Below are 288,358 nucleotides of genomic sequence, written 5' to 3' on the forward strand. Positions count from 1 at the left end.
CACAGCAGAGCAGATTCCATCTTCCGACTCCCGGGCCCTCCTGTCACACATTATAATGAGGTCAATCGGCCACAGGCCCCTGGGAATCCCGGGCCCCATGGCAGCCACGGGCCCCGGGCGGTAGCCCGGATTGACCTCATTATAATCCGCCTATGCCGCACATCCATCTACTCTGCAATCCATTCTGAACAATATATTTAACAGATATTCCATTGTTATATTATCACTAAACATTACCAACTCTGTATATTACCACTTGTTGACACTAATGTTAATCACACAGTTACATAATTGTACTGATCCACCATGGCACCGTGATGTCATCATTATTTCACTAGGAAGTCATTAGTAAAAAATAAATAAATACATGGATAGTACCATGTTACTCAGGTGTAAAGTGAAGCTCTTCTCTTGAAGTACACTCATTCACTCATTTGTATAGAAGGAACAGCATATGAATATGCATTTTCCAGTGTACACATACAAACAAAATACAAAAATACCACTATTCTCCAACACTCACTGCCTAAAATTATTGTGTAACAGCCTTTAGTGTGTGCTCCAGCCTGTACTTATTTGAGTAAAGACATGAATAGCAACCCTCCAGACTATCATTACAGCGTGCTCATGGGTTGTCAACACAGGCATAGCTAGGGGTTCAGCACAGGTGTAGCACAAATGAGTTCCTGAAACCCATATTGTCTGAACCAGTTCCTGTCCCTGAAACCCGAGTCATCTGAACCAGAGCCTGTTCTTGAAACCCATGTTGTCTGAACCAGTATCGGTCTCTGAACTCCCAATAGTCTGAACCAAAAACTGTTCCTGAGACCCATGTTGTCTGAACCTGAAGTCTTTTCGGCGGTACCTGAGCCTGCAGCAGCTCCGGTGGTACCTGAACCAATACCAGGGTCCATCCTGTCTTGTGTTCCAGGATCCGCACTGTCTTAACCAGAACCAGTATCCGAATCCTGTCCTGCCAGTGACTCCAAGTCTGTGTCTGTGACTGCGTTCCTCACCCTTGGGGTCAGCTGCTGCAGTATTGGGGACTGCCCAAAAGTGGTACCTGGCAGCTAACTGTAGCGCAAGCCTAACTCCACCATCAAGAGCTCTAGTGAACACCAGGTAGCCACTGCCCCTCCTGGGTAAGCCCGGACAGTGGGTCCATGATCCGCGTGTGTGACAACAAGGAGAGACATAACACATGTGAGTGGGCCTCTAACTAGATAACCATGTTAACTTTGGCGGCACACAATAATCATGGGTATAGCTGAACCTCAGCAGATGACCATGCTGTTGATGAAAATAAATCTCTTTACAAAGACCAACACCTATATTACCACCATACGGTGACCATATAGTCATAGATACCAGTACAGTAGAAGACATAAGAGATTGTAGTACAGTTAAATTGCCTTACAAGGGATGTTCTTTCTGATGGAGTCATTCACGATTCCCATGTTTTCCGTCTGACCCAGACTACCACAACAACTTTGACAGTCAGCCTTATCCCTTGTGCACATAGATTTCTCCAGAATCTCAGAATCTTTTGATAATATTTTGTACTGTGTAGATGGGATATTCAAAGTCTTTCCAATTTTTAGTAAAGAAATCTTTTCCTGAAATTGTTCCTCAAATTTTAGACACAGTTGTTCCCAGATTAGTGAACCTCTGACCATCTTTGCTTCAGAGAGACTCTGCCTCTTTACCATGCTCATTTTATATACAGTCATGTGACAAATGAAAATTGACTTTCCAGATGCTTTTCATTAATACAATTAATGTAATAAATCATGGCACTTCTGGTAACAATGGTGCTCAAGTAGGATCCTACCCCTTAAAACCGTTCCATATGAAACTTGGCACCCAAGTAAAAAATTCCAAAAATGTATTTCTACTGTAGTACAATCTAGATAGATTATAGACGTTTCGGTCGCAATCTGTGATTGAGACCGAAAAGTCTCAAAACATCTATAATTTATCTGGATTGTACTATGATAAAAATAAATTTTTGGAATTTCTTAATTAAGTGCCAAGTTTCATATGGAACGCTTTTCATTAATACTACTTACTTTTCCAGCCTTTTGTTAACCCTGTCAAAAATTTTTGGAGATGTATTGCTATCATCAGTTTCTATATTAGTTTTTTTTTTTTAAATGAAATGGTAAAGTGTCCAATTTTTAACTTGTGATATGTATTATACGTTCTGTTGTGAATAAAACATGGCTATAAAAGATTTCCAAATCGTTGCATTGTTATTTTCCTTATATTTTATACAGCATCCCAATTACATTTTTTTGGAATTGGAGTTGTATAAATATGTGTTTTTGTATTTGATGCACAATTGTAGTTTAATCTTGGTACTTCTCTCCCTGGACTATTCTAGGAGCGCCGTTCCTCATCTCAGCAAATCACTTGCATTACACCCCTGCAGCATGATTGTAGTCTGTGTGTAGAGAGAATGGGGAGAAGAATAAGTTATCCTTTTGCTCCTCCTCCTTGTTCTCTCTGCACACGTTGGTTGTCAATCATGCTGCGAGGGTTTGTTGCCTGCGAAATATATCAGATGTAAATGATGGTTCTCCTGGACAGGACAGAAGTGCTGAGATTAAACTTCAATTTTGCAGCATCTACATGAACATATTTATAATAGGTAAATCTTTACAAACAGCATTAGGAAGCGGACTCCTAACACTTTATGGGGGTGCATTCTGCTGTCCGGTTCCCTTTAAGGATAGCTGGCTGACAATCTTTGAGAGCTGTAATGGCAATAATGTTTAAATTTATCAAGCAATTTTCTCAGATGCTCATTTTTATTAATATAACCTCTTTTCATCCCATACAAATTTTAATTTCTGGACACGTTTTGGAAGACAGATCTCTATGATTGCTCCAATGTGTGTGTATCTGTGTTTGTGTGCAAGCAAAACTTTGTTGCAATCTTGATTTTCCTGCAGCATCAGTACCTGCTATTCATGAAACGTTCCATAGGAAGTGATGGAATTCAGGTCAATAAACTGAATCACTTAGCTTTAATATTAATAATTAATTAGGGCAATTTATTCTTGCAAGGGCAGTATGTATATTAATTTTCTGCTATTTATGTACATGCAATATAGTCGGACATACAAAGTTAGCAAAAGAAGGACACAACTACATGTCTCCACACATAGTGGCAAACTATTCAATTGCAAGAAAAACGAGATCTCTGGAGGTGTATGTAAAGTGGTAAGGTGTGATTGTTCCTGTACCTGCAGTTAATCCTATAGATGATTGAATTTTATGAAACTCTCTTTTGAATTTTTCTCACGAACTCAATATGTGGCTAATAAATTCAGGTACCTCAACTGCCCTAAAATGACATGTATAAATCTCTGAGGCCTTATATGACTACACCCAATCTAACTCCTTTCAAACTCTTTAGCGCAAAGCAGGGGCATACATAGAAATCATGGGGCCCCATAGCAGAAGTTCTAATTGGGCCCTCCCCCCCAAAAAAAATGTTGGGGTCACAGAAGAGCATATCTCACAACTTTCCCGCCTTTACATAGTAATTTTCCTCCTGCTGAAGTCCCAGATTCCTCTTTCATTGCCCCTATAAAGTATTTTGCAAACAAAAGTGCCCCCCCAAACACAGTATGATACTATCATGGAGAATTCCTCCACATGCACAGTATAATGGCCCTACTGTACCCCACCTCAACTCCCAAGGCAAAGTATGGTGATCACAACACTGTATGATCCCCCAACTGTGACCCCCACACAGCTCTCCATGCACTATAATGGCCTCACACTGTATAATGGACTGCACTAGCCCTCCAAACAGTATAATGACCCCACACAGTATGATGGACCCACGCAAACATTCACACTGTATAATTGCTTGCATACAGTATAATGGACCACCACATATTATAATGGCCCCACATAGCCTTCCATATAGTATAATGCACACCCCATAACCCTTCATATAGTATAGTGCACTCCCCATGGTCCTCCATAGAATATAGTGCACTCCCCATGGTCCTCCACAGAATATAATGCGCCCTCCATGGTCCACCATAAAATATAGTGCACTCTCCATGGTCCTCCATAGAATATAATGCACCCTTAATGGTCCTCCATATAATAAAATGCTCTTTCCATGGTCCTCCATATAATAAAATGCTCTCCCAATGGTCCTCCGTATAATATAATGCACTCCCCATGGTCCTTCATACATTATAATGCACCCCCAGGATCCTCCATACAATATAATGCACCCCCATGGTCCTTCACACATGATATAATGCGCCCTCCATGATCCTCCATACAGTGTAATGAACCCACATGGTTCTCCATACAGTATTATGCACCCCCATGGTCCTCCATACAGTAAAATGCATCCCATGGTCCTCCACACAATATAATGCACTCCCATGGTCCTCTGTACAAGTATAATGTACCTCCATAGGCATCCATACAGTATAATGCATCAAGAGAATGCCAAGAGTGTGCAAAGCAGTCATCAAAGCAAAAGGTGGCTACTTTGAAGAACCTAGAATATAAGACATATTTTCAGTTGTTTCACACTTTTTTGTTAAGTATATAATTCCACATGTGTTAATTCATAGTTTTGATGCCTTCAGTGTGAATGTACAATTTTCAAAGTCATGAAAATACAGAAAAATCTTTAAATGAGAAGGTGTGTCCAAACTTTTGGTCTGTACTGTATGGCTAAAGGTAAACAGATGGTAAGCATTATTGACTGCTGTTTTTTCACACACTCTATCTGTACAGTATATTCATAGGTTTTTTGGCCTTTTCTTCCTATTTCAATTGCTAAGCGGTGGGCTGTGACATCCTCTCACTAAACAGATTCACCCCAATATGGTTGCTGCATTTCCTGCCTCAGCTTTTACACAGGCTTTGATAGACGGTGCTATACCATATTTTTGCTCTATACTATGCTATATTATGTGATGGTTGTGCTATACTATGCAATATGATAGTTGCAAGTCATTATTAGAAATGCTGCCTGGTCGCGTTCATGGCAATATAAGCCCTATCTGGCTGCAATTTTCTGCATTGTGTAAACTAGCAATGGGTATTTTTGGCAAGTTGCACAATTCAAATCACTAACTGTTCGAATTCACTGGGACCAGCAAATTTCAAACATTCACATTGAATCAATTCACTCATCAACTTATACACATTTCCACTACCAAGGGCTCTTGAGCTCATTGGACTCCATGTATTGCTTTCGTTATTGCCATTCAGAAAATTGCAAGAACCTTAAAGTTATCCTCAAGTGCAGTCATAAAAACCATCAATCGTTTTGACGAAATTAGTTCTCATGAGTAGAGATGAGCGGTGTTCGACTCGAACTGTTCGCCAATCTCAAATTCGAGCTGTTTTGGGCGGTGTTCGAGCCATTCGGCGAACCCGAACGATTTGAAAAAAATTCGGCTGTTCGAGGTTATGTTCGATAACTGTTCGTGCACCAAAATCATAACTGGATTTTTTCTCAGTAATGCTGAAAATTAATGTTAATACGCAGTTTGAGTGTACAGCGGGGCAGGGGGAGGGGCAGGGGATGGATCTCTGCAGGAATAATGAAGATCTCCATTTTTTTTCTCTTTCCCGCATTTACAGTGGGGAGGTGCAATCTGTCAGCCTATCAGCAGTGCACACACGGAGCGAAGTGCTTTTTTTCACACAAGCAAGGGCATGTGTCATTGGCAGTGTATGTCACATGTCCTTGCCCTATAAGACCCAGCCATTTTCCCCGTCGCCACCATTTTCTCACTGCTGCAGCTGCATGTTAGACGGCACCGCTGTTGCTGTGTGCGCTATACTTTGTTAATTTCAAGCCAATTTTCGCACAAATATACAGATAGCTTGGGAGTAGGGAAGAGTTGTGATTGCAGTCCTTTGAAGGACTAGGTTACATCATTTCCTATGACTTTTATCAGGCAGGTCTGTGCTCTTAAATAGATAGGTTGGGAGTAAAGACTAATTGTAATTGCAGTCCTTTTCATGACTAAGTTATATCAGTTCCTATCACTTTTTGCCAGGCAGGTCTGTGCCAGTGCTGTGCAAGTTTTTTTTCACAGCATTTGGCTAAATCTAGCAAAGCAAATCCTTTTTGGCCTATTGCAGTGTGTGTTAGTCAGTGGAGTAGCCTATCTGTGTTGCAAGCTACACTACCTGTGTATAGAATACAATTTTTTTTACTGCACCTAGTGAAGTAAAACCTTTTGGGCATAGCATCATTCCATTAGTCCATCTATACTAACCTCCACCAGGTTGCAAATTCAATCTAATTTTTTTCTGCATCTAGCTCTGAAAAAATATTTTGGCTTGTAGCAGTGTGTGGGACTTGTTCTATTAGTCCATCTATACTAACCTCCACCAGGTTGCAAATTCAATCTAATTTTTTTCTGCATCTAGCTCTGAAAAAATATTTCGGCTTGTAGCAGTGTGTGGGACTTGTTCTATTAGTCCATCTATACTAACCTCCACCAGATTGCAAATTCAATCAAATTTTTTTCTGCATCTAGCTCTGAAAAAATATTTCGGCTTGTAGCAGTGTGTGGGACTTGTTCTATTAGTCCATCTATACTAACCTCCACCAGGTTGCAAATTCAATCAAATTTTTTTCTGCATCTAGCTCTGAAAAAATATTTTGGCTTGTAGCAGTGTGTGGGACTTGTTCTATTAATCCATCTATACTAACCTCCACCAGGTTGCAAATTCAATCTAATTTTTTTCTGCATCTAGCTTTGAAAAAATATTTCGGCTTATAGCAGTGTGTGGAACTTGTTCTATTAGTCCATCTATACTAACCTCCACCAGGTTGCAAATTCAATCTAATTTTTTTCTGCATCTAGCTCTGAAAAAATATTTCAGCTTGTAGCAGTGTGTGGGACTTGTTCTATTAGTCCATCTATACTAACCTCCACCAGGTTGCAAATTCAATCTAATTTTTTTCTGCATCTAACCCAGCCAATACTTTTGGGCTAATACCACAGTTTAGCCACTCAGCTCTGCTCGGTTCCCATCCATTGTTTTTTGTGCAAACAACTCCAGAGTTGTCAATTAGTTAACCACCAAAATGAGTGGAAAAAGGCCTGCTGCTGGTGGAAAGGGGAATAGGCGTGTTGGGAAGGGAAAAAAGGTTGTGTCCGTGGGGTAGGTGTTAAAGCAACAGTAACATCTGCAGAAGAAAGACCATCTTCCAGCCAAACTAAAATGTCTACTTCTTTTAGCGGACAATGTGATAAGATCCCTTTCTTACGGCCACGCCAATCGCTACAAATTCCAGATGAGGCACAAAAACAGCAGGTGCTTCAACGGATATCAAGTGCTCCTTTAAGTGGGCTCTCCTCCACCTCAACTTCAACATCACAAATACTCCAGTCCTCAGAGGTGTCACCCCAATCGCACTTGCTTCCTCACAGCTCCCAAGTCTCGAGCTGCCCGTCTGAGTATGGGGTAGAACAGATGGTTGAGTCTGCAGAGCTGTTTACTCATACTATAGCCTGGGAATCAGAGGTCGGCTCCAGAGCTTCTGTGAATCCAGACGAGGAAATGATCTGCACTGATGCCCAAAATCTTTATGAGTCGGATCCAGGACCAGACGCAGAAGGTTCTGACCATAATGTAGACCCTCGTTCCCAAACTGTAACTCCTGTTGGTGGAGACAATGAGGAAGACGATGATGAGACTCAAATACCTGATTGTAGCGACAACTTTAGTTTTTTGTCAGGGCAGGAAGAGGTTGGCTCAGAGGACGACGGGTGTGATAACACACAGGGTGATGATGACGAGGTTGGAGATCCCACTTACTGTCAACCCACAGTCAGCCAAGAGATGAGGTCAGCAGAGGAGGTGGAGGAGGATGCTTGTGACAACAAGGTCAGGTTGCGCCTTCCTGGACAGTGACGTAGTACTGGAAGCACGTCAACAACTGCATCCTCGAACACAACTCTGCCTCTGACCATAAGTCATGGTGGCTCTTCAGGTCGCATGGGTGCTAAGCCTTGCATAGCCTGGGCATTTTTTCAGATCGATAAAGATGACCCAGCTCGTGTTATCTGTAACATTTGTCAGCAAAAACTAAGTAGAGGCCAAAAAATACATAGTTTGAGTACTTCATGCATGAACCGGCACATGGATATGAAGCATAAGTTGCAGTGGGAAGCTCACTGTGCTACAATGCGGTCTAGCCGGCCGGGCCAACCACCGTCTGCCATATCTTGTGCATCCGTGGCCTCTTCATCCTCTGTGACTGTGGGGACAGCAGTCACACCTGTTTTGGGACGCAGACCTGCCACCTCTTTACCCGCAACAGCCAGTGTGATAGGCAGGTCATCATTTTCTTTGGAGGTGGAAACACCAGCTGGTGTTCAGTGCTGTCCGACATCGATAGCACCACCTTTGGATCAAGGCAACCTAACATGTCCACCTGCATCTTCCTCACAGACCGGCAGTTTGCCAGGGACACCCTTCTCAACCCCGTCTAAGCACAACAGCCAGCCCTCGGTCCCTCAGATGTGGACAAGTAAAAGACCATTTCCTCCTAGCCATGAGAAAGCTAAGAGGTTGAATTTCGGCAACTGCAAGCTCTTGGCTACAGAAATGCTGCCTTTCCGCCTGGTGGACACAGAGGATTTTCGAGACCTTATGTCCGTCGCAGTGCCCCAGTACCAGATGCCCAGTCGGCACTACTTTTCAAAGAAAGGTGTGACTGCGCTCCACCAGCATGTCGCACACAACATCACCGCTTCTTTGAGAAACTCTGTGTGTGACAGGGCGCATTTCACCACAGACACTTGGACGAGTAGGCATGGACAGGGGCGTTACATGTCGCTGACTGGGCACTGGGTAACTATGGTGACAGCAGGACAAGGGGCTGTTGTCCAAGTCTTGCCGTCCCCACGAGTTGTGCGTCAATCCTCTTTATCTCAAAGTTCCTCCACTGCTTCTGCCTCCTCAACCTCCTCTCGGTCCTCCACCTGCACCCAAAGCCTGTCTGGTCATGCCACAAGCTTTCTAACTGCGCAGAAGGGATCCTGCACACCTCCTTACTATGCTGGCAGCAGGGCTCAACGTCATCAGGCAGTTTTTACTTTGAAATGTCTGGGAAATGTGAGTCACAGAGCTGAGCAGTTGTGGTCAGCTCTGGAGAACCAGTTTCATGAATTTTTGTCTCTACTGGACCTGAAACCAGGGAAGGCCGTGTGCGACAATGCTGCAAACCTGGGTGCGGCCCTTCGCCGGGGCAATGTCACACACGTTCCTTGTATGGCTCACGTGTTGAACCTGGTTGTCCAGCAATTTTTAGCCCACTATCCCAGACTAGATGGCATTCTGCAGAGGGCACGGTCGCTGTGTGCTCACTTCCGCCGTTCGCATCCCGCAGCTCAGCGACTTACATCTCTACAGAAGTCGTTGGGCCTGCCACTTCACCGGCTAAAATGCGATGTGCTTACCCGGTGGAATTCAACTCTGCACATGTTGCAGCGACTGTGGCAGCACCGACAAGCCCTGGTGCAATACGTTGTGACGTATAGCCTGGGCCAACGAGATCCAGAGGTGGGGCAAATCACGCTGGAGGAGTGGTCTCAGATCAGGGACCTATGCACCCTTCTGCACAGTTTTGAAATGGCGACGAAGATGTTTAGTGCTGACGATGCCATTATCAGCATGACTATTCCGGTGATTTACATGCTGGAGCACATGTTAAACAGAATACGGAGTCAGGTGGTGGCACAAGAGGAGGTGGAGGAAGTAGAGGAGGAGGAGTTGTATGCGGAAGGGCTAACATCTGCAAGGTCCAGACGGTCGGCAGCACCAAGGCGTCAGGCATGTGAGGGTGGGGGAGATGGTTTTACCAGGGCGCATGGTAGCAGCCAAACTAGTGAGGAAGGTGCAGGAGCCCAGGAAGAAGTGGAGGACGAACTGATGGAAGACTCATCAGATGAGGGAGACCTTGATCACATTTCTGTTGTGCGAGGTTGGGGGGAGAGGGCAGAGGAAGGAAGCATGATTGTTACCTCGCCACCAACACAACAGGGACTTGGTGCGCCTGGATGCGCAAGACACATGAGTGCCTTCTTGCTGCACTACCTGCAACATGACCCTCGAATTGTCAGAATTAGAAATAATCCTGACTACTGGGTTGCCACACTGTTAGATCCCCGGTACAAAAGTAAATTTGCAGAAATTATTCCTGCCATAGAAAGGGATGCACGCATGCAGGAGTATCAGCAGAGACTGTTGCAGAATCTTACATGTGCTTTTCCCCAATTCACTAGTGGTGCACGTAGTGAATCTCACAATTCCAACTTGCCAACCGTGGGACCGTCGAGTGTTCAGCACTCAAAACGTAACAGAAACACGGTATCTGCTGGTAACATCAATTTTGCGGAATCATTTCACCACTTTTTTAGCCCATCCTTTGCAAGGCCACAGGAGACAAGAAGTCTGACACATAGTCAACGCCTAGAGACGATGGTACAGGAGTATCTCCAAGTAAACATTGAAGCCATGACTGTGTCACTGGACCCTTGCAATTTTTGGGCTTCCAATCTGGATAAATGGCCGGAGCTCGCCACTTACGCCTTGGAGATCTTGTCATGCCCTGCAGCCAGCGTTCTGTCTGAACGTGTGTTCAGCGCTGCTGGTGGTGTGCTGACAGATAAGCGCACGCGGCTCTCCATTGATAATGTAGACAGACTCACGTTGATAAAGATGAACAAATCATGGATCCGAAACGACTTTTCTACCCCTGTGTCATCCTGGGGAGAGTAAAAGCTTGATGATTTATTAAAATCACCTCACCAACCGTTTTAAGCTTTCAAATTACTAATCATGTTTATCTGTATCTTGGCTGGAAAATAATTTGGGCCTTGTAGCAGTGTGCAGTACTGATTCTATTAGGCCATCTATACTAAACTCCACCAGATTTAAAATTACTAATCATGTTTATCTGTATCTTGGCTGGAAAATAATTTGGGCCTTGTAGCAGTTTGCAGTACTGATTATATTGAGCCATCTATACTAAGCTCCACCAGCTTTCAAATTAATAATAATTTTTAGCTGCATCTAGCCCAGAAATTAATTTTGGGGCTCCTAGATGCGCAAGACACATGAGTGCCTTCTTGCTGCACTACCTGCAACAGTCAGAATTCGAAATAATCCTGACTACTGGGTTGCCACACTCTTAGATCAACCTTTTCATTTTAATAAAGAACAAAAAAATGGTCATTTTTGAAATTATAAGCATTAGCAGGTTATTACAAACTGAAATCAAACAGTTTTCAACTCAAAACTTTATTCTAGGTGATGTTACATTTGCACATAGGACCCCTTGTTCAAAAGGAGCTTCTGAACTGTCTCGTCCATTGAATTTGTCAGGTTTTGGATGGTTTCTGCTTCAATTGTTTTGCATGAGGACAGAATACCCTCCCAGAGCTGTTGCTTAGATGTGAACTGCCTCCCGCCATCATAGACACTCCTTTTGATGATGCTCCAGAGGTTCTGAATGGGGTTGAGGTCAGGGGAGCATGGGGGTCACACCATAAGTTTGTCCCCTTTTATGCCCATATCAGCCAGAGATGCAGATGTGTTATGTGCAGCATGAGACGGGGCATTATCATGCATGAAAATGATATTGCTGCGGAATACACGGTTCTTCTTCTTGAACCATGGTAGGAAGTGCTGTTTGAGAAACTCCACATACATTATGGAGTTCACCTTTACCCCTTTAGGGATCCTAAAGGGGTCGACAATCTCTCTCCCCATGATTCCAGCCCAAAACATTACTCCACCTCCTCCTTGTTGGCGCCGAAGCCGTGTTTGCATGGGGTGTCCATCAACCAGCCATCCTCCACTCCATCCATCTGGACCATCGAGCGTTGCACGGCACTCATCGGTGAACAAAACAGTTTTGAAGTCAGTCTTCATGTATTGTTTGGCCCACTGGAGCCATTTCTGCTTGTGAGCAGTGGATAGAGGAGGTCGACAGGATGGCTTACGCACAGCTGCAAACCTCTGAAGGACTCTGCATCTTGTTGTTCTGGGGACGTTGGAGGCACCAGCCGCTTCAAAAACTTGTCTGCTGCTATGACAAGGCTTTTTTGCCTCTGCTCTTTTAACCTGACGTAATTGCCTGTAGGAAAGAGTCCTCAATTTTCCCTTATCAGCACGCACACGTGTGTACAGTGAATCAGCTACATACTTCTTGATTGTGCGATGATCAGGATGAAGTGTCTTGGCAATGTTGATTGTAGTCATGCCTTGACCTAAACACTCCACAATTTGTTGCTTCTCAGCAGCTGACACATCCTTTTTCTTTCCCATTTTGGCAGAAAATGTAGGCTGCTTAATAATGTGGGACAGCCTTCTTAAGTAGTCTTGCCTTTCATTGGACACACCTGCCAAACTTATTAGCACAGGTGTCTGCAATTGCTTACAGTGATATAAAGAGCCCTGACACACATCACTATCAATGAGTTTAACTGACAAACAAAAAAATTCTTACCTTATCACTCCTAAACACTTTTTGCATAATAATTTGGAACACAGTGTACATGTGCTTTTCCACAAAACACCAGTGGTTCACGTAGTGAATCTTACAGTTCTAACTTGCCAACCGTGGTCTGTATGGAGTTGTTCAATAAAGGGCCCAAAATTAAGATAACATAGACGGGAGAGGTCTCTATGAATAGGAATTCCTAAGTATTTGATACCCTGTGAGGGCCAGGCAAAGGGAAAGTTGGACTGGATGGAATCCTGTATGGATTTGGGGAGGGAGACATCGAGGGCCTCAAACTTCGCTGCATTGATTTTAAAATTTGACCATGTAACAAAGTGATCTATTTCAGCCATAACAGCAGGGATGGATATATGTGATTGAGTGATATATACTAGGACATCATCAGCAAATGCAGAGCACTTGTACTCGGTGCCTCCCACCTCAATCCACCTAATATTGGGGTTATGGCGAATTGATGAGAGCAGGTGCTCCGTCACTAGGATGTATAAGAGAGGGGACAGAGAACATCCCTGCCTTGTCCCATTGGTGATTATGAAAGGTGATGAAAATGTTCCATTTATCTTCAGCCTAGGTGACGTATTGCGATACAGGGCCGTGATTTTGGCTATAAAAGGGTCCTCTAGACCCCTACCCCAAGCTTTTTAAGAGAATAATATATGGTGTGCCAGGAGACTCTATGGAATGCTTTCTCAGCATCCAACGAGAGTATCTAATTACAAATTTTTAACTGCATCTAGCCCAGGAAATACTTTGTGGCTAGTAGCAGTGTCTGCTAGTCAGCGGATTATCCCAGCTGTTAAGCAAGCTACACTACCTGTAGTTTGGACACTTAATTTTTTCAAAGGAAATGGTTCGGGCCCCTGGGACACTCAGTGAAGAGCATCGGGGAGGCACCGCAAGGCACAGGGGCTGGGACTGGCGGTAGGACGCCTTGCAGTGGACCGCCAAGCTTGATCCTTATAAAAGCTTTTTAACTGCAGCAGCTTTAGTGGACGCTACTGGAGCTGGAATTACGCGGCTGCTGGCATGTGTGCAAAGCAGTCATCAAAGCAAAAGGTGGCTACTTTGAAGAACCTAGAATATAAGACATATTTTCAGTTGTTTCACACTTTTTTGTTTAGTATATAATTCCATATGTGTTAATTCATAGTTTTGATGCCTTCAGTGTGAATGTACAATTTTCATAGTCATGAAAATACAGAAAAATCTTTAAATGAGAAGGTGTGTCCAAACTTTTGGTCTGTACTGTATATATACACAGTGGGGGACATAAGTATTTGATACACTGCCAATTTTGCAAGTTTTCCCACCTACAAAGAATCGAGAAGTCTGTAATTTTTATCGTAGGTATACTTCAACTGTGAGAGACTGAATCAAAAAAAAAAACAGAAAATCACATTGTATGATTTTTAAATAATTAAATTGCATTTTATTGCATGAAATAAGTATTTGAATATCTACCAACCAGAAAGAATTCTGCTCTCATAGACCTGTTAATTTTTCTTTAAGAAGCCCTCCTACTCGGTACTCATTACCTGTATTATTTGCACCTGTTTGAACTTGTTACCTGTATAAAAGACACCTGTCCACACACTCAGTCAATCAAACTCCAACCTATCCACCGTGGCCAAGACCAAAGAGCTGTCTAAGAACACCAGGTACAAAATTGTAGGCCTGCACAAGGCTGGGATGGGCTACAGGAAAATAGGCAAGCATCTTGGTGAGAAGGCAGAAACCATTGGCACAATTTTTAGAAAATGAAAGAAACACAAGATGACTGTCAATCTTCCTTGGTCTGGGACTCCATACACGATCCCGCCTTGTGGGGTAAGGATGATTCTGAGAAAGGTCAGGAATCCGCCCAGAAGTACATGGGAAGACCTGGTCAATGACCTGAAGAGAGCTGGGACCACACTCTCAAATATTACCATTAGCAACACACTACGCTGTCATGGATTAAAATCCTGCAGGGCACGAAAGGTCCCTTTGCTCATGCCAGCACATATCCAGGCCCATTTGAAGTTCGCCAATGACTACCCAGATGATCCCAAAGAGGCATGGGAGAAGGTCATGTGGTCATATGAGACCAAAATAAAACTTTTTGGTATCAACTCCACTCGCCGTATTTAGAGGAAGAAGAAGGAAGAGTACAACCCCAAGAACACCGTCCCAACCATGAAGCATGGTGGGGAAACATCATACTTTGGGAATGCTTTTCTGCAAAGGGGACACGATGACTGCACCGTATTGAAGGGAGGATGGATGGGATCATGTATCGCGAGATTTTGGCCAACAACCTCCTTTCCTCAGTAAGAGCATTGAAGATACTGTATGTCATGGCTGGGTCTTCCAGCATGACAATGACCTGAAACACACAGACAGGGCAACTAAGGAGTGGCTCCGTAAGAAGCATTTGAAGGCCCTGGAGTGGCCTAGCCAGTCTTCAGACCTGAACCCAATATAAAATCTTTGGAGGGAGCTGAAACTCAATATTGCCCAGCGACATCCCCAAAACCTGAAAGAAAATCCCTGCTGCAGTGTGTGCAAACGTGGTCAAGAACTACAGGAATGCAAATTAATTATGTAAAAATCTCACAATGTCATTTTCTGGATTTTTTTTAAGATTCTGTCTCTCATAGGTGAAGTGTGAGTGGGAAAACTTGCAAGATCGGCAGTGTATCAAATACTTGTTTTCCCCACTGTGTGTGTGTATGCACAGTTAGGTCCATATATATATGGACAGAGACAACATTTTTCTAATTTTGGTTCTAGACATTACCACAATGAATTTTAAACAAAACAATTCAGATGCAGTTGAAGTTCAGACTTTCAGCTTTCATTTGAGGGTATCCACATTAAAATTGGATGAAGGGTTTAGGAGTTTCAGCTCCTTAACATGTGCCACCCTGTTTTTAAAGGGACCAAAAGTAATTGGACAGATTAAATAATTGTAAATAAAATGTTCATTTCTAGTACTTGGTTGAAAACCCTTTGTTGGCAATGACTGCCTGAAGTCTTGAACTTATGGACATCACCAGACGCTGTGTTTCCTCCTTTTCGATGCTCTGCCAGGCCTTCACTGCAGTGGTTTTCAGTTGTTGTTTGTTTGTGGGCCTTTCTATCTGAAGTTTAGTCTTTAACAAGTGAAATGCATGCTCAATTGGGTTGAGATCAGGTGACTGACTTGGCCATTCAAGAATATTCCACTTCTTTGCTTTAATAAACTCCTGAGTTGCTTTAGCTTTATGTTTTGGGTCATTGTCCCTCTGTAGTATGAAACGACGACCAATCAGTTTGGCTGTGTTTGGCTGGATCTGAGCACACAGTATGGCTCTAAATAAATCAGAATTCATTCGGCTGCTTCTGTCCTGTGTCACATCATCAATAAACACTAGTGACCCAGTACCACTGGCAGCCATGCATGCCCAAGCCATCACACTGCCTCCGCCCTGTTTTACAGATGATGTGGTATGCTTTGGATCATGAGCTGTACCACGCCTTCGCCATACTTTTCTCTTTCCATCATTCTGGTAGAGGTTGATCTTGGTTTCATCTGTCCAAAGAATGTTCTTCCAGAACTGTGCTGGCTTTTTTAGATGTTTTTTTAGCAAAGTCCAGTCTAGCCTTTTTATTCTTGATGCTTATTAGTGGCTTGCACCGTGCAGTGAACCCTCTGTATTTACTTTCATGCAGTCTTCTCTTTATGGTAGATTTGGATATTGATACGCCTACCTCCTGGAGAGTGTTGTTCACTTGGTTGGCTGCTGTGAAAGGGTTTCTCTTCACCATGGAGATTATTTTGCGATCATCCACCACTGTTGTCTTCCGTGGGCGCCCAGGTCTTTTTGCATTGATGAGTTCACCAGTGCTTTCTTTCTTTCTCAGGTTGTACCAAACTGTAGATTTTGCCACTCCTAATATTGTAGCAATTTCTCGGATGTGTTTTTTCTGTTTTTGCAGCTTAAGGATGGCTTGTTTCACCTGCATGGAGAGCTCCTTTGACTGCATGTTTACTTCACAGCAAAAACCTTCCAAATGCAAGCACCACACCTCAAATCAACTCCAGGCCTTTTATCTGCTTAATTGAGAATGATATAACAAAGGGATTGCCCACACCTGTCCATGAAATAGCCTTGGAGTCAATTGTCCAATTACTTTTGGTCCCTTTAAAAACAGCGTGGCACATGTTAAGGAGCTGAAACTCCTAAACCCTTCATCCAATTTTAATGTGGATACCATCAAATGAAAGCCGAAAGTCTGAACTTCAACTGCATCCAAATTGTTTTGTTTTAAATTCTTTGTGGTAATGTCTAGAACCAAAATTAGAAAAATGTTGTCTCTGTCCAAATATATATGGACCTAACTGTATGTATATATATATATATATATATATATATATATATATATATATACTGCTCAAAAATATAAAGAGAACACTTAAACAAGAGAATATAACTCCAAGTAAATCAAACTGCTGTGAAATCAAACTGTCCACTTAGGAAGCAACACTGATTGACAATCAATTTCACATGCTGTTGTGCAAATGGAATAGACAATAGATGGAAATTATTGGCAATTATCAAGACACCCTCAATAAAGGAGTGGTTCTGCAGGTGGGGACCACAGACCACATCTCAGTACCAATGCTGATGTTTTTGTTTTACCCCCCCTGGGCCGTGGGGTACTCGGTGCCGGGCCGGTCGTTGCTAGGGGTGATGTCACAGTGGCGTTAACCCGGTCCGTGACGCAGGGCGGTTAATCAATAGTGGATATTATTTACAGGGGATTTTATAGTTCTTATATACAAAGTTTGTGACGCCACTTGTGGTATGCCGCTATGTGGAGCCGCCGCTGCGGTGCAGATCCTCTGGAGCTGTTGTTGATGCAGCAGAGTTGGTTTAGCTCTCCACAGGTAGAGCTTAGCTCCAGGGCAGTGTAGATGTTGATATAGATGTTGTATATGATGCTGGGCAGTGTAGTGCAGGGGTTGATGGCGCAGCAGTAATTCACAGAGACAGTGGGGTGCAGTCTTCAGAGTTTACTCACAGTGGTTAAGTTCCTCAGGTTGCACTGTACAGGTTAAAGCCTCCCACGTCGCGCTGCGTTCACCAGGCAAGGGTTCAGCAATCCCTCAGGTAATTCCAGAAGACTTAACGGGACCCCTTTCTGTGTGCCTTCCTCAGCCATCTTCCTGCGCTGGCTCTCACCCTCCTGCCCTGCACCTCACAATCAGTGTCCCAATCCGGTAGCCTTGGGTCTTGTCGGGCGAACTGCAGTCCCCTGGCCACTCTGTGGCCACCTTTTCGGCGATGTAATTGTGGCTGTGGCAACTGCACCCTAAAAGGACAGAAGCCTCCGGTTTCTAGCTGAGCCTTGTAGTTCTCCACTAGTTTAGGGGCCGGTCCCCTCTGCGGCTTGATCCTTCCACACCTGGTAGATTCGGGCATACGGGTGGCCTCCCGCACTGCCCGTACCCCTAGGATCCCCTCGTTCCTCCTGGAGCCTTCCTTCCTGCTCCTCTCTCCTCAGTCCTGGGCCTCTCTGCTAGGCCCACTCTGGAGCAGAGCTCGTGCAGAGCCCCTGCTCCCCTCACTTTCCTCCTCCAACTGGCTTGTCTTTACAAGATGGCTCCCCTTTTTATACAGCTCCTTCAGAAGTGTTCCCCTAATCTGCTTCCTCCACCCACACCCACTACATGGTTCCCCCTAACTTGGTTCCCCTCCACTCCAGCCAGGGACCAGGGACTGTGCTCTCCCTTAGGAGCAATCTCACCCTGCCCTACTGAAGTGGATGTGTTGGATGCAGGTCTTAGGGTCCTGGGCTGCACTCGATCGTTACCTGAGAGTGGGATACCACACCTCTGGGTGAGATGCAGTAACTCTGTGGTGACTGAACCCTCACGGGTGCTACAGTAGCATGAGACGGACTCTAGAACCCACAGAAGTTGCTCAGGTAGTGCAGCTCATCCAGGATGGCACATCAAAGCGAGCTGTGGCAAGAAGGTTTGCTGTGTCTGTCAGCGTAGTGTCCAGAGGCTGGAGGCGCTAACAGGAGACAGGCCAGTACACCAGGAGATGTGGAGCACCGCTACCTCCGCCTTTGTGCAAGGAGGAACAGGAGGAGCACTGCTAAAGCCCACACTCGTGGGAGCATGAGACAGACTCTACAACCCACAGAAGTTGCTCAGGTAGTACAGCTCATCCAGGATGGCACATCAATGCGAGCTGTGGCAAGAAGGTTTACTGTGTCTGTCAGCGTAGTATCCAAAGGCTGGAGGCGCTACCAGGAGACAGGCCAGTACACCAGGAGACATGGAGGGGGCCGTAGGAGGGCAACAACCCAGCAGCAGGACCGCTACCTCCGCCTTTGGGCAAGGAGGAACAGGAGGAGCACTGCCAGAGCCCTGCAAAATGACCTCCAGCAGGCCACAAATGTGCATGTGTCTGCACAAACAGTTAGAAACCGACTCCATGAGGGTGGTATGAGGGCCCGACGTCCACATATGGGGGTTGTGCTCACAGCCCAACACGGTGCAGGACGCTTAGCATTTGCCACAAAACACCAGGATTGGCAAAGTTGCCACTGGCGCCCTGGAGAGCGCCATGGAGAGCGATCTGCTGCCTGCAACATCCTTCAGCATGACTGGATTGGCAGTGGGTCACTAATGGTGTGGGGTTGCATTTCTTTGAAGGGCCGCACAGCCCTCTATGTGCTCGCCAGAGGTAGCCTGACTGTCATTAGGTACTGAGATGAGATCCTCAGACCCTTTGTGAGACCATATGCTGGTGCAGTTGGCCCTGGGTTCCTCCTAATGCAGGACAATGCCAGACCTCATGTGGCTTGAGAGTGTCAGCAGTTTCTGCAAGATGAAGGCATTGAAGATATGGACTGGCCCGCCCGTTCTCCAGACCTGAATCCGATTGAGCACATCTGGGACATCATGTCTCGCTCCATCCACCAACGTCACGTAGCACCACAGAGTGTCCAGGAGTTGGCAGATGCTTTAGTCCAGGTCTGGGAGGAGATCCCACAGGAGACCATCCACAACCTCATCAGAAGCATGCCCAGGTGTTGTAGGGAGGTCATACAGGCACGTGGAGGCCATACACAATACTGAGCCTCATTTTGACTTGTTTTAAGGACATTACATCAAAGTTGGATCAGCCTGTAGTGTGTTTTTCCACGTTAATTTTGGGGGTGACTCCAAATCCAGACCTCCATTGGTTAATAAATTTGATTTCCATTGATGATTTTGTGTGATTTTGTTGTCAGCACATTCAACTTTGTACAGAACGAAGTATTCAATGAGAATATATCATTCATTCAAATCTAGGATGTGTTATTTGAGTGTTCCCTTTAATTTTTTGAGCAGTGTATATATATATATATATATATATATATATATATATATATATATATACATACACAGTATATGTGTGCTTTTATCCTAATTATTTCTTGCAGAACAAGATCTCATGAATAAAGCTTCACATTACATATTGATACGGAGTGTCCATAAAATCTGCAATGAGAAGGAAAAGGATTGTGTTGCAGGCAAGTAAGCCAATCTGTCCTACTTTCAATCCAGTTACATAATTGGCCTTGGCAGGTCTCCTGAAGGTGCCATATCTCCATCTGATTACTCAATTGTCATAACAACACATTCTCCAGAAAAATTTTTGACAAATGATTGATGGCTGCAGCAGGACATATAATATCATGTCAGTTGAACATAATTCCCACCCAATATTCCTTAAGCCTTATCCCAAAATTAACAATAATGTGACTTATTAATCGCTATTATAAAGGGATATATCCATTTAATCACATTACTCTTCTTGCATTTTCTTCTTAGGACGGCAATTACACACCCTTTTTGACTGACAGCATTGTCAGGTTATATCTAGTAAGAGGCAATATTGGATATCCATTAAGAAAAAGGCAATATGTTTTAGTGGATTAACTTTGGTGGAAAATATGACATGAATATATTGTAATTTTTCTCCAGCATTTATTACACTGTGTAGCACCGGCGTCCCTGCATGCTTCTCCCATCCCCGGGCAGGGACACTGACTCACTCACCGCTGCGGCCCCCCGTCCTGCACTTCCTCCTCCGCTTGCTGCCTGGGGTCTGGGCACCGCTCGCAGATCCCTGGGCACTGCTCCCAGTCTCTTAAAGGAACAGTGCGCGCCGTTCTAAAGTGTCCCCAGTCAATAGCTGGGAGACCCTTCCTATTTAAGTCACCTCCACCTGTTGGGAGGTGCCTGAGCAAAGTGTTATGTCAGTAGTCTGTAGCAGTTAGATTACCTGTCCTGTACCTGTCTGCAAGTACTTGCCTTTTGTTCCTGTCTTCCAGGCAAGCCCGCCAGCACCTGCCTGCCTGTATAACAGCCGTACCTGCCTGCATCCGCCGTACCAGTCTGTATACAGGCCGTACCTGCCTGCACCTGCCATGCCAGTCTGTATACTGGCCATATCTGCCTGCACCTGCTGTGCCAGTCTGTATACCAGCTGTACCTGCCTGCAACTGCCGTGCCAGTCCGTATACCAGCCGTACCTGCCTACACGTCCCGTGCCAGTCTGTATACCAGCCATACCTGCCTCCACCTGCTGTGCCAGTCTATATACCAGCCGTACCTGCCTGCACCTGCCATGCCAGTCTGTATACCAGCCGTACCTGTCTACACCTGCCATGTCTCCCAGTATTCCTGCCGTGCCTGCCTGTACTTGTCAAGTCCATCTAGTCTTGGCTATTCCATCTACCTGACCCTTTGGGGGTCAGCTGCTGTGCATCCAAGGTCTGTCCTTGAGTAGCACCTGGCATCCTTCAGGAGCAAAGTCTAACTCCACCATCAGGGGCTGTAGCGAACAGTCAGGTGTTTGCCTAGTCACGCCACTCCAGGCTCTCCTCGGTCCATGGCACAGTGGTTCTACTACCACAGATGTTACAGTTTGCTCAGGCCATGGAATCCGCTGGCTCCCATGCTTCCACAATCTCCAACCTGTACCAGGAAGTCTCCTGCCAGAAAGACCAGCAGGACAAAATCTTCTACTACCTGCGGACAGTGACCACTCGCCTGGATACGTTGACTTCTGCGCCCGCATCTGCTCCTCCCCAAGCTGCGGCAACCTCGCCCGTGACCCATCAGCTTGCCAGCAATGCTCTTGGTTCTGGACCCCATCTGTCAGCTCCACCATGTTATGATGGTGATCCTGCTCTATGTCGCATGTTGCATTTTGAACTCTTGGTACACCAGGTCGCTTAAGATCGGGCCAAAGTGGCTTTCATCATGTCTCATCTCACTGGCGAGGCCCTGGCTTGGCTCAATCCCCAATGGGAAAGAGGGGATCCTCTTGTATCCAACCTCCAGACATTCTTAAAAGCCTTCTGCAAGGTCTTTGATGAGCCTGGCTGTGTTTCCGCCCCAGCATTCTCCTTTCTCAGGTTGCATCAGGTTAACCTCACAGTGGGCCAGTATGCCATCTGATTCCGGACCCTGTCCACTGAAGTCGCCTGGAAAAATGAAGAGCTGGTGGCCACCTTCTGGGAGGGCCTCTCCGGAGGAATTAAGGGCGAGTTGGCTGGTCGTGATTTTCACACCTCTTTGGATGACCTGGTGTCCCTAGCTACCTAGATCGACATCAGGTTTCAAGAGCACTCCAAGGAGGTGACCCGCGAGAGATCTGTGCTCTTAGTTCCTACCTTTCAAAGGTCGATCAAGCCGCAGACGCCAACTTTGACACCTTCTTCTGAATCCAAGCAGCTAGACCAGGTGAAGCTGGCCAAACACCATCAGGAGGACTGTCGTGCCAAAGGGAGGTGTTTCTATTGCGGCAGTCCCAAACATTTAATCTGTTCCTCTCCTGAAAAACTGGGAAACTCCAAACCCTAGGGCCTGTTGGAGAGGCTACCCTGGGCAAGGACTACGCCTCTCCTCTGTCAGTATCCATTTCCTGTGGTAACATTCATTTTATTTATCCAGCCTATCTGGACTCTGGTTCCACAGGAAATTTCATTCAACAGGCCATTGTGGAGCAGTATCTGATCCCCATCCAACATTTGCAGAATCCTTTGGTGGTATCGTTCGTGGTTGGAAGACCTCTATCCTAGACCGTCTTTTTAATTTCTGAGCCGGTGGAACTAGGGTAGGAATGTTGCACTCGGAGAAGATTTATGCGCTACCAGGTTTGTCTCATCCTCTGCTCCTGGGCCTGCCATGGCTGCGAAAACACCAGCCTGTCTTGGATTAGAGATCCGGAGAAGTACTTCGTTGGGGTCAGGCGTGTCACGAGAGATGTCTAGTCTCTATTCATCCTGCTTGACCTCCGGCTACTGCCTATTGGACGTTTGCTGATGTCTTCGATAAAAAAGATGCGGAGAGCCTACCATCTCATAGGTAGTACGACTGCCCTATAGACCTCCTAACAGGCTCTTCTCCTCCACAAAGTCATATCTACCCACTCTCCCAGGCTAAGACCCGTGCCATGTCCCAGTATAACAAAGAGAATTTAGCCAGGGGATTTATCCGGAAGTCTTACTCCCGGCTGAAGCAGGATTCTTCTTTGTAAAGAAAAAGGATGATTCTCTTTGTCCCTGTATTGACTATAGGGGTCTCAACCAGATAACGATCATGAATAAATACCCTCTGCCCCTCATCTCAGAGTTGTTTGATTGTCTCAAAGATTCCAGAGTTTTCATGAAACTTGACCTTTGGGGGGGAGTATAGCCTGATCCGAATACGTCAGGGGACAAGTGGAAGATCGCGATGGCCATTATGAATACCGCGTAATGCCGTTTTGGCTCTGTAATGCCCCAACAGTCTTCCAAGAACTGGTGAACGATATCTTCCGGGACCTTCTCTACTCGTGTGTGGTAGTTTACTTGGACGACATATTGGTATTCTCTCCCGATCTGCCCACGCACAGGAGGGATGTTCGCCAGGTTCGGCAGAGATTGAGGAAGAACCGCCTGAACGCCAAATTTGAGAAGTGCGTCTTCGAGCAAACCTCTCTTACATTCCTAGGATACATAGACTCTGAGACCGGAATGAGGATGGCTCTAGCGAAGAGTCAGGTGTTTGCCTAGTCACACCTTTCCACGCTCTACTTGGTCGACTACACAGTGGTTCCACAACCACGAACGTTACACATTGCTGGTAAATAGAAGACACTTTTGCACCCATTAAACAGCCCCTGGAGTGCTGATGGAGGATAATGGAAGAAACATACATGACTGTTCGTCTAGACTTGCCAGTTTCTCCGTATTGCTCATGGAGCTCATGTATTGGGGCATCACCATTATTTGAAGTTAATGCTATAACATCTAAACCTAAATGTGTCTATTCTACCAAGTACATTAAAAGAGCACAAAAAGAGTCAATTATGTGTCAAAATCTGACATCTGGTGCATCCAGAGAAAAACCTGTGAAAAATGGAGGGGCACCTCGCTAGTGAGACCCACATCTTCATTGATGTTATGCGTCTGAAGGTTGACTACAGGACACATTTACATTTTCTAGTTTAGTTTGAGTCATTTCTGGTCACCTCCTGATAATCTTACTAAAAATTTACTCAATAAAGAATTATTTCCATAGATTGCTTTGGAAAATAATTCTGCCCCTTTGCATGCAAGAGATAATTTTTCTGTAGATATATTCCTTGTAATATGCCCAAAAATTAGTAGCTTGTGGACAACTTTTAGACTTTAATTGTCCAGGCTGCCGCATTCTACTCTGCAGTGACGTTCTAAAACATCAATGCATAGTAGAGCAGCTGTACGTGATTGTGCAGATGCAGGAGCAGTGAGCCGGCTGTCAAACACAGACGAGTTCGTCATAGAGAAGACAGAAACAATATGTTGCCATCTCTGCCTTCTCTAGTGCTCAGTGTATACAATAATAAGAAGTACTAACAGTGCTTCCTCCTCCTCCTCATGTGACCGTAGGGTCTATGGACAGAGCTGTAGCTTCTGGACCCTAGGACACCCAGTCAGCATTGCTATGCAGCCAGTTGGCTGCAGTTCCACTGTAACTGGGGTTAATATAACAGCCTGCATTACAGGGGAAATCAGATAGAAAAAAAGTATTTAAATGATGAAATTACCTCCAAAGGACTTTTATGTCAAAAAGGAGGGGGGCATAGTATGTGAAATAAATGAAAAATAAAATAAAAATAAAGAAATAAAAGGTAGGAAAAGAGATGAATAAAGAAACGCCACTGCCTATCCAAATCGTTGTTACTAGCCTCGTCCCCAGCAAAAAAAATATGGGACTTATTTATTAATAATATAATTGTTACAGAAAGGGTAACACATTTTAGAATGTAATTCAGTGGTCCTTTGTGGTCATAAAAAAACTCCCACTAATATTACCTGATACTGGCAAAACCATTAATAAAAGAGAATATGAAACTACCATAAATATTAAACCCCATGTATCACAGTCCAGAACTGGTTAATTAAAAAAATATTTAAGTATTTGGTATGTTTATAAGATTGATATTTTTTTTGTTGGCATGATTCGCAAAATATGTAAGAAACTGCAATTCCAGATGATTTTTTGCCCAGATCTTACATTCTTTTACAACATTCTTGGGCGTATTATCTTCTATATCAGCTTACTTGTGGCTAAAATGAACCCAGCATGAACGAGGTGCAGTATCTCACTTCATTTCTAAATATAAAATTAATATTTATTGGAAATGTAATGTGGGTGTAATTTTTCATTTGACTCATAACTGACGATGTAAATAAGGGAATAGAATGTGGGATAGTCAGTATGATCTTATTGCATAATCAGAAATACCTGTCTAACGTCACACATCATTGTGTTTCCCAATAACAAGGTAATGGGAAGTTATACCATGTTGTATTATGTGTCTTTTGTTTATGGGCTGAACTGTTTTCTACTCTTTTCCATGTTTACTGTACACAGTTTGTCAGTCCATAACATATTCCACTATAATATTCGGTACTTTATTACAAAATGAATCACAATGGACTTATAATAATGGAGATTCCAGAGCTATGTTGTGTTACTGAAAATTATATGATATATAATTGGAATCATTATCAGTTAGGAACTGTGTCTATCCTTACCCCTCACCATTGATTTACAACTTTCTGCCTATGCACAGTGTAGGCAAAAATGCTGTTAAAAATGGTGCAAGTGGGTTAAACAGAGCTCATTATTGTGAGGATATAGTTGATCTGCAGCAGATACAACACTCATTTTATGATAACTACAGCAAGAAGCCCAGTAAGTGATACATTGCTGCAATCTGTTTTTTTTTTTTCTAGAATTTAAGTTGCCTGCAGATTGGACAAGCATAAACCTGGAGACAAATTTCCTTCAGCCGCTTCATGATATGTGACTTACAAGTATGTCATAATGGGGAAAGTGTTCCTGCATTATGACGCACAGTTACTTCATGTGCCTTTTGCCCGCACAATCACTGCCAGAAGCTTGGCTTATCTGACAGCCGAGCTCCTGCAGCTACAGCCAAGCCAATGTCAACACAGTCACTGATTGTTTAACTCTCTACACCAATCACGGCATCCAAAAGGTTGTGATAGGGAGGGGGTCTCTCACCCCTATCGGCGCTCCCACAACGCTGTCGCAGGGTGGAAGTGATTTTTATGGCAACCAGATGTCATACAGTGATCCCCGGGTCTGCCAAGTACATTGTCTTGTTTGGTGTGACACTGACAGGTCTAATACCCTGCAAAACGTAAGTATTAGAATTTTCAACTGGTGCCCAAGCATGATGTATATAATTAATTGCAGATAGTTAACAGCACTTGAGGATTAAGTATCAAAAGGGGCATAATCGCAGATAATACATATCCACACAAGAAAAGAACAACAATCAAAAGACCCAATTCCATAGAATATATAAAAAATAGAATCTTTATTAAAGAAGTTGGCCACTACTTTTTATGATAGCCCCAATCGATGGAACCTGTGCCCCTAAGTGTTTTTCTAATTACCTCCTGCAGTCCATTCTTGCCTGTGAGCGGCGCTATCGCTGGCCGCTCACAGGCATCACGTGAGCCCCGGCTGCAGCCGGCTCTAACATCCGCTGAAGTCACGACAAGTCCAGGCTGCAGCCGGGGCTCCCTCTTCCGCGTTCCACGGTGGCTGCTGGGTGGGGTTACCCCGTGTGTCACACCCAGCATCCACCGCGCACTCTCCCTCTCCCAATTCATTGGGAAAGCGCGTGATGGATGGGGACCGCGTCACTGATGTCACGCCTCACTTGACGTGACATTAGCGGTTCATAAAAATTAGTGGCCAACTCCTTAAAGTAAATAGATTAAAATTAATGTGCAGGTAGATGAAACAAACTGATAAGGACACATACATACATGAAAATAGACAACGCTCACCGCTGTAGGACCCCAACAGTACAAAATATCTATATATTGTATCATAACTCAGTGGTAAATATACCCATGTGATCGCAGACAAGTGGATCCACCATAATATGAGTGAAATACACTAGAAAATGTATTCAATCAATTGTATATAATTTTGATCATCTATGGTATAGCACTGATCCTTAAATAAATAAATTATAGAATGCCAAGGAGTTAACAGCGGGGTCCCAGGGATCCCAGAGAGGTTGAGTGTCCACTCCAACGCGCGTTTCGGCACGGCCTTCTTCAGGGGGCGTAAACATAATACAAGTGTAGGCATATTTAAATGTGGAGTCAACCAATCAGTGCGGGTCTCCGACCGGAAGTGACGCATGCCCCGTCACGGTTACCGGGGTGACCAGCGGTGTCGGTGTCGTGCAGTGGACAGCGCTATTGTCACATTAGCCCATGTGACCTCACGCAGGTCCTTGCAGGGTGACGCCGAAAGCCGGAGGGCGCACTTTAGGACCATAGCACGCATGCGTGCAGGTCCTAACTGCACGATACAAATAATCACCAATGATTTATGGAACAGGTGAAATTTATATCACAATTCACCCCATATCAATAATCCAATAATACGACAAAAAATAATAATTTGACCAAAAATGCATTCACAAAATATACAAAGCAAATATAAAAAGGAAATAATGAAGCGACCAAAATTACAAAAAATACATGCAATAATGAGCAAAAAATGATAAGTGACAATTCACATACAAGGAAAGTAGACATGTATATTAATCAAAACCATAATGTTACAGAGACTCTACTACAGAGACGAACCTCTGCACATAGACTATGGGAAGCAATATCAAGGTCCATTGTTTACAATATAGTATTAATTTTGAAGTAATTAAAAGAATTTAATTCCCTATATATATCATATTATACCGCATATTTGCATAAATTCACTTATTTGCATAAATACTTATTGTTTGTCTATTGTTATATTATGTTTGGTATGTGCTAGTGAAGTTGACATGTTATTAATTTTGTTGGGATAGCAATAATCTATGCTCGTTTGATTTGGGGTGAATTGTGATATAGATTTCAATATGACCATTTACACCACCTGTTTCATAAATCATTGGTGATTATTTGTATAGTGCGGAAAGGATTTTGGTGTTTCCCTGCCAGGACCTGTGTGAGGTCACATGGGCCCATGTGACAGTAGCACAGTCCACTGCGTGACACCAACGCCATGGGTCGCCCCGGTAAACGTGAAGCAGCATTCGCCGCTTCCAGACGGAGACCCGCACTGTTTGGCTGACTCCACATTTAAATATGCCTACCCCTGTATTATGTTGACGCCCCCTGAAGAAGGCCGTGACGAAACGAGCGTTGGGGTGGACATGCGACACCTCTGGGATCCTGTTAACTCCTTGGTATGCTATAATTTATTTATTTAAGGATTAGTGCTATACCATAGATGGTCCAAATTCTATACAATTGATTGACTACATTTTCTAATGTATATCACTCATATTATGGTGGATCCATTTGTCTGTGATCACGTGGAGCATATTTACCGAGGAGTTATGCTACAATATATAGATATTTGGTACTGTTGGAGTCCTACAGCGGTGAGCATTGTCTATTTTCATGTCTATTTTCATGTATGTATGTGTCCTTACCAGTTTGTCCCATCTACCTGCACATTCATTTTAATCTATTTACTTTATAAAGATTCTATTTTTTATATATTCTATGGAATTGGGTCTTTTGATCGTTGTTCTTTTCTTGTGTGAAAACGTAAGTATTGTAGACTTTAAGTTAAAAAGTAAAAAAGAAGGTTTAAAAACATTGTAAAAATATTAAAAAAAAACCCCCTCAAAATAAAGAATTTAAAAAATCACATAAGAATACTCTCAGTGAGACCCGGCGGCTCTGATGAGCGTCATCGTCAGTACATGGCGGCTGTTAATAGCAGGAACTTTACTGCCATTCGCAGATGCTGGAGCCGGATTCAGGGAACAATGGACTGCTTGGGAACAATTTTGCTAATAAATTGGTGAATGAGGAACGGTCCCTTGTGTTTATTTTTATCTTTTTATGTTTTTCAAGTATCCATCTCTGAATTACATCAGATTTGGAAAGTTAAGGCCGGTGGACTTGGGTGGAATTTTTTTTTTCAATAAATTGTTGAACAAGGGATAGTGTGGGGGAGTTTTTATTCAAATAAAGTTTTTTTTGTGAGTGTATTTTTTGTGTTTTTTTTTTATTACTGGGTTAGTAATGGAGGTGTCTGATAGACACGTCTCCATTACTAACCCCAAGGCTTGATGCCAGCTGTAACTTTTGACAAATCACTGCTGACATCAACCCCAATACCCTTACCCTGATGGCCAACGCACCAAGGCAATCGGGAAGAGCCGGGCAAAGCGCTAGAGTTGGCGCATCTTATGTTGCTATACCTTTGCTGGTTATCAAAAAATAAGGTGGACCCCATGTAATTTTTTTCATTTATTTATTTATTAGCTTAATCCATGTACTTTACACTACACATGCACAGCACTAATTATATATCTCACGGATATCTATCTATCTACGTATTGACATCTGTGCTGCCGAAAAGAAACGGACATGTCTACTTGTGGGTCACACGGACATGTGCACAGCCCCACAGATTATAATGGGTGTGGGGGTGTAAATGTCTCCAGTACATGTGAAAACTGCCACCACACGTACCAGAGACACTGACGCGTGAAGGGGGCCTTATTTTGATTGGGCTGTCTGAATCACGTATTTCAGAAATTTGAATGGAAAGCCCGATGTAAGTGCTAAACATAGAGCACACGATAAATGTGAACCAAGCCTTAAAAGCAATCTAAAATGTTACCTACCCCAAAATGCTACCAATGAATGCTTCAACTCAACCCAAAAAATCAAGCCCCCACTCAGGTCTATCATCTGTCAACAGACATATCACACTTTAGTAGTAGTACAAGGACTCTAGAAAAAGGACATAACCCACCCCAAAAATCCAGTAAAATCTGTGCTCTAAAATCCAAATGACGTCATTCCCGCTGAACCCCACAGAGTGTTTAAACATTAGTTGGCATCCAGATGTTTGGCATTACTTTAAAAGCCCATTTAACAACTTGGGGGTGTATGTCTCCAAAAGCACAAGCTGCGAGTTATGTATTGGGCACTACAATGGCACATTTTCACTTTTCACTCTGCAACATCCACTGCATACTTATGTAAGGAGGAGACCCGATGCAACACGCAGACAGGGACAAGGCAAAAGTGACCAATGAAACTGTTTATTTCCCTAGTGTGGCAGGAAATTGTGGTAACTATATCAACGGTAAACAATGCAAAACAGGGTGATTACAGATGAAATATACAATACAGAGTGTATAATGAATCCTCACTTTCACTCTAACTATTGCAGCGGTCACTTGTCAAATATTCTTATAACTTTCTAACAGGGGTTGTACTCCCCGTATCATAAGAGTCACAGTACTATCACTTCCTCTAATACAGGCCCTAGCAGGGGTCTCCGGTTCTTCTCGCTAGACCGCAAGTCTTCCTGACAAAGTCTATCAAGGCTCGTTTGGCCTCTTTTGCTTCAATTGGCTCCCATCCTGTCTGTTGTCCGTGCCCAGGCCAACCCCTGTACTGTACGTCAGTGCTGGAAGCATTGGCCTGGCTCACTCACACCTCCCTTTCACCACCACAGGCGTCCACTCCTGGGTGGCATCTCCTCACGGGTTTTCCATGCTTCACCGATGACGGTGAAATAAGGGCTGGGCAACGGCTCTTGACTGGAGTCGTCTGGGCTGCGGGTCATGACCGGCGCAGGTCTGGTATTTGGGCCTTGACCGGCGTAGTCTGGGTTCTAGTACTTGACTGTCACCGCTTGGGTTCTGCTTTGAAGCATGCCACAACCCGCAGGCTACAGCTTCCTGCTGCGGCCTGTCACCGTGACCTCAGCACCTTCTCTAGCACATGCCCAAACCGCCCTGCTCCATTTTGGCACGCTGGGTTTATATAACGAGGATCTGCATCATCAAGGTCACCTGACTTGGTGGTCCGTCCAAACTCGTCCTTCCTGAAACTCTTCCTCTTCCGGTTGGTTCCACCTGGTCCCATTTGGACCGTAGATGGCAGTCTTCCTGCACCAATGCTGCACAGCATTGAAAATTGTCATGCTTAATGTCACATCTTCTTACACTTATTTCTGGAAAACACCTATGGAGTCAAAATAGCCTCTTCATCTGCAGATGAGTTCTAAAAGGGTGCAATTTTTAAAAGGAGGTCCCTTTCAGGGGAATCTGCTGTTCTGGTATACTTAGGGCTCTGCAAACGGTGACTGCAAACTATTCATAGAAAATCTGCTCTGCAAAAATCAGGTAGCGCGCCTTCTTTTCGAGCTTTGCTGTGTGTCTAAATATTACTGTGCTACCACATATGGGGTATTGCTGCATTTGGAAGGTATTGTTTAGAAAATTCTTTTCAATATTACTCCTGGTGAAAATGAATAATCTGGGCTTAAATCAACATTTTAGTGATGAAAATGTAATTTTTCTAAGCTTTACACTCACAGCAGGTTTTGGAAGAGAAGGAGCGCTATTTGTCTTTTATTGCACAATTTTGGCTGCAATAGATTGCATACATCATGTCACATTTGAAGAGCTCCTGAGGTGCCAAAACAGACAAAAAAAAACAAATGACCCCATTTTTAAATTTACACCATTTAGGGAATTCATTTACAAGTATAATGAACATCTTGAACCCACTGGTGCGTCACAGCATTTTATAACATTGGGTTGTGAAAAGGAAAAAAAATATTTTTTCCAAAAAAAATGTTGCTTTAACCCGAAATTTTTAATTTTCACAAGGGTAACAGGAAAAAATGGACCAAATAATTAGTTGTGTAATTTCTCTTGAGAATGCTGATACCCAATATGTGGCTGGAAACTACTGTTTGAGCTCGGAAGGGAAGAAGCAGGCAAGGTGCGGATGGAAAGAAGCGCAATTTAACCTTTGGCTGGCAATTTTGGCTGCAATACACATTGTGTAGTCAGGGTCGGTTTTAGACAAGGTGGGGCCCTGGGCAAAAGTTTAAAGTGGGGCCCCAAATGCTCACATATTGCACCATCACACGGAAACATTTTGGTTGCATTTATATGCGCTGAGTTCAGGCCGCTAGTGAGCGTGATCGACAATATTGAGGTCGTTCGACGCTTGTGTTCTGGCCTCTTTACAACGGCTGAGGAAGAATGATGGGCACAGAACAATCACTAATAGATCAATCTGTCCCCATACAGTTTCATGTTATCAGCAGCTCATCTGCAGATTACAGTGGGTGATGTGCTGCTGAGGACAATGATTTTTGTTCCGGCATAAACAATACAATCACTCGATGAATAGGCAGCATTTTGCTTGTTTAGTATAATACACCCCATAGTCCTCCATATAATATAATGCACCCCATAGTCCTCCATATAGTATAATGCACACCTCATAGTCCTCCATATAGTATAATGTGCCCCATAGTCCTCTAAATTGCATAATGCACACCCCACAGTCCTCCATATAGTGTAATGTGCCCCATAGTCCTCCAATATAATATACATTCAATCATTGCTACTAAGGAAGATGCATTTTGTACTCTTTTTTTTTAAACGGATCCAAACTTTCTCACATAGAACTTTTTTATATAACATGCATATTTAATCCCATCAGTGATTTATTGCTATCTCAACAAAAAGCTAACTCCTCTGGTGTCTGCCGTCTACTTTTACCACTCACAGGCGATCTGCAGTTTATTATTAAACCTGAAGAATTACAGAATATAGAGAAGGATTGTAGGTGTTTACTTCTAAGTCACTTTATTAGGAAATGTGTTTTTTGGCTAGGACTAGGAAAATCAGACTTTGGCAGAATGAAAGATAACTTTGGTCTAAACCAAGGCATAAATTGTAAAGTTGCTCACACACAGTTCAAATCATTGGTAATATTTTGGTTAGCAAAGTTGTGTCCATTGTATATGGCAGTGTCATATCTAAAGGGAAAGTTTTACTACAAGCTTGCCCCTTATTTATGTTGACAAGTCTGGTCTCTGGGCCGATCAGCTGGTAACAGTGAAACAGAAAAAAAGCACAATTCCAGGACCCTCAATACGTAGATAAATACTTGGAGTTGTAGGGTGCACTTTTATTAAGGCACAAATGAGTGGTATTACTACTGGATGGGGGCCATGTATGAGGACATTGTTAATGTAAGGGGCCACATAAGAGACATTGTGATTGCATAAGGGTCACATAGGGAGACATGTGACCAAATGTGAGATCAGTTGTCTCCAGGCACTCGGCATGGTGGGAGGAAGGAGCATCAGGGTGAGGAATATGTGGTCCAGACTCACGGATACTGAGACTGGACTGTGTGGAAGACAGGGTGGTGGTGGTGGCAAACTGACTGGAAGCTTTATCTGCTATCCAGCCAACAACCTTTTCACACTGCTTTGGCTTCAAGAGTGGTGTTCTGCGGCCCCCTAGAAATTGGGACAGGAAGGTAGGTCGACCTGATGTGGATGTTTGTTGTGCTCCCTCAGCAGGCACAGTTTCAGCTTGCCCATGGCCTCGGCCTCTGCGTGTACCAGCATAAATGGAGTGTAGTATGTAATATTTTACACTCTACAAAATATGTCACGATTATTACCGCAGTAATATTGGATCACGTCTGATGACCACGGTTTTAGGCAGTGGCGTTAGAGAAATGGTATTGGTCAGCGACTAAGTGTGAATAGGTTGAACAACACACAACTGGCAGACTTTAACTAGAGTGTAATATTTGGCAAGCTCCGAAAATTGTGACAATTATTACCATAGTATTATCGGATCACGTCTGATTACCACAGTTTTCGGCAGTGGCGTTAGAGATATGGTATTGGTCAGCGACCAAGTGTGAATAGGTTGAACAATACACAACTGGCAGACTTTAACTGGAGTGTAATATCTGGCACGCTCCAAAAAATGTCACGATTGTTACCTCAGTAATATTGGATCTCGTTTGATGATGAACAAGTTTTTCTGCTTCCACAATACAGCAATGTGAATAAAATCAACCAAATCTGGTTGTTTTCTGCTAACAAGAAAATGGAGCAGTAAACATGGTGTACTATATTGTTTTTTAAGCAAATAATCAGGATTAAAAGCAAAAAAAAATTAGCCCTGATTTCTAGGGCTATGGATATCACTAACAGCAGCAGACAACACATGCAATTGACTCTATTATGCTCTATACACTCTCCACAAACTCTGCCTGCCTAACTCCTGCTATCACCTGTGATAATATATGCAGCTGGATTAGTCCTTAGAAGGACTGTTAGTGCAGATGTATATATACTGTATATATAGTGTATATTGCTGTGGATGTGGAATACCTATATCTAACTAATAAACCGCCAATTCTCTCCCTAGCTCAGCAGCCCCCTTCCCTACTCTGCCTGTCTGAAGGGTAGACTACGATGAGCATAGGGTCACCGGGTCTGAAATAGACCCTATGACGCTATGCGGCCAGGCAATCACTGTGATGCCACAATTAACATGGTTGCGGCATTACAGTGAGTGGCAGGCAATCCCCGCATGTTTATTCACTGTTAAAGCTGCACCAAACATGTGGGGACATGCTTCTGCCCGAGCATCCCGGCAGCACTCGCCGAGCATCTCGAGCAGTGAGATGCTCGGGCGAGTACAGATCAGAAGCGAGCACGCTTGCCCATCATTAGTACTTACCAAATATTATCACTATACTATTACTAAAGAAAGTTCACTATAAAAAAACAATATTTTAACATACAAAAGCAAGATAAACCACAAAACTGTTACCATATATTACTTCCACAAAGTGACTAAATACTACCACCTGAGAATTCCATAGGTGTGCAAAGCTGTCATCAGAGTAACAGGGGGGGAACTTTGAGGAACGTAAGGTTTACCATATACTCTGCTTTGCTACACACGTGTTTCTTTACTCCTCATTTTCATATATGTTCATTCATGGTTTTGCTGCCTCCAATCTGAATCTACATTGTGCACATTCCAGTAAGAACAAGGAAAACCATTGCAGGAACAATTGTGTCCAAACTTTTAACTGGTACTGTATTACCATCGTATACAATAGTCACCGAATTATAAAAGTACTGATCATTAATAAATACCACTTTAGTAAGACTAATATTATCCCCATACATTGACCACATAGTGGTAGGTATCACTTATACACAGGAGCTATGTGTATAGTATAAGTGTATACAGTACAGGTAAATAGAGTGACTGCAATTCAAGCCATATTTTCTTCTTCATCCAACACAGACCGGTATGACTTCATCCAGACACGACTCATCTCTGCAGAATTTAACACACAGACATCAATGCATATTCGCCTTTAGAGCACCCTTCCGGCTTTTTCAACCACTTCTACTGTAGCAGAATCTCCATTTTGTTCCACTCCCAGTAACAGCATCCCCCTGTGGCACCAATAAATAAGGGGCATACAGTTGTAACGATCACTTTTATGTCCCTATAGAAGTGTAACATACCTCTTTTTAGCCCCCATATACTGTAGTAGTATTATCCCCCTTCATGCTCCCATACAGTTCTAATGCCCCCCTTTGTGGCTCCATACATTAATAAAATCCCCTTTGTGACCTCATATATTAATAATGTTCCCTTATGTGGCTCCATATATTAACAAACTCCTCCTATGTGATCACATACACAAACATCGTCCCCCTTTTGGGCCCCTATAAAAAGTAGTTTTCTCGAGTTTTCTAGCCTTATTAAAGGGGTTGTCCGCCCTTTAGCTATAAGTCTGCAGTCACTCTATATGACTGCAGACTTGTGATTCCTCACATCGCGCGCACGGCACACTGTCAGGATTCTCCAGTGCCGGCCCTGGGAACAGTGGTCATGTGACCACAAGTTTGCGATATACAGAATCCCACATTCCAACTAAACTGTTTCTGGGTTCTCTCAACACAATTGCTTTGACCGAGGTTGTGCCCATCTAGTCAGAATGTGGCCAAAAGTTTGCATATAGCATTCTTGTGGTCACATGACCATCCGCTCCCAGCGCTGGCACGAAGAATCTTGACAGCAGGCAGTGTGCACGAAGTGAGGATTCACAAGTCTGCAGTCACATAGAGTAACTGCAGACTTGTAGATTAAGACCAGACAACCTATTTGATAAGGCTAGATTTACACATCCATGTGAAGTGTTGATGTTCTGCTTGATTTTTCTCTGTCATCACACAAATCCATTGAATATGTCACTTCTGTAAAATTTTCGAGAACATGATTTTTTTAATTGGACTTTTCTAAATATGTTTACTTAGCTGAAGTTATGTGTGATCTCCACGCTAAGTTATAGCTGTGAATGAGAAATACCATCGCATAATTTTTGTTACACCTTTACAATAATTCAAATAGGAGAAAGAGAAAGACAACCTGGTATAAATGTACAAATAAGTTTATTAAGTTATATTAAGAAAGGGGGTTTGTTAAGACAGTACACAAGGTGGAAGCAAGACGAGATACATACAACTGCATATACCCCTGTATCAGGGTTGTTAACAGGAGTAGATATGGATATTAATATCCTAGCTCTGAGCGGTATACATAAAGAACACCATGTCACAACCATATATAAACCCTTTGCGATGTGGTGTTCAAGGCGGCAGACAAGGGGGGGCAACATCGTGGTCTGGCCTTGTGACAAATATAAGCGCGAGGCTTTCCGTCAATTGAGGGACCCCCAAGCATATAGTAAATTGCCCTCCTGTCGTCTGTCCTCCTTCTCTGCTGAACTTAGTGACATCCTATCACGGGCCTATGATGATGGCATTATTACAAAGAAGGTGCTGGATGGGCTTTTGGTTGATTTCCCCAGGACCCCTACTTTCTATTTACTGCCCAAAATCCACAAGGACGCCGTCAGCCCACCGGGACGCCCGAATGTGTCAGGGATTGGTGGCCTTTGTGAGCCCATTTGCAAGTTTATCGACCATTACCTTAAACCCCTAGTTGAAACATTACCATCTTTTGTCAAGGACACAACTGGGGTCCTGACTCGGGTTGACGGTGTCCTTGTGGAAGAGGGAACGTTGCTTGTGACGGCCGACGTGGAGAGTCTGTACACTTGCATTAGTCATACCAATGGTTTAAGTGCGGTCCGCCTCTTCTTGGGTGCCTCCAACCTGGACGGCCCTTTGTGTGAATTCATCTTGGAGCTGCTGGAGTTTGCCCTTACCCACAACTTTTTCGTCTTTAAAGACCGTTTCTTTTTACAGAAGCATGGCACGGCCATGGGGGCGGCCTGTGCGCCCTCCTATGCCAACCTCTTCCTGAGACAGTGGGAGAAGGAGATTTTTGTTAATGGAGGGACACTGGCCGCCCACCGTGTGCTGTGCTGGATACGTTACATAGACGATATTCTATTTTTGTGGCAGGGATCAAGCCAGCAGCTCGAGACATTCATGGGTGAGCACGCCATGAATCGATATAACATAAAATTGACTTACAGTTTTGACACCAAAAAGGTGGACTTCCTAGATATCTCGCTGCGTGTAGACTCTCATGGGCGCATACAGACAGACCTGTATAGGAAGTCCACCTCAGTAAATTCACTGATTCACGCCGGGTCGGCTCATAGTCCCGCCACCATTAGGGCCGTCCCGGTTGGACAGTTCCTAAGGATGAGGCGGATATGCTCATCGGATTCGGACTTCGAACGTCAGGCACAGGACCTGGGGCAAAGGTTGGTGCAGCGTGGTTATAGCCGCAGATGCATTAAATATGGATATGAGAGAGCTAGGAGAACTCCACGGAATGATCTACTTCACCCTGCAAAAAGGAGAGGTGATGTGAATGACAAAATTAGATTCATCTCCGTATATAACCACAAGTGGTCGAGCATGCTCCAGGTCCTGGCCAAGCATTGGGACATACTGTTGACGGAGCCCTCCCTGAGAACCTATTTGGGGGATCGTCCTTTGATGACCCCCAGGAGATCCAAGAATTTAGGTGATCTCCTGGTCAAGAGTCACTATATCCCCGAAAAACATTGCCCATTTGGCTCAAGGGGACCCCTGCTGGGCTGCTATAAATGCGGACATAGCCTGGCTTGTCCCAATGTTCTCCGCTGTACTTCATTTATCTCAGCGGACGGGCGGAGGACCTTCGACATAAGACACCACATATCTTGCAGCACTTCAAACATGATATACTATGCTACGTGTAGCCTCTCTTTAATCTATGTGGGTCTGACGTTGAGGGAACTTAGCGTCCACGTCCGCGAACATGTGAGAGACATTGGGGCAGCCAGGTCGGCACCCGACCCGGCCCTTCTTAAGACCATCCCACGCCATTTTAGGGATAAACACAACTGTGATCCCCGTTCCTTTTTGGTACGTGGGATAGATGTTGTGAATTTGAGGATACGGGGCGGTAACGTTAAGAAGAGCCTCGCACAACGGGAGGCTCAATGGATTGTGCGATTAAACACAGTTATGCCCCTTGGCCTAAATGAAACCTTGAGTTTTTCCTCCTACTTGTAATTTGGGCTGGCATCCCATTAGTACACCCACGCGGTGGTTTAGGTTCTATTTTAAATGTTTTTATTGTGGTGTCGTGTGTTTTTTTATTATTCATTAATTTTTCTGTTCTTTTTTGCTCATTTCTTCTTTTCATATTTCAGTTTATCACAGAATTTTGAAATTGCAACATGGCCCATCGCTACAAATCTACAGCTACATTATATGGCCTTATGTTATGGTGTTATTCGTCCTAGCTGTTGTTTTTATGTGTTATTGTGTGGTGTGCACCTTTTTTAGTGTTTCGTTGGCACAGCCTCACCTTCTAGGCTGTGCACCGTAGGAGGATGTGGTGCGCGTGCGTCCTCCGGTGGCCATCCCTGCCGCGCTCCCGCCTGTCTATATGCTGCCTTGTGCTCTTACCATGTGCGTACAGGTGGCTTGTCGGCTGGGGAGTGCGCCTTGGACTTTGGTCGCGGCGGCGCTCATGCGCCATCAAACACATACCTCCGCGATTACTTGATACCGGTGACGCACTTCCGGTTTCAGTGGTTGCGTTTCCGGTTTCCTCGGCACATATGCCTCTCACAGCACATATATATATATGGGCCCTATCAACTACACCACATTACCTCTGCTCTTGACAAAGCGGACAGTCGTACCGCGAAACGCGCGTCGGGCGCATTTCCTTCCTATTACCGCCTCTCCATCCCTGGTAAGCAATTCGATTTCTGCACTGCTCAAACGTCCATTTCTTGCACCGGTCTTGTTTGATATTTGGCCACCCTTTGCATTGTGCTCCTTTGATATATTCTGGGCCACTGCGCCCTAGTATACTGATTGCTAAATGCTTTTTTACTAACTATTCACGCACCTGTGAAACACTTCAGGCCATTTGGGCACATTGCAATAATGGGAGACCGGGTTTATATATGGTTTTGACATGGTGTTCTTTATTTTTACCGCTCAGAGCTAGGATATTAACATCCATATCTACTCCTGTTAATGACGCGCCCCCTGGGCCAGTGTTGTTTGGGGGATACCCGGAGCCGGATCAGATGGGGGTTGTAGTCTCCGAGTGGCGGTGACCCGGTCCGTGCCCAGGGTGTCAAGCTCAGTGTGTGGCAGTCCTACTGATGTTACTGGATGTTCTTTAGTGTCGACTACGCCACCCGTTGATTTGCGGTCACTACGGCCGCCGCTGCAGCAGGGTCCGCTGAGGCTGGTGGTGTGTGTGCAGCTTCGGGTAGTATAACCCCCAACGGGAGGGGTATAGCCTCAGGGGGTCAGTTGTAGAGGGTGGTGGTTGTGGTGGTGCAGTGAGAGTGGTAATAAGACTCCGAGTCGGGCTGTGCAGTTCAGGGTTTTACTTACTGCTTTTGTGTTGGTCACTCCGGCCTTGAGTGACCGCCCGAGCCGTGCTGCGTCCACCAGGTCCTGGACTCGGCCAACCCCCAGGTGATTCTGGAGCGTGGTCCTGAGCTCCCTTTCTGACTTGTCCTTCTCTCTGGCCTTCCCCACCAGGGATCCACCTAAGTCCGGCTCCCTCGGGCCTCTTGTTGGTAAAACCCTTGTCTCTGGGTTCCCTGACCCTATTCACGGCTTGCCTTTCGGGTGGATTTAGTGGGTGGTCGTGGCAGATCCTGCCCACGACCTCCGGTCTCTGGCTAAGGATTAGGGCCCTCCACCAGCTTGGGATCCGGTACCCTTGTGCCAACTCTTCACCCTCTGGTCTAATTTTGGGTTCTTGGAGTTCCCTCTTCTCCCCCTCTGGGTCCTTCTTTCTCCTCTCTCTCTCTCTTGGCCTTGGAGCTGGCTGAGCTGCTCTGCTTCTCTGACTCAACTCTGACAGACTGACCCTGATCTAAGATGGTTCCCACCTTATATACTCCCTCTATGTGTGAGCTCAGGTGACCAGCACCCAATAAGCTCCTAGCATTACCCAGACTGCTCCCCCTATCTGCCCCTACACTACTGGGATGTTCCACCCCCCTCCCACTCCAGCCAGGGACAGACACTGTCGTACCTGCACATTTCTCTAGTGGGAGTACCATTGGTCTGTCCCCCGGAAATGGGATGTATGTAGTGCATGCAGCCTACTGAGCTCAGTTCCACACTCCATCCTTACCCGGGAGTGGAATACCACACCTCTGGCTTGAGGTGTAATACCCCTGTAGCAGCCGAATCCTCAGGGTGCTACATTCCCCCCTGGTAAATCACAGCACGTCCTCGGGCTGTAAGATATAAAAACATCCAAAACATACAATTTTTTTTTTTTTTTTCAACATAAACATATAAAACATCACATAAAACTTTTCATAAAAACTCTTCATAAATAACGTCCTTGTAAACACTCTTGCTCCTCCGGCCACGGTGCAACTTGTGACCGGGAAAAGCGCGACAGTCTCTTTAAGAAAAACAACAGTTTACTATAAAACCGGTAGGGGGCGCCTTAGGAAGCGCAACTATATACAAGGGGAATATGGCCGCTCTCAGTCCTCGGCCAGGTAATGGGAATAGGGACACACGGGTTAACAGTTCACTCTTGTCCCAACGGGGACTTATTTAAAGCAGCAACAGTTCACTGTACCCCGATGGGTAACTATTTACAGTCTCTTTACCGTACTTTAACGACGGCGTCCTCCTGCTCCTTCTTTGGATTTAGACCCGTCCGGGTCCTCCTGCTCCTCCTCACACCGCAGCTCCTCCTCCGTCAGGCGATGCACATGGAGGGCGTAGGGTCCTTTGGCACACTTGTGCTGGGTGAACGTGACCTCGTCCCCTACATACAGGTCACGACCTCTGTGTCCCTCCGGCAGATGGCTTTCTACGTCTCTGCGTGTGACAAAGACGTCGCCGGGGGTATGATGGTCCTTTATGAAGCCCCACCCATGCTGCAGGTTGAATTTAATCACAGTCCCGGTGGTACGGGGACCATGAGCTGCACGGGGGTTCCTCCTGGTCCGGCTCTTCTGCTCCGCGCTCCTTATCTGTGCTTGCTGTTCCCGGACCCGCCTCTCTCTCCGCTCCTTCTCAAAGACCTCGAGCTGCTGGCGGCAGCACTCTGCACGCTCCGCTGCGGCCGCCCGAGTCTCCTGAGTGAACCCCATGAGGTCTCCTCCGGTGGGGTCCCACTCAAACTGTGCCTCCTCTAGCGGGGGCTGGGTCCTCCTGACGGGCTTCGGAACCGGAATCAGGGGCTCATCTAGGGGTCTTTCTTTCCGGAGTCGGGGATGGTGAAACTCCGGTGGCCACACAAAGGGCTGCCCATCCGGGCACGTATGCTGGGCGAACAGGTCCTCACCCAGGTGCGGTACTTTAGGTGTTATGGGCGCTGTGGTGGTAGCGGCGCCCGGGTTGACCAGGCCTTGCGACCAGGCTTGGGGCACGCTAAAGGAAAAGGGCACCGTAAGAACGGCGGCGCCCGTGGTTACTCGGCCCTGCGACCAGGCTGGTGGCTCCGCGGAGGTAGGGGGCGCTGTTGGAATGGCGGCGCCCGGGTGTACTAGGCCTTGCAACCAGGCCGATGGTATTTCCTGCTTTGCCGCGCTCAGGGTCGAAGCGCGTGACGTCACAGGGGTCGCGGCCGCGGTTTCCGGTTGAGGCCTAGTCTGCGGCGGTGACGATGCAGCGACGGGCACGGCAGGGGGAATTTCGGGCTCTGCGACGGGGAGCTGGGGCAGGCACGCGGTTTCCCGGCTCGGGGTAGAGACGTCCCTTTTACCTGCCTCCATTCGTTCAGCTCCCTTCTCGGCGCCGTCTCCGGCCTTCACTCCTCCTGCACCATCCTCAGAGGCGGTCTGTCTCCTCGTCTCGGGTGGCGTGCTCCGCTGACGGGTTTCGGTCCGCTGGGCCATCTCTCGGCTCCACTCCGCCAACGTCTCTCGCTGCACCCGGGCCATCCTCCGTGCGAGGCCCTCCAGCGCAGTCTGTGCACACTCCCGGTCTCGGGGGAGCTGTGCCAGGACCTCCACTAGGCCTAGTGGGGTTGTGGCTTGTAGCAGGCTCCTGACCACTGGGTCGGTGCTGCCTGACTCTCCCTCCATCTCCGGGTAGGCTTTCTCTGGACTCCTCTCCAGACTTCTTGTCTCCGGGTGCGCTCTCTCCAGACTGCTCCAGGCGACACCCATCTTTGCTCTCTTGTTCTGTCTCCGCCCACATTGAGGGTGGTCCCGGGGCAACTTTGTGATTGTCAGTTCCAGGGGCAGTTCTCTCACGCTGATGGACACTTCCAGCATCACAGTCTCTGTTGGTGGGCGCGGTTTCCGCTTTTGGCGCCATTCTTCGACCTGGCCCACGATGGGAGGTGGCCTTTTGCCACCCTCTGGCACGCCCATAATGGCGTCCGCTCTTCCAAGGCGGGAAATCTTTGGAAATGGCGGGAATCGTCTCCCAGTGGCGGGAAACTCCATGGATGGCGGGAAAAAGCTGCAAATGGCGGACAACCGGCGGGAAACGACCTGTGATGGGGTCCGTTGGCGGGGACCCTCCGGAACCGGCGGGAGACTTCTTTTTAAGGTAACGGTGAACTTTTCTTCAGGCACGCAGTACCCGGTTGTTGCGGGCACGTGATCCTGCCGACTACGCCAAAGTTGACGCGCCCCCTGGGCCAGTGTTGTTTGGGGGATACCCGGAGCCGGATCAGATGGGGGTTGTAGTCTCCGAGTGGCGGTGACCCGGTCCGTGCCCAGGGTGTCAAGCTCAGTGTGTGGCAGTCCTACTGATGTTACTGGATGTTCTTTAGTGTCGACTACGCCACCCGTTGATTTGCGGTCACTACGGCCACCGCTGCAGCAGGGTCCGCTGAGGCTGGTGGTGTGTGTGCAGCTTCGGGTAGTATAACCCCCAACGGGAGGGGTATAGCCTCAGGGGGTCAGTTGTAGAGGGTGGTGGTTGTGGTGGTGCAGTGAGAGTGGTAATAAGACTCCGAGTCGGGCTGTGCAGTTCAGGGTTTTACTTACTGCTTTTGTGTTGGTCACTCCGGCCTTGAGTGACCGCCCGAGCCGTGCTGCGTCCACCAGGTCCTGGACTCGGCCAACCTCCAGGTGATTCTGGAGCGTGGTCCTGAGCTCCCTTTCTGACTTGTCCTTCTCTCTGGCCTTCCCCACCAGGGATCCACCTAAGTCCGGCTCCCTCGGGCCTCTTGTTGGTAAAACCCTTGTCTCTGGGTTCCCTGACCCTATTCACGGTTTGCCTTTCGGGTGGATTTAGTGGGTGGTCGTGGCAGATCCTGCCCACGACCTCCGGTCTCTGGCTAAGGATTAGGGCCCTCCACCAGCTTGGGATCCGGTACCCTTGTGCCAACTCTTCACCCTCTGGTCTAATTTTGGGTTCTTGGAGTTCCCTCTTCTCCCCCTCTGGGTCCTTCTTTCTCCTCTCTCTCTCTCTTGGCCTTGGAGCTGGCTGAGCTGCTCTGCTTCTCTGACTCAACTCTGACAGACTGACCCTGATCTAAGATGGTTCCCACCTTATATACTCCCTCTATGTGTGAGCTCAGGTGACCAGCACCCAATGAGCTCCTAGCATTACCCAGACTGCTCCCCCTATCTGCCCCTACACTACTGGGATGTTCCACCCTCCTCCCACTCCAGCCAGGGACAGACACTGTCGTACCTGCACATTTCTCTAGTGGGAGTACCATTGGTCTGTCCCCCGGAAATGGGATGTATGTAGTGCATGCAGCCTACTGAGCTCAGTTCCACACTCCATCCTTACCCGGGAGTGGAATACCACACCTCTGGCTTGAGGTGTAATACCCCTGTAGCAGCCGAATCCTCAGGGTGCTACATTAACAACCCTGATACAGGGGTATATGCAGTTGTATGTATCTCGTCTTGCTTCCACCTTGTGTACTGTCTTAACAAACCCCCTTTCTTAATATAACTTAATAAACTGTATTAAATTTGTACATTTATACCAGGTTGTCTTTCTCTTTCTCCTATTTGAATCCTATGTCTTCTTGACAGTTAATGGTTAAAATAAGGCGATATGCTGCCCAAGGTTGGTCAGTGATCCACCCCTCCACGAGTGATGTTCTTTTTGGCTATGCATAGTTGTCTAACCTTTACAATAATGTGTAATAAAGTAGTTTGACTCACCACTGGCATCTTCATGCTCTGACGTGTGTATGTACAATGATAGCGGCCATGTTTAGTTAGTGCAACTAATGCATCAAATGATGTTGGGTGCATAACGATCATGGTCACAGCTGATGCGACCAGGCCCATGGAGTCAAGCCATTTTCATCTGAATATGCAACCTCGGATGCAGATTTAACCGGCTCCCTGCACCGCAATCACTATAAATGCCACCAGTTAATCAGAAGCGAGCAGTTCATGTCAGGGTGACCGTTGCAGATGGCACGTGATGTCACTGCCATGCGGAGCAGCCCCCCTGCACAAGTTATAGAGGAAGAACAGGACGATGTGCATCGTGGGAGAGGGGAAAGGTTAAAAAAATGTGTTGGAGAAGAGCGCCAGGATGAGGGACATTTTTACATTCCAAGAAAAAGTTATGGCCAGCTCCGGTAAAAAATGTTGCGTTTATTTAGAAGATGATTATTAATATTTCAGTATGGGGCCAGGACAAAGGACATTATTAGAGGAAGGAGTCAGGACAGAGGACATTATTACAAAAAGGGGCAAGACGATGGACGTTATTTCAATGTGAGGGCCAGAACAGGGGACAATATTACAGGAAGGTAGCAGGACTTGGGACATTATTTCAGGATGAAGGCCAGGAAGGAGCACATTACTACAGGATGAGGGCCTGGATGGGCATAAGAGGCCAGAAACTGGGTCATTTTACAAGATGGGGGCCAGGACAGAGAACATTAATACAGGATAGTGAACATTATTATAGTAAGGGGGACATTATTATAGGATAGGGGCCAGGACAAGGGACATTATTACAGAATGGAGGTCAAGATAGGGAATATGACTACTGAATAGAGACAAGGGTGAGCGACATTATTAAAGAAAGATCCAGGATTAGGGAGGTTATTACAGGATGGGGATTGTATTACAGGAAAGATCCAGGATGGGGGAGATTATTACAGGATGAGGGCCAGAATGGTGGAGATTATTACAGGATGGGGTGCATTATTACATGATGGGGGACATTATTACAGGATGGGGGCCATTATTATAGGTTGGGGTTATGACAGAGGCCATTATTACACGATGGGGGCTATTATTGGGGTACATTATTACATATTAGAGGTCAAGTCGGGGACGTTATTAAAGGAAGATCCAGGAAGAAGGAAATTATCAATTACAGGATGTGGTCCAGAATGGGGGACATTATTACAGGATGGGGGACATTTTTACAGGATGGGGGCCAAGTCAGAGGACATTTTTACAGGATTGGCGCTATTATTATAGATTGAGGTTAAAGGACAAAGGACATTATTACAGGTAGGGAGACTTTATTACTGGATAGCAACAAGGACAGAGGACATTGTTACAGGATGAGGGGCATTATTACAAGATGGGGGATATTTTTACAGGACAGGGGGCATTAATATAGGATATTGGCTAGGGTGAGGGACATTACTATAGAATGGGGGACATTATTCCAGGAAGAGGCCAGGACAGAAGACATTATTACAGGATGGGCTCCGTTATTACAGGATGGGTACCAGGACGAGGGACAATATTTCAGGATGAGGACCAGGATGGGGGACATTAATACAGGATGGAGACCATTATTACAGATTGCAACATGTGGGATAGGGAACAACACTTCCTCAGCCTTACCATTTGTTCTTCCTAGACTATCTCTATGCCCACTGGCTCCATCAGCCTCAGCGTCCATCATCCCCTGTGCGCAAGAGGACACAATATGCCCTTTAGCCCCTATGCCGGGCCTTGAGCTCCTGATATTGCTGGAATGTCCGTATGGGATTCTATTATGAACTCCAATTGCCTTGAACTATAGGTACATGCTGGCCCTAGCAGCCCACCACACTTGAACTTGACATTGTGACTGTACTTCCCTATCTGAGCCACTACCAGGAAGTGTCTGCTTTTCACTAGAATACCCCCTCTCACTGTGGGCTAGCCTCCAAACATTAACTGTAACTTATCTTGTACCTTAGCTAACTACAGTTACTATCCTTAACAGTATGTACTAACCCTATTGTCCTTATCCTTATACTGTATGCACACTCTGCATATTATATCTTACATTTCTATATTAACAGTACTTATACTACCCCATAATATCACATTACAAGCTAGATGCACAAAAACGCATGACACTATTCATATTACACAACATTGACGCGATTGGTGTCTTCAGGGGCAGGAACACAGCAGCACAGTCCATTACTCTTACACTTCATATGTTAAAAAAAAATCTTTACCTTTCAATAAAGTACCTTTACCAGTACCTTTCAGAGTTCAATAATCTTTTATTTGGCATTGTACTTTTCCATGAAAGATTTTGTAGATCAATACAAACTGATATTTCACTTAGAAATTGCACAAGGTCCATAAAATTCCTTGTAAAAATCATGACTGCTTTTGGTTTTGATCATGCTAGGGCTAGATTTTTCAGGCTTGTCTATAATAGCGTTGGTAGAATTAGTTGTTGTGTTAAACAAATTATTTCCCAAACATATTTAAAACAATTCTGTATTTAAAGCTTAGATGTGAATCACAGAAGAAGTATGAGGACATGACATAGTTACATCACTAATATTCTTTTGTATTTGCATAACAGATACAGAGTTCCAGGTTATACACAAACACAGTATGTAACCAGGCAAATCAATGAAGTTACTCACCTTTGTATTATATAGAATTTGTACAGTATATGGCTAATTAGATTCATATTCCTTTACCATGTTTTCTGTGTGATGCAGATTATATGTGGAATTTTAACATATTTATATATGTCTGTATATATGGCATAAAAATCATGTATTATTATTATTATTTAAACCTGTCAGACCCTTCTTAAGGCAGAAACAAACAGGCCAGTGTATATGGTAAACCCAGAGATCTTATTCTTTGACCTCTGGCTGCCAAGACATCCAACGGTAACCCACAATCATATTGTGGGGACGATAGTGTGAGAGAGGGAGCACCCATGAACTCAAAACCATATAAATACCACGGTCACTATTGACTGTGGCATGTACAGGCCAAGATGGAGTGGGCCCTGGCTGTTGCTGCAGGATTTCGGATGACAGTTAAACCAGTCTCCCACAGTGATCATGCTGGGCGCAGCTCTTGTGCCTGCACGATCACCTGGACATATCGGGAAGTCCATTTGTGGGAACATCTAGGCACACAGGAAGTACCAGTACGTCCAATGTCTTGAAAGGGTTAAAGGAATGAATGATGTATATAGTTATATATTTAGCTTCTCCAGTCTTATTTTTAGAATATATCTTTAAATAACACATGCAATAAATGCAAAGCTTGTTCATATGCTATACCACGGTAGTTACAAGACTTTTCTCATTTAGACAACCTCTGTTTATATGCCTTATGGAGGCATATATACATCATTGGCGAATCTGAGTTTTACTGCACCCGGGTCAAAAAATCAGGTTGGCGCCTCCTTTTACGCACAGCTTAATCAGTTTGAGTAGTCATCGTGTGACTGCTCATGAGCAAATTGCATACTTCAGTTATGTGCTGACTAGCTGCACTTTCTAATTTTTTCAATGTTCAGTGAAACACTACAGATCCTGTTTCATTGATAGACGCTAGTTGGCACATGACTGTAAGTATGAAAATCACATATATGTGGTCATGTGATGACTGCTGGAACCAACAAGCAGAGGTGAATCCTTACAGTCAGTATATTGCACAATGTTAGGATTTGGCAAGCTACAATGCTTAATTTTATAATTAATGCTACTAACATAAATAGACAAGTAGTAACACTTAACTTCTCAGATGTCACAATACTTTATTAACATAGCCAAGTATCATTTTATCTGACAAGTAATGGATTGCTGTGTACAGGTTAAAAAACCAATACCATTAGATGAATACATCACCAGAACCACCAACAGTGCAGAAATACAGAACCAGAACCACCAGCAGTACTGAACTACTGTATCACAACCAAAATCAATACAGGAATACATTACCAGAATCCCCATCTAAACATGAATAAATCACAGGAACCACCATCAGTACAGGAATACATCACCATCAGAACTACCATCATTATAGGAATACATCACCAGAACCATCATTAGTACATAATACAGAACGAAGCTGTGTCAGGTCAGCCCCGTATACAGTTAAATCAGCTTCCAGTATGTTCATAACAATGGTAAGGAGATACTGGGAGTTGTTGTTATCAGCCATTATAAGACTGTAGACCATACAGGAAGAACAGTACTAATGAGACAAAGTCAGTATCACAGATAAATATCTACATCCAGGTACCTTACAGATGACATCTTAACTGATTGGAGTCGTTTTCTTTCTTTTCTTCTTCATCTTGTCCAGACCTTCTGATGACTTTTCACATCCACAGCTCATCTTTGTAGATTTCTGTATTCTGCAGCACATCATGGCTCGGTGCCCTTAAAAGTAACAGTGTGATTATAATGCTTTTAAATAAAAATATCTACCCTACATTGTGCACCTGAATAAGTAATTGCCACACACTGTGCTCCCTGCACAAAATATGACCACCACACTTTTTTTCTTATGATACATGCCCTCCAGACAGAGTTCTCTTATAAAATGTTGCTTCCACACTGTGTGCCTTTATGAACTATAAGTGGCACTGCCTGCCTTATTAGCTATAACCACCACATTATACCTTTGTTAAGTGTCTCCCATCACACTTCCCCCTTTCCATAGTGGACCCCCTCTTCATGCTGTGTCCCCTCTATACTACTCAGTCTCTATACCACTTGCCCCCTTGTCACTCTCACCCCTCTGCATACTATCCCCTACTAGCTGTGCTCTCACACTGTCTTCACACACTCATCCCTGTCTATACTACCTCCCACACTACCCAGTCTCTGTACTGACCTCTCACACTCCCCCCCCATACGTTCTCCTCACACTTTCCCACCATATTGTCCCCTCACACTTTTCTCCCCCACACTATGCTCTCACACATTTTTCCCATACTGTCCCCTCAGACTCAACCCCCATACTTACTTATAGCAGGTTATATGTTCATTTTGTTTCTATCTTAGGTTTTGTCTGTTAAATCGCCACAGTCTGAACATACTCTTGTACGTTGCATGTATACCAACTTATGCTCCCGCTTATTTCTTTGGTTTTGCTGTAGTTTTCTGTACTTTGTACAAACAGGGGTGCGGCTCCCTTTTTTGAGTTAAGCATTTCATCTATATACATAGCTTCCCATGGCCAGGTGTCTGACCATTCATTCCCAGTCCTACTCTGCCCTCATCTACATTGAGGCCATCTGACACTCGGTGAGGTTTTAATACTAGAGGATAGGATCTTCCTGATTGGGTTACATCTTGTCACAGCGGGATGACTTTTACGCTTTTTTGATAAAATGCAGTGTTTACTAATTACTATGCTATTTTTATGAATTAATATGTTACGAATCATGGTTCCATGCTCCCACCCGGTAATGGAGGTGGTCCGGTACTGTGCGTCTCCGGTCACAAGCGCCGCCATTGTCCTGACCCGGGAGGCGGAGTTACAATGCATGCAGTGAATCTGTCCCAATCTGGTGTAACATCTAGTTCTAGTGTTGTGTGATGTGTGAGGACACGGGACGCCGTGTCCCTTACTGATTTCTCTGCCCAGGGAAGATGGGATGCTATCTTCCCTGTTGCCAAGCAACACAGGATGGTGCTTTGTTTGACAATGAGCAATGGTGGGATTTTGTCCAGCCTGTGGTTGAAGCTAGCAGGGAGTGTCTGTCTGGGGATGATTGGGAAGTAGTCAACACCTGATCATTAGGCCGGCTATATAATCCTGCTCCCTGCTCAGTCCACTGTTGCTTATTGCAGTTTCCATGTGCTTGATGGTCTGTGGTGTTAGCATTAGGTTTTGCTATTACAGCAGGGTTTTCATATTTTTCTTTGGGTTACGCTTTCTGGGGTTCCAGCAGAGGTACTCACCTGATCCTAGACTGAGCACCAGCCGCGTCACCAGACACCAGCTGTCTGGCAACAGTGGGCCTGGAAAGGGCTTTGCCAAAAGTCCCCCTTCCATTTAATGGGAGCTGGGTGAAGAGTATTCCTGGTCCTCAAGGGCTCGCTTAGCTGGGCAGCTTGCGCCAAGTGCATCTGTGGCTGCGCCTTTGCTGGTTTGGTGGCAGTCTTTTGGGTCCCTTTTAGAAGCACATAACATATTATTATTTACTTCCTTACAGCAGGGTATATGCTCATTTTGTTTCTATCTTAGGTTTTGTTTGTTAAATGGCCACAGTGTGAACATGCTTTTATACATTGCATGTATACCCCTATACTGTCTCCTTACACTTTTCTCCCACACACGTTTCCCCCATACTGTCCCCTCACACTTTCCTCCATAATGTCCCCTCACATTTTTTTCCCCATAGTGTCCCCTCAAACATTCCACCCCCATACAGACACCTCCCATTTCCCCTCCATATTGTCCCCTTACAATATTCTTTCGCTATACTGTCTGCTCACACTGTACTCCCACATACTGTCCAACACACTTTCACCCCATACTGTTTCCTCACATTTTACTCCCCCCCCACTCATACTGTCAAAATTTCCTTCCTCATACTGTTCCCCAAAACTCCCCCGATACTTCCTCCTCACAGTTTTCTCCGCCATACTGTCGTCTCACAATTTTTTCCGTCATACTGCCCCTCAATTCTCCCCCAAAACTCATTTGTATCTTCAGCTGCATTGGATCATGTACCTTATTGTTGAACATCTTCCTCTGCAGCGCAGGATTGATGGCAGCAACATAATCAGATGATCAAGTCAACTGATGCTGCTGATGTCACCCTGAGCGATTTTGATAATCGGTCCAGAGAATGGGTGAATCTCACTTAGGGAGGCAGCAAAATGACGCCTGGGAGACACCTCAGAATGCCACATTAGGCAGCCCAATGGCATCTTTCTTGCTGGCTGTGTCCATAGCAAATGCCTCAACTGCCCTTCCTTAGGTACTCCAATACTACACACAATACTAGGTGGTTCTCCACATAAGATCCTTCTCTTTTGCCCAGAAATGAGAAAATGTCCAGAAGATCAGAAGATGTCTCATTTCTCTATTGGTCCCAATCCACAGGGGAAATGTGTAGCCAGAAGTCATGTCTAATGGTGATACCAACTTGTTACTGAGAGTTAGGCAGGTTTCCATTCAGAAATGGGTTTTCTTCATGAGATTCACATTAAATATTTCCTTTTTTTGTTTTTCTTTTGGCTAAACAGGTGAAATGAATTGCAAATACTGATGATGATACAAGTATTTTACAGTGTTTGTAGAAAGTGCTTATTTCCTTCAAATAAACCTACAAAAAGAACTTCACTAAAAAGCAAATTGGTTGAAACCTTTCCAATTACATGTTACTAGGACTGATCCTGTTATACATTGCTTGGTTTGTATGTTAGGGTCCTCTAATGTTTAACCAACTCCATGTGATTTACTTATAAATTATAGACTCATATTCAAGAGCGAATTTACTGTTGTGGTTTATTGATTACATTTTAACAAGTAAGGACCCAGCTGAGACCGCAGCTCACCAATAAAGTACTGAAATAATCGGAACATACCAGTTAAAAAAAATAAAACATGATACATTCTGAAAAGCAGCAATTACTTGCTCAGCATAAGGTTATAAAATATTAATCAGAAACATCCATAACTAGACTACTGTACATGGGATTAAACATTTCAACTATAGATTTCACATATTTATAAATCATCAGATTCTGGCACATCAGGATTGAAGATGATGTCAGAGGAGATTATAATGTGGGGGTTTTCAGATGACCACCCTTGAGGTGTTCTGTTAAAGGACTTTCTTGCCCTGATGGGGTCTATATTCATATCAAATGGAAGCGTGTTCAAAGAAAGCAGGTCAAAGTCTGGGATCTTGAAAGTGATCATCCTGGATGCTTTATCAAATCCTCCAAATGGAGTTGCCGCCCTGGTAACAAAACAAAAAAAAACCCTCTATATAAATCCTTATTTATAATAAGAGACAGTTATAGAAAAAAAGAAGAAACATTTAAGAGGTTCTATAGCTTTGACAACCTCTGGTCAAATATTGAGTCTCCCTGAACCAAAGTGGTGTTTTCTGTTACAAAACCTCTCAAAAATCAGAGCACATAAGAGGGGAAGCCATTGCATAAATGTCTGTATTTGTTACAGCAGTAGTACTCTCGTGCAATTATTTTTTTTATAGTTTAAAGAGATTCCTCCTAATCATGGGGGTCTGAACTTTTGGACCTCCTCTAATCGCTAGAACAAGGGGCTGCAACTAGTTACTCCCATTCAAGTGGAGTTCATTGAGTTCCATCAATGTTCTGAGAAATTAAAAGGACCAATTATACTAGTTATTGAGGATAGCTCCAGCAGTTGGAGAACTATCAGTATGAAATTTGCTGAACAATTGGGTAACATAATTTGCCCTTTTTATCTTATTTGCATCCAATGTTAACATTGCAGTCCTGGCTAAGATAATACGGGAAAGATTTAGGCTATGTGCACACGATGCAGAAATGCTCCAGATTTTTTCCTGAGCGTTTCTGCATCTCCCCTGGCAGAAAAAACGCATGCTGATTGTACATGCGGATTGTACATGCGGATTGTACATGCGGATTGTACATGCGTTTTTCCTGCCAGGGACATGCGGATGTGAAGCGTTCTTCACATGCGTTTCCGCATGCGGGTTGACAAGCACTTTCCAAGCGATTTTAGCATCACTTGGAAAGTGCTTGACAACTTGGTCACACTATATAAATCCATGCAAATGGCATGGATTTATATAGTGTGACCGAGAGAATGTCAAAAAATAAAAAATAAATCTATACTTACCTTCTGATGGCCCCCACAGTCTTGCTTCGCTCCGTCCTGGCTTGCCGGCAGCTCGTGGTACACTGCACTGAAGGACCTGCCGTCACATGACTATGACGTCAGCGCAGGTCCTTCAGTCCACCGCGATCTGCCGGCAAGGGAGGACAAGGAGACCAGGAGTCATCAGAAGGTAAATATAATATTTATTTTTTATCTCTTTTTTTTTACAGGTTCTATGGTACCCGGGTCCGGAGGAGAGTCTCCTCTTCTCCAGACCTAGGTACCATCCGCACATTGAAGCACATGGATTCTGCATCTACAGATCCAGTGATGCGGAATCCAAGCGTTTCAATGCTAGTTAATGGTGGCGAAAATGCAGCACTTCCGCAAAATAATTGGTAGTGCTGCGTATTTTTCCACAATGATAACCCGCAGCGGAAATTTCCGCAGCATGTGCACAGCACATACGGATTATCATTGGGGAACATGGCAGGCCTTCTACCATGCGTTTTTTAAACGTTTCTGCAGCGGAATTGCTGCTGTGGAAACGCTTAAAAAACGCATCGTGGGCACACAGCCTTAAAGGTAGTGTCATTCAAACCAATGAAGATTTTATTTGTTTCATCCAAGATACTCAGCCATATTAAATTCACAGGATTTGCTGCATCCAGCCCAAGAAAGGGATGTGCAATGAAAGAAAAATAATTCTGTATAATCTATTCTATAAACTATGAGAAAATCAAGAATTTATAAAAGAAATGCAGACATGCATATACATGATATATCTTGCTAGTCTGATATATTTCTAACTTTTGTGTATTTGACTCTATTAATGAAAACATTTATGTCTGTTATCAGGATTTTAGAAACTCAGCACAATTTAGTAATGATCCCTATTCATGTATATTATGGTACAGTCAGACCAATGGCGGGGATTCAGCATGCGGCCCCGTTTTTTAAATTGATTGCTAAAGCGAATCTGTCAACAGCTTTTTGCTATGCAATCAGAGACAGTATGATGTAGGGGCAGAGATTCCAGTGTTTTGTAATTTACTGGGCTGCTTGTTGCAGTTCTAATAAAATCAGTGTTTTATCACCAGGAGATGATCACTAGAGGACTAATTGTTTTGTGCCATGTAGTCTGCCTACTCTGTGTAATCCCGCCCCCACCACTGATTGGCAGCTATTTCTCTATGCATAGAATACAAAGAAAACTGCCAATCAGTGGTGTGGGCGGAGTTATACAGATCTCAGCATTTAGAGAACTGGTAGATCTGCAGAAGAGAAAACAGAGATTTTAAGAAAACTGACCCAAGCAGATTAGTAAGTGCAATCAGGTTCTCTGTCCCTATATAATGCTACTCTTAGATTACATAGCAAAAACCTGGTGATAAATTCCCTTTAAATGGCGCATAATTTTGCAGAGAAAGAGCTAGTACAATTGACCACATGGTTTTGCTTGTGAAAGAGCTGTTCTCCTGCCAAATCATGTGCCCGTTTATCAATTTTCTGAAAGGCACTGGCACTGCATGTATCTGGTCTAATCCTAAGAAGCCTGCAAATATATCATTATAGCGTGAGCTGATATGTAATCATTTTGGCAGTACACATTTTTTCATGTTCATATAATAGTAACATAGTAACATAATTTTAAGGTTGAAGGAAGACTAAGTCCATCTAGTTCAACCTATAGCCTAACATGTTGATCCAGAGGAAGACAAAAAAACAAAAAAAAAACTAAGATCCACATTTGGGAAAAAAATTCCTTCCTGACTCCATACGACAATCAGGCTAGTTCCCTGGATCAACGCCCTATCAAGGAATCTAATATATATAACCTGTAATATTATACTTTTCAAGAAAGGCATCCATGCCCTTCTTAAATTTTAGTAGTGAATCACTCATTACAACATCATGCGGCAGAGAGTTCCATAGTCTCACTGCTCTTACAGTAAAGAATCCCCGTCTGTGATTATGATTAAAACTTCCTTCCTCCAGAACTAGAAGATGCCCCCTTGTCCCTGTCTCAGCTCTCAGAGTAAAAAGATCAGTAGAAAGGTCTTTGTACTGTCCCCTCATATACTTGTACACAGTAATAAGATCACCCCTAAGCCTTCTTTTTTCCAAACTAAATGACCCCAAGTGTAATAACCTGTCTTGGTATTGCAGACCCCCCAGTCCTCTAATAACCTTGGTCGCTCTTCTCTGCACCCGCTCTAGTTCAGCTATGTCTTTCTTATACACCGGAGACCAGAACTGTACACAGTATTCTAAGTGTGGTCGCACTAGTGCCTTGTATAGAGGTAAAATTATGTTCTCCTCATGAGCATCTATGCCTCTTTTAATGCTTCCCATTATTTTATTTGCCTTTGCAGCAGCTGCCTGACACTGGCCACCAAACCACTGAGCTTGTCGTCCACCAATACACCCAGGTCTTTTTCAGTGACAGTTTTGCCCAGTGTTTTACAATTAAGCATATAATTATACATTTTATTTCCTCTGCCCAAGTGCATTACCTTACATTTATCCCCATTAAAGCTCATTTGCCATTTATCAGCCCAAGCTTCTAGTTTACATAGATCCTCCTGTAATATAAAATTGTCCTCCTCTGTATTGATTACCTTGCAGAGTTTAGTGTCATCTGCAAATATTGAAATATTACTCTGTATGCTCCCTACAAGGTCATTAATAAATATGTTAAAAAGAAGCAGGCCCAATACTGACCCCTGTGGTACCCCACTGTTAACTGAGACCCAGTCTGAGTGTTTTCCATTAATAACCACCCTTTGTTTCCTATCACTGAGTCAGTTCTTAACCCACTTACATATATTTTCCCCTATCCCCATTGTTCTCATTTTATATATTAACCTTTTGGGTCGAACCGTATTAAAAGCTTTTGAAAAGTCCATATACACAACATCCACTGCATTTCCTTGGTCCAGTCCGGAACTTGCCTCCTCATAAAAGCTGATAAAATTAGTTTGACAGGAACGGCCCCTCGTAAACCCATATTGATATTGGGTCATGAGGTTATTCTTCTTCAGATATTCTAGTATAGCATCTCTTAGGAAACCCTCCAGGATTTTACCCACAATAGAGGTTAAGCTTATTGTCCTATAATTTCCAAGTTCGGTTTTTGTCCCCTTTTTGAATATAGGCACCACATTTGCTATACGCCAGTTCTGTGGTACAGTCCCTGTTATTATGGAATCTTTAAAGATTAAAAATAATGGTCTATCTATGACGTTACTTAATTCCTGCAGTACTCGTGGGTGTATTCCATCAGAGCCCAGGGATTTGTCAACTTTAGTTATTTTTAGACGCCGCTGTACTTCCTGCTGGGTTAAGCAAGTGACATTTAATGGAGAATTTTTGTTATCACTGATCATGTTTTCTGTCATGCGATTTTCTTGTGTAAATATTGTTGAAAAAAAATCATTTAGCATATTGGCTTTCTCCTCATCCTCATCCTCATCCACCATTTCACCCAGACTATTTTTGAGGGGGCCAACACTATCATTTTTGTAGTTTCTTACTATTTATGTAGTTAAAGAATATTTTGGGATTATTTTTACTTTCTCTGGCAATGAGTCTCTCTGTCTCAATCTTTGCTGCCTTGATTTGGTTTTTACAGAATTTATTTAATTTTCTGTATTTATTTAATGCCTCATCACTACCTACTTGCTTTAGTTCTCTAAATGCTTTCTTTTTGTCACTTATTGCGCCCCTTACAGCTCTATTTAGCCATAGTGGTTTCCTCCTATTTCTTGCATGTTTACTCTCATAGGGTATATTGGGCACAGGTCCTATTTAGGATGCTAATAAATGTCTCCCATTTGCTTTGTGTAGTTTTATGTCTCAGAATATTGTCCCAGTTTATTGCACTAAGATCATCTCTCAACCGTTGGAAATTTGCCTTCCTGAAGTTTAGTGTCCTTGTAACCCCTCTACTAGACATCTTATTAAAGGTTACATGAAAACTTATTATTTTGTGATCACTATTACCCAAGTGACCCCCCAACTCGTATATTTGATATGCGGTCTGGCCTGTTGGTTAATATTAGGTCTAGCAGTGCCCCCTTTCTTGTTGGGTCCTGAACCAGTTGTGAAAGGTAATTGTCTCTCATAGTTGTCAAAAACCTATTACCTTTGCTGGAACTACAGGTTTCTGTAGTAATGTAATGTATTTCAGGGTAGTTAAAATTCCCCATAATAATGACTTCTCCTTGAGTCGCTGCTTCATCTATTTGCTTTATGAGGATATTCTCTGCTGCTTCCATTATTTTTGGAGACTTATAACAAACCCCTATCAGTAATTTATTATTTCCCCCCCTCCCCTTCTCTCCACCCACAGGGACTCTACATTTTCATTAGATTCACATATATTCTCACGCAAGATGGGTTTTAAGGATGATTTTACATATAAACAGCCCCCCCTCGCTTGTTTGTACGGTCATTTCTGAACAGACTATAGCCCTGTAAATTAACTGCCCAGTCATGGCTCTCATCCAGCCATGTCTTAGATATCCCCACCATGTCATAATTATTTTCCAATAAAATTAATTCTAATTCCTCCATTTTGTTGGTGAGCCTTCTGGCATTAGTGTACATGCATTTTATGTATCTCTCTGTACCTCTATTCCTTCTTACTATATTGAGTTTTCTAACCCCACCCCCAATTTCTTTATTTGTGCCCAGGTCACTATCTGCACTATCTTCCCCACCTATAAAATGTATACCCACCCCAATCTCTAGTTTAAACACTCCTCCAACCTTCTAGCCATTTTCTCCCCCAGCAAAGCTGCACCCTCCCCATTGAGGTACAGCCCGTCCCTAGCGTAGAACCTGTAGCCAACTGAGAAGTCGGCCTAGTTCTCCAGGAACCCAAACCCCTCCTTCCTCCACCAATTTCTGAGCAACTTATTTATCTCCCTTATCTCCCATTGCCTCTCTGGCGTGGCACGTGGTACAGGCAGTATTTCAGAGAATGCCACCTTGGAGGTCCTTGCTTTAAGCTTGCAGCCTAATTCCCTGAAATCATCTTTAAGGACCTTCCACCTACCTCTAACTTTGTCATTTGTGCCAATGTGCACCATGACCGCTGGGTCCTCACCAGCCCCTTCCAGTAATCTGTCAACCCGATCAGCGATGTGTCGGACTCAAGCGCCAGGTAGGCAGCATACTGTTCGACAATCCCTGTCTTTGTGACAGATTGTCCTTTCTGTTTTCCTAATAATTGAGTCCCCCACTACCAGCACCTCCCTGGCCTGCCCTTCTCTCCTATTTCCCCCCTTACTGGAGCTGACACTCCTCCGGCTTTCAGAGGACATGCCTAACTGCACCAGTGCTACCCCTGTACTGACACTCCCCTCATCTGCCAACTTTGCAAACTTATTGGGGTGTGCCAGATCAGGACTAACCTCTCTGGCACTCTTCCCTCTACCCCCTCTTCTAACTGTCACCCAGCTAGCAGCCTCACTGTCCTGCAGCTCCCTGCTACTGCCCTCCCCCACATCTACCCCAGAGAGCAGCTGACTCCTTTCCATATTGTCTATAGATCTCAGTGTTGCCAGCTGCTCATTTAGATCCAGTGCCAGGGCTTCCAAACGCACAACATGCTCACATCTCGCACAGCAGTATGCACCCACGACCAGCTGTTCAAGGATTGCATACTTGTGGCAAGATGTACACTGGATAGCATTGTCAATAATGGAGCTCATTTCCTAATGGGGATTGCACTAGACAGAAATGTTAAGTAAAAAGAAATGTAAAGAATTAATAAAATACAGACTGCAATTCAGTCCAAATTCCTCCCTTCCAAACTCCCTGAATCCAAAGTCACTGAATCACAAGGCATACACTTACCTCCGTTTGCACTCACGCTCCGATCATGCTCAGCTCGTTCAAACTCGCTAAAGAAGAAGATTTAAAGAGTTTTTTTTTTCCCCCCTTTAGCAGCAATCCAACCTACAGCTCAATGCACTTCCAAAAGTAAAAAAATAATAATGTTTCATAGTATCCAGTGTGAGTAAAGAAAAAAAAAACAATTTGCCATGAATTGTTCATCTGCAACTCTTTATGTCTTTTGTATTATTTTAATCTCAGGAGGTTATTTAGATCAGTGTTCCCCAACTCCAGTTGTCAAGGCCCACTAACAGATCATGTTTTCAGGATTTCCTTAGTATTGCTCAGGTGATAATTCCATCACCTTCACAGGCAATAAATGCATCACCTGTGCAATACTAAGGAATTCCTGAAAACATGATCTGTTAGTGGGCCTTGAGGACTGGAGTTGGGGAACTCTGATTTACATGATATCATAATACAGTGTTTGAAGGTGTTTATCTACAATACAGTTATATGAAAAAGTTTGGGCACTTCTATTAATCTTAAGCTTAATGTTTTATAAAAATTGGTGTTTTTGCAACAGCTGTTTCAGTTTGATATATGTAATAACTGTTGGACACAGTAATGTTTCTGCCTTGAAATGAGGTTTATTGTACTAACAGAAAATGTGCAATCTGCATTCAAACAAAATTTGACAGGTGCATAAGTATGGGCACCCTTATCATTTTCTTGTTTTAAATACTCCTACCTACTTTTTACTGACTTACTAAAGCACTTTTTTTGGTTTTGTAACCTCATTGAGCTTTGAACTTCATAGCCAGGTGTATGCAATCATGAGAAAAGCTACTTAAAGTGGCCACTTGCAAGTTGTTCTCCTGTTTGTATCTGCTCTGAAGAGTGGCATCATGGGCTCCTCAAAACAACTGTCAAATGATCTGAAAACAAAGATTATTCAACATAGTTGTTCAGGGGAAGGATACAAAAAGTTGTCTCAGAGATTTAACCTGTCAGTTTCCACTGTGAGGAACATAGTAAGGAAATGGAAGAACACAGGGACAGTTCTTGTTAAGGCCAGAAGTGGCAGGCCAAGAAAAACATCAGAAAGGCAGAGAAGAAGAATGGTGAGATCAGTCAAGGACAATCCTCAGACCACTTCCAGAGAGCTGCAGCATCAACTTGCTGCCGATGGTGTCACTGTGCATCGGTCAACTATACAACGCACTTTGCACAAGGAGAAGCTGTATGGGAGAGTGATGCGAAAGAAGCCGTTTCTGCAAGCACGCCACAAACAGAGTCGGCTGAGGTATGCAAAAGCACATTTGGAGAAGCCAATTTCTTTTTGGAAGAAGGTCCTGTGGACTGATGAAACCAAGGTTGAGTTGTTTGGTCATACAAAAAGGCGTTATGCATGGCGGCAAAAAAACACAGCATTCCAAGAAAAACACTTGCTACCCACAGTAAAATTTGGTGGAGGTTCCATCATGCTTTGGGGCTGTGTGGCCAATGCCGGCATCGGGAATCTTTTTAAAGTTGAGGGACGCATGGATTCCACTCAGTATCAGCAGATTCTTGACAATAATGTTCAAGAATCAGTGATAAAGTTGAAGTTACGCAGGGGATGGATCTTTCAGCAAGACAATGATCCAAAACACCGCTCCAAATCTACTCAGGCATTCATGCAGAGGAACAATTACAATGTTCTGGAATCGCCATCCCAGTCCCCAGACCTGAATATCATTGAACATCTGTGGGATCATTTGAAGAGGGCTGTCCATGCTCGGCGACCATCAAACTTAACTGAACTGGAATTGTTTTGTAAAGAGGAATGGTCAAAAATACCTTCATCCAGGATCCAGGAACTCATTACAAGCTATAGGAAGCGACTAGAGGCTGTTATTTTTGCAAAAGGAGGATCTACTAAATATTAAAGTCACTTTTCTGGTGAGGTGCCCATACTTATGCACCTGTCAAATTTTGTTTGAATGCAGATTGCACATTTTCTGTTAGTACAATAAACCTAATTTCAAGGCAGAAACATTACTGTGTCCAACAGTTATTACATATATCAAACTGAAATAGCTGATGCAAAAACACCAATTTTTATAAAACAATAAGCTTAAGATTAATAGGGGTGCCCAAACTTTTTCATATAACTGTATATTACTGTCCACATGAAGCCACAACACTATGGGCGCAGTCAGATGGCGGTATAGCACGGATGACGCTCACATTGCAATGCTCGGATTGGCTGTCCATGGCAATGCTCTCCTGACCTGAGCGTGACAGCATGTATTTCTATAATACTGATAATGCAACCCTTCTGTAGCTATATTGGCGTGTGTGGGGGAAGGTACTTCCCACAGGCGCCAGAAAGTGCCGACTCATAATACACATATTCAATGAGAAAAAAGAGTTATAACGGCATAAAAAATATAAATTTTATTACATCATTGATCAATATAAAAATATACAAACAATGGTAGAGATAAAGGTATAGTAGCAATAACCACCGATGTAAATGATCCTATGTATAGATAGAGCTCATATATTCCACAGAAAATGGGTAAAAAAGAGTATAGCCTAGCCACATTAAATAACAGATATTTGGGTCAGTCTTGGACTTAATGTATAGATTACTGATATAGGTAAAATAAGTGACTTAGAATTAAGACTAATGAATTACCCATGTGCTATACGAGTATTAATACATAGCAAGAAAGAGATATCTATTACGAATAAATTACCTACTGTATGTGCTACACAAATATTAGTACATAGCACAAGAAAGGTATCTATAATGAGTTAGGCAATTTATCGTTGGTCTTACCAGGTGAGCGGCCAAATAGACACCAGCGGTTGTGAAAGCGCAATGGCGTGCCCCGATGCGCGTTTCGCGGCTACCAGGGGCCGCTTCCTCAAGGGGAATGAGAAGAGACCGGGGAACAGATCTATTAAACCCCATGGTGTCGGTCACGTGTGGCCTCATGTGACCGATCACATGGGGTGTATCAAGGCGGGGCCTGATACCAGTACATGGCGCGTGCGCCGCCACACCAGCTCAGTGCCTGAGCGCCTGCGTGCGCACCAGCCCCGCAAAGACAGCCGGGCGCACGCACCAGCAGCAGAGGCAGCGAAGCATTGCGCACCACATCACTATGTGCTAACATACCCGGTGAGTGGAGAACAGTTGCGAGGCATATTGAAAACAGCTAATTAATAAATACATATGAAAAAAGAACATGTTGTAACAACGTATGTGGTCATCAAGTCTTGTCCAATGTTATATTTCTGTTTTGCCCCGCAGATGGTCAGTCCTCCGTTTTTCAAAGAAATTCTTGTTTTATCCAGGTCAGTTAAAGGCACATACAGACAATATGGCAGCGGTCCGGTCCTCGATACATATAATAAAAACTGAAAAAAGTGCAATGAATAAAAGCAATAGGGAGAAAATCCCAAAGTACAGGTTAAAACCAAGAAACGTCAATGCAATAGAAAATTTAGGAAGGGGGGGGGGGAGAAAGGAGGGGGAGGAAGATTTTTTCTTTTTTGGAGAAGCCCATATTGATAATCACTCGAATAGGATAGAATCACAGGAAAGAAGAGAATGATAAGGATTCATTTAAGCCTTCTGGTGATAGGGTACCCAGCGTAACGATCCACTTGGCCTCTACTTGGGCCAAGATTTTCCTTACATTGCCCCCCCGGGCACCCATATGAATTACATCAATTCCACAAATTTTTAAGCCCCCAGGATCGCAATTGTGAACTATCCTGAAGTGCCTAGGGATAGTCTTCAGTTCTGCAACTTCGGCCACCGTCCTGGCCACACCAATGTCCCGCACATGCTCACGCACACGTACCCGGAGTTCTCGAGATGTAAGTCCAATGTAGATCAATGAGCAATCACATGTTGCGTAGTAGATTACATTGCTGGTACTGCAGGAGATGTGGTGTCTAATATTGAATTCTCTTTTGCCATCCGAGGACGTAAACGTGGTGCAGCGTAGGACATTGGTGCAGGCACAACAGTGGCCGCAACGGAACATCCCCAATGTGGGGCCATGGGAGCCATGGGATTGGATTTCACTGGAATATAGTGGCTGGAGACCAAGATATCCTTTAAATTATTGGATCGTCTGGGGGTCATAAGGGGATAGTTCCCAAGAATTGGTCCCAGGGAGGTATCGGTCGTCAAGATGTCCCAATGTTTGATCACTATTTTTCTCATGTTCTCCCACTCATGGTTATAGGTAGATATACACTGTGTGCAGAATTATTAGGCAAGCTGTATTTTAGAGGATTTTTTTTATTATTGATCAACAACTATGTTCTCAATCAACCCAAAAGACTCATAAGTATCCAAGCTTAATATTTTTGGAAGTTGGAGTGTTTTTTTTTAGATTTGGCTATCTTAGGAGGATATCTGTTTGTGCAGGTAATTATTACTGTGCAGAATTAAATAAAAACCAAATATAATCCCATCTCACTTGTTTATTTTCACCAGGTAAACGAATATCAGTGCACAAAATTTAGAAAAAAACATTTCTGACATGCAAAAACAAAAACCAAAAAAATTAGTGATCAATATAGCCACCTTTCTTTATGATGACACTCAACAGCCTTCCATCCATAGATTCTGTCAGTTGCTTGATCTGTTTTCGATCAACATTGCGTGCAGCAGCCACCACAGCCTCCCAGACACTGTTCCGAGAGGTGTACTGTTTTCCCTCCCTGTAAATCTCACATTTTATGATGGACCACAGGTTCTCTATGGGGTTCAGATCAGGTGAACAAGGGGGCCATGTCATTATTTTTTCTTCTTTTAGACCTTTACTGGCCAGCCACGCTGTGGAGTAGTTGGATGCATTTGATGGAGCATTGTCCTGCATGAAAATCATGTTTTTCTTGAAAGATACCGACTTCTTCCTGTACCACTGCTTGAAGAAGTTGTCTTCCAGAAACTGGCAGTAGGTCTGCTAGTTGAGCTTCACTCCATCCTCAACCCGAAAAGGTCCCACAAGTTCATCTTTGATGATACCAGCCCATACCAGTACCCCACCTCCACCTTGCTGGCGTCTGAGTCGGAGTGGACCTCTCTGCCCTTTAGAGATCCAGCCTCTGGGCCATCCATCTTGCCCATCAAGAGTCACTCTCATTTCATCAGTCCATAAAACTTTTGAAAAATCAGTCTTAAGATATTTCTTGGCCCATTCTTGACGTTTTATCTTATGCTTCTTGTTCAAAGGTGGTCGTTTTTCAGCCTTCCTTACCTTGGCCATGTCCCTGAGTATCGCACACCTTGTGCATTTTGATACTCCAGTAACGTTGCAGCTCTGAAACATGGCAAAACTGGTGGCGAATGGCATCTTGGCAGCTTCACGCTTGATTTTCCTCAATTCATGGGCAGATATTTTGCGCCTATTTTGGCCAACATGCTTCTTGTGACCCTGTTGGCTATTTGCCATGAAACGCTTGATTGTTCGGTGATCACGCTTCAAATGTTTGGAAATTTCAAGACTGCTGCATCCCTCTGCAAGACATCTCACAATTTTGGACTTTTCAGAGCCCGTCAAATCTCTCTTCTGACCCATTTTGCCAAAGGAAAGGAAGTTGCCTAATAATTAAACACCTTATATATGGTGTTGATGTCATTAGTCAACACCCCTCCTCGTTACAGAGATGCACATCACCAGATTTACTTAATTGGTAGTTGGCTCTCAAGCCTATGCAGCTTGGAGTAGGACAACATGTATAAAAAGTATCATGTGATCAAAATACTCATTTACCTAATAATTCTGCACACAGTGTATAGCGTATCTTCTTCTGCCCAAAATCAAAATTATTTTGTTTATTAGGGTATAATAGATGGTTTCTTGGGGTTCGTCTTATTCGGTCATAGCCCTTCTTTATGCATCTTTTGCTATAACCACGTGATTCAAATCTGTTCCTCAGGTCAGTGGCGTGCTATTCAAATTTAAGGTCTGAAGAGCAGATCCGTCTCGCCCTCAGGAATTGTCCAACTGGGACGGCCCTGATAGTTGTTGGATGATGTGCGCTTGTGGCATGAATGAGGGAATTGACTGATGTCGGTTTCCTATATATGTCTGTCTGGAGGTGCCCGGCGCTGTCCACCCCAAGACAGACATCCAAAAACTCAATCTTACGTTTATCATATTTGTATGTCAACCTAATTCCCCCCATATTAGAGTTTAGATCACAATTGCGATCCTGGGGGCCTAAAAATTTGTGGAATTGATGTAATTCATATGGGTGCCCAGGGGGGGCAATGTAAGGAAAATCTTGGCCCAAGTAGAGGCCAAGTAGATCGTTACGCTGGGTACCCTATCACCAGAAGGCTTAAATGAATCCTTATCATTCTCTTCTTTCCTGTGATTCTATCCTATTCGAGTGATTATCAATATGGGCTTCTCCAAAAAAGAAAAAAAAAATCTCTGCGGGGCTGGTGCGCACGCGGGCGCTCAGGCACTGTTTGTGCCGCGCGTCCGCGGGTGCGCACTGGCTCCAGACGGCCTGGGCGGGCGGCTGGGGTGGGTGCGGCGGCTCACGCGCCATGTACTGGCATCAGGCCCCGCCTTGATACACCCCATGTGATCAGTCACGTGAGGCCACACGTGACCGACACCATGGGGTTTAATAGATCCGTTCCCCCGTCTCTTCTCATTCCTCTTGAGGAAGCGGCCCTTGGTGGCCGCGAAACACGCGTCGGGGCACGCCATTGCGCTTTAACAACCGCTGGTGTCTATTTGGCCGCTCACCTGGTAAGACCAACGATGAATTGCCTAACTCGTTATAGATACCTTTCTTGTGCTATGTACTAATATTTGTGTAGCACATAGGTAATTTATTCGTAATAGATATCTCTTTCTTGCTATGTATTAATACTCGTATAGCACATGGGTAATTCATTAGTCTTAATTCTAAGTCATTTATTTTAACTATATCAGTAATCTATACATTAAGTCCAAGACTGACCCAAATATCTGTTATTTAATGTGGCTAGGCTATACTCTTTTTTACCCATTTTCTGTGGAATATATGAGCTCTATCTATACATAGGATCATTTACACCGGTGGTTATTGCTGCTATCCCTATGCACTTTATCTCTACCATTGTTTGTATATTTTTATATTGATCAATGATGAAATAAAATTTATATTTTTTATGCCGTTATAACTCTTTTTTTCTCATTGAATATGAGCATGTATTTCTATGCATCTGGCCAGGAGATCCGCTGGCCAGTCCGTGCACTGTGATACAATCATCGTCCGTGTTATATGGCTGTCAGGACTTCACTCTGGACCTAAATTTCCCTAGCTCTATCACAGCTGCAATCCGTGAACTAGTATAGAGTTACTGTATTGAGGTTAGTATATTCTGATAGATATACAACCAAATAAGCAATTAAAAGTAGCTCATAGTCTCCCCAACATGTTTCACCTAGATAAGCATCATCAGGGGATATAATGTATAGATGTACAGTATATATGATGTATATATGATTATAGCCTGATGACACCTATCTGAGTGAACATGTTGGGGAAACTATGAGCTACTTTTAACTGCCTGTGTGGTTATATACGTATCAGAATATACGGTACTTACCTCAATAGCTCTATACTAGATCATGGATTGCTGCCGTGGTATAGTCTAGGGAAATTTAAATCCAGAGTGAAGTCCTGACAGTTAAGGAAATAGTTTATAGACAGATAAAACCTTATATTAAAATAGACAGTAATATATAACCGCATCTATGCTTTTAATATTTGGACTTATTTCAAATGCTATTAATTTAAATAATAAAAATCAAGTTTTATTTACAATCCCTAAAATAGGGTCCTTTTGCTCCTAGGGGTAATTTGTTAATAAAAATTGGTTCATCCCTATAGAATTTGTTTCACACAATGGTAGCCTACCATATTACTACATGGCTCCCTATTTGACTTTATTTCAATCCTTTAAGAAATATGTGAACACTACTACTCTACTGGACAAACCATTATTTCCAATATATCTATACTTACCTCTTGGACCAGCATTGCTCCTCCGCTCTCAACCCTGTGTTCCTGACCAGTCATAAATAATGGTACATGGCCAATGCAGCCAATCTGTACATTTTTGCCCAATCAGAAAAATAGTGTTCAATCTTTTATGCTTTTTTTTAATTATTTTTAGACAGAGAATGTAGAGATATGACAACAAGGCTCGGTGGGGATGGAACAAAATACTCCTTAGCATCAGTGTCTGTCAGCACAAGGTAGAAGAGATTTCTTGTGCTGAAGGAGAAATCTGAACAGGGATGAAGCTGTTCTTGTACATGAGAGTAAGAGAAAGCAATAGCCCCCTGAGCCCATAGGAATCACACATATCATGTATTACTTGGAGGGATGCATGTTTTTTGATCTGGCTCTAGAACTACTCATCAGAACATTTTATTTTACACACATAACTCTGAATTATTATTATTATTATTATTATTATTATTAATAATTTAAAAAATATTGTTAATGTGCAGAAATATTATATTTTATGTATTATGGGAAACAAATGTGGGAAAAAATAAATATAATTTGAACATCATCTTGCTATTAAGTTCAGCACTAATATTTCATATTTGATATTTCTGCTGCCAAATCTTCACTTCTCTCCATGAGTCAGTCTGGAAGTGACATCACAGCATCTAATACTTATTTCCAACAGCTGTTCATAAAACCTTGTTATTCTCCGATAATCTCACACGTTAGAGACCTGGGAAATAGTTGAAAAATGTTGCTGCTATACAGTATATCAGATTGTTAACAGTGGAAATGATAAGTGGAATTAATAATAATTAACTATGTATGCTGCATAACATTTCTATGGTCATCATTATACCCAGTCAGTGCATGAGTAAAGAAGTGTAAAGGGGTTTTAATTAAATCTCTTCTCTGCCTGCAGTTTGCTATAAAAAAAAACAAATTGTGCCATATTCACCTTCCCCAGGTCCACCAGTGAGTCTCCGCCACTGTTGCCAGTGTCTGCCACGGGAACACTCTTTTAGAGCTGCTGAGCTGACGGATTGGCTGTCGCTCTGTCAAGGTGAAGTCAGCGCTGCAGCCAATACCAGTCACTGGGAACAGCAGCAGAGACTCACCGGCGGACCCAGTAACGCTGTATACAGTGCAGTTGGTTTGTTTTAAACAGCAAACTGCAGTCAGGGAAGAAATTTAGCTAAAAGGGAACAACCCCTTTAATGGGCTTGTCTGGAATGTATATATTGATGACCTATTTGACATCAGACACCCCCACCAAGGGGGCTGGGATAGTTCCAGAAGTTACTGAATATAAGTAATGTATTGGGTGGAGCACAGCGACCCCATACATTGATGGCTACAGCCAGGTACTGCACCTGGATAAACCCCAGTTAAGTACCAGTCCAGCTAGCAGCAGAGTTTTCTTTTGATGTGTATCAGTCTGTTTAAAAAAGGTATTCCTAATATACCTCAAAGGGAGCCTGTCATTTAAAAAAAATTCTATTAGCCTGCAGATATGGGGTTAATCTGAAGGTTTATAGCGTTCTGATGCCGTGTGGCCACCGCACTGAAAGCCCAGATATCAGGAGGAAATTAACTTTTTTCGTCCCAGCAGCCTCGGGCTTTCATCTGCTCCACAGTGCATCAGTGCTGAGCCAGGTGTCATTCAGTGCCGGTGACGTGTTTACAGCCTCCGCTCACAATGTACTGAGCGGTGACTTAAGCTGCGCCGTTTGCGCCTCTACGACTGGAAGCCTGAGGCTGTCGGGAGGAATAAAGATGATTTCCTCCTGGCAGCGGGGCTTTCAGTGCAGCGGAAGCACAGAGCCAGCATGCTATTAACCTGCAGATTAACCCCATATCTGCAGGTTAATATCGTTTTTTCCACATGACAGGTTCCCTTTAACATTGTTATCATGGGAACCTGCCCTCTTTTTCACTGTATAGGGCAATTGCGTTTACTCACTGTGCATGGAAAGGGTTCCTTCAAGTGAATACTGCTTTGTAAGGTAATGTATTTTTACCAAAGAGGGACAGTAACTAGCAATACAGAATATAATGGAGGGAATTAATCTGAAATATTTACCTGTTGAAACTTCTATAGTCTGGAGCCTCCACCTTGTTTCCCAGAGTGGGCATTTTGGGATATAGAGCCTCTAGGAGATCTGGGTCATTTACAATTGCTTCTTGCCAAGGAGACATGTAATACTTAGGAACTGCAGTCTCATTGAATTTTTCTGGAGGAATTTCTTTAAGTGGACCTGTGTATCCTGGATAAGTAAAGAAAAAGAATTGACAGTAATATGGCATTATGTTCAATTATGCAAAGGGCCTGCACTGAATTTTAAAAACATGTCTACTTTCTTGCAAAAACAGTACCACAGCTGCCCATAGGATGTGCATGGTACTGCTGCGTAACCTCATTCACTTCAGTAGAGCACAGACCAAGGGCATAGCTCTAGTAGGTGCAGAGGTTTCAGTCACTCTCAGGTCCTGGAGCCTTAAAGCACCACTCCAGCGTTTTTTTATGGAGTGGTGTTTCTAACTTAAGATACCAGACCCTGCTATCATACTCACCTGCCGCCGTCTTCCCCTTCTAATGCTGCCGCTCCTGTCGGACTCCGGAAGTTTGTGACCTGCCAGATTGCTCTAGTGTTTCATGGAGCGAGCCGGAGGTCACTCTTCAATACAATTCTATGAGAGCCTCGTTCTGGCTCACAAAGACTTTCATTGAGAGCTGACGTAACTTCTGATTTCCAACCTATCATAAATTGCTGTCGCAAGTTGTCAACGCAGGATCAGAGCAGCACCGAAAAAAGGGTGGGTATAAGACAGGGACCGCTCCAGCACTGAAAAAATATGCTGCAGTGGTGTTTTAAAGCTACAAATATCCCTTTGGCCTACGTGAGACGTCCAATACAATTAAAGACCTGTGATATTTGGGGGTCCTATTGGAGATTTTGAAATTAAGGCCCTATAGCTGGCCACTGGTTCAGTTACAAAATAGGCACAACCTGTGGACAGTAGTGGGACTTTTTGTGGGAGAAGGCAGCAAAGCTTCTGTAACCCTGTGCAACCCCTTTAAATATTTTAATTTATATATACAGTAATCTATGCATCCTGTTTTATTTTTACTCACAATGGCAAATGGGCACATATATACTCGTATGTGTCCTTATGTTTTATAATTTGTACATGAAAACTTTGCACCTAAATGGCCTGTTAAGACTTTTATATATATATATATATATATATATATATATATATATATATACAGTACAGAGCAAAAGTTTGGACACACCTTCTCGTTTAAAGATTTTTCTGTATTTTCATGACTATGAAAATTGTACATTCACACTGAAGGCATCAAAACTATGAATTAACACATGTGGAATTATATACTTAACAAAAAAGTGTGAAACAACTGAAAATATGTCATATATTTTAGGTTCTTCAAAGTAGCCACCTTTTGCTTTGATGACTGCTTTGCACATTCTTGGCATTCTCTTGATGAGCTTCAAGAGGTAGTCACCGGAAATAGTCTTCCAACAATCTTGAAGGAGTTCCCAGAGATGCTTAGCACTTCTTGGGCCTTTTACCTTCACTCTGCGGTCCAGCTCACCCCAAACCATCTCGATTGGGTTCATGTCTGGTGACTGTGGAGGCCAGGTCATCTGGCGTAGCACCCCATCACTCTACTCCTTGGTCAAATAGCCCTTACACAGCCTGGAGGTGTGTTTGGGGTCATTGTCCTGTTGAAAAATAAATGATGGTCCAACTAAACGCAAACTGGATGGAATAGCATGCCGCTGCAAGATGCTGTGGTAGCCATGCTGGTTCAGTATGCCTTCAATTTTGAATAAATCCCCAACAGTGTCACCAGCAAAGCACCCCCACACCATCACACCTCCTCCTCCATGCTTCATGGTGGGAACCAGGCATGTAGAGTCCATCCGTTCACCTTTTCTGCGTCGCACAAAGACACGGTGGTTAAAACCAAAGATCTCAAATTTGTACTCATCAGACCAAAGCACAGATTTCCACTGGTCTAATGTCCATTCCTTGTGTTCTTTGGCCCAAACAAGTCTCTTCTGCTTGTTGCCTGTCCTTAGCAGTGGTTAAAGTCTCCTCTTAACAGTTGTTGTAGAGATGTGTCTGCTGCTTTAACTCTGTGTGGCATTGACCTGGTCTCTAATCTGAGCTGCTGTTAACCTGCGATTTCTGAGGCTGGTGACTCGGATAAACTTATCCTCAGAAGCAGAGGTGACTCTTGGTCTTCCTTTCCTGGGGCGGTCCTCATGTGAGCCAGTTTCTTTGTAGCGCTTGATGGTTTTTGCAACTGCACTTGGGGACACATTTAAAGTTTGCCCAATTTTTCGGACTGACTGGCCTTCATTTCTTAAAGTAATGATGGCCATTCATTTTTCTTTGCTTAGCTGCTTTTTTCTTCCCATAATACAAATTCTAACAGTCTATTCAGTAGGACTATAAGCTGTGTATCCACCTGACTTCTGTACAACACAACTGATGGTCCCAACCCCATTTATAAGGCAAGAAATCCCACTTATTAAACCTGACAGGGCACACCTGTGAAGTGAAAACCATTTCCGGTGACTACCTCTTGAAGCTCATCAAGAGAATGCCAAGAGTGTGCAAAGCAGTCATCAAAGCAAAAGGTGGCTACTTTGAAGAACCTAGAATATAAGACATATTTTCAGTTGTTTCGCACTTTTTTGTTAAGTATATAATTCCACATGTGTTAATTCATAGTTTTGATGCCTTGAGTGTGAATGTACAATTTTCATAGTCATGAAAATACAGAAAAATCTTTAAATGAGAAGGTGTGTCCAAATTTTTGGTCTGTACTGTATATATATAGAAATATATATAGAAATGAAGGCCAGTCAGTCCGAAAAATTGGGCAAACTTTGAATGTGTCCCCAAGTGCAGTTGCAAAAACCATCAAGCGCTAGAAAGAAACTGGCTCACATGAGGACCGCCCCAGGAAAGGAAGGCCAAGAGTCACCTCTGCTTCTGAGGATAAGTTTATCCGAGTCACCAGCCTCAGAAATCGCAGGTTAACAGCAGCTCAGATTAGAGACCAGGTCAATGCCACACGGAGTTCTAGCAGCAGACACATCTCTACAACAACTGTTAAGAGTAGACTTTGTGCAGCAGGCCTTCATGGTAAAATAGCTGCTAGGAAACCACTGCTAAGGACAGGCAACAAGCAGAAGAGACTTGTTTGGGCTGAAGAACACAAGGAATGGACATTAGACCAGTGGAAATCTGTGCTTTGGTCTGATGAGTCCAAATTTGAGATCTTTGGTTCCAACCACCGTGTTTTTGTGCAACGCAGAAAAGATGAACGGATGGACTCTACATGCCTGGTTCCCACCGTTAAGCATGGAGGAGGAGGTGTGATGAGGTGGGGGTGCTTTGCTGGTGACACTGTTGGGGATTTATTCAAAATTGAAGGCATATTGAACCAGCATGGCTACCACAGCATCTTGCAGCGGCATGCTATTCCATCCGGTTTGCGTTTAGTTGGACCATCATTTATTTTTCAACAGGACAATGACTCCAAACATACCTCCAGGCTGTGTAAGGGCTATTTGACCAAGAAGGAGAGTGATGGGGTGCTACACCTGATGACCTGGCCTCCACAGTCACCAGACCTGAACCCAATCGAGATGGTTTGGGGTGAGCTGGACCCCATAGTGAAGGCAAAAGGGCCAACAAGTGCTAAGAATCTCTGGGAACTCCTTCAAGATTGTTGGAAGACCATTTCCGGTGACTACCTCTTGAAGCTCATCAAGAGAATGTCAAGAGTGTGCAAAGCAGTCATCAAAGCAAAAGGTGGCTACTTTGAAGAACCTAGAATATAAGACATATTTTCAGTTGTTTCACACTTTTTTGTTAAGTATATAATTCCACATGTGTTAATTCATAGTTTTGATGCCTTCAGTGTGAATGTACAATTTTCATACTCATGCAAATACAGAAAAATCTTTAAATGAGAAGGTGTGTCCAAACTTTTGGTCTGTACTATATATATATATATATATATATATATATATATATATATATATATATACATATACATATTTATATATATATATATATATATATATATATAACACTGCTGAAAAAAATAAAGGGAACACTCAAATAACACATCCTAAATCTGAATGAATGAAATATTCTCATTGAATACTTTGTTCTGTACAAAGTTGAATGTGCTGACAACAAAATCACACAAAAATCATCAATGGAAATCAAATTTATTAACCAATGTAGGCCTGGATTTTGAATCACCCCCAAAATTAAAGTTGAAAAAAACACTACAAGCTGATCCAACTTGGATGTAATGCCCTTAAAACAAGTCAAAATGAGGCTCAGTATTGTGTGTGGCCTCCAAGTGCCTGTATGACCTCCCGACAATGCCTGGGCATGCTCCTGATGAGGTTGCAGATGGTCTCCTGTGGGATCTCCTCCCAGACCTGGACTAAAGCATCCGCCAACTCCTGGACAGTCTGTGGTGTAACGTGACATTGGTGGATGGAGCGAGACATAATGTCCCAGATGTGCTCAATTTGATTCAGGTCTGGGGAACGGGCGGGCCAGTCCATAGCTTCAATGCCTTCATCTTGCAGGAACTGCTGACACACTCCAGCCACATGAGGTCTGGCATTGTCCTGCATTAGGAGGAAACCAGGGCCAACCGCACCAGCATATGGTCTCACAAGGGGTCTGAGTATCTCATCTCGGTACCTAATGGCAATCAGGCTACCTTTGGTGAGCACATGGAGGGCTGTGCGGCCCTCCAAAGAAATGCCACCCCACACCATTACTGACCCACAGCCAAACCGTTCATGCTGCAGGATGTTGCAGGCAGCAGATCGCTCTCCACAGCCTCTCCAGACTTTGTCACGTCTGTCACATGTGCTCAGTGTGAACCTGCGTTTATCTGTGAAGAGCACAGGGCACCAGTGGCGACTTTGCCAATCCTGGTGTTCTGTGGCAAATGCAAAGAATCCTGCACGATGTTGGGCTGTGAGCACAACCCCCATCTGTGGATGTCGGGCCCTCATACCACCCTCATGGAGTCGGTTTCTAACCGTTTGTGCAGACACATGCACATTTGTGGCCTGCTGGAGGTCATTTTGCAGGGTCTGGCAGTGCTCCTCCTGTTCCTCCTTGCACAAAGGCGGAGGTAGCGGTCCTGCTGCTGGGTTGTTTCCCTCCTACGGCCCCCTCCACGTCTCCTGGTGTACTGGCCTGTCTCCTGGTAGCGCCTCCAGCCTCTGGACACTACGCTGACAGACACAGCAAACCTTCTTGCCACAGCTCGCATTGATGTGCCATCCTGGATGAGCTGCACTGCCTGAGCAACTTCTGTGGGTTGTAGAGTCCGTCTCATGCTACCACAAGTGTGAAAGTACAACCAACATTCAAAAGTAACCAAAACATCAGCCAGAGAGCATTGGTACTGAGATGTGGTCTGTGGTCCCCACATGCAGAGCCACTCCTTTATTGAGGGTGTCTTGATAATCGCCAATAATTTCCATCTATTGTCTATTCCATTTGCACAACAGCATGTGAAATTGATTGTCAATCAGTGTTGCTTCCTAAGTGGACAGTTTGATTTCACAGAAGTTTGATTTACTTGGAGTTATATTCTGTTGTTTAAGTGTTCCCTTTATTTTTTTGAGCAGTGTATATATACGTTTAGATCAAATATATTTCACACCCATCGCAAACAACGTACAGGATCGCATAATGGGTCTAGAAAATTTCCAACTCTTTTTGTATGCAATGATGACACAAGAAGTGTTCAGAAGCATGGTGGATTCCACACACAAGACTAAGATCACATTTACAATGCCATGCACTGGCTAAAGTGATGTACGCCATCACTGGGCTTCACAGTGGAAATACTTTCTCAGGATGATGAGTAAAGGTTCACCATTTGGAAACCTGACGGAGGAGTCTGAGATTGGTAAATTCCGTAGGAACACTCCATGTTGTGCTATATAGCACCAACCGGAAAGTTTATTGGAGGAAGGATAAAGTCATCTACAGAACAGGCAAAGCTGGGCAGAGAGCTGGCATTTATAACTGAGTCATAAGTAGTAAAGGAAAAATAGTCAGAAAAAAAGAGAAATAATGATGATTAGGAATTCAAAGAAATGGAAGGGGATAACACATAAGCAGGGTCTAGGTTACAGATAAAAAAAGCAAGGGAAGGCCAAAATAAAATCTGAGAAATGTTTCTCTTAATAATGCCTCAAAAAATAAATACAGACCTCGCTATCAGTGTGTAATAAGCAGGAGGTTGTGGCACTGAATGATTCACACACAGAGGTTCTATGCTCGGAATCAGGGTAGATACAAAAAAAAAACAGGCATGGATAGAGATAAGTGAGAAGAAACTGGAGGACATAGAGTTCAGCCTTTTGGCCGGCTCGCAGTATATTTTGAAAGGATATATAATAATTTGTACACTGTACAGCAGCGAATGGAAATCAAGAGAAGTATAATGAAGCTACAAAGAGCAAGTAACATACTTTTACCACTTCATAATACTTTATGGTGTAAGACTACAGTAGCTGCACACTATTTTCCGGGTGAGGCTGTGAATGTTAGGAATTCTTCATTTAGGGTGGATCTGTATAAAATAAGCTAAGAATGATGCTTTTTTCGGAAAGCTGCTTTGTCTACTTAATTAAGGGATTATTAGCAGAGTTTTTCCATGCCAAACTCTACTAAGAAAAACACAAAATCATCAGAGCTTGAAGGTCTGTACATTTCTAGGTGTCAGCCATGTATTTCGCTGAACCTTGAGGTTACAGAGTTTCTATACAATATGTATGTATGTATAAATCAATCTGGAAGGTCTTGCCTTCTCTTTTCATTTTGTAGATGTGGCTTATTTTGTTGTATGTCTTGGCCACATGAAAAAATATTTTGGGTCACCAAAAATTCATGCAGCATTTTTATTTGTCGTCCAGAATGGTTTTACTAAATATTTAATGCCAGTGCCACTGATACATGTGTGCATATTAAACAAACTTACTGTAAAGGATTGGGTAAAAATTTGTAACGGAACCATATTTTAATCATTTAATTTTTAAATAATCAGTAATATTATTGAAGAACCCCAAAATACTGTATACTGACCACAGACAGACCATAAGATAGCACATATGCATTCCTACCAACCATCCCGGATCCAGCAGAACAATCCCGAATGTGACATGCAGAAGTAGTGCAGTTACTTCAAAAGCATCCAACAACTATTAGAGGGGTTAACAAAGTCACAGAAGACAGGGAGTGTTTTAGCAGAGCCCCAGGGGGATTGTGGGGAAGTTGTTTACTGTCTGGCTAGAGCTGAAGAGAAAGGTGGTGTATGATCTGTATCTCACAGAAGGCAAGGTAATCTAAACACAGGTCAGATAGACTCCCTGAGCTAACAGTGCAGAGTAGTATCGGGCAGAAAGATAAGGACTTGAAGTAATCCTGTCATAGGGATCATCTCCCTCATCAGACCCCCCCCCCTCCATCTCCATGCACGATAAAGAATGCTGTGTACTATTGAGTCCTTGTGAAGGAAAAGCCTGTGGTTGTGTATGCATTAAAACTGTGCTGTATTGTGCTACTGGATAGACTGTGTACTACTGTGCTGCAAAGGAGACTGTACTGTTGTTACTGGAGCCTGTTGCTCAAAGAGACATTTACACTGCACTGGCCATGTCTCATTAAATGTTACTGTTCTACCGTTTCTGAGGACTCTTGTCAAATGTGTCTGGTCAGCAACTGAATCTATTGTGTGCCTGAGAGAAGCTGCAGCCTATGGTCGCCCTGAGTAATGATTCCCCCAGGATTCCCACGGTCTCGCCCCTATCTGAACTTAGGCGGCAATCATGTAATAAGAATGTCCTGCTGTTCCGAGAGGTCGATGGTATGCCCCGACTTCAACTTCATCGGTATTTTAGTTGGCTGTAATTGTGGAGCATGGATCCAACAGGCCCTTGCTTCACTATTGTGTCCATTGTGTCTACGGTAGAGCCTGAAGGTCCTGCAAGGACTTTTGAGAATGTCTTGTGAATTGATGGCAACGCATACAAAGAACAGTTGTAATCCAGGAGGTGCAAGCAGAGATGTGACAGGAAAGTGTGAAGTGTGTGATCATACCGTGTTTGAGGGAATGTACTGAGGGGGCATCATACTGTGTGTGCGGTGGAATTGTGGGGACATTATATTGTGAGTGTTTTTTTTGGGGGGGAAGGGGTATAATATTGTGTGCGCCGGACTTTGAGGATCATCATACTGTGCACTTTTTGTAAAAGGAGGAATTTGCAGGCATCATGCTCTGTGGTGGCATCATACTGTGTGTGAGGGACTTTAGGAGCATCATATTGATTGGAGGGAATTTTATGACATTATAATGTGTAGGGGGTGACTGTGGGGGCAACATACTTTGTGGGGGTACTATGGGAGCATACACATACTCGATGCATCAGCACACTGTGACTAATGAATACATGAACTCCAATAGTGCTATAAACTTTTAAAACATAAGGTACTTAGTACTAAGTACCTTACGTTTTTAATGTTTATACCAATATTGAAGTTCATATATTCATTACTCGCAGTGTGCTGACGCATCGTGCATGTATATATTTGTATATTGGCCACATAGCATATTTATACACCTTTGCATTTAATACTAAAGGTGTGCGGGCCCTATTTTTTCTTTTTTTGGGGAACTGTGGGGGCATCATACTGTGTGTGTTGGGGAATGTACTGTTCTGGGCATCATACTGTGTGTGGGGGAATCATACTGTGTGAGGGGATGTATAGTGGGGGACATCATACTGTGTGTGTGAGAATGTAATTTGGAGAATGTACTGTGAGGTATTTTATATTGTGTAAGGGAATTTATTGTGGGGGCATTATACTATGTAAGGGAATATACTGTGGTGGCATAATACTGTGCATAGTGGATAGTGGGAGCATCATACTGTGTGTAGGAGGACTGTGGGGGAATCATACTGTGTGTGGGTGATTATTGGGGAATCATACTGTGTGAAAGAGGGTTTGTGTGTGCATCAATCTGTATGTGGAGGTCTGTGTTGGGCATCATTCTGTATAGGGGGCATTGTGTGGGCATCACATTGTGGGGGCATTATTTTATGTGCGGGGACTGTGGTGGGCATCATTCTCTAAGTATTATAGTGGGAGTATCATACTATGTGTGGGGGACTGTAGGGGCATCATGCTGTATGTTGGGTAGAAATCTACTATGAGAATGTCATACTGTATGGGTGAATGTACTGTGTGGACATCATACTGTGTATGGGGGAATGTATTCTGTGGGCCATCATACTATGTATGTGGGGAGGACTATTATACTCTGTGTAGGGGAATGTACTGTGGAGGGCATTATTCTGTTTGTGTGGAGGATTGTACTGTGGGTTCTCATACTGTGTGTGGTATTATACTGTGTGTCAGGGAAAGTACTGTAGGGGTCATTATAGTGTGTGTGTTTGTGTATGTGTCTGTGAGTGAATATTCTGTAGGGGTCATTATAGTGTATGTGTATGCGGGGGGGGGGGGCACTGTGGAACTTTGGGTTTCAGAAGGAGCAATATTTCCATTTGTGCACATACAAAGGTCCGGACGAAATTAGGGAAGCGGCTTAGTGTGAAATATAAATTGCAACAATGGACTATGCTGTATGTGTGCCTTTTCCCTGTGTTTTAAAGTTGAAAGGTATGCATATAAAGTATACACTGTGAGAATAGGGATAAGAGGCCGGACAAATCCTGCGTGCCTAATATCTGTTAACCTTGAAAACAACATCAGGGAAACGGCTAGTTATCAAAGCTCCATGTTTTACAGATCTCGTGATCTGTTATAGGTAGACGTAAAACAATGTTTCCGTTGTCTTAGGCCACTTTAAGTGACCATGAGATAGCATGTTGGATTTCCAATAGCCAAACCTTTTGTTCACTTTGAGATTAGCCGCTTGGAGAGGCTCCCTCATAGACCACACAGCGCTTGGCTGAGACGACCATTCCTGTCTATGGAAGCGTTGAGGGAGATAGCTGTCTGTTGAATAATTGTACAGCAGACAATTATCTAATGTGTATGGGAGGCATTATTATGAATTCTTATTAATTTATCCTTTCAGTTTCCTATTATGGCTCATTCAGACGTCGGCGCCATTCGGAGCAAGCACGGCCCGCTAATGCAAGGACTGGCCGGAGGCTCTCCTGACCCGAGCATGACAGATTCATATATTTCTATGAAGCTGTCACCCTCATGTTGGGAGACTCGCAGTCAATCCATGCATTGCCGTCCTATCTCGGACCAATTTCCACATTTTAAAGCATCTTACTAGCTGTGAGTCCATGTTTGGGATCAGTTTCTTCTCAGCCCTTATTCACACAGGACATCACTATGACGCAGGGTAAGGTTTTAATATTAGAGGTTAGGACTATCCCGAGCTTGGGTACACCTTGACGTTGGTGGGATGGCTTCTACGCTTTTTTTTAATCAAAAACAGTGTTTACTATGTACCCAATGTTATTTATATGCACTATTGCTTTTACTTATTTATTTACAGCAGAGTATTTATTTTATTTATTTTGTTTCCGTCTTGGTTTTTTTTCTGATTTCCACAGATATCTGAATGAGCCCCAAGGGGAAAATGAAGCATAACTGACATATATACAGAGAAAGAACGTGTAGCCCACACTGTTGAGGAAGGGTCTCATAGAAAATAGGGCAATTGTTCTATGATGATGGCTAATGATAAATAAGGTCCAGGAAGGGAATAACCTTAACAGTTCCTGTTATAACATCTTAAATCTGCTTTATATCACAGACAGATGTTTCCCTATTTAACATTCATTACTAATCAAACAAAATTACATGAGGTGAGCTGGCTGTGAATCTAGTATTTTCCACAATTCAGGATGGATGACAGTAACTGTGAAAAAAAATCCAAAATGTAGATGTGATATGTGTGAGTATAATTCCTGGAGACAGAGCATAGTGATGTCAGTACAGGCGGCTGCCTTAGGTACGCACGTTACATGTCATTATGTAATCAAATTGATAAGTGATATCTCATCTGATCCCAGGAGAAACTCTTACTATTTCTTCTCATTATCACTTGGAAACTGAAGACAGAGTGTTCAACATAACTATACGCTACAGTCACAATGCGTCTATGCTTTAGATAGAGAAAACTCTTTCAATTGCATTTCACACAGATTACAAATAAAATAATAATCTAATTCAGGTTATTATGCAATATTGTGAATTATCCAATGATAAAAACCACAGGAATGTGCAAGAATAATATTTACCTGGTGCAATGTTTTCAGGGTTTGGAGGGCTCCTTGGGTCTGGGGTATTGGGAGGTGTTAGTGGAGCTGTTGGTTGGACGGATTCAGTGGAAATGTCATTTGTCTTGCCATTGTGATTAAACGGATTTTGCTAGAAGAAAAATGTAAATACAGAGTTACTTCATAGGTTTACAAGGTTAGATGTTCATTAATTAAATCAGAAGGCAGCATGCAGCTGCTACTCAACCTCCATTTTATATCATTCCACCCATACAACGCCCTTTACCCCATTTCCGCTTCCAACAAAGATCAGCTACCGGTGTAATATTTGTCGCATGATGTCCATTGAGTAAAGAGTATTAAAGAAAATAGGAGTACAGAATTGCAATATAACCTTTATTAATCATAAAGGTGAAATCCAGTTTAAATGATCTTCCTATGGCATTTGGGAATCTTACAATAGTAAAGTCTGTGATCTCGGGCAACCACAGATTTGCAGAATGAAAGAGCTTAAGCAGATGGAACGAAACCAAAGTTGAATTTAAAACTAAATGTCTATTTAATCTAACAATCTAATCACTTTTCTAATTTACTTCAGTTAAAAATTCCCTACTGTTCCTTCTCTACTGTAGCTTCCCATCTAGTTTTATTTATTTATGTTTTACTTCCAATGATGTTACTTTGAGAATCCCCAGTGCATGCTGGGCTACTCACATATCATTAGGGGGAAGGTGCTGCGGTCACTGCTGCAGCTGCTGTCTCCTCCCTGAACCTAGTGTCATCAGTGACGTCTGCTTCAGGGGTTGGGCTAGTCCCTGCTCTACTGAGTATGTGCGAGTTGTCCATTCCAACACCTGCACTATATTCCTTTAAATGTACACTGACATTGCGCTCCTTCACTGGCTTTAACGAAAAGTGACAAGCCGACCAGAGAGCACACTGTGAGACGTCACCATCATAAAGTGAGGCATCATCAGTGACGTCTGTTTTGGAAGCTGAGCTGCTGCTTGCTCTCCTTGCTCGCCGAGTTCTTTCCTCTTCAATGTGCACTGACAGTGCACTCTCTTGCTCATCACTTTTCTTTTGAGCCTGCGAGGAGTGCAATGTCAGTGAGCATTCGTAGGAATATACAGCAGGGAGCGCACACTGACGATGTGTCAGAATTAACAACCTGTGCATGCTTGGTTGAGCAGGGAGAAGCCAGCCCCTGTTAAATGCAGCCAAGACACTCTGATGATGTCCTGCTTGAGTATCTTAGCATGCACTTGGAATTTCCAAATGAAATGTCATTGGAAGTTAAAAAAAAGAAAAAAAGCAGACAGGAAGTTAGAGTAAAGAAGAGGTGGGGAATTTTAAATTGAAGTACATTAGAAAGGTGATTAGATTTTTAAATTAAATAGAGATTTAGTATGAATTTTAACTTTGGTTTTGGACCACCCTTTTAAATCCTTTGGCATTTCTTAGAGATTTCCATGAAGGAAAATAGGGCACAATAAGCCAATAGCCGAATGGTCAGAATGTTGTGTTCGAGTGTTAACAGCAGATATCTATGAGCATTGCGTAAGCTAGGAAATATCTGTGCCTATGTGCTGGTCACAAGTGGTCGGGATAAATATGGTTCTAGCATATTTGTAAAAGTCCAAGATATTACATAATTTATCCTAACTGGTAAATAACTTAAAAATGATATCCTACAATTGCTCACTAGCCACAAGATTTTTACATATCAACAACTGTACCAGCATAGTGATTTTTTTAACCTTTATAACCACAAGAAAAGTTACACAAATAACAATACTTCAATTAATAATGCATAATTATAATGCCACATATCCAGCAATATAAATAACAATTATATCTACAGCTTCTGTGTATACAATCAGTGGTAAGGATATTAAATGTAAAAGCCACCACACGCCATGCCAATAAACCACATGACACACTGCCCAATACCAGGAGTACTTAAGTATTGTTAAAATCATCTCTATGGAGTCTTTTGCATTTTTTTTCCACTCAGTGATTGTTGTATTTACTGTGATAGAATTTTATGATGCTCTTGTTATACCTTGTAATATGGAATTTTATACTGCCCTAGTGGGTGTTTATTATTGTGGTGTTTTAGAGTATTTTAGCAGTTGTTTGTGTTACTTTTTATGATATAAATTCTTTACAATCGTGATGTTGTTACAATTGTTGATAGGCTAATGAGCAATGGTAGAATATTATACATTTTTAAATAATCTTTATTGATATAATATTGAAGCAATGGGGTCTTATGGTCCAGTTTTGGTCACTAACATAAAAATACTAGTATTATTTAGTCACATCACCCCAAAAAACTGAACAAGAAGTGGTCAAAAAGTCAGATGTGCCCCAAAACTTTACCAATTAAAAAGGAAATTTAATTTTTTTTTTAGTTTGTCAAAAGTGGTAAATCATGAAAAAACTAGTACATGAGATCAGTAAACACATAACAATGACAAAATTGTGTTGCTTTTTTTTTTTCTCATTCCACCCCACATGCTTATGAGAGACTCGGACTTGATCTTTTAATAATTTCCTAATCCTGAAGTTGATTATACATATCAGATAAAAGTTGTCCAAATTCACTTCTTTTTCCTAGATGGTCAGGCAATTATATGGAGGCTTGTCGACTTACCTACGACGTCCAAAATGGTTTCAACATGGCTAATTATTTGGTGCCAGAGAACTTAACCAATTGCATAAACTGAGCATGCATATAATAGAAATATTTAGATTTTTGAATGATATAACTCTGTTTTATATATATATATATATATATATATATATATATAGACTGAGAGTGAAGAAGAATGAGTTCATAGTGATACTGATTCAGAGTAGTGTGATATAAATAATTTGGAGTATCCTACAGATGTTTATATGATCAGGTCCTGTAGGGCAGGTGTAGCACCCATTGTACATTTGTTTAGCACACATTGCACATACTGTATGTAGGATCATGTTATGTTCAGCTGTATCTGTCTAACTTCAGCGTGTCAGTCAGTGGAATATGCGGTAAAGTGTTGGTATGAGGAAGTAACCGGTGCTCCTGCTTACAATGTGACGTAATGTTAAGATACTGTGGTTGTGAGTTTCCCATATAAGTAATACCTGGAAGCATCTCATCCTGATGTCACTGCGCGGAGCTGCATCAGTGGTGAGAATTACATAACATTATATAACACATTAATGCTATCTAAGCTGCTGCCAACACACACATTACCCTGGGCTCACATCCTTTTCCTCTCCGAATTACATATTATAAAAGGAATACAATTGAAGTAACATTAAAAGACGTGGTTACTTCCTTATAATTTACATACACTAAGTGCACAATTATTAAACAATTCGTATTTTTGATGATTAATTTTATTATTGAATAACTACAGAGCTGTCAATCCAAAAGGATAATAAACCTGAAATCTGAATATTTAAGAAAGTAAAAGTGAGGTTTTGTCTTTCTTAGGAGAATATCCTATGTGTGCAGAATTATTGGGCAACTATTAGTGTGCTAAATTATTATATAACAATTAGAACATTTTCCAGCCGATTCTTGATTTAAATATTTGAAAAATGTTTATTCCACATCGTAAAAATTGGCACTCACAATAAATCCAAGCATGATGTAGTTTGCTACATGTTCAGGCTAAAAAAGTCCTTTAAACGTTTGATGGTCCTGTGATCACATTGCAATATCTTAGCAATTTCAAGAGTGCTGCATCCCTCTGTAACAATTTTTGACTTTGCAGAGCTAGACACGGCACCACTATCAGTATTCGGTCAGTATTTTTTCTCAGGAGTGGGTGATAAAAACAGAATTGTTGCACTTGTTTCTATTATACATTTTCTCTGATTGTTCCTCATCTGGTTTTGGCTCCCACTCCTGAGAAAAAAAACTGACCGAATACTGACCAAATACAGATAGAGGGGCCGTGGCCTTAAAGAGGTTGTCTGCTACTTTATCATTGATGACCTCTCCGACACCTGGCACCCTCTCCGTCGATCAGCTGCTCCCGGTGTCGGCGGTGGCCGCTGTCCAGAGCTGCTCAATTGCGGAGCTGCTCTGTTTTCTGATAGTGGCTGCTGCAGGGTACTGCACATCCGCCTGCTACTCAAATCAATAGGTGTCGGATGTGCAGTACCCGTCAGAAGACGGAGCAGCTCTACAATTGAAGATCAGCTGATCGGCGGGGGTACCAGGTGTCAGACCCCAACCGACCAGACATTGATGACCTATCATAAGGACAGGTCATCAATGATAAAGTAGTAGACAACCTCTTTAAATAAGTTAAATTTCTTTTTTGGCCCATTTTGCCTAAGGAAAACAAGCAGCCTAATTATTCTGCACATCTTGATGAAGGGCATTGAATCCTTAGGGTTCACCCTCCCTCATTACACAAATACACATCACCTGATCTGCTTGAAAATCTGCATAAAAATGATGATATGGCGAAAATACTCACTTTTCTAATAATTCTGCGTAGTATCATATGTACACCAACCACTTCAACCGTGTTTATTTATCCTCCTCCCGCTTTGTTTGAAGGAACATTCAATACTCAATTTCTAACCAAATAAAATACTTCCATTTCCATTTTAGCAATTTGGAGAAATATATAGATAGCCCCTTGTAGCCAGTAATATAGGAAGCGAGATCATACGACAATGGAACAATAGTCACCAATGGAAACAAACCACACCATAATCCAAGTTGCCATACAATAAATATACCCAGCTCTCCTAAGTGTGGATATATCTGTTCCCTTCACTTTGGAAAAAAAGGAAGTTATTACGAGTCCGGGTGGTGGAACCTCTGTGCTTCGGTGAAAGAAGGGACCAGAGGGGCGAGACTAAGTGCCTACACTGCCCGACCAAGGTGACACGGCGGCTTAGTCGACTCTGTGAACCAGGGAGGAACCGGGCAGGTGGACCAGGTGCCACTCTAGGACCGACCTTGTGTGAGAGCAGGTGACTACCATGGGTCAGATGGCAGGAACTGACCGGTACAGCGGATGAGCATGGCAGGAAGGCTGACGGGTGGACCGGGTAGACAAGCAGGCTGGTTCGAGCAGGCGGGCATAGCAGGTAACTGGCAGGTGCTCCGGGTAGACTGGCGGGTGGGCACGACAGGTAACAGGCAAGTGCTCCAGGTAGGCAGACTGGCGGGCATGGCAAGTTACAGACAGGTGCTCCAGGTAAGCTGGCTGGCGGGCACAACTGTAGACAGACTGGAGGACAGAACTGTTAGACAGCCTGGTGGGCTGGACTGACAGACAGACTGGCAGGCAGGACTGACAGGCAGCGGGACCTGAGGGCTGGAGCAAGTGTTTAGCACATGGAACAACAACCTTGCACAGGCACCTCCATTTTAGAGGAGGTGTCTTATATAGGGGAAGTCCTCCAGCCATTGGCCGGGGACTCTATAGGACGGCACACGTGGCCCCTTTAAGAGAGAGGGAGCGTGCACCCTAAGCACAGTGCCTGGGAAGCTGCGCGAAGAGTGCACCACAGCAGCAGGGGAGCGGGAAGACGCTGGACCTGAAACGGCGTCTCTGCCCGGCAGGAGGCAGAGACACCGATGCTACAGTACCCCCCCTTTACGCCCCTCTTCTTTAGGCCCGCAAGAAATTTTTTAAGAAGATGAGGGGCATGAATGTTCTCCCTGGGTTCCCAAGACCTCTCCTCAGGGCCAAACACCTTCCAATCCACAAGAAAGAAAGTCTTTCCTCTTACCCTCTTGGTGGCCAAAATGTTTTCTACCTCAAAGACGTCCTCAGCAGAGACTGGAGCTGGAGCGGTACCTGTATCGTCAGAGAAAGAATTAAGGACAACAGGTTTGAGGAGGGATACATGAAAGAAGTTGGGAATCCGTAAGGTGACCGGGAGTTTCAGCTTGTAAGCCACGGGATTGATCTGGTTCAGAACCTCGAACGGACCGATGAACCGCGCACCCAACTTATAGGAAGGTATCTTGAGACAAACATATTTGGAGGAAAGCCAGATCTTGTCTCCCGGATGGAATTGAGGTGGATCCAGACGTCTCTTATCAGCATGCTTCTTCATCCGCTCGGAGGACTGAAGAAGTGCAGATCTAGTGTCTTCCCAAATAGCCGAAAATTCGCTGACCAGAGACTAAGCGGCAGAATTGTCCACTGAAGAGGAAACGGGAAACGGAATCTGGGGGTGTTGACCGTAGATCACAAAGAACGGGGATTTAGAAGAAGACTCGCTCTCATGGATGTTATAGGAGAACTCGGCCCATGGCAGGAGCTCAACCCAATCGTTATGATGAGCGTTGACAAAGTGCCGAAGAAAGCTGATAAGGACCTGGTTGATATGTTCCACTTGACCATTGGATTGAGGCTGATAAGCAGAGGAGAAATCCAAGGAGACATCCAGCAGCTTACACGTAGCTCTCCATAAGCGCAAAGTGAACTGAACCCCGCGATCAGACACAATGTGGAGAGATAGGCCATGAAGACAAAAAATGTGATGGATGAAGTCCTTAGCCAGCACAGATGCAGACGGAAGACCAGGCAGAGGGATGAAGTGGGCCATTTTAGAAATGCGGTCAGTGACCACCCAAATGATGGTACAACCGACAGAAACAGGGAGATCCGTAATGAAGTTCATTGCAATGTGTTGCCATGGAGCGGAAGGCACGGGGAGAGGAAGGAGACGGCCGGATGGAAGGTGCCTGGAACCTTGTTACGGGCACAGGAGGAACAAGTCGCGACGAAGTTTATAACATCCTTGCACAGGGAAGGCCACCAGTAATGTCGGGCGATGAGCAGAAAGGTCTTCCTCTGGCTAGCATGATCGGCTAGTTTGGATGAATGGCCCCAGAGTAGAACCTTCTTATGATCCGTAACCGCTACAAAGGTCTTACCGGGTGGAAGATGAGACAAGTCAAACGGAGCCACAGTCAATACTTTGGAGGGGTCAATGATATGTAGAGGCTCCTCCTCTTGGTCAGAAGACAGGAATTAGCGGGATAAAGCGTCAGCCTTAATGTTCTTGTCCGCCGGGCGGTAATGCAGAGTGAAGCAGAATCGAGCAAAGAATAGAGACCACCTGGCCTGAGGCGGATTTAATCTTTGGGCGTTCTGCAAATAAGCAAGGTTTTTGTGATCAGTGTAGATGACCACCGGGTGCAGAGCCCCCTCCAGAAAGTAGCGCCACTCCTCCAGCGCTAATTTGATGGCCAGCAGCTCACGATCTCCTATGGAGTAGTTGCGCTTGGACGAGGAGAAGAGCTTGGAGAAGAAGCCGCAGGTTACCATTCTCCCGGAGAAGGATTTCTGGGTGAGCACTGCTCCGGCTCCAGAGGAGGATGCATCAACCTACAGGAAGAACTGCTTGTTGCAATCCGGACGGTGTAGCACAGGAGCGGAGGAGAAGGCTTGTTTTAGGGAGACGAAGGCCTCCTCCGCTTCGGAAGTCCATTCCCTGGGATTTGCTCTTTTACGGGTGAGGGCGGGGATGGGAGCAGTCCGGGAGGAGAAATGAGTAATGAAGAGGCGGTAATAATTTGCGAAGCCCAGGAATCGCTGACCCCACCGGCAGAGACCTTCTCGGGATCCATCCGCAGACCAGTCTTGGAGATAATATAGCCCAGGAACGGTAGAGAGGTCTGCTCAAAGAGGCATTTCTCGAATTTAGCATATAGGAGATTCTGCCGGAGCCTTAGCAGAACCTGACGAACATCCCTCTGGTGAGAGGGCAGATCCGGAGAGAAGACCAAGATATCGTCCAGATACACCACCACACAAGAATACAGGAGATCACGGAAGATGTCGTTAACCAGCTCCTGGAAGATGGCTGGAACATTACAGAGACCAAAGGGCATTATGCGATATTCGTAGTGACCGTCCTGGGTGTTGAATGCCATCTTCCACTCGTCTCCCTGGCGGATCTGGACCAAATTGTACGCCCCACGAAGATCGAGCTTGGTGAAGATCTTCGCGCCTTTAAGGCAGTCGAACAGCTCCGAGATGAGAGGCAGGGGGTACTTATCTTTGATGGTAATCTGGTTAAGACCCCTGTAATCGATACAGGGACATAAAGAGCCATCTTTCTTCTTGACGAAGAAGAATCCTGCCCCAGCCGGAGAGGTGGATTTCTGGATAAATCCCCTAGCATGATTTTCCTCTATGTACTCAGACATGGCCCGGGTCTCAGCCAGCGACAAGGGGTAGATACGCCCGGGGGGAGGAGAAGCTCCAGGTACCAGGTCGATGGGGAAATCATACGGCCTATGAGGTGGTAGTGTCTCTGCTTCCTTTTTGTCGAAGACGTCTGCATAGGACCAGTAGGATGTCGGCAGACCAGGTAGATTAGCCGGAGTAGACGGGGGTCGAGCTGGACGAACCAGAACCAGACAGGACTCATGGCATTCCTGACCCCAACAGAGCACTTCACCAGATCTCCAATTCAGGACGGGCTCATGTCTTTTTAGCCAGGGTAGACCAAGCAAGAGGTGGTGAGAGAGACCCGACAGCACATGAAAGGAGATCTTCTCTGAGTGCAGCATTCCCACCTGAAGGGTTACAGGCTCTGTGACGAGCAAGATGGTCTCTGGAAGAAGCCTCCCATCCATGGAGGCAACTACCAACGGTTCAGCCAGATGTACAGTAGGAATCTGATACCACTCCACAACAGCCTGTAGAATGAGATTCCCAGCGGCTCTGGAATCCAGATGGGCAATCTCGAAGAAGCGGGTCTCACCACTGGAAATAGAAACAGACAGAGTCAAGGACGGAGAGGATTTACTCTTGCCTAGGACAACCTCTCCGAGCTGTCCTAGACACTGGAGTTTCCCGGCCTCACCGGGCAGGAACGGATCAGATGCTCTTTACTGCCACAGTAGAAGCAACTCCCCTCGGCTCAGCACATCTCCTGGCGAGACTTGACCATATTGTTTTGGTCAATTTGCAAAGGCTCAGACGAACATGCCCAGGGAATTGCTGGTTGCGAGGCTGGCTTTTGGAATACAGGAGCGAGACGCGGAGATCTTCTTCTGGGTAGTCTCCTTAGCACGTTCCAGAAAACAGATGTCAATCCGGGTAGCTAATAACACCAGGTTGTCCTGGGTGGAAGGGATGTCACGACCGGCTAGCTCATTCTTAATCCGTCCGGAAAGACCTCCCAGAAGGTGGACACCAGGGCCTTGTTGTTCCAGGCAAGCTCAGATGCAAGGGTTCAGAAACGTATGGCATACTGGCCCATGGAGAGACTCTCTTGGCGGAGACGGAGAAGTGAGGAGGCAATAGAAGATTTTCGTCCGGGCTCATCGAAGACCTTCCGGAAGGCAGTGAGGAAAGCCAAAAGATTGGACACCAGGGGATCCCCTCTCTCCCACAGAGGGTTTAGCCATGCCAATGCCTCCCTGGTGAGGTGAGACATGATGAACGCCACCTTGGCCCAGTCGGAGGGGAACTGATGTGCCATGAGTTCAAAGTGCAGCGTGCACTGATTTAAGAAGCCCCGACATAAGACGGTGTCACCACCAAAACGTGGAGGCGCAGAGAGCCGGGGTCCGGAGCCGGGTGCCACAGCGCCAGTGGGTTGAGGTGCCGCCGGTTCGGGTGTCGCTCGGCTAGAGATGGACACAGACGGGGTGGACAGCATGTCCAGGCGGAAGTTGACAGTCCGCAGGTAGGACAGCATAGTTTCCTGTTGAGATCTCTGACGTGAGACCTCCTGATACAGATCAGAGAGCGAAGGAGCCTGGGGGCCATCGGGTTCCTGGGCCTGTGCAAACTGTTACGAGTCTGGGTAGTGGAACCTCTGTGCTTTGGTGCAAGGAGGGACCAGAGGGGCGAGACTAAGTGCCTACACGGCCCGACCAAGGTCACACGGCGGCTTAGTCAACTCCGTGAACCAGGAAGAAACTGGGCAGGTGGACCAGGTGCCACTCTGGGACCGACCTTGTGTGAGAGCAGGTGTCTCCCACGGGTCAGATGGCAGGAACTGACCGGTACAGCGGATGAGCACAGCAGGAAGGCTGACGGGTGGACCGGGTAGACAAGCAGGCTGGTTCGGCAGATAGCCAGACGGGTGCTCCGGGTAGGCAAACAGGCGGCCACGGCAGGTAACTGGCACTATCATATATAGGGGAAGTCCTCCGGCCATTGGCCGGGGACTCTATAGGACAGCGTACGCGGCCCCTTTAAGAGGGAGGGAGCGCGTGCGCCCTTAGCACAGTGCCTGGGAAGCTGCGCGCGGTGCACGCTACAGCAGCAGGGGAGTGGGAAGACACCGGACCTCGACCGCGGCGGTGAGGGGAACAGCGTCTCGGCCCGGCAGGAGGCAAAGACGCCAATACTGCGAAGGTTATATTGTACAGTAACGTATATCAATGTCATATTTTATATATTCTATGTTATTTCTCACTAGTAGAAACACATCATCTTTGGAAGTTACGCCAACCCTAATCTATTTCTTGAGGGTAAAAATCCATTATTCCAGTGTCTCGATTTTTAAAATGGCAAGATTTACAAACTATTAACAAATTATATTCAGATTATAATTTACGGAAGTCTTAACCACACAATTGTATAGTGGTTTATACTTGTCTTTTATACTTTTTTAATATATACAAATTAGAATATCATCAAAAAGTTAATTTATTTCAGTTCTTCAATACAAAAAGTGAAACTCATATATCATATAGAGTCATTACAAACAGAGTGGTCTATTTCAAGTGTTTATTTCTGTTAATGTTGATGATTATGGCTTACAGCCAATGAAAACACAAAAGTCATCATCTCAGTAAATTAGAATACTTTATAACACCAGCTTGAAAAATGTTTTTTAAATCTGAAATGTTGGCCTACTGAAATGTATGTTCAGTAAATGCACTCAATACTTGGTCGGGGCTCCTTTTGCATCAATTACTGCATCAATGCGGCGTGGCATGGAGGCGATCAGCCTGTGGTACTGCTGATGTGTTATGGAAGCCAAGGTTGCTTTGATAGCAGTATTCAGCTCGTCTGCATTGTTGGGTCTGTTGTCTCTCATCTTCCTCTTGACAATGGTCAGGCGAGTTTGCTGGCCAGTCATGCACAGTGATATTGATGTTTTTATTGGTACATTTGGCAGTGTAGACAGGTGCCAAGTCCTGCTGCAGAATGAAATTTCCATCTCCCAAAAGCTTGTCGGCAGAGGGAAGCATGAAGTGCTCTAAAATTTTCTACTAGATGGCTGCACTGACTTTGGTCTTGATAAAACACAATGGACCTCCACCAGCAGATGACATGGCTCCCCATACCAGCACTGATTGTGGAAACTTCACACTAGCAGCTTGGATTGTGTGCCTCTCCACTCTTCCTCCAGACTCTGAGACCTTGATTTACAAATGAAATGCAAAATTTACTTTCATCTGAAAACAACACCTTGGACCACTGAGCAACAGTCCACGTCTTTTTCTCCTTGGCCAAGGTAAGACGCTTCTGGCGTTTTCTATTGCTCATGAGTGGCTTGACACAAGGAATGCAACACTTGTAGCCCATGTCCTGGATACGTCTGTGTGTGGTGGTTCTTGAAGCAGTGACTCCAGCAGCAGTCCACTCCTTGTGAATCTCCCCCAAATTTTTGAATGGCCTTTTCTTAACAATCGTTTCAAGGCTGCGGTTATCCTGGTTGCTTGTGCACCTTTTTCTACCACACTTTTTCCTTCCACTCAACTTTCCAATAATATGCTTGGATACAGCACTCTGTGAACAGCCAGCTTCTTTAGCAATGAACTTTTGTGGCTTACCCGTCTTGTGGAGTGTGTCAATGACTGCCTTCTGGATATCTGTCAAGTCAGCAGTCTTCTCCATGATTGTGGAGCCTACTGAAACAGACTAAGGGACCTTTTTAAACGCTTAGGAAGCCTTTGCAGGTGTATTTTGTTGATTATTCTAATTTACAGAGATAATGACTTTTGTGTTTTCATTGGCTGTAAGCCATAATCATCAACATTAACAGAAATAAACACTTGAAATAGATCACTCTGTTTGTAATGACTCTATATAATATATGAGTTTCACTTTTTGAAATGAAGAACTGAAATAAATTTACTTTTTGATGATGTTCTAATATAGTGAGAAGCATTTGTATATGTTTTTCTCTGTTGTGTTTCTCAATGAAACTTTTCCCTCAAATGACGTCCAAACCTTTTTGGTGCCTTTTTATGTATTTGAATTGTTGTATGTCATTGCCAACGCATGAGCCTTAGTTTGACTTTAGCAACGCCCAGGATAATTTTTAGGTGGGAAACACTCCATTGATTTTTATTTTAACGGGCATTGAAATAAAAGAAAAGAGAAAGCTAAAAGTAAGTTCTGATTATTTCCAAAAAGACATATACTGGAATTGATCTATCTATCACATATCTATCTATTTATCTAACTAACCATCTATATACAGTTGTGCTCAAAAGTTTACATACCCCGGCAGAATTTTTGCTTTCTTGGCCTTGTTTCAGAGAATATGAATGATAACAAAAAAACTTTTTCTCCACTCATGGTTATTGGTTGGATGAAGCCATTTATAGTCAAACTACTGTGTTTTCTCTTTTTAAATTTTAATGACAACCAAACACATCCAAATGACCCTGATCAAAAGTTCACATACCCCAGTTCTTAATACCGTGTATTGACCCCTTTAACATCATTGACAGCTTGAAGTCTTTTGTGGTAGTTGTGGATGAGGTTCTTTAATTTGTCAGATGGTAAAGCTGCACATTCTTTTTGGCAAAAAGCCTCCAGTTCCTGTAAATTCCTGGGCTGTCTAGTATGAACTGCGCGCTTGAGATCTCCCCAGAGTGGCTCAATGATATTGAGGTCAGGAGACTGAGATGGCCACTCCAGAACCTTCACTTTGTTCTGCTGTTGCCAATGACAGGTCGACTTGGCCTTGTCTTTTGAATCTTTGTCATGTTGGAACATCCAAGTACGTCCCATGCGCAGCTTCCGGGCTGATAAGTGCAAATTTGCCTCCAGTATTTGCTGATAACGTGCTGCATTCATCTTTCCTTCAACTTATACCAAGTTTCCTGTGCCCTTGTAGCTCACACATCCCCAAAACATCAGCAATCCACCTCCATGCTTTACTGTAGGAATAGTAATCCTTTCATCATAGGCCTTGTTGACCTCTCTCCAAATGTAACGTTTATGGTTGTGGCCAAAAAGTTCAATTTTGGTCTCATCACTCCAAATTACCTTGTTCCAGAAGTTTTGAGGCTTGTCTCTGTGCCGTTTGGCGTATTGTAGGTGAGATACTTTGCGGCATTTGCGCAGTAATGGCTTTTTTCTGGCGACTCGACCATGCAGCCCATTTTACTTCAAGTGCCTCCTTATTGCGCATCTTGAAACAGCCACACCGCTAGTTTTCAGAGACTCTTGAATTTCAGCTGATGTTATTTGTGGGTTTTTCTTTGCATCCCGGACAATTTTTCCTGGCAGTTGTGGCCCAAATGTTTGTTGGTCTACCTGACCGTGGTTTAGTTTTTACAGAGCCCCTGATTTTCCATTTGTTAATAACAGTTTGAATGCTGCTGATTGGCATCATCAATTCCTTGGATATCTTTTTGTATCCCTTTCCTGTGTTATACAGTTCAACTACTTTCTGCCATATATCCGTTGACAATTCTTTTGCTTTCCCCATGACTCACAATACAGAAACATCAGTGGCTGGATGAAAGATGCAAGAGTCTGTCTGGATCCCAGAAACTCACTCAGCTTTTATGCACACACACTGATTACAAGCAAACAGGTCACAGGTGAGGATGTTACCTTTAGTAGCCATTCAAACCCATTTGTGTCCAATTCTGAGCATGTTATCAGGCCAAAATCACCAGGGTATGTGAACTTTTGATCAGGGTCATTTGGATGTTTTTGGTTGTCATTAAGATTTAAAAAGAGAAAACACTGTAGTTTGACAATAAATGGCTTCACCCAACCAATAACTATGAGTGGAGAAAAAGTTTTTTTGTTATCATTCATATTCTCTGAAACAAGGCTAAGAAAGCAAAAATTCTGCTGGGGTATGAAAAGCTTTTGAGAACAACTGTATCTGTCCATCTATCTATTCATCTATCTATCTATCTATCTATCTATCTATCTATCTATCTATCTATCTATCTATCTATCACTATCTCTCTCTATCTGTTAGGGTGAACACTTTGATATGTTCACTAGTTGCCTGCTCCTGGCCTAATGGACATGATCAAGTGCATGCAAGAAAGAATAACATCAGACACACAGTCAGATGTAAACTCTCCTTGGTCAGCTATGGCACAGCTCTAAGTGTGTTTATTCAACCCGGACATAGATTTATATAAACTTTGTAAAGGGGCTCGGTTAGCCCTAGAATGGGAGTAACCAGATGTATTCATTGGTTAATGGATTGGGCAATGGGTAAGTCCATGGGCGGATCCATGAGGTTATCAAGGTGGGTTGGGCCATGAGGTCATCAGGGGGCGAGGTTCATGAGGTCATCAGGGTGGGTTAGTCCATGATGTAATCAGGGGGCATGGTGCATGAGGTCATCAGGATGGGTTGGTCAATGATGTCATCAGGGGGCGTGGTCTCGATTGGGTGTCTCCAAGCGACGTGTCGCTCTGTGATTGGTTAGTCTTTCTATAGAATGCAGCTTCCTCCCGGAACTTCCTTGTACGACAGGATGTAGTCATAAATAAAGTCTCCACCTTTGCCACATGTACAACAGGATGTAGTCGTAGGTCCAGTTGCCATCTTGCATAACAAAGCATGGTGTGATGAAACAGGAAATGGCAGCCATCTTTTGATCTAAACATGCTTATGTAAGGTGAAATAATACACTTTATAGGTCTATTCTCTCAATCTCCTATGTCTTGAGGTTAATTAAGTATTTGATCCTGTGGCTCTCCTCAACATATCTACAGTAGCTATCATTATATCTATCTATCTATCTATCTATCTATCTTTATCTCTCTCTCTATCTACAGTATCTATTTATCTGTCTATAATATCTATCAATCTATCATTATATCTATCTATCGCTATCTCTCAATCTCTCTATCTACAGTAGTATCTATCTATATATCATTATATCTATCTGTCACTATTTCTCTCTATCTATCTATCTATCTATCTATCTATTATCTATCACATATCTATCCATATATCATCTTTAATAAAGATGATATATGGATAGATAATTGATAGATATGTGAAAGATAGATAAAGATTCTTTATCTATCTATCTATCTACCTATCTATCTATCTATCTATCTATCTATCTATCTATCTATCTATCTATCTATCCACCAAGTTAACTATATATCTTCCTTACTATCAAATTATCTATCTACAGTATCTATCTATTAAATATCTACATTTACATAGGTATTCATGACACATTGTTAAAACTTTGTGTTTTAGAAGTCAAAATGAAGTTTTGACGTCTCCAGAGCAATATACTATGTAGCATGTGTGAGGATAATCAGGTTTAGTCAGCTGATGAAATACAACAGGAATGACCTCTCTTCCATTGAGTCATCGCAATGTTCCCAAACGCTTTATTATTGTACATAGAGTGCTGTTAAGTTTCAAGCAAAACATTCAACTTTCTCAGTCTGCAGCCACCTGTGGAGGCAGGAACTAAAGTAAAATATTAACAAGAAGATGAATCATTTGTTCACCACGTGTAATGTGGCTTTGTGCGTTACTTGTGATCCGGCTTTTGTCTCCAGCCCACACTGTACTCTGACCATGTAGAGTGCCTAGAGATTGCATACAAATGCTTGGCGGCTCACTCATTCTCCAGCAGACATGGACCCTTTGATTAAATGGTTGGTGCAGAGCTACAAGTCACAGAGATGATGTATATTTAACTCCTGAGGACAGTGATCAGGTACAGTTGTAGCAATGAAACAACTGACGTCTGCTGTGATGTGACAGCACCCAATGTGACTGCTCAGATATTATCAAATGACATATATTACTGGCTAATTATAAGATCAGATCATTCACAGAGGTCCCCGCTGATAGCTACATGCACGCAGGCTGCTAAAAGTGAGAGTAAGGGCAGGGGCACAGGTAATTGCAGCATTCCCATTCATTACAATAGGTAAAAAAACGCAATAAAAACTCTGAAAGACCTGACATACTGCAGATGTGAGAAAGTGCTTTGAAGGTTCAAATCTGCAATGGAAAAATATACAGCATATGCAGGAGATTTCAGAAATCAAATTCACTTAGCTGGTACTGTAAAACGCTACGTTTTATACTGCAGCAAAAATGTGCAGAAAAAAAAGCGGAAAAAAATGCAGAGTGTGAACAAACCCTAAGACTCTTTGCTAAATTTTCAAAAAGTAAAAAAAATGTGTTAAAAATTCAATTTTCTTCAAGGTCATGTGTAATAATTTTTTTTTATAAATAGAGTTTTCTTTTATATGACTCTATATTTATTCCCGTATTTGTTCTGACTACCCCCTCTTTGTTTTGATATCATATCATGTTTCTATATTTTGTAGACTAGTATATGAACTAAAATACATTTAATATATTTTACATTTAAGAGGGAAATTCAATTTTTGAAAACTTGATGCCCTGAAATTACATTGTGGACCATAGTGAAAATTTAGAAGAACAAACCTTTCTAAAGCACATTGTTTGCATAAACGTAAATCATACTGTACATGCATATGGGTATTGTTTGCCCAATGGTCCTCTAGTTTTATATTTGTCATTGGAATTTTAGAGTTATAGTAATAAAATAGTTACATAAAAATACCTAAAAAAATGGTAAAAAATAGGGTTAGGGTAATGGTTAAAGTTAAGGCTATAATTAGGGTGATGTAATGCCGGCGTCCCTGCACACTGCTTCCCCCTCCCCCTGCAGGGACACCGACATACTCACCGCCGAAGCCACCCTGTGTCCCAGGGCCTGCACACGCCGCAAAGGTCTCCTGGCAGTGCGCTTAGGGTGTGCATGCACGTGCTCCCTGACTCTAAAAGAGACAGCGAATGCGCACCTGATGTGTCCCCAACCAATAGCTGGGAGAACCAGAGCACTTAAGGCACCTTCATCTGTTGGAAAGTGCCTGAACAACATTAGTGTTTAGTGAGTTTTCAAGCTGCAAAGTCCGTTATCAGGCCCTTGTTCTTGAATCTGTCCTGTTTGTACCTGAAACCTTTCCCTGAACCTGTCCTGTCTGAATCAATACCTATACCCTGAGTCCAACCTGTGTAAATCTGCCATCCAGTCCTGCCTGGTCCCTGAGTCTGTCCGATGGTTCTGAATCCACTCCATCTGAATCAGTTCCAATTGGTTCTGGCTGTGATCCTGTTACTGCCCTACCAGCTACCCCGAGTCATACCTCCTTTCCTGTCCCATTGGGCTCAGCTGCTGCAATTTCGGGGTCTGTCTTGGAGTTGTGCCTGGCGACCACCTGCAGCTCAAGACTAACCACACCATCCGTGGCTCTAGTGAAGAACCAGGTGGTCACTTAGTTATGGCCCTCCAGGCCCTCCCCGGTCTATGGCGCAGTGGGACCACACCCACTAGCAAGATGGGCTATGATAATAAAATATATGTAACATATATGTAATTTACATATAACACATGCTTCATCTTATATATGTACAGTATTTTCTAGAGAGATGTTCACACTAAATGGACTATTGCAATAGAAATGATTGATTTCTCCTTCACTGTTATCTTAGTCTGCTTTTAAAGCATGAGAAAAAGAGAGGATATAGCGCATTTTCCAGGGTTATTAAAACAAAGAAAACATCAATGTCCTGTAGAGTCTTAAGATGTGTACAGACCAAGTGACAATTAAGAAGTAGTGTAATCCAAGCATGCAAAGGTGTTATGTAAGTAGTTTGGGCGTGTTTGGATAATATGTTTGCTTCCCAGCGGCTACATGTTTTGCGGCGGAAGACTGCTGCAACACATGCAGGGATTGCCTGTTTGTTAGGCAATCCCTGCATGTGTTGCGCCTGTCTACCACCGTAAAGCATGCAGCCGCAGGGACTCAAACATATTATCCGAGCATGCCCAAGCTACTTGGATAACACCCGAGCATGCTCATGTTCGCTCAAAACTACTAAGAAGTCAAAACTAAAAACATAGGGGCCGATACACTAAAGAATTTACAGCAGAAAACTGTCGTGAAACACTTAAAAGTCACAATTTTTTTGTGCAAAGTTGAGTTGCGACTTTTGATGCTTTTATGCCTGTTTTAAGCAGCGCAGTCAAAATAGGCAGAGCTGGGGAAGGGCCAGAGAGGAGAGGCTATGCCCGCCCATCAAATTTGCGAAAAGTGGCAGCATTTCTTACACCAGAAATTTTACTTCCTTCAGTCCCAGACTGGAGTAACATTTCTAGCGAGGTGCACCGAGGCGCAAGCCACTGATAAGATGTGTCAACCTCCCTAATCAATTTGGCGCATCTTATTAACGCATGCTTCTCATTAAGACTGGCATATGAAACACCTGTCTTAATAAATCGAGGCCAAAGTGTTTCCCATTGTTCAAAAAGAAAAAAACACATGGGGGGGGATTACAAATGCTAAATATTTTCGGATATAATTATTTTTTCTTGTACGCCCTTTTCCAAAGAAACTTGTTGCTGTAGTAAAAGTTAGAATGCATATCGTATTGTAAGAAAATCTTTACACTATGTCTATGGCCAGCTTCATCTATCTGTCGCTCTCTTGATTAGATCTATTATCTTTATATCTTTGTGTGTCTTAAATAAATCTATATCTGTCAGTCATTCAGTAAAGTTTACTATATTCTGATTCAGGTACTTTTTCCGTACTCCAAAATCTAATCCTATTACCACTTCCTGGTCACAATATAATTGACTTTTTCTAATTATACAACCAATTATACAAGAAAATCTAAAGATTTATTTATGCTTTTATATGGAAATGATTAAAGGGTTAAGCGATGAGACTTGTAAATCAGCAGAGTAGGTGACGTGAAGTCATGTGCTCCTCAGACTATGACTAATATATCTACAGCAGGAAGTCAATGATGTAATGTCAAGAGATGAATACAGGTATACAGTCTGTCGCTCTGGTAGCTGAATGTATCATAAAAGGGAATGTTCCAGGCGCTGCGTCCAGACATAGTGTACGATACACAGCACAGCGTCGGTGAACCTGGAGTACAGCAATCTGCCATGTCACCTGCTTCCTTCTAATCTGCATTCAGAGAGAAGCAGCTATTCCCATCACTATATGACTCCCGATGATTACTGTAATTATTATCTCTTTAAAGGGGGCTCCAAATGATGTCCTCCAAAACTGTAGTCACTCAGCCTGACAGCGTCTATTCTTTATTATTGGATATAATTATCATTTGTGGTAGATTTTGACAGATAATTCGACGACTCTTTGACCCAATGTGACAAATGCTTTATCTGACGCCCAGAAAGTGGGTCTCTCATACAGAGAATTTTTTCATTGTTCAGCACAGATATCTGTAAATCATATTTAACATGTCTGTTTTTCTATGTGGCAAGGCAAAGGATGTACGTCCCCTGTGTGAATGGAGCTGTAGTGAGAATGTGGCGCCCCTGAGGGTTCGACCGCCACAGGAATGCTGCACTTCTCTAATGGAGTGTAGTGTTCCTCCTCTGAGGTAAGGCCAGTGTGATGGTAGTGACCTACCTTTTGCATCCAACACCACATTTCTCCACCAGGGGGAGCTGGTATGCACTAGGTGCTGCTCCCCTGGTTACAGGGAGACTGGGGAACACAAAGTGGTAGGAACCAGTTAGTGGGTGAGAGTGGAGGACGTACAAGTTAGTTACACTTTAAATTTCATATTTAATAGAATGCCATCTTTGATCTTGGTCTCTGGCAGTCTGTCTGTCAAGCGGTCTTGTTGCTAGTCTTTGGTGCATCTTGGCACAACCTGGCTAGTCTGCCTTGGTTGCTGTGTGCTGTAATGTACTGTGTGTTAATGTGACCTCCCTCCGGGAGCGCTGATCCTGTGTGGGCCTGCACCGGCAAGGGACACAGCCCTCGTACCCCAGTCTTGGGACAAGAGATAGGTTGCAGACAAGGAATGTCTCAACCCGGCCAAGGACCAGGATCAAGAAGGCCCGGAGCTTAAGAGTGTGGCTCCACAGCAAATGGATCCCAGGCAGGATACAGACGGAGCGGTATACGCCACCTGTCCTCGCCAACCTGATATATTCAGAGGGACTCCGGCTGCAAGAGGGGTACCGGCCCCCGACACACGACCTTGCTACTCTACGTCCTGGACGGGAAAGCCCGGTTAGGCCCAGAGGATCCCACCGGGTATCGGATGGAGAGGAATTGCCACCCGTACCCTTGTTCTGAGAGGAGCTCAGAGGGAGACCCGGCCTATTTGCACGCACACGGACAGGAAAGGATTCGGTCTGTAGTTCAGGAACACTCTGGTGTAAGGTCTCGACTGAATGCTGGACTTACTCGGAGGTTGTCGGACCCCCGTCCCTGGTGACCGCAGGACTCCGCGAGGAGCAGGGAGTCGCCTTCCTTCTGCCATCTCTAAAGTGAGTAAAGCCTTGGAAGTTCACCCCTATGGCCTCCGGACTGTTTATTCTGCGCCACACCGTGAGACGCGGCGCCCGTCTCCCTCTACTACTACCCCCAGTCCTCCTGTCCCTCTGCCCTGAGGCCTTGCTCTGCCTGTGGGGAGCAGTGAGAACTTTGGCCGCCATGACACCGGGTCTCAGCGGACTGTAGCGGCGCTGGTGACCCTTCACCAGGCACCACAGGTGGTGTAGTCGTTAAAATAAGCCACTCAACCCGCACAAGCCCACACCATCTCTTTCTAATGTGACGGCCCTGAGCACGGGTCGAGCCCGGGCCACGGCTGCATCCCACCTCTCCATCACAGGGCCCGATACCGAGTCCCCCAACACCCAGGGTAAAACACGGGCTTCTCTGAGTAGAGGCGTCACAAGGATATGACGCGCCCCCTGGGCCTGTGTTGTGTAGCGTTGCGCACGCGGGGACTACCCGGAGCCGGATCTGTTGGGGTTAGTAGTCCTCGTGGCGGTGACCCGGTCCGTGCCCAGGGTGTCAAACTAAGTGGCGGAATTTAGTAGAAGATGTTATAGTGTTCGACTACGCCACCCGTTGAATGCGGTTATGAAGCCGCCGCTGCAGGGCAGACCGCTGAGGCCGGTGGTACGGTTGTGCAGCGTGGATAGTATAACCCCCAACGGGAGGGGTATGGCCTCAGGGCAGCGGACGTGGATGATGGGGATAGCAGAATTGCACGCAGGCACCAGGAACCACTCAGAGATGGTGCGGTGTAGTTCAGGGTCTTTACTGGTGGCAAAGGTAGACCCTCCCGGGAGTACTGGCTAGCGATCGGGGTCTGGTCAGTCCGTGAGCAGATAGGATCTCCCCCGGCCAGGTGGAGTTGTAGGCCTCCCCAACTTATTGTACTCTCCCTGGCTACCTTGCTAGAAGCGGGTAAAAGTAGCCCACGTCCCTGAGTGTACCGTGTGGTGCTCACCCGTATGGCCGGTGACTCGGGGCCTTCTGGTAGCCTCCGCTCCACAACGGCGGTGCTGGTCCCTTGCGTGTGACCGTGCCTTCGGGTTTCTTGGCCAGAGGACCTGAAATCCCCTGCCGGTCGGTTTCTGCTGCTGGGTATGGATCAGTCCCCACAGCCTCGGACTCCGTGTCCGGTGAGATCTCTTCAGTCAGGACGAGCTCTACAGCTTCCAGTCTCTGACCCCTTTTATCACTGCTCCCACAGAGCTCCTGATCTTGCTCTCCCTGTATCTGCTCCACTCCAGACCAGACTGTGTCTCTGTCTGGGACTCCTCTTCTTCTCTAACCCCGCCTCAGCCCCAGTTTATATAGGGGAAGTTCTTCCCCTCCCAGGACTGGGCAGGAAGTGTTGCATGCTTAGGGTTCCTGACCAGGAGACCTCCCACCTGCTCTCAGACGTAATATTGCTATTACTGTGGTAAGCCAGACCCCAGGGGTGCCACATTCCCCCCTAGTAAAATTTAGTACTCCGGGACTAAACATATTTTTGAAAACATAACAGGGTATAAACAGGAACAATACAATAAGGGAAAACACGTTAGGGCGGTCACAGCGTGTCCGCAACCGGGTGCAGTTTTTGAAGCAATAAGGGTGTCCATTTCACCAAAGAACAGGGAGCCGTAACCAGGTGGGGGTCTGTCCTACCCCGAGTCTTTAGCAGTCTTAGTCCATTCCTGGGTTACGCTCCAAACATGTATACAAAGAATTCCGGTTAATCCACAAAAGACACCTATAAAATAACTGGAAAAACATAATTATTTACAAGCAACAGTAAACAGGTAAATACCAATAAAACAGTCTGAACACTTTAGATCCTCCAACGTACTGGCAACTGGCCTCTAGTGGCCCTAGTAGACCTACAGAGCTTACTGACCGGTCCTGAGCTACAGGGTGTAGGAGCTGTCAAAGGTAAGCTGGGCAGCTGTCTACGGGTTCTTTGGCTCACTAGGGGCACGGCAGGCTCACTATAAACAGAGGGTCGATTCTCCTGGTCTGCTTGTGTGGGGTCTTCTGCCTCCTGGACCGGCTGCTCTTCCAGCTCTACCTGTTTTTCCGTAGGCACTTGGGATGCTGGCTGGAGGAAGGTGAGGACGGGTACCACAACAGCGCCATTTACTTGTGTCCAAGACCGAGGGAAGTCTCCGAGTACAGTACTGACCATCTCTTCCCTTTCCTCTGCGGGTCGAGGGTTTTCTTGATCTTCTTCAGGGTTTCGTAGCTGCTCGGGACACTTCTTCAGGTGATCTCGGGAGACAATGGCTGTGGTTTCTCCTCCATCCTTACTGATTGTGCAGATTTTTGGGTTTTCATGGCTTGATGGCAGTACGGTGTACGGGTCCTTCTCCCACTGGTCGTCCAACTTGTGGAGCCGTCTCTTCCTTTTCAAGACCTGCTCTCCAGGTACCAGGGGAACAGCGGGAGCATACTGGTTGTAAGTCTTCTCCTGTCTTTCTCTTGCTTGACAGAGACTTCGCTCAACTCTCTCCTGTACTTTCCGGTACTGCTGCTGCCTCTCTGTGTCCCAGTCTGCTTCTGGTGAAGTGTCCTCGGGTGTCAGGACTCCCATATCCAGATCAACAGGCAGCTTACCAGGTCTTGCTCTCATTAGGTAAGCCGGGATACAGTTGGTAGAACCTACAGGGATGTGGTTGTATAGGTCCACCAGATCAGGCAGTTTCTCAGGCCACAGACTGCGTTCTTCCAGGGGCAACGTTTTCAGAAGGTCTATCACCACCTGGTTCATCTTCTCGCAGAGTCCATTGGTTTGCGGATGATAGGGTGTTGTTCTTATCTTCCGGCAGCCATACAGAGTGCAGAACTCCTGGAAGACTTCCGCTTCAAAGGCTGGTCCCTGGTCCGTCAGCACCTGCTCTGGGTATCCGTGTGGACGGCAGAAGCGCTGCTGAAAGGCTCTAGCTGCTGTTTGAGCCGTTAAGTCCTTGACGGGGACTACAACCAAGAACCGGGAGTAGTGATCCACGATGGTTAACGCATAGACGTAGCCACTTCTGCTGGGGGTCAGTTTTACATGATCCAAGGCTACCAGTTCCAACGGCTGCCTGGTGACGATGGACTGCAGGGGAGTCTTCGGGCTGGCACGGTCCTTCCTTCTTAGGTTGCATGGGCCACAGTCTCTGCACCACCTCTCGATGGTTCCTCTCATGCCTACCCAGTGGAACCGCCCGCGCAGCAGGAACTCCAGCTTCTTCCATCCGAAGTGCCCAGCTCCGTCGTGGTATGCCTCCAGTACCATAGCCGCGTCTCTTCTTGGCACCACTACTTGCCAGATCAGTTCATGCGTCCGGGAGTTAACCATTCTACGGCACAACTTCCCCTTGTAAAGGAACAGTCGACTCTTCTCAGCCCACAGTTGCTTTGTTTCCTCCGGAGCGTCTGGGTCAAGGCGAGCATCTGGCTGAGTCAGCATCTCCTTCACCAGTCGGACGGCGGGGTCACTGTCTTGCGTTTCCGCCCAGTTGTAATGAGGTAAGGGGTTGAACGTAGCGGATTGCTTACCCCTTACACGGTGGGAATACTGGGTAGTCCCATGACGGTGGAATGCGGGGAGTTCAACTTCTTCCAGTTCCTCTGGATCTTCCCCTACGTCCGGTAGGTTTGGCATTCTGGACAAGGCATCTGCGTTGGTATTGGAGCGTCCTGCCCGGTATTTGATCGTGAATTCATAGTTGGACAGACGGGCCATCCATCTCTGCTCCAGGGCACCGAGTCTTGCAGTGTCCAGGTGTGTCAACGGGTTGTTATCCGTGTACACGGTGAACCGGGAAGAGGCGAGGTAGTGCTTAAAGCGTTCGGTGACTGCCCACACCACTGCCAGGAACTCTAGCTTGAATGAGCTGTAATTCTCAGGGTTTCTTTCGGTGGGTCGCAGTTTTCGGCTGGCGTAAGCAATTACCCGTTCTCTCCCCTGCTGGATCTGGGACAGTACGGCTCCTAGCCCGATGTTACTTGCGTCGGTGTAGAGGATAAAGGGCTGGCTGTAATCAGGGTATGCCAGGATTTCATCCCCCGTGAGGGCCATCTTCAGCTGGCGGAAGGACTCTTCTTCCAGCTTCTCCCATCTGAAGGGCGGCTTCTGGTTCTTGGCCTTCCTGGACTGGCCTATCAGGAGGTCCTGCATAGGAGCTGCCTTTTTGGTGAAACCGGGAATGAATCTTCGGTAGTAGCCTACCAACCCGAGGAACTGCCGTACTTCCCTTACGCTGGAGGGTCTTGGCCATTCCTTAATCGCGGTGATCTTATCAGGGTCGGGAGCCACTCCGTCAGCACTCACCACGTGTCCCAGGTACTGCAGGTGACACTTCGACGGTTTCACCTTCAGACCGTAGTTTGCCAGGGCTTCAAACACTTCCGCCAGATGTTTCAGGTGGTCCTCGTAGGTTTTGGAATAAACTATAACATCGTCCAGGTACAGCAGGACCGTCTCAAAGTTCCGGTGTCCCAGACAGCATTCCATCAATCGTTGGAAGGTTCCTGGTGCGTTGCAGAGTCCGAACGGCATGCAGGTAAACTCGCTAAGTCCCATCGGGGTGGTGAATGCGGTCTTCTCCCGATCCGCCTCTGCTACAGGAACCTGCCAGTACCCGCTAGTGAGATCCAAAGTCGAGAAGAAGTTAGCAGATTTTAAAGCAGCCAAAGACTCCTCTATCCTTGGTAAGGGGTACGCATCTTTGTGTGTGATACGGTTGATTTTCCGGTAGTCTACACACATTCTCATGGTGTTGGCTTTCTTTTTAACCAAGACTAGTGGAGCTGCCCAGGGGCTACAGCTATCCCTGATTACCCCAGCCTCCTTCATGTCTCTAAGCATCCCCTTGGCGTGTTGGTAGTGTGCAGGGGGTACGGGACGATACCTCTCCTTTATGGGAGGATGGTCTCCCGTGGGGATGTGATGTTCCACTCCCTTTACCCGCCCGAAGTCTAGCGGGTGTTTACTGAACACTCTCTCGTATTCCTGGATCACCCGGTAGACTCCCTGCTTGTGGTGAGCGGGTGTGGAGTCAGTACCCAAATGCAGTTGCTGACACCAGTCCTCCATTTGTTGCTTAGAGCCGTTACCTTCCTCTGGATGAGATGGAGGCAAGGGTTCCATGGACTGTACAGAATTTTGGTCGATGGTATACAATTTGGCTAGCGTGGCATACCGGGGCAGGTACACTTCCCTCTTCCCGATATTTATTATGCGAACGGGCACCCTCCCATGGCGTACATCAACCACCCCCCGTGCCGTCAAAATGGTGGGCCTACTGTCTGAGTAGACTGGTTCTACCATTGCCTGGTAATCTCTACCTCTCAGACCAATAGCTGCCCGGCACCAAATCATCATTTCACTTTTCGGGGGCATGGCAATAGGGAAAGGGTCACACATTCTCACGCTACCAATCTCACCACCGGAGAGTTCCACCTGTTGCCGTCGCATCAGTGCCCGGATCTCTTTTTGGAGCACTCGCTGCTGGCCGGAGCTGGCGTTCTTGGCAACCTGCTGTAAAATGAGAATCACCTCTGCAAGACAATTTTCAATCACATTAGTTCCTAGAGTTATCTTTGGGTGACTCTCGCGCTTGTCAATGTCCACAATGATCAGTCCCTGTGCTGCCAGTTCGACTTTACCGATTTTAATGGTCATCTCTTTAAATCCGATCTGTGGCACGGGCTGACCATTGCTGGCGATGATACTCAAGTCGTCGTCAGGGTAGCGGGTTATATCCGAGTCATTCCAGTACTGCTTGAAGAGCACGTACGGGATGGTGGTGACCTGTGACCCGGTGTCCAGTAGGGCACTCATAGGAATGCCATCCAGTACCACAGGCAAGACTGGACGTCCTCCCACGTATTTGTCACGCCAGTTCGATGGGCCTGGTGATCTTATTCCTAGGGGTTGGCCCTCTACCCCAGGTTGTGCCAGTTTAAAGGACAGTACCTTGCCATATGTCCGGGTTGATTGCAGCGGCGGCAGATGGGTTGTCCGTCCTCGTTGTATCGGTCGCTGGGTTTTCCTCTGGCCGGTGGGGTCCTCCTTGGTCGGCGCCACGGGATGTCCTCCGGTCCGGATGCCAGCTGGATCTTCCCTGGAGTAGAAACCTGTAAAGACTGCACAGTTCGGGTTAGCGCAGCAACGCTTTTAGTTAGCTCTTGGACCTGATGGTGCAGGTCTGTAGCCGGGTCATTGTTTAAAGCCTGCGCATCAGCTCCCACAGGCCCTGCCGACAAGGGCGCTGTCTCCTGGTGGTAAGTGGTAGTAGGGCGTCTGTGGGTCACAGCGCCACCTGGTGCCGGTTCTCGGAGCACCCGGATGGCTCTGTCCTTGAACTGTGCAAAGTCCAGATGAGGGTCCTGTAAGGCCATTGCCCGCAACTGGGTTCGGTGGGCATTGCAATGTAGACCCTCTATAAATTGTTCAGTCAACAGCTTGTCTTCGTTTCCCACGCCGTCAGGGTCGGCCTGCTTAATGGCTCTCAGGGCCTCTTGTAGGTTTAGTGCATAGTCCCTTATATTCTCATGTGCTCGCTGCTTGCACCCGTAGAATCTAAGCTTGATCTCGGCTGAGGTACGGGTATCAAAGGTGTCCTTCAGCCGGGCTAGTATCTCTGCGACAGTCCTCCTCCTCCCAAGTGGCCAGGACTTTACCTCCCTTTGGGCTGCCCCTGTTAATTGAGCCACCAGGATGCTCACTTTTTGCTCCTCTGTGAGGGGGTACACCTGGAAGAGGCTATCCAGCCTTTCTCTGAAGTCATTTAGGGTATGTGACTCCCCTGAGTACTGGGGTAGCCAGGCTGCCCCCGGGATATAGGGCATGGTGAAAGGCATGACCGCAGCAGCGGTGGCGCTGGCGGTGGCTGTGGCAGTGAAGCTCTCCTCCGTATCCGACATCCTCCTCCCCCCTAGTGGACCGTGGCCTACCTTGCGATGATCCTCTTCCGTAGGCCGCGGCTCCGCAGTGGATCGTCAGGGTTGAGGACCTTCCGTCGCGCTCCTGTGACGTCGGCGTCTGCTGGGCTCCTTCCAGGACCTTACGCAACGTCCGGACGTGAGGCGGAGCTTCAGTTCTCGCGCGCTTTCGGAGTCCACGCCCCTCTTCTTCCCGCGCGGCGTCCTCAAGATGGCGTCCAATGGCGGGAAAACTCCACGGATGGCGGGAAGAAGGCAGAAGATGGCGTCGGATGGCGGGAAAACTCCACGGATGGCGGGAAGAAGGCAGAAGATGGCGTCGGATGGCGGGAATCTTCACCACAGGTAAGTTTAACAGTCTTTTTCAGGCACGCAGTACCCGGTGGTTGCGGGCACGGAATCCTGCCGACTACGCCAACATTGACGCGCCCCCTGGGCCTGTGTTGTGTAGCGTTGCGCACGCGGGGACTACCCGGAGCCGGATCTGTTGGGGTTAGTAGTCCTCGTGGCGGTGACCCGGTCCGTGCCCAGGGTGTCAAACTAAGTGGCGGAATTTAGTAGAAGATGTTATAGTGTTCGACTACGCCACCCGTTGAATGCGGTTATGAAGCCGCCGCTGCAGGGCAGACCGCTGAGGCCGGTGGTACGGTTGTGCAGCGTGGATAGTATAACCCCCAACGGGAGGGGTATGGCCTCAGGGCAGCGTACGTGGATGATGGGGATAGCAGAATTGCACGCAGGCACCAGGAACCACTCAGAGACGGTGCGGTGTAGTTCAGGGTCTTTACTGGTGGCAAAGGTAGACCCTCCCGGGAGTACTGGCTAGCGATCGGGGTCTGGTCAGTCCGTGAGCAGATAGGATCTCCCCCGGCCAGGTGGAGTTGTAGGCCTCCCCAACTTATTGTACTCTCCCTGGCTACCTTGCTAGAAGCGGGTAAAAGTAGCCCACGTCCCTGAGTGTACCGTGTGGTGCTCACCCGTATGGCCGGTGACTCGGGGCCTTCTGGTAGCCTCCGCTCCACAACGGCGGTGCTGGTCCCTTGCGTGTGACCGTGCCTTCGGGTTTCTTGGCCAGAGGACCTGAAATCCCCTGCCGGTCGGTTTCTGCTGCTGGGTATGGATCAGTCCCCACAGCCTCGGACTCCGTGTCCGGTGAGATCTCTTCAGTCAGGACGAGCTCTACAGCTTCCAGTCTCTGACCCCTTTTATCACTGCTCCCACAGAGCTCCTGATCTTGCTCTCCCTGTATCTGCTCCACTCCAGACCAGACTGTGTCTCTGTCTGGGACTCCTCTTCTTCTCTAACCCCGCCTCAGCCCCAGTTTATATAGGGGAAGTTCTTCCCCTCCCAGGACTGGGCAGGAAGTGTTGCATGCTTAGGGTTCCTGACCAGGAGACCTCCCACCTGCTCTCAGACGTAATATTGCTATTACTGTGGTAACCAGACCCCTGGGGTGCCACAGATATATGACCACTGCTCCATTCAGTGTCTATAGGACTGGTGGTCCACATGGTCATAACTGGTTCAGTTCAACACAAAGGACTTGGATCAGTTGGGGTCTTAGCAGTCAGTCCTCCAGAGATCATACATTTATCATTTATTCTTTGAATAGATAATAACTGTTATTTATGGGACAGCGTACCTTAGGCCCTCCATGATGTGCAATACTGGCACAAAAGCACAGCAGTCAATCACAGGGGTTATTGTCATTTGTCGGTATTGATGCATTTGCACTATAGAAACACAGACCAAATAGAGACCACAGGATGGTTGTTGCTGGAGTCGTAAAAGAATTACAAGGTGCCTATTTGTTATTTCAGTTCATAAGCAGCTGACTTAATATTTTTTTATTCTGGAAAGCCCTATATTGTAATAGTGAGACAGATCTGATTAACATAGCACTGTTTGTGTTATACTTTAAGATGTTTCTATATTCTCTGCTAAATGTTTATGTTACGCGTAATCCTAAGGCCTGTGAACATCCGTCCCTATGTTTGGTGGTACAGTTAAAAATATTTTCAATGGTTCTTCTTCCACGGCATGCGCAGATATACTTGACAAAGACTGTTGTTGATCAAAAGGTTGTATCAAATTGCTTACCGGATCAAGATAAAATTCACTTATTTTAGCTAGAACTTCTACTCTTCGTCTTTTTTGGTGGTGATGTTTTTTCTTCTTCGTCACGTTAAGACCTTGGTCTTTCCCTAGACCATGTACACTTTAAGAGCAGCATTGCCAGTCTTCTCCTCTCCTATCTTCTTCCAAAACTATTTTACTTGTATTAAGTCAGCTGCTTACCAACTGAAATAACAAATAGACATTTTGTAATTCTTTTGCTGCTCCAGCAACAACTGTCCTGTGGTCTCTATTTGGTCTGTGTTTCAACCCCCAGAATCTACTTAAACTCAACTTGTTGCAATAGACAAATATCTATCTCCTTTTCTACGAAGTAACCAACCTGCCAATTTTATCAGGGAAACATTAAAGGCATGGAGGTATGGCCTTACCCAATAGATGCAATTTGTAAGAGGAGGCAATGGCACCTCTGAAGAGCCCCTGCGTGTTGTGTCATTACTACGGGAAGGCGGCCATCTATTGGCTAGACCGGACAATGCGGAACCAATCAGCACCAGAAGAATTACAGGAGGAACAAGTTCAACTGCAGGACCAGGTCAGGTGCCTTGGATTACAGAGTTCCCGGATATAAAAGCCCTGCTCGCCAAACCGCAGTGGCCTTTGGCGCCAAAAGAGCTCAAGGTGCAGACGTGCACAGGAGAAGACACTGCAGCCAGTGAGACAGGCTGCAGCAGGAACCATGTGCCAGCAGGGTGCTGGCTGCTTGCAGACAAGATGCAGACGACACTAAATCAGATCCAGAGCCCCGACTTCGCCAGTCAAAGGCCCAAAGACCCGATCTTCTCTGGTCAAAACTCTGAGTCCAGACTGCGCCGGTCAAGGCTTAAATCACAGACCTGCACCGGTAAAGATACTGTACCCTGAAGACATCAGTCAAGATCCGGAGCCCAGTCCTCTTCTCCCCAAATCCAAAAGACAGCCGTCGTCAAGCACTGAAGACCCCAGAGGAGACTCCACCCTGAACAGGACGTCTGCGGTTACAGAAGGACGACACGAGTGAGCCTGGCCGTCACTTCCAGCAATAACGTAATAAGGTACAGGGGTCAGCCTGGGTTAGGACAACAGGTGGGGTGGGGGCCGGTTGGTATATAAGAAGCTCAATGTTCCTTCATAGACTTTGTAAGAAGGACTTGCAGCCTAGCGGGATAACCCAGTGACCCTCACTAGGGCCATTGTTGCAGGAAGTGCTAACGTAGTAGCTCCTCAGGAACAGGTGTACCACCCTTATAAGAAGGACACAAGCAGGGCTGCCACCAGGAATTTCGGGGCCCCAAATTTACAGGCCCCCTTGAGACTCCGCCAAGGCACTGCCTACATCCCTCGAACCTTCTACAGTTCCACTTCTGCACCCCATCCTTACCAATCACACATTACCAGTTCCCAGTGAACACCAGATCACATACATACCCAGCAGCTTTTGTTTTGGCCAAAAGATATTTAAAGCCACCACCACAATAAGGAAGACTCTTCTGGCCAGGCCCAGCTCTAACCTATTAAAATTTTCTTAAAATATCCAGTACTCTTTTTAGGTATATTTTTATTTATTTTTCTTTAAGGGAATGTGTCATATACATTTTTTAAAATGATTAATAATACCACATACAAGGAATACCGCCACACCATGCCCAGACCACATATTACCACTACATAGTGACCGAATAATACCACATAGAAGGGACAAAAACCGCCACATCATGACCAGACCACATATTACCACCACATAGTGACCGAATAATACCACACAGAAGGGACAAAAACCGCCACACCATGATCAGACCACATATTACCACCACATTGTCACCGAATACAACAATACTGATCATTAATAAAATAACATAATACTAATATTACCATAAGTGCCATTATATACAGGATCTCTGTACATGGTATACAGTGTATAATGTAAATATCGAGGTAACCTAGTGATCACCAGTGGCATTATACACAGGAGCTCTGTATATAGTGTACAGGTAATACAGTGATCACCAGTGACATTATACACAGGAGCCCTGTACATAGTATATAGTGTATAGTGTATAGTGTCAGTGTACATGTAATACACTGATTCACCGGTGACATCTCTAGGTGAAGTCCTTCATCTTCGCTTTTCTCCTTCATCCAGCACAGACCGCCATCACTTCTTCCAGCCAGGACTCGTCTCTATATAAAATAACACACAGTTATCTAGAGCACATTCCCCAACTTCTACATTACACAGCTGAATACAGACGTTCATCCACCATTAATATATAATTAGTTATTATGCAACCCACCATTCCAAATATAAATTGTAATCCACCACTGTGTCCCCACTTTCTCCACCTAATAAATATGTAAATTAATTAGAACCTGTACTCTTTCCCCCAATTTATTACCAGTCACACTCCTGCATCTGCAACGCCCCCCACTCTGTACCTCCTGCTCCCCCGATTCTTTATATTTACATGCACCCTCAGCCCCAATTCATTATGTCATGTCCATGCTCTCCCCACCCCCACACTCTATTCATCATCATTTACTCTCCCCCACCCCCATTCACAATTTGCTCTCCCCACCCCTCCACTCCCAATTCATCGTGTGCTCTTCCCACTCCCATCTCCCAATTAACCATGCGCTTATCCTCCTCCCACTCCCAATTCCCCATGTGCAGCTCATCCCCCCACTCCCAATTCCCCATGTGCAGCTCATTCTCCTCCCCCACTCCCAATTCCCCATGTGCAGCTCATCCCCCCCACTCCCAATTCCCCATGTGCAGCTCATTCTCCTCCCCCACTTCCAATTCCCCATGTGCAGCTCACCCCCCCCACTCCCAATTACCCATGTGCAGCTCATTCTCTCCCACTCCCAATTCCCCATGTGCAGCTCATCCCCCCATTTCCAATTCCCCATGTGTAGCTCATTCTCCCCCCCATTTCCCATGTGCAGCTCATTTCTCCCCTAATTCCCCATGTGCAGCTCTTTCCCCCCCACTCCCATTTAATTAATTGTATTTAAAAAAATAAAGTTGTCGTACTTACCCCTCATGCAATCCCTACAGAATCCGGGCGCTCAATGCTGCTGCCACTGGGTTCTCCTGACTTCTGGTCATGTGACGGCGTGTACGCGCCGTTACATGACCGGAAGTCAGGAGAAGCATGAAGGAGCTGCTGCAGCTGCACAGCTCCGGTAAGGAACCCAGCGCTGAGATGTGTGCCGCCTAAGGCGGCGCACGCCCCGGCTCTCGGCACTTTATTATAGCATGGGGCCGGGAGCCCCATGAGCAGAAGCACAAGAGGGGGGCCCCGACTGGGCCCCCCTTTGTACTGCTGCTCGCGGGGCCCCATACATCAGTAAGGGCAGTATTGCCCTGATGGCGGCCCTGCACACAAGTATAATCCCTGAGAGATGTTTTCATTATTCAAATTGTATTCTGAAATCTATTGTATGTTTACTGTCGTATGGTTTACTGCTGTTTGCACTGTTTCGTATTATTAACTGTTCCCTGACCACTGTGAATTCCCGCCATATCGGGAGGAAGTAAATAGTTCATTGACTATTCCCACCTCGTGTCTTCTGTGCGTTGCATTTAGTAACCTGCATTACATATAGAGCGCCAGACAGTTGTCCTATGTGGCATGGTGGATTAGAGCTGATAATAGCAACCAAGCTATAGTACTTGAGGCAGTTTCACTAAGCTCCTATGAAGCTCTTATAAATCTAGAGTACAAAGGGGGCACATTTCCAATTCATTACTATATAACTAATGTGGCAGCTATAATGGTATAATGGTAGATTGGAACTCCTTTGTGGTTGTATATGGGAAGGAGGGAGATAATGAGGAATAGTCCTCATGTACACTGTGCAAAATTCTTAGTCAAGTGAGTATTTTGACCATATCATCACTTTTATGCAGATTATTCAACTCTAACCGGTATAAACTTGAATGCTGATTGGATAAGCACATCAGATGATATGTATTTCTGTAATGAGGGAGGGTGTGGCCTAAGAAAATCAACACCCTTTATCAAGGTGTGCAGAATTGTTGGGCAGCTTGTTTGGGCCAAAAAAAGAGATTTAACTGACTCTAAAAAGTTAAAAATTGTTAAAAGTCTTACAGAAGGAAGCAGCACTCTTGAAATTACTAACTTATTGGGGCATGATCACAGAACCATCAAAAATTTGGTCGCAAATAGTCAAGAGGGTCACAAAAAATGTGTTGAGAAAAAAAGACGGACATTAATTGCCATTATCCTCCAGTGTTGCTAATATTCCAGAACTGCAACCTCCCTGGAGTGCCCCGGAAGTTCAAGGTGTTTAGTGCTCAGAGATATTGCCAAGGTAAAGAGGGCTGAAGCCCAACCACTTCCAAAGAGGTTGAAATATCAAGACTGGGCCAAGAATTATCTGAACAGAGATTTTTCAAAGGATTTATAGACCGATAAGAGTGACCATAGAGAGACCAGATGGATAAGCTTGTGGCTGGATCAGTAATGGCAACAGGACTCCGCTTCAACACCAGCAAAGTAGAGGTGTGGTACTACTATCGGCTGGTATTATTAAAGATAAGCTAGTTGGACCTTTTTGGGTGGCTAATCTACTGCAAGTTTTTAGAAAACACTTTTCTCCAACAATGGTATAAGAAAAAGTCTGCATTTTTCAATAAAACAATGCCCCATTGCATGCGTCGGAGTCTCCACCACTTCGCTAGCCAGTAAAGGCCTAAACCCTATTGAGAACTTGACGGCCCTTCTATAACAGGAGATTTACAGTGAAGAAAAACAGTACACCTCTCTGAACAGTGTCTGGGAGGCTGTGGTTGGTGCTGCCCAAAAAGTTGATTGTCAACAGATTTAGAAACTGACAGACTCCATGGATGGAGTTAAACATTATGACTGTTATTAAAAAGAATGGTGGCTATATTGTTCACTGATATTTTTTTGGAAATGTCAAAAATGTATTTTTGTACATTTTGAGTTATTTGGTTATTATTCTCACTTTAACAAATGAAAATAAACAATTGAGATGGGAAAATTCACGTTTCTCATTTTCTTGCATAATAATTTTGCACATAGATATTCTCCTAAGAAAGACAAAAACTCACTTTCCTTTTTTAAATATTCAAGTTTCAGGTTTATTAACCTTTTGGATTGACTGACAGCAATGTATTGGTTCCATATTAAAATTAATCATCAGAAATATTAATTGCCTAATAATTGTGCACACAGTGTATATAATTGTGGAGGAACCCTAATCTCTGGAATTGGCGCATCTCTCTGTCTTTGAGTTTTGGCTCCAAAAGGACATCAAGTAACTTAAACAACTATGCCAAGATGGTAATTTCAAAACTCTCACAGCCCTTCAACAGGAATTTAGATTTTCACCGAACTGCTTATTTAAGTATTTCACATTATGATATACCAGTGTGAAGCAGTATTAGAGCGACTGTGCTAATTTAAAATGTGGATATCTAGAATTGTTGGCTAGATCCCAAAAACCACCGAAACTAGTGTCCTTATTAAATAAAACTATTCAAGCGAGACAACATTCACATTTAGAAAAGGTGTTTGAATGCAGGTAGGCGTACATTTCTGAGCCGGCGGAGAGTCCCTATGTGAAGAAGCTTGCCTCCCTAACCAGCTTATACAAATGTAAAGGTTCTACAGTTTACTTGACCCATTGAGTCTGGTGCAACTGGTCAAACTCTCCAATGAAACAAGTACTAGATGTAACAAGGCTGGGAACCCTATTGCACATTATGTTGGAATCGCCTCTTATTCAAGCCTATAAGTCAGATTATTTCTTACATTCAAAATTGGGATTCTCAGGCATGTGTTCCCTAATAAATACTCTACTGGGTCTCGTGATGTTCCTGATCCTTATCCAATATGGTAAAATTCTGTACAGACTTTTTCTGTTCTATGCTACCAGATCAATACTACCCACCTGAAAGCCCCAAATAGTCCTTCTATTAATTATGGTCAATCAAGAAAAAACGGTCTTCGACACCATACCCGTTTATAATTATTCAGTAATTCACCCTGCTATGAACTTATGCGGTATAAAACCAAGGAATACGGTGGTGCTCAGCAAAAATAGTAATTTGTAGATCATGCAAGGAAAAGAAGTGCGGCACTCACTGTTTCCTAAAAATAGTTCTTTATTGCGATCTTCTGGACATACAGGCGCCATGCAGGGGGTGCGAGGAGATTCACAGGACGATGGCCATTTTGCGTTTAGCACCTACGTAATCGGGGCGTGTCATCAGAGCACATGAAAGGTAGGGAAGGCGTAGTTCAGACTTACCACTGGACTCCCAATGTCACTGCATTAGCCATGTTGGATTTCAGAGGACCAGAATGCCAAAAGCAAGGGAGGAGGCACCAAAACAAGAATTTACATTAGATGGGAAAATGACTATACATGAAAAATATATAATCACTTTTTAGGAATAGGATGGAGGATCACTTTAAGGGCAGGGACACACTGCCGTATAACTCCTGCGATGATTGCATTGCACTGAACGGACGGGCCGGCACCTCTCCTGACCTGAGCATGACAGCATGATGGCTTTCTATGCAGCTGTCAAGCTCAGGTCAGGAGAGGTGCCGACCAGTACGAGGTTCACCATGCAATCCTCGGATGTAAAATACGGCAGTGTGTCCCTGCCCTAAGGTGCACTATTTGCACAGTGGAAGCATTTATTTTTGCTTGTTAGGGTTTTTTTTTGCGTTAAGGCCATTCATTGCCTTTAATTGCCTTGGGGCCAAAACATTGCTTGAATGTTTTACCACTGTTTGTGTTGAAATTGAAAATTGAAAACACTATATACCGTATTTTTCAGACTATAAGACGCACCGGACCATAAAACGCACATAGGTTTTAGAGGAGGAAAATAAAAAACTAAAAATTTAATCAAAAAATGTGGTCACGATGCACTTTTAAGGGGGAGGGAGTCTTCTGCTGACACTGGTATAGGGGTAATGTCCCCCAATTCTGATAATATCCCCCATCCTGGTATATATGCCGCCCCCCTTCCTTTTATATGTGGTCCCCATCCCCATCCTGGTATGCCTGGCATCCCTCCATCCTGGTATGCATGGAATCCCTCATCCCCAATCCTGGTATGCATGGCATCCATCATCCCTGTCCTGGTATGCATGGCACCCCTCATCCCTGTCCTGGTATGCATGGCACCCCTAATCCCTGTCCTGGTATGCATGGCACCCCTAATCCCTGTCCTGGTATGCATGGCACCCCTCATCCCTGTCCTGGTATGCATGACACCCCTAATCCCTATCCTGGTATGCATGGCACCCCTAATCCCTGTCCTGGTATGCACGGCACTCCTCATCCCTGTCCTGGTATGCAGGCACCCCTAATCCCTATCCTGGTATGCATGGCACCCCTCATCCCTGTCCTGATATGCATGGCACCCCTCATCCCTGTCCTGATATGCATGGCACCCCTCATCCCTGTCCTGGTATACTTGGCACCCCTAATCCCTGTCCTGGTATGCATGGCACCCCTAATCCCTGTCCTGGTATGCATGGCACCCCTAATCCCTGTCCTGGTATGCACGGCACCCCTAATTCCTGTCCTGGTATGCTTGGCACCCCTAATCCCTGTCCTGGTATGCATGGTCCCCCTAATCCCCATCAGGATACACATTAAAAAAAATAAACACTCATACTCACCTCTCTTCTCTCCTCCAGCGCTGCGTCCGGTCTGCCTGCACTGATCTCTCCATGTGAGCCGCTCATGACGTCACTGCCATGCACGGCTCACATGGAGAGATCAGCTGCCGGAAGTCACTGCTCCCCACACCGGGTCTGTGTGCGCGGGGAGCAGTGACTTCACTCTCCTTCATAGCCGGCACACAGTGGAGCCGCGCTGCGGCTGCTGCTGCTGCCGGCTATCTCCTGTGCCCGCTCATTAAAGGGCATGAATATTCACCCCCTCCCCATGCCCATGGGCATGGAGAGAGGTTGAATATTCATGCCCATTAACAGCGGGCACAGGAGATAGCTGGCAGCAGCAGCAGCCGCAGCGCGACTACACTGTATACCGCTATTAAGGAGCATGAATATTCAGTGCTCGCCATGCCCTCATGGGCGTGGGGAGCAGTGAATATTCATTTTCTTTAGCAGCGGGGACAGTGTAGGCTGCAGCAGGCGGCTGCTGCCTCCTGTGCCCCGCTCCTCCACCGATACGGCGCCCCCCACACCCCACATAAATATACACCCATTATACACCCATATACACCCATATACAACATTCGGACTATAAGACACACCCCCCATTTTCCTCCAAAATTTTGGAGGAAAAAAGTGCGTCTTATGGTCCGAAAAATACGGTAAGTGAGATACTTTGGTGTATTTTGAGCACATGCATCTAGAGCAGTGATGTCAAACTCAAACACACTGTGGGCCAAAATTAAATACTTGGACAAAGTCGCGGGCTAACCAGTATACAGTATAATGGGCCCAACAAAGTCCTCAATAGAGAATAATGGGCCTCACATAGTCTTCCATACAGAATAATGGCCCCACCTAGGGCTGGCGGTTCTGGTGTCGCAGGCCAAATAAAACCACCCTGTGGGCCAGATTTGGCCCACAAGCAGAGTTTGACATGTATGATCTAGAGGAACATATTGCCTTGTTCACTATATTTCATTTGTTTCAGCACATCGTTTAAGATTTTAGGATGTAATTCGGTGAGTGTTATTGCATCTACGTACAACTGGTATCCATCAAAGAGTCCCTTTCCAGAAACCTAAACATACTTTTATCATAGAGTGTAACCTCCTCTCAGGCCCTATCCACATTTACCAAAGGGAAAAGCCATTGGAAAGAGTTGTCCAAACCTTTTTATTGTAAGAAATCTTTTTAGGAGTAAAAAATGAAGTGTCTATATTTGTGAAGTTGTCAGAAACCACACAACTCAAAGCTCTAACTGTGACTGAAGGTGATTCTTCTGAATACTTCTTTTATTTATTTATTTATACAGTTTATACAATATGAGAAAAAATTTCTACCATTTGGCTGTCTCAGAGTAAGTCCTTTACCTAGCTGAATGATCTACAAAAATGTAACAAATCTGCCAGAACTCCTGGCAACTAAAATGTAAAAATGATTGTTTACATGTCAAAGATGTTCATAGCTTTTATAACAAGGATCACCATAAAATGAAGTGTGGAAGGAAATATATGCCATACTGCTGAATCCTTCTACCATCTGCTTTGTACGTGTATACGTTGGTTCGTATATGTGGTCATCTCTTTAATGCATATGTTTTTCTCAAGTACACTTGGACATCTATTTGCTCTTAAATGCTAATTGTAAAGTCATTTGTGGGTATAATACGAAGTAAAAACTGAAACACAGTCTATACCTATTTCACGTATGGCACAGCTCTATTTCAAATGACTCTTTAAGAACTTGGGAAGAAGACCAAATCGGAAAAACGAAAGAACTACATTCTTATAGTCAACAAGCCTATAAATTACCATAGATACCAGACATCCTCATGTCTTTCCATATTTGCTGATGATCACTGTAGCTTCCTTGGTGATTCACAATGTAAAGTGCCATTTCTGATTTCCTAGTAAAACTTCAATGGTTGTTCTGCTTCTAAAAAATCTCATGTGAACTATTTATTACTAAGAAGTACAGTCCCAGATACTTCCAGCTGGCAATTGTTACCCTAGCGTCTAGGAAACTACATTATACGATCTCCTTTGTTTTAAAGGAATTTTTGTGTTAGGTCACTTAATTGCTTCCCTTGTTCTCTAGAAATTTGTCAACAATTGTTTGATTTTGAAAAAGCCTAGTACAATGTGTGTCCTATGGAAGGAGAACATTGTTCTGGGGGCTTCATATACAAAAAATATCATTACAAATGGCTAATATGTTGCTTATAGCAAACAATCAAAAGGAGATCAGTCAGTAAGATTAAACCCCGGCCCCACACCCGCAACTTTATATGTGGTCACACAGACCTTTGAAAGCTATATCCATCAACACTTTTATATCCTATATCTGTTGCTGCGTTCCTGAGAAACCAGTGTTTTAATTCATATGCAAATATCGTGTTAAGTGCACTGGGTGTGAAAAAGCACTTCCTGACCTCTGCCTCCCTAGGTTGTTTAGCTGCCTACCACCAGCATTTTTAGCTTGATTAATAACTCACTGTATGTGTAACGATGGGCACCAGACAAGAAAATAAGACAACTTTGAATCAAGCTAAAGAGGCTAGGGCTAGATGGGCAAAAAACCTTTAGAGGTAAAAGCTTAGGAAGTCCTCTGTCACACCCAGAGCACTTAACACATAATTTGCATATGAATTAAATCACTAATTTTTCTGGAATGCAGCAACAGATAAAATATATAAAGGTGTTGATAGATTTAGCTTTCAGAGACCAGCAGGCTCAAATATGCAGTTTGGAGGTTGATTTTACTGACAGCTCCCTTCAAATTCATTAGGTGTCATAAGAATATGATTGTAAGATCTCTTTCAAAACTGATACGAAGCCCTAAACAAAACAAAGAAATACAGTAGTTTCCAGGTTAATAGCCAAAGGAAAGGAATGGAGCTTGAACTAAAATAGCAGTCAAATCTAGCTTTTGAAGGAGGTGACAGAGTTCAGACACCCATGGATACTATCTACCTTATGACAAGCCAGGAGATAAAAAATGCACAAACTCTTTAGTTGACTTTGTATTGTATTTAAAAAATGCAAACCCCCAAGACGAAATATAGGGACTTTTAACAAGAACACAACTGTATCTGATCCAAATGATTAGCCACATGCATGTAGATCAATGCACACAGCACATCTATAGTGTCAGCTGTATGGACCAGTGCAAAACAAACAACACATGCTGCTCAAACTGCATTGGCTCGAAAACAAAAAGCAGGAATGAGATTAATCTAGTTTGGCCAGATTCTCATTATCTAGTTGTTAAAATCACAGCCAAACACCCAGAGTGCTTTCTAGCCATGTCTGATTCCGGTCAATTAACAGCAGTACAGGAATCCTAATAGTCTTACAATGATCTGTCTTATTTGCACACTGAAAGCCATTATTATGTGTGGTATGGGATTGAAGCTTGAAGAGGACAATTTGCATATTCCAGGTGCCTTCTGGGAAAAGCGAAGAGTCTCCTTCAGCTAGAAGATCGTTGGGTACAGCCTGGACCAGCTGCTTGGAAAGCATCGCCAAACCAGGAATTGAAGCTTGAAGAGGACAATTTGCATATTCCAGGTGCCTTCTGGGAAAAGCGAAGAGTCTCCTTCAGCTAGAAGATCGTTGGGTACAGCCGAGACCAGCTGCTTGGAAAGCATCGCCAAACCAGGGATTGAAGCTTGAAGAGGACAATTTGCATATTCCAGGTGCCTTCTGGGAAAAGCGAAGAGTCTCCTTCAGCTAGAAGATCGTTGGGTACAGCCGGGACCAGCTGCTTGGAAAGCATCGCCAAACCAGGGATTGAAGCTTGAAGAGGACAATTTGCATAGTCCAGGTGACTTCTGGGAAAAGCGAAGAGTCTCCTTCAGCTAGAAGATCGTTGGGTACAGCCGGGACCAGTTGCTTGGAAAGCATCGCCAAACCAGGGATTGAAGCTTGAAGAGGACAATTTGCATAGTCCAGGTGACTTCTGGGAAAAGCGAAGAGTCTCCTTCAGCTAGAAGATCGTTGGGTACAGCCGGGACCAGCTGCTTGGAAAGCATCGCCAAACCAGGGATTGAAGCTTGAAGAGGACAATTTGCATAGTCCAGGTGCCTTCTGGGAAAAGCGAAGAGTCTCCTTCAGCTAGAAGATCGTTGGGTACAGCCGGGACCAGCTACTTGGAAAGCATCACCAAACCAGGGATTGAAGCTTGAAGAGGACAATTTGCATATTCCCGGTGTCTTCTGGGAAAAGCGAAGAGTCTCCTTCAGCTAGAAGATCGTTGGGTACAGCCGGGACCAGCTGCTTGGAAAGCATCGCCAAACCAGGGATTGAAGCTTGAAGAGGACAATTTGCATAGTCCAGGTGACTTCTGGGAAAAGCGAAGAGTCTCCTTCAGCTAGAAGATCGTTGGGTACAGCCGGGACCAGCTGCTTGGAAAGCATCGCCAAACCAGGGATTGAAGCTTGAAGAGGACAATTTGCATAGTCCAGGTGCCTTCTGGGAAAAGCGAAGAGTCTCCTTCAGCTAGAAGATCGTTGGGTACAGCCGGGACCAGCTGCTTGGAAAGCATCGCCAAACCAGGGATTGAAGCTTGAAGAGGACAATTTGCATAGTCCAGGTGCCTTCTGGGAAAAGCGAAGAGTCTCCTTCAGCTAGAAGATCGTTGGGTACAGCCGGGACCAGCTGCTTGGAAAGCATCGCCAAACCGCGCGCCGTCAATTTGTTTAATTTGTTTGTCCTAGGGTATCACAAGAAAGAAGACAGACATCAAGTCAGCAGGGACAAGGAGCAGCATGGCAGATGTGACAACCTACATGGTGAGCTGCAACATGTGCTACATGTTCACAGATCGACCAGAAGCTGAAACCAACTTCACCTGCCAGAAGTGTAGACTACTGGCTCTTTTAGAAGAAAAGGTGCGGGGACTGGAAGAAAGAATTGCGACATTAAAACTCATCAAGGAAAAAGAAGACTTCCTGGACAGAACAGAAGCGTCACTACTGGTCACGGAAAGTCAAGGAAGCATCAGAGAACCTCCAGAGGCAGACAAGTGGAGGCAAGTGACCAAAAGAAGCAAGAAGACCATGGAGACACCACCAACCACACAACTGAGAAACAGATTCCAAGGACTTGTGGAGGACGAAGATGGCACACCTAAGGATGAGGAACTACCAGCAAGCAAAAAAGGAAAGAGCACCCAGAAACACCCAGAAGCGACAAGAAAAAGGACAGCCAAGAAGGGAAGAAGAGTGGTGGTGGTGGGAGACTCACTACTGAGAGGAACAGAAGCAGCTATCTGCAGACCGGACATAACCGCAAGAGAAGTATGCTGCCTCCCAGGGGCGAAGATCAAGGATGTTACCGATAGGATACCGAAGCTCATCAGTTCCAAGGATGTCCACCCATTTCTTCTGATACATGTTGGCACCAATGACACGGCAAAGAAGGACCTACCGACAATCTGCAAGGACTTTGAAGCATTGGGGAAGAAAGTAAAAGAACTGGATGCGCAGGTAGTTTTTTCTTCTATCCTTCCAGTAGACGGGCATGGCGTCAGGAGATGGAACAGGATCCTTGAGGTGAACAACTGGCTGAGACGATGGTGCAGACAACAAGGATTTGGATTCCTGGACCACGGTGTGAATTACCTCTATGACTGACTCCTTGCCAGAGACGGACTACACCTCAAGAAACCCGGGAAACACACATTCGCCAGGAGACTCGCAACACTCATCAGGAGGGCGTTAAACTAGAAGAAGAGGGGATGGGAAGAAAAACGCCGGACACGAACATGCAACCAGAGAACATACTAATGAAAGATATGAAGTGCGACAAAGAAGGTCCAAGACAAGATACTTGGAAGGGAGGTAAGAAAATTTCTAATACAATCCACAGGGAGAAGATTGGAACAAAACAAAATCGTGTAAACTGCGTGCTAGCAAATGCCAGGAGCCTGACAAACAAGATGGATGAACTGGAAGCAGAAATATCTACAGGTAACTATGACATAGTGGGAATAACCGAGACATGGTTAGATGAAAGCTATGACTGGGCAGTTAACTTACAGGGTTACAGTCTGTTTAGAAGGGATTGAAGAAGTCGGAAAGGGGGTGGAGTCTGTCTATATGTAAAGACGTGTCTAAAGCCTACAATACGGGAGGATGTATGGGAGGGAAATGAGGAGGTCGAGTCCTTATGGGTGGAGATACATGGGGCAAAAAACAATAATAAAATTATCATAGGAGTCTGTTATAAACCACCAAATATAGCAGAAGCCACGGAAAGTCTATTAATGAGACAAATATGCGAAGTAGCAAAAAATAATGAGGTGCTTATTATGGGGGACTTCAACTACCCCGATATAGACTGGGAAACCGAAAGCTGTAGATCTCAGAAAGGAAACAGGTTTCTGTCAATTATCAAAGACAATTATTTGTCACAACTTGTGCAGGAACCAACTAGAGGGACGGCCCTTTTAGACTTAATATTAACTAACAGGCCAGACAGAATAACTGAGGTGCAGGTCGGGGGGCACCTGGGAAATAGTGACCACAACATTATACAATTCCACATGTGCTTCAGTAGGGAGCCCAGCAAGGGAGTCACAAAAACACTGAACTTCAGGAGGGCAAAGTTTGATCAGCTAAGAGATGCCCTTCACCTTATAGACTGGGATAGTATCTTTAGTAATAGGAGCACGGATAGAAAATGGGACATTTTCAAAACAGTCCTACATAGTCATTGTAGAAGGTACATACCTTATGGGAATAAAAGGGCTAGGAATAGGAGGAAGCCAATGTGGCTAAATAAGGAAGTCAAGAGGGCAATGAAAAACAAAAAAAGGGCTTTCGGTAAACTTAAACAAGAAGGCAGCGAGGAAGCGCTAATATCTTATAGGGAAAAAAACAAAATCTGTAAGAAACAAATAAGAATAGCAAAAGAGGAGACAGAGAGACTAATTGCCAAGGAAAGTAAAACGAATCCCAAACTGTTCTTTAACTATATAAACAGTAAAAGGATTAAAACTGATGGCGTTGGCCCATTGAAAAATAACCTGGGTAAAATCATAGAGGGCGATGAGGGTAAAGCAAACCTACTCAATAGCTTCTTCTCCACTGTTTTCACAAAAGAAAACAATTTATCGGAGGAAATGCAGAGTGATAAAGTAAACCCTCCGCTAAATATCACCCTCCTAACCCAGGAGGAAGTTCAGAAAGGCCTAAATAATATCAAAATAGACAAGTCACCAGGCCCAGATGGCATACACCCCCGGGTACTAAAAGAATTAAGTAATGTGATAGACAGGCCGCTGTATCTTATATTCAAGCACTCTTTATGGACAGGGACTGTCCCACTAGACTGGCGCCAAGCAAATGTGGTACCAATATTCAAAAAGGGGTCTAAAAGTGACCCTGGGAACTATAGACCAGTCAGCTTAACGTCTGTTGTGGGTAAATTGTTTGAAGGATTTCTTAGAGATGCTATTGTAGAATATCAATGATAATAACTGTCTAACTCCATATCAACATGGATTCATGAGGGATCGCTCCTGCCAAACAAACCTGATCGCCTTCTACGAGGAGTTGAGCTCACAGCTGGACCGGGGAGAGTCAGTGGATGTTGTATACCTTGACTTCTCCAAAGCGTTTGATACCGTGCCACACAAAAGGTTGGTATATAAAATGAGAATGCTTGGTCTGGGGGATAATGTGTGCAAGTGGGTAAATAGCTGGCTGAGTGATAGAAAGCAGAGGGTGGTTATCAATGGAGTAAGCTCAGGGTGTGTCAGGGTTACTAGCGGGGTGCCTCAAGGGTCTGTCTTGGGCCCTATATTATTTAATATATTTATTAATGATCTAGTGGAAGGGTTGCATAGTAAAATAGCAATATTTGCAGATGATACTAAACTTTGTAAAGTAGTTAATACAGATGAGGACAGGGCACAGCTACAGGAGGATTTAGATAAATTGGGGAGTTGGGCCAAGAAATGGCAAATGGGGTTCAATGCCGATAAATGTAAGGTCATGCACATGGGAAAGAAAAACAGCAGTCACCCATACATATTAAATGGGAAACCGTTGGGGAAATCTGACATGGAGAAGGACCTGGGCGTCTTGGTTAATAGCAAATTAAATTGGAGTGCCCAGTGTCAGGCAGCAGCTGCGAAGGCAAATAGAGTCATGGCATGCATCAGAAGAGGAATAGGGGCATATGATGAGAACATTGTTCTTCCTCTGTATAAAGCGCTGGTAAGGCCGCACTTAGAATATTGCGCACAGTTCTGGGCTCCGGTGCTCAGGAAAGACATATTGGAGCTAGAGAGGGTACAAAGGAGGGCGACTAAGGTAATAAAGGGAATGGAGGGACTAGAATACCCAGAGAGGTTGTCAAAATTAGGCCTATTTACATTGGAAAAGAGAAGGCTTAGGGGAGACCTCATAAACATGTATAAATACATCAGGGGGCAGTACAGAGATCTCTCCCATGACCTGTTTATACCAAGGATGGTGACAAAGACGAGGGGGCACACTATGCGTCTGGAGGAAAGGAGGTTCCTGCACCAGCATAGAAAGGGATTCTTTACGGTCAGAGCCGTGAGACTCTGGAACTCTCTGGGAGAGGAAGTGGTGATGTCCAACTCACTTAAAGAGTTTAAGAGAGGCCTGGACGCCTTTCTTGAGAACAATAAAATTACATCTTATGCTTAGTTAATTAATCCAGGGATTTAATCTTACTGCCAGATTGGTGTCGGGAAGTGAATTTTTCCTCAATGATGTAAATTGGCCTATGCCGCATGGGTTTTTTTTGCCTTCCCCTGGATAATCTCTGCGGAATAGCTGCAGTGCACAAGAAATAGGCTGAACTGGATGGACGCTTGTCTTTTTTCTGCCTTATAAACTATGTAACTATGTAACTATGTAACTATGTAACTATGTATGTGTTATGCTACTATGTAGGGCATGCCTGGTGCTATTACATAAAATTATGGCACACTGACTAAATCAGAGGCACCTTTAGCCACAGTGTCCAGTGCTGCTTACATTTTAGGCTATGTTCCCACGATGAGTATTTGGTGAGTTTTGAGTTCTCGACATTGCAGATTTTCTTCAGCATTTCTGCACTTATTAGGTATACTTTGTTACTTACAGCATTTTTATTGCGTTTGTGACTGTTAATAATAATAGTAATTTTAATTTATATAGCGCCAACATATTCCACAGCACTTTACAATTACGCGGGGACATGTACAGACAATAAAACAATACAATGTAACACATAGTTCATCAGTTACAGGTGGAGTGAAGGTCCTGCTCACAAGTTTACAATCTATAAGGATATAGGGGGACACAATAGGTAGAACGTGCTATTATGTATGGTCCAGCCATTATTATAATAGGGCATTTCAAATAAAGCTGCATGATCCGGTCATCAGCCAGGATCTGTCCAAGTGCAGTTACCGCGTGCTATTGGGTGCATGGAGGATGTGGAGACAGATGACTAGGCAGGAGCAGAATTATGATTAACATTTAGGAGGGAACAGGGGAGAGTTAGGTTAGTGAGTTGAGGTGATAAGTCTGTCTAAACAGATGTGTTTTTAAAGCACGCTTAAAAACATAAGGGCTAGATGTTAATCGGATCATTTGGGGTGATGCATTCCAGAAAACTTGCGCAGCATGTGGAAAGTCTTGGAGACGGAGGTGCAAGGTTCGGATTATGGAGGATGTTAATCTTAGATCAGTTGCAGAACGGAGGGCACGGGAGGGGTGATAGACAGAAATGAAGGATGAGATATAGGGCGGTGCAGAACTGTGGAGAGATTTATGGGTTAGAAAGACGAGTTTGTATTGTATTCTGTGGTGAATGGGTAACCAGTGCAATGACTGGCACAGGGTAGAGGCGTCAGTGAAGCGGCTTGATAGAAATACGACTCTGGCTGCTGCATTCAGAATGGATTGGAGAGGAGACAGTTTGATTAGAGGAAAACCAATCAGAAGAGAGAGCAGTAGTTCAGACGAGAATAAATAAGCGCGACAATATGAGTTTTTACAGTTTCAAAGGTGAGAAAAGGTTGGATTCTGGAGATGTTTTTAAGGTATAGGTGACAAGAGCGAGTGAGTGATTGTATATGAGGAATAAAGGAAAGTTTTGTGTCAACTACGACCCCAAGACAGTGAGCTTGCTCCTTGGGAGTTATGGTTGCACCACTCAAGGAAATTGTCGGATATAGGTAGGTTAGTAAAGGGAGGAAACACAAGGAGTTCAGTTTTGGAGAGATTCAGTTTCATATAGAGGGAGGACATGGTGTTAGAGACAGCAGACAGACAATCCCTTGTGTTTTGTATTAAAGTAGAAGTGATGTCAGGTGAAAAGGTGTATAGTTGGGTGTCATCAGCATAGAGATGATGCTGGAAACCAAATCTGCTGATGGTTTGTCCAATAGAGGCAGTATACAAGGAGAAGAGGAGGGGGCCAAGGACCGATCCTTGAGGAGCCCCGATAGTAAGGGGAAGATTAGAGGAAGAAGAGCCAGCAAAAGATGTCATAAAGGAATGGTCAGAGAGATAGGAGGAGAACCAGGAGAGAATGGTGTCCTTAAGGCCTATAGAGGGACTGTTTTTTCATATGGTTTTAACGCTGTAATGCACACGCCCAGGCTGAGCGGCGTGTGCGTGTGATTCCACTGGACCGTGCCGGAGAGTGAATGCCTGGAGGGGCGTAACTAGGTATTCACCCGATCCAGGCACGACTGGTATGCAGGCAGGCGGGTATGCAGGCAGGGGGGTACAGGCAAGCACGGCTAGAGTGCAGACAGGGAGGCACTAGCAGGTAGGAACACAGGCGGGATAGGACCCAGTACACACTGGGACTCAGGAACAGAACCACAGATGTGACGGACAAACACAGCAGAGTAAGGCCGGCCAGAGTGGTGAGCGAGAGCAGGGCAAGACGAGACCGCCTAGAGCGGTGAGCGAGAGTAGAGCAGGACGAGGCCGCCTGGAGCGGTGAGCGAGAGTAGAGCAGGACGAGGCCGCCTGGAGCGGTGAGCGAGAGTAGAGCAGGACGAGGCCGCCTGGAGCGGTGAGCAAGAGTAGAGCAGGACGAGGCTGCCTGGAGCGGTGAGCAAGAGTAGAGCAGGACGAGGCCGCCTGGAGCGGTGAGCAAGAGTAGAGCAGGACGAGGCCGACTGGAGCGGTGAGCAAGAGTAGAGCAGGACGAGACTGCCGGAGCAGGACGAGACTGCCGGAGCAGGACAAGGCCGCTCCAGGCGGCCTTGTCCTGCTCTACTCTTGCTCACCGCTCCAGGCGGCCTCGTCCTGCTCTACTCTTGCTCACCGCTCCAAGCGGCCTCGTCCTGCTCTACTCTTGCTCACCGCTCCAGGCGGCCTCGTCCTGCTCTGCTCTCGCTCACCGCTCTAGGCGGTCTCGTCTTTCCCTGCTCTCGCTCAGCTCTCTGGGCGGCCTCACTCTGCTGTGTTTGTCCGCCACATCTGTGGTTCTGTTCCTGAGTCCCAGTGTGTACTGGGTCCTATCCCGCCTGTGTTCCAACCTGCTAGTGCCTCCCTGTCTGCACTCTAGCCGTGCTTGCCTGTACCCCCCTGCCTGCATACCCGCCTGCCTGCCTATACCCACCAGTCTGTGTGCCAGCCTAACCTGTCTGTTCCTGTATTCCCCTGTGTGGGTCAACAGCCGTGTCCGGGGTCTGTCCTGGAGTAGCACCTGGTCCCTCTGCTCGGTTCCTCCTTGGTGCACTGGCGTCGTATGCCGTCGTGCGACCCTGGTCGGATCGGGTGAATACCTAGTTACGCCCCTCCAGGCATTCACTCTCCGGCACGGTCCAGTGGAATCACACGCACACGCCGCTCAGCCCGGACGTGTGCATTATAGCATGCTCAGGCCATGGTTCCCGTTGAGCCCCACGGTCTTCGCTCTCTGAGACGTTTTCCAGCGAATACGTGCATTAAAAATAAATAAAAAATATATATACAGTACAGACCAAAAGTTTGGACACACCTTCTCATTTAAAGTTTTTTTTGTATTTTCTTGACTATGGAAATTGTATATTCACACTGAAGGCATCAAAACTATGAATTAACACATGTGGAATTATATACTTAACAAAAAAGTGTGAAACAACTGAAAATATTTCTTATATTCTAGGTTTTTCAAAGTAGCCACCTTTTCCTGATGACTGCTTTGCACACTCTTGGCATTCTCTTGATGAGCTTCAAGAGGTAGTCACCGGAAATGGTCTTCCAACAATCTTGAAGGAGTTCCCAGAGATGTTTAGCACTTGTTGGCCCTTTTGCCTTCACTCTGCGGTCCAGCTCACCCCAAACCATCTTGATTGGGTTCAGGTCTGGTGACTGTGGAGGCCAGGTCAGCTGGCGTAGCACCCCATCACTCTCCCTCTTGCTCAAATAGCCCTTACACAGCCTGGAGGTGTGTTTGGGGTCATTGTCCTGTTGAAAAATAAATGATGGTCCAACTAAACGCAAACCGGATGGAATAGCAATGCTCTGTAAGATACTGTGGTAGCCATGCTGGTTCAGTATACCTTCAATTTTGAATAAATCCCCAACAGTGTCACCAGCAAAGCACCCCCACACCATCACACCTCCTCCTCCATGCTTCACGGTGGGAACCAGGCATGTAGAGTCCATCCGTTCACCTTTTCTGCGTCGCACAAAGACACGGTGGTTGGAAGCAAGGATCTCAAATTTGGACTCATCAGACCAAAGCACAGATTTCCACTAGTCTAATGTCCATTCCTTGTGTTCTTTAGCCCAAACAAGTCTCTTCTGCTTGTTGCCTGTCCTTAGCAGTGGTTTCCTAGCAGCTATTTTACCATGAAGGCCTGCTGCACAAAGTCTCCTCTTAACAGTTGTTGAAGAGATGTGTCTGCTGCTAGAACTCTGTGTGGCATTGACCTGGTCTCTAATCTGAGCTGCTGTTAACCTGCGATTTCTGAGGCTGGTGACTCGGATAAACTTATCCTCAGAAGCAGAGGTGACTCTTGGTCTTCCTTTCCAGGGGCGGTCCTCATGTGAGCCAGTTTCTTTGTAGCGCTTGATGGTTCTTGCAACTGCACTTGGGGACACTTTCAAAGTTTGCCCAATTTTTCGGACTGACTGACCTTCATTTCTTAAAGTAATGATGGCCACTCGTTTTTCTTTACTTAGCTGCTTTTTTTCTTGCCATAATACAAATTCTAACAGTCTATTCAGTAGGACTATCAGCTGTGTATGCACCTAACTTCTGCACAACACAACTTATGGTCTCAACCCCATTTATAAGGCAAGAAATCCCACTTATTAAACCTGACAGGGCACACCTGTGAAGTGAAAACCATTTCCGGTGACTACCTCTTGAAGCTCATCAAGAGGAATGCCAAGAGTGTGCAAAGCAGTCATCAAAGCAAAAGGTGGCTACTTTGAAGAATCTAGAATATAAGACATATTTTCAGTTGTTTCACACTTTTTTGTTAAGAATATAATTCCACATGTGTTAATTCATAGTTTTGATGCCTTCAGTGTGAATGTACAATTTTCATAGTCATGAAAATACAGAAAAATCATTAAATGCGAATGTGTGTCCAAACTTTTGGTCTGTACTGTATTTATATTTTTTTTCTTTAGCTGAGTTCCAGGCGAATTACGCACCCGTCCAGATGGATCTTTCTGCACTCGTTCCTGCGGATCCGCCACGGTACTATGGGGATCCAAGACAGAGTCGTGCATTTGTGGAGCAATGCATGCTACACTTCAAGTTCTACCCTCTTTGTTTTCCCACCGATCGGGCTAAGGTGGGATTCATGATGTCTTACCTAGCGGGTGATGCTTTGAAATGGATCACCCCCCTATGGGACGCACAGGATCCTATCGTCCTGGACATAATGGCCTTCCTGGTGGCCTTTCTAATGGTCTTCGATGATCCTAACCCGGAGGCTCCTGCTGAAGCTTCACTTCCCAATGTCCCGGAGCAGCCCCGATGGGTAATGTGTGTGGGTAGCGCACTAGTCCTCCTGCCCGAAGAGACTACTGCCCATCCAGAATCCACACAGGATGACTACGCTCTCCGGAATACTTCTCCCAACCTCAAGAGGCAGTCCAGATGTGCTAGGCGTAGAGGCAAGCCGTCACGCCTGGGTCTGTCCTCCCAAAGACCTCCTAATCCCAACCTTGAAGTCCCTGCTGAAGCTTCATTTCCCTGTATCCCGGAGCTGCCCCGTCGGGTAATATGCGTGGGTAGCGCACCAGTTCTCCTGCCCAAAGAGACTTCTGCCCACCTAGAATCCTCCGGGATACCACCTGATGACAAATGGAGAGAGACTTCCCTACACCCGGTACCCGATACCTCGCCCGCTTCGTCCAGTGAGTCCGACCTAGTGTACTCCAAAGCAGAGGTTATCCACGAGTCTCTACACCCCTCCGACCAGGCGGAGGACCTCCAGTTGTCTCCTGAACCCTTCGGGGTGCTACCTGATAGCGAATGGACAGAGACTCTCCTATACTCGTTACCTGATATCTAGGCCGCTTCTTCCAGTGAGTCCGACCTAGTGTACTCCGAAGCAGAGGTTACCCCCGAGTCTCTACACCCCTCCGACCAGGCGGAGGACCTCCAGTCGTCTCCAGAACCCTTCGGGGTGCTACCTGATAGCGAATGGACAGAGACTCTCCTATACTCGGTACCTGATACCTCGCCCGCTTCTTCCAGTGAGTCCGACCTAGTGTACTCCGAAGCAGAGGTTATCCCCGAGTCTCTACACCCCTCCGACCACGCGGAGGACCTCCAGTTGTCTCCTGAACCCTTCGGGGTGCTACCTGATAGCGAATGGACAGAGACTCTCCTATACTCGGTACCTAATACCTCGCCCGCTTCATCCAGTGAGTCCGACATAGTGTACTCCGAAGCAGAGGTTACCCCCGAGTCTCTGCACTCTTCCGACCCGGCGGAGAACCCCCAGTTGTTTCCTGAATCCTCCGGGGTACCACCTGATAACAAAGAGACAGTGACTTTTCTACACCTTGTACCTGATACCTCGCCCATTTCATCCTGTGAGCTTGACAAGATGTACCCCGAAGCAGAGGTTACCCCCGAGTCTCTGCACCCCTCCAAACTGGCGGAGGGCTTCCAGTTGTCTCCTGAACCCTCTGGGGTGCTACCTGATAATAAGTGGAGAGAGACTTCCTTGTGTGCTGTTCCTGGTACTCCACCCGTTTCGTCTGTTGCTGAGGATGGCTGGATAGGAGGTAGCATCCAAACTACTCAGATGAGACCAGTTTTTCCTGTGGACAGTGGTAGTGATCTCCTTGAAGTGAAGGATTGGCCCTCGAATTCCCTGCGGAACATTCTGGCAGGCCTGAAGAGGAGGGGGCGTAAGGGGGGGGTACTATAACATACCTGGCGGCGTCCTTGCATAGTGGTCCATCTCCCACTGTGCAAGAGCGCGCACTTGATCTCCAGTCCAGTCTGCTAGCCTGGCTTCCCTCCATGCTGTCTGCTTGCCTCTGTGTCTGCTGCTTAAGGGCAGCGCCCGATCACTTCCTGTTTCTTGTACATGCTGCGGGCACACCCCTTGTGCGTCCTCAGCCTATTGCTGTCTGTCACCTGGTATTTAACCCAGCTGCTCCAATGAATCCCTGCCTGAGCATTGTGTTTCATTCAGTGTGCTCTTTCACTCTGAATGTGCCAGGTCCCTTTCTGTGTTTGCTTGCTTGCCTTTCTTGTAGGCTGTATTTCCAGTCCTGTCTGAACACGCTCCTTGCCTGTTCGTTCAGCCTTCTAGGGACCGCATACCTAGACCCGCTCCCGTATCTTGTCTGTCCTGTCTGAACACGCTCCTAGCCTGTTCCTCCCGCCTTCTAGGGGCTGCATACCTAGACCCGCTCCTGTATCTTGCTACTGTGTCATTTCTTGTCTGAATACTCTTCTAGCCTGTTTCCTGTTTTTCTCTATGTCCGTACCTTTCCTTTTTCTGCAGAGTCTGAACTCGTACCTAACTCCTGCTCGTTGTCACTGTACTTCCGTTTGTGAGTTTGTGGTCCACTCGCTACTTCACTGCAAGTACCCTGTGGGTATCTGGTTCTACCTTTCCCTTCCTGCCTGTTCCGTGTGTACAGAGCCCTGTCCCCCCTGCTCTGCCTGGCTCACCGCTCCGGCGGTTCTAGCCTGCTCTGCCTTGCCCACCGCTCTGGCGGTTCTAGCCTGCTCTGCCTTGCTCACCGCTCCGGCGGTTCTAGCCTGCTCTGCCTTTGCTCACCACTCTGGCGGTTCTGGCCTGCTCTGACCCTTTGCTCACTGCTCCGGCAGTCTCTCTCCGCTCTGACCCTTTGCTCACTGCTCCGGCAGTCTCTCTCCGCTCTGACCCTTTGCTCACTGCTCCGGCAGTCTTGCTCCGCTCTGACCCTTTGCTCACTGCTCCGGCAGTCTGGCTCCGCTCTAACCCTTTGCTCACTGCTCCGGCAGTCTCGCTCCGCTCTGACCCTTTGCTCACTACTCCGGCAGTCTTGCTCTGCTCTGACTCTTTGCTCACTGCTCCGGCAGTCTCGCTCTGCTCTGACTCCTTGCTCACTGCTCCGGCAGTCTCGCTCTGCTCTGACCCTTTGCTCACTGTCCCGGCAGTCTCGCTCTGCTCTGACTCCTTGCTCACTGCTCCGGCAGTCTCGCTCAGCTCTGACCCTTTGCTCACCGCTCCAGGCGGCCTTGTCCTGCTGTACTCTTACTCACCGCTCCAGGCGGCCTTGTCCTGCTCTACTCTTGCTCACCGCTCCAGGCGGCCTCGTCCTGCTCTACTCTTGCTCACCGCTCCAGGCGGCCTCGTCCTGCTCTACTCTTGCTCACCACTCCAGGCAGCCTCGTCCTGCTCTACTCTTGCTCACCGCTCAAGGCGGCCTCGTCCTGCTCTACTCTTGCTCACCGCTCTAGGCGGTCTCGTCTTGCCCTGCTCTCGCTCACCTCTCTGGGCGGCCTCACTCTGCTGTGTTTGTCCGCCACATCTGTGGTTCTGTTCCTGAGTCCCAGTGTGTTCTGGGTCCTATCCCGCGTGTGTTCCAACCTGCTAGTGCCTCCCTGTCTGCACTCTAGCCGTGCTTGCCTGTACCCCCCTGCCTGCATACCCGCCTGCCTGCATACCAGTCGTGCCTGCCTATACCCACCAGTCTGTGTGCCAGCCTAACCTGTCTGTTCCTGTATTCCCCTGTGTGGGTCAACAGTCGTGTCCGGGGTCTGTCCTGGAGTAGCACCTGGTCCCTCTGCTTGGTTCCTCCTTGGTGCACTGGCGTCGTATGCCGTTGTGCGACCCTAGTCGGATTGGGTGAATACTTAGTTACGCCCCTCCAGGCATTCACTCTCCGGCACGGTCCAATGGAATCACACGCACACGCCGTTCAGCCCGGTCGTGTGCATTACAGCATGAAGGTAGTTTTAAGTTTTTATATAGTTTTATCCCTTTGTTAGTTTCTGTGCTGATAATATTTATGTACAATACAGTGGCATTATTCAGATGTATAGTATGTCAAAATTATTGAGGTGTATAGCATGGTGGTGGTGTTTTTGCATTGTATGGTCAAATTACTGATATATGTTTGGGTGGTTTATAAGATCCTAAATTATCCAGGATTGATACCCCTCTATGTATAAGACTTGGCGATTGCAAACATATTTAACAGGGGAAGAGCAATGAAAAACTATTAACAGAAGTTAAACTGTGTCTGAAATGTATTTACAGAATGCAAACTGCTGTATATAGCAGTCTATACTCTACATAGAGATCAACGGGAAAAATTCCTATAGCTAAAGAGAGTTATATACATTATACCATTATACTAGAAAATATCTGTCTAGTTAGATACATAATATCCAATGAAAAGTTATTTCGGGGCACTTACATTGGACTGTGGCTTCATTTCATAAGGAAAGTTTTCAAATGTGTATTTGTCAGATCTTCTCTGTCTCATCTTGAAAAGTCTTGCTCCCCGATTGTTGAGAAGAGACAGTTCTTCTAGCATTATGTCTCTGGGCACACTTATCTTCCTTCCAAAGTCAAAGTCATTTGTGTCTGTAACAGCAGAAACATACTATTAATCAGTGGCGCACATAGAAATCATAAGGTCATATAGCAAAAACTCCATAGGATAGATGATAACTTGAGGATCAATGGACTCAGATTGCTGGGGTCCCTTTGGATCTGAAGAACAGGGCTCTGAAATGCCTAAATTAAGTATTGACCAAATGTACACGGCAACACTCAATTCAGTCTCAGTGGGACTGCTGTAGATATCCAATTGAAGTGCATTTTCTCATAGCCAATGAGTGAAGCAAAGGAACACATGCGAAGTCACCGTATCATTGTCAGTCATTTACTGAAAAGGGTCATGCTGAGACCTGGGACAAAAATTTGTAGCTAAATTTTGAGGCTCCGCCACGCAGGAATAAGTTGCATACATTACTAATATTGGGATTTTTAACACCAATTATGATTAGCTGGACACCCCATTTAAATGATACAATTCTTGCTACTTCAACAATTGTTGGGGAGGTGGGAGATGGCGCTGCATGTGGATTGCAAAAAGCTCCAACCAAATGCATTGTGAACTGTATAAATCTATGATAATGTCAAAGATAGTGGTGTGTGTTCAGCGCCATGACCCAACTTCTCACAAGCCTCATAGCAGTGGTGTTGCCCCTCTCTGTGGTTGGTATGCCACCGCCCTTCTTGCCAATTAATAGCATGTATATTATTTCATACAATAATGGTCTCTGGATGCAATATTATAAAAAGAAATCAACGCTGACATTGTGCTGCACTCTTTTTGACAGAAACCAGACAAACCCTACAAGGGTATGTGCACACATCACCTCTTTCAGACTGGATTCTGCCTAGAACTCGCCTGAGAAAGTGCTAAAAAATGCTAGAGTGAATAAACATAATGCACAGCACTGTCAAAACAACTTGCCATTCATACGTTTCACTTCTATTAACCACTTCAGGCTTGAAAGCCATGAAGAACAAAAAAAAGCCAGCGGTATGGCCACCGTAAAATGTCAGAAAAGACGCCATAGAAGACTCTTCAAGTATTTTTCTATTATTGCACCGCTGAAGGGGTGCCACTAATCTAAGGTCCCTGTCTCTACTCTCATATTTACCTGCCATCATCTTCACCTTCTATCCTGTTGTCTCCAGCAGTTTGTGACCATCCAGGTCTCTCCAGTGTTTGCTGTAGTGAGCTGGTGGTCCCTTTTCAATACAAGTCTATGAGAGCTTCATTCTGGCCTCGTTCTGGCTCTCATAGACTTGCATTGAGAGCTTCTGACCGTTACTTCTGACTTCCGACCAGTCAGAAGTTGCAGTCACAAGATGATCAAGATGGCGCTGCTGGACCGGAGCGGTGCTGATAAAGATGGTGGTGGGTAAGTATAAGACTGCGGGCATTGGCCTTAGATTAGAAGCACCACTCCAGTGCTGAAAAAATAAAACGCTGGGGTGGTGTTTTCAGGAAAAACACAACCGCCATTTTCCTGAAGCGTCGTCTGCTTCAAGAGTCAGTGGGGTCCTTCTTGTGCCAATTACATCTTGTGCCAATTGCAGCCGAGAAATGGAAATACAAAAATGCAATTGTGAATAGAGCCTTAGGTTGTTTCTTGTAAAGTTACACATTTCATGACAAACGTATAATATCAGGTTAGGTGATAATAACACATTGTCTAAGAATTTCATCTTGACACATTTTATGGAACTTCCGGCAAAATTAAGCTTGGTCAGACTCACTGTCATGATAACAAAAATCCGACTCATGCCATCAGTACCAGAACCTTCAGCAGATGCCAGACGTGGTCAGGGTAATATCGTCATCATGTCTAGATCAAGCTGGATCACACATACATTTTCACTGGCACAGTGCCCACCCAAACAGTCAACATAGTTGTTTTTTTCGTAGTGGTTCATTATTGGAAATTAGAAAATAATTTCATAGAAATATGTGTCTGGAATGGTCTAGTCTGTGGTTTGTGATAATATTTATTTCTGTGTAACAACCTACTCAGACTGGCAAAATATTCTGTTAGAAAATTGCAGACTTCCTTCTAATGAAACGACTGCTTTCTGATGTCACCCTGACCAAACCCAACAGGCAAAATTCTCCAATATGTCCTTCAGGGGCCAAAAGAAACAAAAACAACTTATGAATCCACTTAAAAATTAGTTCCTTTTTCATTTTTAGATTTCTTTTTGTTAATATCTGGTAATGATTTGGAAAATAACTATTTTAACCACTTCAGGACCAATTTTTATCTACCAGGAACAGACAAAATTTGGATTTTTAATCTAATCATTCTGAAATTTATAACAGTGTATTGATATAGCAGAATGAACTGCTGATTTGCATAGGAAAACTTATTTTCTCTAGAAAGATTTTGCCGCACTTATATGTAGCGTATAATATTAATTAATTTTATTTGGGTGTTACAAGCAAAGAAAAAAACGGATATGTAATACTAATTAATAATTATCTATCCCATTTCTATTTATGTATCTATCTATCCCATATCTATCCATGCTATATGTCCATATATTATGAATTTATGGATGCCAAATATGTGATGTTTATATTTGTACTGGGAATTTTTCATTTTTACATTATGCTTTCATACCAATATATATCAGTAGATTAACTCCTATGAACCACAATTCACACAATTTGTATTCCATCATACGTGCCTCTTTAAACCTCCGAATTGTCCCTTAGAGAATGCCTCTGTAATATGGTAAAGCACAACACAATTTTGTTTCTAGTGGATTCTCACAATCTCCTTAAGGTTATGTTCTTATCAATATATTGGTGCTCATCATTTCCAAGGAAAGCTACACGTGCACTGTATTGGTAATTGGTGCATGATGCTTTATGAATATTTCCAATTTTTATAAAAAGGATTTTTGGATCATAGTAGAAATCAAGCATTTTGAGAGTAAATTTGGGAAGTAGCCATAGTGTGGCCAACTGTACAAAAACTTGGTTTTACTGAAAATTGGTGTGAAGGATACAAAGAAGTTTCTAAAATATTGAAAGATCGGATATAGCACATTATGTGGCGCCCCTGAGGGTTCAGTCGCTACAGGGGTACTGCACCTCAGAACGAGGTGTGGCATCTCCTCTCCCAGGTAAGGATGGAGTACCTCACAGGACCCCAACCACACACTCAACACTACACCACTTCAGTTCTGAAGGGGGCCTAAAGCACCATAGTGCTGCCCCAGGCCTGAATGGAGGAGTTGGGGGGAACCAAAGTTAGGGGGAACCATGTAGTGAGTGAGGGTGGAGGAAGCACTTTACTTTAGCACTTAATAGAATCATATATAACTGGAGGCCATTTTAAGAACCGGGTCTTTGGTCGTGGGTCCTTGGTGCGGCAGGTCAGCACAAGGCTGCAGCCGGCTGAGGGTCCACGGTTGCCGGTCTCAGGCCTCGAGACGGGGGATTGGGGCAGAGTTACAACCGGCTCTGTCCCCGGTCTTAGTCCAACCAAGAAGGCCCAGGAGGGGAAAAGGAGGCAAAAGGATCTCGGGGGGTGCGGACGGAGCGGAGTCGCCATCTGCATGCCTTATTCTGGCCCAGCCAGAGAGACCCTGCCGCAAGAGGGGGTACCGGTCCCCGATTATCTGACTTTGTACTTCACGTCTCTGTCGGAAAAGTCCGGAGGCTTATGTGGATCCCAGGGGGATATGGACGGAGCGGAGTCGCCACCTGTATGTGTTTCACCCTGGCCTGGATGCCACAAAATGTAATAAAGCTGTGTCTGAGAGCAAGGGGGAGGTTCTCTAGTCAGGGGAACATTAGCATGCAGTACCTCCTGTCTCAGTCCAGTAGGGGGAGCAGGCTGCCCCTATAAAAGCTGGTGCTGGGGGCAGGGTTAGAGAGAGCTGGACGACCTGTCTCAGGATTCAGGTCCCAGAGCAGAGAGGGACAGTTGTATTGCACCTAAGAGGAAGTGTGGCAGGAGGAGAGCCACAAGCCAGAGACAAGAGGCGAAGAGAGCCTGTCTTGGCAGATAACAGACTTAATTTACCAGACTTTGGTGTCTGAGGCTGGGAGGATTCTCCAGCAAATAACCAGTCCGCAGGGGACTGTATATTCCTTGGCCTAAGAAGCCTGGAGGCCCTGCCACAACAGAAGGGACCAGCAAAGCCGTACAAGGCTGGGAGCAGAAAGGAACCCACGTCGCAGGTCATACAGGCGAGAATACACGGAGAGCTCGGAAGCGTGGGCTGTTATCCTATAAGGAGGAGATAGTCAGAAGGAGCGCAGAAAGCACGGTAGGCCTACACCCTCACCCTGACCAGGGCCAATTTCCCCATTGCTCTCAGACATCCAGGTCCCCTCCTAGCCGGGACTGTTTATGGGTCAGTTTACCTGCTTTAGTAAAGACCCTGGACGGCAACCTGTTGTCTGTGTGCTCCTTTGCTCCTCCAGCACTATCAGCACTGGGACTCTCACTACCATCACTCCCACCATCCACTACACTGCCCTGGGGCCGCACTCTTCCCGTGGGGAGTCACACCATCCCAGCTGCATACATCATCAGCCCCAGCGGTCTGCCTTGCAGCGGCGGTTCCTAATGACCGCAAATCCACGGGTGGCGTAGTCGGACATAATCATCAGCACATAACGGACTACCACTGGCCTGACCACCCTGAGCCACGTAACCGGGTTGCCACTACTACTCCCATCGTTCCCCTACTGCCCGGATCCGAGTGCCCCACGGCCCAGGGGGCGAGTCAGCTTTGGCGTAGTCGGCAGGATTGCAACCAACCCGCCACAAACGGGTATTGCGTGCCTAGGAAAGACTTTGCACTTACCTGAAAAGAGGTTTCCCGCCATCCGGAGCCGTTTCCCGCCATTTCCAGCCGTCTCCCGCCATCTTCCATCGGTTCCCGCCATCTTCAGCCGCTTTCCCGCCATCGGACGCCATCTTCAGGACGCCGCGCGGGAAGAAGAGGGGCGTGGACGTCCAAACCGCGCGAGATCCGAAGCTCCGCCCCACGCACCGACGCTGTGCAAGGTCCTGGAAGGGAGAGAGAGCGACGCTGACGTCATCAGGACGCGACGCAAGGTCCTCGTCCAGAGCAGCACCAGCGGAGCCGCGGCCTACAGAAGAGGATCGTCGGAAGGTAGGCCACGCTTAACTAGGGGGGAGGAAGATGTCGGACACAGAGGCGCCCACTACCACCAACACAGCTGCAGCAGCGGTGATGCCCTTTTCCCTGCCCTACATCCCTGGAGCGGCCTGGCTGCCCAAATACTCAGGGGAGCCCCATGCCCTAACTGACTTTAAGGAAAGGCTGTACAGTTTGTTCCAAGTCTACCCCCTGACAGAGGAACAGAAGGTCAGCATACTAACAGGGCAGTTAACTGGCGCAGCCCAAAGGGAGGTAAAATCATGGCCCACTGAGGAGAAAAGGACCGTGAAGGGTATTCTGGCCCGGCTGCGGGGTACCTTTGACACGCGTACCTCCGCTGAAATTAAAATGAGGTTCTATGGCTGTAAGCAGCGGGCACAGGACAGCATCAGAGACTATGCCCTAAATTTGCAGGAAGCCCTGAGGGCCATCCAACAAGCTGACCCAGGCAGCGTGCAGGATACGGATAAGCTCCTAACAGAACAGTTCATAGAAGGTCTGCTGTCTAGCGCCCACAGGACCCAGCTGCGCCTCATGTTCTTTCAGAACCCTGATCTGACCTTTGCCCAATTCAAGGACAGGGCCATAAGGGTGCTCCGTGAACCCGCAACAAGTGGCGCTATAAACCCCCGGCGCCCTGCTCTCACCTACCACCAGGAGGCGGCGCCCTCCTCTATGGACTCCGTGGGGGCTGATGCACAGGCCCTGAACCAAGCCCCGTCGAAAGACCTGCACCACCAAGTCCAGGAGCTGACCAGGAGCGTCGCGGCGTTGACCAGGACCGTCCAGGCGTTGCAAGAGGACCCGTCAAGACCCATCGAGCTGGCTTCAAGTCCGCAGGATGTCCCGTGGCGTCGACAGAGGAGGATCCCGTCGTTCCGAGGGAGGCCCACAGACCGCTACGCAGAGGATGGACAGCCCATTTGCCGTCGATGCAATCAGCCCGGACACATTTCCAGGTACTGTAATTTAAACGGTTCCAACCTGGGGCAGAGGGCCAACCCCCAGGCATAAGATCACCAGGCCCTTATAAATGGCGCAATAAGTACGTTGGGGGGCGCCCGGTTTTACCCGTGGTGCTGGACAGCATCCCCATGAGCGCCTTGCTGGATACTGGGTCGCAAGTAACCACTATCCCTTATGTACTTTTTAAGCAGTATTGGACTGATGCTGATATCACACGGTATCCAGACAGTAACTTGAGCATCATCGCCAGTAATGGCTTACCCGTGCCGCAGATGGGGTTCAAGGAGATGACCATTAAGATTGGTAAAATTGAACTGCCGGCACCGGGAGTAATTATTGTGCACATTGACCGTCGTGAAAGTCACCCTAAAATAACTGTGGGTACTAACGTAATTGAAAATTGTCTTTCAGAGGTAATTGTAATTCTACAACAGGTGGCGGTGAATGCTAGTTCCAGCCAACAGAGAGTCCTCAACAAAGAGATAAAAGCCCTGATGAGACGGCAGCAGGTAGAACTGTCTGGTGGTGAGATCGGTAGCGTAAGACTGAGTGAGCCATTCCCCATTTCCATGCCGCCCAAAAGTGAAATGATGATCTGGTGTCGGACTGCAATCGCGTTGAGAGGTAGAGACTACCAAGCCATGGTGAACCCGTGTACTCAGACAGCAGGCCCACCATTTTGACAGCCCGGGGGGTGGTTGATGTCCGCCATGGGAGGGTGCCCGTTCGCATTCTCAACATTGGGGAGAGAGAGGTACACTTACCCAGGTACGCTACACTTGCCAAACTGTTTGTTGTCGAACACAAAGCTATCAGGGCCGTGGAGCCTTTGCCTCCATCTCCTCAGGCGGAGGGAAATGGCTCCCGGAAACAAAAGGAGGACTGGTGCCAGAAACTCCATGTGGGTGCTGACTCCACTCCCCTGCACCAAAAACAAGGAGTCTACCGGGTGGTCCAGGAGTACGAGAGAATTTTTAGTAAGCACCCGCTAGACTTCGGCAGAGTAAAGGGGATAGAACATCACATCCCCACAGGGAGCCACCCACCAATTAAAGAGAGACACAGGCCTGTACCCCCTGCACATTATCAGAACGCCAAGGGTATGCTGCGGGAAATGAAAGAAGCTGGGGTCATTAGAGATAGCTGTAGCCCCTGGGCAGCCCCCTTGGTTCTGGTAAAAAATAAAGACGGCACCATGAGAATGTGCGTGGACTATAGACAAATCAACCGTATCACCCACAAAGACGCATATCCGCTGCCTAGAATAGAGGTGTCTTTAGCCGCACTAAAATCAGCTAACTTCTTTACTACTTTGGACCTTACTAGCGGGTACTGGCAGGTTCCTGTGGCAGAGGCTGACAAGGAGAAGACCGCCTTCACCACCCCGATGGGACTGAGTGAGTTCAACTGTATGCCCTTCAGGCTCTGCAACGTACCAGGGACCTTCCAGAGGCTGATGGAATGCTGTCTAGGGCACCGAAACTTCGAGACAGTCCTCCTTTACCTGGACGACGTGATCGTCTATTCGAAGACCTACGAGGACCATCTAAAGCACCTGGCCGAGGTGTTCAAAGCCCTGGCAGGCTATGGCCTGAAGGTGAAACCATTGAAGTGTCACCAAAGGTCCAGTACCTAGGGCACGTGGTAAGCGCAGAAGGAGTGGCCCCCGACCCTGACAAGGTCACGGCAATCAAGAGCTGGCCAAGCCCCTCGAACATCAAAGAGGTGAGACAGTTTCTCGGGTTGGTAGGCTACTACCAAAGGTTCATCCCCGGGTTCACTAAGATGGCAGCTCCTATGCAGGACCTCCTGATCGGACAGTCTAAGTCCAGGAGCCAAAAGCCGCCCTTCAAGTGGGATAAACAGGAAGAGGAGTCCTTCCGCCAGCTAAAGATGGCCCTCACATGGGGATGAGATCCTGGCCTACCCTGATTACGGACAGCCTTTCATTCTCCACACAGACGCCAGTAATGTAGGACTGGGAGCCGTACTGTCCCAGAACCAACAGGGCAGAGAAAGGGTGATAGCGTACGCCAGCCGGAAGCTGAGGCCCACCGAGAGGAATCCGGAGAATTACAGCTCCTTCAAGCTAGAATTCTTGGCAGTGGTGTGGGCCGTGACGGAACGCTTCAAAGCATTACCTGGCCTCCGCAAAGTTCACCGTGTACACGGACAACAACCCGTTGACACACCTGGACAATGCAAGACTGGGTGCCCTGGAACAGCGGTGGATGGCCCATCTCTCCAACTATGACTTCGTGATCAAGTACCGGGCAGGCAAAACCAATGCCAACGCAGACGCCCTATCAAGAATGCCTCACTTACCTGAAGGTGACGAAGACCCAGAAGAGCTGGAGGAGGTAGAACTCCCCGCGTTTCACCGGTATGGAGCCGCTCAATACTCCCACCGCGTGAAGGAGGAGGATCTAACAACCGTGATGATCAATCCCCTACCTCACCACAGCTGGGCCGAGACCCAAGATAGTGACCCTGCAATCCGCCTGGTGAAAGATCTGCTGACCCGGGAAGACGCCCGCTTAGATCCAGATGCCCCAGAGGAAGCCAAGCAGCTATGGAAAGAGAAGAGCAAGCTGTTCCTCTACGAAGGCAAGCTGTGCAGAAGGATTGTCAACCACCGGACGCACGAGCTGACCTGGCAAGTCGTGGTTCCAAGGCGGGATGCAGCTATGGTCCTGGGGGCTTACCATGACAGAGCGGGGCACTTCGGTTGGAAGAAACTGGAGTTCCTGCTAAGAGGAAGGTTCTTTTGGGTCGGCATGAGAGGAGCTGTAGAAAAGTGGTGCAGAGACTGTGGCCCTTGTCACCTGAGGAGGAAGGACCGCACCAGCCAGAAGACACCCTTGAGGCCCATCGTCACCATGCAGCCTCTTGAGCTGGTAGCTCTGGACCACGTCAAATTGGCTCCAAGCCGGTCTGGATACATCTATGCCCTGACAATCGTGGACCACTATTCCCGTTTTCTAGTGGTGGTCCCGGTAAAGGACTTGACAGCCCAAACAGCGGCCAGAGCCTTCCAGCAATATTTCTGCCGTCCACACGAGTATCCGGAACAGGTCCTGACAGACCAGGGTCCAGCGTTCGAGGCTGAAATCTTCCAGGAGTTCTGCAACCTCTATGGCTGTAAGAAGATTCGTACAACGCCTTACCACCCCCAAACCAACGGGATGTGTGAGAAGATGAACAATATAGTCATTGATCTCCTGAAGACGTTGCCCCTGGAGGAACGCAGCCTGTGGCCAGAAAAACTGCCGGACCTGATAGACCTATACAACAATATCCCGGTGAATGCTACAAACTGCACCCCGGCTTACCTGATGCGAGCCAGACCAGGTAAGCTGCCCGTAGACCTGGAGATGGGAGTCCTAATACCTGAGGACACCTCCCCGGATGCGGACTGGGATACGGAAAGGCAACTGCAGTACAAGAAGGTACAGGAGAGTGTGGAGAAGAGCCTGGCCCAGGTGAGAGAGAGGCAAGAAAAACTCTTCAATCAACACGCCCCTGCTGGTCCCCTAGAACCTGGTGAGCAAGTCCTAAAGCGAAAAAGAAGGCTACATAAGTTGGACGACCAGTGGGAAAGGGAATCCTACACTGTACTGCAGTCTGACCACGACAACCCAAAGGTGTGCGTAATCACCAAGGACGGAGGAGAAACCACTAGTGTTGTCTCCAGAGACCACCTCAAAAGGTGCCCTGAGCAACTCCGTAGTGCAGAAGAGGATCAGAGTGACCTTGAACCCGCAAAGGACAAGGAAGAAATGATCAGCACCGTCTCGGAGAGTTCCCTCAGTCCTGGACTCGCATAAATGATGCCATAGTGGTACCCGTCCTGCATTTCCTGCAACCGGCACAGCAACAACCAACACCAGAGCCGGAAGGTGAAGAGGAGCAAGCGGTTCCAGAGGCAGAAGAGCCGGCACCAGCAGCCCAGGAGAGTCAACCCTCTGCTGACAGTGAGCCTGCCATGCCTGCGGTAAGCCAAAGGACCCACAGACAGCTGCCTGCCCTACCTGTACACCCAGCTGGTAGCTGTACCCCTAACGCTAGTGGGGAAAGCCAAGTCGGTCCACCACCAGACAGTGGGCTACGTAGGTCAACCAGGAGCACAAAGGGGCAGATACCCCCTCGCTGGAGAATATAGAGTGTACTAAGATTGTAAATAACCCTGTTGCCAAATGTTGAATTGTTTGCAAAGTTACATGCATGTTTGGTAATTCTGTGTTTCAGTTTCTTGCAGCTACCGTAAGGACTCAAAGGTTATGGAATTTTTATAACCGGGACCTTGTATGGACTGCGCTCGGAGCCTAACCCAGGAATGAACTAAGACTGTGAAGGACTTGGGGTAGGACAGACCCCCACCTGGTTAAGGCTCCCCGTTGTATTGGTGATATGGACACCCGGTCACAGGCCACACTGTGACCTTAAGAACTCAATCTGTGCGTCGTTTGTCTATTAATGTTTTATGGTTATGCATAGTGTCTTTGTTTATTGTTTAGTCCCGGAGTACTAAATTTCACTAGGGGGGAATGTGTCACCCTGGCCTGGATGCCACAAAATGTAATAAAGCTGTGTCTGAGAGCAAGGGGGAGGTTCTCTAGTCAGGGGAACATTAGCATGCAGTACCTCCTGTCTCAGGCCAGTAGGGGGAGCAGGCTGCCCCTATAAAAGCTGGTGCTGGGGGCTGGGTTAGAAAGAGCTGGACGACCTGTCTCAGGATTCAGGTCCCAGAGCAGAGAGGGACAGTTGTATTGCACCTAAGAGGAAGTGTGGCAGGAGGAGAGCCACAAGCCAGAGACAAGAGGCGAAGAGAGCCTGTCTTGGCTGACAACGGACTTAATTTACCAGACTTTGGTGTCTGAGGCTGGGAGGATTCCACATTCTCCAGCAAATAACCAGTCCGCAGGGGACTGTATATTCCTTGGCCTAAGAAGCCTGGAGGCCCTGCCACAACAGAAGGGGCCAGCAAAGCCGTAGAAGGCTGGGAGCAGAAAGGAACCCACGTCGCAGGTCATACAGGCGAGAATACACGGAGAGCTCGGAAGCGTGGGCTGTTATCCTATAAGGAGGAGATAGTCAGAAGGAGCGCAGAAAGCACGGTAGGCCTACACCCTCACCCTGACCAGGGCCAATTTCCCCATTGCTCTCAGACATCCAGGTCCCCTCCTAGCCGGGACTGTTTATGGGTCAGTTTACCTGCTTTAGTAAAGACCCTGGACTGCAACCTGTTGTCTGTGTGCTCCTTTGCTCCTCCAGCACTATCAGCACTGGGACTCTCACTACCATCACTCCCACCATCCACTACACTGCCCTGGAGCCGCACTCTTCCCGTGGGGAGTCACACCATCCCAGCTGCATACATCATCAGCCCCAGCGGTCTGCCTTGCAGTGGCGGTTCCTAATGACCGCAAATCCACGGGTGGCGTAGTCGGACATAATCATCAGCACATAACGGACTACCACTGGCCTGACCACCCTGAGCCACGGAACCGGGTTGCCACTACTACTCCCATCGTTCCCCTACTGCCCGGATCCGAGTGCCCCACGGCCCAGGGGGCGAGTCATATGCCCTAATCTGAGTTTATCCAGAGGGACCCAGCCTTACGCCACGTTCTCACGACAAGTCACCAAAAAGGGCACCCAGTCGGTCCGGGGACTACACGTTACCCACAAGGGACATCGCAGTACCCGTACGGGACTCAGTGGGGGACACAAGGCGGGAGAAGTTCAACAAGAGAGGAACACACTAGCGCGGGGGTCCTGACAAGTGCTCCTAAACTACCTAGAGTGTGCTGAACCCCACCCTGGCGGCCGCAGCTCGCCGTGTGACAGCAGAGAGAAGCTCTGAGCTGAGAAAACGCTACCGTGAGTAAAAGACTTGGATGACTTCAACTACTGCCTCTGTCTGTTCTTTCCTCCGCGGCTCTGCACCCGCCAACGCTTTACTCTGCCTCCCTCTCTACACTGCCCTGAGGCCCTGCTCCACCTGTGGGTAGCAGCACCAACTAAGTTGCCTGAACACCGGCCTCGGAGGACTGTTGCAGCGCTGGTGATCCTCACCAAACACCACGGGTGGCGTCACGAACATTCCCCTTTCCCATACACCTTTTCCCCCTTTTTCCCTTGCTTTTAAGAGTGACCCCAGGGTACGGGCTCGGGAGCCGGCCACCGTGACATCCCCAAAACCAACAACAAGGCCCGGGCGCCGAGTCGTCATCCCCCATCCCCTGGGTGCGTCAATTACAACACAAATAAATAAGATGCAATATATAAAGAGAAGATATATATGAAACATTCAAATATTAATACAATATTACCAAATAATAATGAATATTCCATAGTAACCAACCAGGGAGTACATAAAAAACATTGTATCACATTGTTATTGTCTGCCACAATCAGAGAAGCCACAAATAGCCACTGGGAGTGATTATATTGATCTTGAATTTCAGCCTTGTATCAGAAATAAGGGAAAATAGGGGAAATTTTAATGGAGAATTGAACCATCCAGAGATGGAAAAGAGGGTTTTTAATTTTTACTTTAGAGCATACTCATCTACTTCACCTTTTTATGTATTTTGCAGCCTCTGTGCTTACATGGATATTTTTTTTATGGGGGAGGAAAGATGAATTAAGCAAATCCAGTCATGAAGAGTAGGCGTTTGCCTGCCAATATTTACCAATTGTTTTTATAGCCCGAAAGAGTGCTGTGGTCATTCAACTTTCATCAGGGTTAACCAATGGTAGGAAGGTTTTCAAGGACCACAGGGATGGAAGAAGATGTCAGGACTCCATAATTCTTAAAGGAAAGAAGTCAGGAAACACCAAGACTCTCCTTAGAGCTAACAGTCAGACTAAACTAAAGAGTAGAAGAAAAGAGGCGATGAAGGACCTGAGGCCACATTGATGAAGCTGTAGAGTTCTGCTGTGGAGTGGAGATGGGAGCAACATTCAGAAAATTATTATATAAAACTATTGCAATTCTCTGACAGTCATGCTGTTATGGTCTCACCTGGTGAGGTGGATCCTCTAACCCCTAGGTCTGGGTGAATAGCAAGGACTAGAGGCGAAAATGCAGAGAAGTGTGTCTTGAAGGATGACCGATGGATCAGTGAGGACAAATAAAGCAGGATATGGCGTTAATCACAGGAATACATTCTGGCATCTTCCAACAGAGCATTGTTTTATTACAGGAAGTGATATCAGAGAGGTAAATGCAGCCTGGTATATTCCAGGAGGAAAAAGGTAAATAGCATTGATGTATGCAAACTGGTACTTGTAATGAGGAAATGGTTAATAGAATTGCACTGAAGTATAGTCAAACTGGAGACCCAGTTTAATTAGAATCTGTCAGCAGGTTTTTGCTACGCAATCTGAGATCAGCATGACGTAGGGGCGGAAAGCCTGATTCCAGGGATGTATCACTTACTGGCTGCTTGGAGCAGTTTTGATAGAATCCCATTTTCTCTTCTCTAGATGTAGCAGTGGTCAGAATGTTGAGCTGTGCATAACCCACCCACACCCCTGATTGGCAGCTTCCTGTGTACACTGTACATTGTCAGCAAGCTGCCAATCATTGGTGGGAGCTAAGTTACACAGTTTAGCTGATTGACTGGCTAGAAACTCAGTGATAATCTACTGCTGTTAAAACACTGATTGTATTGAAACTACAGCACTCAGCCTAAAAAGTGACACATCTCTGGAAGCAGGCTCTCTTCCCCTATTTTGTGCTGCTCTCTGATTAAATAGCAAAAAAAATGCTGACATATTCTCTCTAAGGGATATGCTACTTTGTTTGCAGAGGCCAGGTGTGGACAGGACAAATAACAGTTTTGACAAGTTGATAACTTGCTTGCTGAGATGTAGGTGTAGACAGCAACTAGTAAGCTTGACTGTGCTTGAAAATAAAGTTAGTTGTAGCATTGTTAGGAGTTACAGAGGAGATGATAGTCAACTGTCTTGAGCTGACACAAGTGAAGTAGTAGCAAATTCCTGACGAAGTTGATACTTAATGTCCAAGCACCTAGACTCTGCCTGTGCTAGCCTTAAAATGTTTAGGGTGTTGATGTCAGAGGAGTTCATCAGGTTACCTGAAAAACTTGGCATGGACTATTGCAAAAGGAAATGGCCATAGACAAAGGGAGCAAGGGCCAGTGCTGGAGCTGGGACAGGTGACTAAAACACATCTTTATTTTCGGATGGCTAAATGGAAGCTATTCCTCAGTGATTGCACCTGACTTCCTTCTTGCCAAAGAGCACTTAAACGGCATCTGTCAGCAGGATTTCACACTCGAACCTATTTATTCAAACACAAGTCCAGAAATACCTTTAGCAAGACAGTTCATTCCTCCATTATCTGTGTTTGATTCGATATGCAGATGAGGCTAAAGTGCTTTCAACATGTTGAAGCTCTTCCCAAGAGCTCTATTCTCAGCCCTGTGCCGCATTTTCCTGCTTGACTGACAGCTCCTTTGCTTGAAGTCCCACACCATAGAGGCTGTCAGTCAAGCCGGAAGAGGCGGCATTTGGCAGGAAATAGAGCTGGAGCTACAGAAGCTTCAAATCTACACCCTCATTTGTATATCAATTCAATTGCTGATTTTTCAGCAATGTATGGAACAGATTGGTCATGTAAAAGTATTGCTGGACTGGACTTTGAAAGATCTACATGTACATAAAAATTCTTTGAGGTGAGAAATCCTAACAGATTCCCTTTAAAGAACCCTCTTGTCATGGAGACAAGATCATTTCACTTATTAAGCCCAAAAAAATTAATGATCGAAGCCTGCTCCATAAAGCTCTGGACTTTAGATTGGGGCAATGGTTCACTATAAATATACCGCGAACATTGTTGTGATATTTTATATATATTTTTTATCTTAATAAATGTGTATATTTTTTCAATCATATTTTGTTTATCATTATGTATCTTTGGGTACAGATTGATGTTATACATTTTAGAAAGTTAGTAAATGCAATGTAATGTACAGTAATATAGTCTTCTTCTGCAAATTGCCTCTCTGACTATAGAAAAAAAGCAGATTTAACCCCTTTGTGCCAGGTGAGTTTTCTTTCGCAGCTCTATATCTGTGACTTGTTTCTTTCAGAGACATATTTCCATATGGCTCAGTGTAAAACATCTGATTGTGAAAGAATGTTGGTCGAGATAAGAAGTTTTCCATCTGCAAGGTATGTTTTTAACTGTACAGAATATTTGGAATTGCAAACTTTTTAAGATCCTGAAGATCGGCTATTCCAGTCAATTAATATATTTTATATTCCAAAATATAAGATATATCTGATCATTGATTAGGTCAGCTTGTTTCATAATTGCTGGCCCTGACACATGTACACTATGGACGAGGTCCAATGTAGACACAAATATGATCTCTAGGCATGGTGACAAACTGCAACTCACCATTCCTGTAATTAGTTACCTACCACAGGAAAACTATAATTGTAAACTGCCAACCACTGACATTTCCTAACATAATCAAGTGTTCAAGTTTCTTTCAACTGTGGTTAAGTACAAATACGGATATGACATCCAATACTGAAGGAGAGTATGATGCTGAATGCTTAATAGAAAAGTAATCTTTGAATAATATTGACAAGTTTGCTTCTTTCCAGGCATTGACACTTCAAACTTTTTACAGCCTCAAATTTTTGAAATGCAGATTTTTCACAAATAAAGTGTATAACAGAATATATATATATGACATGTTCGCAGATTTGGGTAGCACTAGCAAAAAAAAGGTTTGTCTCATTTTTACATGATAAAGGGGTAGCATACAGCAAAATTTGTTGTTACATTGAGGCTGATAAAACATCATTTCTTGAACATCAAAAATGTTGTCCATTTTTGGCTTCTCTTGAGATGGTTGTGATTCACAGTGTTCGGACCTATCAATCAATAAGTTATTCCCTATCCTATTGGTACGGAATATCGGGATTCTTGAGATGGTTGTAGTTCTCAGTGGTTGGACCCCCAGCAGTCAATAAATTATTCCCTATCCTATTGGTACAGGATATTGAGATTTTCGAGATGGTTGTGGTTCCCAGTGGTCATGCCCCCATCAGTCAATAAGTTAATCCCTATCTTTATAGAATCACAAAATCATAGAATGTTAGAGTTGGAAGGGACCTCCAGGTTCATCGTGTCCAACTCCCTGCTCAATGCAGGATCCACTAAACCATCTGAGACAGATATCTATCCAGCTTCTGTTTGAAGACTTCCATTGAAGGAAAACTCACCATTCATCGTGGCAGCCTGTTCCACTCATTGATCACCCTCACTGTCAAAAAGTTATTTCTAATATCTAATCTGTATATTCTCCCATTCAGTTTCATTCCATTGCTTCCAGTGTTTCAATGTGCAAATGTGAATAAGGATGATCCCTTTACACTGTGACATCCTTTCAGATATTTTTAGACAGCTATTAAGTCTCCTCTTAGCCTTCTTTTTTGCAAGGTCTCGGTCAGACCTCATCTGGAATACTGTGTCCAATTCTGGGCAAAGCATTTTAAAAAAGACATAAAAAAAATGGAGCAAGTTCAGAGAGAGCTGCCCAGATGATGAGTAGACTGCAAAGTATGTCCTACGAGGACCGGTTAAAGGATCTGGAGGGGGATAATTACTTCACGTGATCTAGACTCTGTTTGCCTTTTTTTGCTGCTGCATCACACTGTTGACTCATGTGCAGTCTGTGATCTATTAGTATACCCAAGTCTTTTTCAAACATTCTGTTGCTTAGTTCTATTCCTCACACTAAACTAAAAGCAAAGCCACAATAAGAAAAATTTAAATTCCCCCAAAATTCAAGAAAAAACACAGCAAAAAAGGGCAACAGTGTTTACCTGCCCAGGTTTTCAGAACTAATGCATACCAGGATGCAGCAAACCCAAATAAAAAAGATGGAGGCAACACATGTGCAAAATACTGATGAGACATAGACATAGACATTATCTTTATTATTTGGGTTTGCTGCATCATGGTAGTGCATTATTTCTGAAAACCGGGGCAGGTAAACATTGTTGACTTTTTTGCTGTGTTTTTTCTAGTTCTATTCCTCCCATTCTGCAGATGTAATTTTTGTTTTTCTTGCCCAGAAGTAAAATCTTGCATTCTCCCTGTAAATACTATTCTATTAGTCGCTGCCCATTGTTCAAGAGGATCTTGATCCTTTTGAATCCTTCTCTGTCTTCTCTAGTGTTAGCTATCCCTCCTAGCTTTGTATGGTCTACAAAGTTGATTAGTTTACCTTCAGTTCCCTTATCTAGATCATTTATAAAAATAATGAACAACACTGGGGCCGAGCCTTGTGGTACTTGAAACACTCTTCCAATTGGATGTGCAGCTTATTACTACTCTTTGAGTACAATCAATGAGCCAGTTATGAATCCAGCTAACAGTAGCCTTGTCAATCCCATACTTGATAATTTTTTCAATAAGGATAGCATGAGATACTTTATCAAATGCTTTAAAGTATCTCATACTATCCTTATTGAAAAAATCATATTGGTACGTGATATCTTAATAACTTATTATTAGAACATTATTTTGCCAAGTTGAACCTACTCTAGGTCATATCTCTCATTCAGTGAGGTGGAAACTGGAATAGCGACCAGGACAGAAATACTTTTAGGTTCTGCAAATATTGCTCAATGCACCAACTGTTTAAAAAAAGGTTTTCCATCTCAGAAATGTGTAGCATATCTTCACATGACTAACAATATGGTGGCTCTAAAGCAGCAGGCTTCATTATTCTTGAATAATATTTCAGTTTTTCTTTTTTAATAAATTTGCAAAAATTTCTACATTTCTGTTTTTTTTTCAGTCTAGATGGGGTGCAGAGTGTACTTTAATGAGAAAAAAAATGAACTTTTTAGAATTTACCAAATGGCTGCAATGAACCAAAGAGTGAAAAATTTAAAGGGGTCTGAATACTTTCTGTACCCACTGTATATGCCTTAAATGCTTGAAATGTGGCTATTTAATTTCCAGGACTTCCCATCTTTCGGGACAAGGAGGTCTTTGTCTTCCCCAATCAGCACTCTAAAGACGAGGAGACCATGCATATCTCTCTCCATTAAACGATATGGGTGTTAGGCCAACAGCAGAACATTTCACAACTTCATTAAACTATAGTGGAAAGAGCCTGCATATACTGTACAGCCAGGTCTTTAATTCATATTCCCATTTCTAAAGTGTCAAACAATTTTCTAGAGACTCAATTTTCCTGATATATGGGGGGATCTAGTGACTCACAATACAGTGCACCATTAAAACTTGTCTGCCCCTACTTGTAATATATCTGCCTTCTATGTCTGTGGCTGCTCACACTGACAACAATTACAACAGTTTTAGAGTATGTAGAGCCATGCTCCATTGATATGAGGAATGTTCCCATGTCAGCTCCCTCCTCAGTAGCTAGATTGGATAAGTTTGACACTGGGGGCTTCAGCATCTAGAACTTTGAAGATCTGCTGATTGATAGGTCAGTTGGATCAGTCAATTAAATGTAGAATTCACATTACAATTTTTATTTTTAGAAATTGTATACATTTATTAATTTCCTAATAATAATGTTGTGGTTAGTACTGTACCCTTTGAGTTGAGAAAATCTCATGAAAAACCATGCAGGACTATGGAAAAGATATTCATTTTCTACGAGTAGCGTAGCTACCAGGGAGGGGCAGAGGGTTCGGCCACCCTAGGACCCGGCGCACGGAGGGTCCTACCTGGAGCTGTGCTACTCTTAATTATATCGGTGTGTGCAGCGCGAAGATCTGTAGTAGTGCGAGACATGAACTCCCCGCACTACCAGTCTCCTTCCTGTAGGCCGCAGCTCGCTTTAAGTTTGCCATCTACAGAACTGGTTGTGGTGCCATCACACACACAGGAAGTCAGAGTTCTGGCGTGGTGACGTCATCGCGCTGCGCCGGGACTCACTTCCTGTGGTGAGATGTTAGCACATTGGTCAGGAAACCAATGTACTTAAGGAAATACAGTTATATGAAAAAGTTTGGGCACCCCTATTAATCTTAAGCTTAATGTTTTATAAAAATTGGTGTTTTTGCAACAGCTATTTCAGTTTGATATATGTAATAACTGTTGGACACAGTAATGTTTCTGCCTTGAAATGAGGTTTATTGTACTAACAGAAAATGTGCAATCTGCATTCAAACAAAATTTGACAGGTGCATAAGTATGGGCACCCTTATCATTTTCTTGTTTTAAATACTGCTACCTACTTTTTACTGACTTACTAAAGCCCTTTTTTTGGTTTTGTAACCTCATTGAGCTTTGAACTTCATAGCCAGGTGTATGCAATCATGAGAAAAGCTACTTAAAGTGGCCACTTGCAAGTTGTTCTCCTGTTTGAAACTCCTCTGAAGAGTGGCATCATGGGCTCCTCAAAACAACTGTCAAATGATCTGAAAACAATGATTATTCAACATAGTTGTTCAGGGGAAGGATACAAAAAGCTGTCTCAGAGATTTAACCTGTCAGTTTCCACTGTGAGGAACATAGTCAGGAAATGGAAGAACACAGGGACAGTTCTTGTTAAGGCCAGAAGTGGCAAGCCAAGAAAAACATCAGAAAGGCAGAGAAGAAGAATGGTGAGATCAGTCAAGGACAATCCTCAGACCACCTCCAGAGAGCTGCAGCATCAACTTGCTGCAGATGGTGTCACTGTGCATCGGTCAACTATACAACGCACTTTGCACAAGGAGAAGCTGTATGGGAGAGTGATGCGAAAGAAGCCGTTTCTGCAAGCACGCCACAAACAGAGTCGGCTGAGGTATGCAAAAGCACATTTGGAGAAGCCAATTTATTTTTGGAAGAAGGTCCTGTGGACTGATGAAACCAAGATTGAGTTGTTTGGTCATACAAAAAGGCGTTATGCATGGTGGCAAAAAAACACAGCATTCCAAGAAAAACACTTGCTACCCACAGTAAAATTTGGTGAAGGTTCCATCATGCTTTGGGGCTGTGTGGTCAATGCCGGCACCGGGAATCTTGTTAAAGTTGATGGACGCATGGATTCCACTCAGTATCAGCAGATTCTTGACAATAATGTTCAAGAATCAGTGATAAAGTTGAATTTACGCAGGGGATGGATCTTTCAGCAAGACAATGATCCAAAATACGGCTCCAAATCTACTCAGGCATTCATGCAGAGGAACAATTACAATGTTCTGGAATGGCCATCCCAGTCCCCAGACCTGAATATCATTGAACATCTGTGGGATCATTTGAAGAGGGCTGTCCATGCTCGGCGACCATCAAACTTAACTGGAATGGTTTTGTAAAGAGGAATGGTCAAAAATACCTTCATCCAGGATCCAGGAAATCATTAAAAGCTACAGGAAGCGACTAGAGGCTGTTATTTTTGCAAAAGGAGGATCTACTAAATATTAATGTCACTTTTCTGGTGAGGTGCCCATACTTATGCACCTGTCAAATTTTGTTTGAATGCAGATTGCACATTTTCTGTTAGTACAATAAACCTCATTTCAAGGCAGAAACATTACTGTGTCCAACAGTTATTACATAGATCAAACTGAAATAGCTGTTGCAAAAACACCAATTTTTATAAAACATTAAGCTTAAGATTAATAGGGGTGCCCAAACTTTTTCATATAACTGTATATAGCAATTCTAGTCGGAAGATGAGGTACTCAAGTAGGGTTCCAACCCGTAGTCAAATAAATGTAGAGACTTGGCACTCAAAATTTGTAGAAAGTGAAGCATTTATTGGCAATCCATTTACTTGATAATGTTTCTGTCTAAACAGACCATCATCAGAACATACAATATGGGATACAGCGATTATACTGTACATTAATTTATCAAGAGATATATCTGTCTGTATTTAAGGAGCTATAATCCTCAGAGCGCATTGATCAAGATTGTGGATTAGGTGAGTCTATATGTTTTAATTTTTTTTTCAAAACTTGTGGTGTAACTGTGGGGACGTCATAGAGTATGGGGACCCCCTCATACATTGTAGAGACTACCATGGGGCAATTATACAGTTTGTGGGTTAATGTGAGCCAATTATACAGCATGGGTGCTAATGTGCATCCATTTTACAGAGTGCAAGCTAATATGCGGCCGTTATACAGAGTGGGAGCTAATGTGCAGCCATTATACAGCGTGAGAGCTAATGTAGGACTATTATACAGTGTGGGAGCTAATATGGGGCCATTATACATATACTGTATATGAGGGAGCATTATACTGTGTATAGGGGAGCTGTGGGCCCATTATGCGGTGTATAAGGGAGCTGTTGGTCTATCATACTGTGTATAAGAGAGCTGTGGGCACAGCATACTGTGTATAGGGGAGCTGTGGTCCCACCACACTGTGTATAGGGGAGATGTGGGGGTATTATACTGTGTATAGGGGAGCTTTGGGCCCATCTTACTGTATACAGGGGAGCTGTGGGCTCATCATACTGTGTACAGGGGAGCTGTGGGCCCTTCATACTGTGTTTAGGGGAGCTATAGGCCCATCATACTGTGTATAGGAGAGCTGTGGGCCCTTCATGCTGTGTATAGGGGAGTTGTACATGGGGGTCTCAGCAGACATTATTAAATGTTAAGTGGGCACTTAAGAAGTATTACTGTTATAGGGGCATACAAGGTACTGTGACCATCAAAGATGCACATGGGTCATTATTACTTTCTAGGGGGAAAATATGGACACTGTTTTCTAAGGTATTTGCACAGAGCATTAATATTTTCTAGGGGGCAATTCTACCAACTAGAGGGCACAAAGGAGGTGTGAAGACCCAGGGTCTTCCGTGGGCGTAACGCTGCTCCGACAACACAGGGATTGGGTAAAACAGCACGGCAATACTTTATTGAACCACAAAGTGGACAATAAACACACAGAACAGTCCCAGCAAATACCCAAGATGATACAACATTACACAGTCTCACCCTTCCTTCTCCGCCTGCTTGGGATAGAACAGCTGCGACTTTGGAGACTTCCAGGGCCAACTACCTCAACCAGTGGCCCCCTGCTTCTGGCGGGCCCCCAGAGAGAGAAGGTAGCAGCAAGCTTAGGAAGCTAGCAGTTCATCGAGATACAAGGCCAGGAGACCCGAGCGTCCCACCCTGGCCTCTCCGAGAGTTTCCATGAGACCAGGTAACCGGTGGGTCCCTCCTGGCAACTCCAAATGTCTCCATGGGTTCTAGGCGACCAGTGGGTCCCTCCTACCGACCCCAAAACAACATATCCATGGGGCCAGGTGACTTCTTTGTCCTCTCCTGGTCTCCCCAAAAGTATCCATGGTCTCTCTGATAGTTAAATGGAGCAAATCCATATCTTTCCAGTTAGGGCCGGTACCCTTAGACTAGAATCATTTAGAATACAAATCTGTGTCTCTTTAGATGCCATGCAATCCATCTACTTTCCTGAAGGATGTCTCCCATTCTCCTTCCAAAGTACTTCTGACTCTGTCTCAAGTCTGACTGACTCGAGCACTACAGACATCCCTGTTTATATTTACATCTGTGTGAGGTCATCAGGCATAGGTAAGAGGTAAAGGTGCAGGGCTCGAGTATCCACAGCTCATCCCCCAAGATTGACTGGCAAACACCCTACAATGGTATCTAACATATCTAGCAAACATTCATTGTTCTAGCTAATCTATTTACATAGTTTGCATCACAGGGGCTCTTGTAAATACACATCATTGTTTCAGAATCAGGGAGCTGATAGCATTCAGGGTTATACAAATAATAGTCTGTGTTAATCAACTAAAGAAGAACACAGATTAAAGAGTCAACATAAAAATAAAGGTGTGCTGCTCTTGCCATCAGAAAGTATGTCTGGAATAATTAAAGGGGTTGTCCGGTACTTTAAAAAAAATGGCAGTGTGTTTTAATGATACATACAAGCTTCTTTCTAATTACCTTGCGCTGCTGATACTGCCTGTGAGCGGCGCTATTGGTGGCCGCTCACAGGCAGCACGTGACCCCCCGCTGACGTCACGACAAGTGAGGCGTGACTTTCCCAGTGAATGAGGACAGGGAGAATGCGCGGTGGATGCCGGGTGTGATGCAGGGGAATAAACCCGCCCACAACCAAGCAACCACCAGTGGAACATGGAAGAGGGACCCCTGGCTGCAGCCGCAACTGGTTGTGACGTCAGCGGATGTCAGCGCCGGCTGCAGCTGGGGGTCACGTGCTGCCTGTGATTGGCCACCGATAGCTCCACTCACAGGCAGTGTCAGCAGCACAAGGTAATTAGAAAGAAGCTTGTATGTATCATTAAAACACACTGCCATTTTTTTAAAAGTACCTGACAACCCCTTTAAGATTTTACTCTGTATCGTCACAGGAGGCATTTTACTTTGTGGGACACAGTGATGGGCATTATTATATAGGGCAGTAAGAGGAGCACTGTTATTGTGCTAAACACCAGGTGCAGTAATAGGGATACATAAGGCAGCAGTGGCTCAGAATTAGGGTGACAGCGGGATGAGGAGTTTGTGCAGGTTGGGGATAGATGGGGACGGTGCTGGAAATGTGAGAAGTCAAATGTGTCTTTGACTCTGCAGAAGAGTTGTGACTGGAGAAGTTGTCAAGTGAGTCTGGGCCAGATGGAAAATACAGAAAAAATGAAGAACTCTAACACAAAGAAGGTCATCTGTAAGTCACTACCTTTAACTGTACTGTGATCTCTTATATGTTCTACCACTTTATGGTCCCCATATGACAGTAATATCAGTGTTGGCTCTTGTATACTGAGTATTTCCAGTAACAGCATTATCATCTGCTCAGATTCCCCCTCTACCCACAGTTAGGGTGCACTGATGATGATGTCTGTAAAGAGCTATATAATTAATGGTGCTATATAATTAAGCTAAATAAATAAATAAATATTGGCTAGTGTGTGCAATTTTTTAAACATCATGAAAAATCCTTTTTAGCTCACATTTTGCGCACGGTTGCTGCTATAGCATGTGCATAGATTTTTGCAAACCTGCAAACAAATCCTCTAAAATGTGCCACATGTGAACAAACCCTATTACTTACATAAGTAAGGCAGAAAAGATCATCCAATCCTATTACAGATTGTTCATTTTCTGTAAGGATTAACTATTGAAGTATTATTATGTTTCATATAATCCCAAGGGTAAATATTTTAAATAGACATTGGAAGTTCTACAAATGACTCCAGTTTCCTTGGCGTCTTACAGGCCAGTTCTTCCTGGTTTGTAACTTACGCATATATTGTTACCAGCAGAAGTTAATTGAAGGTAACATTTCTTGGAAAGAATCCTTGCAGTTACTCATGTGATCTCCATTGGTAGACTCTGGTAGAAGCAAGGTCATATGAATAAATTCATTAACTGAAGGTCAGTGTGGTTTCCAGCAAGGTGAACCAATTGCTATTATTAAATATTGGCATGTTATCCAACACTAGGAATAAAAGTAGAGGATGATTAATAGAGCAAGGTATAATTTAACAAGATGAGCTGAATGTATTGTGGAGCTGTGGATCATATTCACTATCATTGTTAGGAAAGGCCAGAGGATGCAAATTTCCCAGCTTTATAAAAACCCAGCCTCCTCTAACCTTTTGTCAAAAAAGTGCAGCCACGGTTTCATCTAAGCAGTGTCTAGCACTCTTAAACTGAAAATGTTGGAGGCCCGCAAAGCATGGGAAGGCTATAAGAAGATAGCAAAGCATTTTCAAATTGCCATTTCCTCAGCTTGAAATGTAATTAAAAGTTACAGGAACAGTGGAAGTCAAGATAAGGTCTGGAAGACCAAGCAAAATTTCAGTGAGAGCTGCTCGTAGGATTGCTAGAGCGGCAAATCAGAACCCCTCCTTGACTGCAAAAGACCTTCAGAAAGATTTAGCAGACTCTGGAGTTGTGGTACATTGTTCCACTGTTCAGAGACACTTGTACAAATATGGCTTTCATGGAAGAGTCATCAGAAGAAAACCTCTCCTGTGTCTTCACCATAAAATACAGCTTCAGAAATGTGCAAAAGAACATCTAAACAAGCCAGATGCATTTTGGAAACAAGTCTTGTGGACCGATGAGGTTGAAATAGAACTCTTTCACCACAATGATCAAAGGTATGTGTGGAGAAAAAGGGGCACAGAATTTCAGGAAAAGAACATCTCGCCAACCATTAAGCATGGGGGTGGATCAGTCATGCTTTGGGGTTGTGTTGCAGCCAATGGCACGGGGAACATTTCACAGGTAGAGGGAAGAATGGATTCAATGAAATTTCAACAAATTCTTGATGCAAACATAACACCATCTGTAAAAACCTTAAGTTTAAAAGAGGATGGCTTCTACAAATTGATAATGATTCTAAACGCACATCAAAATCCACAATAGACTACCTCAAAAGGCGCAAGCTGAAGTTTTTACAATGGCCCTCACAGTCCCCTGATCTGAACATCATTGAAAATCTGTGACTAGACACAAAATAGCAGTGCATGCAAGGCGACCCAGGAAACTCACAGAACTGGAAGAATTTTCCAAGGAAGAATGGATGAAAATCCCTCAAACAAGAATTGAAAGACTCTTGGCTGCCTACAAAAAGCGTTTACAAGCTGTGCTGCTTGCAAAAGGAGGTGCAACTAGATACTAATCATGCAGGGTGCCCAAACTTTTGCATTGACCCATTTTACTTTTTGTAATTTTTAAAATGTAAAAAATAACAATATATATATATTTATACAGTACAGACCAAAAGTTTGGACACAACTTCTCATTTAAAGATTTTTCTGTATTTTCATGGCTATGAAAATAGTACATTCACACTGAAGGCATCAAAACTATGAATTAACACACGTGGAATTATATACTTAACAAAAAAGTGTGAAACAACTGAAAATATGTTTTATATTTTAGGTTCTTCAAAGTAGCCACCTTTTGCTTTGATGACTGCTTTGCACACTCTTGGCATTCTCTTGATGAGCTTCAAGTGGTAGTCACCGGAAATGGTTTCACTTTCCAGGTGTGCCCTGTCAGGTTTAATAAGTGGGATTTCTTGCCTTACAAATGGGGTTGGGACCATCAGTTGTGTTGTGCAGAAGTCTGGTGGATACACAGCTGATAGTCCTACTGAATAGACTGTTAGAATTTGTATTATGGCAAGAAAAAAGCAGCTAAGTAAAGAAAAATGAGTGGCCATCATTACTTTAAGAAATGAAGGTCAGTCCGTCTGAAAAATTGGGAAAACTCTGAAAGTGTCCCCAAGAGCAGTTGCAAAAACCATAAAGCGCTACAAAGAAACTGGCTCACATGAGGACCACCCCAGGAAAGGAAGACCAAGAGTCACCTCTGCTTCTGAGGATAAGTTTATCCTAGTCACCAGCCTCAGAAATTACAGGTTAACAGCAGCTCAGATTAGAGACCAGGTCAATGCTACACAGAGTTCTAGCAGCAGACACATCTCTTCAACAACTGTTAAGAGGAGACTTTGTGCAGCAGGCCTTCATGGTAAAATAGCTGCTAGGAAACCACTGCTAAGGACAGGCAACAAGCAGAAGAGACTTGTTTGGTCTAAAGAACACAAGGAATGGACATTAGACCAGTGGAAATCTGTGCTTTGGTCTGATGAGTCCAAATTTGAGATTTTTGGTTCCAACCACCGTGTCATTGTGCGACACAGAAAAGGTGAACGGATGGACTCTACATGCCTGGTTCCCACCGTGAAGCATGGAGGAGGAGGTGTGATGGTGTGAGGGTGCTTTGCTGGTGACACTGTTGGGGATTTATTCAAAATTGAAGGCATACTGAACCAGCATGGCTACCACAGCATCATGCAGCGGCATGCTATTCCATCCGGTTTGCGTTTAGTTGGACCATCATTTATTTTTCAACAGGACAATGACTCCAAACACACCTCCAGGCTGTGTAAGGGCTATTTGGAGAGTGATGGGGTGCTACACCAGATGACCAAGCCTCCACAGTCACCAGACCTGAACCCAATCGAGATGGTTTGGGGTGAGCTGGACCGCAGAGTGAAGGCAAAAGGGCCAACAAGTTCTAAGCATCTCTGGGAACTCCTTCAAGATTGTTGGAAGACCATTTCCGGTGACTACCACTTGAAGCTCATCAAGAGAATGCCAAGAGTGTGCAAAGCAGTCATCAAAGCAAAAGGTGGCTACTTTGAAGAACCTAGAATGTGAGATATATTTTCAGTTGTTTCACACTTTTTTGCTAAGTATATAATTCCACATGTGTTAATTCATAGATTTGATGCCTTCAGTGTGAATGTACAATTTTCATAGTCATGAAAATACAGAAAAATCTTAAAATGAGAAGTTGTGTCCAAACTTTTGATCTTTACTGTATATATATACTGTATACATATATATGTATATATACTGTATATATATATATTTTTTTTTTGGGGGGGGGCTAAAATACAACGTAAATGTGTCATCTTTAACTTTAGCTCTTTTAGAGATCATTTTATCTTCAACTTGCTCAACTGTTCAAAATAACATTAATTTTAATCAAGGGTGCACAAACTTTTACATGCCACTGTATTACTATGACAATCATTAGTACAACTCAGCTCATACTATTTACCTAAAAGGTTTCTGACACCTTAAATAAACAGGCATGGTCGGATGAGTTTGGTGATTTGGCATGGAAGAACTTGACTGACCGGTCAGAACCCTGACCTCAACCACATAAAACTCCCTTGGAAAGATCTAGCTAGACTATCTAATCCTATATCAGTGTAACCTCACAAATGCTCTTCTGGATGAATGATCGCATTGTGTTGTGCTGATGGAAGCAGAGAGGGAGTTCACTCCCTCTGTGATGCCCTGCGATGTTGCTGTCACTTACAGCAGCATCACAGGGGTTAAACGCCTGTGATTGGTGCTAGCAATCGATTGTGGGCGTTGCTGCGGGCTGACACTCGCACTTGATCGCAGCGTCACTCAGCATGAGCCAGTGCGATTGCAGCACTGTACATATACAGCGCTTTGCGGGAACGCATAGCAGTTTCTCTACGGCGCATGTCAGGAAGGGGTTAAATGGTTAAAAAAATTATTTTTATTACAGGTATTAAAATTTATTACAATTTTTATTTGCAAAAAATAACAACCAACACATCTAAAAACAAGTGCCTCTAGTCTGAGAGACTGAAATAAGACCATTGGAGGCCAACAAGGTATTGAACAACAATGTATATGTCCCATATGAATACGCAATAACATTCTCACAATAATCTCATTTAATATGTAAAATTTCCACTTCAATGAATGATGGGTTTAAGAAAATTCACAAACTCCCTATCATATTCATATGTAGGTGAGTACTATGTAAAGTGCAAGTGCATTTAGAGTCAGCTAAGATATTCCTCCAATATATGCCTGTGGCTAATAAAGTGTCAGTGCTTAAAAGAAATAGATCGCTAAACCATATAATATTAAGGGGAAGTTTACCAATAGTTATGAGCTGCTGCAGGCAATGGACAGGGCTGTCAGACGTCCTTCTACCCCGATGCACATTTCATACACACACTCCTTAAAGGACTGTCCTGATTGGTGCACACAATCTAAATCCCTTATCAGTATGTCTTTGGAGTGAGGAAGGAAACCAGAGTACCTGGAGGAAACACACGCAAACAGAGGGAGAACATACAAACTCCTTGCAGATGTCGTCCTTAGGCCACGGCCTCACTATCAGTATTCGGTCAGTATTTTTTCTCAGGAGTGGGAGCCAAAACCAGGAGTGGGTGATAAATGCAGAATTGGTGACTTGTTTCTATTATACCTTTTCTCACCTGGTTTTGGCTCCCACCCTTGAGAAAAAATACTGCCCAAATACTGATCGTGGGGCCGTGGCCTTAGTAGGAATTGAGCCCAAGACCCCAGTGCTGCAAAGATACAGTGCTAACCACGGTGGCATCATGCTTTCTTCTGGAAGAGCAATAGCTGTTATAGCTGCAAAGGGAGAAGCAACTCTGTATTAATGCATAAGGATTTAGAAAAAAATGATATAAATGCTCCTGTAGGTGTAAAGTGAAAGTGTCCCAATACTTTTGTCCATACAGTGTAAATTACATTAGGGTATCACATAAGATGACAAATCATAAAGACGAGATTCCCCACATTGATCCCTTTAATAAACGAGAACAGCAGACTGTAGTTCTCCACTCTGCAAGGCTGCCCACAATTCTTCAAAGAAATGATGATCATGACATAAAAAGTTGAGTTCCATGTCACCCCAATATATGAAGAGATTATTAATTACTTTATTTTTTACAGTCGATAATAAAGCAGCTAGTTTTAGTGGCAGTGTACTTTACAGACCTTTTTGTACTTGGCACTTACACTTCTTCTTCTTGTGGTCGATATCACAGTTACCCCTGGGATTCACACAATATGTAAGTGCCAAGAAGATGACAGACACGCTAATCAAGATGTGCTAAGCGGTAAACGTGTTTGATTTGTATCCTTTCTTCATTAATGTTTTATGTATGCCATAAAATATAAAATGTTATTCTTATGTATTATTTCATATGTCCAGTTTATCTCAGCATGGCCCCCAGGGAACGCATCCTCAGACAACTAGCAGTATGTAGGCACCTAATTACTGCAATATGAAGAAAGAAAGGAATCATTGTAATTTTTTAATACTGGATGTACTGAATCTATTTTCTTTTTACTCTGTGAAATATGTAAGAACCTACTGTATTACACAGTGACACGTATGATACTGGGATTCCTGTAATGGAGCAGTAAAGCGTCAGATAGGAAAGATTAGAGATAAGCCTGTATAATATGTTACATGGTCGTGTCTGCTATGGATTTTACTTCTGTCTTGTTTTATGACAGGCTGTGGGAAAGATAAGAACTACTGAATATATTTTCACTAGGACATAAAGATGATTTTTTCTTTACTGAATATTACTAGAAATAAACCCTGACAGATAACTTATTCAGCTGACAATTGTCCGTAACATAATTTCCTAGGACTAGGTGTTAGGTGCTTCTAGCTCAGGGGTGGACACTGACAGAAGAGGGCCCCGGTGCAAGAACATTGTATGTGTAAGGAGGTGGTTGTGTACCTACGTAGCCCTGAAGACACCAACCCAGACCTTCTTACCTCCTTATGGGCCCTGTGCAGTCCAATATTGTGTCTATGGCAGATGCTGCTTTGTAGGTGGAGGAGGGCGCCCCTTATCTCTTGGACCCCTGTGCTTCTCTCCATGTTACCCCAATGATATGTCCATACTTGATTTAGATATATCTATCATTAAAATTAATAGCAATTCACTGAAAAAACATCAATATATTACTGCAAAAAGGCCATACTTAGCAGTACCCGGTCACAATATTAATGCAGCAGACCCCCTGTTGTAAAAGGTGGAGGTAGCAGAGGTGGAACATACTGATGAACAACCACTCAGCCATCTACTATCCGTAGGGTGGGGGGTTGCTTATTATTAAGGATGTACACAACTTAGGTTTGTATATGACGCCAGTCACACTGATACATGTAGTGCACCATACCAGCTAACAGCCTCTTAGTGATGTTCATGCTATAAAATCATGCAGACTCTCCGGCATCCCTCCCTTTCACCCCCACCTACAATATAAGGCCTGGCTAAATCCTGCAAAGATGAAAAATGCAGAAGATATTAGATGCTATTGTTATTGCAACCAGGTATTGATAAGTATGGCCTTGTTTCTGTGATGTTATTTTTGTCCTAAAAATTTGCAGCGTCAAGCAATGATATAAGTGAAACAGTAAGTAACGATCTCAATTGTTTTTAAGAAATAGATCTCTGGGGATCACAAGAGCCACAATGCACACTAGAAGAAGTGACGGCTGGAATATACTGCTTAGGTCATGAATTGACCTCGCCTCTGTTATGAGCTTTTCTCTTTAGCATAAGCAAAACATATAAAATAAAAATTATATTACAAACTGAAATAAGAGATCGACTTAAAACAGTTAACCAACTTTATCAAAGGTTGTAGAAACTGCAGCCAATGGTAGAAAATAAAAATGAAACTATATCGTACTCTTCTTCTCCCGCAGTTCCAACACTTGTGCTGCAGTGGTCCTCCTGGTCTTGGTTTACAAGTATCAATGCTTGTAGCAATGCGTGGGAGCTATGATACCAGTACAAAAACACATGACTGCGCACTGATTGACTGCAGCGGTCACATGCCAGTCAGATGTAAACACAGATCAAAAGGACCTCTGGAACATCAACATTGAATCTGCAAGGGAAAGACATTAAAAGGATCCTGACAGCTGATCCACAGGCAGCATGTATCAGGCACTGGCTGTATGATTTTGGCCATGTATGTTTGACTCTGAAACACTGCAGCATTTCAGAGAAAAACAAATTTTAAAAGCTTGTCTGGATGGAAGAATAGTTGGAAAGGTGGTTCCTGGCAGTTTCTCCATGACCGCTGGCAATGACTCACTGGTTTGTCTCTATAAAAGCGTTCAGGGAGAGACCTGTCACTCAAGGGGAGCAGTCTGGGAGATGCCTCTGGGGACGAGCCTTTCCGACTAGTCTCCTATACGACTTGATCCCTGGTTGGCTTAGAAAGTATGTTGATTTTGAAATGTCGCAGCAGTTCAGAGTCAAATATACATGGCTTGGGCAGCATGTATCAAGATTCAGGTTCCCTTTAAGTAGTGTATATTTCTTACATGATTAAAGGTGTGCAGTCACCTGAAACGCGTTGATGTCGCATATCATGTAACCATCCCTGACTCTGTTTGTCCTCCACTGAGCACTTTTGGTGAATAAAGAAAAGTTTGTTCACAAGTTTTTTGAGCTGGATTTTTTCCTGTTGAATACTACTTGAATTTTACAAGTATTTGGATTTACCAAAATGCAGATTTTTGGTGATTCGCTTCCAGACATATTCAGTAAAGTGGCGGCTACTAGCCACCTTTTTGTCTGAATGTAAAGGGCCATCAAATGGTTAAAAAAATGTAAAAAAAAAAAACCTTAGGCTATGTGCCCACGTAGCAGATTTGATGCAGAGCATTTTTGCCTCTCTCTGGCAGAAAAAAACGCATGCAGATTTACATGCGTTTTTTCTGCCAGAGAGAAGCGTTTTTTCAGCGTTTTTAGGCTGAGTTCACACGATGCGTATTTCATGCGTTTCCGCGGCGTTTTTTCAGTTGCGTAAACGCCGCGGAAACGCATGAAAAACGCATGGTAGAAGGGAAGCAATGTTCCCCAATGGAAATCCGCATGTGCTGTGCCCATGATGCGGATTTTTCCGCAGCGTGAACGCTGCGGTCAAAAATCCGCAGCATGTCAATTAATTTTGCGGAAACGCGGCGATTTCGCCGCCATTGACTTGCATTAGAACGTGCCAATTCCGCAAGACAGCATCTGTACTTGCGCTATTGGCGCGTTCTAATGTGCGGATGGTACCCGAGTGTGGAGGAGAGGAGAGTCTCATCCACACCCAGGTACCATTAAAAAAGCTGTAAAAACAAGAATAAAATAAAAAATATATATATACTTACCATCTGTCGGCCCGCGCAGCGCTCCCGCTTGGTTCCCAGCACTTGCAGTGAGTTGTAGGACCTGCGCTGACATCAGAGTCATGTGACGGGTCACGTGACGCTGACGTCGGCAGGTCTTTCAATTCAAAGTTGCCGGCAGCCGGGAACTTTGTAAAGCAGGACAGCGCGGGCCATCGGAGGTAAGTATATACACTCTCTCGGGTCACACTATATAAATCCATTCCGTTTGCATGGATTTATACAGTGTGACCTAGTTGTCAAGCACTTTCCAGGTGATGCTAAAATCGCCTGGAAAGCGCTTGTCAATCTGCATGCGGAAACGCATGTGAATCTGCATGTGGATCCGCATGTATTCTGCAGGAAAAACGCATGCACAATCTGCATGCGTTTTTCCTGCCAGGGAGATGCAGAAATGATGCAGAAATTTTCTGCTTCATTTCTGCATCGTGTGCACATACCCTTACATGCGTTTTCGCATGCGTTTTTTCAAGCAGTGTTCCAAGCGATTTTGAGCATCACTTGGAAAAGTGCTTGACAAGTTGGTCACACAATATAAATCCATGCAACCGGCATGAATATACAGTTTTTTTTTTATTTTTAACTTTTTTATTTCTTTTTTTCACCGCGTGGTAGCCGGGATGAAGAGGAGTTGTAGTCTCCTCTTCATCCCGGGTACCACACGCACTGCGATTACGCTGCAAATTCGTGGCCATTGAATTTAATTGAAACACAGCAAATTCACATATACCTGCGGGTTTGCTGCGTTTCAATGTTCCTCAGTGGCCGCGAATTTGTAGCGTAATCGCAGCAGAAATGGTCATGCTGCGCTTTGCAATGCAATGCGCATCATGTGCACAGCACATCCGAATTCACATTGCTTAGCATGGCAGACTGTTTTACAAGCATTTTCGCGGCATTTTCACAGCTGTAAAAACGCTACAAAAACGCTACATGGGCACTTAACCTCATACTCACTTCACCGCTCACCTCTTCAGCCAGTCTGCTCCTCAATTTCACCCATCTTCATCCTCGTCGCATCTTCTGATTGCCGGTGATGAGCCCACATCTTTTTTAGCACATGACAGCTGATTTCATCAGCTGACATGTGCCCCTAATAGCTGCGAGTGAAATCGCGATCCAGCCGCGGCTGTTAACATGTTAAGTGTCACTGTCAATCTCCGACAGCGACATTTAACATTGCTGCGCCGAAAGAGCGTCACTAGCTTCTTCCATGGGCGCCCCTGTCACATGATCGCTGGGCACTGATAAAATGGCATGACAATCCAGGGTCTGCAGGAGAGCTATGTGGTTGTCACTGCCGAACTGCTATGAGCGCCGCCCAGTGGCCAGCACTCATAGCAGATGAGCATTTTTGCTACACATAGCAGAGCTGAAACCCTGCTATGTGTAGCACAAGCAATCAGATGATCGCAGCTTCAAGTCTCCTATTGAAGCATGTAAAAAGTAAAAAAAAAGTTTTTAAAAATATTAAAAAAACGGAAAAAATATAAAAGTTCAAATCACCCTCCTTTTGTCACATTCAAAATAAAACAAAAAGAAATAAAAAATACGCATATTTGGTATCGCCACGTTCAGAAACGCTCAATCAAAATATAAAAAGAATTAATCCAATCGGTAAATGGCATAACAAGAAAAAAAATTGAAACCCCGGAATTACGTTTTTTTGGTTGCTGCAATATTGCAATAAAATGGGCGATCAAAACATCGTATCTAGCCCAATATGGTATCAATGAAAACGTCAGCTCAGCGCAAAAAAATAATACTGGTCTTGCAAAATGGCAACTTTTTTAAATTTCTTTTTTACAAACTTTGGATTTTTTTTCAGCACTTAAATTAAAAAGAACACGCTTGGTATCTACGAACACATAATTAGAAATGAGTGGACCTTTCAAAGTTCAGTTAGTTTCTGCTCAGCGAACTTCCTGATGTTTGGCGAACAGTTCGATGCACAGTTTGTCGAACATATCCGAAGTCCATTGGATTCAATGGGAGGCAAAAACAAGCGCATAGACAACACCTTCAAAAGGGCCCAAAGGCTGCCAAAACAGCTCAAATTAGGGGCAGACACCAGGAGAAGTGGCATCAATTGACCCACAGTACAAATTTTATACTGTGCACAGCAGCAGTCAGCCATGGGCCATGCATGAGGTATCAGGGTCGGGGCCAGCATTTACAGCTTTGAATTTAACTTCAAATTAAGACGATGTGGGTAAGGGATCAGTGTAGGTCTGGTGTGCTCAGAGCCCTGGTACCACATGCAACAGCTCAAGCTGCTTTTCTGCTCAGCCACACTCAGGTGGCACAAATATCAGTTTTGTAGACTACTATTGCTAGAAAAATGTAAGGATAGTAACACAGGTAATTTACTGAAAGTAAGTGCAGGCCTGCCAGTCTGGGAACCCTACTGTTACAGGGAACACACATGAAGGACACCCAACTTGTATTCTCCACATTTCAAAAAATTATTGCCAAACACCACTAAAGTGGCATCAATTTCACCAGAATAGCACTAGTATAATGGAGCACTGACACCCCTTCCACTACAGGAAACACACCAGATGGAGACCCAATCAGGAGTCTCCACATTTCAAAAAAATTAGGGGCAGTCACAAACAAAGTGGCATCAATTTCACCAGAGAAGAAATTGTATAATGGGGACCGACACCCCTTCCACTACAGGAAATACACCAGATGGAGACCCAACCAGGAGTCTCCACATTTCAAAAAATTAGGGGCAGTCACAAACAAAGTGGCATCAATTTCACCAGAGTAGAAATCGTATAATGGGGACCGACACCCTGTCCACTACAGGAAACATACCAGATGGAGACCCAACCAGGAGTCTCTACATTTCAAACAATTAAGGGCAGACACCACCAAAGTGGCTTCAATTTCACTAGAGTAGAGATCATATAATGGGACTGACACACCTTCCACTACAGCCAACCCACCAGATGGAGACCCAATCAGGAGTCTCCACATTTCAAAAAATTAGAGGCAGACACCTCCAAAGTGGCATCAATTTCACCAGAGTAGAAATCATATAATGGGGACTGACACATCTTCCACTACAGCCAACCCAGCAGATGGAGACCCAATTGGGAATCTCCACATTTCAGAAAATTATTTGTAACATCAGCAGCAGCAACACCAGGCACAGAAGCCACAACAAAGATGTCACAGACTGAGATCAATAACGCGAGATCAATGCAACACACTAAAAACTACACTATCGCCTAGTCTGCACAGTCTGCAATTGGGGTGCAAAAGTCCTTGGAGATCCATTACTTGTTCATCTTTATGAAAGTTAGGCGGTCTACACTTTCAGGGGACAGCCCTATTCTCTGTCAGGACACCACCGGCAGTGCTGAAGACACGTTCTGAGAGAACGCTGGTTGCCGGGCATGATAAAACCTCCAAGGCGTGAGAGGCGAGCTCAGGCCACTCCTTTATTTTTGAAGACAAAATTTAAAAGGGTCCAAACCCTCCCTGATGGTATTGATATTGAGCTTGAGATACTCATGCACCATCCTCTCCAGTAGTTCACTACGTGTCAGACTTGTACTCTGTTGTGCTGGTGCACGAGCTAGTCTAAGAAATGTGTGAAACGACTCACAGAAATTGCTTCTGCCATTTACACTGCTGCTGCTAATGTTTTTGCGCTGACAAATTGACGTTCCTGGGGTTGGAAGGCTAGAGCTGCGATGCACACTGTGTGCCTCACTGCTGTCTTGGGGAAAACATCTCTTAAGGTTGTCTAAAAGCGTGTTTCGATACTCCAGCATGCGTGAGCCCCTTTCTCTTGAACCATGGATCTATCAGAGTGGTAACCCAGTATCGTCCTCCACCCTCCGTCTCTCTCTGTGTATGGGAACAGAACCTACCCCGGTTCTGTGCACTCGGGTCTTGAACCCAGAAATGGAGTGGCCTGGCACAGGCCTCTCCTAACGGCAGGCGTACACTGCCTAATGTTCCTCACTCCTCACTCTCCACTCCTAGACTGTCTGTAACCAGGAAATTATTTTCTACAAAATTGCTCTAATGCTGTAACTCCTCGCAGCTAATGATGTAACCCTTGTCTTAACTCTCTGGTGTCTAAGCAGTGTAGTGCAGCTGAATCCCTATCTATTGTATAGTTCCCCCTTTTGGGCAGACCTCCTGCATCCCAGGGATGGCCTTAGGCAAAGCCTATAGGAGAACCGGCATAAAATAATCGGCCATAGGGATTTCACAGCAAGACACACTTTTATCACTCAAATAAACATAAACACATATAACAATTATTAACCCCATCTTCAACTCAATGTCTTCATCACCCTCAGCCCCCTACATGACTGCGATTTCCAAGGCATATTAATTTTAACACTGCCTGATTGCGGTGAGCCCTGGCTGTGCAGTTGGAGGTGGGGGGGGATTCTTTCTGCACTGTTGGAACGCATGTCTCATTAAGACAACGGTTGAGGGCACAGTTGGAGGAGGTGGAGGAGGCAGAAGCAGTGGAGTAACTGTTAGATACAGAGGTTTGTCCTGCAAGTCTTGGGGATTGTAAGACTTGTGGAGCAGCCCCTTCCCCGCCTGCCCCCACAGCCACTAGAGTCACCCAGTGCCCAGTCAGCAAGATGTAACGCCCCTGGCCATGCTTACTTGTCCTGTTGTCTGTGGTGAAAAGCACCTGGCAGACATAGATTAAGTCAAGGAACGGGTGATGTTGTCTGCAACATGCTGGTGTAGCGCAGGCACAGCTTTCTTAGAGAAGTAATGACGACTGGGCAACTGGTACTGGGGAACTGCAACCGCCATCATCTTTCATAAACCGTTGGTATCCACCAGGTGGAAAGGCAGCATTTCTGTGGCCAACAGATTGGAGATGGAACAATCTTTTACGTGACCACAACTGTGGGACCGAGGGCTGGCTGCTGTGCTGAGAGAGGGTGGAGTAGGGTGAACACCACAAACTGCTGGACTGTGAGTGAGAGGCAGGTGGAGATGTTACAGTGGATTGAGAAAGATGTGTTGTGCTTGGTGAAACAAAAGCAGCAGGCATGTCCACTTCTGTTACAGCTGACAGGCTCTCACTCACCCTGACTGGAGCGGGTAAACAAGTGGAGGTTCTGCGGCTGGAGACCTGTGTGAGAACACTTGGCATGGTGATGGAGGAGGAAGAAGCAGAAGATGCGGTTGATGGGGCAGCCAATGGTTGATGAGGCCTGCTGGTCTGCATTTTATCGCAGTGAGATTCCCAGACGGAGGAAGGTTGATTGCGCCTGTGCCGGTTCATGCATGAAGTAGTCAAATTATTGCAATTTTTGCCTCTACTGAGTCGTTTTTTGCAAAGTTGGGAGATAACATGAGTTGGGTCACCCTTTGCGGTCTCAAAAAAGGCCCAGGCTAGGCATCCCTTGCCGCCCCTGCGACCCTTGCTGGCCACAGCCACAGTTGTGGCTGAGGATGCAGTGCTCGTCATGGTTGTATCACTCCGTGTCTGTGCCCTAGTCTGCAACGTAACCTCCTCGTCTTCATCCTCCTCCTCTGCTGAGCTACTCAGCTGCGTGCCTCTGGATTTACATCAAGTGGGATTTACAACCTCATCATCATCCTCTCTGTTTTCCCACTTCTCGCCCTAAGAGTCACCCTCCTCCTTTTCCTCCCCTGACAGCACAGTACAGTCCGAGTGCACCTCAGGTATCTGAGTCTCATCAGGATCACCTCCACCCTCAGGGGTTAACGTCTGGGGATGAGGGTCAGAATTCAGCTCGGATCCTGATTCGTGCTGCCCCGGATCCAACAGAATTTTTTTTTTGGCATAGCTGCAGATGCTTTCCTGCTCTTGAGTCTGAATCTGTGGAGCAGACCTCTGATGCCCATGGCATAGAATGTGTGAACAGCCCTGTAGACTTACCCATCTGTGGTTCCCTACAGTCAGTTGGGTGGTTGGAGAGTTGCGACGTGGGGTAAAACAATGGTAATTGGGATGCCACCTCTCTGACCGTACTGTGTTTGATGTTGAGGTGGAGGAAGAGGAGAGGCCGCTTGATACAGCGCTTGCCATCCACTGGAGCATATGCTCTTTCTGGCGAGTCACCAAATTACCAATCAGTACTTATTTGCTCAGATAGTGTGGCTGGGGCATGCTATTAGCAACAAAAAGTTAGGATTTCAGCGCAAAAGAAATACAAGCTGAGATGTGGCCTGCTTTATTTAGCACGGTAGTAACAGAAAAAAGTTGATTTTTTACTGTGGAGCCCTGGATACAGCTGAATTTCAGCAGAAAAGAATTACAAGATGAGATGTGGCCGTCTTTATGTAGCACGGTAGTAACAGAAAAAATTTGATTTTGTACTGTGGAGCCCTGGATACAGCTGCATCTCTGCACAAACCAATTACAAGCTCAGATGTGGCCTACTGTAGCGTAGGCGTCCCTGCATCCTGCTAGGCAGAGACGCCGTTCCCCTCACCTCCCTGCTCCGTCCTCGGCATCCTCTTCCCGCGCTGCTGGCAGCGCTCGCTGCTTCCCGGGCACTGGGCTTAGGGCGCGCGCGCGCTCCCTCTCTACAGTTTGCTCGGGCCATGGAACCCGGTGGCACCCAAGCTCCCTCGCCCTCGGACCTGTGTCATGAACTTTCCCGTCAGAGGTCCCAACAGGACTCCATCTTGGGCCACCTGCGTAGTGTTCACTCCCGCCTGGACACACTGACTGCCTCGTCGGGAGCTGCTTCTACTCACACAACTACTATCCCGGCAGCGCCGCTGCCCATCAATACCATGGCATCCCTTCCCGGTCCCCGCCTTTCCGCCCCGCCTCGTTTTGGTGGAGATCCCGGTCAGGCACGGGGCTTCATTAACCAGTGCACCCTGCACTTCGAACTTTTGGCACACCAGTTTTCCACCGACCGAGCCAAAGTGGCCTTCATCATGTCCCATCTCACTGGGGAGGCGCTGGCTTGGCTAAATCCTCTACGGGAGAGAGGAGACCCCCTGGTGTCCAACCTGCCAGCCTTTGTCACGGCCTTCCGGAAAGTCTTCGACGAACCAGGACGAAAGACCTCTTCCGCCTCATCTCTGCTACGCCTCCGTCAAGGGAGTCTCACCGTGGGCCAATATGCCATACGGTTCCGTACCCTTGCTTCGGAGCTTGCCTGGGATAGCGATGCCCTGGTGTCCGTCTTCTGGCAGGGTCTATCCGGCCGGATTAAAGATGAACTTGCCGGTCGGGACATTCCTACCACTCTCGACGACTTAATAACACTTGCCACCCGGATTGACATCCGGTTCCAGGAGCGTACCAAAGAGGTCACCCGTGAGAGGAGGTTTCCTCGCCTTGCTCCTACCTTCCAGAAATCCCATCACTTCCTCTGTTACTCCCCAGGCGCACTCACCTGAGCCAATGCAGGTCGACCAGACCAAGATGGTCAAAACCCGTCAAGAGTCACGCCGTGCCGAGGGGAGCTGCTTCTACTGTGGCAGTAAGGAGCACCGGATCCGTTCCTGCCCGGAGAGGTCGGGAAATGCCTGTGTCTAGGATCGCTCAGAGAGGTCGTCGTTTGAACCAGCTCAACTTGATTCTGGAGCTGCCGGAAATCTCATTTCCCAGTCCCTGGTAGAGAAATACCGCATTCCCACCAAACCTCTGGCCGAACCCTTATCTGTCGCCTCCGTGGACGGGGGTCTCTTACCGCATCCCATTCAACTTATCACCGAACCCATAACTCTGCAGGTGGGAATGCTGCACTCTGAGAGCATCTTCTTTCATGTTCTACCTGGACTCTCTCATGCTCTTTTGCTTGGCCTACCTTGGCTCCAGAGACATGCACCCGTGCTTGATTGGCAGAGCGGAGAAGTCCTTCGCTGGGGACAGGACTGCCATAAGACTTGTTTAGTTCCCGTTCGTCCTGCCCGTCCTTCTCCTCCCCCAGCCAATCTACCCGGCCTGCCAGTACCCTATTGGTCCTATGCTGATGTCTTTAATAAAAAGGAAGCAGAGACATTAACTCCTCATAGACCATACGATTGCCCTATCGACTTGGTACCTGGCGCTACTCCGCCCCGAGGGCGTATCTACCCTTTGTCCGCTGCTGAGACCCGGTCCATGTCTGAATATATCGAGGAGAACCTGGCCCGGGGATTTATCCGGAAATCTACCTCCCCGGCGGGAGCAGGCTTCTTCTTCGTTAAAAAGAAGGACGGCTCACTCCGTCCCTGCATAGACTATAGAGGCCTTAACCAGATCACGGTGAAGAATAAATACCCCCTTCTGCTCATTCCTGAATTATTTGACTGTCTGAGGGGTGCTCGAATCTTCACCAAGCTGGATCTCCGTGGGGCCTATAACCTGGTTCATATCCGTCAGGGGGATGAATGGAAGACGGCATTCAACACCCGGGACGGCCACTATGAATACCTCGTAATGCCCTTCGGTCTCTGTAATGCTCCCGCCGTCTTTCAAGAGTTGGTCAATGATATCTTCCGTGACCTTCTCTACTCCTGCGTGGTGGTATACCTGGACGACATCTTGGTCTTCTCTCCGGATCTCCCTACACACCGGAGGGACGTTTGTCAGGTCCTGCTCAGGCTCAGGCAAAACCACCTCTACGCAAAATTTGAGAAGTGCCTCTTTGAGCAGACCTCGCTTCCATTTCTGGGCTACATCATCTCTCAGACCGGCCTACGAATGGATCCTGAGAAACTTTCTGCCATCCAGAAGTGGCCCCGACCGGAGGGGTTGAAGGCTATCGAGCGGTTCCTGGGCTTCGCCAACTACTACCACCTCTTCATTCCGCACTTCTCTTCCCGGACTGCCCCTATATCTGCGCTCACCCGTAAGGGCGCTAATCCCAAAGAATGGCCGCCCGAGGCAGAGGAGGCCTTCCTGTCTTTGAACCAAGCTTTCTCCTCCGCTCCTGTGCAGCAACAAACAATTCTTCTTAGAAGTAGACGCTTCCTCCTCCGGAGCCGGAGCGGTGCTCACCCAAAAGTCGTCATCTGGAAGAATGGTAACCTGCGGCTTCTTCTCCAAACTCTTCTCCTCATCTGAGCGCAATTATTCTATAGGAGACCGAGAATTGTTAGCCATTAAGTTGGCACTGGAGGAGTGGCGTTACCTGCTCGAGGGGGCTCTTCACCCGGTAATTATCTACACGGATCACAAAAACTTGGCTTATCTCCAGAGTGCCCAAAGACTTAACCCGCGCCAAGCCCGGTGGTCCTTGTTCTTCGCCCTCTTTGATTTCATTCTTCATTTTCGCCCGGCAGACAAAAATATCAAAGCTGATGCCTTGTCCCGATCCATTTTGTTCTCCGATCTAGAGGAGGAGCCAAAGCACATCATCGACCCCGCCAAGGTAATGCTGGTGGCTCCCGTGGATCTAAATTGTCTTCCACCCGGTAAGACGTTCGTAACAGTACCTGATCGTGAGAAAGTCCTACATTGGGGACATTCATCTAAGCTAGCTGGCCATGCTGGCTAGAAAAAGACCCTCCTGCTTATTACCCGGCATTACTGGTGGCCTACCCTGCACAAGGACGTAATAGACTTTGTCTCAGCCTGTGCGTTCTGCGCCCGCAACAAGGTTCCTAGACATCTGCCAGCCGGCCGCCTTCTGCCTCTTCCCATACCTGCTGCCCCGTGGCAGCATATAGCCATGGACTTTATAACGGATCTCCCTGTCTCTGCTGGCTGTACGGTCATTTGGGTGGTCGCTGACCACTTCTCTAAGATGGCTCACTTCATTCCCCTGCCAGGTCTTCCGTCTGCATCTGAATTGGCTAAAGACTTTATCCATCATATTTTCCGTCTTCATGGTCTCCCTCTCCACATCGTATCCGACCGAGGAGTTCAGTTCACCTCTCGCTTCTGGAGAGCCATGTGTAAACTGCTGGGGGTCACCTTGGACTTCTCCTCTGCTTATCACCCACAGTCCAATGGTCAAGTAGAGCAAATCAACCAAAGTTTAACCAGTTACCTCCGGCACTTTATTAATGCCCACCATTCCGACTGGGTGGATCTTTTACCATGGGCCGAATTCTCCTATAATAATCACGAGAGCGAGTCTTCCTCCAAATCCCCGTTTTTTTATTGTCTACGGTCAACATCCTCGGATCCCGTTTCCCGTCTCCGCCTCGGTGGATAATCCGGCCGCGGTATCTCTTGTTAGCGAATTCTCCTCCATTTGGAAAAGTACCAGATCCGCACTTCTTCTGTCCTCCAAGCAGATGAAGAAACAGGCTGAGAAAAGACGTCTGGATCCGCCCCAATTCCGTCCTGGAGATAAAGTCTGGCTCTCGTCCAAATATGTCCGGCTCAAGATTCCTTCCTACAAGTTAGGGCCTCGGTTCATCGGCCCACTGGAAGCTATCAAACAAATCAACAAGGTGGCCTATAAATTGAAACTCCCGGTCAACTTGCGGATCCCTAACTCCTTCCATGTATCTCTCCTCAAACCTGTGGTACTTAACTCTTTTTCCAAGTCTACAGGTACGCCTCCTGCTCCGGTTTCCGCTGAAGACGAGTTTGAGGTAGAGAGCATTCTGACCACCAAAAGGGTAAGAGGAAAGACCTTTTTTCTAGTGGATTGAAAGGGGTTTGGTCCTGAGGAGAGAACGTGGGAACCCCGGGACAACATCCATGCCCCGCTCATCCTTGATAAATTTCTCTCCGTCCTAAAAAAGGGGGGGCCTAAAGGGGGGGGTACTGTAGCGTCGGCGTCCCTGCCTCCTGCTAGGCAGAGACGCCGTTCCCCTCACCTCCCTGCTCCGTCCTCGGTGTCCTCTTCCCGCGCTGCTGGCAGCGCTCGCTGCTTCCCGGGCACTGTGCTTAGGGCGCGCGCGCGCTCCCTCTCTCTTAAAGGGGCCGCGCGCGCCGTCCTAAGGAGTCCCCGGCCAATTGCCGGTGGAGCTCCCATATATAAGGCACCTCCCCCAAAATGGAGGTGCCCGAGCAAAGTTGTTGCAAAGCCTTTCACCTCTGCTTCAGCCCTCAGGTCCCGTTGCCAGTCTGTTTTCCAGCTCTGTCTACCTGCTTGCATTCTCTGCGGTCCGACAGTCTGTCTACCAGCATCCGCCAGTCTGTCTATGGACCAGTCCGCCTGCGGATCAGGAGGAACCTGCCTGATACCTGCCTGATACCTGCCTGATACCTGCCTGACACCTGCCTGAGACCACCTGCCAGCCAGCCGAGAGACTCTTACCCGCTCACCTGGGAGCGCTCACCTGCTACCCGCCAGCTAGCCTACCTGGAGGCTCTGCCGTCACTTGCCGTGACCACCTGCCAGCCAGCCAAGAGACTCTTACCAGCTCACCTGGGAGCGCTCACCTGCTACCCGCCTGCTAGCCTACCTGGAGGCTTTGCCGTCACTTGCCGTGACCACCTGCCTGTCTAGAGACTCTTACCCTGCTGTCACTTGCCGTGACCACCCGCCTGTCAAGAGACTTTCCCCGTCACTTGCCGTGACCACCTGCCCTTCTACCCAGAGACTGTTCCTGTCACTTGCCGTGTCTACCTGCCCGCCTTCCCTGGGAGCCACCCGCTTCCTTACAAGGACTGCCCCTTTGTATAGTAGCTCAGAGGTTCCACCTCCCAGACCCGTTACACCTGCTTTGTGTAGCACGGTAGTAACAGAAAAAAATTGAGTTTCAAAGGTGTACTCCTGCAGGGAGCACAATATCAGCACAACAGAGTTCTATGCTGAAATGTGGCCTGATGTCTCTGTCTGGATCACACTAATAGCAAAAACGATTGACCTGCTGGAAAGTCAATTTCCCAGCCACACAGGATCCTATCTGTGTAAACTATCTGACTTACAAGCAACCGCCAAGCTAACTATCTCTCTCACTATCCAGTAGCAGCAGCAGGAGCAGCCTCTTTGCGCTGTTACACTGACAAAAGGGCGCTAAAACAACATGTCTGCTCTTTATATGGAGAGGGACATGTGACTTCAGCAGCCAATGACACAATCCCTTGTGTCTGGATGCTGTGGATGGTTCCTCCACCCTGATTGGCTTGCCGTAATCTACACACATTAAGTTAAGGCAAAAAAAATTTAAGATAACAGTCCACCGCTACTCTGACCTCTCCCCACACCCTCCACTCATCAAACACGCCCCCCTCGATCTTCATACAGCAACACTATCCTAGCTATAGTCCTAAAAAATATGCTAGTGTAAAAGCGATAATTTACCACACTTTGGCCGAATTTTGCCGATTTTGAGTAAAAACACGCGGGGGTCCGATCACGAATTCAAATGTGCAATGTTCGTGCCGAATTTGAAAAAAAGTGAATGTTTTCTGAACTTGTTCTCTCATCTCTTCTCATAATGATCTGGAGAATCATAATGGCAGGTCAGTTTTAGCATTTAGCGAACATGGTAAAAAAAAAAAAAAACAATTGTGGAATTGCAATTTTTTTGTAATTTCACTTTCAGGATATCTTCACCACTGTAAGTCCCAGGCAGTAGATATTGTTGTCATGTTTCCTATCGCGATTTTACCTTTCTATAGAGATTAAACATTGCATGGATAGCATCATCCATTGGACCAATATTAAGTTGAAGGTGTTAAAATGGCCTTACAGTAATATGAGTGAATCCATTATGTTCGTCCCTTCACTGCAACGCCAAAAATATATCTCCCATAAATATAGGATTGATGGAAACCCCAATATTCATTGCTGATCACTTGCTCCAAAGTGTCTCAGATAAGCCCTTTGAACAAAGGAAACTCTTGCCTCAGTAGTATAATTCTCCGCCTTTGAGTAATCGAAACTTAGTCTTAGTGACTGGTTCTCAGAGCAGATCTCTGCTGTAATTACATGGTGACTGCAGGGGGCCCCTACTTCAATGCATTTTGAAGTGTCAGCTCTCTTGCACTTCCCCAGTTATAATTAGTTTCTCACTTCACTAGTAATAATTAATCCAACATGTTAAATGAGAGGGTGATATGTCCCCTCCCTGGAGATGTATTTATGGATTTGTAATTTTTCTCTACAACACTTCGATCACTTGATCACCTATACAATACTCTGACATATAGTAGTATTGCAGTATATTGCATAATTGGTGTGTTTCATAGGTGTACTAACATGATAGACAAGGGGACCTTCAGTAGGCAACCGACTCCCATAGCAACCCATCGGCACTTCGCAATCGTGTTGCAAGGGAAGTAATTTCCGACAGAACAGATGGCTTCCACACTTGTTTCCATTTGGATACCGCTGTCACGCTTGACAGCAGCTATAAGAGGTTAAAAAGTTGTCATCGGAACTAGCATTGACTGAAGCAGTTACTGTCGGGAGAGTGTTGTGTAATTCATCTGGCACCCGTGAGGCCACTCCATACAAGCAGTGCCCACATCTGCTATGAATGTATAGCGGATGTCGCTAAGGCATTAAACTGCAATTTTTTTTCTACAGCTTCAGTGCATCCATAATTACAAACAACAAACAAACCCTGTGTCTTGTGACTATACAGTTCTTTCCATCTGGTTCCTACTACTTACTGAGGGTCAGGAACAGGTTCCTTATCAAGTTCTTTCGTTTTCTAGCAGGCATGGCATCAAGCAGAAACAGGGAAACAGGACTGTATTCCTAAACCTTCTGGATTTTAAGAAGTCAGGCTTTCTACTCCCTTTTGATTTAACTGGCCTGGCACATGATCATAAACGACGACCGTCGCATGTGCAGTGGAGTGAGATGTACTAGCCTAGGCTTCATCTGCACATAGCCCTAATGCTGCTTTGGGTGGTTTGAGAAAAAAAAACAATACATGAAATTTAACAAGTGGGAGGGAAGAGGGAGTTGGAGCTGACCAGTCTGACTTTTCTAAAATGGCTCCACCCCTGTGACTACATCCAGGCTTGGGAATGCAGCATGCCAGGAAGAAAAAGTTCAGAAATAACTTGGAATCTGTTACTACTATGGATAACATGTTGGTTGTAGTTTGTGGGACTAATTCCTAATAACATGTTCCAAGTAACTATGTTTTCAGGGAACTTTTCAGAATAATGTATCCTGTGTGATTACATGAAGAATAACACCATTTCTGCCCATTATATGACTTGTATCCTGCATTGTTGCTAGTTTTCCCCTTTGCATGCTTTATCTGTAATTTCCAATCCACTGAGAGCTCGGAGGAGAAGAGCTGCAGTGATTTCTCCCCATAGACAGCGCACACATGAGGGATTCCTGCCCTTCATTCACTTTTTAGCTCACAGACAGAAGCTGCAGCAATATGGATGACATTATACAGCAGAGCTCAGCTGTCTTGATCTGAATCATCCTCTGATGTGAGGTAAAACACTTGTTACATGAGCTCTGCACTGTGTATTTCTGTCTGCCTCTATCTGTTCCCTACTCTGCTTTTGACTCCTCCACCATTCCCTCTCCATTGAGGATAATGGCCTGGGTCAAATGACACCTGCACATGCAAAATGGACTTGAGCTGCTTTTTTACAGGGAGGGGGGAGAAGTGTTTGATAAGTGGGGAAGGAAGCTGATTTCTCTGACAAGATACATTACCAAGTTTCTTATAATCACCGGTACTATTGATTTATAAGTTATGTTTTTAATTTTATTGTGCACTGTACTCTACAGGACTCTGGAAAAACTTCTACATAGAAAGTGTTCTACAGCTTAGAGCAATAGTTTCTTGTTTTTAAATATAAGGACTTGCTTTATCTGCATTAGTGATTCTTATACTATTTCAGCATGTGATGGTCATCCTAGAACAGACTAATATTGTAACTTGGAGGACGACAGTACTAAATTGTCTGATGTGCACTGCTTACAGAGACCTCTACATTTCTATATTTCTTTTCTTACTGTAATTTTGCAATCCATTGGAAATAGGAGTGGACTGAAACAGAAATTAAAAGGGTTGGTCTCTTTATTTTAACAAAATGTGTTGGAGAGATAATTTTGTGGTACTTGCTAATAATGTTAGGTTCTCCTCCTGCACGTGTTACTGTTACCTTCCTCGTAGACTGCACAGCGTTCCTGTTCACAAAATGTAAGATCCTGGGGGAGCATGTGACCAGACCCATCCATCAGCATGCTCTAATTGAAAAATACTACACACTGGAAACCGGTTTTTCAATTGCAGGGGCTGAAGGGCATGTCAGGTCACATACTTCTCAATCAGCTGTCATTTTATGGATAGGAGTAGTGAGCAGTCTGTAAGAAAGGCTGCACTAAAAAGTGAAGGAGTTGAACCTGTAATATATTTCAGTAAGTGTCAAAAAATGATGTCCCTAAGGCATTTAGTAAAATAAATATAAAGTGGACAACCCCATAAAAGCAAATCTATTTTTACTACCCCATCTGAGATTATCATTATGTAGGGGCAAGTACCCTGATTCCAGCAATGAATCACTTACTGGGTTACTTGCTGCAGTTTTGATAAAATCACAGTTTTATCTGCTACAAACCTACCAGTGAATCTTTGAATGCTGCTTTGTATAACCCCGCCCACACCACTGATTGGCAGCTTTCGGTGTACACTGTGCATAGGCAGAAAGCTCCCATTTAGTGATGGGGGCAGGGTTATGCAGAGCTCATGAACATGGAGGACTATATGGTAGCAGGCTTAGTAGTCCTCTAGTGATAATCTTGCTGATAAAATAGCGTTTTTATCAAAACTACAATAAGAAGCCTAGAAAGTGACATATCGCTGAAATCAGGGTCTATTATTATTATTATTAATTATCATAGCACCATTGATTCCAAGGGGTCTACACAGCAAACAACAAGTACAATAATTTAAACAAAAACAAGTCAGTGACTGGTCCAGGAGAAGAGAGGACCCTACCCGCGAGGGCTCATAATCTACAAGGGATGGGTGATTATACAATAGGTAAGGGTAGAGCTGGTCATGCAGTGGTAAAGTGGAGCAAGGGTTACTGCAGGTTGTAGGTTTGTCGGAAGATGTGGGTCTTCATGTTACTTTTGAAGGTTTCCATGGTAGGTGAGAGTCTAATATGTTGAGGTAGAGAGTTCCAGAGTTAGGGTTTTGAACATGAGTCTTTGGGCAATGGGGAGCTAGTGCAGGGATTGACAGAGGGGAGAGGCCAGGGAATACCGGAGGGACAGGTGGATTAGTCGGGCAGCAGAGTTTAGGATAGATTGGAGGGGCGCGAGAATGTTAGAAGGGAGGCCATAGAGCAGGAGGTTGCAGTGGTCAAGGCGGGAGATGATGAGGGCATGCGCTAGTGTTTTTGCAAAGTCTTTGCTGAGGAATGAGCGGATCCGGGAAATATTTTTGAGCTGGAGTCAGCAGGAAGTGGAAAAGGCTTGGATATGAAGTTCGAAGGAGAGATCAGAGTCAAGGGTTACCCCGAGGCAGTGAGCTTGTGGGACTGGGGAGAGTGGGCAGCCATTAACTTTGATGGATAGGTCAGATGGGGGGTTGAGTGAGGTGGGGGAAAGATGATGAATTCAGTTTTATCCATGTTAACTTTTACAAATCTAGCAGAGAAGAAAGATGAAATACAAGACACACATTGTGGGATTCTGGTTAGTAAGGAGTTGATGTCAGGTCCAGAGAGGTAGATCTGTGTGTCATCAGCATAGAGGTGATACTGAAAGCCATGAGACTCTATGAGCTGTCCCAGGCCTAAGGTGTAGATGGAGAACAGCAGGGGCCCTAGGACTGAACCTTGGGGGACACCGACAGATAGGGGGCGAGATGAGGAGGTGGTGTGTGAGTGGGAGACACTGAATGTCCGGTCTGTTAAATATGAGGAGATCCAAGATAGGGCCAAGTCCGTGATGCCGAGAGATGAGAGAGTCTGTAGTAAGAGGGATTGGTCCACTGTGTCGAAAGCAGATGAACTCAGTCTGTGCAAAAACATTATGCTGATCTCCGATTTGGTGGCAAAAACCTGATGACAGATTCCCTTTAAGGATTGCTTCAGATGCAGATTCACCACTGGCCCTGCTGTGTGTATATGTTGGAGCAGGATATATGGGATATATGGTTTCCTTTAGCAACTTGACCACTCAGTGTACCCATGGCAGTAACTTTTGCCTTTCTCTTCACAGTAACAATCTGCATTGTTTTCTAAGTCAGAATATAAAATAACAATACTGGATATTGTACATGCTATATGTGGAATCTTTTTTTTTTCAATATTACTTTTGACTTAATTCCTTTAATATGTTTGCTCATTTACTCTACAGATGCCTTCTGTGAAGCTGTTTGTAATGTTAACCCCAAAGACAAAGATGAAAGTCACTCCAAGTAGACTGTCAGCTGTTACTCAGATTCATTCCATTACAGCAGTTGTTCATCTGAAAATAGATCTCAAACAGACGACTACAAAAGGCTCTGCTACCGAGGAAGCACGATTTTCTTACAGATTATTTATGGATGTTGATACAATGACAACATATTCATTACTGTATATTATAGAAAAAATTATTTAAATGAAATTAAAATGATTTACCTGCTCCCTGAATCTCCCTCATTATGGCTGAGGATTGTGCACGCCTTTCTTTTTCCAGGGTAGTGTGTGATAACATTGTCTTCACACTGGTTACTGCAAGCTGAAAAAGAAAGGAAAAACATAAACAGGAATCAATGAAAATAGCGCAAATGTTACATGCAACATATCATGTGCATTATAGGTGTTCTGAAATCCAAATTACTTATGTGGCAGGTACTGAAACAGTCAAGATGACCCTGAAAGCACTTTCCAGCAAATGATAATGTTTTCAGAAGCATTAATTATAGTAACTAAAGCACCACTCCAATGATTTTTTTTTATTTCACCGCTGGAGTGGTGCTACTAATCTAAGTTCCCTACCCCCAATATTATACTCACCAGCCACCTTATTCATCTTTTATTAGCTCCGCTCCCATGGGTCCCTTGCAGTTTGTGATCTGCTTGATCGCTCCAGTGTTTGCTGGGCCAGTCTGAGGTCACTTTTCAATGCAAGTCTGGCTCTCATAAACTTGCATTGAGAGCTTGTGATCATTACCTCTGACTTCCGGTCAGTCAGAAGATGTGGTCACAAGATGAAAGCACAGGATGGGAGCAGCGCAGAGAAGAGATGAAGATGAAGGGTGGTGAGTATAAAATTTGGTGCAAGGATCTTGCGTTAGTAGCACCACTCCAGCGGTGAAATAAAAAAAAATGCTGGAGTGGTGCTTTAATAAACCAATACTCCAATTTATATTTTTAAAAAATTGATATTATGCATGTATAACTGTTAAAGGATATCTGTACTATACAGGAGTCTATATGGGGTTAATAGAGGTAGGTGCATCGGTATGTGCCCTAGACCCTTTTTCCGTGAGAAGTATGAGAATGCAAATAAAGGAGAAGGATATACACGGACGAGCAAAAGGGTAACACTGTTTTGAACTTTTTACTTTCAGGCTCAATATCTCACCACCCACTACTGCTTCGAATGTTAGACTACCATCATAATATAGACCTTCATCTTGGCTATCTCATACATAAATTTGACTTTCAACTATTTAGCATATGATTAGTTATGCAGATTCTTGTCATGTCAGTGCATTGTTACTGTTTTGCTCCTGGTGGTGGAAAAATCTTTTTCTTCCTGTGTTCTACAAATTACAACCTGTTCTCTCCTTCCCTAATAGCTCAGTGTTTTATTATGTTGATTCCCAAGTGAAAGGTCACTGGTTCGAATTGAGGAGCAGCCATGAAGAAGATTTCCCAAGAAAAGAGAAACGGTATCATCCAGCTCATCGATAGTGGTCTCTCGGCCAAGAAAATTTTCAAACTGCATCATGTGAGAGCCATGACAGTTGGAAGAATATGAAAGTCCATCCATCCATTCAAAAGCCAAGAGGTGGACGTCCAGGTAAAATATCAGAGTTAACAAGTCGGATCATCACAAGGTCTATCAGTTTTGGCGTGACAAACATGGCAGTGGAGGTAGCTCCTATGCGTTGTGATAGTGAGACCACAGTGTTCCATGCAAACACCGTGCAACGCACGTTACACAAGTCTGGAATGGTGGCTCGAAAAAAGGTGAAGAAGCCTCGACTTCAATATTATCATAAAATGCGTTGGCTGGAGTTTGCAAAAAATTATGAAAAGTGGACAGTAGAAGATTGGAAACGGGTAATTTGGAGCGATGATACAAAACTTAATAGACTACACTCTGATGGGTGCAAATGGGTCTGGAAGAAACAAGGGAAAAATGGGCTAACGGATCGAGAAATTAAAGGAATTGTCAAGTTCGGTGGCGGAAGCCTGATGGTATGGGGTTGTTTCACAGCCAAAGGTGTTGGATACTTGACCAGGATCGATGGTGGTCTCAATGCTGAGAAATATGTATCCTACAAGACCAGTTACTTCATACACTCGAGTACTATGGGTATGAAAAGGATGACAAAGTGTTTCAGCAGGACAATGACCCGAAGCATACGTCGAGATTGGCGAAGAGATGGTTCAATAACAATGAACTAGAGGTGCTGGATTGGCCCCCAGACCTCAACCCAATCAAACACATGTGGGTAGAGTTGAAGAAAAAGCTGTATACATACCCAGTATGTAACTACTTTGGGAAAGTTTTGATTTTTAGGAGCAAAACAGTAATAATGCAGTGACATGACAAGAATCTGCATAACTAATCACATGCAAAATAGTTGCAAGTGAAATTTATGTATGAAATAGTCAAGATAATTGTCTATAAAATGATGGTAGTCTCACGTTCAAAGCAGTAGTGGATGGTGAGATATGGAGCCTGAAAGTCAAAAGTTCAAAACATTGTTAAACTTTTGCATGTCAGTGTATGCTGGAGAGTGACCTTGGCATTTTCTCATATATGGGATGGGACATGATGAAGTCATAGATAAGTACAAGGCTTTCCTGTACTGGGCAGGGGACATGTGATATGAACCAGGAGGGGAAACCTCCACAAGATGACCTACAGAATATCTGCTTCTTGAACCATTGGTAGTAATGGACCCTTAATAATTATTGCACAGTGATGTCTTACCCTCTATCCTGCGCCCGAATGCAAAATCTATAACAAGCCCTCATCCCTAGCATATGTCATTTATAATACTGCTGCCTTGTTATGTATCACAGGTGTTTAGGGACCCCACAAGCATCAGGTGTTGTTGCTACGTCTACACCCACTTTAGCTATGAGTGAAGATATACATATTACAACGAGCAAAATATAATGTCATATAAAGCTCAAGTACATAGCGAATACAAAAACCTCAATGTGGAATAAGGTCTTGCTGTCTTCTTCCCTTAAATGAGTTGTCCAGGCTTTTCACGAAAGTCTGCAGTCACTCTGTGTGACTGGAGACTTGTGAATCGTCACATAGTGCGCATCGCGTGCTGTGAGGATGGTCTAAGGCCGGTGGCAAGACCGGGTGGCCATGTAGCCGCAAGTATATGACATGCATACTTCTGGCCATGTATCCGCAAGCATGCGATATGCATACTCCTGGCCATGTATCTGCAAGTATGTGATATGCATACTCCTGGCCATGTATCTGCAAGTATGTGATATACATACTCCAGGCCATGTATCCGCAAGTATGTGATATGCATACTCCAGGCCATGTATCCGCAAGTATGTGATATGCATACTCCTGGACATGTATCTGCAAGTATGTGATATGCATACTCCTGGGTATGTATCCGCAAGTATGCGATATACATACTCCTGGCCATGTATCCGCAAGTATGTGATATGCATACTCCTGGCTATGTATCTGCAAGTATGTGATATGCATACTCCTGGCTATGTATCTGCAAGTATGCGATATGCATACTCCTGGCCATGTATCCGCAAGTATGTGATATCCATACTCCTGGCCATGTATCTGCAGGTATGTGATATGCATACTCCTGGCTATGTATCCGCAAGTATGCGATATGCATAATCCTGGCCATGTATCCGCAAGTATGTGATATGCATACTCCTGGCTATGTATCTGCAAGTATGTGATATGCATACTCCTGGCCATGTATCTGCAAGTATGTGATATGCATACTCCTGGACATGTATCTGCAAGTATGTGATATGCATACTCCTGGACATGTATCTGCAAGTATGTGATATGCATACTCCTGGACATGTATGTGATATGCATACTCCTGGACATGTATCTGCAAGTACAGTACAGACCAAAAGTTTGGACACACCTTCTCATTTAAAGATTTTTCTGTATTTTCATGACTATCAAAATTGTACATTCACACTGAAGGCATCAAAACAGGTCTGTGGAGTTATCTTGGCCCACTCCTCCATGCAGATCTTCTCCAAGTTATCTAGGTTCTTTGGGTGTCTCATGTGGACTTTATTCTTGAGCTCCTTCCACGAGTTTTCAATTGGGTTAAGGTCAGGAGACTGACTAGGCCACTCCAACACCTTGACTTTTTCCCTCTTGAACCAGGCCTTGGTTTTCTTGGCTGTGTGCTTTGGGTCATTGTCTTGTTGGAAGATGAAATTACGACCCATCTTAAGATCCTTGATGGAGGAGCGGAGGTTCTTGGCCAAAATCTCCAGGTAGGCCGTGCTATCCATCTTCCCATGGATGCGGACCTGATGGCCAGGCCCCTTAGCTGAGAAACAGCCCCACAGCATGATGCTGCCACCACCATGCTTGACTGTAGGGATGGTATTCTTGGGGTCGTATGCAGTGCCATCCAGTCTCCAAACGTCACGTGTGTGGATGGCACCAAAGATCTCGATCTTGGTCTCATCAGACCATAGAACCTTGAACCAGTCTGTCTCAGAGTCCTCCAAGTGATCATGAGCAAACTGTAGACGAGCCTTGACATGACGCTTTGAAAGTAAAGGTACCATACAGGCTCGTCTGGAACGGAGACCATTGCGGTGGAGTACGTTACTTATGGTATTGACTGAAACCAATGTCCCCACTGCCATGAGATCTTCCCGGAGCTCCTTCCTTGTTGTCCTTGGGTTAGCCTTGACTCTTCGGACAAGCCTGGCCTCGGCACGGGAGGACACTTTCAAAGGCTGTCCAGGCCGTGGAAGGCTAACAGTAGTTCCATAAGCCTTCCACTTACGGATGATGCTCCCAACAGTGGAGACAGGTAGGCCCAACTCCTTGGAAAGGGTTTTGTACCCCTTGCCAGCCTTGTGACCCTCCACGATCTTGTCTCTGATGGCCTTGGAATGCTCCTTTGTCTTTCCCATGTTGACCATGTCTGAGTGCTGTTCACAAGTTTGGGGAGGGTCTTAAATAGTCAGAAAAGGCTGGCAAAAGAGATCTTTAATCCACACATGTGAAGCTCATTATTCTTGGTGCCTGAACTACTTCTTAATACTTTAGGGGGACCAAACTGAATTCTTGTGGTTTGAGGGGTTGAATAATAAATGACACTCTGAATTAACTTTTAACGTTTTAAAAAAAAACAAAACAAAAAAAACAAAAACAAAATTTGCTGCAGTGCATTTCCCACTTCCAGGCTGATCTACAGTACAAATGTCACAATGCCAAGTTAATTCCGCATGTGTCAACCAGCTAAATCTGCAGGGGGTTGAATACTACTTGTAGGCACTGTATCTGCAAGTATGTGATATGCATACTCCTGGACATGTATCTGCAAGTATGTGATATGCATACTCCTGGCTATGTATCTACAAGTATGTGATATGCATACTCCTGGCCATGTATCTGCAAGTATGTGATATGCATACTCCTGGACATGTATCTGCCAGTATGTGATATGCATACTCCTGGCCATGTATCTGCAAGTATGTGATATGCATACTCCTGGCCATGTATCTGCAAGTATGTGATATGCATACTCCTGGCCATGTATCCGCAAGTATGTGATATGCATACTCCTGGACATGTATCTGCAAGTATGTGATATGCATACTCCTGGCCATGTATCTGCAAGTATGTGATATGCATACTCCTGGACATGTATCTGCAAGTATGTGATATGCATACTCCTGGCCATGTATCTGCAAGTATGTGATATGCATACTCCTGGACATGTATCTGCAAGTATGTGATATGTATACTCCTGGCCATGTATCTGCAAGTATGTGATATGCATACTCCTGGCCATGTATCCGCAAGTATGTGATATGCATACTCCTGGCCATGTATCTGCAAGTATGTGATATGCATACTCCTGGACATGTATCTGCAAGTATGTGATATGTATACTCCTGGCCATGTATCTGCAAGTATGTGATATGCATACTCCTGGCCATGTATCCGCAAGTATGTGATATGCATACTCCTGGCCATGTATCTGCAAGTATGTGATATGCATACTCCTGGCCATGTATCTGCAAGTATGTGATATGCATACTCCTGGACATGTATCTGCAAGTATGTGATATGCATACTCCTGGCCATGTATCTGCAAGTATGTGATATGCATACTCCTGGCCATGTATCTGCAAGTATGTGATATGCATACTCCTGGCCATGTATCTGCAAGTATGTGATATGCATACTCCTGGCCATGTATCCGCAAGTATGTGATATGCATACTCCTGGACATGTATCTGCAAGTATGTGATATGCATACTCCTGGCCATGTATCTGCAAGTATGTGATATGCATACTCCTGGCCATGTATCCGCAAGTATGTGATATGCATACTCCTGGACATGTATCTGCAAGTATGTGATATGCATACTCCTGGCCATGTATCCGCAAGTATGTGATATGCATACTCCTGGACATGTATCTGCAAGTATGTGATATGCATACTCCTGTACATGTATCTGCAAGTATGTGATATGCATACTCCTGGCCATGTATCCGGAAGTATGTGATATGCATACTCCTGGCCATGTATCCGGAAGTATGTGATATGCATACTGCTGGCCACATTCAGACTAGATGTGCACAACCTCCTCGCTCAAAACAAGTGAATTGAACGAGGCTCATGTCTAGTCGAAATGTGGCCAGGAGTATTCATATTGCATACTTGCTGTCACATGACCACTCAACTGGCTGCCGGCACTGGAGAATCCTGACAGCGTGTGCTGCGCACTCTGTGGGGAGTTATGAGTCCGCAGTCATATAGAGTGACTGCAGACTTCTGTGATAAACCTGGACAACCCCTATAAGCAATTCATCTAGGGCAGGTTGGCTGTGTACATATTGCATGTGTTACAATTACTGAAAAAACCTCTGTATGCCCCAATACACAATGTGGAAGCATACAAACAACCAAGGGCCATTTGGAATATTCGGAGTGCTGTCTTGCAACTCTGTACAACTCGAATGTTTAAAATCTAGGCTTTTTGCACTATTATCTTCCACTAAGAATGGGTAGTACAGGGTGTCGGTAAAACAATTGATTCCTTGTATTCTATTTTTGTAATAATAGTTATGTAATAATAGTGCACATCTGTCCACACATCATCTACATATTACTAGCTCCTTAGGGTCTGCAGATGTTCAGGAAATGAGTATGTGAAAATTTTAGACAAGAATAGAATAGTTGGGACTATTAAGTGCTCCTAAGTATGTGATTTGGCACTATACTAATTATGTTCATCTTCAGACATTGTATTAGATGAATTTAGTGTTTAAATATCCCGAAAGAAGGAAGTAGTCCAACAATCCTCATCTGTATTGTAAACATAACATTCAATTATATGCATTATCTAAATGACTCACTAACTACCACCGCTACTCAGTATATGGTTTTTGTGGGTTTTTTGCACACAGAGGAATTGAAAAGAGCAGTCAAATACATTTTGATACAGTCGGGACTGGGGGATTCAGCTCTATCCTGCCAAAAATATGCCCTAGTGTTTGCTCATTAAAATCTATGAGCATGTCTATGGGAGATTTTCCTGGCATACATGAAGTGCGCCACAGGCAGACGCAGTGTGAATCAAGCTGTAGATGAAGCAAATGAACTCATAAAATGCAAAAAAATAATTCTGAACATGGGAGCCTAAAGGGTTATTATGAGAGGTGATGGTACTAGGCATTTCAGGGGTTACTCTTGTTTATTTGCCTGCAGTTACATGTTCTGCATTAAGCTGATGTTTCATTGGTTACATGACATTATGTATTACAAGGCTTTGCTATTGCACATTGCGAGAGGATGCTTTTGTATTACTCTTCTAACAAACATGAGTCACACATTACATTTGTGCAGCCTCTGGAAAATAACAGCTCAATCCAATATAGTGACAAAAATACAAAGCAAAAACTGTGGGAGTTGATCATTGTCATATTATGCATTATGATGTGCGACGTATCCACAATGTGGATACAGCTGGTGTGTGTATGTGTGCGCTTGCGTACGTATGTGTACGTGTGTGAGAGTGTATATATGTGAGAGCGTATATATGTGAGATCGTGTGTATATGTGTGCTTGTGTGTATATGTGAGAGCGTATGTTTGTGTATGTGAAAGTGTATGTCTGTGTTTATGTGAGAGCATGTGTGTGTATATGTGTGTGTGTTTAAGTGAGAATGTGTGTATGAAAAAGGGAGAAGCTTGGAAGCCTAAGAACACCATCCCAACTGTGAAACATGGGGGTGGCAGCATCATGTTGTGGGGTTGTTTTGCTGCAGGAGGGACTGGTGCACTTCACAAAATAGATGGCATCATGAGAAAAGAAGATTATGTGGCAATACTGAAGCAACATCTCAAGACATCAGCCAGGAAGTTAAAGCTTGGGCGGAAATGAGTCTTCCAAATGGACAATGACCCAAAGCATACTGCCAAAATGGTAACAAAGTGGCTTAGGAATAACAAAGTCAATGTTTGGGAGTGGCCATCACAAAGCCCTGATCTCAATCCTATTGAAAACTTATGGTCAAAGCTGAAAAGGCAGGTGCGAGCAAGGTGACCTACAAACCTGGATCAGTAACACCAGTTTTGTCAGGAGGAATGGGCCCAAATTCCGACCATCTATTGTGAGAAGCTTATGGAAGGATATCCCAAATGTTTGACCCAAGTCATTCAGTTTAAGGGCAATGGTACCAAATACTAATGACATGTATGTAAACTTTTGACTTTGCAGTAAGTAATAAAAATGCCTTAAAAAATTCTCTCTCTCTCATTATTTTGGCATTTGGCAAATATTAAAAATGATGGTAATCCTAATTAACCTAAAACGGGAAAGGTTTATTCTGATTTCATGTCAGATATTGAGAAAAACATGCATATGTGTCTTTTTATATAGTGTATGTAAACTTCTGGTTTCAACTGTATATATATACATGTGTATATGTGAGAATGTGTGTATATCTGTGTATAAGTGAGAGCGTGTGCATGTGTGTATAGGTACATGTGTATATGCGAGAACATGTGTGTGTTTTGTGTGTATATATGTGAGAGTGTATGTTTGTGTATGTGAGAGTTTTTGTGTTTAAGTGGGAGTATGTTTTTGTGTATATATGTGTGTGTATAAGTGAGAGCATGTGTAAGTGTGTATATGTATGCGTGTATATGTGAGAACATGTAGGTGTGCTTTTGTGTGAGTATATGTAAGAGTGTATGAGTATGTGCGAGCGTGTGTATATATGTGAGAACATGTGTATATCTGTATGTATAGGTCAGAGCGTGAGTGTGTTTGCGTGTGTATATGTGAAAGCGTATGTTTGTGTGAGAGCTTTTGTATGTGTGTATATATGTGTGGATGTGACAGTGTGTGTGTGTGTGATATTTTCACATCTCCGCTAGTCTAATTAGTGAAAAAAAAATGCTTCCACAAGTTGCAAACAAAGATCAGACCGAAAGGGGTTAATTTATCAATTCTAGCTCTGGAGTCAACTATAAACTTGGTATTTACCATCCACTGAAAGTATTTTGCTACTTTACCTAATCACGTGCCTTTTAGTGTTTCATAAATAGAACCTGGTATTCCTATTTAGAGCAAGTAACAAAAGTAGTTGCCTAGCAACATAATCTTCATAACTGGCCGAGTTCTTAACTTATATAAAGCATCAAAACTGCGCCGCTCTGCCCACCTTGCAAATTACCAAGATTAAGGCAGATTTGCTTTATGTAAGGCAGAAGCTTATTGTTGGCAAACCTAAATAAGAGATGCCAGCAGTTTTCCTGATGGGACAAATATACATGTGTCTAACAAAATGATGACCACATTGGGAAAATGGTAGAAAATTCTGACAATGAGGAGAAGGCGTCTGGTGTTTCTGTCAAGCACCATGAAGTACAAGTTAAAATGGCTTAAATAAATAACATTGACCTTCAAAATATTTCATACTCATAACTATGACCAACTTTTCCACTAACGAGTCAGAACAGTATCATTATAAGATGCTCATAGGTTGCGCATTCGAGAAGCCATCTCAGAGCCACAATACATGAGTGATAGTATGACTGATAGTTCTTACCTGTAACTTTCTGATGGAAACCAACCAGGCAGTTTGAATGGATTGCTGCCGCTACTGTCCTACAAGTGTAAATGACCTTCCTTCTCCTGGACGGACTTTCCAGGCATAGTAACTGGTATGGAGTCAAACCAAGGGTCTCGAGCACTCCACAAAGCCTGGCATCCCATGACATCAGCTGGCTAAATATAGATTTAACACTTCTGCATCTTATGGCTTTTAAACTTCGCATGAATGAAAACTGAACTTAATAAAAAAAAATTATTCATCTGATAGCATTTGCTGAAATTGATAGCAGTGGTGGGGACAGAATCCGACACCCCATGGGTAACAGTAAAGATCAGGGTGTTTTTCTGTGCTAGACTTATGGCACTGTGCTATAACAATGTGTTGTGGTGTCGCATGGTATTTCTCACTTTGGAGGTCATCTGTCAAATTTTTTTTTTTTTGCTTGTAATGTGAACTACACTTGTGTGGCAGAGCCTGCTGCTCCACAGTCCATAAATGAGCCTGCAAAGGCTTTTGTGCTTGACATTAATTTGCTCCTTGAAACCTAGACATGCTTGACACTTAAGGGTAGATTCACACAGGGCAGATCTGTTGCAGACATTTCTGCGACTTGGAATCCATTCTGTTTATCTGACAAGCCCCATTCAGATGTATGGGACAGCTCACAAATCTCTGCACAAATATAGTTTTTTTCCTCCTGGTCTTCCAAGCAGAGTTCCCAACTGTCCAGAAGTTCCTGGACAGTCCATAAAGATAGGTCACTTTTCCCCCTGGCAAAAAAAAAATAATTTAGGCTTCTGATTTTTTGAAGCTTGTACTGATTTTTATGACTGTATTTAACACCCATTTATAGTTCACAGTGAAGGCAGTTAACGTCTTCATAAAGAATTTATGGTCTTCAGACATATATCACTTATAATCTTAATGATTTGTTATGGTCATCCAATGTATCCATAAAAAAAGCTGGAAGTCCGTGATTTTTGAGAAGCTGTCCAGAAAAAATAATTACCGTAATCAAGTTGGCAACCCTGCTTTCAAGAGCCAAACAAGTCATGATTTCTGCATTTATCACCCACTCATAGTTTTGGCTTCCACTCCTGAGAAAAAGTACTGACCAAATACTGATAGTGGGGCCGTAGCCTAAGAATAGTAATGGTTGAAACGTTGCATTTAACTAAGTGAATAAACCACATTTTGTATCAAATTTGGAGTGCTGCAAATTTATTTGTGTTTTTTTTAATGACACCATTAACCATGCAATTTACTTAAAAACAAGAAAAAAATTCCAAGTGGGGTGGAATTGAAAATTAACAGCCATTTTGCCGTATTTTTTTTTTTCTGCGATGTTCACATAGTAAAAATGACATGGTAACTTTGTTCATTTGATCAGTACGGTTATAGTAAGGCAAAGTTGTGTTTTTTTTCTTAATTTTACAACTTAAAAAAAAAATGAAAAATACTTACAAACATTTTTTTGTCTTTAGTCGCCATGTTCTTAGAGCCTTAACTTTTTTTCTTTTTTGGTCACTATAACTGTATGAATACAATTTTATTTCTTAGTGGGGTAACCTGCAGTTTTTGTTAATACCATTTTGAGTTCCATACAACTTTTTGATCCCTTTTAATACTATTTTTGGAAGTGATGTGGTCAAAAACAGTGATTCTGCCATTTTTTTTTTCCATTTCAGCATTAACTGTATAGGATAAATATTTTATTAATTCTGCCAATTACCCTTACAGTTATACCAAATAGTCTCAACATTGAAATCACTGCACCAAGAAAGAAAAGTTGTGTCATTATGAAAATCACACGATCGATAGACATGATAATGATATGCAAATGATACAAAAATGGAAACAACATTTTCAAAAAGCTCTCAATTTAATTCAGTAATAAGTAGGAAGCACAGAAATACATGCATAAACGCCTTGGCTGCTATCAATGAGGTTACTAATGGTTGTTTGAGGAATCAATAGACATATTAATGAAATGCAAATGTTCAAAAAATGCATAAAATTATTCAAAGCATCTTGATTTATTCAGCATCAAGTATAAGGCTGTGTGCCCACGATGCAGAAATGCTCCGGATTTTTCCTGAGCGTTTCTGCATCTCCCTGGCAGAAAAAACGCATGCGGATTGTACATGCGGATTGTACATGCGGATTGTACATGCAGATTGTGCATGCGGATTGTACATGCGGATTGTACATGCAGATTGTGCATGCGGATTGTACATGCGGATTTTACATGCGGATTGTACATGCATTTTTCCTGCCAGGGACATGCGGATGTGAAGCGTTCTTCACATGCGTTTCCGCATGCAGATTGACAAGCGCTTTCCAAGCGATTTTAGCATCACTTGGAAAGTACTTGACAACTTGGTCACACTATATAAATCCATGCAACTGACAAGGATTTATATAGTGTGACCGTAAAGAATGTTAAAAAATAAAAAATAAATCTATACTTACCTTCTGATGGCCCCCGGAGTCCTTGTCTCTGCTTGCCGACAGCTCGCGGTAGATTTAAGGACCAGCCGACGTCAGCGGTCGTGTGACCCGTCACATGACTAAATGACGTCAGGGCAGGTCCTTTAGTCTACCGCGAGCTGCCAGCAAGCAGAGACAAGGACACCGGGGCCATCAGAAGGTAAGCATAATATTTATTTTTATTTTATTCTTTTTTTTTACAGGTTCTATGGTACCTGGGTCTGGAGCAGAGTCTCCTCTTCTCCACACCTGGGTACCATCCGCACATTGAAACGCATGGAATCCGCATGTGCAGATGCAGTGATGCAGATTCCATCCGTTCCAATGCAAGTCAATGGCTGCGAAAAAGTAGCGCTTCCGCAAAATAATTGGTAGTGCTGCGGTTTTTTCCGCAATGATAATCCGCAGCGGAAATTTCCGCAGCATGTGCACAGCACATGCGGATTATCATTGGGGAACATGGCAGGCCTTCTACCAAGCGTTTTTTAAGCATTTCTGCAGCGGAATTGCCGCTGCGGAAACGCTTAAAAAACACATCGTGGGCACACAGCCTAAATGTCACATGCAGAAATACAAACACTTACACTCCTTGGCTTCTATCATTGAAGTTATTAAAGAGGTTATCTACTACATTTTCATTGACGACCTATCCTTAGGATAGGTCATCAATATCTCATCAGCTGGGGTCCGACACCCGGCACTCCCTGCTGGTCAGGCTGTTCTCGGTGTTAGCGGCGGTGGCTGCCAGCCAAGAGTGCTCACTTGCGGAGCTGCTCCATCTTCTGGTACTGGCAGGATACTACACATCCACCTCCTATCATTGATCAGGAGCACATTGCTCCACTGACTTCTGGATTCCTGCTGCCCAGGGGATAGTGCACTTCTTATTGACTGACAGGTCAAGTGGCTTGGGTACACCGCTAGCCCAAAGTGTGCACAGTCTGGTGCTACAAGTGGAGGCAGCTATGCCGCTGCAGAATCAGAGGAGTGCAGTGGCACTGAAGCTAGCTAGATGTGGAGCTAACAGAGTGCTCTAGCCATCCTTGACTGCTCCAGAGCAGTGCTTACAAGCACTAAAGCAAAGAGCTTAAAAGTGCTTGTCTCCTTGCTAGGAGACTGATCACTGCCAAAAGATTGCAGCAGTGGCCAGTAAACAGCAACGATTAGTTAAAGAGGTTTGTTAGGGATTTTAAAATTGATGGCCTATCCTTAGGATAGGTCATCAGTGTCTGATTTGTGGGGGTGCGACATCTTGCACCCCAACTGATCAGCTGTTCCCCGTATCGGTGGTGGCCAGAACTGCCCAGTTATGGAACTGCACAGCACAGATCCGTCTACTGTTTAGTGGCCATGGCAGGGTAATGCACATCTGCCCCCTATTCAAATCAATAGTGCATGGATGTGCAGTACCAGGCTGCGGCTACTGTTTCATCGACGGAGGTGTGCTGTGCAGCTCCATTGCAAAGTAGTTTCGGCCACCGTCGACACCGGGAACAGCTGATCAGTGGGGGTGATGGGAGTCGCACCCCTACCGATCAGACATTGTTAAAGTATCCTAGGGATAGGCCATCAATGTTAACATCCCAGAACACCTTTTTAACAATAAAATTAAAAATTCTTTAGTTCTTAAGAGGATTTTAAAAAAATAGTAAATTGCAGAGTTTCTGGTTTTTACAAGCACTTTGCAGTGTACCCATTTATGATGCTGAGAAAACTACTTTAAAGGGACACAAGTTTCATTACTGAATAATTCAGTATCACCCTGACTGATCCACTATGGAACATACAAGAACCCTTCCCCTTGATGTGCTGCAGAACTGCTGCCTTTCCATAATAATAGATTCAACTATTCAACTGCTCCTTTCCCGGCTCCCAGTGGATAGAAAAGTGTAACCTGAATTCTGTTAGATTTGCTTTTCTATTCCTTTTCTTGGTATTTCTGGCATTTTACTGCTGTCTGCTAAACTGATGACCTTCCTGAGGAAAAATAATGAATATGTATTTTTGAACGCCATGGGTGGCTTTGCTTAAAGGTATTTCTGGAAGCAAATATGAAGGGTCTGTTAGATGAACTGGTATTGTGTATAACTTCATGCTGTCATCAGCCTACAAAGCTGCAGAAGTTCATACAATATTTTTGACTGTATTGTATAATTCAAGATGTTGACTTTTACTTCATTTTTTATTCTCTACCTCCTAGGGGGACATGGCTCATGCAGTTCACTGTTTTTCAGGAAGCGGAATAAGAACATTCACTGAACAACAGACCCGGGTATTGTTCTACCATGGTTCCCTGGAACAGCACTAGTGTAATCTTAGATTGCCATGTGCTACCTCCTTCATAAACATGGGCTCGACTCACTTGCTTTTACCATTGCATCAAAAACAGGCTCTAATGCCTATTGAATAGTGGGCTTCCACCTTGTGTGAGGCTGATAAGCACATCCTTGTCATTTAACTATTTAATTGATCATATACTCCTTGAGAAAGCCATCCGGCGAAACGGCGTTGGAGGTGGTGGGGCCTAGCCATATGGTATTTATATTGAAGTTATTCCCTTCTATGTGTTTACTTTAGCACTTTTGATGCATTTTTAGCACTTTAATATATATATATATATATATATATATATATATATATATATATATCCACTGAGATTCAATTGATTTATTTATTTTTGGTTGCTATTATATGTATCTGTTTGCACTGTGCACTTTAACACATAGTCTGGATTTGTTATTTATGATTTTCCCTTACGTTGATCTGTGCCCCACAACAAATTAATTATTGGGTATTTATTATACTATATATCCCTGAGTCTGTCTTCCTGTAATTATGTCTTTTGATCTATATGTGTATATTTATTAAATGAATAATTTTAAAATGATTGAGTGGTTGTTCATTGTTTTTTGAGAGAGTCATATATTTAATTGTAGTAATAAATCTATTAATGTCACCCAAATTTATTATACTGTTATTAAATAGCTTATTTATATCATAACCAGGTAGCTATTGCACCCACAAAACATTTGACTGGCCTCTCATGTAAATCAGATCTCATGCTTTACACTGAGGAAGGGCAATACCGCGAAACACTTGTCTGCAAATTGAGATTCTGGTTTGGCTTTTATACTAAGTCATGTTACAAGGTAACCACCATTTCCGTGGCCAACAGATTGGAGATGGTGGATTTCCACCTCTTAGCTTTGTCATGTGTGGGAGGAAACAATTTTTTACGTGACCACAAAAGCGGGACGGAGGGCTGGCTGTGGTGCAGAGAGAGGGCGGAGTACGGTGAAACGGACAAACTGCTGGACTGTGAGTGAAGTGCAGGGGGACAGGTTACGGTGGATTGACAAATGTATGGTGTGCTCGGTGCAACAAACACAGCAGGCATGTCCGCTTCCATTACAGCTGACGGGCTCTCACTCAGCCTGACTGAAGCAGGTAGAGAAGCAGAGGTTTTGCATTGGGAGACCTGCGTGCCAATGCTTGGCATGGTAACAGAGGGGGAGGAAGAAGCAGCGGATGCGGTTGATGGTTGTTGAGGTCCGCTGGTCCGCATTTTATCGCAGTGAGATTGCCAGATTAACGCATGTTGATTGCACATGTGCATGAAGTAGTCAAATTATTGCACTTTTTCCCTCTTCTGAGTTTTTTATCGCAAAGTTTTCAGATAACGTGAGTTGGCTCATCCTTTGCGGTCTCAAAAAAGTCCCAGGCTAGGCAACCCTTGCCACCCCTGTGAGCTGCAGGCCAGGTTGTGGCTAAAGATGTAGTGCTCCTCGTGCTTGCATCACTCCATGTCTGCGCCACAAGATGCAACGTAACCTCCTCGCCTTCCTCCTCCACCTCCTCAGATGAGCTACTCAGCACAGTACAGTCGAGGGTCAGGAAGCTGCTCGGACCCAACCTTTTTTTTTCCCCCAGTGTTGAGAAGAATATCTGCCCCAAACAATTTTAAGCTGAGATGCAGTCTGCTTTCTATACCCATGTTGAGTTTATCAGGTCTGTGTACCCCTGTGTGGAGAAGAATATCTGTTGAGGTCCGCTGGTCCACATTTTATCGCAGTGAGATTGATGCGCCCCCTGGCCGTGGGGCACTCAGTAGCCGGGCTGGTAGGTGCTGGGGGTGTCACGGTAGCAGTGACCCGGTCTGTGACCCAGGGCGGTCAATAAAAGGGGAATAAAAAAAAAGGAATAAAGTTTTTATATATAACGTTCGTGACGCCACCTGTGATATGTGGCTATATGGGGACGCCGCTGCAGTGCAGATCCACTGGAGCTGATGGTGACGCAGCAGAGTTGGTTCAGCTCTCCACAGGCAGAGCTTAGCCCCAGGGCAGGATTTAGTGATTCTATAGGGTAGATGTTGTTGGTGCGGTGTAGTGCTGGTGATGGCGCAGATAATGACCAGTCCACAACTTAATGGCGGTTTCCTCTCATCTTTACTTGTGGTTGTTAAGCAGACCGGGGCATGGGTACTAGCTGGTAGTAGAGGTTCGGGCGGCCTGTGAGCAAGTTGGGGATCCACCTCGCCAGGTGAAGTTGTAGGCCTTCCCTCTGCGCTAATCTCTTTTGGCCCTGCTGCTTGTAGCTATGCTGCAGCCCTCGTCCCTGAGTAAAACGTCCTCACCTGTAGGGCAGGCAGCTCGGGCCTTTCTTAAGTGTCGCTCCCACGTGGCGGTGCTGGGCCCTATGGTGCTGCTGTGTCGCCGGGCGTCTGATGGGGCCAGGAGACCTGCAGTCTCCTGCCCTCTGGTTTCTGCTGCTGGGCCTTCAGTGCCCCACAACCTCAGACTCCGGTGTCCGGTTCTTCTGCGCTTCTCTCCTCTGGGGTGAGCTGGCTTACAGCTCCACTCCCCAGGTCCTTCCTCGTCGCTGTCCTGTCTTCAACTCCTCACAACTAACTCTTACTAACCACGCCTCCAGACTCCAGTTGCTAAGGGGAGGGGCTCCCCTTTCTGGTCTGGAGCCAGGAAAGTGTTGTATGCTGGTGTACCTGATTAGGGGACCCCTTCTTGCTTCCAGGCATGGCATCACCCCTTGTGAGGAAGGCAATGCCACTGTGGCAACCGGACCCCTGGGGTGCCACAAGATTGCCAGAGTTATGCATGTTGATTGCGCATGTGAAGGTTCATGCATGTAGTAGTCAAATTATTGCACTTTTTCCCTCTACCGGGTTTTTTATCGCAAAGTTTTCAGATAACGTGAGTTGGCTCATCCTTTGTGGTCTCAAAAAAGTCTCAGGCTAGGCAACCCTTGCCGCCCCTGCGAGCTGCAGACCGACTGCTGCTGGTCACTGCCACGGTTGTGGCTAAGGATGTAGTGCTCCTCGTGCTTGCATCACTCCGTGTCTGCGCCATAAGATGCATCGTAACCTCCTCGTCTTCCTCCTCCACCTCCTCAGATGAGCTACTCAGCTGCGTGCTCTGGGTTCACACCAAGTTGGATGTGCAACCTCATCATCCAATGTGATATCCCATGCCTCACTCTCAGAGTCACCCTCCTCTTGTTTTTGCCCTGACAGCACAGTACAGTCGAGGGTCAGGAAGCTGCTCGGACCCAACCTTTTTTTTTTCTCCCTGTGTGGAGAAGAATATCTGCCCCAAACAATTTTAAGTTGAGATGCAGTCTGCTTTGTGTACCCATGTTGAGTTTATCAGGTCTGTGTACCCCTGTGTAGAGAAGAATATCTGCCCCAAACAATTTTAAGCTGAGATGCAGTCTGCTTTGTATACCCATGTTGAGTTTATGAGGTCTGTGTACCCCTGTGTGGAGAAGAATATTTGCACCAAAAAAATATTTTCACTACAGTATAACTATTGTAAAGGAGACCAAAACCTCTTACACTGCAGCCAACCCAGCACATGGAGAATCAGGAGTGTTCACATTTCCCTAAATTAGGGCCTAATACCACCGAAGTGGCATCAATTTCAGTACAGTAGAAATTATACAATTAGGAACGACACTTCTTCCCCTACAGCCAACACAGTAGATGGAGACCCAATCAGGACTGTTCCCATTTGAAAACAATTGGGTCTAAAACCACCAAAGTGGCATCAATTTCACTAAAGTATAAGTAGTATAATGGGGAGCCATATCACACAGACTGCAATTCTGCAAGATCAATGCAGCACACTAAAAACTACAACATCGCTTACTCTGTACAGTCTGCAATTGGGGTGCAAAAGTCCTTTGAGATCCATGACTTGTTCATCTTGATGAAAGTTAGGCGGTCAACACTTTCATGGGACAGCCAGGTGCGCTTATCCATCAGGACACCACCAGCAGCGCTGAACAGATGCTCTGAGAGAACGCTGGCTGCCGGGCATGGTAAAACCTCCAAGGCGTGACAGGCGAGCTCAGGCCATTTATCCATTTTTGAAGACCAAAATGTAAAAGGGTCAAAACCCTCACTGATGGTATTCATATTGAGTTCTAGATAGTCCTTCACCATCCCCTCCAGTCGTTCTCCACATGACAGACTTGTACTCTGTTGTGCTGGTGCACGAGCTGGTCTAAAAAATGTGTGAAAGGACTCACAGAAATTGCTTCTGCCACTTTCTCTGCTGCCGCTGCTAATGTTTTGGCGTTGACAAACTGATGTGCCGGAGGTTGAAAGACTACAGCTGCAATGCACACTGTGTGCCTCACTCCTATCTTGGGGAAAAGCTCTATTAAGGTTGCTTAAAAGCTCGTTTCGATACTCCAACATTAGCATGTCCCTTTCCAGGGCGGGAAGCATCTGGCAAAATTTGCTCTTATAATGTGGATCTAACAGAGTGGCAACCCAGTAGTCAGCATTATTTTGAATCCTAACTATACGGGGATCATGTTGCAGAAAGTGCAGCAAGAAGGCACTCATATGTCGGGCTCTTTCAGGTGGTCCAAAGCCAGCTATTGTTGGCTGCGTAACACTGATGCATGTTTCCTCTGTCCCCTCCTGCCAACCATATTCAACTGAGAGGGGATGATTATCCTCTTCGTCTTCTGACTGTTGCTCGCCCATCACCTCTTCCTCCTCCATTTGTTCCTCGGCTCTTGCACCTTCACTAACAGTATGTCTGGTATCACCAAACCCCCTCGATCGCAGGAAGCCACCGTCACTTGGCATCCACCTGTGTGACGACAGTCTGGAACTTTGAGACATTCTTTTCCCTTCCACATCCTCCTCATCTTCTGGGACAACCACCTCCTTCCGCACGCTCTTCAAAGTCTTCTCCAGCATGTAGATGACTGGAATAGTGATGCTAATGATGGCATTGTCAGCGCTAACTAGTTTAGTAGCCATTTCAAAACTGTGCAGAAGGGTGCAGAGGTCCTTAATCTGTTCCCACTCTGTAAACGTGATATGCCCCCGTCCGTACTGAGTTGGCTTAGGCTATACGACATTACATACTGCGTCAGGGCTCGTTGCTGCTGACACAGTCGCTGCAACATGTGCAGAGTGGAATTTCATTGCATTGGCACATAGCATATCAACCTGTTAACTGGCATGGAGAAAAACCTCTGTATCGATGCAAGTCGATGACATGAGTGATGCGAACGGCAGAAGTGAGCACACAGCTTCCGTACTTTCTGAAGCAGCTTATCCAGGCCGGGTTAGTGGCAGAGAAATCACTGTACCACCAGTTTGAGGACGTGAGCCATGCAAGGCATGTGTGTGAGCTCGCCTCGGCGTAGGGCCACCAACAGGTTCGCACCGTTATTGCACACGGCCTTCCCTGGCTCCAGGTTCAGCGGAGACAGCCATTGCTGAAACTGAACCTGGAGAGCTATCCACAACTCTTCAGCTGTATGACTGCGATCTCCAAAGCATATTAATTTGAAGCATGCCTGATTGCGGTGAGCCCTGGCTGCGCAGTACGGAGGTGATGTGGATTCGCTCTGCACTGTTGAAACGTGTGTCTTGTTAAGGCAGAGGTTAATTGCGCAGGTGGAGGCCCTAGAGGAGGTGGAGGACACAGAAGCAGTAGAAGAAGTGTGAAATACAGAGGTTTGTTCTGCAAGCCTTGAGGATTCCAAGATTTGTGGAGCAGCCCCTTCCCCACCTGTCCCCACAGCCACCAGAATCACCCAGTGCCCGGTCAGCGAGATGTAACGACCTTGGCCATGCTTACTGGTCCAGGTGTCTGTGGTGAAATGCATCCTGGCAGCTATAGATTTAGTCAAGGAACGGGTGATGTTGACTGGCTGGTGTAGCGCAGCCACAGCTTTCTTAGAGAAGTAATGGCGACTGGGCAACTGGTACTGGGGGACTGCGACGGCCATCCGCTTTCGGAAACCATTTGTATCTACGAGGCGGAAAGGCAGCATCTCCGTCGCCAACAGATTTGAGATGGTGGAGTTCAAACTCTCAGCTTTGTCATGTGTAGCATGATACAATCTTTTATGTGACCACAACTGCGGGACCGAGGGCTGGCTGTGGTGCTGAGAAAGGCCGGGGTACAGTGAAACGGACAAACTGCTGAACTGTGAGTGAGGTGCAAGCGCAGATGTTACGGTGGATTGAGAAATGTGTGGTGTTCTCGGTGAAACAAACACAGCAGGCATGTCCACTTCCGTTACAGCTGACGGGCTGTCACTCAGCCTGACTGGAGCAGGTAGAGAACCAGAAGTTTTGCGGTGGGAGACCTGCGTGCCAATACTTGGTACGGTAACAGAAGAGGAGTAAGAAGCAGCGGATGCGGTTGATGGGGCAGCTGATGGTTGTTGAGGTCCGCTGGTCTGCATTTTAGCACAGTGAGGTTCCCAGCGTAACACATGTTGTATGCGCATGTGAAGGTTCATGCATGTAGTAGTCAAATTATTGCACTTTTTCCCTCTACTGAGTTTTTTCTTGCAAAGTGTGCAGATAACGTGAGTTGGCTCATCCTTTGTCTTCTCAAAAAAGGCTCAGTCTAGGCAACCCATACCACCACTGCGAGCTGCAGACCCACGACCGTTGCTGGCCACAGCCACAGTTGTGGCTAAGGATGCAGTGCTCCTCGTGTTTGCATCACTCTGTGTCTGAGCCGTAGGGCGGAAGGTAACCTCCTCGTCTTCCTCCTCCACCTCCTCAGGTGACCTACTCGGCTGCGTGACTCTGGATGCACACCAAGTAGGATCCTCAACCTCGTTGTGTCACCCAGGGGGAATATAGCGGACTCGGTACCCGGGCCTTTTACCTTGTTTAGGAGGTCACGGCAGTCGGCTCCCGGGCCCGTACTCTGGGTCTCTCTTTAAAAAGGGGTTTTAGTGTACAGCTTGTCTCGTGACGCCACCTGTTGTTTCCGGTAATGGTTACCGGCACTGCTGCAGACCTCCGAGGGGTGATGGGATGGCAGCTGGGATGTTTCTGTTCCCCACAGGTGGAGCGGGCCCCCGGGGCAGTGTAGGTGCAAATAGTGGTGATGCTGGGGCTTGCAGTGCAGGAGAGATGACGCAGCAGAAATAACTGACGGAGGCAGTGCAGCGCAGTCATCCGAGTTTTACTCACAGTTCTTGTTCAAGTTTCTCAGGTACACTGTACAGGTGTCAGCCTCCCGCGTCGCACTGCATCTACCAGAAAAGGGGTCCAGCACTTTCTCAAGTATATCAGGAGCGCTTTACGGAACCCCACTTTCTTTATGTTCCTTACTAGACCGACTTCTCGCGCTGGGTCTTCTCCCTTCCTGCCCTGCGCTTTCCCACACACAGTCCTGATCGGGTGCTCTGAAGTCGCTCTGGGCAACCTGGAGTTCCCGGACCTACTTGATGCCCTTCACGGTGACTAGGGTGAGACTGTGGCAACTGCACCATGGAAGTGCAGAAGCCTCCGGTTTTCCAGCCGAGACCTGGAGTAACACGGCTGGTCCAGGGACCGGTTCCCTTCTTGCGGCCTGGTCCCTCCGTTACTTGACAGATTAGAGCATACAGGTGGCTTCCTGCTCCTTCCGTACCCCTGGGACCCCCTTCAGTTACCGGAGCCTTCCTCCTCTGCTCGCCTCCTGGGCCTCTCTCACTAGGCCCCACTGTGGAGCAGAGCTCCTGAAGAGACTCTGCTCCCCTCCACTCCTCACTACTCACTTCACTGCACAGTACAGCACTGCCACTCTAAGATGGCTTCCCTTTATATAGACCTATTATGGTGCTCCCCTACTCTACATCCTCCACCCACACCCACTACTGTTTCCCCCTCTCTTTGGTTCCCCCCACTCCATCAGGGACAGGGCTCAGCAGAAGCACAGTGCATCTTGCCCTTCCAGCCGGTCTGGAGTAGTGTAGTGTTGGATGTGGGTGTTGGGGTTCCGGGCAGCACTCCCTTCTTACCTGAGAGAAGGAGACACCACACCTCTGGGTGTGGTGCAGTACCTCTGTGGCGACTGAACCCTCAGGGGCGACACACTGTCATTATCCAATATGTTATCCCATTCCTCGCCCTCAGAGTGACCCTTCTCCTCTTGTTGCCCTGACAGCACAGTACAGTCCGAGTGCGCTTCAGGTATCTGAGTCTCAACAGGATCACCTCCCTCCCTGGTGGTTAGCGTCTGATGACGAGGGTCAGGAACCTGCTCGGATCCTACTCTGTCCTGTCCCGAATCCAATGTAAAAATATTTTGAGCATCGGTGCAGATGCTTTCCTCCTCTTCTTGACTCTATGAATGTTTGGAGTACACTTCTGATGCCCATGGTATAGAATGGGTGAACAGTTCTACAGACTCGCCCATCTGTGGTTAGCTACAATCATTTGGGCACTTGGACAGTTGTGACACGGGGGTAAGCAACTGTAATAGGGGTGCCACCTCTTTGGACTGTCCTGTGTGTGATGTTGAGGTGGAGGAAGAAGAGGAGAGGCCACTTGAAGCAGCATTTGCCATCCACTGTAGCACCTGCTCTTTCTGGCCCTTATCAACAAGGTGTATCGCTGTGCGGCTGCCAAAGAAAGGGAGTGGCGTAGCCCGTCCAGTAACAGAAGTTGTCAGTTGTCTTTGGATAGGACATGACGGTGTTGGTTCACTAGTGCTTTCACTAACATTACCACCTACCCCACATATACCTTGAACACCAAGCCTACACTGTGTTCTGAATTATTAGGCAAATGAGTATTTTGATCGCATGATACTTTTTATACATGTTGTCCTACTCCAAGCTGCATAGGCTTGAGAGTCAACTACCAAATAAGTAAATCTGGTGATGTGCATCCCTGTAATGAGGAGGGGTGTTGACTAATGACATCAACACCCTATATAAGTTTTGCTTAATTATTAGGCAACTTCCTTTCCTTTGGCAAAATGGGTCAGAAGAGAGTTTTGATGGGCTCTGAAAAGTCCAAAATTGTGAGATGTCTTGCAGAGGGATGCAGCAGTCTTGAAATTTCCAAACTTTTGAAGCGTGATCACCGAACAATCAAGCGTTTCATGGAAAATAGCCAACAAGGTCACAAGAAGCGTGTTGGCCAAAAAAGGCACAAGATAACTGCCCATGAATTAAGGAAAATCAAGCGTGAAGCTGCCAAGATGCCATTCGCCACCAGTTTTGCCATATTTCAGAGCTGCAACGTTACTGGAGTATCAAAAAGCACAAGGTGTGCAATACTCAGGGACATGGCCAAGGTAAGGAAGGCTGAAAAACGACCACCTTTGAACAAGAAACATAAGATAAAACTTCAAGAATGGTTCAAGAAATATCTTAAGACTGATTTCTCAAAGGTTTTATGGACTGATGAAATGAGAGTGACTCGTGATGGGCCAGAGGCTGGATCAGTAAAGGGCAGAGAGCTCCACTCCGACTCAGAAGCCAGCAAGGTGGAGGTGGGGTACTGGTATGAGCTGGTATCATCAAAGATGAACTTGTGGGACCTTTTCGGGTTGAGGATGGAGTGAAGCTCAACTCCCAGACCTACTGCCAGTTTCTGGAAGATAACTTCTTCAAGCAGTGATACAGGAAGAAGTCAGTATTGTTCAAGAAAAACATGATTTTCATGCAGGACAATGCGCCATCACATGCATCCAACTACTCCACAGCATGGCTGGCCAGTAAAGGTCTAAAAGAAGAAAAAATAATGACATGGGCCCCTTGTTCACCTGATCTTAACCCCATAGAGAACCAATGGTCCATCATAAAATGTGAGATCTACAGGGAGGGAAAATAGTACACCTCTCGGAACAGTGTCTGGGAGGCTGTGGTGGCTGCTGCACGCATTGTTGATCGAAAACAGATCAAGCAACTGACAGAATCTATGGATGGAAGGCTGTTGAGTGTCATCATAAAGAAAGGTGGCTATATTGATCACTAATTACTTTGGTTTTTGTTTTTGCATGTCAGAAATGTTTATTTCTACATTTTGTGCACTGATATTGGTTTACCTGGGGAAAATAAACAAGTGAGATGGGATTATATTTGTTTTTTATTAAGTTGCCTAATAATTCGGGACAGTAATAGTTACCTGCACAAACAGATATCCTCCTAAGATAGCCAAATCTAAAAAAAAAACACTCCAACTTCCAAAAATATTAAGCTTGGATATTTATGAGTGTTTTGGGTTGATTGAGAACATATTTGTTGATCAATAATAAAAATAATCCTCTAAAATACAACTTGCCTAATAATTCAGAACACAGTGTATTCCCCCTTCCACCAAGACCTCTCTTTTTCCCACTCATGTTGCTCAGATACTGTAGTAGGAGCACGCTATTAGCAAAACAAAAATAGATTTTTTCCTCTGCAACAGCTCTGCACACACCTGAATTTCAGCTGCACTAAATGACAAGGTAAAATATGGCTTGCTGTATAACGTTACTAATCGACCTGTGGATGACGCCTATATAACATAGGAGATTTTCTCCAAACTATTTTAAACTGAGATGTTCCTGCTGTATAGTGTTAAAAACCGAACAAAGTATTTTATTTTTACTGGGGATGACGCCTGTATAACATAGGAGATATTCTCCAAACTATTTCAAACTGAGATTTCCCTGCTGTATTATGTTAGGAACCAAAGTATTTTTTTACTGTGGATGAGGCCTGTATAACATGGGAGATATTCTCCAAACTATTTCAAACTGAGATGTCCCTGCTGTATAACGTTAGGAACCAAACAAAATATTTTTTAACTGTGGATGACGCCTGTATAACATAGGAGATGTTCTCCAAACTATTTCAAACTCAGATCTAGGCTGCTGTATAATGTTAGCAACAGTAAAAAATATATTATTTTGACTCTGCACAAGCTCTGAATACAGCTGAATTTCACCGCCACTAAATGCACTAGGTGGCTTATAGCAGAGTGTAACACATCTGCAATGCAAAAAAATTCTTTGGTGGACTGTGGCTAGCAACAGAAAAAATCAATTTTTTCCTCTGAAAACAGTTGAAATTCACCACCACTAAAAGCACTAGGTGGCTTATAGAAGAGTGTAACACGTCTGTGACACAAAAATTATCTTTTGTGGACTGTGGCTAGCAACAGCAAAAAAATATTTGTTTTACTGTGCATAAAGCAGAAGTTCATCCACCAAAAAAATGACAAACTGGGCTAACACAGCTTGCACTATCACATTAGAAAATGAAAAAAAAAGTTTTCTGTGCTCTGCACTGACAAGCTCTACAGATAGCTGAATTTCAGCCTCACAAAAACAAAAAGTGGCCTACAAGGGCTTGCTTGCTTTATCACATTAGCAAGTGCAAAAATAGATTGAAGGTCTGCATGGAGCACAGGACAACCGATGCACAACACTGTTCTGAGCCATAGACGCTGCTCTTTCTGTGAGAAAGAGGATGGGTCAAGAGACGGCTTTTTGAGGGTGGGTGTGATCGAGGCATGTTTGAAGCATGAGGGGAAGGCGCCAGTTGTTAGTGACAGGTTGAAGAGGTGGGTTAGGTTTGGGATGATGATTGTGGTAAGGTTTGAAATGAGATGGGACAGGATTGGGTCAAGTTCACATGGGGTGATATGTGATTTGGAGAGTAAAGAGGAAAGTTGATCTTCTGTGATAGTGGAGAAGCTATTTTTGGAGGAGGAGAGTTGAGTAGTTATGAGGAGGGGCTGTGGGGACTTTAGGCAAAACCTTTGCCTGATGTTGCTAGTCTTCTGCTTGAAGAATGAGGCAAAGTCTTCAGCTCAGATGAGAGGAGCTGGTGGACAGAGGAGAGAATTTGAAAGTACTGAATAGCTGTTAGGGTTGTGAGATAGGGATGATATGAGAGATGATAAGTAGGTTTATTTTTCTGCAGTGAGTGTGGAATTGAAAGTAGTGAGGCACTGTTTGAATGCAATGAAGTGTTCATTGGAGTTGCACCTTCTCCATCTCTGCTCAGCAATGGTGTGCCAGGGTTGCCTGTTGATTGTGAAAGCTTTGGTTTGTGTGAGGGGGGTGACTTATTCAAGAGCTGCAGCTGTTTTGGTGTTATATAAAGCAGCAGCAGCATCTGCATCGTGTAAGGAATTTATGTGTGTCAGAGGGAGAAGGGATTCAGAGAGTGAGTGTAGGTTGAGGTGTTTGAGATTTCTGTGAGGGTGTGTAAGTTTGTGGACTGGGGATTGTGGACCTGGAGAGGAGAGGGAAGAAAATGTGAGTAACTTGTGGTCAGAAAGAGGGAGAGTCTAGTTAGAGACGTTAGATAGGGAACAGAGGCGGGTGAAGATGAGGTACAATGTGTGGCCATCTTCGTGAGTGGCTGTGGACGACCATTGAGCAAGGCCGAAGGAGGAAGTGAGGGATAGAGGCTTAGAGACAGCTGAGTGGGAAGTGTCAATAGGGATGTTGAAGTCACCCATGATGATAGTGGGGATGTCAGCGGAACGGAAATGAAGTAGCCAGGAGGTGAAATGGTCTAAGAAGGTGGTGGCTGGCCCTAGGGGCGGTAAATGATGGCCAGTTGGAGGTTCGGTAATGGCGAGGAAGGAAAATTTGTTAGTAATGAAATGATCATGGATGTAGGAAAGTTTGTTGCAGATGGAGCGAACGATCCATAGGGCTCCTGTTAGAGGGACTGGGGAAGCAGGAGCTGGGCGGGTGGGTAAAAGGTTAGAGAGGTTGCGGAAATTTGTGATAGATCGAGGATGAGAGGTAGAAGAGACTGTGGGGATGCAGTGAGGAGGACTGGGATTTGGAGAGATATCGCCGCCGATGAGGAGGAGCAGGGAAAGTGTTTGCAGGTGGGAGCAGGAGAGGGCATGGGGTGGCTGTCTGTGTTTGGAGACAAAGGATTGTATGCTGAGGAACAGTTCTGAGGAGGAGGTGAGGTGGGAGGGGAGGATGGAGGGAGAGATGACCAGTTCCTTACTAGTTGTTGGGATTAGGAGGGTTAGTAGGAAGTGAAGGACTATAGAGGAGAGAATGAAAACAAAGAGAAACATTGTTTACTGTGACTAAATATCCAGTTACCTTCAGTTCCCTTCTGGTTCAATTCTGGTATAATTCATAGCTGTATACTTCTTCATAGCTGTACACTTCTATATTGCACTTGTATAGTGCACTGAGTAGACTGACCATTAAAAAATAAATAATTGCAACTGTAAAAGTCTGGTCTATCAAAATATAAAATCAATTAACCCGATCAGCAAAAGCTGTAAAGAGAAGAAAAACTGAAACTCCAGATTTGGATTTTTTTTGGTCATCAGAACACCGCAAAAAATGCAATAAGAAGCAATCAAATCATCATATCTACTTCAATATGGTATTAATATAAACATTAACTCAATATACAAAAAATAAGCTCTCACACAACTCCATTGAGATAAAAATGAAAATATTACTGGTCTCAAAGAATGGTGAAAAAAGCTAACATTCTTTTTATGAATTTCTAATTTTTTCTCCATTACTTTAAGAAAAACTGTGCAATTTTGCTATTGCTGTAATTGTACAGACCTGTAGAATCAAACTTCCAGGTAATTTTTACTGCACAATGAATTATGTAAAAATAAAACCCGAAAAACAATTGTAAAATTGGGCTACTTGCACAATTGGAATTTTTTTTTCCTGTACATTGAATGGTAAAATGGATGGAATTATTCAAAACTACAACTTGTAATGCAAAATGCAAGGCCTCATGCATGTATGTTAATGGAAAGATAAAAAATTATGGCTCTTGGAAGAAGGGGAATAAAAAACAAAAGTGCAAAAAAAGGAAAATCGCCATGACAAGATTAGCACAGCTTCTGGATACCCACAGTTGCGGTAGAAACTTCACAGAGCAGATTACATGGGATAACAAGCTTTTACTTCTCAGAACATGAGGTAAAGGAAAAAACGCACAGTCACACAGTACTGCACCAGAAAGTAAGAACAAAACAGAAAGTACAAGAGAGACTTTTTTCTTTTTACAATACAGTAAACATGGAAACTTTACACAACATCGACATCTACTGTCAGATCAGCATGAAGTCCTCCTTCACACAAACAAAGAAGTCCACAACTGTTGCATATACCAACACCCTTTCTCAACAGTAAGGATTTATTCAGTCAAACCTAATTTCTTCATTAGTCTCTGATGTTTTTCAGCATTCAATACCTTTGTGAAAATGTCTGCTGTCATTTCTTCAGTTGGACAATATTCTAATTTCAAGATTCCTTGTTCCTGATGGTTCCTCAAGAAATGATACTTCACATCAATGTGCTTGATTCTTGGGTTAACTCTTTCCATCTGAGCAAGAACAAGACATCCCTGATTGTCCTCATTTATTTTTGTTGGTTCCAACTGTGCTTGTCCTAGGTCTATTAGCAATTGTCTTAACTATAGGACTTCTTGACATGTGCGGCTGCAACATATCCTGCTTCTGTTGACGACAGTGTTACTATTGATTGCTTTTTACTAGTCCCAACTAATTGGTCCACCTGAGAGAAAGAAAAGATAGCCACTGGTAGATTTTCTGTCAGTTGGATCTCCAGCCCAATTTGCATCAAGGTATCCAGTTAAAATGCATTTATCACTTGTAGGGAGTTTCAGTTTAACATTGCTGGTTCCTTTCAAATAACGTATTACTCTCTTCACAGCATTCCAATCCGCTTTATTTGGCTTGGACACTTTTCTACTCAGAATTTCTACTGCTGCTGCAATGTCTGGCCTTGTAAAAGTCGCTTGATACAGTAATTTTCCTATCGCCATTCTGTACTCTTCATTATTTGGTAACACATTTTTCTCACTACTCATCTCTTTAAGATAATTAGTTTCCATTGGAGACTTTGCTGGTTTTGCATCCTTCAATCCAAATGTTTCGGTTATGTCTTGAATCATGTGATTTTGATTAAATAGGAAACTTCCATCTTCTTCTCTTTCTATCTGTATTCCTAAGTACTGTTTCACATTTCCCAAGTCTTTGATCTCGAAATGTTGATTCAGGATTTTTAGTATGTCCTCTTTATCCCTTTCTTTTTCAAAACAAACTAAACGTCATCAACATACAGTACAGACCAAAAGTTTGGACACACCTTCTCATTTAAAGATTTTTCTGTATTTTCATGACTATGAAAATTGTACATTCACACTGAAGGCATCAAAATTATGAATTAACACATGTGGAATTATATACTTAGCAAAAAAGTGTGAAACAACTGAAATATGTCTTATATTCTAGGTTCTTCAAAGTAGCCACTTTTTGCTTTGATTACTGCTTTGCACACTCTTGGCATTCTCTTGATGAGCTTCAAGAGGTAGTCACCGGAAATGGTCTTCCAACAATCTTGAAGGAGTTCCCAGAGATGCTTAGCACTTGTTGGCCCTTTTGCCTTCACTCTGCGGTCCAGCTCACCCCAAACCATCTCGATTGGGTTCAGGTCTGGTGACTGTGGAGGCCAGGTCATCTGGCTTAGCACCCCATCACTCTCCTTCTTGGTCAAATAGCCCTTACACAGCCTGGAGTTGTGTTTGGGGTCATTGTCCTGTTGAAAAATAAATGATAGTCCAACTAAACGCAAACCGGATGGAATAGCATGCCGCTGCAAGATGCTGTGGTAGCCATGCTGGTTCAGTATGCCTTCAATTTTGAATAAATCCCCAACAGTGTCACCAGCAAAGCACCCCCACACCATCACACCTCCTCCTCCATGCTTCACGGTGGGAACCAGGCATGTAGAGTCCATCCGTTCACCTTTTCTGCGTCGCACAAAGACACGGTGGTTGGAGCCAAAGATCTCAAATTTGGACTCATCAGACCAAAGCACAGATTTCCACTGGTCTAATGTCCATTCCTTGTGTTCTTTAGCCCAAACAAGTCTCTTCTGCTTGCTGCCTGTCCTTAGCAGTGGTTTCCTAGCAGCTATTTTACCATGAAGGCCTGCTGCACAAAGTCTCCTCTTAACAGTTGTTGTAGAGATGTGTCTGCTGCTAGAACTCTGTGTGGCATTGACCTGGTCTCTAATCTGAGCTGCTGTTAACCTGCGATTTCTGAGGCTGGTGACTCGGATAAACTTATCCTCAGAAGCAGAGGTGATTCTTGGTCTTCCTTTCCTGGGGCGGTCCACATGTGAGCCAGTTTCTTTGTAGCGCTTGATGGTTTTTGCAACTGCACTTGGGGACACTTTCAAAGTTTTCCCAATTTTTCGCACTGACTGACCTTCATTTCTTAAAGTAATGATGGCCACTCATTTTTCTTTACTTAGCTGCTTTTTTCTTGCCATAATACAAATTCTAACAGTCTATTCAGTAGGACTATCAGCTGTGTATCCACCAGACTTCTGCACAACACAACTGATGGTCCCACCCCATTTATAAGGCAAGAAATCCCACTTATTAAACCTGACAGGGCACACCTGTGAAGTGAAAACCATTTCCGGTGACTACCTCTTGAAGCTCATCAAAAGAATGCCAAGAGTGTGCAAAGCTGTCATCAAAGCAAAAGGTGGCTACTTTGAAGAACCTAGAATATAAGACATATTTTCAGTTGTTTCACACTTTTTTGTTAAGTATATAATTCCACATGTGTTAATTCAAAGTAGTGATGCCTTCAGTGTGAATGTACAATTTTCATAGTCATGAAAATACAGAAAAATCTTTAAAATGAGGTGTGTCCAAACTTTTGGTCTGTACTGTATATGAGTACATAGATCCATCTGTCCATTAGTCTTTTTGCGTACAGGCAAGGATCAGCTTTGCTTCTTTTAAATTTTTCATTTGTGAGCACCTCCGTGATTTTATCATTCCACGCTTTAGCAGCTTGTTTTAAACCGTATATACTTTTCTGTAATTTGCAAACCATGTTTGGTTTACTTTCATCTTTGAATCCTGGAGGTTGTTCCATGTAAATATCTTCTTCTGTTAAACTTCCATTCAAAAATGCTGTCTTTACATCCAGATGTTTCAGTTCCATTTGTTTCATTGCTGCAACTGCAAAAAAAGTTCTTATTGTAGTATGTTTGACAACTGGAGCAAATGTTTCATCATAGTCTTCTCCATATTTTTGAGAATAACCTTTAACTACGAGTCTTGCTCGGTAGTGTTTAGCTGTGCCATCTGTTCGGTACTTTACTTTAAAAACCCATTTACATCCTATAGCTTTTCTTCCTTCTGGTAATTCTGCTAGTGTCCATGTTTTTGAGTCATGCATGGATTTTATTTCTATTTCTGTTGCCTCTATCCATTTATTGGCTTCTTCTTCAGGAAGTCGAGATATGTCTTCCCAAGAGGTAGGCTCATAAATTTTACTTGTACTTGCCTTGTCTGAAAGGCATATTGGTGGTTTTCCTTTGTTTTCTTTTATTGAACGTCTTGGTTCTGTGTCTGTTTGTAGTCGTATCTCTTCACTTTCAATATTCTGTTTTTTATTAATTTCAACTACTTTTTCATCAGATATTCCTTCAACTATATTATTGCTGTTTTTCTCATTTTTTGTTTCCAGTGAAATCATAGTGTCTTCATTTAGATCCTCAATGAATGTCACACTGTTACTCGCCATAACTCTGTCTGTTTTAGGATCTAGGATTCTATATCCTTTGCAATTTTCACTATATCCAACAAATATTCCTTCCATGGACCTATTTTGAAGTTTGGAACGTTTTTTTTGTTGGAATGAATACAAAAACTTTACAACCAAAAATTCTTAAATGATTTACACTTGGTTTCATACCTTGCCACAGTTCATATGTTTTTTTTTTCAGTTTTCTAGAAAAAAGTCGGTTCTGTAGATATGTAGCTGTCATTGCTGCTTCACCCCAATATTTCTCTGATAGTTTGGAATCTGTCAGCATACACCTTATCATTTCAGTCAGAGTTCTGTTTTTCCTTTCTGCTACTTCATTTTGTTCAGGTGTGTATGGAACAGTCTTTTGATGCTCTATACTATTTTTTCTTAAGTAGTTTTCTATTTGGTGTCCTGTGAATTCACCTCCATTATCACTTCTAATGACAATTGGCTTCCTCTGAAACTTGTTATTCGACTTTATCACGTAGTCTACTAGATTATTGAAAACTTCGCTTTTGTTCTTGATCAAGTATGTGACTGTGTATCTTGAGTAGTCATCTATAAAAGTCACCATATATCTATTGCCTCCTGATGTAGTCACTTTCATGGGTCCACATACGTCAGTATGCACCAAATCAAGTGGTCTTGGGCTTTTCGTTTCACTTTTTTAGGAATAGATGTCCTTGTGGCTTTGGATTTTATACAACATTCACATCTTACGGTAATTGAGCAATCAGATATCAATAGATCTTTTGTCATTTCTTTCCTTTGTAGCGCCATTATACTTTCAGGATGTCTGTGTCCTAGATGTCTATGCCACATGTGAATACAATTCTTGTGATCATGTGTACATAACTTCATCTGTTCCTTTAATGTGTCTAGATGATATAATTGTTCATCTGCCTTGACATTGGTTATTACCTTGTTTCCTGCTAGGATTGTATACTGATCATCTTTGAATTTTACACTAAGTCCTTTAGCTGTTAGATGTTTTACAGATAACAATCCTCCTTCTAATCCTGGAACATATCACACATCCTGTACAAGTATTTTTGAATCATGCCCAAACTTGTTAGAACAGTTTAGCATTCCCTGTCCAACACCTTCTGCAGTTATTTTGCTTCCATCTGCAAGATAAATGGCTTCCTTCTTATTTAAATTAAGTTCAGTAAAGAAATTTTTATTACTTGTCATGTGACTTGTTGCTCCTGAGTCAATAAACCAACCCAACGATGATTTCTTATCAGTCAATTTAAATGAATTATTTTCACATGAATCAGAAATTGTGTTTTTCACCTTCTGTGTATTCTCTTTATGATGAAATTTCTGTTGTTCTGCTTTCCATATAGTACAGTCTTTCTTTAATTGTCCTTTTTTCTTACATCTGAAACATTCTCTTGTCTCTTTATTATAGGGTCTTTTTGACTCTGCAGCTTTAATAGCATTTCCATTATCTTTTTCAGTAGAAGAATCATGTGTTTGTTCTTTCCTTCTTTTATATTCATCTATGAGTCTGGTCTTCACAAACTCTAATGTAATGTCTGTTTCAGGTCTTGTCTCCAGTGCATTTATCAATGCAGTATATGAATCCAGTAAACTGCACAATAATATTGCTCCTACATAGCTTTCCTTAATATCTTCACCAATTGATCTAAGCTGTGATATCACTTCCATAATAGAGAATATATGCTTCTGCGTGTCATTGTCTGCACTTAGTCTCATACTGTAAAGCTTTCTTAGCAGAAATAACTTGTGATTTAAGCTGGGTCTTTCATGTAGCTTTCTTAGTGCTTCCCACATTCCCTTTGCTGTATCCTCATTCCTTATGTGGATTAATTGAGCATCATCCACTAATAGGCTGATGGTAGCTCTTGCTTGTCTATTTTTCTTATCCCATGTCTGATTATCCTCATCAGGTCTTTCTGTAGTGATTACTTCCCATAAATCATCTTTAGACAATAACATTTATACTTTGAACTTCCATAACTGATAATTCTCATTATTCAGCTTAGCTACGGTGAGTTTTAGCTCTGTGCTAGTTGTCATCTTTAACATGTCTTACTTGATTGGAGAGAATTGTACTGAAGAATTCTTCTGCATTCACCAGGGTCTTGCTGAGAGTTCCAGTGTCCTGGGTGTCTGGGGTCCTCGGTGCCTGGGCCCATAACCTGTTGCACAGCTTCTGGATACCCACAGTTGCGGTAGAAACTTCACAGAGCAGATTACATGGGATAACAAGCTTTTACTTCTCAGAACATGAGGTAAAGGAAAAAACGCACAGTTACACAGTACTGCACCAGGAAGTAAGAACAAAACAGAAAGTACAAGAGAGACTTTTTTCTTTTTACAATACAGTAAACATGGAAACTTTACACAACATCACCATCTACTGTCTGATCAGCATAAAGTCCTCCTTCACACAAACAAAGAAGTCCACAACTGTTGCATATACCAACAACAGGAAGGGGTTATGGTAGGTGCAGGTGGGACTAATAGATTCTTGGTGGTTTACTGAAGAAAATGCTTAATAGGCAGATTATTGATGGTTTAGAGGGGTAAAGGGGTTTCTGACATACAGTATATCCTTGATGGTCTATGGCAATGATGAGGTTAATGGGAATATTTCATCTCTAAAATACGTAGGGGGTTAATAGGCAAATTCTTTGCTGCATTAGGGCAGTAGAGGGGTTACTTAGACTGATCCCTATTGGTGGTCTCCACAGGAGCCAAAAGGGCCCTTGAGGCAGCTGTATTATAAGTCAACCTAGATGCCCTGCAGTCCCGTTCTCTTTGTATGAGGAAAAATCACTTTATTAGTTGATCAGTCTCTAAGATCTAAGACCTCCCTATACACGCATGCAGGCAGAGACCTGTCATTCAAGGGGAGTGGGCAGGAAGAAGCCCCTGCGGATCCGACTATACAGCAACTTTCAAAGTATGTTTTTCTATGAAATACCGTGTTACGGATCCGGATGGTGGAACCACTGTGCTGTGGTACAAGGAGGGACCAGAGGGGCGTGACTAGGGACCAACTCGGACCGACCCTGGCTACACGGTGGCTCAGTCGACTCTGTGAACCAAAGAAGGACCGAGAGGGTGGACCAGGTGCCACTCTGGGACCGACCTCGTGTGAGAGCAGGAGACTCCCACGGGACTGGTGACACGTGTAGACTGGCATGGCAGGTAGGCTCGGTAGTAGGCAGACAGACTAGCACGGCAGGTAGACAGGCTGGCAGGTACGGCTGGTAGACAGGCTGGTGGGCACGGCTGATAGACAGGCTGGCGGACATGGCTGATAGACAGGCTGGCAGGCACGGCTGATAGACAGACTGGCGGGCACGGCTGATAGACAAGCTAGTGGACACGGCTGGTTAACAGTCTGGCGGGCATGGGTGATAGACAGGCTGGCGGGCACGGCTGGTTAACAGGCTGGCGGGCAGCACGAGGACCTGAGAACTGATAGAAAGGTTAGGAGACCAAACTAACATGTTGCACAGGCACCTCCATGTTGGGGGAGGTACCTTATATATTATCTTTCCTCCGGCCATTGGCTGGGGACATCTTAGGATGGCACGCAACATCTAAGCACAGTGCCCAGGGATCTGCGTGCAGTGCGTGGACCCCAGACACAGCCAGCGTGGGAGACGAGTGGCGGCACGGGAGACACCAGGCCGGTACCGGTAAGGAGGTCGGTGTCTCTGCCGGGCAGGAGGCAGAGACGCCGGCGCTACATACTGCAACATTTCAGAGTCAGACATACTTGGCTGAGAACATACAGCCAGTGTCTGATACATGCTGCCTGTGGATCGACCAGCATGTATCAGGTTCCCTTTAAGTACCAACTGAGGCTGCGTGCCCATTATGCATTTTTCAAGCATTTTTGCGGCAGAATTTCCGCAGCGAAAACGCTTAAAAAATGCTTGGCAATACGTGCCCCATGGTCCTCAATGATAATCCTCATGTGCTGTGCACATGCTGCGGAAATTTCCGCTGCGGATTATCATTGCGGAAAAATACGCAGCATGTCCATTAATTTTGTGGACACGTAGCATAATTGCTGCTATTGACTTGCATTGAATCGCTTAATATCCACATGCGTATATTAAGCGATTCAATGTGTGGATGGTACCCGGGTCTGGAAAAGAGAAGACTCTCATCCAGACCCGGGTACCATGGTACCTGTTAAAAAAAGACAGCTGACGTCGGCGGTCGCGTGACCTGTCACATGACTAAATGACGTCATAAAAGGTCCTTTCACACCACCACGAGCCATACAAGAGACCGGACGCAGCGGAGAAATGACTGGGGGCCATCAGAAGGTGAGTATAATGTTTTTTTTTTATTTTTTACCGTTTTTATTTTTTTTTTAACTATTAACCTGGTCACACTATATAAATCCATGCCGGTTGCAAGCACTTTTCCAAGTGATGCTAAAATCGTTTGAAAAAGCACTTGGTAACCTGCATGCAGAAATGCATGCAAAAACGCCTGACAAACGCTTCTACCTGGCAGGAAAAACGCATGTAAAATCCGCATGCGTTTTTCCTGCCAGGGAGATGCAGAAAAAATATGCATTTCTGCATTGTGGGCACTTAGCCTTACTCATAGTCATTTTGTATGTTCAACTGAGGCCTTATGTAAAGTAGCTAAAATGTAGGGCTCATACTCCTATAGAGAGACTGGTTGACTTTTTCATGTATGACTCCAACTTATATCTTCACAAACCCACTTGATCAGAGGCAAAATTTTCTTGAAAAAACAGTTTACTTGGCATACACACAATGAAATAGACAATTTGACGTGTTCTTGCCTCAAGGTGTTACAGTAGGATAAACAATACAGAAACCTGCTTCACAAGTGGATACAACAGCATCTTTCCAGATCTTTGCATTGTCATGGAAGTAAGTCAGTGAGTACATGAGTTATTGGGAACACATATTTACCCTTTAATTGTAAATATGAGTAAATATAGTACTGTAAATGTAATTACCATCCCCTTTCTTATTTTACTTTTTGCACTCAATGTTTTCAGACGTGCAATAATTCTCATTTTTGGTTGTGATGTATTTATTAGCAGTTGTTCCTTTTTATTATTCCTACCCTCTGCACATTAGTATATTTTTATACTTAGCTGCGGTATACATTTCTTTATTTGGTACATACATTTTCCAGGTATCCATATATATCATACATTCATTTCCAGCATCATACACAATTTGATTTTACACACTTGTTTCCTGTTATATAGGGTATATTCACATGACTTTCTTTTCAGTGGGGTTTGGAGCAGGACAGCTCTGAAGCCCACTTGAAAAAGTACTAACAAGTGCAAAAAAAATTAACATATTCATGTCTATGTAAAAAGAACTTGCTGTTTATATGTTGAGGCTTTTAAGCTGTCCCTTGCTTAAAAAAATGAGGTAAATATCTTTTAACCCTTCTGTTAATATTTGCTATACTGTTTGGGTCAATATGTCCCGACCTATTAAAATCTGTTAATTTTGACATTTAGCTACTCCAAGTGGATTATTTAAATACCAATTGCATTATTTAACTGTATGTGGACATGGTTGGTCAAAAACAAATAAAAATTAAAACTTCAGTTTGCTTTATTTTCTTTAGAAAAAGGTTGTACATCTTCACATGTATTCAAGCATTCTTACATTCTGCACAGAAATTACTCACATGTGCTTTACATAGATATTTACTACGGCTAGAACGTGTAATATTTGTTTTGTTATCACACGAAGATGGACAAATGCTGCATCTTTTCCTTTTTAGTCTTTTTCCAGTGCTGGATGAGGCCATGGCTTCGCTTTGTTGAGCTGCTGGATATGGTTTAGTATGGCTGCTGCTCCTTCACTTCAGGGTTTTACTTTTCTTCCTAAAATAGATGGCCTAACAAGTGAAAGAGTCTTCATTTATGCAGTTTATTGGCGTTCCAATCGGGGTTTATTTCACGCCATAAAACAAATGCACTGTAGGCAGATACATCAACAACGTTATAAAATAAAACCATTGGCCACCGATTGGTTTTGCGTCTGCTTGTGTACGTAACTATTAGTTGATCTAGTGTATCAACTACGCCTTTGGTGGAATTATAATCTAACATCATCTGCGGCTTTTTGTCGTCTCAACAAAACACTCAATGCATTGTCATGGTGTATCGTGCTCATCAGAATGACCTGTTTGTTTTTTTTGGGAATGTAAGAAACCACTGTAGTGTCTCCAGTAAAGTAAAACATTGAGCTATGAACATCTCTTTTACAAGGATACATTGCAGCATTTCAGGTATGATTTTTCTTACAGTGCCCAGCATTGTAAGTTTTCATTTTAGTAACAGCTTCCCCAGTTGGTGCGAGGTAAAAAAGTTGTAACATGTCACATTTTGTCCTCTTAGACCATACATCAAATCTGAAACGATTCGTATACACGGATTCTTTTCAGGCTTTTCTCCAGGCTCTTTTCCTGTATATACCTGAGGATTTAGAGCGTATGAACTGCTGCTGTCACAAAGTGTCCATATCTTGATTCCGTACTTTGCTGGCTTACTCAGTATATATTGTTTGAACTGGCCCCTACCTCTGAATGTCACAAGTTGTTCATCCACAGTGACATTTTCATCAGTATTGAATCATTTTGGAAGAATCTCTATCCATTTATCCCAAACTTCTCTAATAGCGGCTAGTTTGTCTTTAGCGCTTCTTTCATTTCGATCAGATTTGTTATCAAAACACAGTACTCTAGAAATCTCATGAAACTTTTCAAGAGTCATTGTAGCTCTAAATATATGGCGACCGGTTTCAGGATTCCATAAGCTTTTAGTTGATTCACCATAAGACATATACTCCTGCTAAAAGTACCGTATTTTTCGGACTATAAGACGCACCGGACCATAAGACGCACCTAGGTTTTAGAGGAGGAAAATAGGAAAAAATAATTTAAGCAAAAAATGTGGTCATGATGCACTTTTATGGGGGAGCGGGTCTGCTGCTGACACTGGTATAGGGGTAATGTCCCCCAATTCTGTACTAATATCCCTCATCCTGGTATACAGTATATATTTCTTCATCCTGGTATATATGCCCTCATCCTGATCCTGGTATGCATGGTCCTCTAATCCCCATCCTGGTATGCATGGCACCCCATCCCCATCCTGGTATGCATGGCCCCCCATCCCCATCCTGGTATGCATGGCCCCCCATTTCTATTCTGATATCCATTGCCCCCAACGCCATCCTGGTAAGAATGCCCCCCCATCCCCATCCTGGTATACATGGCCCCTATCCCCATCCTGGTATACATGGCTTCCCTCATCCCCATCCTGGTATGCATTTCCCCTAATCCCCATCCTGGTAAGAATGGCTCCCATCCTGGTTTAACTGGGTCCCCATCCCTCTCCTGGTATTCATGACCCCCTCATCTCCAATCCTGGTATGCATGGCTCCCTCTTCACCAATCCTGGTATGTATGGCCCCCATCCCTATCCTGTTAAGCATGGCCCCCTAATCCCCATCCTGATAAGCATTGCCCACTCATCACCAATCCTGTTATGCAGGGTCCCCTCTCCCCAATCCTTGTATGCATGGCCCCCTCATCACCAATCCTGGTATTCATGGCCCCATCATCCCAATCCTGGCATGCATGGCCCTCTCATCCCCAATCCTGGTATGCTTGGCCCCCTCATACACAATACTGGTATGCATGGCACCGCTTATCCCCAATCCTGGTATGCATGACACCCCTCATCACCAATCCTGGTATGCATGGTCCTCTCTTCACCAATCCTGGTATGTATGGCCCACTCATCCCCAATTCTGGTATGCATGGCCTCCCATCACTGCACACATGTAAAAAATAAACAATTATACTCACCTTCCTTCCCTCTGCTCCAGCGCTGCATCCTGTTCTGCTAGCAGCTGATCTCAGTGTGCGAGCAGTGCATGACATCACTGCCATGCGCCCTCACACTCTGATATCAGCTGCCAGGATATTCACTCCTCTCCACGCTGGGACTATAGGCATGGAGGGGAGTGAATATTCATTCTCCTTAATAGGCACAATGTCAATCGCAGCTGCCGGCTTCCTCTCTCTAATAAGAGCCGGTGGCTGTGACTGACAGTGTGCGCTATTAAGGAGAATGAATATTCACTCCTCTCCACTCCCATGGGCGTGGAGAGGAGTGAACATTCATTCTGTTTAGCAGCGGGCACATGTGATCGCTGCAGCAGCCAGCTACTGCCTGTGCCTTGCTCTTCCACCGCCGCTCCCCCCCCAGTTCACTATTCACAGCCGGAATGTATTATCCAGACTATAAGATGCACCCCCCACTTTCCTCCAAAATTTTGTATTATAGTCTGAAAAATACGGTAGTAATCCAATAAATGCATTTAGAGCTGTCGAATCTAAATTGTTCCATTTATCCGCATACACTTGTCGTCTCTCTATGTTCGTCATTTGAAGTAGAATATTTTTGATGGTATCATCTAGGAACAATGCTATGGCTGATTCTATATCAATTATTATTGAGACAGCGTACCTAGTTGGACCAGGAATAGCTTTTATGATGTTAGCAGAAGACAATTTTCTTGCCTGGGCAGAAGACTGCAAGTTCCAAATTACATTTTTGTTTTTAGACTGAATTGCTTGCATCGGACTAGTTGTCTGAATATCGTGCCTTATCAGATTCAACATCAGAATCATAATTCTCATAATCACTTTCCCCGCCACTTATGTGGTCCTCATCTTCAGACACTTTCTCCAGTTGGACATCTCCTTCAGATTCTGAGGCGTTGGCAAGATTTTCCAATTCATCTTCACTCAATGGATGTCTTTGCCACATTTTTGTCCAACTTTCCAAAGAATGGACACACAATTTTCACGGGGTAAAATCAGTGTTGTGGAATAAAATAGCACTATATGAATAAACAGCAATAATAATAATTAAATCACAGCAAACACTAACCAGTTTAGCTACAATAAGAGCTTATATACTGCAGTGAAACACACCTGTACTCAAAGCCCATCCAACTAAACATGCGCTCTTTCTCTCACAGCAGTGGAACTAAAATGGCTCCTGGAGCCAGTACCTCATGAAAAGGAGAGTGAAAACACACAGTTGAACAAACTTTATTAACAAAGAGTGACAACACACAGATAAACAGCTTATGCAGGCTGAAATAAGTGTTGATCATTAGATAACAGCATTACACAATAATATGATTAAAGCCCCCGTCTCACATAGCGATATCGCTGCTGCGTCACGGTTTTGGTGACGCAACAGCGACCTCACCAGCGATGTCGCTATGTGTGACACTTTGCAACGATCAGGCCCCTGCTGTGAGGTCGCTGATCGCTGCAAAGTGTCCTGGACCATTTTTTGGTCGTTGCTCTCCCGCTGGTCAGCACATATCGCTGTGTGTGACCAGCGGGAGCAGCGATCATGCTGGTAACCATGATAAACATCGGGTTACTAGGGGCACACGCGCTCCTAGTAACCCGTTGTTTATCATGGTTACGAGCCTGCTAAAGTGAGCGGTAACCTCCCGCTCACCTCCTGCTCCTGCTTCAGCAGGCTCGTAACCAGGAGCAGGACATCGTGGAAAGATTCCTGCTCCTGGAATTCTTTCCACGATGTCGCTGCTCCCCTGATCGCTGGTGAGCCTGCCTGTTTGACAGCTCACCAGCGACCACTTAGCGATGCAGCATCGATCCCTGACAGGTCGTATCGTTGTCGGGATCGTTGCAGCGTCGCTAAGTGTGACGGGGAGCAGGTAGCCTAAGAAAAATAAAAAACTAATTTCCTTTACAATATGCAATCTAAACAACTGAAATGAAAAATTTGAGAGGAACAGCATAGCTTATATACCGCAGCACAGACCTGTATTCAAAGCCCATCCATCTGCAGTAATTTGCAAATGTATCGAGCGCACGAACCTGCGTGAACTGGAGAAATCGATAAACAATAGTAGATGCAATAGATAATCCACAATACTATAAATCGTTTATGTGACTGAAAATATGGCAGGAGATCAGTATAAAACACTATCAGTTCATATTGACCTGAACAGTACATATGTATCATTATTTCATACAGAAAGAGTTAAAAAAAAACAACACTCATAATGACAAGACCTATCAATAAACAAACTTGCCTAACCACAATTTGCAGATACTTTTAATAAAAAATCTGCAGCTTCACAAACCTTTTTTGGGTCAAATAGACCCGAAGAGTAATAATAATAATAATAATAATAATAATCTTTATATAGCGCCAACATATTCCGCAGCGCTTTACAATTCAGAGGTTCATATACAACAGTCATAAGCAACATAGCAAAAGATAATACAATAATTAAAGCAAAAATAATGACGACCCTACTCGTAAGAGCTTACGATCTACAATGAGGTGGGGGTGACACAAAGAACAGGGGCTTATTTACAATGATGGTCCAGCCATCTTGAGGGGATGAGGAATAGATAAAGGGTGCATGAGCTCGTCACCAGCCAGCATTTGTAGTACTTTTGGGTGTGGTGGAGTTTGGTGGAGAATGATGTTTGGAGAAATAACTAATGGGCTTTAAATATTTAAAAGGACTTTGATTAGGGTACAGCAGGGTTAAAAATACCCGAGCTAACCTGTTTTTGCAACTTTTTTTTCATTTTGCGCCATCTTGCTCAATTGCAGAGATATTCACATTTGTCTCTTCTGGAGTGCAATATGTGAAATCGCTGATTGTATTTTATTTATTTTGCTCACTTATATAGCGCCATTAATTCCACAGCGCTTCACAGACATTATTGTCACTGTCCCCATTGGGCTCAAAATTTAAATTCCCTATCGATATGTCTTTGGAGTGTGGGAGTGTAAGAGAAAAATGGTTTAAACCTGTGTATACAAAAAAGTGTTTTATTATGCATAGAACCTTATAGACACTAAGGTGCATGGTTAATGTATTGCTATACGTGATTGACTCAGTGTGTTCTGATAAATGTATTAGATATAGGGAAAGGATGAGATTATTACATAGGATATAGGTTTAGATTTAGCTATAAGATAGGATTCTGAACAGTGCATTGGTTGGCACTATAAATTCAGGAAGTAGACAGGTTTAGGATAGAAACAGTTCATAAGTTCAGAAACAGCCCCAGTGTGGGAGGGGCAGGCCAGTAAACAAGGGGAGCACTTCATGGTTAGTGCAGTGAGTGAGAGATTAGATGTAGAGATAGCAGTAGTTGGAGGTCTGAGGGCAGGAGGAGCAGGGGCTGTTCAGCAGCAAGAGAACATCAGCTATAAACTCGAAACGGACCTTCCTGGAACGTCCAGACCTATGGTCCAACTGAGGCACTGAGAAGCGTGTTTCAATATCTTCCTAGGAGAGGAAGACAGACGGGGAATTGCATAAGGGAGTTGGGATGGGACTCATGGAGGCTGCAAAGCCGGACGGAGAATCCCAGAGATCAGAGACGCCAGACCAGAAAGGGATAGCTCAGGGTGAGCGAATAGTGGACATCAGAATGTGCTGTGCTATGCACTTTGAAGACGGAAAACTGTGTGCCAAATACTGCGTGTTTCATGATGTAGATGGACAGTTACGTAAACTTCTTTATTATAAAAAGAATTGGATGTCCCTTGATGTGTGTGCGACGGTTCCTAAAGTGGAAGAACCCGAGATAGCAGAGGCCTGTGACCAAAAAGTGAGTGTAACACACCACATGCATGGCACAGGATAATCGGGACACTGTTTATTTGTTGGCTGCCAGGATGTGGATGTAAGGAGGAAGACCGGGGTGTAAGTGCTTTCAGAGCAAGGGATCTGGAACTGCCGGGGCCGTATATCCTGTTGCAGGGGGGAGACAGACTGCGAGCACATGAGTCATGTGACTGGGAAGTTGAGGGTGTGTCCAGAGACAGAGCTGGGAAGTCAGGTGACCGAGGGACTCCTGGTGTGACTGGAGAGAGGAAGAGACAAGGACGTTTTGTGCGGGAAAGCGGAGCTGAGTCCTGTGCAGGAGTACAGTGTCAGAGAGTCCAGGCTCCTGGCTCGAGTACTGGGAGCAGGAGTCGGGTGCAGGGGACAGAAGGAGTCAAGCCCGACTATAGAGACAAGGGACGCAGGGTCCTTGGAGCCGAGGCACGTGAGGTGCCGTGTTATGGACTAGGGGCTCAGCGGGTAAAACCGGAGACCGCCTGCTGCCGCCAGAAGACGGAGCATTGTTTGGGCGGGGAAGCCTGAAGAAATCATCACCTGCATCCGCTGGCGACTGCCTTGTGAGGAGCCAGAGTCAGCTAAGTGTACAAACTGACGTTTACAACCGGTTCGGCTCTGCTACATCTTGTCAGACTGTGAACTGTTAGTTATAGACTTTCACCTGCTATTTTCCTTGTTTCCCCCCCATATTTTCCTTGTTGCTCCCTGCGTGGAGATTGACCTTGTTCTTATAAAACCCCCCTGTTTATTAACCCCGTATTGGCTGCTCTGTGTTTCTGTATCACTGCATCTAAAGTACCCGTGTTACATTTGGCGTAGTCGGCAGGATGCAGTCGTTAGACACAGACACTGCAGAGCAGCCCATCCTGGGTGCTCCTAAATCTAGCTTGCTGCTGGGGGCCATGCTCAGCAATCTCCCAAAGTTCACCAGGGACAATATGATGCTGTGGGACTGGGTTGAGAGAGTTAGGGGTATGTTACGTATGCATCCGATGACCCCAGCTATGCAAGCCGAAATAGCCTTACTGGCCCTGGACGGCGATGCCCGACAATCTTTGATGTACCGCTCTCCCCATGACCGGGATACTGTAGAAAAAGTAGTGCGGATACTGGAGGAGATGCATGGGGATCCCACCAATGTAGGAGAGCTGAGGATACGGCTGTTTCACCAAGTGCAGCGGGAGGGGGAGACTGTGATGCAGTATGTTAATGCCTTACAGAGGGTGCATGCCTATATCACTAGAAAAGACGACATGGGGAATTTGGGAATGGGCCCCCCTGATGTGATCTTGAGGGACCAGTTTGTGGCAGGCCTCAGGGATGTGCAGCTGTGGCAGGCCTTGCGGGAGTGCCTGCGCGCTAACCCATGTATGACTTTTCTAGAAGTGGGGGCAGAGGCACGTGTGAGAGAGTAGGAGATGGGTGTGATGGCCCTGGCAGTGATGGTCCAGAGTAATGAGGTACCCACCCCGCCTGCAGCTGAACCGGAATGGGCTCGAAAAATGCGGAAGGAGATACGGGAGATGCGGGATGAATGGTCCAGTCTCAAGAAGACCCCTGCCCCGACACCAGAGATACCCAGATCGATTGCCTCAGTTATGGAAAGAATTGAATTCAGGCCCCCCCCTGCAGGAGAGTTCCATAGAGGAGTGAAGCAGCACTACACAGACAGAGACACGACCTGCTGGAATTGTGGAGGCGCAGGACATTACACCAGGGGCTGTGCTAGCCGAGGGCGGCCCCTGTCCGTGTTTGGGGGACACAACCCGGAGCCTGAGGAAGGGGAAAGAAGAAAAGGAAGTCCCAAGGACCTGGTTTCCACCAGCCCGACTGTCTGGGCCGAAATAAGCGGTCGGGCTGTTTACTGCCTGATTGACACGGGATCCCAGGTGACTACGATGACAGAAGCCTACTTCCAACAGCGATTCCCAGAGATAGCGCGGCCTGAATGGGGACCAGTAATTAGACTCACGGAGGCTAATCAATTACCCATCCCGGTCGAAGGGGTGGTGTGGATGAAGATCCAAGTATGTGGAAAAGATGTGGAAAAAAAAGGAGTCGTATTAGTCGCAGGGGGAACCGGAAGTGGACCCCCGGTGACCCTCGGAATGAATGTGTTGAAAGAGATCGGCAAATCCTGATTAGTGAGCCGAGGGAGATTCCTCTAGACCAGTGGGACCCACGAACCTCCAAAGGAGGGTCTTTCAACAACTAATCCGAGCTGCCCAGGCTCATGAGACGTCGAGTGAAGGGAAGGTCCTGGGAAAAATAATAGTGCCAGCAGCTACGGCGCTCACCTTACCTCCCGGACAAACTGTACTCACGTTACCCGCACGGGCCTGCACACCTCTTGAGGGAGTCGAAGTTCAGATAGAACCAACATCGATGGACAAAGTACCTCCCGGACTCTTGGTGGCTCGGACACTGGCCACCATCCAGGGTGGCAATGTTATAGTGCGGTATGTTAATCTGGGCGAAGATGATCTCACACTCCCTCCCAGGGCAGAAATAGCCCAGATTCTGGCAATGCCAGAGAAGTTGGTGCGACCTGATGTGGTACAGCTGTCCGCTGTACGAGGAGACTAGTGGACTCTGGCGGTCACCGTGCCGCCGGAACCCCACCGAGCTAGTGCGAAGGGGGGACGAAGAATCCTAGAATGAATGTGGGCTGAATTGACGGGACTTACACCTCGACAGGTGCAGCAGGTTGAGGAGGTACTGGAGCGGTACCAGGAAGTCTTTGCTCGCCATGAGGATGATATTGGTTGCACCGAAGCCATTACCCACGAGATTCCCACGGGGAGCGCTGCCCCAGTGCGGGAGAGATACCGGCAGATACCTCCCCAGATGTATAAAGAGGTTAAGGAGATGCTAGCCCATATGTTACAGAATGGTGTGATACGGGAGAGTCAGAGTCCGTGGGCAGCCCCAATTGTCCTGGTCCGGAAGAAAGATGGGACCCTGCGGTTCTGTGTGGACTATAGATGACTGAATGCCTGTACAGTACGGGACTCTTACCCACTACCTCGAATCGAAGAGTCTCTGTCGGCCTTAAGGAAGGCAAGATACTTCTCCTCCTTGGATCTGGCCAGTGGGTACTGGCAGGTGCCCGTGGCCGAACATGACCGTGCGAAGACGGAGTTCATATTACCCATGGGACTGTTCGAGTTCAATCGGATGCCCTTCGGCCTGACTAACGGCCCCAGGACGTTCCAGCATCTGATGGAGAGGTGCCTAGGCGATTTGAACTTCGAGGCAACACTGATTTACCTTGACGACATAATTGTCTATGCCGCCACCCTCGAGGAGCACCTCCAGCGACTGGAGCAAGTACTAAGTCGCCTACAGAGTCATGGCCTAAAGGTGAAGCCCCAGAAGTGCCACCTGTTCCGCAAACAGATCGAATATCTCGGTCATACTGTATCCGGTGAAGGAGTCAGGCCCACCCGGGAGAAGGTGGCCGCCGTACAGGAGTGGCCTACCCCGAAGACAGTAAAGGACGTTCGGGCTTTCCTGGGAATTGCTGGGTACTACCGAAGATTCGTGAAGAACTTCACCCACATAGCCAACCCATTGCTTGAGCTACTTAAGGGAGTGCCGGTGGGCTCCAAGAATCAGGCGATTCAGTGGGGAAGCAGCCAGGAAGAGGCTTTCCGTGCCCTAAAAATGGCCCTGACCGAGGCCCCAATAATTGCCTATGCGGATTTCTCCCAACCATTCATACTCCACACTGATGGGAGCCTACATGGTCTAGGAGCTGTGTTATCCCAAGCACAGGAGGGGAAAGAGCGCGTGATTGCGTACGCCAGTCTCTCCCTTCACGACTCCGAGAGGATTCCAGATAATTATAGCTCTTTCAAATTAGAGTTGCTGGCTCTGGTTTGGGCAATGACCGAGAAGTTTGCAGAGTATTTGTCCGGGTCCGAAGTACTGGTGAGAACAGATAACAACCTGCTGGCCCACCTGGAGAATGCGAAATTGGGAGCCCTGGAGCAGCGGTGGGTGGCCCGCATGGCCAGGTACCCGTATAAGATCGCCTACCGGCCTAAGGCAGAGAATACTCACACCGACACCCTCTCCAGAGTGACATATGAACGGCCTGATCATGACCGCGATGAAGATTTGGAGGCGGATGAGACCCCTAGCTTCCGAAGTTTCGTGGGACCGCTGACCGCGGCGCAGGGACAGATCAGAGAGACGTCGGAAGAACAAGTGCTAGGGCGGCCAAGAGATGACTGGATCTGACTTCAACAGACTGACAGAGAAGTTGCTCAATTACGTCAATGGGTGGCTTTGCGGCAAATCCCCAGTCGAGAAGAGAGGAGTACCCTGTCCCCGGGAGCACTGAAAATTCTGGGGCAATGGGAGAGACTGTGTTTGCGAGATGGGCTGCTGTACCGACGAATGCAGCTACTGCGAGAGTTCGGGACCACCTGGCAAGTGGTGATCCCAGAGAAGTTGGTCGGAGTAGTGGCCAAGGAGGCTCATGAACGAGGGGCTCACTTCGGACCAGAGAAGACATTTCAGTGGTTGCAGAGGCTGGTGTATCATCCCCGACTGCGAGTAACAATAGAAGACACTTGTCGAAGATGTCGGAGCTGTGAGCTGGTTAAGCCCCCGGAGCAGCGGGTCCCCATACAAACCATTGTGACTTCTGCCCCCTTGGAGGTGCTGATGATCGACTATTTGGCTGTTGGACCAGCGCATCTCAGGTATGAACATTGCCTGGTAATGACAGACCACTTCACAAAGTTTGCGGTAGTGACCCCGACCAGGGACCAGACCGCCGAGTCAGCTGCGCAGGCCATCGGCCGAGACTTCATTCGGGTGTACGGCTTCCCAAAGAGGATCCATTCCAATCAAGGCGCCTGATTCCAAGGCCGGGTGATGGAAGAGCTGCACCGGTTGTACAAGATTGAGAAGTCACGGACTACTCCTTACCACCCTCAAGGAAATGGCGCCTGTGAACACTTTAATCGGACACTGATCCAAATGCCCCGCACGTTGGAGGAAGATCGGAAGGTACCATGGCCTGAGTTTGTGGCCGAGCTGGTGTGGGTCTACAACAACCGAATGAATAGTACGACGGGGTTCACTCCTTATACCTTGCTGTTCAGACAAAAGGGGCGAGAGATCACTGAGTTAGAGCTGGACCCCGAGGAGGACTACCCACGGACGGGGATGTCTTCCTGGGTCCGGGAACATCGGCTTCGACTGCAGACCCTCCGACGGTTGGTACAACAAAAGTTTCAGGAACTCAAACATCATGAGACATTGCCTCTTCGAGGGATAGCTCTGAGGCCCGGGGAGCGGGTGTTGGTTCGGGACAGGCGGCCCCGGGGCAAATTGAGTAAGCGGTGGGAACGGACCCAGCACTGAGTGAAGCGCAGGATTGGGGCTGAAGGACCTGTGTATGAAGTTCAACCCGAGGGGACTGAAGGAGCCCCTACCAGAGTGGTTCATCGTAGTATACTGCGGCCCTGTCTGTCTTAAGATGACAAGGATGAAGAAGAATCACCTGCTTCTAGAGAAGGTCCTGTCACAGTTACCCCAAGCCACGATGTGGACGAAGAAGAATTGTTGATTCTACTTCCGAGCCCCAGCACTCGATTACCTGCAGTCCCCAGTGCAGGCGGCGAGGGAACAACATCGGTTGAAGCCACCCGGCAGGCGGAGATTGGGAATCCGAGTGACCCTGCACCCCCCCATTGGTCAAACTGAGTTACGCCGATCAGAACGGACAACAGCAGGAGTGCCTCCTCAACGTTACGAACAAGATCAGTTTATATCGCACCGTATCGTCCAGGAAGTCCAAGAGTGTGAACGTTTGATGAAGGAACTTTCGCCCGTGGAATGGCGAGTTAAAGGAGAGTTGGAATGTAAGGGGGAAGACTGGGGTGTAAGTGCTTTCAGAGCAAGGGATCCGGAACTGCCGGGGCCGTACCTCCTGTTGCAGGGGGAAGGCAGACTGCGAGCACAGGAGTCATGTGACTGGGAAGTTGAGGGTGTGTCCAGAGACAGAGCTGGGAAGTCAGGTGACCGAGGGACTCGTGGTGTGACTGGAGAGAGGAAGAGACGAGGATGTTTTGCGCGGGAAAGCGGAGCTGTGTCCTGCGTAGGAGAACAGTGTGAGAGGGTCCAGGCTCCTGGCTCGAGTACTGGGAGCAGGAGTCGGGTGCAGGGAACCGAAGGAGTCAAGCCCGACTATAGAGACAAGGGACGCAGGGTCCATGGAGCCGAGGCACGTGAGGTGCCGTGTTATGGACTAGGGGCTCAGCGGGTAAAACCGGAGACCGCCTGCTGCCGCCAGAAGACGGAGCATTGTTTGGGCGGGGAAGCCTGAAGAAATCATCACCTGCATCCGCTGGCGACTGCCTTGTGTGGAGCCAGAGTCAGCTAAGTGTACAAACTGACGTTTACAACCGGTTCGGCTCTGCTACATCTTGTCAGACTGTGAACTGTTAGTTATGGACTTTCACCTGCTATTTTCCTTGTTTTCCCCTTGTTGCTCCCTGCGTGGAGATCGACCTTGTTCTTGTAAAACCCCCCCCCTGTTTATTAACCGCGTATTGGCTGCTCTGTGTTTCTGTGTCACTGCATCTAAAGTACCTGTGTTACATGGAAACACAACAGTCTCTCACCCATGACAGCCACCCTGTGCACCTTACAGGAGGACACCGGAGTACCCGAAGGAAACCCATGCAAATATGGGGAGAACATACAAACTCCTTGCAGATGCTGTCTTTGGTAGGATTTAAACACAGGACCCCAACAATGCATTTAACAGTGCTAACCACTGAGCCACCATGCTGCCTAACTGGGCATTTCTTCAGAGTCTTCTTTGGGGTCCTGCACTTTCACTCCTCCCTCCCAGATGCTGTCAATCACAGCACTGCAACATCTAAGATTGGTGTACTGCTTTATTAGTTACCCAGCTGCGATTGGCAGTGTCTGGTAGGGATGTGTGAATATGAAACAGAACAGAAGAGACTGCAAAGAAACGCCCAGTTGAACTACAAGCAGAGATTTCACATACTGTGCTCCAGAAGAAACAAATGAATATATCTCTGTAATGGAGGTACGCAGCACAAAATGGAAAAAAGCAACAGAATCAAGAGAGGTCTGGGAATTTTACAATGTATTTAACTAAATTTTTTAGCATGTGACAGCTCCTTAACAATTGCTTCAGGTTTCCAAACACACCAAGCATGTAAAAGAAGTGACTTAACAATACTTCGGGAGTCTTCTGCTCTGAAGACACTTTATACTTAAAATAAAAGTCAATTGGAAGTGTCAAAAGATGACTAGAAGACATCCGGGCATATTGTCAGTGAATGTTCTTCAAAAACCACTACTTGAAGAGTGAGAGGTCCCCCAAAACGTGGCCGAAAAGGAGCTTCCCTGTCAGCTGGTGAGTGTCTCTGCCCTCCTGTTCGTCTCATCGTAGCTTATCAGTACACATGGACAGCCCGCACCAAGGATCTAACTGCAGCTTGGATCCTTGGATAAGCCCGCAGTGCAGTCTGGATACGTTATTCACAGTGGTGATTATAATGAATTCAAATTGAAAGTGTTTGTTAATAGAAAGGATTTTTCTAATCTACATATTATGAAGAAGATATTGTTGTGTGCCGTTTTTTCTATATGATGGACTATAAGCAGTTGAAAGGAATAACTGCTATACGGCTTTAATAAGGTGTGAGGTGTTTATTACATTGATACATTGAGCCAGCGTTTTTTTTACTTATGATCTGAGGAAAAAAGCTTGATACCCAATCTGAAGCAAAAATTATGCCAAAAGCTAGCCAGAAGTTGAACCCCTCTATCAGAAATAACGTTTTTGGGAACACCATGCAACTTAAGGATATGAGAAATTAGCAAAGTTGCTAAGCTCTTAACAGTTGGCAACTTTCGAAGTGGAACCAAATAAACCATTTTGCTAGAATGGTTAACACCAACTCACACAACAGTATTACCACCAGAGTTAGGCAAATCGGTGACAATGTCCACGGACAAGTGGGGCCACGGCGACGACAGAACATTGTTAGGCAAGAGATAACCCACTGGTGCTTGACGAGAGGCTTTAAAGGATGTTTGGACCGCCAGAAGCTCTCATTCACCTACATCATTATTAGACTCAGCTTGAGAGAACTTTTGGAGTAAAAAAGAACAAGTATGTAGATACCCACTTTTTTTCTGTGAAAGAACAGCTCCCATTCCTATAGCGGGAGTGTCTACCTCGACCTCAGGTTGGCTGAAAACAGGAGCCTTATGGAAAGTTGTCTTGAGAGCAGAAAAATCATTTACCGCCTCAGCTGACCAAGAAGAAAAATCTATTGTCTTCTTAGTCATGTCAGTTAAAGGCTTGTCTATGACCGAAAAGTTCTTAATGAACTTCCGATAACAAGCAAAGCCAAGAAATCTCTGTAATGCTTTCAGGTTAAACTCAATCAATGACTGCTTGCACCTTAACAGAGTCCATCCGAAACCCCAATGCAGAAACCAAATTTCCTAAGAACTAGACCTGCTGTACCTCAAATTGAAATGTCTCCAGTTTAGCAAGTAAATTAGCAAAGAATTCGTAGATCCTGTCTGACATGCGCTCAATGCTCCTCCTGAGTATATGAGTAAATCAATATGTCATCCAGGTAAATTACCACAAATCTACCCACCAGAGAGCAAAAAATTTTATTCATGAAATTTTGAAAGACTGCTGGAGCATTTGTTATCTTGAACGGCATCACAAAATTTTCTAAATGACTTACAGGTGTATTGAATGCGGTGTTCCATTTGTCACCTTTACGAATGCATATGAGGTTATATACCCCTCTCAAGTCAAGTTTGACAACCTATTTAGCTCCAGATAATTGGCAAAAAGGTCAGGTATAAGGGGAAAAGGATAAAGATTGCGAACCGTGATTTTATTAATCTCTCTAATATCCAAACACGGAACGCGACCCTTCATCTTTTTTTTAACCAAAAAAAACCCCTCATCGACTGGAGAGGCCGCTGGTCATATATGACCCTTAGGCTACGGTCACACTATCGGTATTTGGTCAGTATTTCACATCAGTATACAGTACAGACCAAAAGTTTGGACACACCTTCTCATTTAAAGATTTTTCTGGATTTTCATGACTATGAAAATTGTACATTCACACTGAAGGCATCAAAACTATGAATTAACACATGTGGAATTATATACTTAAAAAAGTGTGAAACAACTGAAAATATGTCTTATATGCTAGGTTCTTCAAACTAGCCACCTTTTGCTTTGATGACTGCTTTGCACACTCTTGGCATTCTCTTGATGAGCTTCAAGAGGTAGTCACCGGAAATGGTTTTCACGTCACAGGTGTGCCCTGTCAGGTTTAATAAGTGGGATCTCTTGCCTTATAAATGGGCTTGGGACCATCAGTTGTGTTGTGCAGAAGTCTGGTGGATACACAGCTGATAGTCCTACTGAATAGACTGTTAGAATTTGTATTATGGCAAGAAAAAAGCAGCTAAGCAAAGAAAAAACAGTGGCCATCATTACTTTAAGAAATGAAGGTCAGTCAGTCCAAAAAATTGAGAAAACTTTGAAAGTGTCCCCAAGTGCAGTTGCAAAAACCATCAAGCGCTTCAAAGAAACTGGCTCACATGAGGACCGCCCCAGGAAAGGAAGACCAAGAGTCACCTCTGCTTCTGAGGATGTTTATCCGAGTCACCAGCCTCAGAAATCGCAGGTTAACAGCAACTTAGATTAGAGACCAGGTCAATGCCACACAGAGTTCTAGCAGCAGACACATCTCTACAACAACTGTTAAGAGGAGACTTTGTGCAGCAGGCCTTCATGGTAAAATAGCTGCTAGGAAATCACTGCTAAGGACAGGCAACAAGCAGAAGAGACTTGTTTGGGTTAAAGAACACAAGGAATGGACATTAGACCAGTGGAAATCTGTGCTTTGGTCTGATGAGTCCAAATTTGAGATCTTTGGTTCCAAGCACCGTGTCTTTGTGCGACGAAGAAAAGGTGAACAGATGGACTCTACATGCCTGGTTCCCACCGTGAAGCATGGAGGAGGAGGTGTGATGATGTGGGGGTGCTTTGCTGGTGACACTGTTGGGGATTTATTCAAAATTGAAGGCATACTGAACCAGCAAGGCTACCACAGCATCTTGCAGCGGCATGCTATGCCATCCGGTTTGCGTTTAGTTGGACCATCATTTATTTTTCAACAGGACAATGACCCCAAACACACCGCTAGGCTGTGTAAGGGCTATTTGACCAAGAAGGAGAGTGATGGGGTGCTATGCCAGATGACCTGGCCTCCACAGTCACCAGACCTGAACCCCATCGAGATGGTTTGGGGTGAGCTGGTGTCACACTGACTCTGCGTACAGGAGGTCAGGGGCCTAAGCTGACCCTAAGCTGGGGCCCTGACTAATCCCTCTACCTGGAGGTACTGTTAAAGGTACAGAGGTCCAGGCCGCCAGCGTAACCCCTACCTCCTGAGGATCCCTGCACCTCAGTAATCTAGTCCTGAGAAGGACCCCGATCACAACAATAGGGGACAGGAAATAATATGCCAAAACTCAGTACTTAGACGAACGAGACAGAACAAGGGTCAAACCAAAAACCACCTTGCATACAAAAACTACACCACAACTACAGAGGGAACACCAATGGGAAAGGAGATAAATGATAAAGCGAGGAAGGGAAAAACCACACCAAATACACATAGCTCAGAACTCCAAAATACCACGATCCGCTCTGTTTGTCTGTATGAAATGCTTTCACCGACACTTCCCTAACAGACTGGCAGGCATTTGAAGGAGTCCCACTACTGCAGCATTGATTGCAGCTGGGCGAGGCTGGACCTCGTCTAGCACAGAGAGAGAGAGTTAACTCCCTCACTGCCGAAAAACACAAAACACCAAAAACTCAGCTGCGAGAAGTCAGGCTGTGTAATCGTGACGATCTTCGTGGCGACACACCCGTGACAGTACCCCCCCTTCTACGAGGGGCCTCCGGACCCTCACGGCCAGGTTTATCCGGGTGAGTCGTGTGGAAGGCCCGAACTAATCGGTCTGCGTTAATATCCGACGCAGGAACCCACATCCTGTCCTCAGGACCATACCCCTTCCAATGAACCAGGTACTGAAGGGACCGGCGATTAAAGCGTGAATCGATGACCCTCGATACCTGGAACTCCAAGTTACCATTGACCACCACTGGAGGGGGAGGTAAAGGTGACGGTATCACCGGCGCCACATACCTCTTAAGCAACGATCTGTGGAACACGTTGTGAATTTTAAACGTAGGGAGGAGGTCAAGACGGAATGCCACCGGATTAATTGTAGAACTGATCCTGTACGGCCCGATGAACCTGGGACCCAGTTTCCAGGAGGGAACCTTAAGTTTTATATTCCTGGTAGACAACCATACCCGATCGTTCACACTTAGGTCCGGACCAGACACTCTCCTCCTATCAGCCATACGTTTGTATCGGTTCCCCATAGTATTCAGATTCTTCAGCACCCCTCTCCATACTGAAGCGAGTGATGAGGAAAATCGTTCCTCCTCAGGAACCCCCGAAGAGCCCCCCCTACTGAAAGTACAAAACTGGGGGTGAAAACCATATGCCCCAAAAACCGGGGACTTACCAGTGGACTCGCTCCGCCTATTATTAAGAGCAAACTCCGCCAGAGGTAAGAAAGAAGCCCAGTCCTCCTGGTTCTCTGACACAAAACACCGGAGATATGTCTCCAAGCTCTGGTTCATACGTTCCGTCTGACCATTGGTCTGAGGATGAAAAGCCGATGAGAATGATAAATGCATCCCCCGCCGTGTACAAAATGCCTTCCAGAATTTGGACACAAACTGAGACCCCCGATCTGACACCACATCGGAGGGTACCCCGTGAAGCCTCACAATCTCCCCAATGAACACCTGCGCAAGAGTTTTAGCATTAGGAAGAGCAGGAAGAGCGATAAAATGTGCCATCTTGCTGAACCTGTCCACTACAACGAGTATGACCGTTTTACCCGAAGACGGCGGGAGGTCCGTAATAAAGTCCATAGACAGATGAGTCCAAGGACGCTCCGGGATCTTCAAAGGTAAGAGGGCCCCAGACGGACGGGGATGTGAGGTCTTAGAGCGCGCACAAACCCCACAGGACGCGACAAAAGTTACCACCTCCCTATGTAAGTTAGGCCACCAAAACCGACGCGAGAGGAGATCCACCGTTGCTTTACTTCCCGGGTGTCCTGCAAAAACTGAGTTATGGTGTGCCTCGATCACCTTTAGTCGCAACTGATCTGGAACAAACAGTCTCCCTGGAGGTCCAACAGGGGCGTCCCCCTGAGCCTCCAATACCTCCTCCTCAAGCTCAGAGCATACTGCCGAAACCACCACCCCCTCCTGAAGGATAGGAACCGGGTCGTCCGTATTCCCGGCCCCAGGGAAACTACGAGATAAGGCATCCGCCTTTACATTTTTTGACCCAGGACGATATGTAACGACAAAATTAAACCTGGTAAAAAACAATGACCACCTAGCTTGTCTGGGATTCAGACGTTTTGCGGACTCCAGATATAGCAGGTTCTTGTGATCGGTGATGACGGTGACCGGATGGACTGCCCCCTCTAAAAAATGGCGCCACTCCTCAAAAGCTAACTTAATGGCCAAGAGTTCCCTATTGCCGACATCGTAATTCCTCTCAGCGGACGACAATTTTTTAGAGAAAAAGGCGCACGGATGCCACTTACCAGGGGACGAACCTTGTGACAATACTGCTCCCACCCCTACCTCGGAAGCGTCTACCTCTACAATGAATGGCTGTGACGCATCAGTTTGAATGAGTATGGGTGCCGAGGCAAAACATTTTTTCAAGGAGGAGAAAGCTTGACAAGCCTTGTCAGACCACCTAGAAAAATCCGTCCCCTTTTTTGTCATGTCTGTGAGAGGTTTAACCATGGACGAGAAATTACGAATGAACTTCCGGTAATAATTAGCAAACCCCAGGAAACGTTGTAGTGCCTTAAGATTCTCTGGCAGATCCCACTCAAGAACTGCCCGCACTTTCCCAGGGTCCATACGAAAACCGGACGCTGAAACCAGGAAGCCTAAAAATTGGAGTTCCTTTACGGCGAACACACACTTTTCCCATTTGGCATACAGTTTATTATTCCGCAAGATCTGTAACACCTGCCTAACGTGCTCCTGATGAGACACCAGATCCGGCGAGTAAATTAAGATATCATCCAGATATATGACAACAAACTGTCCCACCAGGCGGCGAAAAATGTCATTAACAAAGTGTTGGAACACCGCCGGGGCATTAGTCAGACCGAATGGCATGACAAGGTTCTCATAATGCCCCTCCGGAGTGTTAAACGCCGTCTTCCACTCATCCCCCTCCTTCATCCTAATCAGATTGTACGCCCCCCTGAGATCCAACTTAGAGAACCATTTGGCGCCCACGATCTGATTAAAGAGATCGGGAATAAGTGGGAGCGGATACGGATCTCGGACCGTAATCCGATTAAGTTCACGGAAATCCAGGCAAGGGCGTAGGCCTCCATCTTTCTTCTTCACAAAGAAGAACCCCGCGGCCACCGGTGAAGATGAAGGTCTAATATGCCCCTTAGCCAGACTTTCAGAAATATAATCCTTCATGGCCTGCCTCTCAGGACCAGAAAGGTTATACAACCTAGCTTTAGGTAACTTGGCCTCAGGGAGCAGTTTTACAGAACAGTCATACTCGCGATGAGTAGGTAGTTCCTGACACCCTTTCTCCGAGAATACATCCTCAAAGTCCACCAGAAATGGAGGTAAGACCCTAGGAGTAACCGCACCGATGACCGTATTCATGCAGTTTTTATTACAGAATTTACTCCATTGGCTTATCTCTCTAGATTACCAATTAATAACCGGGTTATGCTTAGCTAACCAAGGAAGGCCCAACACTATAGGAGTGGGAAGACCCTCCAACACGTAGCAAGACAACAGTTCTTTATGTGTCGCCCCCACTTGAAGTTTTACGTTATGCACAGCCTGCAAAAAACTTCCCTGACCGAGGGGCCTGGCATCGATCGAGAATATGGGGATGGGTTTAGCCAACTCACTCAATCGCATACCTTGAACCCGGGCAAACCGAGCGTCCACCAGATTAGCCCCGGCCCCACTATCCAGAAGAACAGATATCCTCTCAGTTCTCGTACCCACCACCACCTCCGCCGGTACGAGAAACTGAGATGAACCTAGGGACGAAATACCTACTCCCAGATTGCCGTCCACCACACAACCTGGGATCAACAGTTTTCCGACGACTCTTCACTCTGCAAGGGACGGGATGGACAGCCCCCAATAAAATGTCCCTTTCTCCCGCAGAAGAAACACCTTCCTGTCTTATGGTGCACCACCGGTCCCCTCCCCCGAAATGATGTCCCTCCTAATTGCATAGACGCCTCTGGACTGACCAGGGGACCCTCCATATAAGGAACCCTTGTAGAAGGTGGAGTCATCATAGGGGGCGGAGTTGCCCCGCACCTCTCCCGAAGCCGTCTGTCAATGCGAATAGCAAGGGCCATAGCTGCTTCCAGTGACGCGGGAGGGTCATACTGAGCCAACACATCCTTTAATTTGTCGGATAAACCTTGACAAAACTGGCTCCTAAGAGCCGGGTCATTCCACTGGGTGTCCGTGGCCCACCTACGGAACTCCGAACAGAATTCCTCCGCCGGACGATCTCCCTGCTGGATCCTACGTAACTTAGATTCAGCAAGGGAGATCCGATCCAGGTCATCATATACGAGACCCAGAGCTGCAAAAAACCTATCCACTGACTGGAGAGCCGGGGAGCCTGGGGGAAGAGAGAACGCCCAAGATTGTGGGTAGTGTTGAGCCACCCCCGTAGTGTTCGAGTTCGGTTCGGTTCGTCGAACACCCGTGTGTTCGCCGAACTGTTCGTCGAACTGTTCGTCGAACACCTTCGAACACCGTTAAAACCAATGGCAGGCAAACAAAAACACATAGAAACACATAGAAAACACCTTCAAAGGTGTCCAAAAGCTGACAAACTGCTCAGAAGACAAAACTAACACATGGAAAAGTGACAAGTACATATAGTCATGCGAAAAGAAAAGAGGTGGAGGAGTAAAAGGAGGGGGAGACACAGATATAGGCATGTCATGCCCTTCTAAAATCCAAAAAGTGAGAAGCCGACACGTTCAGTCCGCTCCTGCCCTTGCCACCTCCGTGTCGCCGGGTTTGTGCCAGAGCCGCGGTGAACCCTGACGGCCAGCCCCCCTCTCCCAATACTGGTGCCTGTCCGCTGGTGGGTCGAGCAAGCCCCCCTGTGGTGGAGGCAGCTCTAAGCTTTTTAATTTAAATTGTCTCTCTAATTTGAATAAATACACTTTAAATCCATTTACAAGGATCTATTGGAGGGCAAGTCTCATGCCAGCAGCCGCGTAATTCCAGCTCCAGTAGCGTCTACTAAAGCTGCTGCAGTTAAAAAGCTTTTATAAGGATCGAGCTCGGCTGTCCACCGCAAGGCATCCTACTGCCAGTCCGAGCCCCTATGCCTTGGGGTGCCTCCTGATGCTCTTCACTGAGTATCCCGTGGTCCCGAAGCATTTCCTTTGAAAAAATGAAGTGTCCAAACTACAGGTGGTGTAGCTTGCTTAACAGCCGGGATAATCCGCTGACTAGCAGACCCTGCTACTAGGCACAAAGTATTTCCTGGGCTAGATGCAGTTAAAAATTTGTAATTAGATACTCTCGTTGGATGCTGAGAAAGCATTCCATAGAGTCTCCTGGCACGCCATATATGATTCTCTTAAAAAGCTTGGGGTAGGGGTCTAGGGGGCCCTTTTATAGCCAAAATCACGGCCCTGTATCGCAATACGTCACCTAGGCTGAAGATAAATGGAACTGTAGCACCCTGAGGGCTCGGTTGCTACAGAGGTATTGCACCTCACCCAGAGGTGTGATATCTCACTCTCAGGTAAGGATGTAGTGTGGATCAGGACCCGACACCTGCATGCATTACACCACATTGCCGTGGGGCAGGGCGACCAATATGCCCCTGAGATGGGCACGACAGTCCCTGTCCCTGGCTGGAGTGGGGGGAGGGAACACTGAGGAAGGGGAACCCTGTAGTGCAGGAGCAGGGAGGAAGCAGTTCCTGGGTGCATTGAGAAGGGAGTATAAAAGGTGGGCACCATCTTAGTTCAGTGCAGAGAAGTCTGAGCAGAAGTGGCAGGGAGCAGGGGCTCTGCATGAGCTCTGCTCCGGAGGCGGGCCTAGTAACAGAGGCCCAGGCCTGGAAGAGGGAGAAGGAAGGAAGAGGAGCGGAGAAGGCTCCAGGAATGAGGAACGAAGGGATCTCAGGGGTGCGGACGGGCGAGTCGCCACCGCACGCCCGAATCCACCTGCGTGGAGGGTTCAGGCCAAAGGGGGAGACCGGTCCCCGAAACTAGTGGAGGCAGGAAACGACCCTCAGCTAGAAACAGGAGGCTGTGACATTTTATGTGGCGCAGCCCCTCGCTACACCCGCTAGGAAGGCACCACATAGGGTCAGGGAAACTGGCGCCAAGTTTACCAAGAGGAGGCCCGAGGCAGCTGGACAGAAGGGTTGGTAAGAAAGGCCAGACAAAGGACACACAAAGGGGGTCCTGTGAAGCACTCCAAAGTTATCTGGGAGTTGTCTGAGCCCCTCACCTGGTGAGCACAGTACGACGTGGGCAGCCATTACCTGCAGACGTGGTCTGGATAATAAGAACTGTGAGTAAAGGCCCTGGACTGCATCACTGACTCCGTGTCATTACTGCTGCTGCCCTGCACCATCACCCCCATCCTCCGCATACACTGCCCTGAGGCTATACTCCTCCCATGGGGAGTTATGCTACGCTCTGCTGCACCCACAACACCAGCCTCAGCGGTCTGCCCTGGAGCGGCGGTTCACTCTGACCGCAATCCACGGGTGGCGTAGTCGGACATTTAAACATCAAAACCACATAAATAGTTCCGCCACTGGTTTGACCGCCCTGAGCCACGGAACCGGGTTGCCGCCACGGAGACTACAACCACCAGCATCCACCAAAAAGGGTCCGGCTCCGGGTGTCCCAAGGCCCAGGGGGCGCGTCAGAACATTTTCATCACCTTTCACAATCACCAATGGGACAAGGCAGGGATGTTCTCTGTCCCCTCTCTTATACATCCTAGTGACGGAGCACCTGCTCTCATCAATTCGCCATAACCCCAATATTAGGTGGATTGAGGTGGGTGGCACCGAGTACAAGTGCTCTCTATTTGCTGATGATGTCCTAGTATATATCACTCAATCACATATATCCATCCATGCTGTTACGGCTGAAATAGATCACTTTGTTACATGGTCAAATTTTAAAATCAATGCAGCGAAGTCTGAGGCCCTCGATGTCTCCCTCCCCAAATCCATATAGGATTCCATCCAGTCCAACTTTCCCTTTGCCTGGCCCTCACAGGATATCAAATACTTAGGAATTCCTATTCATAGAGACCTCTCCCATCTATGTTATCTTAATTTTGGGCCCTTTATTGAACAACTCCATGCAGACCACGGTTGGCAAGTTAGAACTGTAAGATTCACTACGTGAACCACTGGTGTTTTGTGGAAAAGCACATGTACACTGTGTTCCAAATTATTATGCAAAAAGTGTTTAGGAGTGGAAGAATTTGTTTGTTTGTCAGTTAAACTCATTGATGGTGATGTGTGTCAGGGCTCTTTATATCACTGTAAGCAATTGCAGACACCTGTGCTAATTAGTTTGGCAGGTGTGTCCAATGAAAGGCAAGACTACTTAAGAAGGCTGTCTCACATTATTAAGCAGCCTACATTTTCTGCCAAAATGGGAAAGAAAAAGGATGTGTCGGCTGCTGAGAAGCAACAAATTGTGGAGTGTTTAGGTCAAGGCATGACTACAATCAACATTGTGCGATGATCAGGATGAAGTGTCTTGGCAATCAAGAAGTATGTAGCTGATTCACAGTACACACGTGTGCGTGCTGATAAGGGCAAATTGAGGACTCTTTCCTACAGGCAATTACGTCAGGTTGAAAGAGCAGCGGCAAAAAAGCCTTGTCATAGCAGCAGACAAGTTTTTGAAGCTGCTTGTGCCTCCAACGTCCCCCGAACAACAAGATGCAGGGTCCTTCAGAGGTTTGCAGCTGTGCATACGCCATCCTGTCGACCTCCTCTATCCACTTCACACAAGCAGAAACGACTCCAGTGGGCCAAACATTACATGAAGACTGATTTCAAAACTGTTTTGTTCACGGATGAGTGCCGTGCAGCGCTCGATGGTCGAGATGGATGGAGTGGAGGACGGCTGGTTGATGGACACCCCACGCAAACACGGCTACAGCGCCAACAAGGAGGAGGTGGAGTAATGTTTTGGGCTGGAATCATGGGGAGAGAGATTGTCGGCCCCTTTAGGATCCCTGAAGGCGCTAAAGATGAACTCCATAATGTATGTGGATTTTCTCAAACAGCACTTCCTGCCATGGTTCAAGAAGAAGAACCGTGTATTTCACAGCAAGATCATTTTTCTGCATGATAATGCACCATCTCATGCTGCACATAAAACATCTGCATCTCTGGCTGATATGGGCATAAAAGGGGACAAACTTATGGTGTGACCCCCATGCTCCCCTGACCTCTACCCCATTCAGAACCTTTGGAGCATCATTAAAAGGAGTGTCTATGATGGCGGGAGGCAGTTCACATCTAAGCAACAGCTCTGGGAGGGTATTCTGTCCTCATGCAAAACAATTGAAGCAGAAACCATCCAAAACCTGACAAATTCAATGGACGAGAGAGTTCAGAAGCTCCTTTCGAACAAGGGGTCCTATGTGAAAATGTAACATCACCTAGAATAAAGTTTTGAGTTGAAAACTGTTTGATTTCAGTTTCTAACAACCTGCTAATGCTTATAATTTCAAAAATGACCATTTTTTGGTCTTTATTAAAATGAAAAGGTTGATCGAAAAGTTTGGGGGATCTAAGAGTGTGGCAACCCAGTAGTCATGATTACTTCGAATTCTGACAATATGAGGGTCATGCTGCAGGTAGTGCAGCAAGAAGGCACTTATGTGTCTTGCGCATCTCGGAGCCCCAAAATTATTTTCCGGGCTAGATGCAGCTAAAAATTATTATTAATTTTAAATCTGGTGAAGCTTTAGTATAGATGGCCTAATAGGATCAGTGCTGCACACTGCTACAAAGCCCAAATTATTTTCCAGTCAAGATACAGATAAACATGATTAGTAATTTTAAATCTGGTGGAGCTTATTATAGATGGCCTAATAGAATCAGTGCTGCACACTGCTACAAAGCCCAAATTATTTTCCAGCCAAGATACAGATAAACATGATTAGTAATTTGAAAGCTTAAAACGGTTGGTAGGGTGATTTTAACCAATCATCAAGCTTTTACTCTCCCCAGGATGACACAGGGGTAGAAAAGTCGTTTCGGATCCATGATTTGTTCATCTTTATGAACGTGAGTCTGTCTACATTATCAGTGGAGAGCCGCGTGCGCTTATCTGTCAGCACACCACCAGCAGCGCTGAACACACGTTCAGACAGAACGCTGGCTGCGGGGCATGACAAGATCTCCAAGGCGTAAGCGGCTAGCTCCGTCCATTTATCCAGATTGGAAGCCCAAAAAGAGCAAGGGTCCAGTGACACAGTCGTGGCTTCAATGTTTACTTGGAGATACTCCTGTACCATCGTCTCTAGGCGTTGACTATGTGTCAGACTTCTTGTCTCCTGTGGCCTTGCAAAGGATGGGCTAAAAAAGTGGTGAAATGATTCCGCAAAATTGATGTTACCAGCAGATACTGTGGTTCTGTTACGGTTTGAGTGCTGAACACTTGACGGTCCCACGGTTGGCAAGTTGGAACTGTGAGATTCACTACGTGCACCACTGGTATTTTGTGGAAAAGCACATGTAAGATTCTGCAACAGTCTCTGCTGATACTCCTGCATGCGTGCATCCCTTTCTATGGCAGGAATAATTTCTGCAAATTTAATTTTGTACCGGGGATCTAACAGTGTGGCAACCCAGTAGTCAGGATTATTTCTAATTCTCACAATTCGAGGGTCATGTTGCAGGTAGTGCAGCAAGAAGGCACTCATGTGTGTTGCGCATCCAGGAGCACCAAGTCCCTGTTGTGTTGGTGGCGAGGTAACAATCATGCTTCCTTCCTCTGTCCTCTCCCCCCAACCTCGCACAACATAAATGTGATCAAGGTCTCCCTCATCTGATGAGTCTTCCATCAGTTCGTCCTCCACTTCTTCCTGGGCTCCTGCACCTTCCTCACTAGTTTGGCTGCTACCATGCGCCCTGGTAAAACCATCTCCCCCACCCTCACATGCCTGCCGCCTTGGTGCTGCCGACCGTCTGGACCTTGCAGATGTTAGCCCTTCCGCATACAACTCCTCCTCCTCTACTTCCTCCACCTCCTCTTGTGCCACCACCTGACTCCGAATTCTGTTTAACATGTGCTCCAGCATGTAAATCACCGGAATAGTCATGCTGATAATGGCATCGTCAGCACTAAACATCTTCGTCGCCATTTCAAAACTGTGCAGAAGGGTGCATAGGTCCCTGATCTGAGACCACTCCTCCAGCGTGATTTGCCCCACCTCTGGATCTCGTTGGCCCAGGCTATACGTCAGAACGTATTGCACCAGGGCTTGTCGGTGCTGCCACAGTCGCTGCAACATGTGCAGAGTTGAATTCCACCGGGTAGGCACATCGCATTTTAGCCGGTGAAGTGGCAGGCCCAACGACTTCTGTAGAGATGTAAGTCGCTGAGCTGCGGGATGCGAACGGCGAAAGTGAGCACACAGCGACCGTGCCCTCTGCAGGAGGCTATCTAGTCTGGGATAGTGGGCTAAAAATTGCTGGACAACCAGGTTCAACACGTGAGCCATACAAGGCACGTGTGTGACATTGCCCCGGCGAAGGGCCGCACCCAGGTTTGCAGCATTGTCGCACACGGCCTTCCCTGGTTTCAGGTCCAGTGGAGACAACCATTCATGAAATTGGTTCTCCAGAGCTGACCACAACTCCTCAGCTGTGTGACTCACATTTCCCAGACATTTCAATGTAAAAACCGCCGATGACGTTGAGCCCTACTGCCAGCATAGTAAGGAGGTGTGCAGGATCCCTTCTGCGCAGTTAGAAAGCTTGTGGCATGACCAGACAGGCTTTGGGTGCAGGTGGAAGACCGAGAGGAGGTTGAGGAGGCAGAAGCAGTGGAGGAACTTTGACATAAAGAGGATTGACGCACAACTCGTGGGGACGGCAAGACTTGGACAGCAGCCCCTTGTCCTGCTGTCACCATAGTTACCCAGTGCCCAGTCAGCAACATGTAATGCCCCTGTCCATGCCTACTCGTCCAAGTGTCTGTGGTGAAATGCACCCTGTCACACACAGAGTTTCTCAAAGAAGCGGTGATGTTGTGTGCGACATGCTGGTGGAGCGCAGGCACACCTTTCTTTGAGAAGTAGTGCCGACTGGGCATCTGGTACTGGGGCACTGCGACGGACATAAGGTCTCGAAAATCCTCTGTGTCCACCAGGCGGAAAGGCAGCATTTCTGTAGCCAAGAACTTGCAGATGGTGAAATTCAACCTCTTAGCTTTCTCATGGCTAGGAGGAAATGGTCTTTTACTTGTCCACATCTGAGGGACCGAGGGCTGGCTATTGTGCTTAGACGGGGTTGATAAGGGTGTCCCCGGCAAACTGCCGGTCTGTGAGGAAGATGCAGGCGGACATGTTAGGTTGCCTTGATCCAAAGGTGGTGCTATCGATGTCGGACAGCGCTCAACACCAGCTGGTGTTACCACCTCCAAAGAAAATGATGACCTGCCAATCACGCTGGCTGTTGCGGGTAAAGAGGTGGCAGGTCTGCGCCCCAAAACAGGTGTGACTGCTGTCCCCCCAGTCACAGAGGATGAAGAGGCCGCGGATGCACAAGATATGGCAGACGGTGGTTGGCCCGGCCGGCTAGGCCGCATTGTAGCACACTGAGCTTCCCACTGCAACTTATGCTTCATGTCCATGTGCCGGTTCATGCATGAAGTACTCAAACTATGTATTTTTTGGCCTCTACTTAGCTTTTGCTGACAAATGTTACAGATAACACGAGTTGGGTCATCTTTATCGATCTGAAAAAATGCCCAGGCTATGCAAGGCTTAGCACCCATGCGACCTGAAGAGCCACCACGACTTGTGGTGAGAGGCAGAGTTGTGTTTGAGGATGCAGTTGTTGACGTGCTTCCAGTACTACGTCTCTGTCCAGGAAGGCGCAACCTGACCTCGTCGTCACTAGCATCTTCCTCCACCTCCTCTGCTGACCTCATCTCTTGGCTGACTGTGGGTTGACAGTAAGTGGGATCTCCAACCTCATCATCATCACCCTGTGCGTTATCACACCCGTCGTCCTCAGAGCCAACCTGTTCCTGCCCTGACAAAAAACTAAAGTTGTCGCTCCAATCAGGTATTTGAGTCTTATCATCGTCTTCCTCATTGTCTCCACCAACAGGAGTTACAGTTTGGGAATGAGGGTCTACATTATGGTCAGAACCTTCTGCGTCTGGTCCTGGATCCGACTCATAAAGATTCTGGGCATCAGTGCAGATCATTTCCTCGTCTGGATTCACAGAAGCGCTGGAGTCGACCTCTGATTCCCAGGCTATAGTATGAGTAAACAGCTCTGCAGACTCAACCATCTGTTCTACCTCATACTCAGACGGGCAGCTGGAGATTTGGGAGCTGTGAGGAAGCAAGTGCGATTGGGGTGACACCTTTGAGGACTGGAGTATTTGTGATGTTGAAGTTGATGTGGAGGAGAGCCCACTTAAAGGAGCACTTGATATCCGTTGAAGCACCTGCTGTTTTTGTGCCTCATCTGGAATTTGTAGCGATTGGCGTGGCCGTAAGAAAGGGATCTTATCACATTGTCCGCTAAAAGAAGTAGACATTTTAGTTTGGCTGGAAGATGGTCTTTCTTCTGCAGATGTTACTGTTGCTTTAACACCTACCCCACGGACACAGCCTTTTTTCCCCTTCCCAACACGCCTATTCCCCTTTCCACCAGCAGCAGGCCTTTTTCCACTCATTTTGGTGGTTAACTAATTAACAACTCTGGAGTTGTTTGCACAAAAAAACAATGGATGGGAACTGAGCAGAGCTGAGTGGCCAAACTGTGGTATTAGGCCAAAACTATTGGCTGGGTTAGATGCAGAAAAAAATTATATTCAATTTGCAACCTGATGGAGGTCAGTATAGATGGACTAATAGAGAAAGTCCCACACACTGCTAGAAGGCCAAATATTTTTTCAGAGCTAGATGCAGAAAAAAATATATTCAGTTTGCAACCTGATGGAGGTCTGTATAGATGGATTAATAGAACAAGTCCCACACACAGCTAGAAGCCCAATATTTTTTCAGAGGTAGATGCAGAAAAAAATATATTCAGTTTGCAACCTGATGGAGGTCTGTATAGATGGATTAATAGAACAAGTCCCACACACAGCTAGAAGCCCAATATTTTTTCAGAGGTAGATGCAGAAAAAAATATATTCAGTTTGCAACCTGATGGAGGTCAGTATAGATGGACTAATAGAACAAGTCCCACACACAGCTAGAAGCCCAATATTTTTTCAGAGGTAGATGCAGAAAAAAATATATTCAGTTTGCAACCTGATGGAGGTCTGTATAGATGGATTAATAGAACAAGTCCCACACACAGCTAGAAGCCCAATATTTTTTCAGAGGTAGATGCAGAAAAAAATATATTCAGTTTGCAACCTGATGGAGGTCAGTATAGATGGACTAATACAACAAGTCCCACACACAGCTAGAAGCCCAATATTTTTTCAGAGGTAGATGCAGAAAAAAATATATTCAGTTTGCAACCTGATGGAGGTCTGTATAGATGGATTAATAGAACAAGTCCCACACACAGCTAGAAGCCCAATATTTTTTCAGAGGTAGATGAAGAAAAAAATATATGCAGTTTGCAACCTGATGGAGGTCAGTATAGATGGACTAATACAACAAGTCCCACACACAGCTAGAAGCCCAATATTTTTTCAGAGCTAGATGCAGAAAAAAATTATATTCAATTTGCAACCTGATGGAGGTCAGTATAGATGGACTAATAGAATGATGCTATGCCCAAAAGATTTTACTTCACTAGGTGCAGTAAAAAAATTGGTATTCTATACACAGGTGGTATATCTTGCAACACAGATAGGCTACTCCACTGACTAACACACTCTGCAATAGGCCAAAAAGGATTAGCTTTGCTAGATTCAGCCAAATGCTGTGAAAAAAACTTGCACAGCACTGGCACAGACCTGCCTGGCAAAAACTGATAGGAACTGATGTAACCTAGTCCTGAAAAGGACTCCAATTACAATTAGTCTTTACTCCCACAATCTATCTATTTAAGAGCACAGACCTGCCTGATAAAAGTCGTAGGAAATGCTGTAACCTAGTCCTTAAAAGGACTGCAATCACAACTATTCCCTACTCCCAAGCTATCTGTAGATTTGTGCGAAAATTGGCTTGAAATTAACAAGGTATAGCGCACACAGCAACAGCGGTGCCGTCTAACACGCAACTGCAGCAGTGAGAAAATGGTGGCGACGGGGAAAATGGCTTGGTCTTATAGGGCAAGGACATGTGACATACACTGCCAATGACACATGCCCTTGCTTGTGTGAAAAAAAGCACTTCGCTCCGTGTGTGCGCTGCTGATAGGCTGACAGATTGCACCTCCCCACTGTAAATGCGGGAAAGAGAAAAAAAAAATGGAGATCTTCATTGTTCCTGCAGAGATCCATCCCCTGCCCCTCCCCCCACCCCGCTGTACACTCAAACTGCATATTAACATTAATTTTCATCATTACTGAGAAAAAATCCAGTTATGATTTTGGTGCACGAACAGTTATCGAACATAACCTCGAACAGCTGAATTTTTCTCAAATTGTTCGTGTTCGCCGAACGGCTCGAACACCGCCCAAAACAGCTCGAATTTGAGATTGGCGAACAGTTCGAGTAGAACAACGCTCATCTCTAATTGTGGGTCCCCTTGTAGGAGCGAGATGACAATTCCCACCCTTTGTTCTTCACTCCCCGATGACCGAGGCCGCAGCCGAAAGTACAACTTGCATGCCTCCCGGAAAACAAAAAACTTGTCCCGCCCCCCAGTGAACCTGTCAGGGAGAGCTACTTTAGGTTCTGGTCCGGCTTGCTCCTGGAGATACAAAACCTTGGACCTAACATCCGCCAGCTCCATGGACAAACTCTGCAACTGCCGAGCTAGACTGGCTACTGGATCCATGGTAGCTGGAGAGAATCTTAGTGGGTCGGTGAAAATGTCACACTGACTCTGCGTACAGGAGGTCAGGGGCCTAAGCTGACCCTAAGCTGGGGCCCTGACTAATCCCTCTACCTGGAGGTACTGTTAAAGGTCCAGAGGTCCAGGCCGCCAGCGTAACCCCTACCTCCTGAGGATCCCTGCACCTCAGTAATCTAGTCCTGAGAAGGACCCCGATCACAACAATAGGGGACAGGAAATAATATGCCAACACTCAGTACTTAGACGAACGAGACAGAACAAGGGTCAAACCAAAAACCACCTTGCATACAAAAACTACACCACAACTACAGAGGGAACACCAACGGGAAAGGAGATAAATGATAAAGCGAGGAAGGGAAAAACCACACCAAATACACATAGCTCCGAACTCCAAAATACCACGATCCGCTCTGTTTGTCTGTATGAAATGCTTTCACCGACACTTCCCTAACAGACTGGCAGGCATTTGAAGGAGTCCCACTACTGCAGCATTGATTGCAGCTGGGCGAGGCTGGACCTCGTCTAGCACAGAGAGAGAGAGTTAACTCCCTCACTGCCGAAAAACACAAAACACCAAAAACTCAGCTGTGAGAAGTCAGGCTGTGTTTTCGTGACGATCTTCGTGGCGACACACCCGTGACAGCTGGACCGCAGAGTTAAGGCAAAAGGGCCAACAAGTGCTAAGCATCTCTGGGAACTCCTTCAAGATTGTTGGAAGACCATTTCCGGTGCCTACCTCTTGAAGCTCATCAAGAGAATACCAAGAGTGTGCAAAGCAGTCATCAAAGCAAAAGGTGGCTACTTTGAAGAACCTAGAATATAAGACATATTTTCAGTTGTTTCACACTTTTCTGTTAAGTATATAATTCCACATGTGTTAATTCATAGTTTTGATGCCTTCAGTGTGAATGTACAATTTTCATAGTCATGAAAATACAGAAAAATCTTTAAATGAGAAGGTGTGTCCAAACTTTTGGTCTGTACTGTATGTAAGCCAAAACCAGGTGAGGAACAATCAGAGAAAAAGTATAATAGAAACACGTCACCACTTCTGCAATTCTGACCCACTCCTGGTTTTGGCTTACAGATGTGAAATACTGAAATACCGACCAAATACTGTGATCGTAGCCTTAGCCAGACTATTTTGCATATCTTTCAAGGCCTCCCTCTCTGGAAGAGAAAGGTTTAATAAACGAGCCTTAGGCATTTTAGCTCCTGGTGTGAAGTCGATAGCACAATCATATGACCTTTTCGGTGGAAGAACATCATACTCAGTCTAAGAAAAAACATCACAGAAGTCCTGAATGAATTCTGGAAGGTGAGTCCTCACAGAAGCCAAAGATCTCAACAGACATTTGGAAAGCAATAGTCAACCCATGACCTAATCTCTTGAGTCTCCCAATTAATTACAGGATTGTGCATACTTAACCATGGCAGGCCTAGCACTAATTTGGCACGTAGAGAAGGAAAAACCATGAATGAGATGGACTCAATATGTAACACTCCTACATTAATACATACATTCTTGACATTCATAGTAATGTAACTTTGTGAAAGAGGAGAGTTATCAATTTGAATGGGAAGGCCAAGGGAAGATAAATCATAACCACAGTTTATAGTTAATCATGATCAATTAGATTCAATGCCCAACCTGAATCCACAAATGCAGGCATAAAAATAAAACTAGATTTAGTCTCTTGGGATACCTGTAAGAAAAAAAATGGATGTTTGTACGAGAGACAATCTCACACTCTTGGAACCTCTTTACCTGTTAAAGGGGTTGTCCAGTACTATTGATAATTGGTAAATGTATTTTTATGTTGAAAAGAAGTTTCTTTGTAAATACGTTGTGCCACTGTTACTGACTGCGAGCGGTGTTATAGCTGGCCGCTCACAGGCATCACGTGAACCCCCGCTAATGTCACATCAAGTGATGCGTGATATCAGTGATGCGGTCCCCACGGTGGATACTGGGTTGTCGGCGGGGTTACCCCGTGCATCCACCACGCGCTTTCCCAATGAATGAGGAGAGGGAGAGCGCGCGGTGGATGCTGGGTGTGATGCGTGGAGTTACCCCGCCCACAGCCCATCACTTCCAACACCGTGGAACGCAGCACTGAGTCACGTCCAGCTGCAGCCGGAACTTGACGTGACATCAGCGGATGTCGGAGCCGGCTGCAGCCGGGGGTCACGTGATGTTTGTGAGCCGCCAGCTATAGCGCCTCTCACAGGCAGTAACAGCAGCGCAAGGTATTTACAAAGAAACTTCTTTTCAACATAAAAATACATTGGCCAATCATCAATAGTACTGGACAACCACTTTAAAGACTCAGTGTTTTTTTTAGAAATTCAGTATTATATTTGAAACACTGAACCACAACGTGACCCCACAGTATAAATAAAAACAAGCTGATGCTCCAAGTTCTGTACTCCCTCTGGGATCTCTGCAAGCACCAATTTGTATAGGTTCACAGGTCTCAACTGAGATTGAGGAAGATGTGATTGAAACACCTTTAAATGTGTCTCTATCTAAAGTCTATCTAAATGAACAAGTGTAATAGCCTCCTCCAGGGATAGCGACCAGGAACTATAGACCAGTATATCCTTAATCTGATCCGAAAGTCCTTGGCAAAACTGACTCAAAGTCCTTGGCAAAACCGTGCCACACAAAAGGTTGGTATATAAAATGAGAATGCTTGGTCTGGGGGATAATGTGTGCAAGTGGGTAAATAGCTGGCTGAGTGATAGAAAGCAGAGGGTGGTTATCAATGGAGTAAGCTCAGGGGGTGTCAGGGTTACTAGCGGGGTGCCTCAAGGGTCTGTCTTGGGCCCTATATTATTTAATATATTTATTAATGATCTAGTGGAAGGGTTGCATAGTAAAATAGCAATATTTGCAGATGATACTAAACTTTGTAAAGTAGTTAATACAGATGAGGATAGGGCACAGCTACAGGAGGATTTAGATAAATTGGGGAGTTGGGCCAAAAAATGGCAAATGGGGTTCAATGCCGATAAATGTAAGGTCATGCACATGGGAAAGAAAAACAGCAGTCACCCATACATATTAAATGGGAAACCGTTGGGGAAATCTGACATGGAGAAGGACCTGGGCGTCTTGGTTAACAGCAAATTAAATTGGAGTGCCCAGTGTCAGGTTGCAGCTGGGAAGGCAAATAGAGTCATGGCATGCATCAGAAGAGGAATAGGGGCATATGATGAGAACATTGTTCTTCCTCTGTATAAAGCGCTGGTAAGGCCGCACTTAGAATATTGTGCACAGTTCTGGGCTCCGGTGCTCAGGAAAGACATATTGGAGCTAGAGAGGGTACAAAGGAGGGCGACTAAGGTAATAAAGGGAATGGAGGGACTAGAATACCCAGAGAGGTTGTCAAAATTAGGCCTATTTACATTGGAAAAGAGAAGGCTTAGGGGAGACCTCATAAACATGTATAAATACATCAGGGGGCAGTACAGAGATCTCACCCAAGACCTGTTTATACCAAGGATGGTGACAAAGACGAGGGGGCACACTATGCGTCTGAAGGAAAGGAGGTTCCTGCACCAGCATAGAAGGGGATTCTTTACGGTCAGAGCCGTGAGACTCTGGAACTCTCTGGGAGAGGAAGTGGTGATGTCCAACTCACTTAATGAGTTAATTAATCCAGGGATTTAATCTGACTGCCAGATTGGTGTCGGGAAGTGAATTTTTCCTCAATGATGTAAATTGGCCTATACCGCATGGTTTTTTGTTGCCTTCCCCTGGATCAACGCTGCGGAATAGCTGCAGTGCACAAGAAATAGGCTGAACTGGATGGACGCTTGTCTTTTTTCGGCCTTATAAACTATGTAACTATGTAACTATATGACTCCAAAGAGTGGCCTTATTCCAGAAGGTCTCTACTGCCTAGCACCTAAACTCTGAGCGGTAGTCCTCAGCTTTACAGCCTCCCTGAACCAATTCACAGATCTTGGATTCAGCCACAGCGACTATGTTCAGGGTCATGCTAAATGACGCCAAGATCCGAGAGAAATGCCTCAACAAAGGAAAACACCAGGGAATTATCAGGCAAAGAAAATGCCCAAGCCTGTGGATCTCAACGGAGTAAAGACAAAACAATGCCCACTTGTTGGCTCAAAGGCAAAAAATACAGAAACCGTACTTCTTCTGTCCCTGTCAAAGCAATCTGGCAACTTTACCTGGGGCTCAACTGTGATGCTCTGTAGCGCAGCAGAACATGCGAGCTGTTATTGAAGCTTCATATCCACAACCTAAAAGGATAAAGACTGCAGTTGTGTGGCCAAGGCATTTACTGGATCCATGCTGATGCCTTAGAATGCACTAATCAACTGGCTATAATGTTATGAACGTGTACCCACTCAAACACGGGACATGCCGCACCAACACCCAACTGGTCCCTGTAAAGACTAGAAAGGCCCTAGCCGCACAACTAAAAACACCACCTCACACCTAACTCCGTAAAAGGACGTTAAAGGGTTTCTTGAACCTCCTGAGGAACCAGAGAGGAGGCCACAACACACTGCTGAAAATAGGAAAGGAAAGTGTGAAGAGTAGGGATGAGCGGACCTGTGGGTTTGTCGGATTTGATTGAACTGTAGTCCAAAGTTTGTTTTGGGTACCAGAACTAGAACCCAAACCCGAACCATATAGAAGCCAATGGGGACCCAAACTTTAGTGCTGTAAAATGGTCATAGTAATGGATAGAGGGCTGAAAAAGGAAGCTAAATAGGGTTATGGACAGGACAATTGCCCTGCAAACAAATGTAATAGGAAAATGACTTAAAATAACATTTAAAAAAAAATAATAATAAGCTTGAACCAAGAGGCAGAGGTTCAAGTGGAGGAGGAGGTGGAGGTGGACGTGGCGGTGAAGGTGGAATAGACGGAGGAGGAGGTAGCCAACAATTTTTTTTTGGGGGGGGGGGGTTTAGTTTTTTTTTTTAAATTTGGGGAGGCCCTAAAACATTGAGAGCGGCAAATAGATTGAACAAACTCCAATCTTGAACCAGGAGCAAGAGGTCCAAGTGGAGGTTGACTTGGCGGTGTAGGTAGAAGAGGCGAATGAAGAGGTAGCCAACACTGTTTTTGTTTTTTGTGTTTTTTTTTAGGGAAATGACCTAAAATAAAAGGAAAAAAAATAACAATCTTGAACCAGGAGGCGGAGGTGTAGGTGGAGGTGGATGTGGTGGTGTAGGTGTAAGAGGTGGAGGAGGAGGTAGCCTAGACAGAGAAATATCCAGCAATCCTCGGTGGTGGTAGAACATGTGCCAGAACGCCTTCTGCCTCCAGCCCAGCTACCACTACATGTACCCAGTGGGAAGTTAGAGAGATATAACATTCCTGGCCATGCTTACTGGTCCACATATCGGTGGTTATGTGGACCTTCCCACTGATGGCATTGCGCAGTGCACACCTGATTTTGTCCGCAACATGTGTGTGCAGGGCAGGGATAGCTTACCTGGAAAAATAGCAACAGCTGGGAACCAAATACTAAGGGACAGCCATGAGTTTTTTAAAACTGTCCATCTCCACCAGCCGGAATGGCAGCATTTCAAAGGACAGGAAATTTGAAATACTGTCATTCATGATTAGGGCTTGTGGGTGGGTAGGGGGATACTTTCGCTTTCTCTCCAGTGTTTGCAGGATGGACAATTGAACGCTTCCATGGGATGGTGTGGAGATGCTCAGAGACACTGCTCGTGGTGGTGGTGCTGTCCCATACATTCTTTGCGGTGAGCCAGGTGGCCTTGTTGATTGGGATTGGGAGGAAGAGGCCAAGACCAAAGCAGAAGAGGGAACAGGAGGAGCCTGAGATCTTTCCTGGTTTTTCAGGTGTGTACTCCACTGCAGCTCGTGCTTTGAATTCAGATGCCTCATCATACAGGTGGTGCTCAGGTTCAGAATATTTATGCTTCACTTTAGGCTTTGACTGCACAGCATGCAAACCACCCATCTTTTGTCGTCAGAACATTGCCTGAAGAAATGCCACACCTGGGAGCTCTTTTGAGCTGGCTTAGGTGTGCGCAGTTTGTCGGCGCATTGGGCAGTAGCAGATGACATACTGGCTAGAGGCCGGCCGATGTGCCCTTGCACTCTGCTCCCTCTTTTGCTGTGCAGCTCGGGCAGTGTGACCACCTCTTCTTCCTCCGAACTGCGCATGTCACATGGATGGCCTTAACTCCATGAGGGATCTAGGACCTCATCATCCCCTGCATCATCTTCCATCCACTCCTCACCCCTGCCCTCCTTGCTGGTCTGCACACTGCAGAAAGACGCAGCAGTTAACACCAGTTTTTCGTCATCATCAGTGCTGTGCTGCAGTCGTCTGCTGACCGTGTGCACTAACCCTTCCATGTACTCATTCTCCAACTGAACAAGTGGTTGGGCATCAGTGCACTTAATCTTTTCCACTTGTGGGGCAGAGCCAGGAGGATGACCCACGGAATCCCAGTGGGCGGAGTCATCAAAAAGCAGAAGTAACTGCTCCATGATTTGGGGCTGTTATGTGCTAACGCAGAGAGACCCAGCAAAACTGTCACCAAACCAGCAAAGCCGCAGCCAAAGACGCACTTGGCACATGCTGGCCAGCTAGGGAAGCCCTTGAGGTCTGGGAATACTCTTCACCCGGCTCCCAGTATATGGAAGGTGGAGTTTGGCAGAGCCCTTCCCAGACCCCCTACGAAATTACAAAGAACGTCCTGTCGCCTAAGTACTCCACAGGAAGGTGTTTCATTTGGGCGCGTAGCAGGCACAGAATGACCACGTCCTCTCCCTGCAGCAGGTACACCACCACCAGCAATATGACATCCACGTCCATGTCCCCTATTTGATGCTCTCCTCATTTTTTGCACCCCAAAAGTGCACAGAAGACAAAAGAAAGGGCCCAGCAGATTATTACACTCTTGTGACGCGCCCCCGGGGCAATGGGGTACTCGGCAGCCGGGCCTATGGATGCTGGGGTAATATGTCACAGTGGCTGGCCCGGTCCCCAAAAAGGGGATTGTAACTTGGATAGAGATAAAAATAAAGTAAATAGTTTGTGACCTGTGGTACCTGGTAAGGTTTACCAGCGCTGCTACAGACCTCCGGGGGGGTGATGGGATGGCAGCTGAGGTGTTTCTGCTCCCCACAGGTGGAGCGGGCCCCTGGGGCAGTGTGGAGTTTGGTGGGTGGTGATGCTGGGACTTGTAGTGCAGGCGGGGTGGCGCAGCAGGAGTAACTGACTGAGACAGGGGATTCGCTTCAATAGCTTTACTGGTGCGGATGTCAGGTACGGTCCAGGGTACTCAGTATAGGATGGGTGCACTTCAGGACTTCTCCCCAGTGAGCGGGTATAAGGCCTCCTGGTCCGTGTCTGCCTCTCTGTATGCTCCTGGCCAGCCTGCAACTGGGCCTAGCTTATGTGTCGTGCTGTTCCTTCACCTGTCGCTCGGTAGTGGGACCTTCTGCTGGCAACCACTATCCCTGGTCGCCGGGGCCTTTGTGGTTCCTGGTCCTTTAATGAGTTCAGCTTCAGGTCTGCCAGGGACTTGTAGTCCTCCTGGTATGCCGGTGATCCTTACTGGGTATAAAGGACCCTGTAGGCGCGGACCCGGTGTCCGGTTTGTATCTTCGGGGTGAGCCTATGATGCTCCTCTGCCCCTCTCAACTCCTCTCTCCTCTCCTCCTTGCCGTCGGCCACACTCGGGGCCCTCAGAACTCAGCAGCAGACGTGCTGCGTCTTTGTTGCTCTCAGCGTCAGCACGCTCTCAGACTCTCTGACTCTGTCTGACTCACTCTAACTGACTGACTGCCTAGCTCCACCCTCCATATATATATCCCTAACGGGCTCCCTCTTGTGGTGTGAGGTGGAAGGGTGGAGGTGTTTGTATGTAGCGAGGGCCTCTTGTGGAGAGGTCCATCCATGCAACCTGGGTCCTGTGGTACCTCTGAAAAGCAGGGTGCCACATTCCCCCCTAGTACAATTCAGTACTCCTGGACTGAAGCATTTTGCAAAACAGGTTAACAATAATAATTATAACAATTAAGTTACAGTATGTCCCGTAACCAGGTGTCCATTTCACCGATGAAAGTATAACAGGTAGAAACATGAGGGACCCGCCTGAAAACTCTCAACGTAGGCCCTGGGCGTGGCTACAGGGCATAGGTGATCTAGGTGCTGGACCACGTCTTCGGCCACGCCAAACGGGTTTTTGTTCTGTGGTCATTTATAGGGCACTTTGATAAGTGCAAACTATTTACAGGACAGTTTTTGGCTGCTCACAGTCCTCAGCCTACAAGTCTTTGTACCCTGACGGGTAACTAAATGCACACATATTATTGACAGTTTATACAATAAATAATAGGCAATACCCAACTGGGTAACTATTTACAATTTAGGCATTTCATGCTTATTCCCTAAACCGGGCAGGGATTTGTCCTTGTGTGCTGTGTGTGGACCTTCCTAGCACTGGGGTGTCACTAGTGTCTGTGCGTACCGTTTTTGTTAATCTAGCAGGTGGACGTGCTGGTAGATTATAGAACTGCCTTAATCTCTCTATGGGACTGGCAAGTACACTGTCCACTGGGCCTTCAGGCTCTGTTTCAACGGGTAATCCTCCTCTTACTGGGGACTCTTCCTGTTCCTGAGCAGGTTCTTCCAGAGCGCTCACAGGTTCATCTTGTGGCTGATAGAAGTGTATTACGGGTATAATCACTGCTCCATCAAGCTGAGGCCAGTCCGCAGGGAAATCTCCTAGAACTGTGTGAAGCATGTCGTCCTTGGGTTCTTCTGGTGCTATAGGAGGCACTTCTTCCGTTGTCTTCAGATGGGCACACTTTCAGATGGTATCTTGAGACTGTTGCAGTTGTTTTACCTCCATCTTTGCTAATCAGGCAGGTTTTACTGTTGTCAAATTTGGAGTTCAGCACTGTGTAGGGCTCTCTTTCCCACTGGTCATCGAGCTTGTGACTTCTTCTCTTCCGCTTTAGCACTATCTCTCCAGGTGCCAAGGGTTCTGCTGGTGCATGTTTATTGTACTGTTCTTCCTGCCTCTCCCTTACTCTGTTCAGACTGTCTTCGACACAGGCCTGTACTCTCCTGTACTGCTCTTGCCGATTTGTATCCCAGTCTTCAGTGGACATATCTGCTTCCGGTTCTACCACTCCGAGTTCCAGGTCCATGGGCAATTTCCCAGGTCTTGCTCTCATGAGGTACGCTGGGGTACAATTTGTAGAACTCACAGGTATGTGATTGTACAGATCTATCAGGTCAGGTAGTTTGTCTGGTCACTGATTTCTTTCTTCCAAGGGTAAGGTTTTCAGCAGGTCTATGACGATGTTGTTCATTTTCTCACCCAAACCATTGGTCTGAGGGTGGTACGGCATAGTCCGGATCTTTTTGCACCCGTACAGGTGGCAGAATTCTTTAAACAGCTCGGCTTCAAAGGCAGGGCCTTGATCCGTCAGCATTTTGTCCAGGTATCCATGGGGCCTGCAGAAGTATGCTTGGAATGTTCTTGCTGCAGTCTCTGCTGTCAGGTCCTTGACAGGGGCTACTACCAGGAACCGGGAATAATGATCCACCATGGTCAGTGCATAGGAGTAGCCTGACCTGCTGGGTGCTAGCTTGATGTGATCCAGAGCGACGATCTCCAGGGGCTGGGTTGTCTTGATGGACTGCAAGGGTGCTTTCTGGCTGCCGTAGTCTTTTCTTCTGAGGCTACAGGGCCCACAATTCCGGCATCACCTCTCTATGGAGCTCCGCATTCCAACCCAGTAGAACCGATCCTTCAGCAGGGTTTCCAGCTTCTTCCAGCCAAAGTGACCAGCTTGATCGTGGTAGGTGTTATGCACACGCCCGGACTGACTGGCATGTGCGTGTTTAGTGATCCCACTGGACCATGAACCGGAGAGTGCCTGGAGGGGCGTAACTAAGTATCTACCCGATAGGTAGCACGACGGCTAACGACGCCTGTGCACCAGGGAGGAACTGAGCAGAAGGACCAGGTGCGACTCCAGGTCAGACATCGGACACGGCTGTTGACCCACACCGGGGAATACAGGAACAGGCAGGTTAGAGCATAGGCTGGGTAGGGTCCAGTACAGACTAGGAGACGGGTTCAGAGCCGCAGATGCGGTAATCAAGCAGAGTAAAGCAAAACCGCAGGTGTGGTGGACAAGGCTGAGCAGAGCGAAAAAGCAAGTGCGGTGGACAGGGCTGAGCAGACCGAAACCGCAAGTGCGGGGTGTACAGGGCTGAGCAGAGCGAAACCGCAAGTGCGGTGGACAGGGCTGAGCAGAGCAAAACCGCAGGTGCGGTGGACAGGGCTGAGCAGAGCGAAACCACAGGTGCGGTGGACAGGGCTGAGCAGAGCGAAACCGCAGGTGCGGTGGACAGGGCTGAGCGGAGCGAAACCGCAGGTGTGGTGGGCTGGGCTGAGCAGAGTGAAACCGCAGGTGCGGTGGACAAGGCTGAGCAGAGCGAAACCGCAAGTGTGGTGGACAAGGCTGAGCAGAGCGAAACCGCAAGTTCGGTGGACAGGGCTGAGCAGAGCGAAACCGCAAGTGCGGTGGACAAGGCTGAGCAGAGCGAAACCGCAAGTTCGGTGGACAGGGTTGAGCAGAGCGAAACCGCAAGTTCGGTGGACAAGGCTGAGCTGAGTGAAACCGCAGATGCGGTGGACAAGGCTGAGCAGAGCGAAACCGCAGATACGGTGGACAAGGCAGAGCAGAGCGAAACCGCAGATGCGGTGGACAAGGCAGAGCAGAGCGAAACCGCAGATGCAGTGGAAAAGGCTGAGCAGAGCGAAACTGCAGGTGCGGTAGACAAGGCTGAGCAGAGCGAAACCGCAGGTGTGGTAAACAAGGCTGAGCAGAGCAAAACCGCAGGCGCGGTGGACAAGGCTGAGCAGAGCGGGCAGAAACCGCCAGAGCGGTAAGTAAGGCAGAGCAGAGATAAACCGCCAAAGCGGTGAGCAAAGACAGAGCAGAGGGGACAGGGCTCTGTTCACACGGAACAGACTGGAAGGGAAAGGCAGAACCAGATACACACAAGGTACTTGCAAAGAAGTAGCGAGTGGACTCCAAACTCACAAACAGAAGAACAGCGACAACGAGTAGGAGTTAGGTGCAGGTTCAGACTCTGCAGAAAAAGAGAGGAAACGGACAAAGAGACAAAACAGGTAACAGGTTAGGAGACAGTTCAGACAGGAACTGTACTGCAACGAAATACAAGAACCAGCCTAGGTATAGCCAAGTGCTGGTTCAGACGCTGCAGCAAAAGGGAGGAAACGGACATAGGGACAAAACAGGTAACAGGTTAGGAGACAGTTCAGACAGGAACTGTTACTGCAGCGAAATACAGGAACGAGCCTGGGTATACGGCCCCCAGAGGCAGAAACGAACAGGCTAGGAGCGTGTTCAGACAGGCCTGGAAATACAGACTCCAGGAAGGCGGACAGGCAGGGAAAAACAGAACAGGACCTGGCACATTCAGAGTCAAGGAGCACACTGAATGTTAAAGTTGCTCAGGCACCAGCTTGTATGTGAAGCTGGTTTAAATATCCAGTGACAGACAGCAATAGGCTGAGGACGCATTAGGGGTGTGCCCACAGCAGCAACAAGAATCAGGAAGTAACCAGGCCGCCGCCCTAAGCAGTCAAAACAGAGACAAACAGACAGCATGAATAGAAGTCAGGCTAGCAGACTGGACTGAAGATCAAGTTTGCGATCTTGCATAGTGAGAGATGGTGCACTATGCAAGCCCGCCACCAGGTATGTTACAGTAGGCTTCCAACACCATCTGGATATCCGTCCTGGGTACAACAATCTGCCACACCATTTCATGGGTCTTGGGGTTGACATATCTTCTGCACAGCTTCTCTCTGTAGATGAACAGCCGGCTTCTTTCATTCCACAGTTGCTTGGCTTGTGGAGTAGCATCCTTCTTCAGGTGAGAACCTTCCTGGGTGATCAGTCTTTTGATAAGGCTGACAACCAGGTCACTGTCCTGGGTCTCCTTCCAACTGTGGTGGGGTAGAGGATTCAGCGTCCTTCCCTGACGTCTTCTTGTGACGTGTTGCTCATGGACCACTCCGCTTTGGTGGAAAGCAGGTAATTCAACTTCCTCTAAATCATCCACTTCATCCTCGGTGTCTGACTGGTGAGGCATCCTTGACAGGGCATCAGCATTGGTGTTCTTGTGACCTGCCCAGTACTTGATGTTGAACTGATAATTTGACAGTCTGGCCACCCAATGCTGTTCCATGGCTCCCAATCTGGCTGTCTCCAGGTGTGTCAAGGGATTGTTGTCAGTAAAGGCTGTGAATTTCGTTGAGGCTAGGTAATGCTTGAACCTTTCAGTGATAGCCCAGACCAAGGCCAGGAACTCCAGCTTGAAGGAACTGTAGTTCTCCGGGTTCCTCTCGGTAGGGTGTAGCTTCCTGCTGGCATATGCAATTACCTTCTCTCTTCCATTTTGCTTCTGGGACAACACAGGTCCCAGTCCCTCGTTGCTGGCGTCGGTGTACAGCAGGAAAGGCTGGCTGTAGTCAGGGTGAGCCAGGATTTCTTCACCAGTCAGGATTTCCTTCATTACTGCAAAGGATTCAGCCTGCTCTTTGCCCCACTGGAACGGGGGACTCTTTCCTCTTTAGGACTGTCCTACCAGGAGGTCTTGTAGAGGTGCTACCTTTTTGGTATAGTCCTTTATGAACCTCCTGTAGTACCCGACCAGTCCCAAGAATTGCCGTACTTCTTTGATGCTTCTCGGTTCAGGCCACTTCTGGATGGCAGTGACCTTCTCCGGGTCTGGTGCTACTCCCTCCGAGCTGACTACGTGCCCCAGGTACTGAACCTTCTGCTTGAGCAAGTGGCATTTAGAAGGCTTTAGTTTCATCCCATACCAGAACAATGCTTCAAATACCTCCGCCAGGTGCTTCAGATGGTCATCATACTTCCTCGAGTACACAATAACGTCATCCAGGTACAGCAGCACTGTCTCGAAGTTCCAATGTCCCAAGCAACACTCCATCAGCCTCTGGAACGTTCTGGGTGCATTGCAAACGACATATTGTTGAACTCGCACAGTCCCATCGGGGTGGTGAAGGCCGTTTTCTCCCGGTCTTCCTCAGCAACAGAGACTTGCCAGTACCCACTAGTGAGATCCAGTGTAGAGAAGTAATTGGCAGATTTTAGTGCAGCCAGGGATTCCTCTATACAGGGCAAGGGGTATGCATCTTTATGTGTTATGCGATTAATCTGTCTATAATCTACACACATCCTCATGCTACCGTCCTTTTTCCTGACCAGGACCAGGGGAGCTGCCCAAGGGCTACAGCTATCCCTTACTACCCCTGCCTTTTTCATGTCACACAACATTTTCTTGGCTTTCTGATAATGTGCTGGTGGTATGGGTCGGTAACGCTCCTTTATGGGTGGATGGTTACCGGTGGGTATGTGGTGTTGTACCCCTTTAACCCTTCCAAAGTCAAGTGGGTGTTTACAAAACACTTGTTCAAATTCCTGAACCACTCTGTAAACACCGTGTTTCTGATGGACAGGAGTGGCGTCAGTCCCAACATGGAGCTTTTGACACCAATCCTCCAGCTGAGCTTTGGAGTCGTTGTCCTCCACTGCATCTGGTGAGGTCAAGGATTACACTGTGTGCATGGCATCATCATTCACAGTATACAATCTAGCAACAGTGGCATACCTTGGCAATTTGACTTCCTCCTCCCCACAATTTAGGAGTCGTACGGGCACCCTCTCATTGCGTACGTCAACTAACCCTCTAGCAGTTAGGAGTGTAGGTCTGTGCTCTGAGCTAATGGGCTCCACTACCGCCTGGTAGTTCTGTCCCTTGAGACCTATTGCTGCCCTACACCAAATCAGCATCTCACTCATTGGGGGAATCACAATGGGTATCGGGTCTGTCACCCGTACATTACCAATCTCACCACCTGTTAGCTTTACCTGTTGCTGGTACAGGAGGGCTCGAATCTCTCTCTTGAGCACCTTCCTCTGCCCTGGTTTGGCAGTGTCAGAAATCTGTAGGAGCAAAAACAACACTTCTCCCAAACAGTTACCAACAATATTTGTACCAAGTATCATATACAAGTCTGTATCACCAGGGTTAGATTCTATGACAATTAGTCCTTGGTCCTTTAGTTCCACTCTCCCCACCTTCACTGTCACGTCCTTAACCCCTACTAGGTTAAGAGGAAGGCCGTTAGAGGCATACACAGAGAGGTTCGGGGCTGGCGGGTGGAGTTCATCTATGGACCAGTACCTTTTGTAGAGGACATCAGGTATGATGGTTACCTGCGAGCCGGTGCCCAGTAACGCAGGTGTAGCTATGCTGTCCAGCACAATGGACAGGAAAGGCCTTCCTCCTACGAACCGGTGGTTCCAGCTTGATGGGCCCGGGTTTACCCATTTAAAGGACAGTTCCGCGTGGTGTGGCCTGCCTTGTGGCAGCGGTAGCAGTTGAAGTCTCCTGGAGGGCGACGTTGGTCGTTGGTCCTCCCACGGGGTGGCATTGTCCTCCTACGGGGTGGCGTTGTCCTCCTAAGGGGTGGCGTTGTCTTCCTTCTTCTCCTCATCCAGGGGACATCCTCAGGGCTGTCGGTGAGTAGGATCCTTCCTTCCGGCTCGGGCTCCGTCTGTAGCTGCAGGGTGCTCAGAACAGTGGCCAGGGTTTTACTTAGCTGACGCACTTCAGAGTGCAGGTTGTCCAGCTTGCTAGGGGGCACTGTTTGCATTTTTGTTTCAGCCGTTAATGAAGGAACAGTGGGTGCTGCTGGTAACGCTGGATAGCAGTCCCTGATGTTTCCAGGGGCTGTAGACCCTTAATAGCCATGTCCTTCAGGATGTCAAAGGTGGCGTCTGGATGATCTAAAGCCCACCACCGTACAGTTCTGCTCTCCTCCTGGGACCTCAACCCCCGGATGAACTGTTCTGTCAGCATTTTATTCTCATCTTGTATGCTGGCTGGACTAACCTGTTTCAGGGCCCGCAGGGCTTCCTGTAAGCGGCCAGGCATAGTCCCGGATACTGTCCTCAGGTTTCTGGGTTCAGTGGTAGAGCCTCATCCGGAGATCTGTCTCAGTGCGGTTTTCAAAAACAGTTTGCAGTCTCTTAAAGATAATGGATACTGATTCCTGGTCTGCGGCTGGCCAGGTTTCAACTTCCCGCTCTGCGGTAACATGGGGTACTCGGCAGCCGGACCTCTGGATGCCGGTGGGGGGATATCACGGTCCGTGGCCAAGGGCGTTCACTCAAAAGGGGAAGAGTTTATAGGGGATTTGGAAAGTTTGTGACGCCACCTGTGGATTGCAGCTAAAGGGAGCCGCAGCTGCGGAGCAGTCCTCTGGAGCTGGTGTTACGGCAGCAGGGATGGTGTGGCTCTCCACAGGTAGAGCTAGCTCCAGGGCAGTGTAGGTGAATGGTGGTTGCGCTGGGCATTGTAGTGCAGGGAGGGAATGATGGCGCAGACGAAATAATTGGACAGAGGCGGTGCAGTGCAGTCATCCGTGTCTTTCCTCACAGTTCTTTAGTTCCATAGGGTGCACTGTCAGCTTACAGCCTCCCACTTCGCGCTGCGTTCACCAGGCAGGGGTTCAGCTCTTCCTCAGGGAATTTAGGAATGCCTGACAGAACCCCACTTTCTCGTGTTCCTCTCTAGACCGACTTCACACTGGGTCTTTCTCCCTCCTGCCCTGCGCTGCCCACTCTCAATCCCGCTCGGGTGCTCTGAAGTCCTTCCTGTACGTCGGATCCCGGACCTGCTTGGCCCTCCTAGGGATTAGAATGCGGCTTACGATCCCTCTGTCTTCTAACAGATTTGGGGCGTACGGGTGCCTTCCTGCACTCGCCGTACCCCCTAGGATCCCTTCTTAGAACAGAGCCTACTCCCTGCTCCCCTCCTGGGCCTCCAGACTTGGCCCTGCTTGTGGAGCAGAGATCCTAATGAGACTCTGCCCCCGGACTGTTCTTCTGAACTGACCCGAGCTGTTCTTCTGAACAGCTCTTCACTGAACCTAACTCTGATCTATCTGCCACCCTAATATGGCTTCCTTATTTTATACTCCTACCAAAGTGCTCCCTCTAACTACTTCCTCCACCCACACCCACTACTGGTTCACCCTACCTTTGGGTTCCCCCCACTCCATCCAGGGTCAGGGCTCAGCAGCTGCGCTCTGCATGTTGCCCCTCCAGCCGGCCAGGAGCAGTGTAGTGTTGGATGCAGGTGTTTGGGGTTCCGGGCAGCACTCCCTCCTTACCTGAGAGAAGAGAGACACCACACCTCTGGGTGAGGTGCAGTACCTCTGTGGCGACTGAACCCTCAGAGGCGCCACAGCGGCACCAGTCAATTGTCCCAGCACAACAGCGGCTCTCTGTTTACCAGTCATTAAGTACATATCCAGTACACTGCATATCTTTCTCTTGACCCCAGACAGGGTGTCTGGTTTGCCATCATACTAGGGAAGCCATTTTGCTCCAGGGATATACGGCAGGGCCATGGGTATCAACGGAGTCACAACCCCTGCTGGTGGGGCGGCCGCTCCGGCCTGAGCAGCGCTGGACGCAAGTTGAGCATCGAGAGCGTTAACCGGCGCTACGGCGTCTTGCTGGTCGTCGGCCATGGTTGCGCCCCCCTAGTGAACCGTAGTCTACCTCCTGCCTCTTTAATCGGGCAGGCTGCAGCTCCGCAGACGACGGTCTCCTTCCAGGACCTGATGCTTCCTGGTGCTGTGTCAGAGCGCGAGGTGGGGCTTGAGCTTTGCGCGCTTCAGGCAGTCACGCCTCTCCGATTTCCACGTTTACGCCCCTCTTCTTCCCGCGCGGCAACTCGAAAATGATGGACAATGGCGGGAAACAGCGGCAACTTCACCACGGTATGCGACACAGTTCTTTAAGGCGCACAGTACCCAGTGGCAACGGGCACGCAATCCTGTTCGTGACGCCAGAAGTTGACGCGCCCCCGGGGCAATGGGGTACTCGGCAGCTGGGCCTATGGATGCTGGGGGAATATGTCACAGTGGCTGGCCCGGTCCGTGGCCCAGGGCGGTCAACCAAAAAGGGGATTGTAACTTGGATAGAGATAAAAATAAAGTAAATAGTTTGTGACGCCACCTGTGGTACCTGGTAAGGTGTACCAGCGCTGCTGCAGACCTCAGGGGGGTGATGGGATGGCAGCTGAGGTGTTTCTGCTCCCCACAGGTGGAGCGGACCCCCGGGGCAGTGTGGAGTTTGGTGGGTGGTGATGCTGGGACTTGTAGTGCAGGCGGGATGGTGCAGCAGGAGTAACTGACAGAGACAGGGGATTCGCTTCAATACCTTTACTGGTGCGGATGTCAGGTATGGTCCAGGGTACTCAGTAGGATGGGTGCACTTCAGGACTACTCCCCAGTGAGCGGGTATAAGGCCTCCTGGTCCGTGTCTGCCTCTCTGTATGCTCCTGGCCAGCCTGGAACTGGGCCTAGCTTATGTGTCGTGCTGTTCCTTCACCTGTCGCTCGGTAGTGGGACCTTCTGCTGGCAACCACTATCCCTGGTTGCTGGGGCCTTCGTGGTTCCTGGTCCTTTAATGAGTTCAGCTTCAGGTCTGCCAGGGACTTGTAGTCCTCCTGGTATGCCGGTGATCCCTACTGGGTATAAAGGACCCGGTGTCCGGTTTGTATCTTCGGGGTGAGCCTATGATGCTCCTCTGCCCCTCTCAACTCCTCTTTCCTCTCCTCCTTGCCGTCGGCCACACTCGGGGCCCTCAGAACTCAGCAGCAGAAGTGCTGCGTCTTCGCTGCTGTCAGCGTCAGCACGCTCTCAGACTCTCTGACTCTGTCTGACTCACTCTAACTGACTGACTGCCTAGCTCCACTCTCCATATATCCATATATATATCCTAATGGGCTCCCTCTGGTGGTGTGAGGTGGAAGGGTGGAGGTGTTTGTATGTAGTGAGAGCCTCTTGTGGAGAAGTCCATCCATCTGCATCAGACTGTATTATGGGTACCCTGCACCAGACTGTATTATGGGTACTCTGCACCAGACTGTATTATGGGTACCCTGCAGCAGGCTGTATTAGGTGACTGTGCACCAGGCTGTATTAGGTCACTGTGAACCAGGCTGTAGTACGGGTACTCTGCACCAGACTGTATTATGGATACTCTGCGCCAGGCTGTATTATGGGTACCCTGCAGCAGGCTGTATTAGGTCACTGTGCACCAGGCTGTAGTACAGGTACTCTGCACCAGACTGTATTATGGGTACTCTGCACCAGACTGTATTATGGGTACCCTGCAGCAGGCTGTATTAGGTCACTGTGCACCAGGCTGTATTAGGTCACTTTGCACTAGGTTTTATTACGAGTACTCTGCACCAGGCTGTATTTTGGGTATTCTGCACAAGGCTGTATTAGGTCACTGTGAACCAGGCTGTATCACGAGTACTCTGCACCAGGCTGTATTAGGTTACTGTGCACCAGACTATGTTACGTTTACCCTGCACCAGGCTGGTCACTGTGCAACAGGCTGTATTATGTCATCGTGCACCGGGCTGTATTAGGTCACTGTGCACCAGGCTGTATTAGGTCACTGTGCACCAGACTGAACTAGGTCACTGTGCATAAGGTTGTATTAGGTCATTGTGAACCAGGTTATATTGGGTCACTGTGTAGTGCCCCAAAGTTGTATGTGTATGCCCCTTTAAGATGTAGCCGAGCCAGCAGCTATCTCATTATGTCTGCACAATGTTCATATTCTCTTTGCAGATAAAGTACAGAATGTTTTATATATACATAGAGTGATGTACTTAGCAGAACACAATAACAGATTACCAAGAGTTAATGATTTAGCCCTGCTTTCCATATATGGCAATAAGGTCACATGGTATGACCACATGCCAAGGTGCTGAGCTTAGTGCAGTGTGTGCTCAGAGAGAGAAGTAGAGAGGAGAGAGGAGGAGACATGTTGTGGTGTCTGGTTTTGCCTGGAAATTGAAGGAGCAGGTAGGAAGCTCAGACAGAGCTCCTGTACATGAGAGACCACAGTTTCAGCTGCAATCAGCTGTGTGATAGACTGTGCATATAAGCAGAAGATAGTACTCAGGAATTGCTGCATTATTTATGTACCTGCATTGCTGTACTGAAAATAACTGTGCTTGCTGCATTGAAATTGAAACTCTGCTGAATCATCTATCTGGATTTATCTGGTGTTGTTTGCAAGAAGTAAAGTTTACCAATAGCCTATCCGTCTATCTCTTTTTCTGGATTATCGGGTGCACAACATACCATCACACCAGGAAACAGAAGTTAACTGTTAGCAGAGGATTAATCCGCGTGACATCCAGAGTTTAGAACACAGAATGTAGGTTTATTCATATCCAGCATAGGCACAGCATGGAGTCTGGGGTTACTGCAGCATGAGGAGAAACAAAACATATAACAACAATACAGGAAGAGAAGGAGGGGGCATCCTGTCTGTGTGAGTTTTTTTTTTTTTTAAAACACAACTTTGTTAACAACCTCACAATATGCACAACATATGAAACAGCACACAGTAGTTGTTGCAATACACATACAGATTAATATGTATTATTCCAACACCCCCACTCAACAACTACTTATCCTCTTAGTCCCATTGTGGTTCTCAATTCTTGGAACCTAGCTCGTGGCAATGGCTTTGTCATAATGTCAGCTACCATCTTATCAGTTTCACAATAGACAAACTGAATTATGCCACGATCTATCAAATCACGTAGATGATGATGTCTGACGTCAATGTGCTTGGTTCTAGCACTGATCTTTTCACTGCATGCAAGTTTAATGCATCCTTGGTTGTCCTCATAAATTACAGTCGGCTGAGTTGACGGTTTGCCAAGATCGTCCATCAATTGTCTTAGCCAAACAACCTCCTGGCTTGCATAGGCTGCGGACACATACTCCGCTTCTGTAGATGACAAGGCAACAGACACTTGTTTCCTACTAGACCAGGAGATTGAACTTTCTCCAACTTTAAACAAGTATCCACTTGTGGATTTACGATCACGCGAATCACCAGCCCAATCCGCATCTACATAGCCGGTAAGTTCTAGATTACCTGCTGCAGATAGTTTTAAATTAACATCTTGCGTTTCTTTCAAATATCGGAGACGTCTCTTAACAGCATTCCAGTCTCTTTGGCGCGGTTTTTCCACATATCTGCAAAGGATTCCATCTGTTGTTGTGATATCCGGTCGAGTCATAGTTGATATGTATAGAAGTGCCCCCACTGCCTGACGATATTTCTCATTGTTAGGCAACAGGTCATCTTCTTCCAGCTTCAGGTAGGATGGTTCCATTGGGGTTGATATACCTTTGGCCTCTGACATTTTAAACTGATTCAGAATCAAATTAATTTTTGCACTTTGGTTTAGAAGAAAACTTCCATCTTCCTCTCTCTGGATTTGGATTCCTAGATAATATGTCACACTTCCAAGGTCTTTTGTTTCAAAGTGCTGATTCAGAATTTCAGTCATTTTTCCAATTTCTGCGTCGTCTTGATGAACAACAATCACGTCGTCCACATAGAAGAGAATATACATCCACTTTCCATCTGTATATTTTGTGTATAAGCACGGATCTGCTTGACCTCTTTTAAATCCTTCTTCCAACAAGACTTTATTCATCTTGGTGTTCCATGCTCTTGCTGATTGCTTAAGACCATAGAGAGATTTTTGTAGTTTGCAAACAAGATTCTCTTCACCTCCTTTTACATAACCTTCAGGTTGAGTCATGTATAAGTCCTCCTCAATGTCACCATTTAAAAAGGCAGTTTTTATATCCAAATGTCTGACATACATCTTTTGTACAGCAGCTACAGCTAACAAAGCTCTGAACGTGGTCTGTTTAGCGACTGGAGCAAATGTAGCATCGTAATCTTCGCCATACTTTTGAGAATATCCTTTTGCGACCAACCTTGCTTTGAATCTGTGGACTTTACCTTCAGAGTCATATTTGGTTTTGAAGACCCACTTGCACTTGATTGCCTTTTTGCCCTGTAGTAGCTTGGTGAGTTTCCAAGTTTGGAGTTGATGAAGCGATTTGATTTCCTCATTAGCGGCATCGATCCACTTTGTTCTTTCATGGACAGGTAGTGCTTGCATTTCATCCCATGACTGCGGCTCTGATTCAGGTAGTGTCTTGACAATGTAGGATAGACGTTTAGCTGGTATACCTTTGTTTGATCTTGACGATCTCCTGATTTCAGATTCACCTGATTTTTCTGTTGTTCCTTCATTAGTTGAAGAATCCAGCCAGACCTCTACATCCTCCTTGTTGCTGTCTTGTAATTGTGACTTCAGCTGGACTACTGGCGTGATGTCACAAAACTTAGGTGATACAAAGTTCTCATCAATCACTACATCTCTACTTATTGTGACCTTGTTTGTTTCTGGTCTTAGAATCCTATAACCTTTCTGGGTTTCGCTGTAGCCTACCAGGATACCTTCTATAGCGTGAGATTCCCACTTAGTTCGCTTTTCTTTGGGAACATGTACAAATGCTTTACTTCCGAATATTCTTATGTGATGTAGTTTTGGCTTTCTGCTATTCCATTGCTCAAATGGAGTTTTCTCTGTAGCTTTACCTGGTAGTCTGTTCTGAAGATAGCAAGCTGTCATGATTGCTTCACCCCAATATGCTGTGGGCAGATTTGCATCAAATAACATGCTTCTTCCACTTTCACATAGTGTTCGGTTCCTTCTTTCCGCGACACCATTTTGCTCTGGGTTGTACGGTACAGTGGTCTGAAATAGGATTCAATTTTTCTTTAAAATGCTCTGTGTCTCATTACTTGTATATTCAGTCCCATTATCTGCACGTAGAATCTTTGGCATTCTTCCAAATTTATTATATACTTCAGCTAGGTATATTTCAAGTTTCTCTGGAACTTCCTTCTTGCTGTGAAGCAGGTGGACAACTGTATATCTTGAATGATCATCAATAAATGTGAGAAAATATCTCTTCTTCCCTGGAGTCAGAGTGCTCATTGGACCACAGACATCTGTGTGTATTAAATCTAGTGGCTGTGCTGTTGTTGTACTAATTCTCTTAGGAAAAGCTTTCCTAGACATTTCCCTTTGATGCAGCTAGTACACTTCATTGTCTGGTTACATAGATCAATTGTAATATCCTCAGCTAGTTGCTTTTGGACTAACTTTCTTATTGCTTCTGGGTCTCTGTGTGCCAGACGCCTATGCCACACATGAATACAGTTTTTATGCTCTTCTTGTTGCGCTGTATACACACACTCTTTGCATTTCAGTTGATAAAGTTCATCTGTGATGTTTCCCTCTGCTAGTGTGTGACCTTCCTTTGAGATGGTGCAGTTATCATGCTTAAATGTAACTTAATTTCCTTGTTTTGTGAGTTTCTTCACAGATAGTAGATTACTTTCAAGACTAGGCACATACAGCACATCCTTTACTGGGATCTTCCTGCTTTGTTTTGGTGAGATTTGACAATCAATATAACCATCTCCTATGCCTTCTGAAGTCATGTACTGACCATTAGCCATAATCACTTTCTCTGATTTACTTTGGTCAAGCTTAGAAAAGAAGTCTCTGTTATTAGTCATGTGACTAGTTGCTCCAGAGTCTATACACCATGCATGCTTTGATGTATTTGCACTGACAGTAAATGCAGTTTCAGTATTCACAGAATCATTTTCTCCAGATACAGCACTTTTAACCCTTTGATGACTGCTTTGCTTTTTCAGCTGATTCATTCTAGCTTTCCAGACTCTGCAGTCAGCTTTCAAATGTCCTGATTTCTTGCAAACAAAACATTCACGTGTTTCTTTTATGTGCTTCCTGTTATCAGTTAGGTTTTGTGTCTGTAAAGCAGATTCTGTGTTGCATATCCTACTGTTTATACCTTCTGCCTTTCGCTTATATTCATCTATGAGCTTCCCCCTGACATACTCCAGTGTAAGCTCATCATCTGGACGCGCATCTAGTGCGGTTACAAGCGTATCATAGTTCTCTGGAAGGCCACTAAGCAGTAATGCGGCCACATGAAAGTCCTTTAGATCTTCCCCAATGCCTCTCAGGCGTTCTACAACTTCCAGAACACTTCTTATGTAATCCTGCATATCCTGACCTTTCTGTAGCTTAGACTGGTACAGCTTTCTCATAAGATAGAGCTTATTGCTTAAATTTATCCTCTCATGTACCTTTTGCAACTGCTCCCACATTTCCTTTGCAGTATTACATTTACACACATGCACAATCTGGTCATCATCTATACTGAGTGATATGGTACTTTGAGCTTTCTGATCCATCTCTGTCCACTCCTGTGGCACTGGGTCGGGTTTAAACTCCTGTGTGTATTTCCACGTACCTTCTCTTATCAGCAGCATTTTCACTTTGAATTTCCAGGATTGATAATTCTGGTTAGTGAGACTTGGCACTGTAAATTTCATGGAGCTGCTGCTGCTGGTGGCCATCTTTGCTTCTTCTCAGTTTGCTGTCTTTCTTTCTTTTCTTTCCTCAGTGTTCTGGGGATCTGTGACTCTGGGACTCTGGTACATCTGGGCCCATAACCTGTTAGCAGAGGATTAATCCGCGTGACATCCAGAGTTTAGAACACAGAATGTAGGTTTATTCATATCCAGCATAGGCACATCATGGAGTCTGGTGTTACTGCAGCATGAGGAGAAACAAAACATATAACAACAATACAGGAAGAGAAGGAGGGGGCATCCTGTCTGTGTGAGTTTTTTTTTTTTTTTTAAAACACAACTTTGTTAACAACCTCACAATATGCACAACATATGAAACAGCACACAGTAGTTGTTGCAATACACATACAGATTAATATGTATTATTCCAACATTAACACAGTTCACCCTGGCGTCACAAACTGCATTCTCTTTTATTTTTCTTCCTGTCTTAGTGAAGTGATAATACTAGGACACCACCTGTGTGTGATCTATGGCATCACTGGCATTACAATGGTACACCAGGTTGTATTACTAGTACTCTGCACCAGGCTGTATTATGGGTGCTCTGCACCAGGCTGTGTTAGGTCAGTGTGCACAGACTGTATAAGGGTATGTGCACACGATGCAGAAATGAAGCAGAAAATTTCTGCATCATTTCTGCATCTCCCTGGCAGAAAAAACGCATGCAGATTGTGCATGCGTTTTTCCTGCGGAATACATGCGGATTCACATGCGTTTCCACATGCGTTTCCGCATGTGGATTGACAAGCGCTTTCCAGGCGATTTTAGCATCACTTGGAAAGTGCTTGACAACTAGGTCACACTATATAAATCCATGCAACCAGCATTGATTTATATAGTGTGACCCGAGAGAGTGTATATACTTACCTCCGATGGCCCGCGCTGTCCTGCTCAATCGATTCTCCCTCGCCGGCAACTTTGAATTGAAAGACCTGCCGACGTCAGCGTCACGTGACCCGTCACATGACTCTGACGTCAGCGCAGGTCCTATAACTCACTGCAAGTGCCGGGAACCAAGCAGGAGCGGTGCGCGGGCCGACAGATGGTAAGTATATATATATTTTTTATTTTATTCTTTTTTTACAGCTTTTTAATGGTACCTGGGTGTGGATGAGACTCTCCTCTCCTCCACACCCGGGTACCATCCGCATATTAGAACGCGCCAATAACACAAGTACAAATGCACTCTTGCGGAATTGGCGCGTTCTAATGCAAGTCAATGGCGGCGAAAACGCCGCGTTTACGCAAAATTAATTGACATGCTGCGGACTTTTGAGCGCAGCGTTTACGCTGCGGAAAAATCCGCATCATGGGCACAGCACATGCGGATTTCAATTGGGGATCATTGCTGCCCTTCTACCATGCGTTTTTAATGCGTTTCCGCGGAAACGCATTAAATACGCATCGTGTGAACTCAGCCTTATGAGTACTCTGCACCAGGCTGTATTACGGGTACTCTGCACCAGGCTGTATTACGGGTACTCTGCACCAGGCTGTATTACGGGTACTCTGCACCAGGCTGTAAGAGGTCACTGTGCACCAAGCTTTATTAGGTCACTGTTCACCAGGCTGTATTACGAGTACTCTGCATTAGGCTGTATTAGGTCACTGTTCACCAGGCTGTATTACGAGTACTCTGCATTAGGCTGTATTAGGTCACTGTGCACAAGGCTGTGTTACGGGTACTTTGCACCAGGCTGTATTAGGTCACTGTGTACCAGGCTGTATTATGGGTACTCTGCACTAGACTGTATTAAGTCACTGTGCAGCAGTCTGTATCAGGTCACTGTGCACCAGGCTGTATTACGAGTTCTCTGCACCAGGCTTTATTAGGTCACTGTGCACCAGGTTGTATTAAGTCACTGTGCACCAGGTTGTATTAGTTCATTGTGCACCAGGTTGTATTAGGTCATTGTGCACCAGGTTGTATTACTAGTACTCTGCATCAGGCTGTATTATGGGTACTCTGCACCAGGCTATATTAGGTCTCTGTGCACAAAGCTTTATTAGGTCACCGTTCACCAGGCTGTATTACGAGTACTCTGCATTATGATGTATTAGGTCACTGTGCGCCAGGCTTTATTACTAGTACTCTGTACCAGGCTGTATTACGGGTACTGTGTACCAGGCTGTATTACGGGTACTTTGCACCAGGCTGTATTAGGTCACTGTGAACCAGGCTGACATGTGCATCAGCATTAGGCGCAATGTGAGCATGCTTACAGGACTTCTGAGTAACTAGGAACAATATGGGATATTTATGCATCACTATCAGTAATAAGCTTTATCCCTCTAAGATTGTCAGTAATGATGATCAAGCATGCTCGTTGCTCAAGATTTACGAGCATGCTCAGATGAGCACCTATTATCTTCAGCATGCTTGGGGGTTAAGTTTTCGTCGCTCCATGAACATGATCTGTGACTGTTTGACAGCTTTAATACATGTGAGGAATGCCTATTTCCAGCATTCCTCACATGTATTAAAGCTGTCAGTTGCAAATCATGTTCACGGTACAAGGAAAACTTAACCCCCGAGCACGCTGAAGATAATAGGTGCTCGCCCGAGCATGCTCGTAAATCTCGAGCATCGAGCATGCTCGATCATCACTAATTGTCAGTATTCTTACTCCTGTTTTTTATACTTAGGATATACAGATTTACCTATTATCCAGTGGGGCCTGGGCAATATAATATCTTTTGGTATACTTCTTTGAAACCTCTCCCCTGATGAACCCCTCAAAACGGAGGGGGGAAACGTGATGGGAATTATGGTTGTGAATTATGTTCTATATGAGACTTTGAAGACATAAAAACGATAAGTAGCAAAAAATTTTTATTTGCACCAATTTATTAAGATTTTTTTCTCTGGGCAAAAACATATGTGATGGATATACATACTGTACTTACCTAAGTAGTCCCTGAGTGGGAGTTTCTTTTTAAACTTGATGATCCAGAACTGTCTATTTGTCACTATATATTATTGGTTGATTATATAAGAACTCATTTAGTGATTTAATTTTTGGTCTATTGATCAGACACTAGATACCATACTACATTGAATGGAGTTTTATAAGATAATTAATTCATAATCCACCAACTACAGATTGGATATGATACTACACCAATTGAACAGATGTTCTGAATGTGGACCAATCTTTTTTAAGAGTGACCAAACATGAACGGATATTTCTGGCTGATGCTCAAAATCATCCTTTGGGTGGTCTTCATCTTTTTTGCGACGTGATTTTATATTTGTATTGTCTGCACTATTATTGTCCTGTCACGTCATTTCACGCACTTTTTGTTTATGTTGTATATATTTAGGGCATAATAGGCCAATGGAGGGAAAGCCGACGAGGAGTGGGGGCGCCACATCGCAATATTAGGGTGCAAATCTCCGCTGGAAGGCAGAGATAATATAGGAGACCACGGTAGGGCAAGGTCCAGTATTTCCCCTTCTCTGTGACCCTAATTTTTCTGTGAAGCCCCTCATTTTCACTAAAGTTTAAATAAAATATTGTATATAGTAGGTGGGTCTTTTTTTAGTTTATGATTGATGTATTAGGTCACTGTGCACCAGGCTGTAATAAAGTCACTGCACCAGGCTCTATTAAGTCACTGTGCACTAGGCTGTATTAGGTCATTGTGCACCAGGTTGTATTACTAGTACTCTACACCAGGCTGTATTATGGGTACTCTGCACTGGGCTGTATTAGGTCACTGTGAACCAGTCTGTATTAGGTCACTGTGCACCAGGCTGAATTAGGTCACTGTGCACCAGGCTGTATTAGGTCATTGTGCACCAGGTTGTATTACTAGTACTCTACACCAGGCTGTATTATGGATACTCTACACCAGGCTGTATTAGGTCACTGTGAACCAGGCTGTATTACAGGTACTCTGCACCAGGCTGTTTTATGGGTACTCTGCACTAGGCTGTATTAAGTCACTATGCACCAGGCTGAATTAGGTCACTGTGCACCAGGCTGTATTACGAGTACTCTGCACTAGGCTGTATTAGGTCATTGTGCACCAGGTTGTATTACTAGTACTCTACACCAGGCTGTATTATGGATACTCTACACCAGGCTGTATTAGGTCACTGTGAACCAGGCTGTATTACAGGTACTCTGCACCAGGCTGTTTTATGGGTACTCTGCACTAGGCTGTATTAAGTCACTATGCACCAGGCTGAATTAGGTCACTGCACCAGGCTGTATTACGAGTACTCTGCACCAGGCTGTATTACGGGTATGCTGCACCAGGCTGTATTAGGTCACTGTTCCCCAGGCTGTATTACGAGTACTCTGCATTAGGCTGTATTAGGTCACTGTGCACCAAGCTGCATTACGGGTACTTTGCATCAGGTTGTATTAGGTCACTGTGCACCAAGCTTTTTTAGGTCACAGTTCCCCAGGCTGTATTACGAGTACTCTGCATTAGGCGGTATCAGGTCACTGTGCATCAAGCTGCATTACGGGTGCTTTTCACCAGGTTGTATTAGGTCACTGTGTACCAGGCTGCATTACGGGTACTCTGCACCAGGCTGTGTTAGGTCACTGTGCACAGACTGTGTTATGAGTACTTTGCACTAGGCTGTATTATGGGTACTCTGTACCAGACTGTAGTACAGGTAATCTGCACCAGGCTATATTAGGGGTACTATGCACCAGGCTGTATGATGGGCACTCTGCACCAGGCTGTATTATGGGTACTCTGCACCAGGCTGTATTAGGTCACTGTGCACCAGGCTGTATTAGGGTACTCTGCACTAGGCTGTAGTACGTCAATCTCCACCAGGCACTGTTACAGCACTCTGCTCTAGGCTCTGTTAGAGTACCAGGCTCAGAATGGAATGGCATTTATACAGGCCTGATCACGTGGTGCGCAAGCCAATCACAGCTATGCCAATACTTGTCATGGCTGTGATGTCTCCGGAACTGCCCTCAGCCTAAAAGTTCGATTATTGGCTGCGCTGCAGCCTTTCAACAAAATTTATTCGGCATCTGAACCCTAACAGTATAACGGACTTCCGGAAAAAAGTCTGTGTTCAGAGTTTGGTACCAGTGTCCTGTACGAATCTAGTAAAGAGAGATACGAAAACCCAAGGAGAGAAACTAAAACACATTCATATAAGGGTAGAGAGGAAAAGTTAAGGAGAAACAAAAATAAAGGAACAAGTACAACCTCTCAGAAACCTAACAGTGGTAAAAGGAAAAGGTGCTGGGAAAGAAAGCAAACACACTCACTGCAAAAATACAACTGGAGTTTACCAAGCAAAGTAAACTCTTTTGCTGAAGAGCTGGAACTCATGAACACACATGCACCAAGAGATATAGCCAGCAAGAAAGTACATATAAAACCCCACCCAGGATGTGATGGGGCAAACCTAAAAATGAGAAACACGTGCAGAGGAGCAAACCAAGAAAGTAAAATGAAGACAATAGAAACCATCAGCATTTGGACAGGAAAGAAAGGGCAATAGCTCAGCAGAAAGAGGACTGACCATGCAGCAACAGTTCACTAGATCGAATCCCTAAACCGAGCTATGACATGTTCCCTATTCCTTACAGAGACTCGTGGACTCGCGCCATGTCAGAATACATCCAAGTCCTCTTCTGCTGCCGGTGCTGGCTCTGTCTTTGTGACAAAGAGAGATAGTTCCCTCTGTTGACTATCGGAGTCTTAACAAAATCATCATTAAGAACAAGTGTCTCCTGATTTTGATTTCAGAACTATTTGACAGAATCCATGGTGCAAAGATTTTCATAAAAGTAGATCTAAGAGAGGCTTATAACTTGATCCATATCCAAAAGGGCGCCGACTGGAAGAAGGCCTTTAATATCCATGAAGGTCACTACAAGTATCTTGTCATGCCATTTGTTCTGTATAATGTGCCAACCGTATTTCAGGAATTCATTAACGTAATCTTAGGGGACCTCCTTTGTGTTTCTGCGGTTGTGTATTTGAATGACATCCTGATATTCTCTCCTGATCTACCATCTCATAGAAGACGCATCCGTCAGGTTCTGCAGCATCTAAGGGAGAACAATTTGTTTCCAAGTTTTCCAAATGTGTGTTTGAATCCTCCTTACCATCCTCCTTACCCATCATGGGTTTCTCCATCTTCTACAAACAATTTATTCCACACGCCTTGTTCCTCATGGGACCTATATCCGCCTTAACCAAAAAGAGGGCTAATGCCAGGCGCTGATCTGTATCGGCTATGTCGGCCTTCCAGAACTTGAAAGAGGCTTTCGCGAGAAACTAACAAGCAGTTTCTCTTGGAAGTGGATGCCTCCTCTATTGATGCTGGGGTAGTCCTTCTGCAAAAGTCTTTTTCGGGGAAGTCTGTCACCTGTGTTTTTTTCTCTAAGCTGTTTTCACCAGGAGAGCGAAACGATACTATTGGGGATCGTGAACTACTGGCCATTAAGATGGCGCTTGAAGAATGGTGACATCTTCTGGAAGGCACCAGCTCTCCGGTAATAATATATCAATAATAATTTAACCTTTCTGCATTCCACACAATGGTTAAATCCTCATCAAGCCAGGTGGGTACTCTTCTTCGCTTGTTTCGAGTTTGAGTTGCACTTTCGTCCTGCAGAGAAAATTGTTAAAGTGGATGCCTTGTCTCAATCCTTTGGTGTGACTGATTCCTAGGAGAAATCACAGCACATCATTAAACCAGCAAGGATTGTTGAAGCGGCTCCTGTTCTTTTAAAAGACATTCCTTCAGGTAAGACCTTTGTTCCCACTGCTAGGAGGAGGAGACTATTGGGGACACAAATCCAAGATAGCCAGCTATACATAAGTCAATTGAGCTGATTGCTTACCGCTTCTGGTGGCCCTCTCTGACCAAGAATGTTCTGGACTTTGAAACCACCTGTCTACTGTGTGCCAAAAACAAGTCTCCCAGGAGTAAGCCTGCTGGTCTCCTTCAGCCTCTGTCGGTTCCTTCCATCCCATTACAACACATAGCCATGGATTTCATCACGAACCTGCCCCTCTCTGAGAGTGAAAACACCACCTGGGTCATGGTGGACCGGTTATCCAAGATGGTTCTATTCATTAGACTGGTCAGTCTTCCCTCTACTCCCAAACTCGCTTCACAGTTCTTTTCTTTCTGCATGTGTTTCGTTTCCATGGGCTCCTCTTCACAATATCTCTGATGGGGGGGTTCCAGTTCACATCGAAATTTTGGAGAGCTGTTTGCAAGCTGCTGAATCTCCAGCTGGATTTCTCCTCTGTGTATCATCCTAAGACCAATGGGCAAGTGTAACTGGACCATCAGGTTCTCGAGAACTACCTATGCCACTTTATCTGCCCATCAGGATGATTGGGTGCAATTATTCCTTGGTCTAAATTTTTCAACAACAATCACGTTGGGAAGTCTTACGGAGCATCTCCATTTTGAATTGTATACTCACAACATCCTCATGTGCCCCCTCCTATGATTGCTTTTTCTGGGGTACCAGCAGCTGATTACTCTTATGGCAAGTTATTCCAGATATGGCAGCAGACTCGGGCCTTCCTCCTTAAGGCCGTGTCCCGGATGAAGTCTCATCCAGCGAAGAACAGATCCTCTGCCTTTTTACCGACCTGGAGATAAAGTCTGGTTATCTTCCCGAAATATTTGCCTGAAGGGTCCCTCCTACAAGTTTTCCCCCAGTACTTTGTGCCATTCAAAGTCTCGCTCATGAAGCCGGTGGTCCTGAATCGCTTCTCTAGATCCCATACTCCAGCCTCTAATTCTATTCCTCAGGGTCCCTTGGATGTTTTGGAAGTAAAGGACCTTCTTGATTTTAAGAAGGTTCAGGGGAGACACTTCTATTTAGTCAATTAGAAGGGCTTTCTTTGGTCCTTAGCAGAGATCTTGGGAGCCTGCTGAGAACATCTGCACCCCTACCATTCTTGAGAGGTTTCTCCATCGGTGTGGCTAAAAAAGGAGGGGCGTAAGGGTGGGAGGTACTGTCATGCCGGTGACTTGCATAGCTTGTAAGCGCCATCCTACTCTGCTCCTCCCAGTGTCAGACCATCTCGCTGAGCTGGTTTGTGCAATACTTCCTGCACTGCTACATCTTCCTGTTGCTGGCGAGTCCCCACCTGGCTATAGGGAGGCATGGCCAGACTCTCCAGGAATTTAAAGCCACCGTTCTGCACAGTTTTGCTTCCCTGGCCTATCCTCTGCCAGCCTGAGTTTAGGTCCTAACTGCTGTTCATCACAAGTTCCCTGTCAAGGTGCATTAATGTTTTGACTCTCCTGTTAAGGACCCAACTGCTTTACTCATTTAGTCTGATTTCTCCGCTCCTGACCACGGTGTCATGCTCCTGGGTTTGAATCCTTGAGCCTGTGTTTTGTGGTCAGCTTCTCTGTCTGCTGATCCACAGCAGCCACACCTTTTCTCCAGGTGTTTTTGTTCTGTTATTCTTGCTGCAATCTGTTTAGCATAACACAGGTGTTTTCATTTGTCTGCCCTATTACCTTTTGGGTGCGGCTTTATATTCTGTCCCCCTGCTGGCATTTCCTGCTAGTGATAGTTTCTTGTGGATGCTCAGTCATTTTGCTGTAGCTTAAAGCCAGTTAGTGAAATTCCAGTTAGGGTTTTTCTCCTTGCCGTTTCTGTTCTTTATTCTGCACCTACCTTCTGTTTCTTTTTAGGAAGTAGCTGGCATATTTTCTTACAGTATGTACTTTATACTTTATTTTGTATTTCATGGTTTACTTTACTCACTCTCGGATCTTTTCATTTTTCAGCACACTTTCCCTTTTTGTAGATAATTCACACACTGCTCTGCTCTCTAATTCTTTAGTAGGAACATGATGCGTTTGTGGTCCTTTTAGACAGCATATGTCCGAACTGACATCTTCTAGTCTGTAGTTAGGGTGATTTTTGCTCACGCAGGAACTACTAGGGACTGTGGGGTCAGGATCTCTAGTCTGTACAGGAACCGACAGGGTCAGTTGCTGTATTTAGATTTACCTATTGTCCTAAGTAAGTAGCTACTCTAGCATGACACCCGGCTTCATATTTTGAACTTATGCTGCCCGTCCCATCCTCGGATTGCCTGATTATCTGACCACATCTCTGTTTTTGCTCTCTGTGCTTTGTATTTGTGCCTTTGACCTGCTGGTCAGCTGCTGCAGGTCCAGGGACTGCCCTGGAGTGTTAGTTTGTGACTACCCTAATGGTCCAAGCCTATCCTCAGTTACTTAGTTATGCCCCCTCCAGGGTAAGCCCAGCCACTGGCGCAGTGGGTCCACACCCACTGTCATCACATCCGGCAGTCACGGAATACTGATGTGGCTAGTGTATGAGGTTCCTGTGAATGTATTTTTACAGAAAAAGTCAAGGAATTCTCTGCATCACGAACAAATATTTTGCAGATTGCAGTCAACCCAACTTTAGACTTTTT

At 45.4% G+C, this 288,358-nt stretch overlaps 1 protein-coding gene across 1 annotated transcript; it reads right to left on the minus strand.

The window, feature by feature from the left end:
• Nucleotides 1-52,138: 52,138 nt before the first annotated feature.
• Nucleotides 52,139-195,994, minus strand: MYOZ2 (myozenin 2). Its single transcript, XM_073655423.1, has 6 exons — nucleotides 195,962-195,994; nucleotides 186,089-186,188; nucleotides 135,851-136,020; nucleotides 80,728-80,857; nucleotides 69,432-69,615; nucleotides 52,139-52,598 (listed from the first exon to the last, which is right to left on the minus strand). The coding sequence occupies exons 2-6, from the start codon at nucleotides 186,162-186,164 to the stop codon at nucleotides 52,364-52,366; spliced, it is 795 nt and encodes a 264-aa protein (XP_073511524.1). The 5' UTR covers nucleotides 186,165-186,188; nucleotides 195,962-195,994; the 3' UTR covers nucleotides 52,139-52,363.
• Nucleotides 195,995-288,358: the final 92,364 nt, after the last annotated feature.

This window comes from Phyllobates terribilis, unplaced genomic scaffold (genome assembly GCF_046119375.1).
Source record: "Phyllobates terribilis strain yellow unplaced genomic scaffold, ASM4611937v1 Scaffold_1__5_contigs__length_1240528914, whole genome shotgun sequence".
Classification (NCBI taxonomy): Eukaryota; Metazoa; Chordata; class Amphibia; order Anura; family Dendrobatidae; genus Phyllobates; species Phyllobates terribilis.

What these genes read in the sequence shown, in the direction of transcription:
- MYOZ2 (XM_073655423.1), bottom strand. Translation starts at nt 186,164, where the DNA reads ATGTTATCACACACTACCCTGGAAAAAGAAAGGCGTGCACAATCCTCA. An exon ending in GAGGGAGATTCAGGGAGCAG is followed by an intron (nt 136,021 to 186,088) that starts GTAAATCATTTT and finishes CTGCTGTTACAG; the next exon opens with ACACAAATGACTTTGACTTT. An exon ending in GACTATAGAAGTTTCAACAG is followed by an intron (nt 52,599 to 69,431) that starts GTAAATATTTCA and finishes TTTTGTTACCAG; the next exon opens with GGCGGCAACTCCATTTGGAG.